The following is a 265754-nucleotide window of genomic DNA, read 5'->3' as shown; positions in this document are numbered from 1 at the left end:
CACAGCTTCCAGATTCTGCCTTCCCAAAGATCACAGGCCCCAGAAAGTTCTTTGATTCATACCCATCCCCTCATCTATGTCTCGAGGGGCTGAGCCTCGTTTCCCAAACTGGTTGCCTCCTTATTTCTCACTTTCCCCGCCCAATGTCATTTTACTGTGCGTCAGTGCTGAGTGAGAATTTTTCCATGGCCCTGGAACTGACACAAAGACCCACAGCTGGAAATCACAGGCTCCAATACCTCATATTCCATGGAGAACTTCTGACATCTGGAGCCTTACACTACCCTGGCCCCCAGCCTGGGACTTACTAAGAGTCAAAAAAGCCAGCCCAACACCAATCAACCCCAAAACTATCATGCCCTGCCCTGGGGAAAAGGAGAAAAGTGGAATCATCAGCGTCGCTGGCTCTGTGGTCCTCCCACCAAAGAGATTTTTCCTGAATGCCGCCATGGATAAAGGAAGGGAGATGCTTCTCCCACCCCCCAAGTCAAGTGAGGGGCTGTGGGAACCACGCATAGATTGGAGGTTCCAGTCCAAGAGGAGACTGGGATCTCCCTCCCCTGACAGACGCTCACTCTACACCGGCCTGGAGCTGCCCAGACTGGAGCGTAGTAGGACAGCTCGTAGGAGAGCCTGTGTCCCCAGGCATCAGGAATATATTATTAGGGAAGGCTAAACTACTGTAAAAATAACCCAAAGTATAATGGCTCAAACATAGTATAAACTTATGTCTTTCTCAGGTACCAGATCTGGGGGAGGGAGTCAATAGTCAACCTTCTCCATGTAGTCATTTTGGATTCAGGCTGGCGACTGCTCTGCCATCTTCTGTACCTGGCATCAAGGTCATTCTGTCATCTTCATCACCATTCCAACCACAGAAGTGATGAAGAAGCGTTGAACAGATGGCTTGGAGACTTGTCTGAGTTACACTAGCTAGTGATACATGTTGTTAGCAAGAGCTCAGTCTCATGGCCACACTTAACTGTGAGTGCCAGGAAGATGATCAGAATGAATGCTGGTGTCCCTGTAGCAACTTCTGCCACAGGGCAGAGTGAACAAAGAGACAGGTGCCCACTTGTCATCTGGAATTTCTGGAGGCAGGAAGTTTCCGTGGTAGCCCATGGAAGAGATGCAAGAAGACACTCCCACCTCAGTCTCCTGAAGCCTTTGGAGGGCGAGGAAGAGAACTTGGAATTTCCTGCTGCTCCCATGAAGGCATTTGGGAGAGGGGTCAAAGACTAAGGCTGCACAGGGGGTTTCTAGGCCAGATGAGAGGAGGCAGCACCTGGTGAGAGAGTTGAGGTGTGGGCCACTGGCAGGCCCAAGGGAACTGCCCCTCTTTGAGGAGTCCCACAGCAGTGGCAGGAGCTGGGGTGAACCGGGTGAGCCATCCACCTGGAGACCATCACAACCTGCATCCGTGGAGGCCCCCAGAGGAAGAGGTGAATGCAGAGCAAGCCAGAGGGGATCAGGACTTCCTTCCCCGTTAACAGTGGCCAGTTACCTTAGAAGCTCTCTGCCCGCCCCGTCCCTCTCCCTGAGATCCAGGACCCGAACCCCACCCCCGTTCATGTCTCTCCAGGGAAACGTCTGCTGGGGAGCGGAAAGGAGGTACAGTTTTAAACTAGATGGACTCTTAACAACCAAAAGGAATTTAAAATGTGGAATCTGCTCAGTGTCACTAAAAATAGGAAAGGGAGATTTGATGATGCATATTTGGAAGCACTGTTTACAGAAAAAGAAAACTCCACCAAATCCTGACTGGTCAATAAACCGTTGTTTCCAAAGATAAAATTAAGCCACAAGGACCCGGATTTGCCCCCAGGAAGATAGTCAAGAGCTGAATACTCAGTTCTGAAGGGGTCTTCTGTAATGTCTACTAAAATTTCAGCCCCAATTCTCTAAAAGTTCAGGAAAACACAGAGAAAGAGACCAAAACAGAGACCGAGGATGATAAAGCAAGCAAGATTAAATGTTCACATGTGGGGACTCCAGTCCGCAGTGGACCTAGGAAGAAGGTATGGAGATTCTTTGTATGATTTTTGCAAATCCCCTGTAAGTCTGAAGTTATTTCAAAATAAAAAGTAAAAATATTGGGGCCAGCCCCATGGCTGAGTGGTTAAGTTCATATGCTCCACTTCAGCAGCCCAGGTTCACCGGTTCGGATTCTGGGCATGGACCTGTGCACCGCTCATCAAGCCACGCTGTGGCGGTGTCCCAATAGAAGAACTAGAATGAACTACAATGAGGATAGCCATGTACTGGGGCTTTGGGGAGAAAAAAAAGGAAAACAAAGAGGAAGACTGGCAACAGATGTTAGCTCAGAGCCAATCTTCCTCACAAAAAAAAAAAAAGTAAAACCATTACATAAAATGTATTAAAAAATAATAAGAAAGAAAATCAGGAGATTTCACATGGAAATCCAGATTTCTACTTTCCCTTGAAGAATTTGAATGTCTGGCAACAATCAGCTCGAAGGTGGGGCAGCAGCTGCCCACTTTAGACAGGACAGGCGCACTCCAGTTTGCTCTAGCTCCACCCCTTCCTCCTGACTCCCTAACCATGAGGTGGAGGGACATTTATCATTTATCATTGCACCTTCATTATTGTCTGCCTGACACCTGGCCTGCCCTGCGCCTTTCTGTTACCTACCTGACTCCTGTAGGCATTGAAATTTGCAACCCCTCACCTCGGCCTTTGACGCTGAGTCCTGATCTGGACGCTGCCAAGTGAAGTCACTGGACCACAAGGGAGCGTGAGAATTCCTGTTGCTTAGATCACGGGTGGGCGGGCTGGCTCTTTGGTCTTTGTGGGCTGGTTCTGTGGCTCCCTGGAGCTCACCACTTCACCTGCGAAACAGGAATAGGAAAAAAAAAAAAAAAAAAAAAGAGCCCTTCACGTTAAAGTCTGGAAAAGTCTTCTGAAGGTGCACATATTTTTCCCCTCCGGGCCCCACCTGATGTCCATAAACCTTCAAGACCAAAACGTTGACAAGGACTATGGTGGTTCAATTTGTGTGTCAGTTTGGCTGGGCCCAGATATGTGGTCAAACATTATTCTGGATGTTTCTGTGAGGGAGCTTTTGGACAAGATTAACATTTAAATCAGTGGACTTGGAGTAAAGCAGATTGCCCTCTAGAATGTGAGTGAGTTCCGTCTGATCAGTTGAAGGCCTGAGTAGAGCAAGAGGAGACCCCTCCCCCTCCCCCCCCCCCCAAAGCAAGTAGGGATTTGGGGATTTGGTCAGTAGACAGCCGTTGGACTTGAACTACAGACAGCGTGGCTCTTTGCTGGGTCTTCAGCCTGACAGCCTTCAGACTTGAACTACAGATTTTGGACTTGCCAGCCTCCATAATCTTGTGAGCTGTTGACGAAAATAATCCATAACCAATCTATAAATGAAAATTTGGGTGAGTTTATTCTGAGCTTAAATCTGAGGATTATAACCCTGGGCCTTTCTTCCCGAAGGAAGAAAGGGCACCAAAGAAGTGGGGTGCACAGAGTGGTTATATACCCTCAAAGAGGATGTTTCACATATGATTGGAATGTCCCTTTTACAATAGTCGCGAGACTGCTCTGTCGGCACAGCGATTGATGGAAATAGTAGGTAGGTCTTCTGTCTCGGTGAACACAGCAGGGTGGCAGTCTGTTGTCTGGAGCTGAGTGGTCACAGGTGAGCTGGGTGGTCAAAGGTGAGTGCAGCAATCAGTTCCTAGCCTAAGGAAAAATGCTTATCCTTAAGGAAACGCTAATGTGGGGGGAAGTTGCACCTTTATCTCAAGGGCCTTTGTTCTGGCCATAGGAAATGTCTAAGGAGATATACAAGGCGTGCTCAACAGCCACAGTCAGGCCCTTTTGGGAAAACCAAAGTCAGGCCGAATTAGGTTTATACCAAATGGCTTCCTCATATACTCCAATATATCCTATTGCTTGCCATTTTTATTTGTCAGAGCCAACTCCTTAAAATAAACAAACACACATGCACACAATTGGTTCTGTTTTCCTTCAAAGAACCCTAATTAATAAGATACTGATTAGTTAAGACTAGAGGAACTTAATGTTACAGAGGCCTAATATTTATTATAAAATGGAATGGAATGTTCGAGCAGAGAGTTATGGTTGATAGCACAGACCCTGGAACCAAAAAGCCCCATGTTTGAAACCAGCCCTGCCACTGACTAGCTGTGTGATCATGGGCAAGTTCCTTAATCTGCCTTTGCCTTAGTTTTCTCGTCTGTAAAGTGGGAGTATTAACAGTGCCTATCTCGTTGGGTTGTTACGAGGATTAAATGAGATTAAAATTTATAAAGCTCTGAAAACAGTGCCTAGCACATATTACACGCTGTGTGCTTGCTAAAGAAGTAGAATTGGAGTTTTAAAAAAATTGCACTTCATTGCTTTGTCTTCCCACCTCCCCCACTGGCCAAGGTGAATGATCAAGGGCATCAGGGGAGTGTGGCAGAGCCTGGGCAAGCCCACAAGCTTGGCAGAGAAGATTAGCCATGTGAGACACAGCAGTCAGGGTAAGTGGCCCTCACAGACACAACTTATGTCTGTGTCTTAGATGTGGGAGCTATCTACCCCCAAGAGTCTGTGTCGCTTCCTCATTTGAAGTCTCTGCTACCTCTCTGACTCCAAGGCAAGGTTTAACACACAGGAGAGGAACAGGGAAGAGACATTCAGCGCGGGTCAGACGGGGTAGGATGAATCAGTCAGGGTCCCGGCAGAAAACAGATGGCACACACAGAAGGGCTTTTTTAAGAGCCTCTTTAATGAAAAAGAATTATTTACAGAGGTGCAAGTAAGGACTAGCAACAGCAGGAAGCCATTACCATCTCTAACACTTAAGCAGCAGGGAGAGGAAATAGCATTCCCTGAGACCAGTTAAGAGACGGAGCTGTGGAACCGGGGCCACTAGACAGGAGCTGTAGTCGTAGAGGAACACAGCCACACCACGCTGTATTCATTATCTGCGGCTGCATAGCAAATTATTCCAGAACCTAGCGGCTTCAAATAACATCATTTCTTATCTCACAGATGTTATGTGCCAGGAGTCCGGGTGCAGCTTAACTGGGTCCTCTGCTCAGAGTCTCTGACAAGACTGCAGTGAAGGCATCATCGAGGCTGCAGTCACCTCAAGGCTCAACTGCAGAAGGATCCACTTCCAAGCTCTATCACATGGTTGTTGGCAGGATTCAGTTCTTCTTAGACTGTTGGACTGAGGGTATCTGTCCCTCCCTGGCTGCAGGCTAAGCCTGCCCTCAGTTCCTTGCCATGTGCGGCTCTCCATAGGGCAGCTCACCTCGTTGGGGAGTAGGCTGAGACGATCTGGAGAAAAAGAGAAAGAGTGTGTGTGTGTGTGTGTGTGTGTGTGTGTGTGTGTGTAAGCAAGACAAAAGTCACAGTCCTTTATAAACTAATCTCAGAAGTGACATCCTATCACTTCTGCCATTTTCTATTTGTTAGAAGTGGATCACGAGCTCCAGCCCCTGCTCCAGCAGAGGGATTACACAAGGGCATGACCGCCAGGAAGTGCAGATGACGGGGAGCATCTTAGACATCGACCTACCACATATGTCAAAGCAGGGAGTGAGCAGGAGGAACAAATGCCTTGACCTCTCTCTCTTCCCATCCTCTGATCTCCCACCACTGTCCTCCAGTGGCCAAACTCAAGTAGATGCCAGAAGGCAAGGGAGGCCTCAAAGTTCATCCTTCCAGGCCAGTACAAAGATGGACAGAGAATAGATCTGAGGCAGGGGGTGGGAGGGAAGTAGGATGGACAGGGAATAACCAGGACCTGAGAAAAGACACAGATGAGCAAACTGACTAACAGCCATCATGGAGGTCAGCTACCCTAGAAGACAAGACATCACAGAGAACAGCCCCTCATCCACCACCGCATCCATGTGGTGCATCTCTTTTCTCTAATATATGTATCCAATTCTTTCCCAGGCCCTATAATCTGGGGTAACGTTGAACTTGGGCCCTGTTATAAAGTAATGAAAATTTATGTAGAACAGTTGTCTCTACCTTCCGCCTCACCCCATTTTGTCACTGTCTGCCTCTTTAATTCCTGAGGCCAAGAGGAGAATTTGGAGAGGAAAAGAGCTGAGCAGTGACATTTGGAAAGACCCTGCTCTGTGACAGCTCTAGTGTTGATGCCAAAGTTCTAATTTCCTCTTAGAAAAGACTTGTGCAAATATCATCGTTTGCTCCTGTTGGCTTTTTTAATGTGCTCAATGAGATTGAGATCTAGAGTCAGCACTTGTTCTGACATGCAGTGTACACGACACACATCCCAGGGCACTGATGCAATCAAACCTTTCTCCTGTCCCTCAGCCCTCCCTGCTACAGTGAAGGCCACTAGCACTTTCAAGGCTCCCGGACCTGGCCCCTCAGGCAGGCAGTCAATTGCCAAGTCCTGTTCCTGTGTTAATTCAATGCATCTCTCTGCTTCACCTACTGGCCACTGTTAGATGTCAGATAAATCTCAACTATTGACTCACACAGGGAGCTATGCCTGGAGCAGATCAGCTGCCTGAATGTGATGGTCTTATTACCTGGAGGTTAAGGATGGGTGAAATGGGCTAAAAGTTCTCACTCCTCATACCTTTCATGTCCCACCCCATTCATTTGCTCTTCCTTTATCTCCTGAGGAAACGGATGCTCTGAACCCAGGCACCCAAAATACCCTCATGTCAAAAATTCCCTGGTACGCCCTTTCCCACACAAATCTTCAGAGCAGCCATTGAGGCAGAGAAGCCTGCAGGACCACTTGGACCTGGTGGGAGCCAACACCAAGCAAACGGAGGATCACAAGTGGACATCCAGTACCCTGTTTTCCACCCGTCAGTCCTTCAACTGACTCCTGTTTCTCCTCAGCCCCCTTCTATAAATTTAGCATTTAGCACCAGCCTGAACCAAACCTACCCATAACTTTACTCTTGAACTTTACTCTGCAAAGCTAAGAATCCCACACATCTCCACAGAAATTTATTGTCTAAAAAATGCTTTACCATATATTATCTCACTTAATCTCCACCACTATCCTGTACATAGGAGCCATAACTCCCAGATGACAGATGAAAATCTAAAGTTTTTCAGTATATGACAGCATACTGTCCTAGGTATATGATAAAGCCAGAACTAAAAATCCAGGCCTTTTGAATTCCAGTTCAGGAGAGGAAGAAATCCCAAGTCCCAGAGAATTATCTGCTTTTCTGGATTGTTCACACCGTAGATCAGCGCCCCTCTTGAATGAAGAACCAAGTTCCAATTTCAGTGAACGACCATCATCCTTTAACCAGGAGATTCTCTCAGAAACATGGGGGGTCCCATTGATGGGGCCTGAAGTTAGAGGTTGACAGGGACTCACGTGAGGCTGGAGGTGCTCCTCCCAGCAGGTGGATAACTTCAAGACCAGGGGACAATGCCAGATAAGGCACATGTGCCTTCAAAGCCATCCCTTAAGAGAAGAAAGGAGCTGTGAACTCAGTCCCCACATGTTCTGAGTGTGGCCTCCCAGAGAAAGGGATTTGCTTAGTCTGGGGAAACCTTCAAGCCCCTGCACCGAATCCTGTGGAGATCAAGGCCAAGGTGGACACTGTGATCTCCTGAGCCCCCAGTCCTGATGGAGACATGCCAGGACTGAGAGTCCTACCAGTACCTTCAACACACATGCTGCAGAACCTCCCCCCAAAAAAACTTGCTCTGCCTCCATTCTCTGAGATCCCAGAGACGTGACCCAGAGGGCAGGTGGGGTGGGGAAGGAAGGAGGGAGGAAAGGGATGGCTGGGAGCCAATAGGGAAAGGACCTCCCTGCAAGGATATCAGCCAGCCCCAGCTAGCCCTTGTTGACTTAGCAGGTGACACTCTGGGGGACAAAGAGGGGAGGATGCGGAAGCCACACCCCTCCAAGCTTGATTCCCATTGGCCCTTGGTATCTTTAAAAGGGCCTAGCAGTCTCAGCACCAGTACTCGCAGAGCCTCTGAGGATTCTGTGGTTATACCTGCTCCTCATCCAGAAGCATGAGATTCATGGCTCTTCTCTTCCTGGTGGCTCTGGCTGGGGCCCTGGTCTGTGCCCGTGAGTATGGCCCTTCCCCAGCACCCATCAGAGCCCTCACAGTCCAGGGCAGCCTTAGCTCCTGTCTTCATTCTTCTCTTCCTCTCCCAGTGCTGTCCTGGCTCCTCCTGCCTCTGTGAGTGACACTTGCCCCCAGTTCTCCACATGTGGCCTCTTAATCCCACTGGCAGGGGAGCCAAGAAACCCCTGGCCCTGCCTGCTCCCCAGGCTCATCTCCTCCACACCGTCCTTTACCCGCTATGCTTCAGTCACTGGCCTTCTTGCAGGGGGGGGCTTTTGGACCACCGCATATAGCTGGGCAGGTTGCCCCCTGCATAAGGATGCCAGGCAGAGGGTGGTAGGGGCTAAAATCTAGCCCACACTCCACTTGCCAGTTTTCAGAGCAACATTACCCTTCTCTGAGGAGAACCTGCTTCAAAAAACTGCAGGAGGAGTTCTAGTTAAACATCAGAAAGAATGCCCTGGTGGGCCTACTGATGTGGCAGGAGGGCGTGTTCAGCCAGCACGGAAATGCGTCCCCCTGTGTCCACAAATACTCCAGAGAGCTGAGGATTGGGAATGGGAGGGAAGGTGGCTCAGGCAGGTCAGGTTCAGTCCTCACTGTCATCTCTTTCCTCCGTTGCAGAAGATGCCTCTGTGACCCGTGGTGAGTCGTTCTCTCCCTCTGGTCCCTGCCCTGGGGGTGTCAGTGGAGGCTGGGAGAGGAACCCAGCGGGAGGGGATTTAGGTCCTGCTCTTGGTGATAATGGGAAGAGCATGGATTGGGGTGGGACAAGGCTAAGAACAAAATGGGATCACCCAGGCAGGCAAGGTCAGTGGGAAGAACGGGAGAACGGTTGATTGTGAATAAAACGGAGAAAAAGATGAGGCTAAGTGATGAGGGAAATGTCCCACATGTATTAATACCTTCACCCACAAACACCTCCCAGAACTCCCAATTCCTTAGTGAGGTGCTTACTCTCAGGGCTCAGACCTCGTTTTCCAAGCCTATTTTCTGTGCCTCCTTCACGTACCACCCACACCAGCCGTTTGCAATCCCCACACCTGTCCCGCACACGCCTTCCCCTGAGCTCTCTTCCTGCCCCCAGGGCAGCCCCTTTAGAATATCCTTCTTGCCAAAATCCTGCCTTCAAGACCCAGCTTCTCTCTGACACACTCCCTGATTCTCCCACCCCCAGAGCCCCCCACAGCCCTGTCCACCTTCCAAGAGGCGGTGTCTTGGGCCCTTTGGGCTGCTACAACAAACCACCATAGACTGGGTGCTTAGACACCAGAAATTGATTTCTCACAGCTCTGGAGGCTGGAAGTTCACAGTCAGGGTGCAGCATGGTCGGGTTCTGGGGAGGGCCCTCTCCCAGGCTGCAGACTGCCAACTTCTCACTGTGTCCTCACATGGCAGAAAGAGCTCTCTAGGGTCTCTTTCATAAGGGCACTAATCCCATTCACAAGGGCTCCACCCTCATGAGCTGATTACCTCATAGGCCCCACCACGGAGCGGGGGTGGGGGGGGGGCACACAAACATTCAGTCTGTAACAAGCACAGAGTGTGTAGAAATCTTATCTCCCTTAGGAGGGCAGGGTTTATGTCTTATGCTTCTGTACCCTGGCACCCAGCACTTCTTAGGTATCCTGGGGCCTGCCACTCATTCCAAAGGAAAAACAACACTTGACTTTGCTAAAATCAACAAATTGGTGTGTTTGCAGCTGAACCTGGTGCGGGGATCACAGCTCCAGTGGAATCTGCTTCACCCCAAGAGACGGCAGCAGGAGACGGGTTCGCCCCAGGGGAACAACTAAAACCCCTGAGTAAGTCTCATCTCCACACCAGATAACAACCCAGAGAAGTCTCTGGTGGCAGGCCTGCATGATGCCTCCACCCACAGAGACAAGCCCAGCGAGAAGCAGACATATCCACTCACCTGAACACAAAGGCACAAATGGGGGTGCACAGTGCACCCACACACAGAGTTTCTACAACAGTGGATTTTGCTGCCTGCACCCTGCCTGGTTTCTTTCCCAGCACACCCACCTTCCTGCGAGAGAGAAGCTGGGCCCCTCAGCAAAACTTCTCCCCTTCAGGAATTTGTGCAGGAATAATATGGATGGGGGAGGGGGGGACCTGAGCGGGGGAGGGGCTGTTCTCTTTAAATGATGTGGCTTTTCTGCTGATGTGACTCTCCTCCAAAATCAGAAGACTTAGCAGAGAGAAGACTCTTGAAAGCAAGGCGTACCCTTGAAGAAGCAAGAAAAGGAGCGCGGGAAGGAATTGAAGGTGGAAAAAAACTCTTCGAAGGTGAGTGCATCCCAAGGCGAAGGCTTGTGGGGACAGGAATACTCCCCGCCCACCCTCCAGGGGTGGGAGGTGGGTGAGCACACGTCCCCATCTCCACTCCGTGCCTGACACCTGGAACCCCACAGCCTCCCCCACCTTGAAGCTTCCCTCGTGTTGTGTTTTCCCACGTCTCCAATTTCTCATCCACACTCAAACCGCCATGGTTGTCTGATACTAGACTCCCCTGGAGCCTGCCCCCAGCGCCCACTGCAGAGCTCACTTGCTTCTGTTTCTCTTCCTCTCACCCTTGCCCACGTGGGGGAAGAACGCAGGTCCTTCGGCTTCTTGGACTGTAACCTCCATCCCTCTGACTTCTGTGTGAGGCCCGCCAGGGGCTCTGTGAGGTTGGAAGGCAGGAGATGGAGTTGGGGAGGATGGAATGGGGGCAGCTGGTGCCTGCGGCCCTTCAAACCTCATTCTCATCTCAACTTTCTTCTAGGTGGAACTGAACTTTTAAGAAAACTGAGGGACAAATTCATTCCAATTAAGCCCTAAGAACCTGAAAAGAATGGGGTCTCTGGACTTATCGCCTTAAACTTGCTTGCAGCTCAGAACAATTAAACTGAAAGCATCCAACTTGCCGTGCGCTGTGCTCTGTGGGGTGGGCCCTGCAGGAGGGGTAGAAAAGCCCACCTGGAGTGCCGCGAGGCACCGGGTGTCCTGTCCTAGGCCTCGGCCACTTCAGCCTGCCTTGAGGACACAGCCTCTCCCAAGCCCTCTTACTCACACTGAGCCACAGCCACCCGTGCTGAGCCTCCCTCTGCTCCAAGTCCCACTCTACTGCTGGTCTACCTCCTCATTCTTCACACACAGCTCCTAGTGACATTTGAGCATTTCCAAAAATTAAACCAACCTCCAAAGAACTAGGATTTATCATCCCGAAAATAGTCAAAGCCTGAGCCACTGCTAAGCCCCTTTCTTGTACCGTTATTGAAAACACGTCCCTCCTACCTTCCATTCATACCTTTTACACTGGACCAAAGTGAGTGGCAATGGCGAATCAGATCCAGTCAGTCACTACTGAGCCACTGCAGTGAGAGCTGACACTTGACGAAAGAGGCCAATTGAATCCATTATAATTATCCCTGTGATCACCCTGCATCCCTTGCCTCCCTCCACCACAGCCCAGGATGGTGCTTAGCACACAGGCGGGCAGGCGAAAATACTCACGACCATCGAGGAAACGAGAACACCATCAGCCCTTCTGCCACCCTTTCCCGGAGCCAGGCACACGGCACCCCTGCTCTCCTCCATCCCCAGAGTCACTGATTCTAGACCGTCCTTCTCCCACCCCATGCGATTCCCTCCCCTCCTATTCTGAGGAGTGGGGGGCATTCCACCCCCACCCTGTTTTAACTGAATGAAGAAATGCATCTCCCCACTCACTCCTCACACTGCCACCACGCATCCTCTGCTTCAGAGAACACGGTCAAGGAAGCAGTGAGATCTTCCGGAACAGGCCCCTTACCCCACCCCACACCCCCCCCCCCAGCACTGATTATCATCAACACTCGGTAAATGGGGCACTTCACACTTGGATAGACTGTCCCATTTTGTGGGTTGAATTGTGTCCCCCAAAAAAGATCTGCTGAAGTTCTAACCCCTGGCACCTCAGAACATGCCCTTATTTGGAAATTGGATCATTGCAGATGTGACTAGTGAAGGTCATACTGGAGTCGGGTGGGCCCCTAATCCAATATATGTTGTCCTTATAAGAAGAGAGGCATTTGGACACAGAGACACATAGAGGGAAGATGATATGAAGACACACAAGGGTAGATGGCCACGTGACAACAGAGGCAGGGACTGGAGTGATGCATCTATAAGACAAGAAACGCCGAGGATTGCCGGCAAACACCAGAAGCAAGAAGAGGCAAGGGAGGACTCTCCCCTGCAGGTCTCAGAGGGAGCACAGCCCTGCCGACACCTTGATTTTGGACTCCTAGCCTCCAGCACCGGGAGACAACCGATCCAGCTTGTTTCAAGTCATCCAGTTTATGGTACTTTATAACAGCAGCCAAGGCAGCAGGTACACACCCCCAACCCAAATTCATCGTCTCATCAGGCTACTGGCTTATCTTATAACTGGAAGTTCATACCTTTTAACCAACATCACCCATTTCCCCCACCTCCCAGCCCCTGGCAACCACCAATCCACTCTTTGTTTCTGTGAGTTCGGGTTTTTTAGATTCCACGTATAAGTGAGATCATACAGTATTTGTCTTTCTCTGTCTGACTTATTTCACTTAGCATAACGCCCTCAAGTTCTCTTCATGCTGATGTAATGGCAGGATTTCCTTCCTTCAAACGGTTGAATAATCTCCCATTATGTTGATACATATGTCTTACTTTTCACCATATAGATCTTTGACCTCTTCGGTTAAATTTATTCCTAAGTATTTTATTTTCTTGATGCTGTTGTAAATGGGATTGTTTTTCTTAAGTTCTCTTTCTGATAGTTTCTTCTAAAAGAATTTTTAAAAACTAAGTACCCCTTCACACATTTTAAAGCTGGCATCTAGATTTTTTTATTCAAGGATTAAATAATTGCAAAAGATGTATGTTAACATCTGCCGTGTAACCACATGGCTCCCTCCCTCACTTCTTCCAAATCTTTGCTCAAAATGCCACTTCTTCAAAGAAGCCATTCCCGGCCAGCCTGCCTAAAACTGCAACTTCCCCCTATATAGTCACTACTTTATTTTTGTCCTTAACATTTCTTTTCCTTTTTTTCAGCTTTTTTGAGGTATATTTAATATACCAAAAATTGCACATATTTAATGTATATATTTTGGTGAGTTTGGACATACACATACGCCCATGATACCATCACCACAATCAAGGTAACAAACATATCCCCTCATCTCCAAAAGATTTCTTGTGTTCCCTTGCTATGTCTGTGTTAAAAACACTTAGCATCTTAGCTTGGGATCTACCCTTTTGAGTGCACAATATCGTACTGTTAGGTGTAGACCCTATGTTGTACAGCAGATCTCTAGAATTTATTCATCTTGTGGCATTTCTCACTATCTAATATACTATACAATTTACTTACCTGTCTGCTGTCCTCACTAGAATGTAAGCATCAGGAGGGCAGAGGTTTCTGTTCTTGTCACTGATGTTTCCCCAGTGCCTGAAACACAGCAGGCACTCAATAAATATGAGTTGGATATTGAATGAATTCACCACTTCCACCCACCTCTCCATTCCCATCCCGTGAAGTTGACGTCTCCATCCTCTCTATTCTCAGAGCATGAGTTTGGCACATGTGCTACCTCTTCACCTTTAGGCAACTCTTCAGAAGCAGGTCTATGTGGGATCCATCTCAGTATCCCTAATACTTGACGGGTAGTAAATAGATGCTTAACAAGCAGTCCGCGTATTGAGAGAAGGAGATTCATGTAGGCACCGTCCACTCAGGCCCATACCTGCACACAACACTTCTCCTACCCCGCCCACTGACAGCACCCACCCAGGCTCCTGTGATATCTGCCTTCCAGCACCCCAACACATCCCAGGTTCTCCCCCGACAAAGGAGAGAAAACTTCAACCATCTCACACCCAAATCTCAGTGCCTTTGGAGGCACAGTGATCATGACCAAGCCTGATAAAGGGGAACAGCTTCCCCAGATACTGTTTCAGAGAAAATTTCAGCTGGGATGAAATCGCTTTCAACCCCAGAAACAATGGCAGCAGACAAAGGACCTAAGCCCAGAAGAAAAAAGAAGCAGACAGCTCCCCCTTGTGATGCAGGTCTGTCCACTCCAGAAGGTCACTTGGGTTGGGGGGTGGCCAAGGGTTGGTCTCTGGGAAGAAACTGCTCAAGGTACAAGGTACATGCAAACACATCTGTGTCCAGATGGAGAGCCAAGCATAGCTTTCTTCCTCCCCTCCCACCCCAAATTCCATGAAATGACCAAAAAAATTGTTTAATAAAAAATAGGCTTATTTCTGAGTTTGTAGTTGTTTTCCTGCTTTCTGGGGTTATGGAAGTTTGATGTTCAGATATAGATGATATTCTAAATAAACCATATACAAACTAATGGGAAAAAACACTCCATAACACAATTCCAGACATAAGGAGGAAGAGTGAAGATATATCTACCAACTTCTTATCTCCAAAACCAGTTGAATTGATTACAAACAGAAAAATAAATACAGATACATCAATTCCATTTTGGATGAAAATAGCAAGCACTCACAACTCCAAATAACGCTTTCTGTGAAGAATTTCTGCCAAATCCAGTTTCACTGGAACCACACTGGGGGAGGATGCTGACACAGTGTCGCACAATGACAGGTCATGGGCAGAGCTGGTGAAGCACGACTTCCAGAAAGTACACAACATAATCAGAGAAGCAACATCAAGGACACCTTGTTTGTAACCAGATCCACCATACATATAATAATGACTGCCCTGAAAAGAGAACTGAACACCTAGAAAAGAAAAACATAACTGAAGACAAATTTCCTTAAAAATAAAAGAAGACTTGGGTCGGACGGGTGGCATAGCGGTTAACTTCACGGACTCTTCTCCTGCGGCCCAGAGTTCACAGGTTCAGATCCCGGCACGGACATAGCGCCCTTTATCAAGCCATGCTATGGCAGCTGTTCCACATATAAAGTAAAGGAAGATGGGCACAGATAAATTAACTCATGGCCAATCTTCCTCAGCAAAAAGAAGAGGATTGGTGGTGCATGCTAGCTCAGAGCTAATCTTCCTCAAAAAAAAAAAATAGATAAATAAAATTTAAAAAGAAAAGAGAACTTGAATCTGGCTGACAGGAGGCAGAAACTGGAAGTTGTTGTTTAATGAGTATAGAGTTTCAGTTTAGCAAGATGAAAAGTTCTGGAGATTGGTTGCACAACAACATGAACATACTTAGCGCTATTGACCTGTACACTTAAAAATGGTTTAGATGGTAAATTCTATGTCACATGTATTTTACCACAACTAAAAATTAAAATTTAATTTAAAAAGTTGAATTTCTACAGATTGACAGGAAAACTTGATTCAAAAAGACTAGTGCTGAGACTGGCCTAACGGTTGTATGTTCTAGTTGTGAGTGCCTCTGGTTGTGCTATGCAGGACACCGCCTCACCACGGCCTCATGAACAGTGCTAGGTCCTCACCCAGGATCCGAACCAGCAAAACCCTGGATGGCCGAAGCAGAGCGCAGGAATTTAACCACTCAGCCATGGGGTGGCCCCCAAAATTTCTTATCTTCAAAGATAAAGAAAGAACCTTTGGGCATTCAGGCAAAACTATCAACACACCTATTGAGGAAAAAAAAATCCAGGCTGGCTCCAGACTTTGACACCAAAAGACAGTGTAGAGACATTGTAGAGAAAATCTCCTCTGAGAGAAGAAAAGTCCGATCCAGGAATTTTGTACTTAAACTATTTTACCAGGCTAAAGGCAACAGACAAATATTTCCAGCATGCAAGAATTCAGAGAATTTCATTCCTATGAACCCTTTTCAAAACAACTATTAGACGATAAACTTTAGCCAGCCGAGAGATGTATGGAGAAAATGAGGCAAAAGGGTTAGCTGTGAGTGGTAAATCCATTTTAATGCAAGATGAAAGCTAAAATTGCTGTGGGAATTATGGTTACGAAGCAGAAGGTGGATGTTATGCACAACGAGCTGCAACCAAAGATCAGAATGGGGATGGTGGGAAGAGAGAGTGAGAGTAATCTAAGTGGGCTGATAAACAACCTTTACAGTTGGAGTGTCAAAAACTATTTTAACCTGCTAAATCCAGTAATAAAGGTATAAAGGAAATCACTAGAAGAATTAACAACAATACTATAATCCATGAAAATCAGATGGTGAAGCGGAGGGGATAAAGGAGAAAGTGGAAGTACACTATTTTAATCATTGAGAGTAGAGGAAATCAGCCGTAAATAAGAAAGAATTGAGTACATCATTTGAAGTTATGGCTATAAAGATCATCAATAGGACTATAAACAAACTACCAATCTTTTATATTATCAGAAGGAACTACCATAAAGAAGAAACGCAGATCATATAGCAAAACATAAATAACATAAGAATTGTTAAATGGAAGGACAGCATTAAGAGGATAAAACTAGTGCCAAACATACCTTTTCCATGAATAAATAAAAATAGCACAGATTCATTAATAAAAATGAAAGATTCTCAGACTGGATCACAAAGCAAAATTAAACTATAAACAATGGATGAAAAGATCTATCAATAACAAAGTAACTGCTTCATTTTGCCTTTCTTCCACTTTGCCTGCACTCCTGCTTTCCTCTCTGAATAACTCAGTACAAAAGCCAGTAGGTAAAGTAGCCAGGCAGGCATCGGCATGGTGGGGAGTGGGGCTTGCTGGGAGGCTGGAGCAGGGTGTTGGAACTGGAGAGAGAGAGGAAGGTGTTTGCCCCACGGTCCGGGGGTAGGGGGAAGCAGTGTCCTGGCATAAGGTGTCAGAGCCCAAGCAGGGTGAGGAGCGGGTCTGCATGGTGCAGGGTGACTGAGCTGGAATTCTGTGGTGTCAGATTGGAACTGGAAGTAGCGGTGAGAACTCACAGTGTTCAATATATAAACAGATGTAGAAATACACCTAGATGTAAATGTGCATGTATTTATTTATTTGTATGAACACACACACATACACACATATGTACATATATACACACAAACATATATTCCCTAGCTTTGACCACTGGGAGGGCCTGGAAGCAGCAACATCTTAAGAACAATGAGCATACGTAGAGCCTATATCTTCATTTCTAAATACGCACCTTTAAGAGAACGGATCCTTGAGGCCGGCCCCATGGCCGAGTGGTTAAGTTCACGCGCTCCGCTTTGGTGGCCCAGGGTTTCACCGGTTCGGATCCTGGGCGTGGACATGGCACTGCTCATTAGGCCATGTTGAGGCGGTGTCCCACATGCCACAACTAGAGGGACCCACAACTGAAATACAACTATGTACTGGGGGGATTTGGGGAGAAAAAGCAGGAAAAAAAAAAAGACAACAGATCCTTGGAGAAATGGCTGACACCAGAGCTAGATGAGAGAAAGTACGTGATGAGCCTGGAATGCCTGGTTGTGCCAGAAACTAAGAAAGTGCTCAAAGAAGGATGGAGACATGTCAAAAGAATACAGAAGGTAACCAGAAGGCTAGCTTAATACCAATCCTGTCAAGTTGTCTCAGACTAACCAAGCTCAATGGAAAAGAAAAATATTATAAAAGATTATAAAATAACTATAATAAGTAGTGACAGTAATAGAATTATAATTTATTGACTAAATAAGTCATGAGTCCATATCGATATAAATAAATGAATAAATAAATGGGGACGTGAGAAAGGTTTTCCTAACAGTAGAAAAGCAGCTAATGAATGTAGAGGAAATGATTGACATAGAAAATCACTACTTGGCAACCATCACAGGAATAAATAATCCAGCCAAGAAACATCAATGAGTGCTAAAACTCATTGATAAAAGTTTGATGAGGAACAGGACACTTACGTAATCTCAAAATAGCTTCCCACAAAATATTTATTAATTACAAAGAGGAAAAAGAGTAATTCACAGTGGAGAAATCTGGCAGACATCACGTTAATCAATGATCAAAGTTAACATCACAAAAATTGGACAAATCAAAATTATGGACCACCCGATAGAGTGTAATGTGAAGAATACAGTATCACTTCCTGACATTCCTGCCCAAAATGCAGAACCTGAAATCTAATCATGAGGAAAACTCAGATGAACTCAAATTGTGGAGCATTCTATATAACTGACCTGTAATCTTCAAAAGTGGAAATGCCATGAAAATCAAGGAAAGACTGAAGAAATGTCACAACTAAATGCTATAGATAATCTTGGATTGGATACTTTTGCCATAGGGACATTATTGGGGCAACTGACAACATTTAAATGGGGCCTGTGGTTTAGATGGTAATAAGGAATCAAAGGCATATCAAATGTTAATTTCCTGATTTTATGATTGCATTGAGGTTATGATGAGAATGTCCTTGTTTGTAGGAATTATACAAAAATCAATAGAAATTTAAAAAGGTAACTCAGAAAGACTGAAAGTCAAAGGACCAGCAAAAGCAAATTAAGAAAGCAGAATGTTGATCTTAATATCAGATAACATTTCTTTCAGTGCAAACACATTAAATGAGACAAGGAAGAGTATTTATATGAATAAAGTTTGCAATCCACAATAGAAAATTTAACCGACATAAATATTTCTTATAGTAGAGCACCAAAACTTTAGGAAATGCAAGATTAGCAGTTGGAGAAACTCTGACTCACCTGTTTCAGTCCATAAAGGGCAAGTGGAACAGAAAAGCACTTCCATGGGGTATCTTAGCAACTTCAACAGTAAGACAGGCTAACGTAATACTCTTGAAAAGAGAGAATATTCCTTCCTTTCAGAAACTCATCAAAGTGCATCAAAAATTATATGATAACCACAACAACAATAATGGCTAACGCTTTTAGAAAACTTAAAACGTGCCAGGCACTATTCTAAGCACTTTAGAAATTTCCGTTTTTTTCAGTCCTCATAACAAACCTATGATGAAACTTGAGACACAGAGCAGTTAAATAAGGTCATGTAGCTAATACGTGGTAAACCCAGGATTCGAACTGAGGCAGTCTGGCTCCAGACTCTATACCCTCAGCCAATACTTTGGTAAACCCTAAAATGTAGAAATAATGCAAATGGATTTTCTCTGAAGATAGAACAATAAAACTAGAATCTAAAAACAGAACTAGATAATCTCCCTAAAAAAATTCTTACTCATATGGGAATTTATAACCCACAACTGTTGATTTAAAGGGGAAAATAAAGCAAAATTACTGAATATCTAGAAGGTAACAGTAATGAAAATACTGCATGTAGAAATCCTAGATACAAATAAAACAGTGTTCTAGGAAATTTCAAAGCCTTAAATGTTAGCATCAATCCAAAACAGTAAAAATAAATTAATTAAGCAATCAACGAAGAAAATTAAAGAGCAAACTAAATTTAATGAAAGTAGAAAGAAGAAATTAGTAAAAGTAAAATCAGCAGTTAATTAAATGGAAAAGAGAAAATTATAGAACTTGAACTTTAAAAAATCCAAGAGCTGATTATTTAGGGAAAAAATAGATAAACCATTATCTAATTTAACAACAAAAAAAGAGTTGAGGGGAGAGGAGTGAGAGAAACCGGAATAAGACCTGAGAATGGGGACATAACAAAGATAAAAGGCAAATTCAAATAATTAAAAAATTATTTTGCTTCAATCTCTGCAAATAAATTTTTTCAACTTGAGTAAAATGGATTATTTTCTAGAAAAATATCCAAGAAAACCAACCCCAGAAGAGCCAAACTACATATACAGACACATTACTATAAAAGAAATAGAAAATATCCAGAGCTATTACACAAAAGAGCACGAGGCCCGGAAGGCTTCACAGGTAAATTCTACTAGTCCTTTAAGAAACCAAATTCCACTTAAACTGGTCCAGAGCACAGAGAGAGGAGGAAACCTCACAAATACTTAAATGAAGCCCGCAGAACATGGATTGAAAAACCCAAAAGAGTGCCCACGAAAAAAAGAAAGAAAGAAAGAAAATACAGACCAATCTCTCTTCCTTGTAAATATTGAGGCAAAATCCTAAAGACATTAGCAATAGAATCTAGCAGTAAGTGGAGTCCAGGCCAGGAGAAAAGACTCATTCGATACTAGGAAATGTATGAATACAATTATACATACCAGTGATCAATGAAGGAAAAGTCTATAGTTAGATCCCAAAAATTCTGCAAAGGAATTTGACAAAAATTCAACATTCATGCTTTCTAAAGATGATACTAACATTTAAATGACACTGGTAATAAAACCACACTTAAAAGATTTGCCACAAAAAATTCCACTTAGAAAACAATCATGGAAGAAGCATTCAAATAATTCAGTCTAGGAAGAGGTATCAAGAAATATGGAAAATGATAATCATTAAATAATTGTCAAAGGGACTAAGGAAAATTAAAAAGAACATCATAGAACTAAATCTATAGTATCAAAGAACTAAAATTCTAGACAATGTCAATGTCAACATGGTGGGATGTGGGAGAGGAAGACCAAAGGGACATAGCAGCCCCGTGAAGTGCTTGTCTTATCACAGAGAAAAGACAGATCTTGAGCATCTCATTCCTTCTCCCCAACATTTCTGCAATTTTCTCCATGCTTTGCGTGCTGGAGTCGAAGGAGGGCTCAGAGTTGGAGATATGTATTTAGGAGGAGAAAAGAGGTGGGAAAGTGGGTGCTGAATTGGATGTAATATTGAAATTTTAAACTGGACTTGACTATGGGCTGTTCCTGAGATATTATGAAGCGGCCAGAAATGAATGTTCCACAAAGCATTTTTAAGGCAATGATTAAAGGAAAATAAAACCATTTCCTATCTGAACTCTATCGAGTTCAGACTGTTCATTACATGCTGTTGGTTTCCCATGCAAAAGCTATAAGCCCGTTTCTCCTTGCTGATAGCTTGATTTTATTCCCAAATGCCCCGTCCTCGTAGCCACGTGTTCCACGTGTTTCAGGGGAGGCAGACTCAACCAAGGGATGAATCACAATCAGTCAAAGCCAATCAAAGTGGTCTCATTCTCCTTGCCAAAGACAGGTTCAAGCACAGACGTGTGTTGCAATTCTGGCTAACGAGAAAATTTTGCCACAGAGACTTCTGAAAAAGATGTTCCCTTGATCTTAAAAAATGGCACGCAAAGGTCCGTTTTCTGCCTCTGGAGATTGTGAGGATGTGATGTCAGGAGCGGCAGCAGCCAGCTTGCTACCTGAAGAGAGAGAGTCAGAAGGCAGGGCTCTTGGGCAGAGAACAGCAGTGTGGGGATGTGGGAAGAGTCCAAGTCCTTGGTGATGTACTGGAACTGCTGAATTCGCCAAGCCCACCTCCAGTATCTCTCACAAGAGATAATACCTTTCTTGTTGTCTTAGCCAGCTGAATTGGACACTCCGTGCTCACAAGTGAAAGCATGCCACCTGAGGCTGGCCGTGAAAACTGAGTGCTCTGGGTTGCATTCAAAGCCTGTGTCAAAGCCAGTACATCTCCAAACAAGGGCTCCTCTAAACCTTCCTCTCTACCCGATGAGGGAATTAATGGAAGTAGAACTGTCCCTAACATATAGATGTGACCATGATGTGTCAAACTGCTCCCTGTTAGAGTCTCTCCTCACTTAGAGTCCTCACTGTTGGTTCACAAGTCACATGGTTCCTTCCAAATCCAAAATTCCATAATTTTGTGATCCTCAGTTCACCCCAAGAACAACCTCCATCCCTCCCACTGGGCACTCTGCCGTTTTTATTTCACCTCCCAATGTGCAAGTGGGGAGACCAGATCCCCTGCCTCCCCACAGTGTCTAACCTCCCACCATCCTGATTTGTCGTGGCCTCTTCTCACAGCCTGCAGTCCTCACACTGGAATAGAACCCACAGCTCAGAGCTACTGGCAGAAAACATCCCATGTGGATATTGTGTATGTAGTTTGAGAGGTGGTTCGTAAGGGCTATAAGAGGAGAGGGGAAAAGCCAGCCGGGAGCCCCATGGGTGGGCGAGCGGTCATAAGGCATCCTGGTAACTGTAGCTTTCAGTGTAGCCGGCCCATCAGCTCTCCCACCCATGGCGCACAGGCTCCCAATGCAGTGCACAGGGCTACATGTGTGGCACTGAGCAGCCAGCCCACTCGGGCAACATTCTTGAGGACCCATCTCCCAGATGGAGAGGGTTTTCCACAGACTGCCCAGGCAGAGCCACGTCTGGCTCAGACCTTCCTGCAGAGAAAGTGGATATGGCTGGGATGGACTTGTCAGCAGGAGACCCTGAAGACTCAGTCAAGAAGAACCACGAGAGCCTGACTAAGAAGCAGGGCAGAAGCTGTTCGCCCTCCCTGCCTGCTCCAGGGTCCCGTGGAGGGGGAATCTCTGCAATTCACTGTCCCTTGCTGACTTCCCCCTGAACCCCTTCACTGCCCATTCCCAATGTGCACCAGCTCCCTCTGGCTCTGTTACACTCTCAGGTCCCCTGTCAATGGCCTTATTTGCCTCTTGGTTTTGGTAATAGACATCTCTACTGTTCCTGGGGATGAGAGGCAGGCTGGGAAGTGTTTGGAGGCAGAAACATTGATTTCCCAGGATAGTCAACAGATCTGTGGGAAACAGCACAGAATATGTGAAATGGAGCCGCACTGAGGAACCAAGGGCTGATGGGTGCTAAACTGTGGAGTTGACTCTCGTGATGCTTGGGGATAGGAGGGGCATAATGGGAAACATGGGAATCAGAACCAAAGAGGTCTGGGTTCAAATCCCAGCCATGCCAGTTGACATCCACTTCACCTTGCTAAATGTACTTAACCTCTGAGCCTCCGTTTTTCCAGTCTGTCGGAGGCTATCAACACCACCTGCAGATTGTTGTGAGAATTAAATTATCACGTATCTGGCTGAGGGTCAGACCTCACAGAATGTTAGTCTCATTCTCCTCTCCAACCCCCCACGCCCCCAGCCAGCAGCCACCATAGCAATTAACACAGACACACATTCAAAACAACAGACTCTGCCTCTCAAAATTCTTACCAGAAAACAAGTTTGAGCTTTTGCTTAGAAGTCACTCTGTCAGCCTAAGCAAGCGTGATCCTCAACATTTCTGCATCAGAATTGCCTGGGACGCTGGTTTTAAAATGCAGATTCCCGGGCTGCATCCCAGACCTCCTAAATGGAGAGGAAGGGAGGTCCCCAGCTGATTCTGGCGTACACGGAAGTTCAAGACTAACCGGCCTGATGCTGTCATCCTTGAAATGACAGTCTCCAAAGATGTTTCTACCTCTGACCCAAGGGGGTGCCAGACCCTGGAACAGGAATCCTAGGGATCCTCGGAGATCCCTCTGGACCTTTCCTCTCCTTGCTGAAGAGGAGAATGAGGCCCAGAGATGGGGAGTGGCTGGTCATGGGCCACACAGTGAAGTAATGGCAGATGGGAACTTCGATGCAGGTGACCCGATAAAAGGTAATGCTTTTTTTAACAAAACAGGCTTTTTCAAGTTTACAAGACTCACTCAGTTTTCATGAACTGACAGAGAGAAGGAAGGAGGATCAGGAGAGCGTCTCAGCAGGCCTCGTGGAGTGCTATGCAGGGAGCCACCATGACTGGGCTGCGAGCCCCTCAGCTGCTCTGGCGACAGTCACCTTGCCATAACCTCAGGCCCAGGAGCTCCTCTATGCACGAATATTGACCTCTCCCTGTCTCTTTGGCATCTCTCTGCTTCCTCCTCTCCTCTATGTCTAATGTTTTTACATCTTGGTGAGTTTTCCTTCTCTCTGTCTCACATTCAAAATTCACTGAGAGGGATCTCGTTGACATGGTCAGGAGCCATCCAACATGGAGCACAGAAACAGACAGTGTCTCACCTGGGCCTCCTCAGAAGCCACTGATCTTCCTTATGTCCAGCCCGTTGATGGTTGCCTCTGGGTGAGACCCAGACTTCCTCACCAAATAGGAGTGGCCAGAATAACAGGGTCATCTGACCCAAAGCCTGGCACTTGTGTGTAAAGAACCACTGTGACCTCTTTTCTCAGGAGGGAGCTATAGGTGAGGTGCTTGGACATCTCTCCAGTCCATCTTTTCCCTACACTTGAATCCCAGCTGAGCACTGGGATGAGGCTGGGCTCTTGAAGGCACAGATAGCAGAAGGCGGAGGCTGGTCTGGAGCCCTGGGGTACGATTGCCATACTTAGCAAGTAAAATACAGAACTCCCAGTTAAATGTGAATTTCAGATAAACGATAAGCAACTTTTTAGTATAAGCATGCCCAGTGCAATATTTGAGACATATTTATACTAAAAATATTATTCATTGTTTATCTGAAATTCACATTTAACTGAGTGACTTGATTTTATCTGACAACCTTCCCAGGAGGGCAGGGACCAGGTCTGTTTTGTTCAGCGTTGAAGCTCCAGTACCCATATGGTGCCTGGTATATCGTATACACTCAATGCATTCTTCTTGAAATATTCCATTGTCGAAGAAGGCCTCTCAGAGGTCCCTCCCTCCCCACTGAGGGTAAACATATCCCCCAGGGGCCAGCTTTGAACAGGCAAATTGACTTATTCAATTTACTAGACTGGAGCACTTAGCCGGTGTTAAGATCTGTGCTAAATAAATTAGGATACAGAGATAAATAAACTACGGCTCTTCTCCTTAAAATGGCAATTGACCAGTAGGAGCAATAGATCTAAACAGAGAATTACAACAGAGTGTGGTAAATGCTGGAGAATAAGGGACATAAGGCACCGTTGTATTTCCAAAACCAGCAACATGGCAGGCACACAATAAATAGTAGCAGAAGGTAATAACGAGCTGAGGAAGCGAGGTGACTAACTATGGGAGGTGTGATGATGAGAAGGTTGGGTCACTCAAGGGAGGAGGTGACGTCTGATGTGGATTGTGATGTGGGAAACACAGCAGGTAGACAGAGAGGAAAGAGCATTCCTGACAGAGGTACAGCGTGAACACAGGTATAACACTTCGATGAGGAGGGAATAATTCACAGGGGCAAGGCATGAGGTCAGAAGGGTGGAAAGCCTTGAATGCATGGCCAAGGAGCTCAGGCTTTATCCTATGAGTAATGAAAGTCATTAAAGACTTTCAGGTAGAGACGTGGCGTGAACTTCGGGAGATTCCGCCAGCATTAGCATGCAGGATGGACTGTGGTGGAAACAGACTGGAGGCTGGAAGAGCAGTGAGAAACTATTGAAATAGCCTAGGCTGGACATCATGGAGGCCTAAACTTGTAGATTATTAGGGGAATTAGGAAACAAGCATGCAGGCTGAAACCACATCCTGGAGGACTCGCTGTGAATGCCCTAATCTGTCCCTGCCCCGTTCCTAAGTGCCCTGGGCAGTGAGAGAGGAGGCTGAAAAATTATGGAGGAAGGGGAGATGGGAGACAGCCCACGACAAACTTCCTTCACTCCACCAGCTTTCCTAAGGAGAGAGAGGCGCTAGAGGAAGGGGAGGGTGCCTGCCAGCCCCCCACTCTCCCCTCTCACTGCTGGGTTGGCACAGCCCAGAGCTCTCTGTGGTCCAGTGCCTTACCCTCAGTAGGACCCCATGCACCCAGCAAGCCATGCTCCCTGCTGAACACAGAGTTTCAGTCGCAGGGCGCAGCAGCCGTCTGCTTCCTGGAGATGACCCAAAAACAGGTCCCAGAGAGACCATCAAACTTCCAGCCAGAGGAGGGCACAGGACAGCAGCTAGTTCAGTCTCTAAGACCAGGACCAGGCCCAACATGCCAGGCATATCCCCCACAGCCTCTCAGGTGCCCCTTTGGGCATCCCACTGCTCCATCTTGCCCACTTCTAGAGCCACCAGACCCTGGGTGTGCAAGGCACAGAGTTTGGAGTTAGACTAACATAGGTTCAAATCCACCCAGATATTTGACCTTGTGCAAGTCACCTCCCCTCTGTGAACATCAGTTTCTTTGCCTGATAAATAACACAGACCTCACAAACATCGTGAATTAAATAAATACCCATATGAACACAGTCAGGACAGTGCCTGGCATGTGGTTGGAATTCCTGTTACTGCCCCGCTCCTTCAGTCCTCAGCTGACAGGGAGCTTTATCTGTAGGCTAGAGGACAGCCTGGCCCCTCCTTTACTCATTCACCCTACTAACAACTCTGGGCCCTTTCTAGCTGCTGGAAAAACAATGGCAGATAAAACAAATAGAATTGCAGCCAGCATGGAAGTTCCACTCTCCTGGGCGAGCTGGTTATTAATTAAATGATCACACAAATAAAAGTACAATTATACCAACAATGAGTACCACGAAGGAGGGACGCTCACACCCACCTAGTGCTCCAAGGACTTCCAGAGATGGAGCCTGGGGCTGGCACACCTTGGACATGGCCCAGACCAGGGGAATGCTGGGGACCTTACTTTCCTGTTAACTGGTTTCCCAAAATCTCCAGTTCCCAAAAACAAATGAATTCAGAAAAGGGAACTTGGGGGGGAAGCCTGGAATGCTCCCAGAGCCAATCCTGAACCAGGCTCCCCAGAGCCCATCCCTATGCCAAAACAAATAAAGCCCTGGCCAGGCTGCATCCTCAGCAACGCTAAGCAGCCTCCCCAGGGAAGATGGAGCCTGCTACAGCTCCACCACGAAACTCTTCACCATCACGCTGCTGGCTAGCTTAGCCTCGACCTCTCTTGCCATCCTTAATGATGAGTCTGGCTTCTATCACACTCCCCTGTGTCCCCTAGAGGTCATCGAGCTGTCAGCTGGACAGACTTCAGCACTAGGAAGGTCTTTCCTTAATCCTTGTAACATGCTGTGTGGACAGGTAGGTAGATGAAGAACCAAAAGTCCACACCTTATATGAATGACTTACATGGAAGCAGAGCACTAGGGCACATGACCCCGGGAAGCCTGCACCCTAGAAAGCCTGATGCTGGGGCCAGGGGGGCCAAACTGGACCCAAATCAAGGCAGATTATGGGTTAAGAGAGATTCGGGTTCGATTCCAGGCTCTGATGATGTTGGACACCCCAGGCAGAGTCACTACCCTTCTTTGAACCTCCCTGCCTCCCTCTGTGCAATGAGGTAAAGACATACACACACATTCAACAGCTGTTTATTGAGCACCTATTCTGTGCCAGACACATAGTTCTAGGTGCTTGGGACATGTAAACAAAATAGAGACCTCAGTTATCACTGAGATTACATTCTAGAAGGAAGAAACAGACAATAAGCATGTTAAACAAATTAGATAGTGTGTTAGAAGCACTGAGAAAAGCATAGAGCAGGACAAGGGAGACCGAGGATGCTGGGGCAGGAGGGGGTTCCAGAGGAGTGTCTCACAGGCTAAATGTCTTGGGACCTCTGGAGAATTGAACCCTTATTATTCAGAGCCAGAAGATGAAATCCACTTGCAGTCTCAGCCCACAGATGCCTGTAAGTCTCACATCGGCCTCCTTTAGAGTAAGTTGGTGGTAGTCAAAGACTGTCCAGGAAATGATGAATTCTCTAGCTGAGCAAGAAGTGGAGCAAAGACAATCCTTCCTGACGCTGGACCTTAATCCTTCCTGCTGCACTAATTGGCCAAGATCTGAGGGCCAGAATGAACAGCACCTCATGCTGGGTAGTCACTGGAGATGGGAGTGGGTCTACATCTCACACTCAAATGAGTTTCAGCTCACCCTGACATGAGGATGCTGGAGGGGCTCATCCCCACCCCCACAGCCCAAAAGCCATGAACAGTGCAGGATTCTGCTTAGTGCATTATCTGTAAACACGGCTTAATCTCAGGCTAGCTCCCCCAACCTGGGAGAGCCAGGGAAGGCAGACTGAAGCAATACCCAGAATTCAGAGGAAAAGAACCGATATTTCCTGAATATTGCACCAGACAATGGATCAGGTGTTTGCATAGTTCATCTCTTTTAATTGAGAAGGTGAATTTGCTGGAAGTGGACTTCCTATTCAACGGCATTCAGGATGAGGGATGTGCCTGTCAGGTGCTCATAGATTCTGGTATGGGATTCAATCCTGGTCTACACTAACTGGGTGATGACTCCACCCTGATACCCTCCACAAAGTAAGGCGTATGACATATAGGTGGCTGGCTACTTCTTACCATGAGCTCCTCCCTGCACCTCACCCCCTGCTTGATCCCAGCTGCCCAGTTCATCGCCAGCAGCCACCCCAGGAAAGACACTGTGAGGACCTTTCTAAGCAGGCTTCCACCTCCAGGGAAGAGCTGGTTTCTGAAGAGGCCGCTGTGATCAGATGCAGCGGGAGACCAAAGAATCAAGAGCCCGCGCTGCTGCACTCCACACCCCAGGGGGACAGTTTCCGGAATGCTGCCCCTCGGTTAGAAGAGACTACAGAACTTCCTCCCAGGGCTGGCAGGGGCGGGGGGCAGGGGGAAGAGGCTGGGCAGGCATTAAGCAGAAAAAGCAGGGGCTGGACGCGACCTCGGAGGGAAATAGTTGGGGTTAGAAAGAGAAAGGAAGCTACCTGGGAAAGAATAATTCAAGGTAAATGAGATTTGCAGGATCTAGTGACTGCCTGGGCCAGCCCTGTGGAAGGTTGTCAAAGGAGGTGGGGGGAGGGGCAACTAACCTGACCCGGACATTTCTCTCCCGATATTCCCCAGCCAACAGCCCAGAGAGAAAACTGGCCAAGCTTGGCCATAAAATCGGGACAAAACAATGAAAGAAACCATGAATTATCCAAAAAGCCTACTCCCTCGTGCCAGTGAAGTCATGAAGCCCTAATGATGAGGAAGCCTACATCACAGGCTGGGCCACGGCAGGTGCCTACAGCACCCACACTGTGCCCCCCCCCCCAACCACCATCTCTCAGCTGCTCACATTTCTTATTAAAGTGTCTCATCCCAAGCCTGGTTCTGTGGTGGTTTTGTTGGGTCAGAAAGGAAGGCTGGAGACCCCCACGCTGCAAGGATTCATCCTTAAATACCCCGTCCCTTTGATTTTAAATCTCTCCTCCTCCTCAGCTTACAAAGCTGTTCAAGGCTCCACATCCCAAAATATCCTTTGTGACGTCTTGGACCTCCAGGCTGCCCTCACCCTTCCTCGCCCCCCAGGCACTCCTCAGCCCCCTGCAGCTGCTCTGTGCACCACCAGCCTGCTGGAACTGCTCTCCCAAAGGTCACTGACACCCACGACCCCGGGACTGTTTCCCTATCCTGACTCCCCTCACTCTCCCTGTAGAATTGAACACAGTTATCCCTTCTAGAAAGTTTCTCTCACTGACCTTCCGTGAAGCTGCGTCTCCCGGTTCTCTGAGCTCCCTGTTCCTTCCCTAGCACATTTCCTGACCGTGTGCTCCGTGCTCCCAGAGTCCCGTCCTGAGCCCTCTTGCTCTCTACATCCTCATCTGCCAAGACTTCTGCTTCACCATAAGGTGAATGACTCCCATTCACCCACTCAACAAACACCCACCAAGTGCTCACTGTGTGCCAGACTTGTCTACCTAAAATGTGCCAACCTCTCCCCAGCCCTGGCCAGTGTTCATTGTAAAGGCTTATGGGACTCATAGAGAGAAGAAGAGCATGGGAAATAAAAGTATCTTTCAGTCTCACAGATGGAAGGAAGGCTGTGCATTCAAAGGCAGAGAGGGTGGCAGGAAGGGAGCCATCTCTGATCTCTATTGTCCTACCCCAGGACATATAAAAAGATGTGCTCAGGAGATCAGCAGAGTGACTGACCTACTGCAGCACAGGTCTGGTGCTGTCCTGGCCCACGAAAACCTGGAGTGTGCTCAGAGCTGGAGACAGATGAATAATCTCCCTTCCTTTGCTTTCTCCTGGTCTAGAAAGTTGCCACCTGTCCACCTCCCCTGGTTTACCCACCCTCCCCTCCAATACATGGGTACACTCCCAAGTCCACCAAAAACATCTCCCAGCCTAGGCGGAAAGTTCTATTAGGGGTCCTTCTCAAGCTGTAGCCTGAGACAAGACAAAAATTCTTGCCAAAATGACGGAGGAGGGTGGTGGGAAATTATGGCGTTCAGGAAGGAGTTGGAGGGGAAATTTCCTAAGATTAGATTAGGAAAATTCAAGTGTCTTGGAGATTAAAAGCCCCAGACCCATCCTTCTGACCCTCCAGTTCAGACCAGTACAGAAAACGAGAGGAGGGTTGTTACCTAATGGCGATCAGAACAAGGTATCCACCTTACTAATGGCTGGACAGATGCACTATGAACTCAAAATGCAGGGCTCTCTGTTAAAGCCATGCAGGAGACCTCAGGCCAAAGGGGCCTTCTGCTCTTGCCCCAGCCTCCACCCCCACCCCCACCTGATTCATGGACTGAACAGATTCAGGGCTAGGGAAGCCACTGTCAGCATCTGGCCCATAACATCCTCTACTTTCCCCCTAAAGGAGAGTAAGTAAGGAATGGAAAGGTAGGCAAGAAATTCTTCTTTCCCACCTGCTCCTCTTGTGGGAAGGGGACATGTAAGAGGGAAAGCCCCAAACACAGAGTAGCCTTCTCTTTTCTCAAGCCTTTGGGCTTAACAGGTCGGCCTGTGAGCTGCCATCAACCGGATGGTGCAGAGAAGCGGTGCGTCAGTGCAGCCCCCAGTTTCCAGATATTTGGCTATTTGTGACCTATGAAAGTGGCCATAGAACATAGCCCATGGGTTTCTATAGCTCCTACTATGTGGCAGGAGAAAATAAGAAATAGAATACCAAATAGGAAATGTGGAAATAGGTTTCCAAATATTTACTCATTTAATCCTTGCAAAAGACAAAAAATGTGTTATTGTCATCTTCAGATGAAGATAATGAAGTAATAGGCTCTCGCCTCTCTTCTTTGCACAGCCTCCTGGAATCAGTGCGGTGACCAGTTTAATGTTGCCCCCCAAAAGCCTCCGAATTGGGTCCAAATAAGACACAAATTAATTCCAAGACTGTCTGTGCCCTAAACTGTTTCCTTTCTCCAATCAGCTCAATCGCGTTGCCCCGTATGGCCCTCCTGCAGATTACAAAACAAGCACTACCTGGCAGCATCAAATACCACAGCAACAAAAAAATGCCCTAAATTTGAACATAAACCCCTCCTAATTTCAAAAGTGACAAAGAACAAAATTTAAATACACTTCCTTTTAAATTAAAATGCAAGGAAATGAAAGCCTGAAATTTGTCCCTTCCCAATTTCTTATTCTGCTCAATCTTAGCAGAAGGTCTCACTCCACAGGAATCGAGCTTTGTCCATTTGCCTCGACATCCCCATTCCTAATGAATGTCTGTTTCCCACAAGGTCAGTTCTCTATCCGCCCCCCATACCAGCCGCCAGGGCTTGGCTGGGCCTCCCCACCTGAGGCAACTCTGTGAGCCCGGAGACAGGACGGGCTGGGGAGTGTTCTTTCTGTCGCTCCAGCTGTTTGGCAGAATGAGGCCTGGATGTGAACTGGATGTGAAGGGAAAGGGGAGGCACACCCTCTCCCTGTAACTTCAGCTTCAGAGTGTGGGCAGGGGTTAGGTACCTGCATCTCCATCCTCTCCCCAGCCTGGAGGGAGCTGCATCTAAGGTGTGACAGTAGGAGGGACTGTGGTGAGACCTCAGAGCTCCTGAGGACGAGGAGGGTGCAGAGCCCCTAGCATGGGGAGCGCTCCCTTGGGGTCAGCAAAAAGGCTGCTATGCCTGGGAGAGAGGAACTGGCTGCATCCTGGCCTTTCACCCGTGAAATGTGAGCATTTCCTCCAGCACCTCCAAAGTTGACCTGCTCCACCCCCAAGTAGCTCCTGGGTCCCTCTTTTGCAAAGTCAGAGCAACTAGGGCACAGAATACTGTGACACCAGCTCCATACCAACAAAACTTAGAAACACAAGCATATTCTCAGGCTCCAGGCAATTATGTGCCCAGAACCTAGTGCATGGTTTTTTGTGGGAGGTTTTTTTTCGGGAGGAGGAGGCAAAAAAAAACCTTTAATGAGGATTCAAAGTACAAGAGAAAGATGCTGTGGAGGGCCGGCACTCAGTCACAGCCACCTGGTGTGCACGCTCCATGCAGGTCCTGGATGGTGCTGCTGCTTGCAGGGTGAGCCGCTCATCCATGCTGCTCGTGAGCATCATCTTCAGTCAGCGGCTCAGGCAGCACGGGGGCGGGAATCTGGCTTGCTTAGCTAGGGCAGAATGCAGTTTGAACAGAAGAGACGATGGTGAGGCATCTCAGTGACAGTCTCCTCCCAACACACGGGAGCCAGAATCAAGTTGCTAACGCCAGCAACACACCGTGCAGAAACTTAGTGGCATCTGAGAGAAGAGAGACGAGAGAAGAGCTTGACTCACCTCGTCAGAATGTCCTCAGTCTGTGCCAGCTCTTTGGAGTTCCAACACATGAACTTAAACCTCGTTTGGGAGAAATCGCCCATGGAGAGGTTAATCTGGGCAGTAAGTTCACCGGTAGAGGGGTGGGGGGCATGCCTACTGTCTCTTTTCTCAAAATGGGGCATTTAAGACATTTTTGTCATCTTGTGATTAAAATAACGCTCTCAATAGTCCCAATTTAATTCAGAAGCAACTAGGTCTATTTCTTTCCTGCATGAATTCCCCTTAGTGTGAATTTCATCTTCTCAGTAACTACATGGAGGGTCCTGACTGCACAGATTCCTGAGCATGGTCCCTCAGGGTGAGGGCAATACCTGCCCACACCCCAAACAACTGTGTCCCTTTGAAACATACCCAACAATCCTCGCAGTGTACGCCACTAAACCTCTGGGTCTTTTCTTCCCTCACACTAGGCGAGCAACTGTCTACACTGGTTTCCCGGGTCCCACACTCCCTCTAGCGGCCTCCCTCGGCTCTGCATCATTGTTAAATCCAGGCCTCATTCATCCTCCTAGAGGGGGATGAATAAACGTTCTGCCCTTTTCCTGTTCTGTCCTTAAAAGCATTTAGGTTTGGAAACATTTCATTTTTCTTTTATATATTCCCAGCATGGCCTCTAAAAACTCTACCTTTCTCCCAAGAAAATCTTGTCTCTTCCCCCTATTCAATCAACAGAACTTTTTTCTTTCCTTTTCTTGCTGACTTTTCTCACTACAAGACCAAGACTTGTATTTCCCGTGGACCCCATGTCTCCTTGATTCCCTGAATAAGTCTGATTTCTAGAGACAGGGTGTTCCAGGTACAAGACTTGTTCATTTTTCTCTTATCCTTCAGGTTTGTAACGATTCTATTGAGGTTTTCTCCACTTTCACCTGTATTGGCATTGCCTCCATATAAGGGGTCCTGGTCCTTTTTATCTGCATGAAGTCCAACACACCTTTCTGGTTAATCTCACAGTGGGCATCTGCAACCCACAACCCCAGTCAGGGCTTAACAAATGTCCATCCCGGAGCCAACTGGAGACCATGTGGTAGGAAATAATTCCGGAAGCCTGTGGACAGGCCATAAATAAAATCCCTCCATGGGTTTTATTCTTCTATGGCCCTAAATGCAGTTCAAAACAAAGTAGACAATTAGGATCTGGGGCCACCAGTTTAGCATCACCTACTAAAGATCAGCACAAATAAGCTGAAGCCAAAATTTTAACAATCTTGTATCCCGTACCCACGTGGAATTGGAGTAATTTCATTCCAGCTTCAACTGCACCTATAAAGCTGCAGGTCAGAGTTGCCTCCGAGCCTTTGCCTGTCAAAATCCACAGTCCTGAGTCCCCCGAGGCCAGTCCTTGATGTCTCTGTCAGGGCTCCAGGGAGCCCTGCCAGCATGTCATCCCTCCACCCCTCTGAATCCAGCCAATGGAGAGGGCGCCCCGAGAACAGAGGGCAAAACAGAGACCAAAGTATCAGTTTTATTAATGGCCAATCAAGTGCCAGATAAGCCACAGCTCTCTGACCTCTCTGGCAAGCCGAGCTGGAGAATGCAATCGAGACACCAGTCCAAAAGGGGCCTCCTCTGCTTCCTCCCGGCCCGATCCCTAAACAGAGAGGGAGACAGCAGACAGCCCCCAGGGAAGACGGGGGCAGGGGCAGCCCTGTCCAAGTGTGTTTGCATCATGAGAGAGCAGCAGAGAAAGAGGCAACGCTACTCAGGAACATTCCTGTTAATGCATTAACTCCACTCCCTGGTGAAACATGTCCAATAAATGTTCTGTCTCACCAGCTGCCACAGCGTCCCACCCTGCGGGAGGGAGCGGTCACGCGGAAGAGGAGACCCTTTCATCCTGTATTAGTTTTCTAACTACAAGTCATCATGAGCATACTGGCTCAAAACAACCCAAATTTATTATCCCATAGTTCTGGAGGTCAGAGGTCCACGGGTCTCACTAGGCTAAAGTCAAGATGTCAGCAGGGCCGCATTCCTCTCTGAAGGCTCTGAGGAGAATCCATTTCTGCACCCCTTCTGGCTTCTAGAGCCGCCCACCCTCCTCCCATATTCCTTGCCTCACGGCCCCATTCTCCCATTTTCAAAGCCAGCAACATCCAGCCAAGTTCTTCTCACTTCGCCGTCAATCTGGTTCTCTCTCCTCATTCCCTCTTCCACATTTAAGGACCTTTATGATTACGCTGGACCACTCGGATGACCTAGAGAATCTCCCTATTTTAAAGCCAACTGATTAGCAACCTTAATTCCATCCAAAACCCTATTCCCCTTTGCCACGTAATCTAAGTTTCACAGGTTCTGGGGATCAAGAAGTGGACATCCCAGAGGCCATTATTCTGCCACCACACATCACTGCTCCCATAGGATCGGCTGCCACCCACACCCCCTCAGGCCTTGGTACTCCATGAATCAGTTGCTGGAGGCCCCAGACCATGGAGCTATACTGCTCTTAGGGGAAGGTGGGTGACCGAGTCCCTCCCGTCATGCTTGTTCTGCTTTTCTCAGTCACCCCAGGGTGGGGCCAAAGCCTCGAGGAATGTTATCCAGACTCCCACTTCCATGCAGCTCGGTCTGCCCCTAATGCACCCTGGGCCTCTGCCTGGCCTTTCTCTCGCAACCCTTTTACTGCGTCCTCTAGAATTCGATGAACACACTCCTTGATATTGCCAATGTCTTGTTTTGAATGTTCTCTCTATTGCCTAATATTAAATGCTATTTTAAGATTGCCTAAGAACCCCACAGCTCTGCCAGGCTCTCAGAGGAAGCTGCTTTCCCCTTCACCACCAGTCATCTCGGAGCCAGAAGGTGGCAAGGGGAGTCCTCCTCGCTCCCCATTGCTGCTTCTACGCCACTGCTCCTCTTCCCAAGTTCAAAAGCTCCCCTCCTCTGAAGCTCAGAACATAACTGCTCCTCCCCCCAGCCCCCTCCCTCATTCACTGACGCCCTCAGCTCCTGGTCTTCCTCTCCCCACTTGCTCCTGTCATCATTCTTGATGACGGTCAACGGTCACACAGATTACCCCTCCAGCATTCTGGCTTCTCAGCCTTTGACCTTTGTACCTCAGCCTACACTTTGCTGCAGTAACCTCCAAAATCTCCAATACAAGAATTCCATCCTCTGTCTACAACCTCCTGATCTTCCATCTCCTTTACTCTAGAAGTCCAGTTGTAACAACTCTTTGACCTTATCTAGTCCTCCAATCCACCGCCCCCCTACTTGTTCCACATAGCTAATGACTACATTTCCCAGGCTCCCTTGCAGCTAAACACGGCCATGTGACTAGGCTGTGGCCAGTAGGATATGAGCAAATAGGGGCAAATTGTGAGTGGTGTCCTTGATAGAAAAGGAGTATGTCCCCCTTTGCACTTTTCTCCCCTTCCCATTGACTGGAATGAGATGAAGAGGTGGGAGCTGGAGGCCACTAAATAGAAGACATATATTGAAAAAGAATGAATAACAAGATAGAAAGAGCCTGAGTCTTGCAGACTGTGGAGCTATTGTATTACTCCTGTTTTACTTCTGTTTAAGCCATGGTACTCTGACCTTGCTATTGTACCTGAACTCGTATCTTAATACACTTGTCCACCTCCTCTTTCTATCTCATCAGATATAACCACCATATTCTCAACTACTCAAGCCTAAAACCTAAGAGTCCATCTCAGTTTATGCCTTTCCCTCAGTCCCCACAATCAATACATCAACAGAGCCTTAGATTCTTTCTCCAGAATATATCCTGACTTCATCCCTCTCGTCCCCATCTCCACTGCCACCACCCTACTTCCACCACCATGATTTATCACTTAGACTTCTGCAATGGTTTCCTGACTAAGCTTTCTGCCTCCACTCTTACTCCTTCCAATCTATTCAGCATTTAGACAAGTGACCTTTTTAAAGGATATGTCAAATCATGGCAGTCAGTCCACCATGTAAAGCCCTTTGGTGTTTTCCAATTACTCTTTGAATAAAATTCAAACTCTTTACCAGGGCCTACAAGCCCCGCATGGTCTGGCTCCCAACAATTCCCCAACCTCATCTCATTCCACTCTCCTGCTCGATACATCATGGCCGTGCTGGTATCCTTTGTGGTCCCGGGACACACCAGTGTCTTTCCCAGCTCAGGGCTTTCATCCTTGCTGTTCCCCTTGCTTAGAACACTGTTCCTCTTGCTCTTCCCATAGCTGACTCCCTCTCTTCCTCCAGGTCTCAGTTCAAACGTCTCTTTTCAGAGAGCTTCCCTGGCCACACCATTCAGTGCCCACCTCCATCCGCCCTCACACCAGTTACTTCTGTGGCCTCACTGTGTTTATTCCCTCATTGTATTTACCATGCTCTGAAATTATCTTATTTATACACTTGTTTACTTGTTTATACACTTTCCATCTCACAAAAATGTAAGCTCCATGAAATCTGGGAGCCTGTCGATCAGCAGTATTCACCGTTTTCTCTCTAGTTCCTTGAACAGTGATGCTGGGCAAACAGAGTTCAATGAATGAATCTGAACTGAATTCATGAGTGAATTGAATGAATGAAGAGATTGGTGAAATTAGCTACTCCTTTCCTAGGAAGGAGCTAGCAAGGCACAGAGAGGGACTAGAAGAGTTCACCCCAACACTCACCCGCTTGTGAAGAATGGAGTACATTTCTCCTCTAACAGAAAGGGGCCCAGGGAAGGGGGGACGAGGAGGGTCACCCTCCCTCAGAACAGTTGGGAAGAAAAGATCCTGGCAAGGGCTGAAAAGCCTTTGCTCAAAGGCCCGGTGCTCCCCTCCCCAGTCTCTCCCAGATTAACGCAGAGGTGAGGAAAAGGTCATATTCCCAGAGAATACAGTACAGTCCCAGAGGTCCAGACCCTGCAGTGAGGAAGTCTGAGGTTAAGATAAGGGGACCCCAGAATGGGGACTTTGTTTTATTGTGGGTGAGGGAAGGGTCTTTAAAAAGAATATCTTCACCACTCCTGAATTTCCTACACAGAATATGGAGGGTGCTCCCCTCCCCTGAGGAGACAGGACAGCTAAGGCCTCTGGTGACCTGGCCCTAGACCAGGAGAGGCACTGATTCTCTTTGCTGCCAGCTCCATCTCCCTGTCCCAGGGGCCCCTCTCCTCCAAGGGGAATCACAGAATCTTCAGAACAACCTAGGATCCCAAAGAATTGACTTACAAAGAGCCCTTAAAAGTCCAGCTTTGGGCCCAATGTAAGGATCCCCCTCAGCAGCCTCTTAGGAACTCCCAGAGACAGAGATCTCCTCACACACCACGCAGCCTCTTTCAGGGTTGTGTGGCTCTGATCATAAGAGCATTCTTCCTCCCAGTCACACCAGACCTGCCCGCCTCACACTTGCATCGCTTGTTCAGCTGGAAAGAAGCATGGGAAAGTCAGTTGTTTCCATGTGACAACCTTTGAAACATCTGAAGGCAATGATCATTCTAATAATAAATGCTGCCATTTAACCAACACTTACCAGGCACTGTGCTGAGCGTTTTATGTATATTACCTCCTTCAATACTCGCAACATCCTAGCATGTAGGAATTATTATTCCCATTCTGTAAATTAGGAAATAAGCTTGAGAAGTAAAGCAATCAGCCCAGGGTCATTCGGGGATTGGAAGAATCAGGATTTGTGCCAACGCCCATCTCACTCCCTCCAAAGCCCATGCCTCACCCCGCTGTTATGCCAAGATCACCCCACCCTAACTGAGTCATCTTTCAGCTAAACAACATCAAATCCTTCAACAGTTTCTTCCCTGAGAAGCTCAAGGCTCCCATCCTTCCCATTTTCTCCAATAACCTCCAAGTTCAATAAAATCCTTGCAGTCATCAACACTCCTCCTGCAGACTGGGGGTGTGGAAAGGGAAGCTCTGCCTCTGCCAATAGAAGAAAATGGCGTCTTGCCCAAGTTCCCCAACTGGGCCCATCCCACCTCCCCCCCACAAACATAGCCCTGACAACCCACCCCTTCCTGTTACCCTCCCCTCCCTGTCATCTGCCAACTCCCTTGTCCCCCAGGATTTGTCGGTCTCCCTCCCCCTTATTCTCACACCTTTTCTTCCCCAAAGTTCTCCTCATCCTTAAAAGATAAACCTGACTCCAATTCCCCTCCTCCATGAAGTGCTCTCCAGCTCCTGCTCCTTCCTCAGTGCTCCCAGAGCTCTTGCTTGTTTTTTTCCCCAGCTCTATTGAGATATAATTGACGTATGACGTTGTATAAGTTTCAGGCAGACAATGTAAAAATTTGATATATGTATATATTGGGAAATGATGACCACATCATTTTTGTTAGCACATCCATCACCTCGCATAGTTAGAATTGTGTGTGTGTGTGTGTGTGATGAGAACTTTTAAGATGTACTCTCTTGACTACTTTCAAATATACGATGGAGTATTGTTAACTATAGTCACCCTGCTGTACATGACTCCCCAGGACTTGTTCATCTGTTAACTGGAAGTTTGTACCTCTTGACTGCCTTCACCCATTGCCCCCACCCCTGCCCCTGGCAACCACCCGCCAATCAACTCTCTGTCTCTATGGGTTCGGGACAAAGCCCTTACTTCTGCCTCTGCAACAGCAGTTACTACCTTGCAGTCCATCATGTCTGTTCACAGGTCTCCCTCCCTGGCAGGGCTTCTCCAGGTCAGAGAGTGTGGCTTTAATCTCCAGGCCCATTACACTGTAGGTGTTTAGTGAACAGCTGTTCCTGTCAAATGCAGACTGGCGTTTTTTATACTTCCAGTGGAAGAATGGTGGTTAGACCGCAGAAAGTCAGAAATCAGGGCCAACATTGGAGAACTGGTTAAGATGCCAGGAAAGCTGAGCCCCTCCAGGTGGCCCAGCACGTGGGCGCCACCTGCCCCTGGGAATTCAAGGAAAAAAACCTAATTCCACTGAGTCCGTGGAAGGAAACAGGGTCTGAAGCAGGATCTGCTGCCCTCTGGTGGCCACTCCACCTCCAGGCAGTTTGGTCGGTGTCTTCACCTTCCCGACAGGGAGGAAGTTGCTGGAAAGGATTTAGAACCTGGTGCTCCCGTCTCCCAGCACAAACTTAACCGTCCCAGATGCTTTTGTAACAGGATATTAAAATTGGAATTTCAACTTGGCACCAAGAGACAATGGCTGAAATTTCAAAGAGAGGTGCCAAATCATCATATGAAGAATTTGAAAGGAAATTTTTAAGAACTAGTTTCTGACCCCCTCAGCCAGATCGAGGCTATAAAAAGGCATCGTAATGTGGAGAGAAGGACTCTGTGAGCAGGAAATGCATGGAGCAAGCCGTGCTGTGGGCCCAAGGAAGGGGAGAGGGGCCTGCCCCTTACAGCAAACCTGAAGGATGCTTTCATGGGCTACCCCAAGAGCTGAATATGAGGCAGTGTCCTGGGGCCTGGGTGCCACCCAGAAGTTTAGAAGGAGAGAGAAGGAGCAGGGAACAGCCGTGTGGGCAGGCTGGCAGAGCTGGTGCCCTGGGATGCCCTGGGCACCCAGAGTTTGCCTGGCAAAGGAAGAGCCGGCTGTGGGTCCTGGGAGAGAAACAGGTGCATCCCATGCATCCATCTTGGGTGCTGTCAATAGGGCAACCTCAAGGGACAAAAGGACCCCAGCAGCTGAGGAAGGAGCTCAAGTTCCTGGATAAGGGAACACAAGTGAACGAGGCTGACAGCAAAGCTCTGAGGAGCCAGGAAAGCATCCATGAGAGAAGAGTCAGCAGAGAACAGCAGAGAGGAAGGGGCGAGGACTCCACCAGCTGATAGAGGGGGAGGCTGAGTACCCACCCATGCAAAAATTCACCCGCCCCCTCCTGTCACTCTGCGCCACCCCCACCTCCTCACCCACACACCTCACTGGAAACAGCATCTAGTGAGTGGGTGACGGGCAGGACTGGGGGTGGAGGGGGAGGGAGAACATGACAGACAGCAGAGCCAGCCGCTTGCCCCTTCCCCAGCTCCAACTGGAGCAGGGCCCAACAGGCTGCAGAAGAGTGACAGGAAATAGTTCAGGTTTTAATTCATGTATTGGCCTGGTTGTTCTAAGTTCTGAATTGAGCCTGTCTCTTACCTGAGAGTGAGCAGAATAATTAAGAGGCTTTCCTGGGTTTTCACCCAGGAACAAGGGAAAAAATTACCCATGCCTACCACCCCAATAAAGTATAAAGGATTGTGTCATGAAATAAAATTCATCTTGTAATCAAAATACAACTTAATTTTTTTATTACATGACAAGTTGTAATTATCATATAATATATGACATATGATATAAAATATGTACAATATGTAATACGTACAATATACAACATATAATAGAACACAGGTCACACTCTCCCCTCCAATACAGACACCTAGGATTTTCCCTTCAAAGCCCCCTCTGCCTTCTTTCCTCAAATCTAAAACACTCCTGCTCCCATCCCTTCGCCTCTTTACCACCAGCAGCCTCCCTTTCTAGGCCTCTTGAGACCCAGTCCAACCCCAACCAGGGGTCCTGAGCACTTCCTCTATTTCTTGTAGACATGGTGCCTCTGGCCTGTGCCAACTCCAGCACGGCTTCCCGGAGGGCTCGCCGCCTCCCTGCCCCATCTCACCATCTGCAGGGGGTCAGATAGTGTCTCCAAAAACTTCACATCCACCTGGAACCTCAGAACGTGACCTTATGTGCAAATAGGGTCTTTGCAGATGTAATTAATTAAGACTCTTGAGTTGAAACTATCCTGGATTTATGGTGGATCCTAAATCCAGTGACTGCTGTCTCCGTGAGAAGAGGAGAGGACACAGAGGACAAACAAGAGGGAAGACAGAGGCAAACACTGGAGTGATGCTGCCACAAAACACGGAACACCTGGGGCCATCACAAGCTAGGAAGGGCCGGAAGGATTCTCCCCTGGGGCCATCAGAGGGAGCAGGCTGCGCCTGGATTTCAGACTCGCAGCCTCCAAAACTGTGAGAGAACACCTCCCTGTCATTTTGAGCCCCAGTCAGTGGCACTTTGTTCCAGCAGCCCTAGGAACTAACATACCATCTCACCCAGGTCTTTCCCGCTGCAGCAGCAATCAGTGGCCAACCCCTGGCCAGGGGAATGCCACGGCTGGAGCCGGGGCCCCGTGCCCTCTGCCAAGCCTGGGAGGAGAGGGAGTGGAGAGTGGGCTGCAATCCTCAGATGATCCCCCTCCATCCACATTCCCCTGCTGAGCAGCCCGGGGAGAAAACCAGGCATCTGCTCCCCAAGCCACTTACCATCAACCACATGTCCAGAGCCCAGGGGGCCCTTCCCTCCTACTCCTGGCAACCTATCCTCAGCCTGTCCCGTGGCTGGGGAATTTTCCATCCCTACCCAAGTCAAAGTCATTAGCTTTAATCATTAACAGGGCGGGTGTTAATTAGCAGGGCAGGGTGACCATCCATGCTGATGAGGACACAGCTGGACATCGAGAACAGCTGATCAGACAAGGGTGAGGAGGAGAGGCTCTGGCTGAAAAGGGGCAGGGGGCATCCTGCAGACACCACCCTCCCAATTCTGAAAGATTGAACTCCCCATTTCTTCACGCCTGCTTTTCCCGGAGTCAAAGGAGAAAACATGTGCTAAGATGAACTCCTCACTACTCATGTCCATTTCTTAAGTGATTAACGGGTGCTAGGCACTTTAGGGACATTACCTCTTCCCACCCCTCACTATAATAATAGGAATACCTGTTATTCACAGGTGAGAAACTTGAGGCTCAGAGAGGTTAAGCAACACGCCCAGGGTCACAGAGCTACTAAGTGGCAGAGCTGGGATTTGCATGCAGGCCGACTACTCCATGCTGGAAGGAGCATCTGAGCAGGCAGAGGTTACGTTGACCTTCCTCCTTTTTCAATGCTCCGCATTCTTGTACTTCCACTTTTGTAGGATTCATCACTGATAATTCCTTGTTTGTCCCACCACCGCCCTGACCCCTGCTGGGCGATAAGATGCCAGCGGACAGAAACGATCTGTTTTGTGCTCCACTGGATCTCCAGCACCTAGCATAATGCCTGGCACAAATGAATACCCAATAAATATTGGTTAGAAGAATAAATTTTCAACCTGTTAGTTGGGGTTGGAAGGGGCTAGCTAGGGATTGGGTCTTCTGGACTGGTGATGATCACAGGGTTAAAATGCATCTCAAGAGGTCATCTGGTCCATGCCCCTGCTTCAGGTTCAGCCATTGCCCTGCCAGAGACACCAAGTCTAGTTTCTTGGGAAAAGCATTGGCATGGGTTCTAGTCCTTAGGAGAGCTGCTTCCTCTCTCTTGGCCTCAGTTTCCCCTCTCTGGCTCCAGGAGGTTGGATTGGTTGATCTGTAAGTCTCTTCCACCTCTACCAGTTTGTGGTTCAAGAAGAGGCAAAGAGCTTTGGAAATGAGCATCCCCTCTGTGTGAGTCACTAGCTCTGGCCCCATTCCCGAGAGCGCCAGCTGCAGGGGGGTGTGCGCCCAAGCCTGGCAGAACTGCAACGCTGGGCTTTTTCACAGGCAAACCAGGACTTACCCAGTTGGAGGAGGCTGGGCCTTCCACGTCATCCCCTGAGAGGCCACACATCTACTCCAAAGGTGCTGCTGGGCTCGCAAGAAGCTCTGGAAAGTTCTCTTGCGGAGACGCCTTCTAGATGGGCTCTGGAGACCAGGAGACACACAGCCTCACTGCAGGGCACCCACACCTCTGTTCCAGATCAAGTTCTGCTCCCCACTAGGCCCCCCTCCTTCTTCACAAGGCTGGTCCCCTAAAGACTCTCAGTCATTCCCAGAGGAGCAAAGCCACCCTGGAGCAGTCGCTCCCCAGTGAGGATTTCCAGAGCATACGCCACAAGCTCTGAGATGCTTCCAGGAGAGTTTCCAGAAATGTTTGAGAAACTGTGGCAAATTGGTGTGAGCACATGGCTTCCCAGGGGGACCACTTGGATGGGGTCGTTGCTCCTTTGGGAGAAGAAAATCGGTCTCTAGCCTCACCTCCTCGGAGCTGTGTGTGAGAGAGTGTGCCTGCAACGTGTGTTCAACAAGCCCAGGGCTACCCCTGCCACAACAGTCAAGCAGGGGCCATGCAAAGATGGAGGTGAGGTCCCTGCCTCCTGGGTTCCAACCCTGGTTCTGAGACTCCCTGGCTATGTGGCTGGAGCACCCTTAACTCAGAATGAAAAATATTAGAATGGGAGGAAACCTGTGCAGTCACACGGTCCCCCTCATTTTACAGATGAGGAAACTGAGACCATTGCGAGGGGACCAGGGAGGGTGATTGCCCTGAGTGGCCCAGAGAGTTGGTAGCAGAGGGAGAAAGTGAACTCTGATCTCCCAAATCCCAGCCCAGGCAGCCCCTCCCAGCATCACCTCTCTACACGCCCCTGCCCTTGAAAAGTAAACCAAAATAAAGTCACACCTGCCTACCCTCCTGGTTGGCGTGAGGATTCGTGAATTAAGGCGTGAGAGGGTTAGTGGGGGTGAGGAGGAGAGAGAAATAACAGCAGAAAGTGAGACGACAAAGAGCACCCCATCAACCCAGATTGGAGCTCCCGGAGTAGCGGGGGGCGGGGGCTGTTAAGTGACTGCATCGCCAAGACACATCCCTGTAACCTTAAATATTTCATGGACCCAGAAGTGCACCACGTGGAACAGCTGCTGCTCCTCCGCCAGGGCTGGGACTGCAGCAGGGACGTGAACGCTTGCACACAAGCACACTTTACACAGACACATGCAGGCCAGGGGAAGGGGCTGGGACGGGTCTGCTCCGACTCTTACTTACCAGGGGAGGGTTCCAAGAGCAGGTGTCAGGCCCTCGCACTCCCCAGCCCTGTGTGTGAGCAACCCCCGCCTTCTTCCACCCACACGCCCAGCAGGCACTCACAGTCACTCACCCAGCTCCGGGCATAAAAAAGGTCAAAACGACACACACACACCTTCACAGACAGACCCACGCCAGCTCACGGGGGCACCCCAGCCCCAAAGGCTGCAGCCGGTCACACTGCACCTCCCGCTACCCATAACCCCTTCACCCCCTGCCCCCAGCCTGCTCCTCCCAGAAGCCAGTACCAGGAGCTGACTCTCCTCCCTCTCCCTGCTCTCGCCTCCTCTGCCTCCACCCCAGCACCAGCTGTTCCCAGGACCCCTCTTCCCACTCAGCCCCCCATCAGCCATCTCTCCAAAGCCTGAGCTCTCTGGGCCCCTCTCCTGATCTGGAGCTTTTGGGGCAAAGGGGTTGAGAATCTGGAGCTTGAGAAGGCAACATGAAGGGTGGCTGTGAGGCTTCAGGAGGAATCTCCAGGACCAGAGGGAAGTGTGAGGGAAAGAGGGACTATGAGAGAGGCCTAGCAGACAGGATGACTGGGGTGAGCAGAGGGTCTTCTTCTGAGAGCCTGCAGAGGTGACTCCCCTAACTCTGCTGTCCTGCCAGGAGATAACAAGACAGGAATACGAGCAGGGATCAATTAAGTGAGCGCTCCTCTGTGCCAGGCACCTTACTTCATCCGATGCGCAGTCCTGCCAGGAAGGGACACTTCTGCCCATTATGACAAATGAGGCAGTCAGGGCTCCGTGAGGAGTCTGAGGCCTCAGAGACAGGGCTGTAGGAATCCTGGCTTCACGTTCCAGGGTGCTGGTGGAATGTGGCAGGCGATGGACGAGTCACCCAGATAGAGGACACTTGGGACCCTGCTCTTTGGTTAGGAGGTGGATGAGTGGAGAGGAAGCCCGGGCAAGGCCGGGCCCCTCATGGGCTCTGCGTCCTGCACCCCATGCTGATCCTCTAAGCTTCAGTGCCTTCACACGCCCTCCCTTCCCTATCACTCGGGGTGGGGTCGGGGGGGCAGTTTCAGGGGAGGGGCTGGGAAACCCAAGCAGCTGTTCTCTAGGCTGGCCTTGCTACATTAAAGAGAGCAAAGGGACCCTGCAGCGCAAGGCTGGGTGTAGGGGGTCATTCCTGGACTCCAAGTGACAGCAAAGCAGGGACCAGTTAACATGCAAATAGAGGTCTGGCTGGCCCACTGGGTCCCTGTCACCCCAGCCCTGCCCTGAGAAAACTGAGCCTGAGCCGAGCCGGCATGTGTAAAGAGATACGCTGGGGGAGGGCAAGGGAGGTTATTTTGGGAGGTAAGAGGGGAAGGGGCCATGCGAAATCCGGGCCAGGGAAGGGCTGCCCAGGAGAGGAGGCAACTGAAGGTTGAGGCTGACTCCTTAGAGGAGAAGATGAGCACCGTGTCCCCAGAGAACCAGGCATTCATTTGTATGGAACGTGCCAGCGCTTAAGGCTAAAGAAACAGATCTGCCGCCCTGGCCCCTGCCCAGCCCCTCCCTGAGAACTCCCTGTCCCTTCTCCTCCCAACCCCCTGTCCTTTCCTCCCCCAGAGATACATCCAGCCCTGGCCTCTCTCTATCCAGTGGCCCCTAGCTCCTGACATGGTGCCCACGAGCTCCTATGAATATCCTATCTCCCTCACTCACTAGTAATGACTGACATCTTGGTCCTACACCAAATTAGTAAGTCCTTCACATAGTCTAACCTCCATCCCTTCAGTTACAGCAGATCATTTTCATTACTCTGCCAACAGTGGAATTGGAACCAACTGCATTTGTAAACAAGCAGCCCCACCGAAGGAGTTTCTCTCTCCACCCCCCAGCATTCTCTCTTTGCAGGCCTGTTACCTGCTTTCCAAGCCCCCAAATTTAGCAAGCAGAAAGAGAAATCCATTTCACAAGCATTAGTGGCTCCCCACCCGGCCTTACTTCTTCCGCTGATCCTAGACGGTCCTTTCTCCCCGAGCCCTCCACCCACTGCCACCAGCACTTCAAGAGGGAGGCTCTGGCCTCTGGAGACCCTCTAAGGTCTTCAGTCCCGTCCCCCCACCCCACCCCACCCCACCCCACCCCTGCCACAGAGTGAACTCAGGACCGGAGACCTGATTCCTATCTCCCCTTCAAGTTTTCACCTCCGCTCTAGTGTTTTCCCTCAAAGGAAAGTCCCTCTCCACGTCTAATCTTAGTCCCTCCTGCTGCATGCCTAAATCCCCTTTCTTTCTTTTTTTTTCTCTGGGAGACAAATCTGCCTCGCGTTTGCTTTCTTCTCTCCAACCCTCCAACCTGCCTCGGCTTAGAGAAGTTCTTCGCGGCCTCTCGCCGGCCCCACTCCCCGCCCAGAACTCGGAGGATTCCTGGACAACCCCCGAGCTGTCACTACGACAGGACCCGCCACACCCGGCTCGCCCGCCTGCCCTCTCGCCCTCTGTGGGGCGATGCCCCCTGCAGCCGGCTGCGCGGCCACGACGGGGTTAAGGCTCCGGCGGGGGGAGGGGGCGCCGGGCGGGGCGGGGCCGAGCCAATCTGCGGCGCCGGGGCCCCGAGGCCGCGAGCTGGGAGCGCGGAGCCGGCCGCCGGGAGCCGAGCGCGCCGGGCTGGGGCCGGGGCCGGAGCGGAGCGAGGAGGAGCGCGCCCGGCCCAGCCCCGCGTCCCGCCGTGTCCCGCCCCAGCCATGGAGCAGGACAGCAGCCCCCGGAAGATCCAGTTCACGGTCCCGCTGCTGGAGCCGCACCTTGACCCCGAGGCGGCGGAGCAGGTGCGGAGCAGGGCGGGGCTGCGGGGGACTCGCCCCGCAAAAGACGAGGGACCGCTGGACACTGGGATCCGGGATCCCTGCTGGGTCCTCCTGGAGCAGTGCGCCCCTGAGAGGGCGAACGCGCTTCGTCTGGGGGTCTTCTACCCCCTCCCCCACCGTCGGAGCCCCATCTCCCTGTCTGTGCTTCTTCGAGATGGACAGAAGGACGAGCGCCTCCCGGCGAAGGCTGTCCCCGCGAGAGTCGCTCTCTGTCGCCCCAGCCCTGGGGGAGGGGGCCTGCCTGAGGACACGGCCCCCCACCCCCCGCTCCCTTTCGCCAGTCTTGCATCCCCCGCCCAGTCAACCCCCGCCTGAGTTTCTGAGCTGGGTGGGGGCGCTGAAGGGTCCTGGCAGCAGTGCGGGAGGGGTTGGGGGTGAGGGTAGGTCATGGAGGGAGCCTGGTGCAGTCGGAGTTGAAAGAAGGGAAACAGCCCTCCTAGTCCTCTCCTAACTGGGGGCGACCCTGCAGGACTCCAGGGAGTGAGAACAAGAAGGGGCTGAGGAACACGGAGAGGCCTGGGGCTTTGGGGAGAGGCGCTGTCCGGTCTGCAGACGGAGGCTCCCTTCTTCTGCAAGTCTGGACACGTGGATCCTTATTCCCAACTCCTGCCCTTTGGAGCGGGGAGTGGGGGTGGCATGGAGAGAGTGGCACGGGGAATCCAGAGGCAGAAGCGCTCTAGGGTTGGGGTCTGCGCTGAGCCACACACGACGGAGAAGCACTGTGCTAGCCCTGGCTCAAGGGGTGGGAGTCCAGGGCCCAGCCTCCTGGCCTAGCCTATTTTTAGCTCAGAGCAGCCTGGCAGAGGCGGCAGTGTGTGAGAGTGTGTGAGCAAGTGTGTCTCAGCTCAGGGAGAGTGAGCATGTGTGGAGAGGGTGACCACCCGTGGTCATTACTACCTCCCATTTACAAATATTTGCTCTTTTGCTCATTGCTCCATCTCTTCTTGTATTCTTTGTCCGTTTGCCTAGACATCCCCATTCCTAATGAATATCTGTTTCCCACAAGGTCAGTTCTCTATTTCCCCCCCCGACCAGCCGCCAGGGCTTGGCTGGGCCTCCCCACCTGAGGCAACTCTGTGAGCCCGGGGACTGGACGGGCTGGGGAGTGTTCTTTCTGTCGCTCCAGCTGTTTGGCAGAATGCGGCCTGGATGTGAAGGGAAAGGGGAGGCACACCCTCTCCCTGTAACTTCAGCTTCAGAGTGTGGGCAGGGGTTAGGTACCTGCATCTCCATCCTCTCCCCGGCCTGGAGGGAGCTGCATCTAAGGTGTGACAGTAGGAGGGACTGTGGTGAGACCTCAGACCTCCTGAGGACGAGGAGGGTGCAGAGCCCCTAGCATGGGGAGCGCTCCCTTGGGGTCAGCAAAAAGGCTGTTAGGGCTGCAGGCAGGGACTGGCTAAGATAACTTCAGACCCAGGAAAAAGGGCCCAAGTGTGGGCTTTGGGGTGAGGGGTGAGGTTCCAAGCGGAACTGCCTTCCACTGGCACAGACGGGTCTCACGGCCTGACACCTGCATCTGTTTGGTGTCAGAGGAGGCAGGTGTAGGTGTGGGTTGGGAGGAGAAGGGGGAAGGCCGGCTGGTTCAGGGGTCTGCGGGGCAAGGGAGGAGGCTGAGGCAGTGCTAAGGAGCCAGAGGGACAAAGAGAGCTGAGACATGGGCCTGCTTTTCTCTCATCTTCAGAAATCTGTGTCTACTAGGCCTGAAATTCTACCTGTGGTCTAACCTCTGTCCCTCTTGCTGTGTTACCCAAGTGTGTAAGCAAAAACCTCCAGGCTTGGCAGGAGCTTCTAACCCAGACCGACATGGGAGGGTGGAAGGGGTTAGAAGCTCTGAGTTATGGAGCACAGAGTGGCAGGGGATGGCAGGAAGCCCACAACTACCAGGTCCTTGGCATGACTGGTTTGGGAATAAATCAGAGGCAAAGGCACCAGTGTCCTTGAGCACTAGGATTGGGGGAGTACATGAAAAAGAAGAGGCCGTCTACCTGTTTCCTAGTAGTTCAGGTGCCTGGGAGGCTTCAGGAAGTCTGACTTCCCTCCTGCTGTAGGTCATCATAATTCTCAAGGACTCTGAGTGCTTAGAAATCTTGTCCAAGGCAAGGAAATTGGATAAGGAAGGGACCAGTCCAAGATCACAGGGCCCCGCTGCTGTCTCAAAGGCCCTTTCTGTCATGCTTGCAGTCTCCTTCTCAGGTTCCCAACAGCCTTGAATCCCCACCCCACCCTCCCTCTGTCTCCTCCACAACCAGCCCCCTCCCCCAGGGCAGGAAAGAAATGGAAAGGAGGAGTCCTCTCCTGGGAAAAGGACGGCCCCCACCCCACCTACGTGATGCACACATGCCCGCCTGCTGGCACCACACATTTGTACCAGGAATCGCCAGAGACGGACACACAGCTAATGTTTGTGCAGTGCGTACGTGTATCGTGTGTGCGCACACATGCGCGAGCGCGCGCCACACACACACACACACACACACACACCACACAGGACTGGCACTGCCAGGGACCTTGAAATGTCACCAAAAACAGATGCCGCTGGATTCTGCTCAAAAAACAGAGCCCTACCCCCAATGCACCCCCATTCTATGCATCCTGTTTCTTCTTTCGGGAGACTGCCCCTCGCAGACTACACTGCCTCTCTCACCATGACTGGTACCCACTCTTTGGGCACAGAGAAGGGCAAACGTCCTACCACCGCCACCCCCAACGGTAATGATACTAAATAATGGACACACAAAGATAGGAATTTGATCATTTGGGGTCCCCACCCTAATCCTCTCAGCCCTGGAAATTTTAGCCCCTTTCCCAGCCCCGTGAGCCTTCCCTCCCCTCTTATGCCCTGGAGGGAGCTGCAGGGACTCCAGCCCCATGGTCCCCCTCACTTCCAAGCCTCTAAACAGTCCAGAGAAAGGGGAAAAACTACATGTCCCAAGAGTCCTTGGACTGACTTCAACAACAATCAACTTTATTGGCAGCATGACAAAAGAACAGCGGCGGAAAAAGAGTCTCAGAGGCTCAGCGTCAATCAGTTCTTATATGTTAATTTCTTAAAAGGGAACCCCTGAGCCCAGGATAAGATTTTGCAGCTGAGCTTTAAGCCCTGACCAGAGTGCTGCCTAGGGCTTCTCCTCGTGTTATATTTACCACGACAAGGATTTCGCAGACCTTATTTCCTGACAAATGAGAAAGGCAGTGTGTCCAAGGACAGGGAGGACATTAGGGAGGGAGGGGCATGGGCCAGGGGGATGCACATTCAGACCCACCTTTGCTGTGCTGTCCTCCCGGGCGGGCCAGCGGGTGGCATGGAGACAGAGGGGTGCTCTCTGCAAGTGCTGGCCCAGAAAAGGTTAATGTGTGTTTGAGGGGTGGGCTGCGAGATGGAAGGAAGAGCCTGTGTCCTCTCGGGTTATTTCTGACCATTGATCCAGGATGGACGGAAGGACAGCAGGCCAGAGATCGATGCGTAGAGCAGATTTAGCTGTTGAGATGGAGTTAGGGCCAGGGCTGGGGGAAATGCTGAGACAGAACAGGGGGTGGGAGTGCAGGGGGTAGGGTTGGTCTTTTGGGTCCCAGAGGAGAGGGATGGACCCAAGAATGTTCACCCTGGGACAGCAGGTTCAAGGTAACATGGCATTTTTTAAGGTATGTTAAGTGGGTGGCCTGGATTGTGTTGCTGAGTGGTGTTGGGTGGGGCTTTGACGCTTCCACATGAACTTGACCTCTTCCCTCAGATTCGGAGGCGCCGCCCCACCCCTGCCACCCTGGTACTGACCAGTGACCAGTCATCCCCAGGTAACCCCAGGGATGGGTCGTTGAAGGGAGTAGGGCTGCTGAAGACAGCTGGGTCCCAGTGAGAGAAGGGGGGTGCTAGACAGAAGAAGGACAGATCTGAGCAGTCAGAGAGTCCTCAATCCCAGAGGCAGGAAAGTGGTGGCTGGATTAGCAGGAGGATTTCCTTGGCTTTGGAAAGAAGGAGCAGTGCTAGGGAGGGGAGGGAGAGCACCTGGTTCCTAGGCCCCCCAGGAATTAGGGTGGTCAACTGAGTGCCAGTTGCTGTGGCAACAGCCTTCCAGGTTTCTCCAGCAACTGAGATGCTGCTGCCCCCACCCCCAGAGGCAGTGACAGCTGCGAGGGGGAGGGACCGCCTCCATCAGCTATCTTGACGCCCCCAGAGGGGAAGGGGAAGGTTAGAAACAGCTCAGAGAACAGCTGGCATTCTGGTCACCAGTGTCCCCATCAGGGTCTAGGGAGAGAACAAGGTCTCAGAGAAACGTCAGGGAGCTGGACAGGAGAGTGGAAGAGGTGGTCATGCTAATAAGCTAGACCGGACTGCAGGATGCCTGAGTCCCCAGCTGTCCTCCAGCTACTGAAAAGGTTGGTACCTTCCTGGACCCTGCACAGGATCATTTTGCTGTTCTTTAGCCAGTGTTCCCTCCTATGCAGGGTTCAGTTCTGGACCTGGGGTGGGGGTAATGGTTGCCAAGAGAAAAAGATATTTCAGAGGGAGGAAAAGGGCAAAAGGACCACAGATCCTGCCTTCAGGAGCCTCCAGGTCTGAGGCAAGGATGTAGGTGCAGATTGACCATAGAGTCAAGGACAGGACTAAGTGCAGGGAGAAGGCCGTACAGCAGAGCAGGAGGGAGCTGGAGCGAGTGGGCCTGGGGTGGCCACCAGGGCCAACTTCCTAGGGGCAGATGTGAGGGACAGATCAGGAAGGAGGTGACTGCAGAGACTCCTCCCCTGGGGAAGTCAGCTCCATGGGGACCCCCTGGATTTCCCATCCTCATCACTTTCTCCTTTCCCTGTTCCCCTCAGAGATAGATGAAGACCGGATGCCCAACCCACTTCTCAAGGTGAGCTGGCACCTCCACTCAGCCCAGCCCAGCCCAGAAAACCCACAGACTCATTAGGGGATTATTCCTCAGAGCCCCCATCTGTAGGACCTTTAGACTGCCTCTTCCCTGCACCCCCCCCCCCCAATGTGTGTGAATGGACGCCCCACACACACACAGTCTCCTTGCTCACTATTGTCGGGTGGAAGGGGAAAGGGGGAGCTGGGGAAGCAGGAATTTTCTTCCCCCACTTTTTACAGCCCACACCCACCCCCCCATCTCCAATCCAAAAGCATGGCAAGGTGGAGGAGGCGGGCGAGAAGGGCTGGCACCCACCTGTGCTCTGTGTCCTTCACAGTCCACTCTGGCCATGTCTCCACGGCAGCGGAAGAAGGTGACAAGGACCACACCCACAATGAAAGGTTCGGATGACCCTTCCCCTCCCTTCCTTCCCCTCTGTGCCTGAGGCTGAGCAGTAGACCCGATGACCCCTTTGGAAGGAATCCTTGGGAAGTCATGAAATCTGCCTTTATTAAAGTGGAGTTGTTGCTAGAAAAACTGGGGCTGAATTGCAGCTCTGCCACCGCCCAGCAGAGTGGCCCCGGAGAACCTGCCTAACCTACTGAGCCGTGACTACTGCCTCACTGTGGCAGTTAAATTAAATACAATTTGTGAACTCACATAGAAGCGAGGTCACAGAACACAGAAGGTATGCAAATATTTCTTGGCTCTAACTTGAGTTTTCTCCTGCCCCCAAAGGAGACCACTTATCCCAGCAAGTTAAGGAGGATCTTTTGTTCTTAAAGCCTCTTCCCTGGCCCTCCCTTCCCTTTGAAGGTAGTGCATTTTATTGTCTAGCTTTAGTCCCTGCTCGCTGCCTAGCGGATGTCCCTCCTTGTTCACATCTCAAGGGACAGGAAAGTCAAACCACTTGGCAATGTCTGGTGACTCTTTAGCAGGGCTGTTGAATTGGAGGGTCCACAGAGGAGACTGGGCAGTCATGTCCAATGTCCTCCCCCTTCCTCTGTGCCCCCAGAGCTCCAGATGATGGTTGAACATCACCTCGGGCAACAGCAGCAGGGAGAGGAGCCTGAGGGAGCCACTGAGAGCGCAGGGACCCAGGAGTCCTGCCCACCTGGGATCACAGACACAGAAGCGGAGTCAAGGCTGGGCACCTCTGGGAAAGCACAGAGTACGTTCCGGCTGGGGAGGGACCAGCCTAGGAGGAGACAAGCCTTACCCACGTGGGAGGGTTCCAGGAGGAGCGGGAAACTGGAGGATTTGGCTCTATCTGCACCTCTTCACCAGTCCTTACTGATTGGCACCAGCCCCTCCCACCATAATGGGAACAGCACGACCAGGCTAGAATGCTGGCTCTGCGCCTTTACCAGCCCGGAGGCTTGAGCAACTTACTTAACCTCCATCTACAAAACGATAATGATGGTGCCTATTTCATTGGGTTGTTTATGAAAATTAAATGAGACTGGTTCTTGGCCCAGCAGCTGAAACATACAAAGCATGCAACAAATGGAAGCCGCTGGTGGTGCGGTTAATACATCTCCACAGGCCCTTATCCCCTATGTATTCCACAATTCAGAAGTATCCCAATTGTATGACGGCGATGCCGTATATATCCTACATATTTCAGAATACCCCCAGCAGGGCACCCTGTAATCAAACACATTAATATTTCTGCAGTGAAATGAATGGTCTCCCAAAGGGGGATAAATAGACTATAAATAGCCTCATATCAGTTCAGGTCATGTTTAGCCACACACTGAGATTGCACCCAAGCTTTTTAACATTTCTGAGAGGGGTTGTGGGGTTTTTTGGTTTGGTTTGGTTTGGTTTTCAGATTTCTGATTGCAGATAAAAAAAATTAGTGAACCTCCAGTAGTAACTGTGATCAGAGAAAACCCTGTTGGTCCTGCCCGATTGCCTCCAGCTTGGTGCTGGGCTCCTCTGAGGGGTCACTGGAGTATAGGGTGGGGTGAGAGAAGCAGCCCCCTGTCTCCAAGCCCTCATGAAGACCACCTCTCCCTCCCACCACACATTTTCCCTCCTTAGAGCCTGCAGAATCCACCCCTAAAACTCACGAGAGGGGCAGTGAGAAACCCAGCACAGAGAAAGCCTCAACCCATATACCACCACTGGATTCCCAGGGAGCCAACTCGGTAAGACCCCAGGGCTGGGCTGCCCGCTGTACAGGACAGCAAGCTGTGTGGACAGGGCCAGGGCTGAGATCTGGAATCAGGGAGAGGGAAACAAAGGACCAGCTGCAGTCACTGAAAAACTATTCTGTATGGCAAGAGGGCTTGCATCTCCTCTGACGGGCAGACGAAGAGAAACGGGATTAAGCTGCAGCAGGAGGGATCGAGGTTAGACTGTATTAGGACTTCTGGCTATGGGAATGGGTGGGAAGGAGACCACAGATTTTCTGATAAAGGGCATTAGGAACCGAAAGGGAGATCTTCACCTGTCTAGGCCAGGTGAGCAGCAGTCCTGCCCAGAGTGGAGTCATTGATGGAGTAATCTGGGGAGCTTTGATTTTACTGTCCTCCTCCTGCACAGACCAGACCAGGGTACGGAGACTGGGTCAGGCATCAGGAGTTAGATGCTCGACTAACGGGACAGGACGGCTGGGCAGACCAGCAGGGGAGGGACAAGAGGGCCTCTGGCCTCCCGCTCACCCTCTCTTTCTGCCCCCAACCCCACAACAGGTCTGAGAGTGAAGCAGGTATCCTGGGATCAAGACTGCAGTTGGGAACGCATGGACACTGGATTTCTTATTTCTTCACTTTTGGGGAAAATCTCTTGTTTTTAAAAATTGATAAATTTGGTGTTAGGTCCTTGGCATTTTCTTTCTTTCCCGACTTGGACAGTCTCCTCTCCCTCCCCTCTCATCCTGCCCTCTCTACAGCGCCCCCCCTTCTGCCCAGCTGCCTGGAGAGGAACTTGGGAAGCTGGGCAGGAGCCTTGAGAAGGACGTTCTCCCCAAGCCTGCCCTTAATTGCTGCAGGAAGAGACGGGGGTCAGATATGTGGGAGGACTAACTTCCAGGGTACAAGAAGGAAGGATGGCCAGGGTTCGCTTTTCTTTTTGAGGAAAAGATACAACCACCTGGCAGGGCTGCCCTGAAGCTGCAAGACAGAGCTCTAAGCCCCATCCAGCTGTGACTGTGCTGTGGGCGCCGTCTGCTGGACAAAGGGGAGAACTGCACCCACCCTGGCACTTGGCCCGTGAAAGGGGTGTGGTGGTGTGTGGATGCTCCTTGCCTGCCCTCCCAGCCTCAGTGATTCCCCAGCTTCAGGATTGCTCCTTCCTCCAGCTGTGAGAAGACCACCCCCATTCCAACCCGTTAGCAAAGACGGATTGAGAACACAGTGGCTATTAAGGAAGAGGCCCTTGCTGGGAACTGGAAAGGTCACCTCCCTTTGTCCTAGACACCAAGGGCCCAGGGTAAAAGCCAGGAGCCGAACATCGGTGAAGAAACTTCCTCAGACCCCCACAGCCAGGCCCCTCCTGCCCACTGCTTTTGACTTTTCCAGGCGGTGGAGGAGGAGGGGAGGCAGGAAGGCAAGATTCGCCCGCCTTACAGAAGAAGCAGTGCGATGGAGAGAGCAAAGAACCTCGCAAGTGTAAGATCTCACTTCTGCCATCCCTCCTGTGTGCCCTCGGGCAAGACCTCACCTCTCTGGGCCTCAGCTTGCCCCCCTATCTATGTAATAGGGAGAACACCGCACCGGGGTTTCATCGAGCTTAAGAGACAGCGTACATGGAGTTGCTCGGTGGACTTCCACCCAGTGAACACCAAACACAGCCAGGCCTGGTCTCCCTTCTTTATTGATCTCTGGCTATAGCAGGGTTCAGGGAGACCAAGGGCAGGGGTGAGTCACATGCATCTCTGCCCCACTCACAGTGGGGCAGGAGGGACAAGTGTCGGGGGGCAGGCCTAAGAGGCCGTGGCTAGGGACTCCACACACACACGGCCCACTGTACAAATGCATGGTTGGTATTTACAAGAAAGGAGGAGGGCAGTCACCTGGACTCGGGCCTCCCCTGGGACAAGGTGGGGTGAGAGGAGCCTGAGGAGAGGAAGGGGCACGGGCCTGGCTGGGGACTTCAGAGGACACGACAGCAGCAGCCCAGAGCCCCTGCCCAACTGCCTTGCACCCACCACGCCCCACTTGTCCCAGGGGAGGGGCCTTTTGGTGCCTGCAGCTGGGCCAGTGCTGGGAGGGGAGGGGCCCTCTCTGTTGGCAACGCAGAATTACTGCATATACCTCACCCCCCCCACGCACCCTTGACCCAACCCAGCTGGTCTCCTGCCTGTGCTCGAAGATGCATCCTGAAGGTGCTTTGCTGGGGAGACCCCAAAGCACTTTACAGACATTGGTCGGATGGGAGCCTCCCAGCCCCAGGGGAGAGGAAGGAGGCCACGGGCTCAGAACTCAGCCGGGGCGGGGGGATAAGCCCCAGGGGCCTGGACCAGTCCCAAGTTCTTGAGGACCCCAGGAAAGGCCGCCTCTCAGCCCCTGGTCCCAATGGGTCCTCTCTTCCCCCAGTCGCTGTTTCAGAATGGGAGAGAGGGAAGACTGCAGGGACTTGGGCTGGGGATGGGGCTGAAGCAGTGCAGGTCTGGGGTAAAGATGTCCCCCCAACTCCCAGGCCCTAGAAAGGTACCATGCCCTGAAGGAGCCCACTCTCCTCCCCACACATAGGGCTCTGAAAACCCCCAGCTTTCTATCCTATTCCAGCCCCTCCCAGGGGAGGAAAAGGGGGACCCAGACCTGCCAGCTAAGATCTGGGGTGGGGGACTGAGGGAACCCCCAAAATGTATTGCTTAGAAACTTGGAGGCAAAAAGGATGGGGGAGGGCCCAGGGGCTGGCATCTCTGACCCTCCCCCCAGGCCCTGGGAAGCCTCCAGGAAGCTCGCCCCTCCCAGCCAGCCATCTGGCCATGGGGGGAGTCCAGGGGCAGGGGGATGGGCACAGTGACCACTGGGAGCCTGAAGTTCCCCAGTCTGCTGCCGGGAGATTACAGTGCACCCCAATGGGTGTCGGGTGGGGAGGGGCCCTTCCCCCAACCCCACAATCTCTGGCATGTGGCCTTCGGGTGGGTTGTCTGTTCGCAACCTCCATGCTCCCTTGGAGAAAATGGGGGAGCCAGTCCCGATGGATGGTGCTGATGACATCGAACACTCTGGACTCAGTGAGGACCTGGGGAAAGAGGGAAAAGTCTCGGTGCTCTGGTCTTTGCCTTTATCTCCAGCCTGACTGACTTTCTCCAAGTCCCAGCTGGATCCCAACTCAGTCCCAGATATAGTGCAAAAACTGCCCTGCAGAAGAGCACCCAGCCGAGGGCGTGAGCGGGGACTGCGATCAAAGTCATGCCCCATGGACCTCACAGAGCCTGGTGACCCGGCTGGTTCCTTTTCCAGAAACCTCACAAAGGTGCTACACAGGCCCCACCCTGTTCTGAGGAGCAACCTCCTTGCCTCCTGCAGGGACTGAGTCAGGAGAGGTGGAAGGATCTCCCTGCTTCCCACTCACGCCCTGGCTCAGTTCTGTGTATTCACTTCGCCCATTTTCCTGCCCGGGAAGAGGGAGGGAGAACCTCGCATCCATTGATACCCAGAGATGACTCTGCAAGGAAGCCATATTGCATGCCCAGCTCTTCCTAACGCCTGCAGAACCTCAAGACCCTCCTGCCCCACCACCACAGGCTCACCTGGGCCAGCCCCAGGCTAGTCCAGGTTCCCATTCTGGTTGTGTTCATCTTCGGCAGGGGAGGACGGGGCCTCTTCCTCACAGGGGCACAGCTCGTCAATGGACATCTGGTTGGTGATGCCTGCAGAGGGCATGAAGGAAGTTGGGACCAGACCAAGAAGTATTTTTCCCCAGAATCCAAGGTGTATGTGGAGAAAAGTCAGGGATTCTCACACATCCTCCTGCCTTCCAGATGAGCAACAGTCAACCCATGCCTGCCTGGGGGGAGCCGCTCCAGCCTTGCTAAAATCCACAACCCTCGACCCCCACACAAAAGAAGAGATTTCCCAGCCAGGTTACCCAGATCGACAGGGGCACCATTTACAGACCACAATGTGCATGGGGTCCCTTGGGTTGTGGAATATGGCTGTGCCTATCCTTTCTCCAGTCCCCATTCTAGAACAGTCCAGACCAATCAGCTATTCAGTCCTTCCTGTGCTGTAACTTTAGTCTGATCAACTCCATTCCCATCTCTAGGAGTCAAACGGTTGCTCCAGGGGCTTAAGGAAAAGGACCTGCTACTGCTCCATTAGCTGCCCTCCCCGCAAGGCCTCATCCCCCACAATGGCACCCACCACTTGCTGCCCGTTCCTTCCATTTCTGCTTGTTCTCCTGGATGTATTTGGTCCAGGTGGAGCGGAAGCTGACCACGTCAGGGTTGGGGTCTCCTACTTCCACATCCAGAGAAGGCTGCCGCCACTGGAAGCTAGGAGCAGGACCCCCCCCCGACTCCAGAGGTGAGACCCAGCCCACTCCAGAACCACCTTCCCAGCCCTCCGAGTGGAGGGGATGGAAGACCAAGAGGAGGTTTAGTGAGCCTCATCGTTCTCCTCTTTTCCCTCTGCTAGGGACCCCCCCCCAAGTCCCTGTCCTTCTTCCCCCAATTTCAACCCCCCCACACACACATATACCTTCCCTCCTACTAGAAGGAAAATAAAAACAAGATTAGCAGAAAGGCAATAAAGACAGAGCTAATGAAGAGAGAAAAACAGGGCAGAGGGGAACACCGGTGCAGGTCACTCCCTCTGGTCCCATCCTTCCACCCGGTGTGTGGCAGCAGAGGGGCTCCCAAGTCTGGAGTGGCCTGCTTCTCCACCACCCCACCATGGCTGGACCTCCTCCCTGCGGGTCGTCCTCCCTGTGAGTCCGACTTTCCTCCCCCAGAACCAGGAGCCCCAGCTACCCCAGCCACCCTCACCTGGGTTGGTTTTTAGACTTGGAGTCCTCATCTGCCTGGGGCTGAACACTCTTCTCAGCCACGTCCGTCAGCACAGAGAAGGTGGGCTCCACAATGAAGTCAATGAAGCCTGCGGTGAAGGTGTAACACAACAGGAGTGTCTCACCAGGGGACTAGGCAGTGTGTATGGCTGGCATGGCTGTGACCCCTGGCTGTGTGCAAAACAGGGTAACCTGGGGCTGAAAGTCCCCAGTGGGGGCAGCCTTGGGGACAATGTCTTTGTAACCCCAGAAAACTCCCCAACAGCGCACCTCCCTGGCCTCCCGCCCGAGGACCCCATGCTCTTCCCAGCAGGTGCGCCTCTACAGGAGAACAGTTTTGAGGGGTGGTGACTTGGCACAGGCCTGGCCCAGGCCCAGGCAGCATCCTTGCCAACCCCCTCCTCCCTGCAGGAAAGGACTCACCAATCTGGGACTGTGCCACAAGAGTGGAAGTGCGATCGCACAGCGGGGAGAAGGGCAGGCCCAGCTCTGCCTCCTTGTCACCCTGGAGGACAAGACGGGGTAAGGGAAGGCTGGAGAGGACACCTCAGACTAGCAGATCCGGGTGCAGCCGGGGTGGCAGGGGTGCTTGTGGGAGAAGAGGAATTTCTTTTTTCTTTTTCTCTTTTTGGAGGAAGATTATCCCTGGGTTAACATCTGCTGCCAATCCTCCTCTTTTTGCTAAGGAAGACTGGCCCTGAGCTAAGGTCGGTGCGCATCTTCCTCCTTTTTTCCTTTTTTTTTTTGTGGTTTGTTTTTGGAAGATTAGCCCTGAGCTAACTGCTACCAATCCTCCTCCTTTTGCTGAGGAAGACCAGGCCTGAGCTAACATCCACACCCATCTTCCTCTACTTCACATGCGGGACACCTGCTACAGCATGGCTTGCCAAGCGGTGCCATGTCTGCACCTGGGATCCAAAGCGGCAAACCTCAGGCTGCTGAAGCAGAACATGCGCACTTAACCAGTGCGCCACCGGGCCGGCCCCAAACTTCCTCTACTTTATACGTGGGATGCTTGCCACAGCATGGCTTGACAAGCGGTTCATAGGTCTGCACCCGGGAATCCGAACCAGCAAACCCCAGGCCACTGAAGCGGAACATGCAAACTTAACCGCTGCGCCATGGGGCCGGCCCCAAGAAGAGGAATTTCAGTGCCTTCGACCTGGAAATGGGTGAGATGCAAATGGAATGCAACTGTTGGCAACTCTCGTTCAGCTTTTAGGATAATGACATGGTGTCCCATGGGCTCAGGTCAGGTCAGAAGCTGCAGTGGCTGAATGAAGATCTGGAGCGGGAGCAGGGAGCTTGGAGAACAAGGGGAAAGAAGCCCCCACAGGCAGGGCTGGGCAAAGAGGCTACGCTACCTGGCGGAAGAATTCCTCCATGAGGGCCTTGGTCCAGCGGCTGTGGACCGACCACTGCTTGGTTGGGTGGCTGATGTCAGCAGCGTGGAGCAGGAGGGACAGCGCCTTGGACTTGTCAATCCTGGTCAGGGCAGGCGGCAAGGGAAGAGAGACTGATCTTTCAGGAAAAGGAAACCTGGACCATTCCTAACTTCCCATCACACGCCCCCCTCATATCCTTGCAAGTAACTTCAACACCCTCAGAGGCCACACACACACACACACACACACTTATTTATATATGGGAAGCAGCCCAGGCTTTTAGAATCACAGGACCTGGGTTCGAATCCCCACTATATCTATCACACACTAGCTGTGTGACGCAGAGCAAGTTACTTAAAATTCCCATTTCATGTTCCTCAATCCAAAGTGGGAATAATAACAGAATCTGCCACATGGAGTTGTTCTGAGAATTAAATGACATCCAACATGTAAGGATTTAGAAGAGTGTGTGGCACTGAGAGTTTGGTAGATGTTACCTATAATTATTATTATAGTAATTATTATTATTATTCCCCAACAATGACACGCTCTGGCACTGCACACTCCCCCACACAGACACGTACATTAACACACACCTTCAGGACACACACAGAGTCCGCTCTCTCTTACACACATTTATATGCTCCCACCCACTTTTAAGCAACATTAGATGTAATTATGACATTTCTTCTGTGCTTTTTTTCTTTAACCTCACAGGACTCTCTCAATAGCCCTATTACAGCAGGAACTGGTGGCAAGCTGTTGTAAGGGGAGGCATATCATTTTCACATTTCACAGGTAAGGAGACAGGTCCAGAAGGGCTGAATGATTTTCCCGACATTCCAGAGCAAGCCTGTCCTGCAGCTGCAGTGAGAAGGCTCATCTCAGACTCGCAGCCCCAAGTGCTCTCCAAGAGACCAGCAGCGTGGGCTGGACATAACCCCAGGGCCGTGTACACACGTCTCTCTCTCTCACACACACACATACACACAGATACACCCAGATACCCGGAGCCAGGGGAGTTTCTACATCAGGTAGGGACTTGGCACACCAATTACCCATGTGTATGCCCCCCAATTCTCACACCCCTCACTCTGGCTGAGCCCCAGCCACACCCCACCAGATGCCACCTCTCCAACTGCTGCAAGGCCGTCTTCATGGACTTCACTTGCTGGAAATGGCAGGACATGTCTGTGGCCAGCACCATCTCGATGACCAGGGCCCGCAGCTCTCTGAATGGACAGAGCCAGAGAAGTGATCAGCCCCACAGCACTGTGAGGCAGAAGGTCCGGGAAGGAGCAGAAGGCCGGGGGGAGGGCGACTCCTGGCTTCTGCTCACACGAACTCATCCTTGGTGAGGTTGATGAAGATGTTCATCTCGTCGTCCTGCATCATTCGGAAAACAGAGCTGATGTGGTGATTCTCCAGCACGGAGCGGTCATTGTACAGGATGGCACATTCCGACCTGCAAAGTCAAAGGTCATGGTCTTCAGCCCCCTGTAAATGGGGACTCTGGCAACCTCCCCCACCTCCACGTGGCCCCTCCTGCCTCTGCCATGTCCCCACCCTCACTTGGTCTGGATGTGGAAGCTGTTGGTAGTGCCTGTGTGCTCGTAGTCGTGGATGGCTGCAGCAAAGATGATGGCCAAGATCTCGATCTCCGACAGGCAGTGCTGGGAGAAAGAGACAGGATGAGAGGGGGCTGACCTCCTGCCGGTCACTGCCTGGAGACCTCCACACACAGGCTAGACCACTCAGCCCAGCCCCTCCATCTTCAAGGCCAGCTCTTAGGCTAACGCAGCCAGGTTTCTCAGCTCCTGGAATGGCCAAAGACCCTCCTCCTTCCCAACCTGCAACATCCCCACTGCATCCAGCACACATCCCCAGCATTGCCCATGAAGTTATGGTCCACCCGGGAATTCTCTAGAGTAAGTCCAATTTGACTCTTGGTCTTGGTCTAAAGACCTTGAGGATGCCAAAGGAGAGGAACCAAAAAGGGAAAGGGGAATAGAGTCTAGACTTCCCAGTGCAGCAGCCATGAGACCCTGATCACAGACGAGGGATTCAGGGCGCCTACCACCATCCCCGTGCGGAGCAGGAAGCAGTGGACAGTCTGGGTGACATCAGCCGCGTGGATCTGGTTGTGGTAAGGGTTCTTGTACTTCCCGTAGCCTGTCTCCAAGGCATCCAGGAAAGTCATCAAAAACACAGTGGGAATCTGCAGCAGGAGGGAGGAAATCGAGCTACGTGGAGGATGTGCAGGAATGGAGGACGGAGACGAGCAGCGCCATCTTTCCTTAGAGGCCCAGCTCTGCGGTCAGGTGAACCTGGGCTCACATCCTGGCTCTACCACCTGCTGGCTGTGTGACCCTGGGCAAGTCACGTGCCTCCCTGTGCCTCAGATACTTAATTGCAGAATGAAGATAATACCACCTACCTTGAATTTAATGAGGTAAGTACAAGGCACTTAGCAAGTGCTCTCTAAAGAGTAGCTATAATTATTATTATTATTTCCCTGGAGATTTTTAAGAAAAGGAAAGAAAGCTTCCCTCCTACCTTCCAGCCACCCCACCCCATCCCCAATCCAGTACCTCAGAAGCAGGGGAAAGAAGATGATGACCTGGAGAGGACCCTCCCAGCCAGATATGGCTTACCTTCTCCTCTGAGAAACCTTCCCCAGCCCCCTGCCATACACACACACACACACACACACACACACAAACAAGCACCAGGGGCCAGAGCTCTGTCCAGCTCAATCCTCTCTCTGTCTCTGCATATTCCCTAGGGGTGTGTCTGCCTCCTTCAAAGGCTCGAGGCTCCAAGAGGGCAGGGCTGGTGTCTGCACCCGTCCCTGGGTCTCCTGAGGCTGGGAGGAGAGGGAGGTTCAGGACTTGGGGAAGCTTCTGTACAGATGAGCAACAGTGACAAGACGTGGAAGATGCACCACTAGTCAGTCAGACCCTAACGTCCCCCACCCCCACCCCTGGAAGGCTGTGCCCCAAATTCAGGGAATTTTAAAGGACTGTTTCCATGACAACTGCCCTTGCTTTTGCGTTGCCATGGCGTCCCTGGAGGGAAGGGAAGGGGCGGGGAGGAACAGGGGAGGGGCTGGGTGCCTAGGAAGGGAATATGGAGCTTGAGAAGGGCGGGTCCAACTGGGGTCTCTACCATGAGAGAACGCTACAGCAGTAACAGCCCCCTCTCTCCCTAACTGCCTTGGAGCACGGCGACTGGGGATAGGCCAAACCCAACCTGATGCACTCACTCTCGGGTCCCCCAATCCCAGTCCTTCCAGGTAAGGAAGCAGAGTTTAGGAGAAGCTGGTGTCTGGAGAACGTCTGAGAACCAGTTTGGAGAAACAAGAGCTGGGGAAAGTCTTAGGAAAAAGAGGACCCTGTTGTTCTCCATCCTTTAGAGGGCAGGATGGGAGGCAAGAAAAATGAAACTGCAGGACAGGCCTCAGGAAGGCACTGAAGAAACCTCCCAACTGAACAGCTCAGGAAAGTTCTAGAAACCCTCTTGGGAGTTGTTGTAAAAGGAGGAGTCAAGGGTCAAGGAAAGGCTCACCCACACAGCCAGTCTGCTGTAGTGAAGTGGAGGCAGAGGACGGCTCGATAACCTTCCAGAGCCCTCCGGGCAGGGCCCCTCCACCTAGACTCCCTTGACCCCCACACGGCCCCCTCAGAACACACACATTTCCCTCAGCTCTAACATCTCCTCCACCCGCCTAAGTGCTGACCAAATAGCCCCACCGCCACTCTTCAACCCCCTGCCCTCCGCTTCCTAGTGCGGGTTTTCCACTAGGGAAGTGATTTTTTCCTGCCCCTATTCCCAAAAGACGCTCCCTCCCGGTGCAGGATCTGCAGAGGACTTTAATCCCATACTCGTCCAGGCCAGCCAAGCTGAAGAGCAAATGGAGCTCACACACCCTCCTCATCCAGCCCTCTCCAGCCTGACCAAGAGCTGGGGGAGGGGAGTGGCCAGTGGTATCCCCTCCATCCCTCCTCCCCCACCCCCAGGAAACAACTGGAGAGTCTCCAGGCCCACAGGGCACTGGCTGACAGCATCTGGACTCGAGGCCTCCAGTGTCAACAAGCAGGAGGCAGGACAGAGGAAACAGGGAGGTGAACTTCAAGCCAGCCCGGAGAGGACAAGTGAGGGGGAAAAGCAAAGGGAGAGAGCAGGATCCTAGGCTAGATGGTGGTAGACCTAGAATCTTTCTCTAGAAAGCAGTGAATGAAGTCAGAGGCGGGACTGCAGCCAGTGAAAGAAAGGTTAGCCTGGGGGTGGGCATGGGAGACTCCCTGAACGGGAGAGTGCAAGGGAGCCAGCAGCATCTACCTGTGGGGAACTGTGGGGAATCGTTCAGAATAGGATGCATGGGAATGGAGAATCCCACCCAGAGGCAGGGGGAGGATGCACCCAACCTTAAAGCGGCTGATGAGGTTATGCCGAGTCAGCAACTCAAAAACAATGGTCCTCAGGGCGTGGTCATCTGCTGCCCGGTTCAAGGAAAAGACATCGAAGCACCAGAGGTCCAGGTTCTGTGGAGAAACAACGGACTAGGCAGGGAGACTCCCAAGGGGAGCTGCCCAGCAGCAGTAAGGGTTGCAGTTAGACTTCAGGGAGGACTTCCCAATGATTATAGGGACTTGGGAAGCAGGGAAACACAGAAGTGGTGAAGGGGGCCTCTTTCATCCCAGGTACCTCTCAATATGGGAGAGACTAGAAGTCAAGAGTTTGCCTCTGGAGTGGGCAAAAGTCCTTTTGAGGAACATGGAGACGACAATTAAAAGGGAAGGCAAAAATCACCCCATAAAGAGTCTGAAAGTCCCAATGACTATCCCATCCCCCAGGCTTCTCTTCTTTCTCGAAAACGCAGGGATCACCTTGAGACAGTTGAGGACTGCAGCGGAGTAGGTGGGCCCCACAGAGGTGTAGGTTCTCCGGAACATCCTGAGGGCGAATGATGAAAAGAAGTCAGGTGTGAAGGTCTAGGGGGTGGGGTCTGATGGGGCGGGGCTGTGGGGATGGGCTGTGGGCAGGCGAGGCCGTATGGCTGGTGGCATGGTGTGGGCCCGGAAGACCAGGGAGGCTGGGAAAGAGGACACAACCAGAGGCAGAGGGGGCTGAGCGTGGGCGAGCCTCACCGCTCCACGAAGATGCCAGCCTGCACAGCGTGCACGATGCTCCGGAACTTGGGCTTCTCCTCTGCTCGGCGGCCTTTGGCCCGGGCCTGCTGGGTGAAGGTGGAGGCCAGCCAGTCCCGCACCTCCGAAGGCACAGCGTCCGACCGCAGCTCCTGCAGCTCGTCCTCTGTGTCCAGGATTTGCCTGCGGCCCCAGAAGAGGAGTCACAGAGGAAAGACAGCAGGTGCTTCCACAGCCTAGAGACCTGGGCCCAGCCACACACCACGCTTCAGTGACTCTCACGCCAGCTCTCTCCCTACTCTGACCCTCCTTTCCTTTCTCTCTCTGTGTCTTTTTATTTCTGTTTCTCTATCTGATGTCTCCAATAATGAACAGCTCACTGTGTGAGGTAGTGAGCATCCCAATTCTGGAAGTGTTCAAGCAGACGATGGAAAGGATACCACCTGTCACGGATGCTACAGGCCAGCAGCACTGTCCAGCAGAAATAAAATGCAGCCCACATGTAAACAATTTCACATTTTCTAGTAGCCACATTAAAAAGGTAAAAAGAAGAAACAGGTAAAATTCATTTTAATGATAAATTTTCTTTAACCTAATACACCCAAAATATTATCATTCAATGTGGAATCAATATAAAATATATGAATGGATATTTTACATTCTTTTTTCTAAGTCTTTGAAATCCAGTGTGCATTTTACACATACACACATGTCTCAAGTCACACTTGCCACGTTCCAAGCGCTCAATAGCCACCGTGACCAGTGGCCCCCACACCGGGCAGGAGGAATTCCACCCGGGGAAGAAGGTTGGGACCAGATGAGCTTGAAGGTCCCTCCGGCTCTGAGACAGTCCTCTCTCCCTGATATCTGTGTTTGTCTCTCTCTCTGCAACTCTCTGCCTGTTCCTCCACCTCTTTATCTCCACTGATATTTCTACCCAAAGCTCTTTCTCTCCGCCCCTCCCGCTCTTCCCGCTCTGGCCCCGTCGCAGGTCTCATCGCCAGCTTTCTGTCTGACTCCCCGACTGTTCCTGGATCACTGTGTCGGTGGGGCCTCTCTCTCCTCTGTGTGTGGGTCTCTCCCCGTGGCCCAGCGTCACCCTCACCGCGTCTCGTCTATATAGACGGCCTCCAGCAGAGACGCTGTGTACTCCAGGTTTTTCTTCAGCTCCTCAATGTTCACCTCCCCGCTCTCCAACTGCTTCACCATGTAGCGCAGCCTGTGGGGGAGGGAAGGACAGATATCCTGCTCGGGCGCCACCACCTTGTCATGAGAACAGGAGGCCCTCCAACGGGGCGCATTTACAGAAACAGCCTCAGTCTTCCACTAATCGTTAGCCTTTCTAATAGTAAGAATAACAGCAGCTAACGCTTTTCATCCCAGGCTGTTGCCCCTGCCTGTTTTAAGTTATCTACCCCTCAAGTCTCATCCCAGGCTTTTCCTGACTCCCCCGCCCCCACCCACCTCGGACCTCTCAACATCCCCCTGGAGTCAGCGTTTCCTGAAAACCATCCTTTAGACTGCTCGGGCCCAGCAGAATTAGGCAGGTGCAAGCCCCTGGGGTGATGTTCTGGGGATGAGCAGATTCATAGTTTGAATAACCAAGAGCTGAAACTGCTTATTTCCGCCATGAGAGAGGGCTTTGGGGTCACAGCAGTCAAAAGAGCCCCCAAGATTGTTTTATTATGTCTCTTGGCTATGGCGGGGGGGTGGGGGGGTCCATGTCCACAGCCCCTCTGCCCTGGCAGAGATGGCAAAGACACAGAACAAAGACCAATCTGAAGGCTTTCGCCTGGCCCCACTCCATCCAGGCAGAGCTAATGGATTATGATTCCAGAATCCATCAACCAGGACAAAGCCGTGTTAACCCGTGCCTCCCTGGGGCAGGTGCCGCACCAGAGAGAACCTCTGGCAAAGGGTGACTGAACCCCTCCTCTACCTCGCCAGCGGCAGCTGCTCCCAGAGCCCAAATGGGGGGGGGGGGAGGTTCACCCCTAGATGCTTTGCCTGAAGGGACAATCCCTCATATTTTGCACTCATGAATTCTGGGGGGCGGTGATTAACTGCGAGGCTTCTTAGAAGTCTGGCGAGGGCAGCCCAGGCAGTCAACGCAAACAAAGCCCTCTGCCTTTAGCTGGTGATTTTAAACAAAGCGATTAACATTCCCCTTGGCTCCTTCCCCCAGCCCAACCCCACCCCACCCCACCCGAAACCCAGATGCAGGTGAAATGGTGGCCATCACAATTCCCCACTAAGAGGGGTTTCAGAAACCCAAGGTCACCCTATGAGTCAGTTAACAGAAGAAAATGAGTCAGGGACCAGAAGCTGAAATTAGCAGCAATTCCCAGAGATGCCGGGGGAGGGAGAACAATGGCATTCCTGAACAGAAGCAGCTCCAGAATCCCGGGGTCTCAGCAGCTTTGGAATAGGGGTGCCCAAAATAGCCAGCCCCAGGAAGCATCACAGGCCAATTCTCACCGCAGGCACCAGCAGCCCTGGCCAAAGACATGTCTGAATGGGAATGAGGCAGAAGGGAAAGGGGTGAAACGGGCGGGGAGAGAAGCTGGAGACTGACGCTGCAGCCTCTCAGTGGGCTATCTTCAAACCCCACTTCCAAGTGGAAACGGCGGGTTGTTTAACAAGAAAGAGTCCCATCTCAGGAAAACTCAACCCAGCTTGGGCTTCATTAGGGAGAAGGAATCGAGCTAGACAAAAGAAAAGATTTTCCAGCCGATGAGCTAGAAAGGGGTACGGTACTGAGTCAGCATCTCCCAGGGTGCCGACCCAGAGACTGCAGAACAAAGAGGGACGCTTTACCTTTGGGGACCAGGCAGAGCAGGGCTTCCCTCTCTGGTCAGTCCTCATGGTCAGGTGGACACACAACCCAGGAAAATAGAGGGGCCTCTGATCCCATCTCTCCCCTAGATTCCCAGCCCAGCACTAATCTTCTGCTTGGTCAGCCCTCTTTAAAACCCAAACTCTGCCTGTAGGGGTCAATGCCCACCGTCAAAGTTCTTCCAGTTTCTTTCTCAAGCCACTTCTTGAAACACACAACCCAGCACAGGCTCCCAAAGTGAACAGCCAAGCCCACGGGTGCTCATTTGCATGTATTCGCATAATCGCTAACAATGCTGCCAGCTCTACATTTTAAAAAGCGCCTTCTTCCACATTATCTCATTTTATCTTCACAATGGGCCTAGAGAGAGGGACGGAGGCGGGAAGGAATTGCTGTCCCTATTTTCAAGGCAGAAACCAAGGCACGTCTGGGAGGCAGGGATCCTGGATTCAAGCGGATCATTTCCTGGCTCTGAGCCCTTGTGCAAGTCACTAATTCTTAATCAGTATCTATCAAGATGTGGCCTGTGGACCACCAACATCAGAATCACCTGGGATACTTGTGAAAAATGGAGATTCTAGGCCCCATTGCACACCTATTGAACCAGCACTTCTGAGGGTAGAGTCCAGGGAGATGCACGTTTAACAAACATCCCAGATGATTCTCACGCTCACTACAGTTTGAGAACCTTTATTTTAGAGCCTCGATTCCTTCATCTGTAAAATAGTGCAGATGATGATAATCCACCTGTGAAGGGCTGTTATACGAGGATTAAATAAAATAATATATACAAAAGGCCTGGCACATACAAATGTGGTGGTCTCTAAAATTGTGAATTTACTGACCAGCGTCAGTTGGTCCTACCCAGCTCACACCTCACTCCCTTCAAATCCAACAAGCGCCTGCCTTCTCTATCCCAAGTCGGAGTGGAGAAGAGTGAGTCTAGTTTGGACAGAGCCTGGTAATTAGGAAGTCCTCTAACAGAGGAAGTGGGAGAATGATAATGGCCATGACCTCCCCTTTAGGATTACAAACCTCATTTGAGCCTCACAATCACCCGGTGAGGTAGGTTAAGTGATTTGTCCAAGGTCACACAACTTGTCGATCTCAGTCAGGTCAGCAACTCACACTACAGGAGCCTAATTGTGCCCCCAAAGGCCAAGGTGTTGGGGCAGAAGGAGCTCAATCATATAATGAGCTTGGAGAGAGGCTGGAACCCATTCCATCACAGTGTCTTCAGTGTGGCATCCATCCTTCATGAAGTGTTGGTGTCTGTCGGCCCACAGTAGACTGTGAGAGTCTGGATGGCACTGACAGTGACTTGCTGATCCTGGCCACTGTGCTCAGAGCACACAGTAAATAGTCAGGAAACGTTCATCAAATAAATACAAGGGAAAGGGGGCAGATTACTCAGATGGGGGGCTATCTGCCAGAGCCCACAACTGAGATCTCTGCGCCAGGGTTGCTCTCTAATGGAGAGCCTGGGGAAATAAGTGAGGTCGTAGGCTAGCTTTTGACGCACCCCTCCCTCCAAGTTCCTCCTGCCTCTACCTCTACGTCTTGTATAGCTCCATGTTGACACGCAGCATGATCCAGACACCAGAAGGAGCGGGGAGGAAGGAAGGAAAAATTGAAGAATAAATTTGACAAATGGGGAGTCCAAGAAGTGGACCCAGACTTAGGCAGCTGGAAGGATCCAGGTGCTAAACTTCACCCTCCTGAAGTTAAATAACGCTCCAGCACTGCACTCTCTGGCCTGGCAGGAGCCTGTCTGACTCCAAAATTCTTCAGAGTTAGGATCTCCCCAGACCCACCCAAAGTCCTCACCTCACCATTCATCTGCAGGAAGTCCTACTCCCCCACCCACAGCGTCTTAATCCAGCCCCTTCAGCTCAGTCTTCAAGAGAATCTGGCATGGGAATGGTCCCTTTCCCTGCAGAACAGGATGGCTCACCCCTGTCTAGTCCTCATCCAGGCCTAAGGAAGACTGGAAACTTCCCGAACCATCCTTCCACCTCCACCCCAGCCCTGATTCACCACCAGCACTTCTTCCTCCTTTATCTTCAGCCCCTGCACCACCATAAGAGCCTGAGATCCTGACTCCTGGAAGGCCCCGGTCTCTCCCTGCTCTCGGCAGCCAGCCAGAAGAGAAGGCTCCAGGCGGTGGAATCCCAACACCCCAGAAGAGCTCAGCTTCTCCAGCCGCCACCAGTTCATTTCTTTGGATCGCCACATGACTGATGAGCGGGCTGCCACTACTTCCAGCACCCCCACGCCCATAACGGTCACTGAGGACACAACAGCCTCAAGCCAAGCAGCTGGGAGTTGGGAGAAGAATTCTATCTCCCCCTGGGGTTCTTAAGCCCAGAGAAGATTTCAGAGGAATGTGAGGTCCTAAGGATGCTGGGGGTCAGGAAGGAAAGAAAGGGGGAAACACTGCTAAGCCTCCTTTCATAGTCAAGAGGAAGCAATAAAAAGGAAAAGGAGATGGGTGTGGGAGGGGAATAAGGTGAGGGGCAAGACAGATGAGGTGAAAGGTGGAGAAGCTGACTCGCACGCCTGCGCACACACAATGTATGGGGAACATATGGGAATTGCCAAGTCTTGATCCCGCCCCATCCAAACTACAACGGGTGACCGACAGCAACCTGTGCTCCTCCTCCCCCTCCCTTCCTCGTCCCTGGTGCCTACCTGAGGATGGGGCCCTGGAGGTGGCTCCTCTGCACAGGAACAGGGTTTGCCATGAGAGTCTGAGTTTGCGACTTTAGAGCATCAAAATGCTGGCCCCGGGGCCCCGGGGCCCCTGACGGGAATGACTCCCTCTTGGGCCCCTGACTTCCTGCTCCAGGTCTCAGCAGAACTGAGCGATTGACCAGAGAGAACTTTGGGGAGGGGAACGGGAGGGGCCTGGCTCGAGGAAGGAGTGATGAGGCAGAGACCCAGCCCACAGCAACTGGGTGAGAGGCCTCGGGAAAAGTTTCACATCTGAACCAGTCTGAAAACAAGAGTCTGTTCTCAGAAGAATCCCAGAAAGGACAGAAATAGCACAGGCCAGCCCCTTGCTCTGAGGAGGTGGGGCTCCTCTGTGAGGAGAAGGGGTTAGCAGGAGGCTGAAGGATGCAGGGCCAGGGAACCATCCTGAATCTGTCCTGGAGAGGAAGTCTGCAGTCGGGGTGACAGGCGGAAGGGGCCCTGCAAGATTCCCCGAGAGGCTAAGGCAGATTCAGCTCCCTGCTAAGGTCTTTTTCAGGGGCGATTCTTCAAAATGAACTTAAACTCACCTGAAAGAATGGAAACAAGAGCCGAAGAGAATGAAAAACGGCAGAGGAGGGGCTTGCTAAAGCTGCGGATCAGGGCATCCTTGCCCAGAGACCTTCTCAACAGGGAGGGGAGCCCCTCTTCCCCCAAGCAGTGAATGAGCCTCAGGAGGACTTGCTCATGAAACCAAGAGGGCGGGCAAGTTACTTTAACACTCCCAGCTCCGTTTTCTCATGTGTAAAACACGAGTTAGGGGATAACAGTGAATGAACTGGAAAGGGATCAATCCAGCCCACAGGGAGAACAGAAGTGACAAGATGGCCCAAGAGGGGCCTGGGGACCGGCCCCCCTCTTCCGCCTCCAGGCTTCGCTCTCACTCTGGTCCGGGAGGAAAGATCCGGCCTCTGCGGCGCAAAGTGGACGTGCGCACACAGCCCGCTCCGGATTGGCTGTGAGATGACGTCACCCAGCCAAGTGCACTGGGCCCACGATTGGTCAGCTGAGGGGCTGGGCGGGGCTAAGGAGGAGGGAGATGCCAAACGCACGCAGTGAAGAGAGTTCCGCGCGGCTACACTCTCCTTAAATCTGGGGTCTAGAGCTGGGGGTAATGTGGACAGGAGGACTGGGGACTAGTGGAGTGTATATGACAGGAGAAAGGGAAAAATGGAGAAACAGGCCAAGAGCTAGGATTTTATGACGGGAAGTACCCCCCCACCCACCACTTTCCCCCAGAAGCAGGGAGACATTAAAGTACCTTGTCACTGTGCCAAAGTCTTGAAGGATTATAAGCAAAGTTTGGAAACCTGCTGTTTCTCAGCTCCACTGAGGACTGGGACAAGCGGAAGTGGGCTTCAACAGCAACGAGAGGAATGGCGGTTAAATATCTACGAGTTGTTTTCTGGTGAATCGGTAGCCACGAAACACAGAGCTGCAGACTTTGGAAGAAAGGAAAGCCGCCTCTCTGTGCCCCACAACAAACGCACACGCACACATGCTGGTTAGTGCTTTTAGCGAGAAAGAACCAAACCCAGCGTCAGAGACCCAGAACTGCCACCCAGGTGAGGGACAAGTCACCTGACCTGTTCCGTGGACATGCTTGCTTGGAGGGATGGGGTGGGGGTGGGAGTGGGGGCAGGTGGTGGCCAGCTGCACACAGGCTGGAACACCAACAAACACCAAGCTAGGCCAGCTTCCCTCCCTCACCTGACTCCAGGCCCTCCCTCCAGGCCCTGCCACCCTAGCCAAGGAGGCACTAACCTCAACCCTCCTACTGAATGGCAGAGATTCCTCAGACTAGAAAAGCTTTGGAGAGGACATCTTGTCCATCCCTCTGCTCTCTTGCCCCAGAGAACCAAAGCTGGTTAGACAAATGACTGCTCACCTTGACACCCCAAATGCTGCATCCCTCATCCCAGCCTATTATTATTATTAACTGTTCCTAATAAGGAAGGACATTGGTCAACCACCCTCTCTTCCTGGGGGAAAAAAGTCACACGTATTCACTCACCCACACATATACATACACCCCCCCACTCTACCTCTGTCCAGGCTAGGGGAACTGTCCCCTTGGTGGGAGACGGGGCATTGATGTGATGACCCCAGCAAAGAGTCCAGCATGGATTCTCCTTTAGCCCTTAAATTGAGCTTAAAAACAGAAAGGAGCATAACCCTAATGCCTCCCTCCCCGGCCTATCCCCAGCTTTCCCCACCTGCACTGAAGAATAGGAGTTGGGCTAGGGGATAAAAGGATGGGAGACTCTGCCTCTGCTCAAAGAAGAGGATTGGGGCGGGGAGTTTGGGGGGGTTGGGGAAGGGATTAACTGGCTGATCTCAAGGCTCCAAAATCTCAGAAATTGAAAGAACCAAGGAAATCATCTAAATCCAATTGAAGGAGGACTTGAATTAAAATCAGGAGATTTTTACCTAGACTTTATCACTAGGTGTGACCTTGGGCAAGACGCTCTGAGCTTCAGTTTCCCTGTCTGTAAAATGGGTAAATAATATGTGCTTCACAGAATCCTTACAAGGATCAAATGCGATCACGAGAGCACCCTGGGAACTATAATGTGACGCGTGAATGCAAAAGATTATTTAGCCCAACCCTTTACTTGCTTAGTTCAGCAAATGTTCATTAGGAGTCCCCCATGAACAGAGTTCCCTGTACCCACTCCTGTCCCAGGACCCCTAATGTGGACAAGCCCTGGTCTCCCCCCACCACCACTCCAGATGTCTGGGGCTTCTCCCTGGCTCCTTATTCCACAGGGGCCAGGGAGGCAGCAGAAGCAGAAGCTGGGGACCATGCAGAGCATACAGCCCCAGAAACCAAGAACAACCCAGTCTCCACCTGCCCTAAGCATTGTCCCTCCCTCACTCCCGGGCTTCCCATGGCTATACAAGCAGCCCCAGTTCTGGCAGCCAGTTGGGCAGAGTGGCGGGGGTGGCTGCAGGGACAAAAATAACCCCCCCTGGTGGCAGCACTGGGGTGTCATCCTGGGAGGCGGCAGGCCTCAGGTTGACATGGCAGCGGTAGAGAGAGATCTCTGGGCACTGGACAGAGGAGCTGGGTGGAAGGACAGTGGGAGGTGAATGGGGCAGGGCCTGGGGAAGACTGGCGGGTGGTGGGAGAAGGAGAGATACCAAGAGAGTGTAGGGAGATAAGGGAGGGGAGGAAGGGAGATTGGAAAGGCACTGAAGAAGAGGGTCTGGGAAACACTGAAGAAAGAAGGAGTCGGCTGGCACCTGCATCTGAAGGCAGCTCCCTCTCCGCCTCTGGACCCGAAGCCCTCTCTAACAGGTGCTCCTAGCAACAGCCCAGCCCAGCGCAGCTCAGAGGAGGAAGGGGGTGATCTCAACAGCTTGAGCCTTAGCCCAGACTAATCAGAACCCGGATGTCCCAGCTCCAGCCCAGCACACAAATGTGTCACCTCTCCCTCAGGCTCCAGCCCTTGAGAGAGGGAGGAATTGGGAGGGGTGGGCAAAGTCAGAGGAAGCCTATCAGAGGGGAGGTTCCCAGAACCCAGTCCTGAAGAACTCCTCCTCTGGCTCACTTCTTCACCCCTGTTCTCCTCCCTGCTCTATTTAGTTCTGCTCATTAACCACCTCCACGTGGACCACCACATCAGCCCCCCAAACCACATCCCAGCAGATGTTCCCAGCAGATGCCCTGCTTCCAGGTGGCCTAACAGATGTTGTAGGGGTTGGAAAGTGAGTTGGAAGCTTGGCAAGGGACTGACAGCAGGTGTGATGGGAGACAGACTAGACTGTGGATCAGCGGGATTTGAGCTTGGTCCCAGCCCTGTCCCCCACTTACAAACTATCCGCGGACATCAGTTTCCTCCTCTGTAACACTTTATGGTTCTGCGATTTGGTGCCTGGGTTGGAGGCACTAGGGAAGTAGGCTGCCTGGGTCTCGATTCCCCAGTTCAAGTTCATCCATTCTGACTGGCTCACTGCTTCCCCCAACTCAGCTCGAACCTGATGCTTAAAGGAGGAGGGTGGCTTTCTTCTTTATCCTAGGAAAGTCACATTCTAACCTCCATGAACTTTCCAGGAAGTCCTCCTGCATATCTATCTTCAAGCCATCTTGCTGCAATCAAAACAACAGCAAATTTTCTTGGTGTTTCAAAGAAGAACAGAAAGGAAGAGAACAGGCAGGACAAGGAAGTCTTTGGGGTGAGTCTGGTGCAATTTGATTTATTATATTTCTTTCAGATTGCAATTTCTAAAGCTACTGCTTGGTGGAGAGACGATCAGGGCTCAGGGAGTTTAGCAACACTGTTGGCACGTGTGCTCTCTCAGCCCGGGCCCCAAGAAGTTTCCAAACAAGGTGGGCATAGAGGAGAGAACTAGGAGGATGGTGCCAAGTTAGATATGCAAGAACTGATCAGCAGGGGAGCAGGGAATCCAAGGGCTGGGAATGAAAGGAGAAGCCTCCCTAGGCCCAGGTCCTGCCTGCCAGAGAATCACTAAGCCCCCGGAAGCCAAGCTCCCTTCCCAACCTAAATGGTGCCAACACCAGCTGGCAGCCCAATCATCCCACTGCAGCCACCATAATTATTTGCAAATCTGACTTCTCATTGCAGCTGCAGAATCAAGAGACCTGCAAACCTGGCTGTATCCAACAGCAGCACCTGAAGCACCCCCTTCCTAGCTCTTCTCCCAGCCCCGTGCCCCCACACCTCTCCCTGGATATGCCCTGGCCCTTTTCCCACCAAGCCTGCTTCTCCACCAAAACCCCATCACAGCTCCTTCGGTGGACTTCTGCCAGGTCAGGGATGCTGAAGGAGAGTCCTAACCTGGTGTGTTCTCCCCAGACAGGGATGAGCTCCACAGAGGCAGCAGGAGCACAGGGGAGAGGAGCAGCGGCAGGATTGCAGACATTAGGGATGGAGAGGCGAGAGCACTGGCTCCTGCCTGCATTAGGGACCTCCCTGCACTGATGGAGAACAACTGGGTTTTCTCCTTTTCCCTTCTCAGCAGCCCTGTTCCCCCTCAGTTCCCATCTTTGCCCCCCTCAATATTCCCAGGATTCTCTCCCAGTTCTCTCGCACCATGAAGTCTTCCCCCCTTAGGGGACAATCTCATTATCTAACAACTTCCAGTCTCCCAGTTGTCTCACCTGCACCCCACTTGCTGCCCTGGTTTTGTCCCTCTTTCTCTGCTGCTGTCCTGAAGAGAGTTGGAAAATAGCTACTTGACTTCCATACCTGAGAAAATCAGCCCCCGGAGATCCAAAGGCAATTACTTGGCTTCCTCCCTAGAGGAGCTGGGAGGATGAGGTCACCGAGCAGGCAAAAGAAAGGGCTTGCAGAATAGAGTTGAGGCTGGACTCCTAAGGCAGCCCCAAACTCGCCCTGCACCATCACCACAGCAACACGGGGTGGGGGAGCCTGAGAGGGAGAGCAGCAGGGAGGAGCGGGGAGGGGGGGTGCGGGAGGAGGAAGCCCTGAAGGGTTTCTGGCTCTGCCAAGGTCACAGAGGAGGAGTGAGAGCATAAGTCCAAGGAAATAGGGAGAGAGCAAGGAAGCGGGACAAGAGAGAAGAGCAAAATGGAGCTTAGCAGAGAGACAGAAGCCAGAGACAGACGGGAAGGGACAGGGGAAAGGATGCAGGAAGAATCAAAGAAGAGGAAAGCAGAGGGAGCAGAGAAGTTGGAAACAGATCCTCAATGATTTCTTTAAAGACTCAAAAGAGAGGGAAAGATCTGTTTCACGGTTCCTTGCCCCTCCACCCCGGCCTGATGGGAGTGGCCAAAAAAGGGGGGGAAGCTGGGAGACACCCACACGCTTCACTGACTTCAGGAACTCCCTGGGCAGGGCGCAGGTGGGAAAGGGTCTAGAGCCGTCCAGGCTTCTCTCCTACTGAGTCCCTCCCCTGGCCTTCCAGTCCCATAGCATCCCCAGCCCACTTCACCCTCCTCCTGGCAAAGGTGATAAATGCAACTCAAGTGAGAGTTCTCTTCTCTCAGTCTTTTCCAACCAGGCTTCTGGGCTCCTGGGCAAGCAGAGTGATATTTGGATCCTAAGAGACTTTAGTGATCCTCTAAAATAGGATGTGGCATCCCTGGACATGCCACCCCCAGGCCAAGAGACTTAGCATAAATGCCAGAGGGGAAGTCCTCCAATGCTCAAAGAATTCACCTATGGCTGTCCCGGGGCTCCCCACACCCACCATGTCTCAGAGCTGCAATTGCTCTAGCCACTTCTAGTTTGGTCACTGAGAAATCAGATGATAAGGAGTAAGTCCCTCTCTTTTCTTTTGATCTCGGTGGCCCACACCCCTTGTAGGACAGCCCTCCTCCAGCCCCACCCAGCCTTCTATTCTCTAAGCTCAGACACCTGTCTCCCCTCCTCCAGACAACCATTTATCAACAAGACTTCCAAATCATGTCCCAGACACCAGGACTCCCCTATTCAGTAATGCATATTCCTGCCTCTTGAATCTTTATCTTTCTCCCCATCGGAGCCAGTGGGCGCCCATTCATTCCCATCCCCCTGCCTCTACGTGCAGCAAGCTCTCCAATGCTGAAAGAGCTCCTGACTTTATCATTTAAAAACCACTTTCAGATGGATGATATCAAACAAAGAACTGAGATTCAAAGAGACTACGTGGCTTCAAGATCTCACGGCTAGTGATTGGCAGAATGGGAACATAACTCAAACTCATTCTCCCAACATTCCCGAAGCTCTTCCACTAGCAACACCTGCCTCCCTGACTCCCCCAGCCACCTAACTCTGACGGGAGGTTTGTGGAGTTCTTCCTTTGGTCTGAATTTGATTTCCCTTATCTCTGCACCTCCTGTTCACCTTACTGCAGGAATTTTCCACCCTCTACCATCTGGATGCCTCGCTCAAGACAAAACTGATGGAGAAAATAGAGAGACGGAAGACATCTGATAAGAGAGGGGGTATAAAGCCCAGGGAGGGGAGATTCCCTTTGCTGTGGTTGGAAATAAAGGAGGAAGGGCTGATCCGGGGAAGAAGGCACTAACAATCATCCCTGCCAAGGCCTGGGAGGAACGATGCTCCTTTTCCTCCAGAGGTCCAGGGAGCCACAGTTTATCCTGCCGTCTTCACAGCAGCTCCACAGCCATATGCAGAGAAAGGAGGACGGCAGCACAGTTTTCAAAACTGGTAAGAGCCACAGATGAGCACTCCACGGGGCTTATACAAAATGAGAACAAAGGTGGGATAAGTCAGTGAGGCACCGGTCCAGGCCGTCACCTTCCTCCTCCTGCCCAGGATCATCAAAAGATTTGAGTGTGTCACAAACACATATACAAGATCACACATACATGATATCCCATAACCTACACACACACACATCATCTCGTTCATGCATAGGACAATTTCAGGTGTTCAGGTAAGTGCATACCTTCCCACCATATTTATTATCACACATGCCATTTATAAACATAAAAACAAAGAGACATCATCATGGAGCTCTGACCCCACAAACTGTCCCCAGCACACACGTCAATCTTTCCCCAGCCACACATGGATAAATGGCAGGCATTCAGAATTTCATCCCGATACATCTCATTCACACATCCGAATAACGGTGTTTCTGCATCCTCTCTGTAACTCCTTCAGTTCCAGGCTCTGCCCTGGGGTCTCCAAACCCCATACTTTTTAAACGTCACCCTCTCACAAAACATCTCCCTTTCTTCCGTCCCCATTTCCTACTCCCCGCTCTGCATGCAGGAACACACGCACCACAGACTCAGACACAGGACTGGGCTCCGTGACATATACACGTGCATTCATGACTTCATTCGTTCATTCTTTCATTTAACAGCATTTATTGAGTTCCAGGTACCACACTAGACTCTGATAAAACAAAGATAGATAGGGAAAAATAATCCCCAGTTGAGTCCTTGCTCCAGCTCAGCTGTAATGACCTTGAACCACAGCCTAGGACATCGGGCCTAGACCTGGGGAGTTCTGAGTGTGTACTATGTGGAGAAAGAGGAGAAAGAGACTCTGTCTATACTACCCCAAAGGAAGAGGGAAGTTCTGTCTGTAAAATTCCATGAGAAACTGGAGCAGAGAGAAGAGAGTGATGCTTGTACTATCCTGGGAGGGAGAGAGAATTCATATCTCTGCTTTTCCTGTGTGTTTAACCCCCTAAAGGAAAAGATTAGGCAGAAGCCAGAGGGGTAGAATTTTACCAATTGGGTGGGTGTAGCAAAATGAGGAACAGCGTGCCTCCTCCACTCTCCACTCCATTGATGGAGTTGAACCAGATCACAAGCCCCATAGGAGCAGGGACTGTGTCCATTTTGTCCACCACTACATCCCCAGCACCCAGCACTTCACCTGGCCCACAGGAGGCACTCAATTAATAGTTGTCGAATGAATGAATGAGCTAAGGATGGCAAACCAATCTCTGCTCATAGTTTTTCCTGATTCACAAAAGACAGAGAAAACCCCTTCTACTTCTACTGACCCACCTTCACACTCCTCAGGGCCCTCTGGTCTCAGAGAAGCATGGGCAGCAAGTCAAATCATTCATCTTAGGGTCAGAGATGCTGAAAATCATCCTGGTCAATGCAGCATCTCAGACTGCCTCTCCCAGCCTCGCTCATGCCTCAGCTTATAAATCTGCTTAGCTAGGAGAATTTTCCTGCTAGGTAGAGGTGAAATCCCACCGTTTGAGACTCTCCAGCTCATTTGCTCCAGATTCTGAATTCATCCTTGGCAGAGTCCTAGTGTGGGAAACAGAATTCCTGGATGCCCTTCCCAAGAAGAAATTGCCCTGCGCAATTATATTAGTGTGGGCTTTTTAACCAGATGCAAAAACACCAGGCCTGGGCTCCCTGAAGAGAGTCTAAGTGTCCTAGATTAGAAATTAAAAGGGGCGGGGGGCGATAGGATATGTTGAGTAGGGGAATCATGCCTTTATAGACTTATAAATATATGGGTTTACTACTGTATATCTATATAGTCCATCTGCCTTCATTTCTCTTCAGTACCCAGTCTGAGATAATCATGCCCATCCCCTTTCCAGGCTAAACAACCCCTTTGCACTCGGGCCCATTTAGGGACAGGTGGTGACTAGGGGTGGGGAGGTGGGGACTGTTCTACTTCCATTTAAAAGGGGGAATGCTTTCTTTACTCACCTCGTCAGAAACCACTCAACCCTGAGAGTTGGGGAATTTCTGCCTTACCCAGCAAAAACCCTAAATCCTTCTACTTCCCTTCATCTGATCGGCAAAACTTCCCCCATATTCAAACAGGGCCAAATCCAGTAAGCCACCAACTTGGGATCTCCCTTGATATCAAGATCTTCCTCTGCTTTGAGAAAGTGAGATTGGGAATCTATTCCTGGGGATTATGAACGAGGAGATGGTAGTTTTCTAGGTAAGTTAGTACAAGGTCCAGATTGCTGAAGTGAGCGAAGACCAGAATAATCTATCAGTGAGGTTAGTGATCCTTGTCCTCCGTGATCTCCTATAAGGACATCGCAGCTAGCCACCCTGTAGAGGCAGCTGCCTCTACTCCCTTCTTTCCCCAGGTTTCAACACCTCTTTTTGGGGATCCTTGTCTCTCACCACTGAACACTTCTCACACTACAGGAAGAAACAGCAATTTGCTTCGGGAAAGACTTGGTGTGGGAGATAGTGAAACAGGTAAAACCTGCTCTTTTTCAGGCCCGTTACCTGGAATGGATGCAAGGGGAGTATGTTATGAGCCACTAGTGCTATGGGGAAGCCATCCTGGGACACCTTGAATTCTCCCATTTATAGACCCCAAGGTCCCTTCTTTGCTTCCTTACCTGCCTCTCTTCCCAGGTTAGTTAACATTAACAGAACATCGTTTTCTATCAAGAATCACCCAGTGCTCCTCCCAACAAAAATCAATTCAATCTGGTTTTCCATTCCTTCATCCCAGAACTCATTCCAAGGCTGTGCTTCATAGAGCCCGGCAAATTGCATTGGCTAGAGGCAGCAGAGGAAGGGAACTGAGAAGCACATTTGGACGTCAAGCCTTGTTGCCCACTATGCCTCAGTTCTCCCTAAGGCCTCTCTAAGCAGCTAGTATATATAGCAGACCCACCTGCCCAATATGAAGGCGTCATCGTATCGCCACAGGTAAGGCATTTAAAGAACAACACAATCATGTGCATCTATCCATCTCCTACCCCCATCTCTCCCTCTGCCAAAACCCAGAAATGGAAAGCTCCAGTGCTCACTAATAAGGATACCAGGGAGGAACTGGGATTAGGGGCTACGTGTACTGTATTTCCTCACTAAACATCTACAGCCTCTTTCCTATGGCCATGAGGAGATATCAGGGAGAGCAGCACCTTCCCTTGTTCTCTGATTAAGAATCAACAGACTACGGAGTTCACCCAATGGCAGCTGACTGGGAGATAAACATGGTGCTTGGCTTGTCTTTGACCCAATCCTCTCCTTCTCTGAGGAGCAGGAAGAAAAGTTCCTTTCCCCCCATGGGACTGGAGTATCGGACACGTGAGTCTTTCCTTTCCTTATTTATTCCTCCCCACATGCCCTCATCCCACAACAATAAGAAAAGATGCCTAAATGTGCTTGGACATCCTTGAGAGACCCTATAGCAACAAAAAGGTTTGACAGTTACCTTACCCCTGTCAATCAATCTTTCTTCACCACCACCCCAGCTCCCAGGTAGGGGCTCTACCCCCTCCTCCTCCAGATCCCAGGTGGGGGCTCCACCCCTTCTCCAGCTCCCAAGTGAGTCCCCCATCATTAATAGGCAGAGTGGGTTTCCAGGCCCCTAGAAGGATGAGCAGCTCAGGTATGGGGCGCCCCCACCCCCACCCCATGTAGGATGCAGGAGGCAGAAACCACCCATCCCAACAGAGATACAGATGACCCACAGGTTGGCACAAGTATCCCCGTGCACTAAATCTCCAGCTGTGTGCAATCACTCTACACACATCTCTGTGACCTGTGAACACTCATGCACACACATGAGATGTGTTTCACATCTGCACAACCCAGCACACGGATATGTGTGAGTCAGCCTGGCACCTCCTGAATGCTGCCCGTCTGCAGCCCTGCCACACCGCACACAGTGTGCCACCTCCCCGCGCTGCGTGTCACCCAGTGGTCCACAGGCACAGACACATCGTTAGCTTTGCAACTCCTATACCGGGTCCAACCAGCCGGCTTGCTCTGCACATGCCTTGCACATGTGGCCTGGCCACGCGTGTCAGGGCAGCTTATTTCCTCGCACCTGCTAACATATCTGACCAAGAGAATCCACCAGCCCGGCTCCAACCACTCCCCCCCACCCAACCCTTTCCAGGCTCCCTAAGATCCCTTCCCCCTACTCCCCGAGCCGGACTGGGCCAGGGACTCACAGAGAGCGAAGCTTAATCCACATCTTCTTGCTGGGGGCTGACTTCAGCTCCAGGGGTGACGGGCAATCCGACTCCAGCATCTCTGGAGGGCTGCGGGGGGACAGCTCCATGCTCAGCCTGTGTCTATGGAGCAGAGGGAGGAAATAGCACCGCGGCTCAGCCTCAGCCTCTAGCCGGGAGACCTTCCCCCGCTCATCCCAGCCCCTTCCCACCTGCGGCTGGCGTGGACCAGCCAGGCCGGTTTCTCTAGGCTCGGCCCAAGCTGGCAGAGCCGCAGTTCCTGCGGCTCCTCCTCTCCCGCTGCCCAGCCGAGCTCTGGGCTCCCAGTCCAAGCTCTCCGCGCCGCCGCCGCCGCCGCCGCCGCCGCGGCGCGCTGCCGGAGCCGCCTCCTCGCCTCTCTCCTCCTCCCCCGGGCCGGTCCCCCTCCCTCTGCCCCCCTCCCTTCTTCCCTGCCTGCCCGCTCGTCTCTCACTCCCCGCAGCCACTCCTCCCCCTCCCAGAGGAAGGATTGGAAGCCGGGGGCACCCACAGACAGGAGCGCCCAAGGGCGAGCGCACGCACACAGGCGCGGGTGCCGGGGGCTGCGTGTGCCCCGCGCGGCCGGATGCCAGCGCGTGTTTACAGAGTGCGGCGCAGGCGGCGCAGGACTTCGGCGGGGGTGGTTGTGTGGGTTCTCTTGGTGTGTGTTTTGAGTTTCTGCGTATGTGCATGTAGTTTCATGTATCCTCGTGTGCCTAGCCGCCTGTGCGGCCCATGTGTGAGGAGGGGCGGGGGTGAGTCCACATCTCTCCTCCTGGGAGACCGGGGCACTCTGGCGGAGCGGAGCCACCCGCCATCAGATCCCAGCCCAGCCCAGACCCTCACGCTTGTGCTCCTGCCTCTGCAGGGAAAAGTTCAGGCTCTGCTCTGAGTTGCCGTGGCACCCCACTCCCCGCCTCAGTTCCCGTGGCTGAGGGGTCCTGACATGTCTCCATCGCCGTGGCCTTCCCCTGGAGTCTCTAACAAGCCCCCTGGCGGGTGGGAGTTTCTCCCAAGCTTATAGCTTTCCAGAGAGAATCCACCAGAGCAGGCAGCAGACACTTCACTGACTATATGTAACTTCATTGGGGCCAGGAAGTCATTTCCAGTATCTCATCTCAACCCCTCCTGTAGCCGGTCCAGTTTATTTCTTCTTATTCTGTCTTCGGTGAAAGAAATCTGAAGGCTAAAGGGCCGGCACAAAACAGCCTATTGCTTAAAACGTTGGTAGAATGAATGAACTGGAATTGGAACTCCAGACCTTGTAACAGAGCAAAGCCTTTCCCATCCAACTGAGTCCTAACTGGGACTCTGGCAGGAAGTCCCTTAGGATTCCTTCGAATTGTTCTCCTCCTTAATGACCACCCACTTGTGCACTGCGGGAAATCTTGTCCACAAAAAGTGGAGATGTATTCACTAACTGCTGGATCCAAAACAGGCCACTGATCCAGGATCCCAGGCTGTGAGTTCTAATTTCAAGAACTCTGGAGACTGGAATGAAAGGTAATCAGGCGAAGGTTTTACGCGGTTCTAAATAGCAGGTGGAGGCTGCCCCTTCCCAGGCAACGGAGGAGAAAAGAGCAGAAGTGAAGTGGCGGGGTGTAGACTTCCAACACGAAAGAACTGCTTTTTAGGCAGTTAGGTTAGCTCAGGCCTTTAGATCTGGCAGAAAAGTATCAGCAGAACCAGCCCGCAGGATGTAAAGGCAGCAGGAGATGGCAGAGTCAGAGATGGAGAAGAAGCGGAAAGAATACTGAGCCTTCTCCCTCCCTGTCCTTCTAACTTCAGCACACGTGCCCTTTCCCCTCCTCGCCAGAACGTCCCGGCCAAGCAGAGCTGAATCTGAGAGACCCCAGTCAGACTCCCACACCATCCAGTTCTCAAAACTTGAGAGCAATCGCCTCTGTTATCAACTGAAAGAGAATGGGCTGGAAACGACAAAAGAATTGCAAATTAGGATTAGAGCTAAAGAGCTCTAATGAGGAAATTAAGATTAGCACTAAGGGGATTCTCAAATTAGTCTGGTATTTCAACCAGAAGAGGTGGGAAAGAGGCGGGAAAACATTTCTTGTCAACATAGTGGAATGTCCCACCCCTGCTCTCCCAGGCCCCCAATTCCTAACCCATTTTAAGGAAGGGAAAATTCACCCCTCAACAAAGTTATTTATGAAAGAGACTTTAGAGTCCATCTAGTCTACCGCCCTTCATTTAACGAAGGGAAAGCTGAGCCTAGAAAAATTACATGATCCCACAGAGAGTAAGCCACGAAGCCAGGGCCACGCCTCCTAACGTTTTTGTAGTGCTTTTCCATTCTGTGGCTCTCTTTAGTCACTAGTCCTGGTGTTTAACCTCAACCTCCTTCCTCTTCTTGCAATCCAGCCCCATTTCTGCCTTGCCCTACCTCCAGAGAGATAAGAACAGGGAATGTCTGCTCCGTTCATCAGCTCAAAAGTCTGTTCTTCTATCCCTGTCTTCTCCTCTTGTCCCCCACCCCCACTTTTCCCAGGCTCCTTCTGTCCAACCTCATTCCTCTGCTCTTCACCTTCCAAACTGCCCCTCCCCTTGGAGACCCTGCCTCCTCACTCCGGTAACCCCACAGTCCCTTCCAACAAGCTTTGAGTTTGATAGAGACCAAAAATGATGCTTTGGCAGCAGTGACGGATGGATGTGATCTGCCTCCTACGGGAATGCTATTTAAAGGGGCGGCCTCACAATTCTCTCCCTCCAAAGTGACAAGAGAAAAGCCTGCTCCTCAATCCCTCCAGAGCTGCAAACTCAGCTCAAGTTCACTTCTGACTTCCTCAACCTGCAGCCTGGCCTGCTGCTCCTGCTTCCTGTTCAGGTGGGAGGGAGAGGACTTGACAACTCATTGAGGTGTGGGGGCTGAGGGGGGATTCATCTTCATCTCCTTTGATGACAGGTACTTAGGAGGAGCAGGAGGCCCTGTGGGGAGGAGGGCTGGAAGAACACTCTGCCCCCGACCGCCTGAGTGCGTTTCAACCATGTGCCAGCTTCTTCTCAAAGTCAAACTTTGCTGGAGAAGAACTGATACAGGCATGAGGACCTAAGGTTAAGGCAGTCTTGTTCCTACCTGGGACATCCCTCCCTCCTGGGTCCTGGGGCTCGAACCACAGTTGTTTTCTTCCTCCCAGGCCAAGTGCCAAAGGGGAAGATCCCCTCGGCCAGGCCCCAGCCACACTGCACCTGGAGGCTGCCCTCGCCTGCCCCCTAGGCTGCACAGCAGAGTGGGGAAGCACTGTTTTTCCTGGCCAAGGGAAAGGGAGCTCCCCTGCAAACATCTCACCCCAGGCCTGGTGGGAGGGATAATGCCATCTCATTGCCGACAACAAGTTAATGGAGATTTTAACGAAAACGCTGCGCTAATGAAAATGCTGAGGCTAGAACCCACTTTCTGCCTGCAAGACAAAACAATCGGGGTCAGGATTTCTCCCTGATATTCATTCCACATTTGGCTTCAGGTCTAAACAAAGCGAGCTGGGGATCTGAGAGCAGAAAGCAGTTCATAATTGCTTGTGTGCCAGGCTGTTAGAGGCCAGAAACACTCCTGGCAGAGGAAGCAAACTGCCTAAAATGCTGATGGGTCCTGCTACCTCATCTTCCCCTCACCTCTCCACACACACCTTTTGTTTCAGGTGGTGAAGGCCATCGTGTCCTCACCTTCTCCCATTTTTGCTTGTTCTAGGGTCTCTGAATTCTAACAATGAAGTCCTCCCAGATGAAGAGGTGGTCTGGTCGGGTAGAAAAGGTCTAGGGCCCACTGTCAGATGTGGGTCCCAGCTCTAGATGCACTGCTAAACATGTGGCCTTCCTTAGTCATCTAACATTTCTGGATCTGTTTACTGGCCTGCGATAGGGAAGCCTTCCCTGGCTACCTTGCAGAATTGTCATGTGAGAGCACTTTGAAAAAGTATATGTGATGGAGAAGGGTGTGTGTAATTATATGTTTATAAAAAGATACTATGTCAAATGACAACATTTTAGAAAAGGAGAACAGATTTGTGTTGCCGGGGTTAGGAGAGGGGAAGGGGGCTGCGGAAGGGAAGTGAGTGTAGTTATAAAAGAGCAACATGAGGGATCCTTCTGTACCTTGGCCGTGGCGGCAGACGCACGAACCTGCATGTGATAAAGCTGCACAGAACTAGACACACACAGAGAAATGAGTCTAGGCGAAACCCGGGAAACCTGAAACAGATCAGCGGTTCGTGTCACTGCCAATATCCCGGTAATGACAGTACACTGTAGTCTGGAAGATGTTACCATTGAGGGAACCTGGTAAAGGTACACAGGATCTCTCTGTATTATTTCTCACAAGTGCATGTGGATCAACTATCTCAATAAAAATTGTAATTAAAAAAAGGTATTATGTCTGCCCTCTATTCCCCTGCAGCACTTGTCTTGCTGTCCTCTGGGAGGCTCCTCTTAAGTGGTTCTACATGCAGATGGAAAAAGGGTCTCCATCTCCTGAAGAAGCAGCTCCCAGCAGAGATATAAGGGTATGAGTAGTTGTTCAGATAATTCTGAGCCTTCTCTTCCTCATCAACTTTGCCCTCCTCCATCTCAGCAGGCCTGACCCTCAATCACTCCTTAGAACGTAATGTGCTTTCCACAGCAAGCAAGGACAATTAGCTGATGCGTGAAGCAGGATCCTCTGTTGCTTCTGTCCTAAAAAGCAGAGAGTTGTTGCTAAGAAAAACTTGTGCATTGATTATGGGTGTCAAGTTAAAAAAGTATTGACTAAGCCTGGGTCTCAAGAAATAAAGATCAAACACACACATAAAATCCAAAAACAGGTATCAAATAACTTTAATGAAGGCCGAATGGTTTTGCTGAAAACCAACAATCGCTTCCCTTCTATCGTGGAAGTATGGACATATATGACCGTTGCTCCAGTCCTCCTTGGCAGTGGGTGCACAGCAATGATGGATAGGGGCCATTGTTTCCTGCCATGGAGTTAACTAAACCTAGCTTAGTGCTATCTTGAATGCCCCTAGGCTTTGTGACACTTGAAATTCTAATTAGTGCAGAAAAGGGCTAAGTTGAAACAGCTTGTACTCTCTCAAGTATACCCACTCTTAGAGCCCTATAACCTAATGAGGTCTATGAAATTTAAGATCTAGAAGAGAAATCCCTGCCTGGAGCAACAGCTGTACCTAGGATGACTGGGGGATTTGGGTTAAACTAGTCCCTCCAGATAGAAGGGAGAATAGCCCAAATGGTCTGGAAGGGAAACCCACATGATTCTGGTCCAATCAGTTGTTGTGTGACCTAGAATTACCCAGACTGACCCTCTGCTCTGGGTTGTGGTGATGTCAAGGAAAAAGCAGGAGAGGTTCACGTTAGACAGATGGGAGAACTTACTGTTACCCACCAGGTGTGGTAGAGCAGGTAAGTGGGTTGGGGCCAGTGAGAATCTCTCAAGAGCACGTCTCATTGCCTCTGCAGGCAGTAGAGCTGGAGGCAGAGGAAGAGACCCACGACTCCTGAAAGAGCCCCCACAAAGGAAAAAAGGGGCTCCTTTGCCACTACGTTGCAGCAGGAGCAGGCTGAATGTTTGCTGAACACATTTGGAAAAGGAAGAAAGGAGATAATCGTCCTAATGAATGTGCAGGAGACAATAGCAGCTCCAGTGGGAGGATTATAAGCTCATTATGGTTTAATATGATGATTGATCATCTCTGCCTGCCAGCATCATCCCAGAATAGTGACGAAGGTCGGAGAGACCCATGCCAGAGCTCACACTCCAATCACTAGAAGATAGAAAACATACTTGCATGTCACTCATTCTTTTCATTGTAAAAATCCATACGCATGGCCCCAATCCCCTAAGGTTTTCCATAAACGGTCCTCCACGCCCCTAGCCTGCCTCACTTCCCTGTGATTTCTCAGCCCTGGACTGTTCCTCCACATGCCTGTTCATCAGCTCTGGCTCCTGACCCCACCCCGTTCCCGCCCCTTGAGAAAATGGCCACAGCTTCCAGCTTGGCTGGGTTTAGGTAGGTCCAAAAGGCGCTTCAGTGGGTACTGGCTGGCACTCGGTTCAGGTGGAAGGCCCGGGACACCTCCCGATAGGCATTTCGAAGCAGGACATAAGGGAAGCAGGACTCTAGCATGTCCAGAGTCAGGAAGGAGGACTCCTCCACCACCTGGAAGAGAAGCGGCCAGGAGATGAGAACCTCAGGTAGGGCATAGCTGTGACACCCTGTGCCTCTTCATTCAGTTCCCGGGGCACGGAGGCCCTTAGAATTACAAGTGAATAGGGCTCCAAGCCACACTCCTGTCTTCCTCCCTCACCGGGTTTAGCTCTGGGAAAGCAATGCGGCCTCTTCAGCTCCATTACAATGACCCTGTCCCCCTCCTCAGGGTTTATAAAGGCCTCAGAAGCAGAAGGCAGGAAAGCATCACTTTTCTGGTGGCAGAAAAACTCCCATTCTCTCCCATTCTGGGTGCTAAATCATACGTGGGTGGGCAGCACAGATGCAGGTAAGGACAGATAAAAGTGCTAATGACAAAGCTTTGCAGAAAAGGAAACAAACGCCACTGCAGGCCAAGAAAGAGGGGCCTGGAGTCCACAGGGGTCCTTCGTGCTGGGCCTCAGTCTCCTCCTGCCTCAGTACAGTGCTTGGGGAACAGTAAGGATGCCGCATAAAGGAGCAGGCATGATTAATTAGTTTAATTAGAGGCCGCGTGCTGTGGTGATCCCAGCAGCCCCCACAGCCAAGCAGAAAGATAGATCAAGAAGCCTGGATAAGACTGAGGGTGGGGGACAGGGGCGCATATTAGCGAAGAGAAGCACAGCCGAGCATTGGGCTGGAGGGTCCTCATCCCTGAGGAAGGAACAAGGTGCATTTCCTTCAGGACTCTCCTCAGCCAGGAGGCTGTGGGACTAAACACACCCTGGAGAGAAGCGTCCCATATCCTCTGCAGGTCACGCAGATGGGCCCTCCCCAACGCATCTGCTGTTTCATGGACTGAAAACTCACTGAGGGAAGAGACTCTACGGTATCTATTCTAAATTGTTTCTCTCTCTGAAGTCCTTTCAACTTTAAAATGTATAAGATTGTGCTATTCTCAAACACATACACACACAATACACACAACAGCCTCAGAGGAGCAGACACTGCAGGCTGAAGGAAATCTGCCAGTAAAGCTGTAGCTCTGATCTTAGGTAGGATAATAGAAAAGAATTTCTTGACGGGCAAGACTTTCAAAGCTTAAGCCAGGAGAGAGATAAGATCTCTTTTCCAGAATATGACCCTCAGGTACAGGGGAATGAGTGATAGCTTCAAGAAGGATCCACTGGCCCAAGATTTCCTATTCTTTGCTCCACTGAGCACAGAAAATAACAGGGCTCCTAACTGGAGGAAATTCACAGTAGTGGAAACAGTGCTAGAGTGAAGGCCAGGAAACTTGAGTTCCAGTCCCAAATCTGCCCATATATTTTGTGGGAGACCTTAAATGTCATCTTTCCCTCCATCTCAGTTTCCTCATCTATCAATTGTAAGGACTAGACTAATGGCCAGGATCCGGTCTGGTTCTGACATCCAGAATTCCACAATTCTATGAGAGAGTTATCTCTTCCCCTGTGAAACCCATGCCAGCCCCAGGCTGGCAACACTCGGGTGGGCACTGCCCAAGCTTGACAGCCAAGATGGAGAGACCCCAGGGAGAGAAGTGCCTGGCCAGGATTTGAGGCTACACGAGTAGCCTCTTAACTCAGAACACAGCTCCTTCCCCTTCAGTCATTTCCAATTTCTCTGTGGAAACATTTGCATTTAAATTGCTTTGTGGCAGCTAGTCCCTCTGTCTCCCCCTCCAACAAAAAGCCCCTGGTCCTAGCTCTGTTCCTGCCACTCCGCAGCCTCACCGCAATGCCACAGGGGTGGACACCTTCCAACACTTTGGCGGGGGGGGGGGGGGGGGGTGCAAAGCAGGAGGAGGAGGCGGGGCTGAGTGGCAATACGGAATCACCTCCAACCTTACAGAGGTGGAAACTGCCCAAGGAAATGAAGAGGCCCTTTCATCCCGAAACAAAATGAGCAGCAGAGAGAGGGAACTAACATTTGTTGAGCGCCTATTACATACTAGTCATTTTCGCATATATTATCTCATGAATCCCAACCACTCTATCATAAGGATTATTGCCCACTTTGTGCATAAAGAATCAGGGTCTCAGATGAGTTAATTAACTTGCCCAAGGTCGTGCCGCTCTGAAGCCTGTGCTCGTCTAGCACACCACTAGCCTTTGCCCACCCTCTGCCCTCTCACCCCACGCCTCCACAGACACACACTCTCGTGTCCATTCTCTTCCTTTCTCCATCCTAATCCTTCATCAGCCCTAGCTAGGCCTTTTTCTAACTGGAGAAACTGAGACCCAGATACCACTCAGTGCCTGGGTATCTAATGGAGACCTGGGAGAGTCCTGCATGCCTGCCCCTAACATCTGCGGGCCTGGCCAAGAGTACAAATGGGAGGCCACCAAATGACTAAATACAGCAAATAAACCATTACGTTCTATCTTTCAACCTCCACAGTATACCTTTATAATTTCATGGAGGGCCAGGTTTGAATTAAGTATTTTCAGACTCCTCAGAGTTCAGCACCAGAACAGGGGAGAGGGAACCAGCCCCAGTTTGAGGGGTTTTGCATACAAACGTAGACGTCCTCCCTGCACGTCTACCCTCTGGCCATACATTCCTTGGGCACTAGAGGCATATCTGCCAGCAGCACTGCCAGCCTCAGGAGGATGGACTTGGGGAAGAAGCACAAGCCCTGCAAGTGGGCTGGAGCCGCTTAGCAGAGAATTCCTTAGCAGAGAACTCCTTAGCGGGGGCTTTGAGGTAGAGCACGGCTCCAGGTGGGCATATCCTCTCCCCACGGGCCAGAGGAGGGCCTCTGAAACACAGGGCCCAGGGCAGCAGCCCCTCCTGTCCACATCTAAGTGCAGTTCTAACCTGCAGAATCCGACCTTTAGAGCAAAAGAGTGAGTAAGCATGTTGAAGAGGGAAACAGGGTCATGAGGAAAAGATATTGTAAAAGAGAACTGAGTCAGAGGTCCCAGAACTTTCTGCCAAAGTAGGGAAAGGCCCACAGCTTAGGAAGAAAGCAGAGAAAGCAGGGCCTGCCTGATTCATGGCCCACCTGGCTCCCCGCCTCGTAACTTTTCAGCTAAAATCCCTTCCTCCTCTGAGCCCATCCCCCCACCCCCAGTCCAGCTCTGGGCTCTCCAGCATCCTCTTCATAGTATTTCTAAGGACAAGAAATACAGTGGTAGGAAGTGGTCAAGTAAAACCAAACATGGACTGCACAGGCAGTTCTGGATGAGGGACACAGCTGCCCCACCAGGTCAGACCCGAGAACATTGCAGGAAAAGGCACCCGGTCAGCTGAGGGCCAGGAAGGCCCTGTCCTGCACAGAGAAGTCCTTGTACCTTGGGATTACAGGACAAGTCTAGAATGTTAACCAGAATATGAGTCCTAGACCCAAAGGGGCAAGGCAGAAGTTCTAAGTTAATGCTTTTGGGTGATGACAATGGCAGGGACCCAAAGACCCTAAAGAAGAGTCTCCCTTTGGCCCTTCCTCTCTCTTTTCCCAGACCAACTTAAACCAGTACATACCAAGCGCATGAGCAGAGAAATGGACTCCCGATTTCTGGTTTTAAGCCTGTCAGTCTCCTGGCCCAGCTGCAGGAGGCTGACAGAGGCCACCTGTAAGGGAAGAATTTGTAAGGAAGCAGATTTTTATGGAGGTCAGAGTAGGACAGCCTCAGGCTACAGGAAGTTAAGAAAAGATCAAGGAGGAGAGTTAAGAAGTGCTAGGATGTTCCTGGAGACTCTGGTGGAAAAAATCCCCTAGGTTTCAGAGACACACATTGCCTGTAAACCAGCCAGTGCAGACAACAGGGGTTGCCAGGGGTGTTGGGGCAGAGGCTGCAAGGGGTAAGGAAAGAACCTAGAACAAAGGCACGTAATACTGTAAACCAGAGGATTAATCTCTTTTCCTAGGCAGCCTCTAGACACCACTGTCATCAGCCTGTTTACAGCTGACTCCCCAACTCGACTAGAGAGAAAGCCGGGCCTCTGACTCAGACACAGTGCTCTTAGTATTCTCCTCCTATCAACTCCCAAATGGCTGTCCTCTCCATCCACTCCAGACCGCAAATGATCAAAGAGGGAGGAAGAAATGTGAATAATTGCATCCCAGGCCCAGGTTACCTGCATTTAGCAAACAAAGAGGGGAAAAGGAGGGGGGAGATTCCCCCTCACCCCATCTTAGAGATGTGGTGTGAATCCTCCTTAGATCTAAGATGCTCACAGCCCTTTCTGGCTGGCTGGCCCAGTGTAAACAGAGACCCTCTAACTAAGCTTCCAAGTCCCCAACATGCACTTCTCAGGACAATAGTATGATTCCCCAGAGAATTTGATTTACTGTGTTTTCTCCCAAAAGGAGACAGATGAGGCCTTAGTTCTTAAATCAGGACCGTGCTTTGCAAAGGAATAAGCTCCTTATTGCTGAGAATGCGCAAGCAGGCAGTGGGTAATGGACCATGGATCAGAAGTGTATTGATGGGATTCCTCCATGGAGGATTTAGAACGGAAAACTCTGGGGCCTCTTTCAACAATGGAAAGAGATTACTTAGTCTGTGTTTTTCCAGAGGCAAAACTAAGATCAATGGTGATAGTTACAGGCAGTCAAACTTTGGCTAAAATTTTTTTGAAAACAATTTTTTTCAAACAAATTGGACATAACCCACAGTAGAATCAGCCGTCTGGCTGCAAGCTCCAGTCCTTAGAAATCTAGACCAGCGGTTCTCAAAGTGCGATCCGCGGATGAGCAGCATTAACACCACCAGAGACTTGTTAGAAACGCAAATTTTCCAGCCCCACCTCTAATCTACTGAATCAGAAATTCTCTAGGGGATTCTGATTTACACTAAAGTTTGAGAATTTGAAAAAAGTCTGACTTTTTGTCAGTATTAGAGTTAGAAAGAGCCTTATAGATTATAAAACTCTGTCTCTCCAACCTGATTGCGCATCAGATCTCCTGGAGACCTCACTAACACAGAGGCCTGGACTCACCCTAGGATAGTCTAACTCTGGAGGTCTGGTAGAAGGATCGGGCATCTGTATTTTAATAAGCTCTGCGGGTTGGCTCTTCAGATGTCATACAATTTCTTAGTGTCAGATCCAGAACTAGAACTCAGATTTGCTGACTCTTAGTGCAACACTCTTTCCAAGTATCGGGCAGAGGCTGAAATACCAGCTGCTGGGGGCTTGAGAAGAAACTCCTACCTCTCACAAAGCAGCCTTCCACTACTCACTGAACGAGTTAGATGGGAGGTTCAGCTCCAAGGCCTGCTCAACAATAATTGTTTATGGATTTAAGTCAAACCAATTCCCGCCAGACTTTGCAGTCTCCCATTCCTTATAACCTAGACCCACTCACCACCAGAAATTCCTTGAGGTGAGTTTCAATGTTCTTGTTGTAGAGTGTGAAGAGGGCAGCAGACACCTGGATGATGGCTTTGGTCAAGCAGTGAATGTTGTTGTTGTAACCTAGGTTATTATTATTGAAGGGGAGACAAAAAAGGAAATAGCAAAGTCAGCCACCCCAAGTTGACCCCTGCTGGTAATTCCTCATTTTTTCAGGCTGGACCACCCCTATTTGACCCCAAAAGGGCTGGGAGGCATTTGAGGATTAGGAGGAGGATATTCCTATGAAATTTCACTACCATTGAATTTTATGGAGAGCTCATTCTCAAGTGCTTTTTGAAACAAAACATTACACCTGAGTCAGAAGTCTGTATTTTCCAGATAAATGTCTCATCTCATCTCTCTACCCCAGGAGACTAACGTAAATAGCACCGGTCCCTCAGACCTACTCCTTACTTACCATCCTTCTCAATGCTATAGAAGGAAGAAGGGTCGGTGGCAAGGAGTGGAAGGGAAACGGCAAGAAAGATCAAGAGCAGGCAGGCCACCTTGTATTCTTCCTCAGAGGATGAAGCATCTAGTAAGACGGAAAAAGGAATAAGATCAGCAAACAGGGGTTACCTTCCACACGGGTCCAACTTCACAGCCTTACCCTGAGGCCCACATAAGAAAATACTATGAAAACACTTTACAAAGCACTGGAGGCAAGTCATTATTGCTGTAAGGGTCAGGAGTTATAGCGAGGGGCCTAAGTCCTGAAGGCCTCTCTGGTGACTGAGCAGAGCTCTTAGCCAAGGGCCCTGCTGATGCTCAGTCCTAGGACACTGTCAGCTGCCTGATGGGGTGGAGAGGCAGGAAGGAGAGAAAACAGTCTCTCCAAAACCAAGAAAGAAGAGGGCGGGCAAGTCTGGCAACTCTGAAAGAGTTTAATACCAGCCCCTTGGTTCCATCCTATCTTGAGTGTCTATGGGTTTGAAAGCACTAATCATGGGAAATTGGGGAGGGGGGGCGGTGAATAATGTCAAGGTGATTATACGGGAGGGAAGAGCACAAGATCACTCTGGGATCTTAGATGCTATACACACAACTTAGCATGAAATCCTATACTATTGTGTATTGTTCTCTCATTGTTTCATTTGCATTAATCTTCTTTCCCCAACCAGATTGTAAATTCCTTTGAGCACTTGCTCAGCATCCAACAGACTCTCACTTAATACTTTTTAGCTGATTGACAGATCATCTGGTTGGAACCTGACTAGAAAGCGAAGCTGCCAGCCTAAGTACTTTCTGGGGGTTAGGGACGGCACTTTAAGTCTTTCCTTAGCTCCCAGCTTATATCCTAGGAATTCACAATCCCAAATAAAGGCTTCTTTGACATTGACATTTTCCCACCAAAAATATGACCGAAGCCCTCCTTTGCCCCCTTTCCCCAATCTTACCAGCTTTCATATTGGCAATGGCAGATACTAGGGCTGGGTCAATGTCACAGCCCACTCCTGCAGCAGAGGCCAGCTCAAAGACACTCAAGGTCACCTGGTAGAGAAGAAAACAACATTCTGGAGAAGATTCTTAGGACAGAGGTGCTTGGCAAAAGCTACAAGTATGCAGGATTCCTGGATCACAGATTTTTAACTTTTGGTATACTATCACCTTTTCTGCGTTTTCCTTTCTCTTTTTTTGAGGAAGATTAGCCCTGAGCTAACATCTGCTGCCAATCCTCCTCTTTTTGCTGAGGAAGACTGGCCCTGAGCTAACATCCGTGCCCATCTTCCTCCACTTTATATGTGGGATGCCTGCCACAGCATGGCTTGCCAAGCGGTGCCACATCTGCACCTGGGATCCAAACCGGCAAACCCCAGGCCGCTGAAGTGGAACGTGTGCACTTAACCACTGCACCACCAGGCCGGCCCCTAAGGTATTCCTTTTATAGCTCTCTCTAACATACAGGAAAAAAACCCAAATGCTTTAGCTTACCGTTCAGATACTGCATTGTACAAATTTCCTTTCTCAAGTTTATTTCCCCAAAGGCTTCCACAGTCAATGCAGCCGGGGTAATTTATTCACTATCTCCAAATGACGACTTACATCCTTACTTTGGTTCACGGACCACCCTCTTCTAGAGTGTCTTTCCTCTCCTCTACTATATCTTAGTGACACCCATCCCTCGAGGCTTAACTCAAATCTCACATTCTTTGTGACACCCTTCGTGTTTAGTTCAACCCAAACCCATCTCTCCCTCCTTAAACTGGTACCACTGGCTTGGCATTGATCACACACAGCACCTCGTATTGTCTTTTCAGATAGGAGGTGAAACATATGGCTTACCTCACCAACTGGATTGTAATTCTTTGAACCCTCAAGGCATAGTGAGGGGAGAAAAAGGTTTTGGAGTGAGATCTGGGTTCAAATCCTAGAACCGCCACTTACTAAATGTGTGGCCTTGGCTAAAAGTTACTTAACCTCTTTGATCCTCAGTTTTCTCCTCTGTACAACTCAGAAAACAGAGTTGTTGTGAGAATCAAATTAAACCACAGGTGTAAAGCATCGGCCCTAGTGACTAACAGAGTCACTAATAGACTAATAAACATCATTCCTCTCCTCCTCTTCCCGCAGCTCAAAGCCAGGAACTTAGCATTTCTTTTTATCCTCTCTAGTGTTTAACACAGTGCTAAGCACACAGAAGGCATTCAATAAATATTGGTTGATTGATACCTGAATCCCTCATTGTACTCAGAACAAGGTTCCCAGGAAGTAGCCCCAAACTCCTACTCCCACACCAAGTACTTAGACCCATTTAGAGGCTTAAAAAAACGAGTTTAAAATGTTCTGAGAGAACAAGGATAATTGTTTCAATAGTAGGCAACTAAGTAGAATATCTTATGCAAAGAGCCCCACAGACAGAACAACACACACACTTCTCCTGTGGTACTTGACACAGAAGCCAGACTGTAGACTTATTCTGCTCTGCCCTTTATTTGAATTCACTGTGAACTAGATGACCCTGCTCGTGGCAACCACGGCCTAGGAGATCAGGGACCCGGTCCATGACCTGCAGTTTTCTGGAAGAAGAAAGGGATGACTGAAGGGCTCTTATTTTCTCTTCTCCTAATCTCACCCCTCTGAGGCAGTAACAGAATCTCTGACGGTCTGGCCACCCCCTCTCCACCCCTACCCACTTATTTTCACAGGCAGGCAGAGCCTAAAGCTCAGAGCTGCTCAGGAGGTTCAGTTGGCAAGCTCCTGACAGGCTAGAACATTCAGCCCCAACATCAGCAGCTGCCAGAAACCCAGGCTCTCCGTAAAATCAAAGACCACTCAAAAGGGGCAGACGTCCTAGCAAAACATCGCCCCCTCCTGGCCCCCATGACCACTTGACCCTCATCTGATTTCTGGAGAGAGGAGGAATTTTCACAATGCGTTTGATCTCAAGGTAAGGAAGTTTTTCTTAACATCTAACTTTAATTCTTCCTCTTACCACAGACCTCTGTCTGTTAAAGGAATCAGTCATGAGAGAAGTAGCCTGCCCTATGCGCTTGAAGGCCCGTGTTCCCAGCCTTCAGCTCTATTTCCTGCACAACATATTTGTTTGTTCCGAGTGATTCAAGAGACAAGATGATGCAAGTTGGGGCAGGGGGAGCCTGCAGAAGCCCCTCTTCCTTTCTCCATCTCTGTAGTAAATTGGGCCTGAGGCAGGGGATACAGACAGAGAGGGACTGGAAAGTTTCAGAACTAGGAGAAAGAAAAGGCCAGAAAAAGAAAGGAAACTCTGAGGGCAGGCAAGGTGGGTGGGAATGGAAGGAACAAATCTTTTATAAAAAGTACTTCAGCTCCTAACCAAAGAGGGGACTTGTCTGCACACTGTTCAGGATCTAATTTACACATGGGAGGTGAAAACCTACAGATGCTATCCTAGACCTTACCCTTCTCCCTCCCCCGACCCCACAGGGTCTCCCAGGCTCCCACTTCTCTCTGTCCACCCATGTCTCCCCAGCTCTGCCCTCTCTCTCCCAGAATATCTGTCTGATCAATGCTCCACTCTCCACAAAATTTCCCCCAGTGTTTTCCTATTCAAATGCTGGCCCTTCTCCCTACAGTTTCTTCAGGGCCCTCTCTCCCTTACAAGATCCTAGCTCCATCCTCGTTCAACAACAAAAATCTCCTTGTTGGCTTCCACTTTGCACTTCCCCATACCTTGATGTCTGTGTCTGGAGTGACAAACTCCTTCAGGCACTCAATGGGACCCATAAGAAATGGGCAGTGGGAGGAGAAAACCTGGAGGAAAGAGAAGATAAATGAGCCCACAGGACAGTGGCTGGTGCCTTCACTTGGAAACAAACCAAAAAAGGGCCTCAGCTTAGATAAGAACCTAGCCAGCTTCCCGTGCTACCCTCCTCCTCACGCCTCTGGTTTCCTCGGTTCATCTATCCCCAGAGATCTTCCAGGCCATCTACCAAATTAAGCTCCTTTCTCCTCAATGCTCACCAGGCATTTCCACAACCTCTCACACAAACCCTACCCACAGAGGTGTCTGTGATTCTGTGGCAGCTCTCTCTCCCCCAGCTCACCTCCCGAAGTCCCTCTTGAGCCATGGTCCTAAAACTGAGGATAACTCCAATGATGGTCATGCGCTTCAGCACATTATCAGCCCCTGAGGAGGAAGAAGAACGTCAGAGAAGAGAACTTTGGAGAATAGCAGTGGTTTTGCTTCTTCAGACTGATCCAAGCCCCCAGATTCCCAAAAGCCCCTGTCACCACACTGCTTTTCCCAGTTCCTTCTCCCTTTAGAGGAGGTGCTCACCCGTCAGCTGGGGCAGCAGAGAAGCCATCAAGTCTGCCTTGCTGAAGTTGGATCTGATCTGAACAAGCACATCCATGTTTTCCACCACCAGCTTCTGCAGCCGCAACACAAAGCCATTAAGCAGGAAAGAGGAGACCCACTGTACATCTCCCCACAGTGCCCTGCTCTACCCTTTTCCCCAGAGGCTGGACCCTTTTCCCGGATCTTGCTTCCACAGTACCTTCAGCTCCACAATCTGAGACGTCACATGCCACATCAGGTTTTCACTCAGAAACTTCATGCCATAGGGACCCAAGAGTTCAGCCAAGGCCCGCATCTCTGGAACAGAGTTACAGACATCCCAGGTGAGACTGAGAGGGCACGGGAGTATTTGCACAATAGCTATCGAGAAATTTGAACATTAAAATGTTTTTCAGCAAGGAAAAGAAGTGGGAAGTTGGGAAGCAAAAGTGGCCTGAAATTCTGCGTTCAGGTGATGGGGTCTGGCCTGCTCATGGGACAATTTACCCTCTCCCCACAGGTACTCATGCCCAGACTTACTACAGATGACAACTGGTTACTTTGTTTTTGTTTTTTTTTTTTAGGAAGATTAGCCCGGAGCTAACTGCTGTCAATCCTCCTCTTTTTTCCGAGGAAGACTGGCCCTGAGCTAACATCCATGCCCATCCTCCTATACTTTATATGTGGGACGCCTACCACAGCATATCTTTTGCCAAGCAGTGCCATGTCTGCACCTGGGATCCAAACCAGCGAAACCCCGGCCACCAAGAAGCAGAACGTGCGAACTTAACCTCTGCACCACCGGGCCAGCCCCACAACTGTTTACATTCTTACAGGAATCTATACTTTCCCAAGCCCCTTTATGTGGTACCTGGGTTTTACTCTTGCTGAACTAACTTTATCAGATGTAAGACCTCAAACAAGTCACTGACCGTCTCTGAGCCTCAGTTCACTTCTCTGTAAAACGAAGACATTAATATCTGCCCTGAATACCTCACAGAGTCGATATAAAGGTAAATAAGATACTATATTATAAAAGCCTTAGAAAACTATAAAGATATATATGAATAAGGGATTATTATGATAATTATTGACAGCCCTCTGACATATATGGCACATCATCCTGGTTTAACAGACTTGGGGGCTTAAGTGCTTGTCCAGGTTCACTTAACCAACTCCAGGGCCCATACCAGAAACCCCGCGCAATGCCTTACGGCCCTTTACTGGGTCCCAAGAGATCGCACGACAGCTCCTTATCTAAGGCCTGGCTTTTCTGTGTTCCTCCCTCCCTTTCCCTTATTTACTGCCTCTCCATCCAAGTTTTCCTCCCCTGAGCAGCCTTTTCTTTTTACATAATCAACACACATCCCCAGAGTCCCAGTTGTTTTTCCTCTAAATCCTTCTTCCCTCCAGTCGGCCCAGTGCCTTTCCCTCCCTCCCCAGCCTGCTGCTGGCCCTTTGTGAAGTAAATAGAACCCGGCTGGGGAAATCCCACGCTAGAAACACCAGTGACAAGTTCAGAGAGGAAGGAGCTCTAGCAGTGCTCTCTGGCTGTGGGCCATCCCAGCAGGGAGAACCATAGAAGACCAGAAGTACCAACCAGAGACCAGTAGAAGAAAGGTGAGTTTAACATGGGGAATAAGAGTTCAGAGAGAAAAGGAAGGCAAGGCGCTACACTCAAGTCTTTGAAGGCGGGACGAGTTGCTCTCCATCTCCACCAACGACACAGAACGTGGATCTGGTCACAGCAGCTGACACAGAGCTTTGTCTGGAGTAAATACTAGACATTTTGAGAATCATCTATTTACAATATAAAGAATTGAGCTGAGAACTAGAAAAGGATTTCCTAACTGGTCAACTTAGATAATGCTAAAATGGCTGACAGGGAGGAAGAGGGGCTGAATTGCCTTCTCTGGAGCAGATGGAGAGGAGACGCACTGATCTACCAGTTTGGATCTGCCAAACCTCCTTACTCTAGTCTTCTCTACTCAGGCTAGTAACCCCAGGGCATCCTTCTCTTTCCATCTATCTATTTTTGCAGTAGCATTGCCCCATCACCATGGTAACCCAGGGAAATTGGGGTGGGGGTGGTAGAAGGGGGAATCAGCATTACCTCCCGCTGTTCATCAGTTGTCAGCAAGACCTAAAGCTGATTTTAGATGCTGCCTACAGTTTGTGGGAGGAGTTAATGAGAAGGGGACATCTGAAACTTCCAGCAGGTAAAGAGTAGGGTCAGCTTACTGAGAGAGTCAGAATGAGGGTGAGAAGGAGACAGAGCATGAAAACAGAACTATGGACTCTGACTCTCATAACACCATTCAAGGAAAGGGAAGAATGGAGAGGGCAGGGTCATTGAACATCTCCTACCTGTCCCAGATGCCATGCAGGATCCGTGATTTATACAGAGGAAGGAGGAAGCAGTAGAATAGTTCATGAATCAGTCAGTAAAACAAATCTATTAAAAAGGATCTGTATGGCTTCAAGCCCTCTTTAAAAAGAGAACGACTTCCCAACTCATTCACTGCACACTCCTTACCCACCCGCCTTGAGACACACAAGCACTTCCATACACGGGGAAGAGCACTACACAGCGATTAAGCACCCGGGTTCTGGAAGTTGACTGCCTTGAGGTGAAATCCCAGTTCTACCATTTGTGAATGTGTGACTTTAGGCAAAGCTCCTCAACCTCTCCATGTCTCAGTCTTCATCTGTAAAATGGGGCAATAAGAGTATCTACCTCAAGGATGTTGTGAGGATTAAAGGAGTTAATACATGTGAACATTTACAACTTAGTCCACAATAAATGTCATCTATTATTTCATTATTAAATATCAGCAATCCAAGCACCAGCTAAGGCTTTAAAATATATCCCTAGGGAAAAAGATGCCATGACATCAGATCACTGTGTAATAATTCCAAAAACCAGAATGTCTTCCTCACATTTCTCTCTTACCATTCATTATATGTCCTACTCTTCATTCATTGTGGAAATGGAAAATAACCACTTACCACCCTCGGAAGACTAAACCTTTTCAGTGACTTGAATGCCCTGCCTAGCTCCTAACTCCCCTCATTTTCTCTCTCCACCTTCAACCCGCAGGCTGCTCCTCAATTCTGGGTCTCACTTGGAATCTCCTTTTATTGTTCCTAAAGTGGAATCTAGCAGAGATGCTGAGAAGAGTACAGAATGAGCCTCTGGGAAGGCAGAAGAATTTAGATGGAGTCCGCAGGCTGAGATATGGCATTGAGGGGAAAGGCGCTGCTCCTTGACAAGGAGACCAGGCCCGGGGCTCACCAGAGACGTCAGAGAACTCCTCTGCGCTGAAGTTCTGCTCCCCCTCCCTGGGGAGGCTGACGAAGGCCTGCATGGCTGGCGAGAGGATGATGGTTCCACTGCTTGCCTGTCTAAGCAGACTTTCTAGGTACCTACAGGGTTGGCCAAGAAAGCATGGAAGATTAGTGCTCAATTCCTTGTCCCTACCATTGCTCCCTACCACAACCACTGGGCTCAGGAAGAGAAACTCCGCCAAAGGCTGGGGTGCGGAGAAGAGACTCAAAGAACACAGTACAACACTCTAGTTAACACCCCAAGCTGTTGGCTCAAAAACAACGGGCAGTAATGTAATTCCGCTTTGTCTCCAGTCTGCAGGGTATTTGGCTGGGCTATCAAATGTAATGGTGTGCACTCCCCTCCCTCGGCCCCTGCTCTTTTCCAACCATTCATTCCTCTCGACCTCTCACCCTTGGCCTTTGTCAAGTAAGACAAGCCCAGGCTGACAAGAAAAAAATTCCTATTAATTGGGCCCCTCTGAAATATATTTAGGTTCACCCTCTCCAAGGAGAACGGTAGACTGAGGACCCAGGATCCTGGAAGCGGGTCTCAAGTCAAACCTCCTGGACAGAGAGAAGCCCCTTGAACATTGGTTATCCAGTCTTCATTTACTCTCTCCTGACCCCTGGACAAGCTGAGAAGGCCTTCAGCCAGTGTCAGCAGAGGAGGACTTGGCCAACCTCTGCCACTCATCCAAACCCTAGCTCTGGGCCTGGTCTTAAAGAAGTCACAAGCTAGCCACAAGTGGGCCAAACCCAGGCGTCAAAGGTGCAGTATTTTTTTCCTTTTAATTTGAATTAGTTGTCAAAATTTTGAAATTGAGAGTTTTACATTAAAAATGAGAATTTAGTGGGGCAGCAATCAGGGGGAGCTAAGTAGTGTCTGCCGCCTTTGGAGGGGCATCCCCTCTCCAGCTACTCAAAGTCCCCACCTAGCCCACAACACTCAGTTACTTTACCTGAGCCCCTGTTGGCGTCTGTATTTGCAAACCTTGTCTCAGTCTTCCCCCTTCTCAGGGGGTTCTTTGCAGCCCGGCTCCTGCTGAGCTGATATTGGATTAGGAGCGCCACCCAGTGGCTTGGGGAGGTAGGAATCCAGCTCCTTTCCATCCTTAAAATCCCAAAGGAAATATTGCCGATTCCTACCTCCTCCGGTTTTGGGGAGGTGGCCCCCTTCCCTATTAAGAACAATCTACTAGATTTGACACGGTCATGTCAGGGGGTGAGGAGATAGCATCCGGAGAGATAGTGTTAGACAGAATGGTCTTCAGAAGAAGCTGGATGAAAAGAGAAATAAGAGAACTTCAGAAAGAGGAAAAGAGAGCATTTGAAATTAAAACAGTAAGAATCCAGAAGGGGAAGGTTAGGAACTGGAGATTAAGAAGAAAAAGGTCAAACTACTACAGAGTAGGTCGACAGATGTTACACGGAAGGGTAGAAAGAAACCTCATGGTGGACAGAGGAGATCTGGGTTTCGCCCAGTTCACTGCCCCAATCCTCAAGCAGAAAGGAGCCTCTGTTTGGGGGTCTCTGACCGTGGGAACTAAAATGCATGGACCAGAGGTCCTACTGTGTGAAGGAAAAAGTGCTAACACAGCAGTAAGGCAGTGGAGAGGATAAGCAACACTGACCAATTGGTGTAGAGAGTGGTGATGGTCTGTTCCCCACACGAGTCCAGTGGCTGTGTCTGCTGCAGGAGGGCATTGCGGATGACTCTGGAAACATCTGCACCCAAAAACTGGGCCAGTGACTGTATGAAACTGATGTACGCTTTGACTCCTGCCAACAGCTCAGAAGGCCTTGCGATCTCCTGGGTTGTGGCATTGTAGCCAGCCAGCCAAACAATGGCTCTGGTGACAAAAATCATAATCACAATCATAATAAACACAGTAACAGTTACCACATTGATACTGTGGTCCAGGTGCTGCACTATGATTTAACTACACACATTATCTCATTTAAACCTCAGAGCAACCCAGTAAGGTATGCACAATTATTATCCCCGTTTTACAGGTGGAGAAACCGAGACACAGAGATAGGAAGTCAGCTGCTATCTGTGAAGACCACACAGCTGGCAAGTGGCAGAGCTGGGACTTGAATTCAGTAATATTTGATTCCTAACCACCATACTCTTCTGCCTCCTCTGGAGAAATGAGGTCAGGAGGTCAAGGACCTGGCCTCTCAAATACCATCTGTCTCTACCTGCAGGCTCACACCACCTGCATCCTCAGGGGCAGTATTTGTCTTTTCTCCTTAGAAAGAATTAGTTGCAACTCCTATCAGAAATGGAAAACCACATCCAGAATCCTTGGCAGTGCAGTGCAATCCCAGGCTGTCGGGGCTGGAGAGAGAGCACTCTTGGCTGGCATGCAGCTAGAGGCGCCCTAGAGAAGGGAGAATAACTGCCCACGCGGAATTATTTTAGGGGCACACGAGGAACACCCCTCCCTCTGCACCCCTAAGGCCTTCCAAAATACCCTCCCTGAGGATTCACAATTAGAGTCAGTCCTTTGACTTTTTTCTTTGTTAAGATGTAAACAGTAGGGGAAAGAGGAACATCACCCTTTTTCAACGATGAGCCTTTGTCAGTCATTTGCACCTCAGTGTGAATGAGTTTCTCAGATTATTCCTAAAGCCACAGATGTCTGGGAGTTTCTCGTTTGTTTTATGTTTTTGGCACAATGTTTATGGGAGGGAGAGGAAGGCAGGGCCTGCTCCTCAGATGAAAAGGAAAAGAGGGGAGGTATCACCTGGGGCTTTAGGAACAATGACTTCAAGGAGGAAGTATTTGAGATGTTCAGTGGAAACTAGGATATCACACCCATGCTGCTCCAGGACCTAGAAACCTCTGCCAGCTTCTGAAGTTTTGCACATGGATGATTATCAAATTGCCATCTTCTTGACACTGCATATGTACCTGACACACTTCCTTCCATATAGCTAATGTGTACAGAATGAAAACAAATTAATTTTACTGTCACCCAAGCAAAAACCTAATTGAAAAATAATCCTGCATCTCCCACAATCAAAACACAGACTCCAAACTGTTCTCCCTCCTCTGTCCTTCCCCCCTTAGCACAGCCAGAATGATCCAGAATGATCCAGAATGAAATATTGAGTGAAATAGTGTTACTGCTCTGCTCAAACCCTGCCAGAGCTCCCCTCTCACTCAGAATAAAAGCCAGAGTCCTTGCAATGACATAGAAGCACATACTCAGCCTGCCACTCCTCCAGCCTCTCTAACCTAACGTCCTACCCATCTCCCTGACTCAGCCTGCTCCAGCCATCCTGGCCTCCTCCACATCCCCTGAATACCCAGGCATGTTCCCACCTCAGAGCCTTTGTACTTGCTGTTTCCTCTGCCTAGAATGCTCTTGCCCCAGATGGTCACACACTTGGCTTCCCCAATTCCTTCAGGAGTTTACTCAAATGTCACTTTCTCAAGTAGGTCTTCCCTGGCCACCGTACGTAAAATCACAACACACAATCACCACCACCACACTTCCTATCTCCCTTTCCTCCTTCATTTTTCTTCTTAGCACCTATCGCTATCTATTCTACTATATATCCTACTTTCTCATTTTATTTCTCTCTCTCTCCCTCTAGAAGGTAAGGTTTATGGGGGCAGGCATTTTTATTTGTTTTGTATACTGCTGTATCAATAGCTTCTAGAATACCATTGACACACAGTAGATGTTCAATAAATATTTGTTGAATGAATGAGTGAATATACTATATATTCTAAAACAACACATAGAAGACTAGGGGGATCATTCATAACAATTCTTCCCCTCATTCTCCTAATTGCTGATTATAGTGCTCAATTCCAATATAAGGAATGTTCCTCCTACTTTAGGGGGCAATGGAATGAGAGGCAAAGTAAAGGGAAGGGAATTTATTTTATAGAGGCCTATATATGTCAGGAACTTCCTACTCATTATCTTTTTTGGGGGGGGCGTGAGGGAAGATTGACCCTGAGCTAACATTCATGCCCATCTTCCTCTACTCTAAATGTGGGACATCTGCCACAGCATGGCTTGACAAACGGTGAGTAGGTCTGCGCCCGGGATCCAAACTGCTGAACCCCAGGCCACCAAAGTGGAGTGCACGTACTTAACCACTATGCCACCAGGTCAGCCCCTCATTATCTTTAATTCTCTACCAATTCTCAATCACAGCTCATTCTGATTGTACGGTAAATATCATTATCCTTACTTTACGGAGTAGGAGACTAAGGCTCAAACAAGTTAGATAACCTGCTCTAGAGTCTTAACTAATGGCCAGGATGTCAACACAGGTCTGCCGACTGCAAAGTCCCCACGCACTCCACTAAACCAGTGATGATCAATTCCGGCTGTTCATCAAAACCACCTGTAGAGGTTTGGAGTTCTTTTTGTTTGTTTGTTTTTAATAGAGATGCTTGGGACCTATGCCAGATCGACAGCATCAGAATGACCACCAAGATGAATCTAATGGAACCCAACTTTGAGAACTACCATTATGCAAACATAGAAGACAAGGAAAGGGTGATACCTGTTGAGTCTGGCCTCCAGGTGGCTGCTGAGGTACTCAGAAGGGAAGATGGTGTGTTCAAACACAGAGAAGCTGTGTACGTGATTCATTGTCAGTGCCAGTTCTGTCAAATTTAGGTGTAGCTTGTCCATGCTGGGTAAAACGGAGGAAGTAAAATGAGCTCTGATTACAGGTCTGGTACTGCCTGTTGTATCCGGGAAGGATTTGTTGGACCCATGACCCTCAGACCCCTTTCATCTTCTAGGAACACGCAGCTTAGAACAGTATACATAGATGCTGACTTCCAAGGCAAAGTAGAAAATTCACATTTAAGTGCTCTTCCATATCTGCCATTCCCCACCACCACTTCCACGTTCTTTTGCTGTGTCACCTTCCCTCTCCCCTGCTCTCCCCTCTTGGCTGCAGTGCCCAGTTGGCCCTCCAGGGCCCAGGTCCTCACTTGGTGACAATGCTGCGGTTCTTCCTGTGACTTTCAGCTCCTGGCTTGTCCCTCTCAGGCTCTCCTTTTCTGGGAGTCTGCCTCTGCTTCATGGTTTTCTTGTTCTTGGCCTTGCTGATGGTAGTGGCACAGTGCTTAGGTAGAAGCTTTAGAAGCAAACACAAGTCAATGGAGAACTGAGATTTGCTCCTAAAACTGCAGACTAGCCCATCCAACAGTTATAAAAAGGTCCCTCCATTATTGTCTCTTCTTTTATCTTTCTGCCTTTCTCTCTCTCCTTCCAGCATCTCTTTCTCTAATGGGGGCCTATTTGGAATGTGCTCACCTCTTTTAGTTTTCATTAAATACCTCCCCATGTTTAGGCTCAAAGTCTCAAGATGCCAGTGTGTTTTAGGGCTGAGATCATCAATCCCCTCCCCACATCCTGAGAGTCTTTCCTAATGGAAAAATTCAAGCAAGAAGAATGAGATCTAAGAGCTCCACTCAATTACACTTTCCAGGGTCTTCCAACCTTGGAGGACAGTTGTTCTGTTGCTAGTATGGAACAACCATCTCACTTACTGCACTCCTTCATATTCTGTCCCATGGAGACAGTTACCCACACCACCACAGCCCTCCAAACACTCACAGCTCACAAGGTGCCAGCACTCTCTTTCCCCTTCTTTTTGTTTTTTTTAATAAGATGTCATATTTCTTGCTATTTGGTTTAAACATAAATCTTGCGTCTCTCCTCTTCACCAAGATACCCCAGTTAGCCAGACAGAAAATATAAGATAGAATTATATATTCAGATATCTCCTCAGGATAATCACCCCGGACTTCTCTCCATTTAGCCCACGGCTGCCGAGCACGTGCAGAGCGTGTCTAGAGACCCCTCATTCGGAATCACCCTTAGAGAAGCACAAGAGCCATGAGATAACTGGCTTGGTTACTTTCTAGTCACACATTGTTTTTTAAGTCCAACCTCTTACTGTTTCAAAAAAATCAAGTCCACTTTGATGGATAAAGATGTGTCAACCCTGAAGTTGTACAGAAGTGTGTGCGGTAGATTCTGAAAGCAGTTCCAAAAATTGCAACTCCATTAGTAACGGCAACATCATTAACTATTTATTCAAAATAACTATGGAGGAGCCAATACTCATTTGGGGGCAAAAGGTTTGGTGTGTGTGAAAATAATTACTTATATAATGTTTTAGTCATCCCAGATACGGCACTGAGCAGGTCTCTTTAATTATGCCTCTTGCATGTAGCAGGTATTCAAACTGTGATGAATATACCCATGATTGTACTTGTTTGCATATCTTCCTTGCATTATTTATTTAAATGTATTTCAAACATGTATTTGTACTCCTTTTTCCCTTAAACTGGGACATTCCCCTAGGGCAGGGATTGTGTCCCTTCCTTCTGGGACCCCATCCCAAAAACCCAGCGTAGTGCCCAGTAAGTATCAAATAATATAACAGCTAACATCTGCTGAGAGTTGTATACCAAACATTTAAGATACTCTATTTCATTTAAACTTTATGATACCTCTATGAAGAAACTATTTTTATCCCCATTTTACGTATGAGAAAGTAGAAAGGTTAAGTAACAATACAACAGTGGATATGTATAACGTATACACACACACACACACTGTCCCTGGCTCCCCTCCTACCAAAGTTGCTACAAAGCCTGACTCAACCCTAGGAAGGGAGGGTAGTCTAGGCAACCTAAAAGACTCCAGGGCAACAGCAGAATAAGTTCCCCATTTGCAAATTTTCTGAAATTTAGGTTGAGCTAATCACGACCAGGTGCTATGAGTCAGTCAAGAGAGAGGAGGGGAAAACAAGCAAACAAGGTCAAGAAAGCCGCCCTGAGGATAAACACAGAGGAGGTGCCTGAATATGTTCAGACAGCCACAGATTAGGGTGCAGATGGACAGGAAGGTGAGACTAGACAGGTGATCTGGGGGCCACTGTCCTAAGGATGTGTACACAAGGCAGAGAGAAGAGGGGAAATAAATTAGAAAGTTAACTCAGCTCTCAGAACTCTTCAGATGTGAGCACAGATTTTGTTGAAGTGCAGCTGTTCAAATAAGAGTATTTTTAGACACTTCTACCTAGTCCTACAGGAGAAAAGACTCAACGGACTACACTAAGAAAAGAATCCTGCCATAAACTCAAGTACACAAAAGCTCCAGCCCTACTTGAGAGAAGGGGTTAGAGAACCTGGATCTGAGAGAACCTGGATCTGAGAGGAAGACAAAGGTAGATAGAAGGAAGGCACCGCAAGAAGGTAGAGGCAAAACTGAATGAGAGAGAGGACTGCGCCCACCTGTTCACTCAGGTTTCGCTGTTCGGCACAGATCTCCAGGACACAGTTACTGGTCTGCTTGGCCAGTTCTTCCAGGAAGGAGTTGCAGTGATGAAGCCCATGGTTCTTCAGGTGGGGGTACTTTGGGAAAGAGGAACCATGAAAGAAATTATCATCACCATGACAGCCACTGCTTCCTCATCATGCTGCTTTGATCCCCTGACCTGAGCCATCCACTCCTTCTACAGAAGAAGAAACTGACACCCAGAGAGAGGACACGTTCTACATAAAGCTGAGACATTAGGAACTCGTATCACATACCTATGTTTGTACCCTTCTTGGGACCAAAATCAACCCTTTGGAATTCTATTTTAGGGTAACAAGAATGAGATGTGATCAGAGAGATGACAAGGTGTGGAGTTCGAGGTACCCACCTCCTCTGGACACATCTCATGAGTGCAGTGGACAAAATGAGCACAAATCAGAGGGAAAGCAATGGCATAACGCAACATGTTAGGTTCCTCCAGGGTCATAGCAAACATCTTCTCGAAGGTCCGGAGATGAAAGCTGCAGAGAAAGTGGAAAGAGACTTAAAACCAGGGTTTAGGAACCGGGCCCTTTGAGGTAGAGAGAATATTCATTCTTTCAACAAAAATTTATTGACATCACCACTCCCTCCTTAATTTCCCTATCCTTAAGAAACATCCTTTTCAGAATTTATACTGGACCCCAAGGCAGTTTAGTGATAATCTTCTTCCCTTTCCTTGTACAAAATTTGCTAATCCTCCCTCAGAACCTCTGCATGATTTGGTCCATTCCCCCTAATTTAGAAGTCCTTCAGTACCACAAATTCATATCCCTCCCAAAATTTGACACTCAGCCTCCAGAGAACTTTCTCAGATTAACTTCACGAGGCTGACCTGTCCTCAACCCTGTACCCTCTCAACGTAGTGCATTCTTTTTATACTTCCGTACAGTTGCAATTATTATGTTGATGCCCTTTCCACATGTGGGTGTTATACTCCCCACCCTCCCCACCCATACTGAATGCAGAAGCAGAGCCAACATGTTGTGTGGTTTGTTTGTGCATAAAGTTCACACAACAGTGGTCACTTAATAAATGCTGAATGATACCAAAGGAAGACCAACTAATTTCCATTCTCCAAAGGCCCTATTCTCCAGCCCTCTCAATTATTTTTAGATCTCTTCACTAAACCTCCCAGTTTTCCATATCTCTTTTAAATCACAATGTCCCAAGAATAAAAAGAAGCTGAAGAAGGTTCCAAAGATAACAGCGAAGAAAAAGACATATAGATGAATTATCCCAGAGAAGGGAAGGCTGTGGAAAGTCCAGATGGCTTTCCTAAAGAAGCCAGAACCAAAGGGAATCAACTCCAAATTCCTATCACTTGGTAGAAGCTATAATGAGTGACCTGTGGAGTTTGAGCATCTGCCTTTAAGGAGATCTCACAGAAACCAAGACTTTCCCATCTGTCTGGAGGAATTACTGTCCTCCACAGACACCAGGCAAGAGATCAGGTCAATTGATAAAGAGCTGTAAATCAGGACATACCAGAAAGTAGACAAGTCAGAAGTTTCCACCAGCATATTCTCTACTGAGTCCAGCATTCGGGAGTGAAAGACAATGAGGTTCATCACCTTGGCTAAGTCAGCATTCTCATGCAGGTGCAGGGGAGCCTTAGCCACACTGGTATATGCCTGTGGTTGGAGTTGGGGAAAGAGGGGAGAAAAACAAGCTAAATGAAAAGGACCTCCAGCCTTGGGGCTACAGTTTGGCTAAGTTTTGTCCTCTCCAATCAGCACTTTCCAGTGTTGAATCACTCTATACAGCAGAGCTTGGGAGATAAAAAGAGAAGGGATTGTGAGGGAGGAAGAACCTTGAGAATGGAGGATCATTAACAGGAACAGACCTACCTGGAGACGGAACCAGTCTAGCCTCAATCCAGAGAATTCAAATTTCTCTCCATTATCAACTGCAAGAAAAACAGAAGTTTAAAAGGAAATAATAAAACAGTACCTTATATGCAACTTATAGAATGGTCATCTTGTCCCATTCCCTGGCTCAAGATGTGAATATTTCTAGAAAAAAAGATGCTCACCCTCACATATACCCTTCCTCCTCCACTTCCTTCCAGTTACCTTGTTTGAGATTCAGAGAGGAGAGAGTACTGACAAATGAGGACATTATGATGGACTCCTCCTCAGGACACACAGACAGGTTCTAAAAGAGAAGCTGAGTTACCATCAAGTAGGCATAGGTTCCAGGAGGATAGAAACAAGGACCACAAGGCTCAGTCAGTGTATGAAGGCAAAAGAACTGCTAAGTGCCACACACAGAGAGAAAGAGCCAAGCAAGAGATGGAGGAAGCTCCCGGGGTCCCCTACCATGCTAACACCCAATTTCTCTTTACTTTTCTCTCTTATTTCTAGGTAGTTCACTTAGGAAAAAAAGACTGCCAAGATTATTGGTCTGTTTGTTTGTTTGTTTTTAACAAATGTAGTGGGGAAAATCGGGCTTTTTAACACACAATCTACAAAGCATGAGATCCAGCCAGGGTGGCCCCAGGAGAAAAGAACCAGGGATCCCCCTGAGATTTCCAAAGTATAATCAATTAAACCTACTTGAATGATGTCACTGAGCACAACAGCATCAAATCTGGCCAGGTACTGAAGGTGGTACTGCTGTATCACTTTGACGTGTCTTCGGACCAGAGCCCTAATCTCCTCCAACAAGAAAAGCAGTTCTGCAATGCTCCTGCAAAGTAGAGGAGGAAAACAGAGAGAGGTATGAGACTAGAAATATGAGCTGAGGCAAAGACAGTGATAACAGGGCAGAAACTGAGACTTCCTAAGGTCAATTTGATGCCTCCCTGTCCCTTTTCCCAGTCCACCTAAGGTCAAGATTCTTAACCATGTCAAGTACTAACGAGTCAGCATAGTCCTCAGGTGTCTTTGTCTTGGTGACGTTTTCTGAATGACGAACCAGCCAGGTGACCTCATCACGAATGAAGGACAGGGCCATGAAAGCAAAAAGGGCCTAAGGAAAGAACAGGGACTATGAGAATTTTCAACCTGAAAAATAAGATTTCAATGCACCGAGAGGGGCCAGCCCAGTGGCACTGCAATTGGGTTTGCACCTTCTGGTTTGGCAGCCCAAGGTTTGCCAGTTCAGAACCCAGGTGTGGACCTGCGCACCGCTTGTCAAGCCATGCTGTGGCAGGCATCCCACATAAAACAGAGGAAGATGGGCATGTATGTTAGCTCAAGGTCAGTCTTCCTCAGCAAAAAAGAGGAGGATTGGTGGCAGATGTTAGCTCAGGGCTAATCTTCTTCAAAAAAATTAAAAATTTTAAAAAATTTAAAAATAAAAAATTAGGCAAAAATTTTTTTTAAAAAGCACAGACAAAACTATCATGATAATTTGCATATGCATACAATTCTGGAGCCACGCCAATAATAAACACAGAGACCCACAAAAAACTATGTGACAGAATCAGACACGTACATATGTTAACACTGGCTCACAGTCAATATCCTTTCCTCCCCATCAAATTAAATTTTAGAAATGTTTTCTAGGCATTTGTTTGGTTTTAAAGAAAAAGCAAGCTCTGTCTTCAATTAGTTCACACTCAGAGGCTAAGACTAGTACACAAATAGCTATAATACATATATCCTTGGATAGTGCCCCAAAAAAAGAGATACAAAAGTTGAAGGGGGGACTCAAAGAAGATTTAAGGTAAGAATCAGCATATACACATACAAATGAATCAGAAAAGACTCAGAAATGCAAAAACTCATCAATGCCAAGTCACTCCCCACAGAGTCTTTTGTCACTGGTCATCACCCGGCTCCCAACAGTTCTCTCTCTTGCCTTGGGACCCAGTAGTCCTGGTTCATCAGTTAACACAGCCTCCAGCTCCTTCACTGCCAGCCGCAGAAATTGGCGCCGTTGACAGTGAAACTGACCACTGAGGAAAGAAAGTGGAAACTAGAGAATATTGCCTCTCCCAGCCTTAAACTTCCTCCAAAGGCAGTGCAGAGGAGAGCTACAGTTAGGAAGGGGTGTCAGGCAGACAGAAGGTTCAATGCTACAGTTAGACTTAGTAAGAAAATGCAAGACGGGAGGCAGCAGCAAGTTCTTGGGTTGAGGCAAGAAAGCTATACAGAAACTGGAGGTGGCTTAGGTGAGAACAAAGGTCAGGAGAGATTCCTATTCCGTCCCCTCCTGGAGATCCCATTCCCCAACTTTACCTGTTTGCAATTGCATGCTCCTTGCTTTCCTTGATGTCTGCCACTCGCTTGCCATACCTGAGGATTGACATAAGCACAGCAAGGTTGGCCACACCACTAGTTAGGGGCCTTGTCCCACCTTCCCAGTCCTCAGAGATTCCAAACTACTGCCTTGGGGGAACATGGGCAGCCCTCACTGTCAGGACCTTTCCAGACCCTACTTCTCATCTTGGCCTATTAATGAGAGACTCATGGAGCTTAGAGACCATTCAGTTCTTTTTCATTATTTTGCAAATGAGGAAAATAACACCTAGGGAAGAAAAATGACTTGCTCAAGGCCACACCAGGTTTTAATAGCAAAGCTGGGAACAGACTTCTAGTCCTATGCTCCTGCGTCAACACCTTCAAGCCAAGTACTCCTCCAGGTTTGAGGGAGACAAAAGAACCAATGCATAAATAGGACACAGGCCCTGCTTTCAAGTAACAGTACTTACTCCAGCTCTACCTTGGGTCCCCTTCCCACCACTGCATCTTAGAATTAATTTTATCGGCTATCCCTTTCTCTCTTTAATCTCTCCCTCTCCACTGGCTTATTCTCTTCTCCCAACACATAAGTTCAAAGCTTCCCTTATTCTAAAAAGACCCTGACGATCTACTAAAATTTGCCCATTCTCCCACACCACCAAACTCCTCCCAAGAGACACCTGTCCTCTTTTTACTTCCTCACCTTTCACTGACCCTTGAATCCCACAAGGCCTTTGACACTAAACAAACTGCTCTCTCTAAGGCCAATGTGAACTTGTGAGTCACCAAATTCAACGGCCTTTTCATTGTTCTTGGTTTGTCTGCAATATTTGACTTTCCTGACAATATCTCTTTTTTTCTACTAGTGGCCCCTGCTCCAAAATCCCACATTACCTCAGGCTCTTTGCTCTCTATGTTCCTTACATCTTTCTCTTGTACTGCATCACTATTGCCACCACATGAGTTGAACTTCCTAACCTTTTATTTCCCTTCTCCAAACCACACCCTTATTGAACTTAGCACGGAATCAAAGAAATTTAGAGTTGGAAAGTGTCTTAATTAAATCAGGATTCAACTCTACAGCACTCTTGTAGATAATTATTTCAACCTCTACATGGTATAATAGAGAGATAGGATTGAGAGCTGAAAAATCTGGAATTATTCCCTAATGCCACCTCTTATTAACTGAATGACGTTGAGACTGAGCCTCTACTTTCTCACTTACAAAAAAAAGATATTAATACTTATAATACCTGAGTAGAAGTATCGTGAAGATCAAATTAGATTATTTATGTCAAACAACTCCCTATACTATAAATCATACCTGTTAGTTGTTGTTCTTAGTTATGGGGAACTAAACACCCTTCAAACATCCCTTCCATTCCTTAGAAGCCGTAATCATTAGAAAGTTTCTCTATACATATCCAAATCCACCTCCTGTAACGTCTAACTAATTACATTAGATCTACTCTCTCAACTCTGGCAATGATTTTTTTATGATACTACCCAGTTGTTGAGAGGATGAGAAATAAGTATTCTCATAGAATATAGATAACACATCTGTTTGGAGGGCAATTTGGTAGAGCTATTAAATTTTGAAATATGCATACACTTTACCCCAGCAATTCCACTTCTGAGAATTTACCCTATAGAATTGTTCACAAAGGTATATGTCTAAGGATGTTCATTACAGCATTGTTTGTAATGATTTTTTTTAAGAGTGGAAACAGTTCAAGCATCCATCAATAGGGGATTGGGTAAAAAACTATGCTACAAACACATAATGGAATACTATTTGACTGTTAGAAATAATATGACAAATCCCTATAGACTGATATGCAAAGATATCCAAATTACAGTAAGTGAAAAAAAGCAAACTACAGAACATAATGTAGAGTGTGGATCCATTGCTTTTTAGAAATTGCTTATGTAAAGTTAGAAAATATACACAGGCCATTATATGTTTATGTATACACACAAGCATCTGGAGGACATACACCAAACTATTCTGGAAGGTGAGATTGTAGTCAACTTCCACTTTGTATTTTTTACATTCCTGGATGTTATTTTTGCAACTAAAAAAAATAATAAAGGTATTTGAGCCCTTCCTTAATCCCACACCTCCTTCTCATTATAGCTCTCTCTATTCTTCCCTTCACAGACAAACTTCTTGAAAGAGTTACTTATTAAATTCCTTATCTTCCGTTTGCTCCTAAACCCACTGCAACCTAGCTTTCAACCTTACCACTCAGCTGAGGTTGTCCACAAGAAGGGCACTAAGACCATCTTTACAGCCAAATCCAATGGATATTTTTCTGTCCTCATTTTATTTAACCTCTCAGCATCATCTAACATAGATAACCAGTCCCTCCTTCTTGGAATGTTTTCTTCCCTTGACTTCCATTTTCCCTCTTTTTTGTTTTTATTTTTTTTTAAAGACTTTATTTTTCATTTTTCTCCCCAAAGCCCCCTGGTACATAGTTGTGTATTTTTTTTTTAGTTGTGGGTCCTTCTAGTTGTGTCATGTGGGACGCCGCCTCAGCATGGTTTGATGAGTGGTGCCATGTCTGCACCCAGGATTCAAACCAGCAAAACCCTGGGCCGCTGAAGCAGAGCACGCAAACCTGACCACTCGGCCACAGGGCCAGCCCCTGTCTTCCCTCTTCTTCTCAACACCCCTCACTGATTTCTCTGCCTCTGCTGGCCCTTAAACATCAGTGTGCCCAGTGGTTGTGTTTCAGTCTCTCCTCACTCTACACGTTCTCCTTGAGCAGTCTCACCTACTCCTCTGGCTTTGATTACCACTTCACCAATCTTCATCTGAATCCAGATCTCGCTCCTGAATTCCAGAACCACAAAGTAAAAGGTCTAACATGCATCTATCTTCAGTGTCCTACAGACACTTCAAATTCAACCTGCTCAAAACTGAATTCACAATCTTTCCCTTACAAACTTCCTTTTGTTCACAAGTTCTCTATCTTAAGGAATACCAAGTATTCATACCAGAAACCTTGACTTCATCCTCAATTCCTCCTAATTTACTTAATCTCTGACTCTAGTAGTTTTGTCCATCTAGTCTCTTTTGATCCCTGCAACCAGGGTGATTTTTCCTAAAATGCAAATATGATCATGTCACTCTCCTGCCTGAAATCACTCAATGACTCCCAATCCTTTTTAGGATAGGTTCACACTCCATGGCAGGGCATACAAGGCCCCACTTTACCTCTCTAAATCTGTCCCTTGACAACCCCACCTTTGTAACCCCAGCTGCCCATGCACTGAGCTTACATGAATTTCTTAGAACTTGCCAGGCTCCCTCTTGCCTCAAAATCTGGATAGTTTCTCTGCCTGGAATATCCTTCTCTGTCGTGAGCAACTTCCCTGCCTTTCCACACATAGACAGACAGACAGACAGACACACAGATACACAGACACAGACACACACACACACACTCTTGACCTGTTTAACTCTTCAAGTCTATCAGTCTCCAAGTTTTTCTGGATCCTCCAGTTTAAGTGTCCTTCTAAATGCTTCGATAGCACTTCGTGTTTATACATCATAATCCCTTACTACATCACAACAGTTAGTCTATTTTTCACCAATATGAAGCTCCTTGAGAGGACAGACTCGGTCTTTTTTATTTATTAAGCACATATATAACACTTGCAATGGACCAGGCACTTTTCCATGTGCTTATAAAGAATAATTCTTTCACTCCTCATAAAACTCTATGACGTAGGTCATAGGGAATTATGATTATTAACCCCATTTTATAGATGAGGAAATTGAGGCATGGCATGGAGAAGTTAAGCAACTCACCCAAGATCACACAGCCAGTAAATGATAAAGCTAGATTCAAACCCAGGTAGTCTGATTTCAGAGTCCATGCTCACAACCTCTATACTATCCCATTAATTAATGTATCCCTGAAACCCAGTGAAGTGCCTAGTAAATGGTATGTATTTAATAAATATTTTTTCAATAATTAGAATTAATCCTTACCACATATACTCAGGACATTCATGGAAACTGAAAAAGGATCTCAGGAGGGGCTAAAAACCCAAAAGAAGGTCAGGGTGGCTGTCACATCTCACCCTTTGAAACTGCTAAACAGGTCCTCGGTGACCTTGTGCACCTGCAGCACGTCCTCCCGGATGAGGGTGATGTACAGGGAGCCCTGCAGGCACAGCTTCCACAGCTTCTGGCACTGGCTGTTGGAGTTGAGGCACCCATGGCAAAGAAGAAATCCAACTGGAGGTGGGCAAAACAGTCGGAAGAAGACTTTCAGAACTTGCTACCGTGCAACACGCTCCTCGATCTCTTCCCACCTAACCCACAAAACTTACTGATAATCCAGCGCTCCATCACTTCCACAGACAGGTACTCACAGGCCATCTGTGAGAAGAGAGGCAGAGATGGTCAAGCAGTTATTTAACTGGTCCTCCCCCAAAGACAAGGGCAGTCAAGCTAGAATTTGAGCATCAGAACCAACTTTTATTGTGCCAGACTGGATTAAGGCACTCCAATAAGCCAAGAGCTGGGAAATCTGCTATCATGGAGGTGAGGCACTGGAAGTGGAGTCAGGAAAAAAGAATACAGTTGAGGAAAGGAAAAGGAGCTGGGGCTGGAAGTCGGGACAAGCAAAAGGTTTAACATAACTTCTCTTTAACATTTCCAATATTTTTAATAACAGGAGAGCAAAACTCAAAACCTCATGATTTCTCTCTCTTTTGGACTCTTTACCATTTAAAATATAAGTCACTCGTTTGGTGCTTCTCATTCGTCTAGCATCATCAGTTGTATTTTTATGCCTACATGGCATGTCTTCTCTACTGGACTATAAGTCCTTTGAAGCAAGGACATTGGGCTCACAGTAGTTGAATAAAAACATTTGTTAACTAATTGATGCCTATGCTCAAGTTCCTGCTGGGCTGAGTAGGTGCCTAATGACTCAGTGTCATCCATTCACTCATACTATGAATAGTTACTAAATTCCTTCCATGGGCAGACACAAACTAATCCTGGTCCAAACAAAAGATCCGACTCAACATGACTGTTCACCTATAAGAGGTGATCGCCCTAGAGGCGTCTGCTAGAAAAGGGCCACAGCATTCTCAGGGCTGCTGTTTTCTGAAAGAAGCACCCTCTACAGAGATGGCCTTGGCAGACAGAACACCTCCACTGACCAGAGGAAAAGGGAACTCACTGTGTCTGAATTAGCAGGGTTAATCATGGCTGGGGGGGTGCTGATGAGACTTAGAAGCTGGGCACTGCGCCACTGCTCAGCCCCCTGGTTCCTTCGGGCAAAGAGGAAGTGCAAAGAAAGGAGGGCTCCACTCACAGCCTGTGGGGGGAAAAAATGAGTCCTTAACGTCAATGATGGGAACAATATACTTCTGCCTGAGGAATTCTCCACGCTCTCAGGAAACCTGCCTTTGTGTGAGGCCCAAACTCCTCTGTCAGCTTCTTCAGAGGGTGGTCATATTCCAAGACCATCTGACCCAGACGGGCAAAACTGGGGTCACTGGAAGAAAGCATAGGAAAGAGGAGTTGCAGGCACCCCTAACCGTGATGCAAACTCTCATGTTTGCATACAGGATAAAGATGTGTGCATTGGCTGACTTCTCCACCACCTCCAAAGACATACATACTAAACTGTGAATTATATATATAGGTAACCAATTCTAGGCACTGGTATATTAAGCTATGGTTAGATAGAACCACATAATTTTAGGCAGGTCAATGAAAGTTCCTTCCTTAAAAATACCCAAAATAGGGTTGGACACATGACAGAACTCTATAAATTCATGTTGATTAGTTGTAAATCAAGTAATATGCCTGGACCCAAATCTGTATACAACCCAAAAGGATATATACACATTCAAAACCAATGGCTAAGGCATGTACCTAGGTATTTATGTAGACACATGAGAATACACATCATGCGTGGAACAATGTGCCACAGCCTACTCTGATCCCTCTGGTCTTTATTTTTTCAGCCCTTAAATACTTTTATTTGCACTAATGGAGGGGCACAGAATTGCATATAATCCAAAATCCATCTATATTTGGCTTCAAATGTCCTATCATATATTATTTACCTCTAATGGCTTCACCTTGCTAATATTATTTCTACCAATACTAAAATTTTCTTTGCCTTTTGCAACAACATGAAAAGCAGAGTAGAAGCCAGCCCAGGATTAAAACCTGATTGGAGACAATGCAAACTGGATGATCCACGAGCAGATACTGAAGAGTTAACTGTGTGTAAAGAGGCACTTGTTGGTGTATGCCCTTAGAAGCATTCTACGTTGTTTGATTTTGCCTGCGTCATCATGTAGATCACAGGTTCTCATACAAGAACGCATGGCATTTATTCCCTGTGCCCACCCCCATCTCACAGCACCATGTCTGAGATTCTTCATCCCCCACACCCCCTAACTCACCTATGCCCATGCAGCATCTCATGCGCACAGTTGTACATGCCAATGAGTATCCGTCGATCCTCAATCCGTGACAGAAGTAAAATAACTGAGGTGTAAGTCACGATCAAGTCCAGGTAACTCCGAGTGAAGTCAAAGTTGAGGCTCTACAAGGGAAGTGCAGGAACACAAGAACAGCAAGGCCAGTTGATCCCTGCTACCCCAGCCATTCTGAACAGCGCTAAACAGACTCGGAAAGGGTCTATTTAGAAGGAGGAACTGACAGGATCAAATTTTCAGAAGGAGAAATTTGGAACAAAAGTCAGGGGCTAAAAGTGAGCTCAAGATACAAGGAGGCCAGGAAATAAGGAAGCATTTGGGGTTGGAGGAGGTGGAATGAGAACCATTTTAATGTAATTTTTGTATTAAATAAGTCACATTGCTGATATGCTTAATATAACTTTAGCTTCGGCTAAAGGAAATAAATTAATAAATACACCTTAATGTCAGCATTTTTTACAAAAGAATTATAGTCCTGGAATGAATAGCCATTCATTCATTATATAGTATAGTATCTATTTTTAATATATTATATATTTTATATCTATATCTATATCTATAAAACCATTCCTCCAGTCCCACCCCACCCCACACAATTCCAGCCAAGACCTTTTCTGTGACTCTAGGATAGAAGAGAATTGCGAAGAGTCTTACAATATCAAAATGGCACTGGCAGGCATCAATGGTGTTGAGAAGTTCATATACGTGATCCTGGGGATAGAATTGGAGATGAGAACAAATAAAGAATAAAGAGAAGATGACATATGCTACCAGAATTTGAAGGAAAGGGTTCTCTTCCCCATAGGTCCTAGAGAGCCACCGAGTAACATAAGGGAGGCATTGCCGAATAGAGGGAATTCCTCCTCAGGAAGCTGTCAGTGGGCCTTTATCAGGCTGACACTGCCAAGTGCTCATGTTTCCACAGGCACAAGTCACTACTGTATTATGCACACTCTCCCTGATCTTATCAACCCAATGCCTTCATCCTCCACACAAAAGCTTACAAAATGCAGATTATCTGATAGGCTGATTTTTTTTTTTTTTTTTTGAGGAAGGTTAGCTCTGAGCTAACTACTGCCAATCCTCCTCTTTTTGCTGAGGAAGACTGGCCCTGAGCTAACATCCATGCCCATCTTCCTCTAAATTATACGTGGGATGCCTGCCACAGCACGGCTTTTGCCAAGCGGTGCCATGCCCACACCCAGGATCCAAATAGGCCAACCCCGGGCCACCGGGAAGCGGAATGTGTGAATTTAACTGCTGCACCACTGGGCCGGCCCTGATAGGCTGCTTCTTAATGCCAAAAATCAGACTCATTTTTATTGATGAATCCCACCCAGTCAGTCTGTTCTTGGATTCCATCTCCTGTTCTCAGAAGTTAATCATTAACAAATGGGAATATAACCCAACTTTCCATGTGTTTCTATTTACTGACCATCTACTATGTGTGAAGTACTTACAAGGTAATTTGCACATACTTTATCTAACCCTCATTCTAGTATGATAGGGATTCTTTTTCTTTTCATATATAATTTTCCCTAAATAAATATGTATTTTTATTGTGGACACTTCCCTCCCCCTACATCAGTACCCACCCTCCATCCTGCCCCAACCCCCAGGTAAACCAGTTTAAGCACCTGGTATATCATATTAATTTTCTCCCTATTTATATAATTCTATTCAGGGAGAGGGAGGAAGAGAGAGAGAGAGACCATTTTTTTGATCATCATTTGTGTTACAAAATGGAGATGACATTACACCCTTCCTGTCATTTTGCCTCTCTCACTCAGCCTCACCTGCTGCAGTCCTCAAAGCCATCTGGTAGGGCACTAATGCTCTTCTTTTCAATGGCCGCATGACAGCCCATGGTTTGCTCATGGTATGGCCAATTCATTCAGCCTTTGGCCTGCTGAGGGGCATTTACTTTGTTCCCAATTCCTGGCCTATCCACTGTATATTGGTACTTTCATTTCTACAAAAATGGAACTGCTAGATCAAAGAGCATATATATTTCCATTTTTAAACTATGTTGCCAAAAGATTTGAACAAGAACTTTACAATAAAATGGCCAATAAACACATGAAAAGATGCTCAGCAATATAAGTCATCAGGGTAACACAAATTAAAACCACAATAAGATACCACTACATACCCATTAGAATGGCTAAAATTTAAGTCTGATAACAGCAAGTATTGACAAGAATGTGGAGCAACTGAAACACTAATATATTTCTGATGGGAGGGGAAAATGAAACGATGACTTTGGAAAAACTTAGCAGTTTCTTATAAAATTAAACACACACTTACCATATGATTTAGCAATTCAACTTCTGGATTAGCTACCCAAGTGAAATGAAAAATATGTCTCCACAATTATTTATAGCAATTTAGGCATAATGGCCAAAAACTGGACACGACCAAAATGTCCATCAACAGGTAAATGGATAAACAAATTGTATCCATACAATGGAATAATCCTCAGCAAAAATAGGAAATGAGTCATAGATACATGAAACAACATAGATAAATCTCAAAAACATTGTGCAGAGTGAAAGAAGCCAGACGCAAAAGAATACACAGTGTAGAGATTCTAAATATGTGGACCTCTAGAAAAGGAAAATCTAATCGGAAAAGCAGATGAGCATTTGCCTGGGGCCAGGAGTTGGGGATGTTAGGGATTGATGGGGAAAAAAGACACAGGGAACATCTAGGGAGGTAAAAGCTTTCTATACTTTGTGGTGGTTGTTACACGGGTGTAAATATTTGTCAAACTTATTAAAATGTACGAGAAAAAATGTTTTCAAGTGTTCTTTCCAAAAAGTCTGTATCTAAATTAACATATGGAGAAACCGAGGCTAAGAGCAGTTAAGAAACTTGCCCAAGATCTCAAAGCTAGTAAGGGACAGTACCAGAATTAGAGCCCAGAGCCCATAATCTTCCCTCTACACTACAGGACATCTAATCCTCTGACTAGGTCTGTGCTGCCTCATTTGCTAGAAGGGACTTTCTACAACTCCTTGCTGCAACCCACTTCCCACGGGATACAGGTGAGGTTCACTTTCAGCCACTCACACAACCCATGTCACTATGCAGGTCTTATATTCTAAAGACAAGAATCAGAAGGGAATGGAATTAATGTTTGTTGGCCTATTACTTTACTATATTCTAAACACTGAGCTAGACGTTTCCCATGCATTATCTCATTTAATTCTCACAAATACCCCATGTAGTAAATCTTGTTGCTTTTTTGTTTGTTTGTTTTTGTTGGGGTTTTTTTTTTTTTTTTGGTGAATAACATTGGCCCTGAGCTAACATCTGTTGCCAATCTTCCTCCACCTTGTATGCAGGACACCGTCACAGCATGGCTTGACAAATGGCGCGTAGGTCCACACTCAGGATCCAAGCCTGTGAACCCTGGACCGCCAAAGCAAAGCACGTGAACTTAACCACTACACCACCCAGCTGGCCCTCATGTAGCAAATCTTATTTCCTCATTTTATAGACAACAAAACTGGGATTCAGGGAGTTTCTTGTCTAAAGTCATACATCTCGTACGCAGTAGAGCTGAGAGTTGAAACCAGGCCTGCCTGATTCAGAGCCCTGCTACTCGACATGCACACTGCTGCAGTGTCTGCATTTCATCCCCGTGCCCTAAACAAGTCATACCAAATGCCTTGCGCTCAGAACTTTACCACTGCAGCAACCTGAAGCTGCTCTAAAATCTCCTTTGGACTCCAACTTTTCCTAGTAAGAGGCTTTTTTATATGCTTCCAGCGTTCTTTTCACTACCTCCACAAGTGCCTACCTTCTTCCTAAACTCTACTCTCAATTCCAAGATTAACAACCTCTGACCTGACCCTCCTTCAGACCTTACAGTCTTCCATGCCTCCTTTTCTCTCTTCATTGTGGATCTGATGAATGGCCTGGATTAGCTCTCTACAGTAGACACATGGCACCCAAGGAAGAATCCCATAGTCTTCTATCATCTGAAGAAATACTATAATACCATCACAAACTTGGATTGCTCAGACAATTTCAGGGACACCTTATGTCTTAAGCTGTATTGTAATTTGCTTTTATAGTAAAGAACATGTGAAGGGGCCGGCCCGGTGGTGCAGCAGTTAAGTTTGCACGTTTCGCTTCAGTGGCCTGGGGTTTGCCGGTTCGGATCCCAGGTGCGGACATGGCACTGCTTGGCAAGCCATGCTGTGGTAGGCATCCCACATATACAGTAGAGGAAGATAGGCATGGATGTTAGCTCAGGACCAGTCTTCCTCCGCAAAAACAGGAGGATTGGCGGCAGTTAGCTCAGGGCTAATGTTCCTCAAAAAAAAAAAAAAAAAAAGAACATGTGAAGAATATTTTTCCATGCCATAAATATATATTCTCATCTTTAACAGCTGCATTATATTCATTTATAGACATATACTCTAACCTTTTAACCAAATCTCTATTTATTAGATACGCCAATTATCAGGTTGTCACGATCATAAGTAATGAAATAGAGTACATTCTTGTACATATATCTTTGCCCTTCTATCTGATTGTTTCCTTAAGGCAAATTTCTAGAAGTAGAATTGCTACATTAAAAAGTATGTATTTTTAATACTTTTTGAAACACATTATCAATTTGCCCTTCCAAAACATTGTACTAAATAATTTTTTACAGTTTGCTTACATTTACAAAAATAGTACATGCTCACTGTTTAACATGCAAATAAAATATCATCCATGTAGCATCACTACCAAACACTGTTAACAATCAGACCAATCCAAACTGAGGGATATTCTGAAAAATAACTAGCCTGGCCTCTTCCAAAAGGTCAGCATCAGGAAAGACCAAAAAAAGGCTGGGAGATATTCTAGATTAAAGACTAAAGAGACTTGACAACTAAATTCAATGTACGCTCCTTGAGACAACTAGAGGAATGTGAATATGGGCTACATATTAACTAATGATATTACAGCAGCATTACATTTCCTGAGTATGATCACTGTTTTAGAGTTACGTAAGAAAATGTTCTTAGCAGATGTATACTAAAGTATTTAGGGAAGGAAATGTCATGACATCTGCAGCTAACTCTAATGGTTCGGGAAAAACATTAGAGATAAGCAAACATGGCAAAATAGCAACAATAAGGAGATTCAGAAGAAGAAGAAAACAATATTCATTGTGCTACTCTTGGCATTTTTCAGTAGATTCATAATAAAATATTGGGGAATAATACTTAAAATTTTTTAACTCAAATATTACAAAAATGTACAATTTAATAAAGCCAATCATAATCTAACCCCAAAGGTAGTTATTTTGAATGGTTTAGTGTATAATATTCCAAATCTTTCTTATGTATATACTAACATTATATGTATATAAGCTTATGTATCTTTTAAAATAAAAATACAATTGTATCATGCACTATTCTGCAACTTGCTTTCATTTAACAATACAACTTAGGTATCCTTCCACATCAGTACATCTTACTTTTTCAAGAAACAGTATTAAGCAACATAAATGAACATTTACTGAAGCAGGAGTAGCCACTGAAGGATAATGCCTACACTGGGGACCTGAGCTAGAGAGAGCTCACCCGAAATTCCATGACATCCACAAACGACTGGTAGTAGTTGGTGAGAAATCTAATTATCTCAGCTTTTTCCCGATGTACCGGTCCTAAATGTTGCTAAGAGAAACACAAAACAAAATGAGATTTTTTAAAAAACACAAAATAAGAAGACAGCTGATCAAAGTTACCCAAGAAGAATAGGGGTTATAACTAAAACATTCTTAAAGAAGCTTGAAATATACTGACAGAGGAAGTTGGAAAATCTCCAGTACTCTGAACGTCTTTAAAGAGACAAGATTGTCTACGTAGGATGGTTGCAAGTGATCCTGACTAGGTATAGAGTGCTAAATGAGAGGAAATTTCAAGGTCCCTTTCAGCCAAAGAGGTTTACTATTTACATCAAAGTCAAAAGAAGCAGAATGAGAAGATGGTACAGATAAGACGGTAAGAAATCTAGGGCTAAAATTTAACAAGGGAGAAGTAGGGGATATCCCACTAGATGCATAATCCTAAAACAATAACAAGGAAACACTGGGCGGAAAACAGGAAGAACAATAAAATCTATGCGCTCTGCTGGGTTGATAGAGCTGTCTTCCTCCATGAAAACAGTGTTCTCACGAATCTTGCAATGGAGAAAGGGGCAATGCTGTGCTCTAGTTTACCCTGGGAGAATCCCATTTTATCTCAGAATTCTTGAGACTACAACAAAGTGAAGCCCTGTGGTTGAACCTAGGAAAACTAAAAGAAGGCTACACCATCCTCTGCCAAGTTCAAAGAGAGGCAGTCAAAAGAGGAGAGTTTGAGCCATCCAAGCATAGAGTTATTTCAGAGAAAGGAGAGAAGAGGGATTGCATCCTCACCGTGCTGTTTCGGACATCTATGTTGGGAAATTTCTTGTTGATGTACTTGAGAGACGATTCCATGGACTTTTCCAGTAAGAAAGGTGGCTTGGATTTGGGGTCCGAACAAGTCTGCACAGATAAACCACACTATAGTTCAACCCTTTCTCCTGCCCCTCAGAAACACACCTCTTCCTGCATTATTCATTCCCACACAATCTCTCAAGGGGAAAGAGGGAATCTGGGAATCAATTATAAACGCATAAGATAGGTCAGGAACAAGCTCCAGGACATGAAGCCAACTATCAGAAGAGCTGAATAACCCGGGCATCTTGCTTGCCGGGTAAAGCTTAATGTCTGCTCGGCCCCAGCATAAAGAGGAAGCTCGCTCCCCACCCTCCGCTGAAGCCGGAAGGAGTGAGGCCAGCAGCTGCTCAGGAGTTTGACTTTATGGGGGACTCAGTGTCACCTTTATGTCCATTAGTATCTCACCCCAGAGGGCATTTACAGGAGACATGGGGCCAGAAAAATCTGGTGATGCGTTTTATTACAAAATACACAGAAGTCTGCTCTCAAGTCCCCTATTTTCTCTTTACTTCCCTAGGCCCAGCCCCAGTGACCTCTTGCCACCAGCTTCTCCCATTCCCACAGTTCCCAACCTAAACACACACATACACAACCACAGCATGAACTGTCCCAGAAGCACCTCAGAAGGCACCTACCCTTTTTTAATCTAAATATCATATCTATTTTTTCCTTTTAGGGGAGTACTTCCACAGAAAAGTTTTTGCCAGAGACCAAACTTTGGATATCTTCAGAGTATGGGGGATCAGCAATAAACAATGAGACCCAGAATCCTAGACCCCAGACCTTTATCCAAGTGACTCAGAACACAATTATTTCCCACCCCAGCTCTACCCCTAGACTCAGCAGAAAGCAGACATTCTCATTGGGGCAAGAATCACACCTAGAAAGGGGAGCCCCTGAAAGAAAGCCGCCTCTTCCGCCCCCCAGCACCGGCTGGCCTGTATAATCGAGTGACTGAAGGCCAGTTAAACCAGTGGGACAAAGGAGGCCTCAGGGGTCCCCACCCTACGATTGCTGGAATAATCAGTCCTAGTCTAGCTGCTCACACTTACCTTCTTGATGTTATACATACGGATGAGAACCCCCTGACCTCGATCGTTCAGGATGGTGAGCTTCTCTGCTAACTTATGCTGGTAGGCAGAGGTCAAAGACATGATGGCCACCGAGAGACAGGAGCACCCGGACAGCAATGCCTGATCTCCCCAAACACTTTCAGCTTGGGTGGTAACACCCTCTGGGCAGAGGGACCCAGCCTGGTTGGTGCGCTGGTCTTCCTGTTGCCTCTGCAATTGGCTCATGGGCAAAAGCAGTCATCACAGCTCACAGGCCCTCAGAATCTTCTTGTGCTTCCTCTTGCACACTCGGCAGGCGAGACTTCCTCTTTCTAGCTGTGCAGCATTTTTGGTAAGGCTGTGAAATGGGCGGAGGTGGAGAGGGACAGGCTTTCAAGGCTCTACACCATCTGGTACCAACCTTTTTGGTCTCACCCCTCCACCAGTGTCCTATACAAAGATCTACACCAGACAAACAAGCATCCACCACCCCACTCCCATATACCTTTACACTTTCCCTCTTTTATATCACCATCAAGAATACCTATGTCAGGGCCGGCCCCGTGGCTGGGTGTTTAAGTTCTCGCGCTCTGCTCTGCTTCAGCGGCCCAGGGTTTTGCTGATTTGGATCGTGGGCACGGACATGGCACCACTCATCAGGCCATGATGAGGCGGTGTCCCACACAGCACAACTAGAAGGACCTGCAACTAGAATATACAGCTATGTACTGGGGGGCTTTGGGGAGGAGAAGAAAAAAAAATGATTATCAACAGATGTTAGCTCAGGTGCCAACCTTTTAAAAAAAAAAAAAAAAACACAGAATGCCTATGTTATCCTCTACTGAACTTTAGGCCCATCCACATTTAGGGCCCAGATCAAATCTTAACTCCTCCTAATTACCCCACCCAATGTCAAATATTATCTTTAACATTGTATTCCTTGTTATATTTTTAAGCATATGTCTTATCTTCCCCAACTAGGTCATTAGCTCCTTAATGACAGGAATTGTATCTAATATTTCTTTATATCCCTCAAAATGCTGTAGATCAGTGATTCTCAAACTGAGGTCACATTAGCATCACCTGGAAACTAGTTAGACATGCAAATTCTCAGGCCCCACCCCAGACCTACTGAATCCAAAACCCTGGGCTAGGCTCTAGCACTCTGCGTTCCACCAAGTCCTCCAGGTGATTCCAAAGTACTCTCAAGTTTGAGAACCAACGCTCTAGTGCAATAATTCTTAAAGATGCTCAGGAAACTGAGATCAATTCTATCCCCTGAGATTCAGGATTGCTAGGTCTGCAGTGGGGCCTAGCAGTCTGCATTTATAAGCACCCTCAGAGGTTTTGGTGCAAATGTTCCATAAGACACATGTTGAGAAACACTCATCTAGAACACCACCTCTTGGACAGAGTAGCCACTCAATAAATACACCGATTTACTTGTTGAATTATCAAGACTAAATTGGGAAATAGGCCCCATGAAGAAAAACCAAATTAACTGAGATTAACAAGGAGAAATTAACAATAGACTTTAAATCTGAGAAGGCTGGATGAATTTTAGCACTAAAATATTCCTGCCATTCTAATCAGGACTTAACTCCCTAACTCAAGAAAACCAACTCACTTTCAAGTTTCTTCCTAGGCAAAAAGCAGAAGATCTTCAGAAAAATTCTAAATCTTCACATTCTAAGTCTTCATATTGACCTCCTTTCCAATACCCTTTCCCCGCTTTTCAACCATTCCCACTTTCCATACCCACATCTCACAATAAATCCTGGGACAGAGCCAGGGGGGAGCTGATTAGCATTATTATTTAAGGAACTTAATATGTTTGCTCCCAAGAGAATGTATTTTTTAAAGAAACAAGAAGATGGAAATGCTTAACACACGAAATTTCAAACGTCTCTAAGGGAGACTGCACTTTTTGGAAAATAGAATCTGCCATTGACTGGATTGTGTCCCTAGCAAGCAATGGGCCTAGCGTAAGGTGATATCGGTCATGAAGATATGAATCACCTGCTGTGACCAAAGAAACCCAGGTTCCACTAACAAGATTTGTGGGATTTCTATTGGTCTTTCACCTTAATGGGGGAGAATAAAGAGCAAGCAGTAAGACGCCAACATCCAGGAAGCTGAGCCGCAATACAGCAGCCTTCTTACAGATTTGTATAGTTCTACTGGGTCTTTCTCACTTGCGTTTTTATCTTCGTGCTAAAAATTTTGTTGAAGACCCTCCATACCAAGCCTATCTTATTTTCTGCTGTCCCCTCATAGGCACTCCCCAAGCTAGTGGGGACCACGTGAATGTGTCACGTTCATTTCTGCCTTTCTCACGTAGATATGCTTTGCCTCTTGCTGACCCAAATCCTAAACAATTTTCTGGATCTAGCTCAAAACAGTCCCAAGTCCAGGCCTCGCTGAACTCCTACAGTTTGGTCTATACCACATATTTTAACTCTAAATAGGGTTCCACCTTTAATTGCCCATTTCATATTATGCTGAACTGTAAGATTGCTGGAGCCTGGGAACACTTATTTGCATGTACTTGGTATAAAGGAAAAGCCTACATTTTTGGCATCAGACAGAAGGTGGGGCTTAAGTGTAGTTGAGTACAGTGGGGTGAGCCTTATGACTTAGAGGCTAAGAGGCCAGGTTCTGGAACCAGATAGCTTGAGCTCACATCCCAACTCTATCACTTAGCAGCTCTGACTCAGTTTCCCTGTCTGTAAAATGGAGATATTGATAACAGTTCCGGTCTCATAAGGATATTTTGTGTATTAAATAAGTTACTAGATGTAAAGTGATGACCTAGTTATTTATGATATACCAGATACTTTAAGTGTTCTATATTTATTACCTCAAATAATGTTAATAATAGTACTCAAACACTTACCAGCTTTGAAACTTTAGGCTCTCACCACTGAGTTGGTTTCCTAATCTATAAAATGCTGGTAATCCCTCATACAACTGTGGAAATGATTACTATATGAAATGTATATGTAAACATTTGGTTCAAGACCTGGTACTCTAGATTAGGAATGCCAAAGACAAAGAAAACTTTGATTTTTTTTTTAGTATGTAGTGAGCTTATGTTGCTTTCTGTGGAATTCCATTTGGCACCTCATGAAGAAAAAGGCCAGGTTTAACGATGGGACTAATGATGCCAACTGGTATTGTTGAGAGAAACTTCATTGGAAAGATATGTGGCAGTTCCTCCTGGAAACTGGAGGAACCCTTCTAAGGGTAGTTTAATTACCCCAGAGCAGGGTCTAGTAACACTGACTACAAATCAGAATCCCCCATGGAACTCTTTTAAAGCCACAGTTAGCCAGACCCCATTCATGAAGGTTCTAATCCAATAGTTCTGGAGTGGGGCCAAAGGATTTCTCACTTTAAAACTACTCAGTGATTCTCATGCACAACCAGGCTTGAGAAGCTCTTCTCCAAGACTTAACTATAACATCGAAAATTTCCAAACCCCTGAGAAACCATAGAACATATGGTGGGAGAAGAGGAAGTGAGTGGCTGGAACAGAAAGCTGACTCACATCACTGGACGGAAAGGCACCGTGCTTTCCCACTCCTCAGAGCTCAGCTATTTGCCTTGTTTTGCCTTACAGGATTGTCTTCCTCTTCAAGTGACCCTTCCCTTTGGATTCTTGAGAGACACTGCTTCAAGAATAAGGTAGGTCTCAAGAGCCTTAGACTAGATTCAAGTGTCAAGGTAGCATCAAGGTTGGAACATTCTTGCCAAGTCTAACACACATTAAACCACATTATAGTCATGGCCTTCCTACACAGGATATTCAGCTATTAATAATTAGGTGAAGGATCCAAGGTCACCAATTCTCACTGACTATTCTGAAGCATTCTGTTTATTAAAACCAGCCTTATGAATCTGGTCAAACTTCATACTTTTCTAAGCTGCTGGCTAAAAGAAGGGTTTGGAGTTATCTAAAGGCTACATTTAGGTATTAAAGCTCTTTTTCCATTATCTTTACATCTAAAAATAACTATATGATATTGGATTATACACAGCCTTCTACTTTCCACAGAGCCAATTCACTTCATAATAAGTGTTCATGGCTCTAACATAATCATTAATATGCAGTGTAAACTTTAAAGAACCACCGTGGCCTGTATTCCTGAAACGTATCTGAGTCTAAATCCCTGGGTTTAATCACCTACATGCCCTCAGGAAAAGCTGGCATTTAACCATCTAGCTCTGTGCCCTTCGTCTATGCCCTAGGCATGATGCAAAGCAGAATGGAAATGGGCTATTCTAGGCACTTTCTATCCCTACTGCTTATGCCAGTCTGCCTTGATCTTTCCTCCCCCTGTCAGACTATGCTGTCCCTGCTTTGCAAAAATCTTAGCTGTAGCTGTTGCCCACAAACTTGGGAGCCTTGAAGCGAACGTCTGCTGGGGTAGCTAAAGACAGCTAGCCATAAGGGGAAGTAGGCCTCCTATTGGCAGTAAATGCGGCAGATTTGAGATGGTGTATTCTTAGTTCACTTCTAGAGTCTTCATATGTTAATACCTACAACTTGAGAGATTTCAGGCTGGCCTTCTCAGAGAATTATAAAGTAGCCTGAACCTGAACATAGTACTGTTCACTCTTCCAATCCCCTCTCCCCAAAAGTGGCTATGCTGACCTATCTGGCAAGTAGCACCCTCGTCTGGCAAAGAGCTTAACTCAGATTTGGTGAAGAGATGGAAGGGAGCAATGCTGAACAGTGAAGGAACCAGCTGCCCCAGCCTCGCTTTCTCCAGCACTCAAGCTTATAGTGTTAAACTTCATCTTACCCGGGTGCTGTGAGTTTTCCAAGGAACCCTACCTGTTTAATGCTCCAGGGGCAAAGCACTCTATTAAAAACAACCTGTAAGACCAAAAAATATGTACAAATGTTAATTTTTGGTCTTCCAAGGCATATAAGCAGTGAATTTCTCCTATTATCTAACTGGCTAGGCCATTGCTTTAGTGATCCAAAACTTTCATGGGTAAGATTCAAGATACCTATATCTTTCATACGACTTTCTTTTGAGAACAGAAAATAGGCCTATGTCAAGACTACTGGTCTTAAATATCTTTGCCAACCCATGTTTCCTGCTATTTAGGCCTTATGGAGCCAGAAGCCTTAGAAATATGTCCTTATGTCCCAAACCACAGAATGCCAGCCAGCAGGTTACAGTACCATCTGGCAGCATGTAGAAAGGTAAGTTTTCCTGATAAGAACTAAGTCACTGGAGGGAGAAAAGTAAGCTCCTACTATAAAACGTTAAAGACTTTTTTAAAAAGAATAAGTTTCTGACCATACATAGCAGCTTTCAGTTCTTAATGTTGGAACATGGTATGTCACAGCACATCCAGAAAGGAATGGAGGGTGGAATACATGAAAAACCTAACAGCCATTTAACAAGAACTTTTTCCTTTTAGAAAACTCCAAAGAGAGTTAAAAAGATGGCTAACTGCAAATATAATGCCTGTCATGTGGTCCCAATCAAAAGGCTCAAGGAACATGAGGCTACGTGTGTTAACAGAACTGCTATAGATGATGGTGAGTTTTTACTTGGCGGGGGGGGCGGTGGATAAGTGGTGTCAAGTTCTGTTGTCCTCTGACCTCCATGTTTTACAGCTATGGAAGTCTTAGCCAAATGAGGGGAATAAAAAACAAAAGGAAGTTTCTACCCTGTTTCTATAACTTCCGGGCTGCTTTATTTCAGAGCCATTTAATCTTCCAAAGGTTATTTCTCCAAGTTTGGAACCAAATGAAAAACCTTCTAATGCTGCCAATCAGATTCTCGACCCTGACATCTGGAGTGTAGGTGAGCAATGACGAAACAGTGAACACAGTCCTAAATGAAGGCTTGGACCCTACATCCTTCACAGCTAATAAGAATTGTCTTAATACTCCTCCCACAAAATCCTTCACCAAAACAATCAAAACAGTAAATCTGAAAATTTCATCTGTCTCTGCAGAGGCAAGCCAGTAAAAAGGAGTCTAATTAAAAATCTAAATTCACTTACAACAGTTAAAAGATTTTTCTTATCTTACAAATATCTGGTCACTTTCCATAGGAAAAATTACTGGTACAAACTGAATCTTGTGATCTGAAATGTTGGGATTCATCCTATCTCAGGTGACATCCTTTCTCTAGGATGCAACATGTTACAATAGAGAATTCACCAGCTATTCAGTCAGATCTAGCTTCAACCATACGCTCTGGCCTTAAGAGAAAGTTACTTCTCAAACACATCTTCCTCATCTATAAAAGGAATATTTATCTTATAAGGTAGATTAATATTAAATAAAAAGGTATGTTTTAGAGCAACGCAAGCTCCTTTAACAGGTTAAGTCCAAATTGTGTTAATATCATGGTTTAATACAACAAAAGTTTTCCTTGTACATAATCCCAACGCATGTATTCAGTGGAGGTGGTGATTCACGAACACAGGCTCTTTTCATCTTGTGACAGTCACCTTCCACAGTTGGCTTCCCAAACTGCCACAAAAAGAATGGAGAAGGTACAGCTGCCTCTGAACCACCTCAGCCCAGAAGAGAATACTTCCACTCACATTCCATTGGCAAAAACTAGTCACATGACCATACCTAAATGTAAGAGGGTGGGAATGTAGTCCCTGGCAGAGCAGCCACTTCCCAGCAACAACTATGGAAGGGAGACTCAAATCTCTGCTCCCATCTGGGCTTCTCTGCAACAATATAAAAATGCTTAGGGGCTGGCCCTGTGGCCGAGTGGTTAAGTTCGCGTGCTCCACTGCAGGCAGCCCAGTGTTTCGTTGGTTCGAATCCTGGGTGCGGACATGGCACTACTCATCAAACCACGCTGAGGCAGCACCCCACATGCCACAACTAGAAGGACCCACAATGAAGAATATACAGCTATGTACCAGGGGGCTTTGGGGAGAAAAAGGAAAAAATAAAATCTTTTTTAAAAAAAATGCTTAGTACTTGTTACTTCTTCCTCCTTTCCTTCTTTCTAGATGATACATTTCATTCTTCATTTGTTCTTAAGATATTTACTCCAAAGCTGCTGGCTTGTGAAAGGTAAGATAAGTCATCTTATAGAAGTTATTGGAATAGAGAGCAGAATACCTTTAAGTTGGACTCTTAAAGTGAAATGGCCACAAACTCCTAGGCATGGCAAATGCCTAAGTTTCCGTTACAAATTTTAAAAGAGCTGTATTCGTGGGCTCTCAGTACTTCCATTCCTTCTCTAAGGCTCCACTTAGGACTTTAATCCATCAAGGACTTAATTACACAGGGTTCTCGATTCCATGTAAGAGTTTCAAGGAATAAAAAACCAATTCCTAAAACTATGAAGGGGAAAGAATTAGTATACCCTACATCAATCGGATCAGGATCTCCAACCAAACAGACTTGAAGGGCACATCCAGGAGTTAGAGGAGCCATCAATGAAGCTACCCACCACATACACCGGGGAAGGGTGGGGGCAAAGGAGCTACATAAAACTGAAGCTGGCAAAAAAATCAATAATTCCTATTCTGACATTTAGTTACATCAACTATTTTTGATAAAGTAACTTTAATCTCCTAGAACTAGTTATCTAGACTAATTCTCTAGTTCTGGTTTTCAACTAAAATTCCTCTTTTGGTCATGTCCTACAGTGACTCAAGAGACATAAAAAAAGAGACTTTGGATGATAAACCTCCTAACAACCATAAGTCCAGGAGAAAGGGTAGAGTAACTTTTTAAACTAATATCATAGTTTTAACATATATTAACATAGTTTTTAATGTATTAACATAGTTTTAACTAATATCACTAATCTTGTATTCTAAATCTTCAAAGATCCTTATATAAGCTTTCTTTAAAAAATAAACATATTTTCTATTCTAAGTCCTCCTCCCCCAACAGCAGAATGCAAGGAAATTCCTGATGGCTTTAAATCAGACTTTGGAGAAAGAGCTGTCTAGAATTCTATTTGAAATGCCACTAACACATCAAGCTTAAGTCTTCCATAAAAATACTTGCTATCAAAATGACACTATCTCAATGTTCTCTTTCTACCCGTAGGTCAGAAAACCTGATAGAGAAGTTGTGGATTAAAGAGCCAGAAGATGGAAGATTTATTACTAAGTCTTTTCTAAAACTTTGGGAAAATCTTAACTGTCAAGTTTTAGGTAACAACTCTTGTCATTGTTGGCATCTTGAAATGTTTGTACTTATTTAAATAAAGAATATTTTTCCTATGACAAGCTTCATTTGGCTTTTTATTCTTCCTTGTTTTTATATCCTCATTTGTCAACCAAAAGGTTGGAGGGCTTATTTGCTTATTCCCCTTAGTAGGGGAAATATAGTCACCATGTGGACTAACATGTTGTTCCTTAACTAGGTTCTTTATCTTATTCTTTTCTCCTATCTCCAAGTCATTTACTATCTGACCATATTAACCTTCTTCAGTTAATTCTCAGCACAAATCTTCCATGCTTAAAGGATATAGTTCTTATGACAAGCTGAGTTTGAAACATGGCTCCAAACCTACCTTCCTAACTACGTACAAGTCGGTTTACTCCCATTTTAAACATGCCTTATTCTTTTTCACTCTGTTCATTTTAAAATGTCACCCCCTACCCTTCAACCATTCAAAGCTTTTTTCTAAGTCCAATTCTTTTTTTTTTTTTTTTAAAGATTTTTTATTTTTTCCTTTTTCTCCCCAAAGCCCCCCCGGTACATAGTTGTGTATTCTTCGTTGTGGGTTCTTCTAGTTGTGGCATGCGGGACGCTGCCTCAGCGTGGTCTGACGAGCAGTGCCATGTCCGCGCCCAGGATTCGAACCAACGAAACACTGGGCCGCCTGCAGCGGAGCGCGCGAACGTAACCACTCGGCCACGGGGCCAGCCCCTCTAAGTCCAATTCTTAATCCTCACCTCATTTAAATCAACCCTGTCTCCAACCTCAACCACACCCCTTCATGAGACAAGTCAGAATCACGTGCTGCTCCATGTTTGCTACAGCACCAGCCTGGTGCTGTGTATCTAGTAGATGTGCAAATATTTGGTGCTTAAAATGAACTATGACCCAATTTATAGCAGGCCAAAGTTAGTTCCTCTTCAGCTGTAATTTTTTTTATTGCAGCTAGCTAACCCTTTTTAAAAAAAGACTTTGGGTTTTGCTAGCTAACTGAGTAGTTCAGGTATATTTAGACTTACAATTAAAAGTAGAAGTTGTAGTTAGATGAACATTTTCTGCCCTTAGGAGTCTTATCCCTACCTAAGTATTTTCTAGATCCTTTTTAAATGACCTTTGTTCTTCAGTTAAAACAGAAAATAGAAGGGAGGAACACTAGACATTTAGTATCTAGCCCATTCTAGTATACTTTGTACAAAGGGGGCTGTTGACTTTCTCTAGATTTACATAATATAAACAAGATTTACTTATATCTCTGGACTAAGGCCTTACACATATTTTGAATTTTTTAAATTACACTTTGGTATAACACCAGACTATATGAAAACAATGTTTCCTAGGAAAAATGGCCCCCCAAAATAAAGATATCTTCCTTTATCGTGTTTTAAGATATATAGAATCTTCCCCTAAAAGGCCATGCAGTCTTAATTAGGGACCATATAATTTTTCCTCCAAACCAGGAAACACTTGAGCATGAAAGGGAGAACAATAATTATCCTGGGACAACCAGACAAACCAAGTCGGCCAGTCAAATCTTAAGGGATAAAACATCACTTATTTCACAGTTGTGTCATTCCAAATATGGGAGCCAGATCTACTCAAATCTCGATTTAAGAAGTTTTGAGCCCCTTGGAAGAAGGCACAATAGAAACTAAAACATCACTTTCTTGCCTTCTAACACAACATTTGGTCAAAGCTTCAAAAAGACCAAATTTATGGAAAAATACTTTAAAAAAAAAAAAAGGAAAGTTTGGAGCAGGCCCTGTGGCCAAGTGGTTAAGTCCTCATGCTCCGCTTTGGTGGCCCAGGGTTTCACTGGTTCGGATCCTGGGCGTGGACATGGCACTGCTCATGAGGCCATGCTGAGGCGGCGTCCCACACAGCACACCCAGAAGGACCTACAACTAGAATATACAACTATGTACTGGGGAGCTTTGGGGAGAAGAAGGAAAATTAAAAGATTGGCAGCAGCTGTCTGCTCAGGTGCCACTCTTTAAAAACAAAAAAAAGGAAAGTTTAAAAGTAATTGCCTCAAAGCCTGCCCACATTCCCCAAGTCCTAACTATTCCCCCATGCTGCCATAACAGGTGGCTTACGTCTCCATTTACTCCCCTTTCACTCTGATTTATTATTAAATTATAAGATGCTTTAGCAGAAGCATGATATTGACTATGTACTAGTCCTGTGCCCACAAAGAAAATCAAAGTTGTGGAATGTGGATAATCTGTACTTAATAGACATGATGGAGTAAAAAGAGACTCAGTAGTCTGGGCTAAATACTTATATTGAATAAGTCAACCTTTCATAAACCTTGGTAGCCAGGTTCACTCATTTTCACCAAAAAGTCCTATCAAAGCAATTTTATTTATGTAACAGTAATAAGACTTCTCAGCTGTAAAGTTTCTTTCCTAAAATCATGTTTTAGGGTTTCCACCCTTACACTGACAGTATGAACCGTGGGGGGAAAAAATTGCTAAGGTCCATTACTCATGTCCTAGATACGTACCAAACTGTATCTCATTGCTTCCACATCTTTATCCTATTGTTGGTCCATACTTTATGGGCCTTTTTGCGCAGGCTTTCCAAGCAGCTGCGGTATAAAAAAGGGAAAGAAAAAAACCTCAAATATTTTAGTCTCTTCTCACATATTTTCTCACAAGATAGATGATGTCTCACAGTTGCTGCAGCTTCTGACAAAATATACCTGTGCTCTCAAATCAAATAAGTATCTATAACGTTTGCAGCACCATGTAAGGAACTATAGTGGCACTAGTCCATCATAAGAGAACAATGTTGACAACTGTAGTGTTAAGGCAACAGGTCTCAAACTTTAGTGGGTATCCAAATCACTTCGAGAGTTTGTTAAAACACAGATTGTAGGGCATCTCACCCCTGAGTTTCTGATTCAGTAGGTCTGTGGTAGGCCCAAGAATTTGCATTTTCTCAAGTACCCAAGTGATGCTGATGCTGCTGGACTGGGGACCACACTTTGAGAACCACTAGTGTGACACACTGTTTAAACGCTGGGAGGGAAGGGGGCTGGGAGGAGGCCACAAGAAGATGTAACAACTTAATCCCTAGCAGAGGTTAGAAGAAGGCTTCACAGAGAAAAGAACGCTTGGGTTTAAATATTTGACATTCCTCAAAATAACAGATCAGAAGAATGGCAGTACTGGAATTTTAGAACTGTTCTGTGCAAAACTAGTCCTTTACACAGTTTTTAGTAGGTAAAATTTCCTTAGCATAATTCTGCCATTCTACCGTCTTTTTGACAAACTTTTAAGAAGTTTCCATTTCCTTACCTATCTGTTCATTAAGCCTTACCAAAGTAATACTAAAAATGGTTTACAAACTTTGACTTAAAATTTACGTCTTAGATGCCAGCACCAGAAAGGGTGTGAGGGGCTTTTTGTTGCTGAGTCCTGGGGAAAGAAACTACCTAGAAGTCAAGGAAAAAGATAGAGAATAGATTTCTCAAGTACACTGGTAACTATTACACACAATGTGGATTACATGGATATACAACATCTACATATCAGGACACAGAATGAATTTAAAGTATAGACCAAAAAAAAATCACCACTGATTTTTTTTATTCATCCTGTAGCTGGATGTTGGCTATTTTTGGCCAACTCCCATTAGACTCCTCTTTAAACATAAATTTATTTTCATTGGCCTCCTGGTGGGAGCACCTCTCTCTGCTACTTCGCCTGTAAAATTGTAACCAGCCCCAAGTTATCAGCCTCCTGTAAAGCCCTAATTCCCAATCTATCCTCACCAACAAGCACATCTATTATGTTTCCCCATAGATCTCTAATTTTGAAATATTTTGCAACTGCATTTATCAAATAATTTTCCTATTTTTAAGTATACACTTAACTACCAATCAGAAATCATAATTAGATGAGAGAACCAGGACTCAGTTGACAAAATTCAAGCCAAAAACAAAGAAATTTAATATTTTAGTCTTCTGATGGGCAAAAGTTTGTTTTATGAGCTTTCTGAAACACTTAAAAGTCTTTAAAGAATCTCAAGGACTACTGGATTTCCTTCAATCCTAAAAGCTGATAAAAACCCATTTACTAACAGATCTTTTTTTCAATCACTAGAGCACAGATTTGTCTTTTTACTCATTAGTCCACAGACTGTATTTTTAACTAATAATTATTAACTTTAAATATATAATCCATAATTTAGGGATAAATGCTAGCAAATCCACACATACAAGCAGCAAGGATCAGATTTAGGTTAGGGCATTAATCCCAGCTAGCTCCTAGAATGACCCTGTGTAAAGGCCTTGGTCTCTTATTGTTTTTTTTTCCTTTTCAAATACATTCCACATGGCTGAGAAACCAGTCTGAAAGAAAGCTCAGCAGGGATCTCAGATAAAGCAGAACTTTCTGGGTTGGAAAGAAATGAAAAAAGCATTTAAGAATAGAAAGAGTAGACGTGTGGTGCATTTTTATTTTAAAATCTCCACTGAAAGACAGGTTAGATTTTTTGTTTGTTTTTTTTTTGAAAGTTGGTAGGCTTGTTCACTGATGCTAAATGGAATAGCTTTATCAGCTGGGGCTCCTGTCACCCTGACAAGGCATTACTGAATGCAGTGAAGCCTGATTTTGGATTCTGGTTTGGTACCCACTCCCCATCCTCTCAAGCCCTTAGCTGTTTCTCCCTCAGAAATTTCAATCTGCAGGTATCTGACTGAAAAGTACTTAAGGGTCACAGTCACAGTGTCAACAATTTCACCAGATTACTGCAATTTAAAACATGAAAAATTACATTTCGCTTCAAATCACACTGGCTCCACCAATCTGCAAGAATGATGTTGTGATAAATTCAGAGGTTTAGGATTTCATAAAGATTACTTTGTGTAAGATATTCCCAACAATCTGAAACTGATTTGCCAAAACAGCAGCTTTTTCTAAAACGCTTTGTGCTAAACTTGCAATGAAGCTTTCATTCCTAGCAATTATCTTTCAAGAAGCCCTTTAACAGCTTGCTCCCCCTTCAGAGGAATCATCCAGGCCACCCAGGTGAAAAAATAGCTCTTGTAAATTCAAAACAGTGCCTAGGTCAGTGGCTCTCAACCCTGACTGCACATTAAAATGATCTGGGTAGCTTTTTAAAAATAACTATGCCCAGCCCTTTCTGATTAATTGGTCTGGGATGGGAATTTGGCAAAGTATGCCTTAAAAGCTCCCCAGATGATTCTAACGTGCAGACAAGAGTAAGAACCACTAGCCTACAACAAGAATGGCTTGGGCCCAGCTTCCATCAACACATTTCTTTTTAGGGTCTTAATATGAACCAAAAGCTGTGAAGCACATTCTCTTCAGCCCAAGGGCTGATAATTTTTTTAAAAAAAAACAACCTGATAACAATTTATGTTTACAAATTATTCACATAAAAATAAAATGTCCCACTCCCATGATCCTCTTCATTAAGCCACATTCAATTCTTGCTGTCAGGATAAGTTCTCCGAAATCATATTTAGGCTCTATAAACCACTGATATCTTCTAAAAACCCCAATATCTCAGCACCCAGACTGATCTCCCAGACTGCCTCCTGCACCTTAGACAATACAAAAACTTGTCATATCACACCTTTTACTTCTTGGTTCTGAAAAATAGTATTGCCAGATGTACCTGTAGTGTCAACACCTTCCTTTTTTTCTGTCTAACCTTCAAAGGCCACAAGTCCCTTTTCTCCATAAAGCCTTCCCAGGTCACTTTGGGCCCCACTGATTTCTTCCTTATATGAATTTACAGTCTCCACCACGTTTTGGCACCTGACGTACTTCCACTTAACCTTTCATCCACTTTGGGACCTGTTTTCCTAAGCACCTTGGGGACAAGAACCACTGCTTACACTTTTTTTTTTTTTGGTCTCACAGTTCCCAGAACAAGGGCTAACAATATATGTTTGTTTTTCCACTATCAAGGTGTAACTTTCAGGCCCTCTTTATCGCTCCAACTCTTTATGTTGAGATCTCACCTCAACTCTAAAACTCCCTTTACTCCAGCTAGGGCATCCATTCCACCACACGTTCTCAGGTACTATTACTGACTTTCGAGTTTTGAGATTCTACAACGTGTGCTACACAAAACCAACCACATTCCTGTCCTTGATGTTTCGGGTTTTTTTTTTTTTCACTGTTCTGCCCAATCTCCTTTACAATTTTCCTCCTCCCTCCCCTCAAAATCCAGAAGACCCTTCGACGTGGACAACTTCCACAAACAAGGTTTCCTTCCAACCAGCACCGGCTCTCTATCCAGCCCCATTCCCCGCTCGAGGGCCCATTTCTGAGCAACCGTTCTCCTTCCCTAACATGGCCGCCACAAAGCCCAGGGAATGCACAGCGAGTTCCACCCACGCAAGGCGGCCACTAGCGTTCTGGGGGCCAGAGGAGGACGGGCTAAAAGAAGACGGGCCCAGGGACTACGAAGATCCGAGAAGGGAGAGCCCAGAAGACGCACGGCGAAGCCCCAACCCCACGTTCTGGCCAGAAGCTGGACCTCCGTGACAGGAAGTGGGGGCCCCGCCCCCTCGCGCGTCGGGGGCCGGAAGTGAGCGTTGCTAGGGCCCGGATGTCGGGCGAAGGCTGCCGCTGGGAGAGCTCGTCTGACTGAGGTAGGAGAGGGGACCGGCCCTGGGTTGGGGCCTCCCAACAGCTCCCGTTTAGTGCCCTGGGGTACCTTCACCACCTAGTATCTTCTCTTTTCCCTTCTCTGCTGATGGCCTTCAGCCTCGTGAGTTCCCAGCGCCTCTTGTTTGCTTACCGGTGGTTCCGCCACCGCTTCGTCCCCGCGAGGGCCTCCCTGCCCCCTTTGTCTACGTACTGTTAAATTAGCCACCTTCCCATCCTCTCCTGTTTAGTCCCTTTGCTGAAATCTACTCTGATTGTTTTGTTTAAAGGAAGAAAAACGATTGTTTTACTGAGCCCCCAGCTCTGTTAAGAGTTTAACCAGTTGCTTCAGACTACGTCTAGCCCCCAGACTTGACCGCTTCGTGTAGTTTGTCCGTCTCACCGCGCCCCGGTACTAGGGAGAAGGTAAAGAATCACCTGCTGACAGGTTGCTGTGGAAGACCCTTAAATGGACACGGCTGAGGGATGAGGCTCTGGATTCCAACGCGCCTAATCTACCGTAATTAATCTTTTTGGCCCCAAAGGATAAGGCGGCTTCGTACAAGATGCTGAATCTGGCGCTGATCACTCCTCTAAATGCCTTAAAATCAAGGGACATAATACTTGGTTCCTCCCTCCAAACCTCTTTTCTTTTTATTGAAAAAGTATCAAGTAACTGGGTATAAGTAAAACACGTCAAAAGGAAGATCAGACTTTCTTAATCCAGACGTGGAAAATGTTTTTTATGACAGTTTCACTAAGGATCGTTGTTAACAAGTGGGCTCTGCAGCAAATTGCCAAAGTGGAGTTCCAGCTGATCACTGATTTCCTATCATAGGTTCCAAGGCTGCTTATGTCATAGAATGGGGGGAAGGACTGTGGAATTGTATGAGGGGCCAAAGGAGAGCTTGCTCTAGAGACAAGAGCTGTAAATCTAGCCAATTTTCAGAAGTTTCCTATGGGGATGGTTTTATATAAATTTTAATTCTTTCCCATAATGACAAGTTTGTTTAATCACAGTGTTCAATAGGCGGGATCTCTAGGAGAAGAGGATTCAAACTACAAAAACTTTTCTGGTCTTTTAATCGTCCATGTATCTGGTACAGACTTGTTCTTTCACGACTGTTTTATCCGTAAAATGGACAGTTTCTTAAATCCTAACATTCGGAAGTTTTCCCTCAATGCATAGAGGGAATGAGTATTAACTGGAGACACTTAAATAACCAACTCTCCCTATTTTAGCAAAGGAGGTTGAAGGGAGAGGGGAGGTGAAGCATCACTGGAACTTCCTGATTATGTTGAAGAAAAGTCATGGTAAACTAGAATGTCTCTGGGCTTATTGAACGGATTAAGTGTATACTGTCTGACATAGGCTTCCAGCATTTCCACATCCCAGGGGAGAGTAAGGCTGGCAGCCTGCCTGTCCTGTATTTTTCAGAACTTGAGAGGAGAGCTTTAAAATAGTGCCCTATTCCTCTGTTTATCCTGAAGTGTAAATAACAGTATTGTTGTGGTCTTGCCCCCACTAACGTTAATTAGCATCACACCCTAATAGATGGTAAACAGGCTGTTGTAATGGCACTTAAAATAGACTGACATCTTGTCCCTTGAATGCAGTTTAAATTAGTAGTCATATTTGGTTTTTCTTAACTATTTGTGAGCCCTAGAATTTATTCCAAGACTGTGAATTAGGCAATGATGTTAAAATGCTTCGAAGTAGTGAAGAATGCTTTAAAGGGGAGGAAATATTTGGGGGAGGAGAGGCTAAGTGTTTCTTGTATTTAACTTGGTTAGCGTCAATTCCAGTTTGACTCCACTTCTTAGGGCTACTTTTTGGTACATTTTGTTTCCGATTCCCTGAACCACTGTTTGTTTGTTTTTTTCCAGCACTTGGATTCAGCTTCTTCATTTCCATCATGGAAAAAACTTACAGTATGTGCTTCTTGTTGCTTTTAAAAAATAAGTTAAATTACTTAATATAGTTTTATATGTCTGACAAGACTTTTAGTGTGTTGGGAAAGATTCACATCTCTCCCTAAACTGCTGAGAAGATCGATGTCATAGTAATGTATAGAAGTGCCCAAATTTGAAATAAGACTCTTGAAATGTAATAGAGAGGTATGAGAAGTCATCAAACTTTGAAAAAGCAGTTGGAACACCTGTGTTAAACTATATTTTTTTTAATGAAGCCTTTTTAGTTCTTCAGGACTTCACTATCTCCTGTTAATGACACAGAGATAGTAACCTCTGTTTTCTTTCTCTTTTGAGGGATAATATGGAATACATAATGATGGTGATGCACGTTGAGTTGTTAAGATTAAAGAAGTCCTGGGAAGGATTCTTATTTCTCAAGTGATCCAGGAACCTTAGATGGCCCAAGAAGTCAAAAGGGAGCCAGCACCTAGAATCATACAAGTGTAGAACCAAGAGAGACCTGAAAAATCATTTCATTTAACACTCAGATTTTACAACTGAGAAAATAGAAGGTTACATAGTTAGGGACAGAGTCAGAACCGGAGTCTTATATGTTGTTTATATGTTGTGCCCTACTTGATACCACAAGGCCCTGATCAAGTTTGAGGAACATCTGAGTCAATGAGTGGATGAAACTTGTTGACAGGGTCTGCTTTGTTTCCCACTTTGCTGTCTTGTTCAGAATCTCTTTATGCTTGATAAGTTCTGGCCCCGTGACCGAGTGGTTAAGTTCACACACTCCGCTTTGGCAGCCCAGAGTTTTGCTGGTTCGGATCCTGGGCGCGGACATGGCATCACTCATCAGGCCATGCTGAGACAGCATCCTACATAGCATAGCCAGAGGCACTCACAACGAGAATATACAGCTATGTACTGGGGGGATTTGGGGAGGAGGATAAGAAGAAGAGAAAAAAAAAAAGATTGGCAACAGCTGTTAGCTCAGGTGCCAATCTAAAAATAAAAAGTTCCAACTAAAGGATATTTTAGTCCCATTCTACCTTCAAGGAAGAGTCCAACAGAATCTTTATCACCAACATGTAGAAACTACATGGAAGTAGTTTTTATTAAATATCTCCAACAGAGGTTTTCAAACTTTAGTATGCACCAGAATCACCTGGGGGGCTTGTTAAAACACAGGTTGCTAGACCCCACCTGCAGAATTTCTGATTAGGAGGTCTGGGACCCAAGAATGTGCATTTCTAACATGTCCCCAGGTGATGCTGCTGATCTGAGGACCACGCTTGAGAATCATTGATCTTGAAGGCTGATTCTTCCTTGATCTTCTTTAGGGCTCCCTCCCCTATTTGTTTAATTTTTTAAAAATATTTTTATTAAAATCTGAAATTCCCATGTGAGACAGATTTATATTTATTCTTGAAAACTTACTACGCTCTATTAAATTGGAAAGCAACGAGTCCCCTTTATGTCCCTCATTCTTTAGTTACTTTTTTCAGCTATAATTTTTTTCTTAGGAAAATATCACCTGGGAGTGTGTTAGAAATGCACACTCTCAGGCACCATCTCAGACCTACTGAGTCAGAATCTGCATTTTAACACATTCCCCAAGTGATTTAACACCTGGGGATCATGGTAAAGTTTGAGAAATGCTGCTTTAGAAAATACTTGACCTTTTTCCCAAATTGACCTAACACTCTAACCTTAATCTGAGAGATTCCTCGAGGTCTCCAGCTTCTGTCTTTGGGCTCTGCCTCTTAGCTGATCACACTTTTGTCAAGTCTAGTTCCTTATTTTCGTGAAGTTTCCTCCATTTTGCACCATGGCTTCTAGGCCCCATCTGAGTGTGAGGAATAACTGAGTCTATTTGGGAGGAAGCTTGTCAACGGGCTGCTTTGTTTTCCAAATTAAGTTGTATTCCCAGAAAGCCAGACAACATTTTTGCTGAGTAATTTGATAGTAATTATTACAACTTTAAATGCACATATACTTCAGTGCAGCACTCTTAAGCATCTGCCCGAGAGAAATACTGATACAGTGCACAGAGCAGTATACACGAGGTTGGTAGTCAGGGCATTGTGTATAGTAGTAAAACACTGGAAGCAACCTAGCTGTCCATCAGCAACGGGACTGATTAAGAATCGATGGTACATCCATATGCAGCAATTAAATATTCCTTGTGTGTACTGACATAGAAGGAGCTCCAAGATGTGTTAAGGAAACAAAAAGCAAATAGCAAAACAGATACAGCAGATCCTGTCACATGCTACGATATGGATGAAGCCTGAGGACGTTATGCTGAGTGAAATAAGTCCCTCACAGACAAATGCTGGATGATTTCGCTTACATGAAGTCCCATCTCTAGAATAGTCAAACTCATAGAAATGAAAACTAGAGTAGTGCTTGCCGTGGGTTAGGCAGAGGAGTTGTTTTATGGGTATAGAGTTTCAGTTTTGCAAGGTGAAAAAGTTCTGGAGATTGGCTGCACAACAATGTGAATATACTTAACACTACTGAACTATACATTTAAAAATGGTTAAGATGGTAGATTTTGTTAGATATTTTGTCGCCATTAATTTTTTAATTAAAAATAAAGTAAAATTTTTTAAATCGAGAAAGTCACTTTAGAGCTGACCTGTGTTACCAGAGACCAAGAAATGAAGCATTCTGGTAGGAAGCTACCATTATCAACTCTGATGTATGCCACTGTACGGGCAGTATAATGTGTATGAATCATAAGATACGTCCAGTCTGTCAGCTGCTGACATGGCCTAACATTTGTTAGTGATGAAATGGATTAAATGCAGGGAAACTAATAAGAATTTCATCTGTAAACTCCGTCTGCATGTCCTGAAGCTTTAGGAGTGTGAAAAAATTGCTGATCAGGATGAGCCTGGTTGGCATAACAAGCCTGCCTGTCCTCTAGGACTTTTCTCCTTCCTAGTCATTCTGTCCTTCAAGTCACCTTTCTGGCTCATTTGCATCACGATCGTGGTTAGCAATTTATTCCATGTTTACCGCTCTTTCAGTGAAACTGTCTGTTTCAATTTCCCACTGGCTTCTGATTTTCATAGCAGTCTCTTGGTTTATAAGCTTCTTATCAAATGTGAATTGTTTATCTTATTTCACTTTTATCATAGCCTTCAGCGGTGGCAACAGCATTTTATTAGGTTACCTCTTGTCCTCATAATATACTCAGAATGTGCTTAACCGTTTAATTTCCTTTGCTTAACCAGGCTTGTTAAAATTTGGGGCTCAGCCTGGGCATCTTGTAAAGCCTAAGGGTAGTTTTACATGTTCAGAGAAACTCCTCTAGTAGCGAACTATGGAAATGATCCCTGAAAGTATAGTCTTCTAAGGGTAGTTTTAAGTAGTATGATATAGGTTAGGGCTTTCTTTCACATAGCAGCTCCAAGTGCCTGTAGTTGTCTTAATCTTAGGAGGTTCTGTTTTTGCAGATTATTCTATTTTTTAATCTGGCTGATTTGATCACTAGATTAAAGAGTTCTCCTTTTTCTCATCTGTGTTCCAAAATATGGAAAGTAAAACCACCTATCTGACAAAGATAATTGGTTTCATTTGAGAGGTGCCTAGAGTAACCAAGATCAGGAACTACTTAACAGTAGTAAGTTAAAGCAGACAGATGAGAAAGAAATCATCTGTCAACTGATGTTTCTCAAGCTTTCATAGAACATATAGTGGTATAGAGCAGTACTTACCAACTTTTTTCATGTCATGGCATACTAGTAGACAGGGATATTGGTGAAGAGGATTAACTACCCTCAACTTTCTCTAGGACTAGTAGAGGATAGGGAGCACATGAGTGCAGTGGACCCTCATATCAGTTTATTGGCACACCATCCATTCCAGACTTCAGCATACTGGTTGGGAATCTCTGGTTGGACCAGCTAGAGATTGGAATGACCCTGAATTATCACTTTTACAAAAGAGAAAGAGGCTGTCACTTCATTTAACTTTTTGTTTTATAGTAAGTATAACCAACAATAAAAAGAACAACGTGGGGCTGGCCCCGTGGCTGAATGGTTAAGTTCGCGCGCTCCACTGCAAGCGGCCCAGTGTTTCGTTGGTTCGAATCCTGGGCGCAGACATGGCACTGCTCATCAAACCACGCTGAGGCAGCGTCCCACATGCCACAGCTAGAAGGACCCACAACGAAGAATATACAACTATGTACCGGGGGGCTTTGGGGAGAAAAAGGAAAAAAATAAAATCTTAAAAAAAAAAACAATGTTTGTGTACGACCAAATATGAACTAAGACCCCATCCCATGATTGCTGGTTTTGCTGGACTTATTAAGGTTCAATAATAGCATAGTTTTGTCTTTTCAGAGTTACATTTTCATTTTCAAATGTTTGGTCACCCTTTTTAAAAAATTCCAAGTTGTTAAATTGCCTTGTTCTATTCTTACAGATTCTGTTGAAAATTCCAGTGTACCTGGAATACTGTAATTTTACCTTGGCCTGTTAAGCTTTATAGTTATCCTGTTTTTCTCTCTTTCAGTCGATTCCCTGGACCCTGAAAAGCTATTGCAATGCCCCTATGATAAAAACCACCAGATCAGGGCCTGCAGATTTCCTTATCATCTTGTCAAGTGCAGAAAGGTAGGGTATTATTTTCATCATTTGCCCTGTAATGCCCTCCTGAGTTCTTTTAAAAAGCTAAATTTTGTAAATATCAAATAATTTCAGCATAAATGTTTTAATTGAATGCCAGAATTGTTTTGGGATTCTATCTTTGTGTTAAATAATAACATTTATAGAAAGGAGTTTATTTCTTGGGTAAATAAGTTTTTTCTTGTTTTGGCACTTTATAAACAGCTTCTCTGGAGTCTTCCCACCCTTCATAAAACAAAGGAAACGCTAATTTTTGCTAGCAATGAGAAATCCCTCTTGACTTGTGAATTTGCTGTTTTTATTGTCCTATTAAGGATTGAGTGCTATGGTACACTTCTGATTTTTTTGTTTATAAATTTTAGAGAAGTTGAACAGTTAGCCCAAGAAAAGATTATTCCTAGAAGTAACTTTCTCCAGGTTTCAACAGCATCTTTGGGGGAAAAAAAACAACTCATCAGAGTTTTTTTCTCTGGTCACTCTGTAGACTTTGCTGATGTAAACTCCTTTAATGCCGGTATATTCATTGAGGTGCTTTGAAAGGTTTGTTAGAATACACGTCAGATACAGAGGTCAGAGTTCTGCCAGGATTTATGCTTGGAGAACAATTTTGGTATTTAATCCAAACTGCATACAATTCATGTATGCATTAACGTCCTTTAACGGGTGTTTCTTTTGCAGTCCTGGAGACACAATTATAATGCCATTGTTGATTATTTCTCCAGCTCTCTGTAATCCCTAGAGCAAGGATCCCTTAAGGTTGAACCTGGACAGTACGGACCAGCAGATGTCACCACAACTTTCTCCCCTAGCCTCTCAAATATCCAAGGATAAAGGTTGGGAAAGGAGCCAGGCAGTAGAAAGACATTGTCATGACTCCCCTGTTTTAATGCTCTTAATCTTGGGCCACAAAATTTTTGCGTTGGAATGCCTGACATCCCTTATGAAAATTGTGGAGATGACTGCCCTCCCAATTTTCTCCATCCTCTATTTCTTTCCAGCCTTCTCCCCACTTCACATTGTTTTTATTTGGGTATCATTTGTGATATATCTGTTGCTTCTCCTAATAAATAAATTTCTTAACTACAGGTATATTTACCATAGGGTGTAGGTGATATTCAACACTTTGTTTTCTTGTTTTGTTTTAAAATACGATCTTGGTCAGCAAAGTAGACATTTGGCTTTCCTTAGTGAAATAAAGGTCAAATTGTTCAGAGCCTCATTTCAGGCATCATTACTCTAAATAAACATTCCTGTGTTAATCTGAAAAATCATTGGTTTGCCTCTTCTGAGGCTCCCTTCCCACAGCTATTCTCTAGCACTCATTGTTTTACAATAGCAGGGCCACTGCTGCAGTGCAGACTGAGAGTGGGCTTTAATGTTACTGTTCATCCTGAATACCAGCTTTCAAAGACATCCAGAGAGCTCTACCATTACCTGAATCTTATAACCCTGAGAAATAAACGGGGGGAGAGGATATGGTTCCAATACCCAATCCTAAATTCACTGTTTACTTCCATATAAGCCAATGTCACCAAAATATCTGTTGTCAGTCTCTACAGTCACAACAAACAGACTTAACATTTTGATGATTTTGAAGTAATGTCTGTATGGTCTGTATGAGTGATAAATAATCCCTCTTAATTTTCTACTATGAGTTTACCTACTATAGTGAAGCCACAAGTTATTAAGAGATTTTAGAGAAGCCATTTATAGAGTAAGGCTGAGCTGCCTCCTTTGGACTTTAAGAGATCCAAAGAACTGACAGACTTCTTAATTTTCGTTCCACAGAATCATCCTGATGTTGCAAACAAATTGGCTACTTGTCCCTTCAATGCTCGCCACCAGGTTCCTCGGGCCGAAATCAGTCATCATATCTCGAGCTGTGATGACAAAAGTTGTATTGAGCAAGATGTTGGTATGACTGACTGACTAGCTAAAATGTTTCAGTCCTAAGGTTTAGCTCCTTCACATTTGCATTATGCTACATTGTCACCTTGATTTTTGACTTTCATCATTTCAGAAGAACAATATTTTTCTGCCTTTGAGTTTTGTGGGTTTTTGGGGTTGGGTTTTTTTTTTTCACTTTTTGGTGAGAAAGATTGGCCCTAAGCTAACATCTGTTGCCGGTCTTCCTCTTTTGTTTTGTCCCCAAAGCCCAAGTATGTAGTTGTATATCCTAGTTGTAGGTCATTCTAGTTCTGTGTAGGATGCCGCCACAGCATGGCTTGATGAGTGATGCGTAGGTCCACGCCCAGGATCCAAACCAGGGAACCCTGGGCTGCTGAAGCGGAGCACATGAACTTAACCAGTCAGCCTTGGGGCCGGCCTCTCAGATTTTTATCTCACCGGCAGATGTTGTCAGGTTGTGTTTGTCAGACTACTTTCTCTTCTGAACAACCTGATTCATTTTACTAATAATTCATCAAAAATAAAAATCCTTTTATTGCCATAGACGTGGTAAACATCTTTATTTCTGCTTCTATTTCTTGTCTTCTGTCAGCAAGGAGATAAGACCTCTCTGTTTAGCTTTCATACCATCCATTTTTCAGAAACAAAGACCCATTAGGCTACCGTGCAAACTTTTAAGCCACTAACCCCTTTAAATGTAACTCGGCAATGTCCCCTTCTTACGTCAGAATCTCTCTTGTAGTCAACCAAACCAGGAACCTTGGACAAGAGACTCTGGCTGAGAGTACATGGCAGTGCCCTCCTTGTGATGAAGACTGGGATAAAGGTGAAGGGCCTCTACATCTTTTTCCTCACAATGTCTAAATCTCAAGTCATTTGCTTTAGACAAAAGGAAGATTTTCCTTTTCTGTGAACAAATAACATTGTTCAAAACGCCTTATTTTTATTGGGCCCCAAAATGAGCACATTTGTATTGTTGTGCAGACACATGGAACAACCTATCTCTCTTGATTGGTAAAAGCACTTCTTATATCTGTTTTTTTCCATAAATTGTGTTGGACCATCTGTGTTCGGTTGTTACTAGACATGTTTATTATTATTTATGTTGCTTGTGTTTATATCCTTCAATTAAATTCCTGCTACTGTGTCACTTAGGCAGGTACTTGATCAATTTTTACTTCTCTAAACTTGGATGTATTATTTCCTGTCTTACAAATTCAACTAGCACGAACAAGTGTCTTACCTAGTAGTAACACAAACTATGTTTTGCTTTGGCAGATTTGTGGGAACAGACCAGCACCCCATTTGTCTGGGGTACAACCAACTACTGTGGCAACAACAGGTAAAGGAACAGGTCTCGTTCCCAGCACCGCCTCCCAAAATCAAAGTGCTGTCTTACCAAAAGAAGCCAGCAAAGCATGAATTGGCCTGTTTTCTTGATGATGTTACTTGGTGGTAACTTAGTCTAGATATTGTTTTGGTGGGTTTTTTTCCTTATTTATTCCTTGATTCATAAAAAGATCACATGCTTTGTGTTAACCACTGTGGGAACACAAAAATGCTAGCTTATAGTCTAGAAGGGAGACAGTGGCGCCAGGCATTCTTATGTCTTAGTTGGGTTTTTTGTTAGGTTCACATTATTTTAATGCTTTGAAAAAATTCTCCAGCTATACCACATGGATGATTTTTACTCTAGGTATCTAGTGTCTAAGGTAAAAGTAATCTTAAAAGTTCTTGATTTGATGGGGCTGGCCCCGTGGCCGAGTGGTTAAGTTCGCGTGCTCCGCTGCAAGCGGCCCAGTGTTTCGTTGGTTCGAATCCTGGGCGCGGACATGGCACTGCTCATCAAACCACGCTGAGGCAGCGTCCCACATGCCACAACTAGAAGGACCCACAGCAAAGAATATAGAACTATGTACCGGGGGGCTTTGGGGAGAAAAAGGAAAAAAATAAAATCTTTAAAAAAAAAAAAAAAAAAAACTTCTTGATTTGGGGGCCTGCCCAGTGGCGCAGCGGTTAAGTGCGCACGTTCCACTTTAGCAGCCCGGGGTTCGCTGGTTCAGATCCCGGGTGCAGACAAGGCACCATACTGTTGTAGGCGTCCCACGTATAAAGTAGAGGAAGATGGGCACGGATGTTAGCTCAGGGCCAGTCTTCCTCAGCAAAAAGAGGAGGATTGGCAACAGATGTTGGCTCAGGGCTAATCTTTCTCTAAAAAAAAAAAGTTCTTGATTTGATAGTGGGCAATCCAGAGTACCTGTTGGGTAGGGAAAAAAATGTACTTCTTCTTCCTACTGATTTTGTATCTAGTTTAAATCTATAAGATTTCTCTCATCTTTGAAGATGAGAAATCTTCACACCTTAGAAGATCAAGTTTCAAACCCAAACGAGAATATTTCTGGGTTAGAAAATGAAGGAATGAAATGCTAGACTTTATTTTTTTCCCCAAATAGAATGCTTATCAATTTTTATGTCTTAGTTCCTGAAGTCAGTTAGTAAATGTACCTTATTTTGTGTGTGCACTGAGATAGAAATCCTTAACGATGAATTGCTTTCGCACAATTGTAATTTTACCTCAGTTCTATGAGATTTGTTGCCTTTGGTTTGGTTGTCTTGGCATTTTATTTTGTCTCTTACATTTATTGAGTGAGTTGATGAGCCTGTCATACAACTGAACAGTAGATGGCATTGCTGTTTATCTCAATTTCTGGAAAATGAAAATGGTTAGACCCATCATAATGCCTGTACTGAACAGAGAGCTTTCCAGAGAAGTGGTAATCATTCTGATTGCAAGACTGTTTTGATGGAAATGTGTTTACATTTCAGAATGTAGGTTGTTGTTTTCCTCCAAATTAGGAAAAACACATTTTGATTGTCTTATATGTGCCTGCCTGAAGAATACAGATATGCTGACATAGTCAATCTGTCTTTCTTTTTGCAGCCCTGCAAGCAACATAGTTATGGAACATAAGAGCAACCTGGCTTCAGGCATGCGCGTTCCCAAGTCTCTGCCGTATGTTCTGCCATGGAAAAACAGTAAGTGAAATAGAGGCAAAGTGCTTTTACTCTTTTCATTGTGCTAAATACCATTGATTTTGATGATTCAACACCATGTTCAATCTGAACACCTTGCACTCATGTAACCCTGAGAGTGAGTGCCTCCTGAAGTTTTGCACCCTAAGCACCTCACTCACTTCACCCTAGTCCTGGCTCTGGTTAGTAGCAGGAAATTATGAACAGGAAAGTTCAGGATCACAGAAGCCAAAAGAATATTTTCAAGATGGTTGACCACTGACATGAAATACCATGGGGAAATTTAGGGACTAATAAAAAGGCTATTGCTTTTGACTAGAAGAAAGTCATCCCTGACTTTCAAAGCATAATATCAATAAGGAATTGGGATTAGAAGTTGGATTTCAGGGACCTAAAAGGAAATGGATAGAGACAAAATGAAATTAATAAGTCATAAGATCCAGCATAAGAATGGCATTCACATATCTTCCCTAGATATCAGAGGCCATGCTGAGTGAACAGCTACTAAATTCATATCATACCGCCCTGGTAAAGGAATTCTCATATAGGAAATACTCAAGATATTGTGATTTTTATTTAATACAAACTTTCTTTTCCTAATGTCGCCCCCAAATTCAAATTACCTTGATTTCTCTCTTTGCTACTGTTTGAGCTAATTTTTAGGTGGCTAGAGGATTCCCTTTAAAACATTTCCTTTTGGATACTTGCGTTTCCCAAAAAATGAGATCACCAAATCGTATGCCAAAAGGCTTGATAGGTAAAGGACTGTTTTCTTTTCCCATGCTCTTGAGTAGAATTCAATACTAATTTTAAATTCTACTTTTATGTTGTAATTTAGTATACTCCAGGAATAACTCCTTTGTGTTTAGTAAGAATAGAGGATGGAGTGAATTTCAATTGACATGGTGTATTTATTTTGAAATATTTCTACTCCATAGATGGAAATGCACAGTAACTGAATAGCTATCTCATCAAGTAAGTGTTTCAGTTTTATTTCACTGTCTCTTCAGATGGTAGCAAGATTTAACTGGACATAAAGCAATTTGGGTCCAATTTTCTTTTAGATTATGGTACCAAATTAAAGCTTTGTGTGTGCCTGTGTTTTTTAAGTATATAGCCTCTTTTATGGCTTCACAAGCTAATGACTAGGCATTTACTGGTTAAATTAGAATTCTGTTAAGATGCCAAGTTGCTTTCCCTAGCATTAGTGCACATTGCCTTTTTCCTTTTTTTTTTTTTTTATCAAAGTTGCATTCTAGATCTCTCACGCCTCTTTAATGGACTGAGATTAATCAGACAGCTGTGCTTCACTGCTCTGCAATTCAGTACAGTTTAACACTCATCAAAAACTTCATCCTCTTTTTAATGAGCACTTAAAAAGTTTTGGGTCTCTAAGAGCCTTGTACTGTTGATCTTATCTGAATATTTGATTTAGCAGAACCTCACACAAGCCATATGAAGAGACCAAAATCTTTTACTTTTCACAGGTGAAGCCCTTCCTTAAGGTTTACCATATGTACCCATAGTAGAGCCAAGTTTGATGCTTCAAATGCTGTGTTGGCTGTGGTGTCCCAGCCACATTGCTCCTGGAAAAAGGGGTATTATTAGGCTGGGACTGGGATTATATCCGCACTGCCTTGCAGATAGTAGGCCTGCAGTGAATGTTTATTGAATGAATGAGTAATTGCCCTGTTGCCTTCCGGTCCATTCACTTTCTCTGGACAGTGAAGCAGATGGATCTTCTGTGACTTAGGGTTCATTTTGTACCAAAACATGTTTCTTCTGGTGAAAAGCAGAAAGGAGATTCTAAAAGTAAACACTCCTTAGCTATGGACCATAATATTTATCAGTTGCTTCTAGGTACTGCCATTTTTCTTAGTAGGTTCTGACATCAAATTGTTAAATAAATCTGGAAGCCAGAAAATTGGATTTTGCCCCAGAAGGGAAAGAGAGGCAACGGCACTGGGGTGTGTCAGGAAAGTACACACAGACCTGGATAAATGGTGAACTTTGAATCCTTCTCTGACACACTGCACAGCATGCTTGGTGCTCATACAGTATAGATAGCTACCTAGTGAAAATGGCTACTCTAAGGTGAAAGTCTAGGAGAAACTTAGTTCTCTGCACTTAAGACTAGACGCTTCTCTCTTTGGAGCTTAACTCTTTGCTGTTAAATTCTTTTTTTTTTTTTAAGATTGGCACCTGAGGTAACAACTGTTGCCAAGCTTTTTTTTTTTTTTTTAATTGCTTTTCCTCCCCAAATCCCCCCAGCACATAGTTGTATATTTTAGTTGTGGGTCTTTGTAGTTGTGGCATGTGGGATGATGCCTCAACACGGCCTGACGAGCAGTGCCAGGTCTGCGCCCAGGATCCAAACCGGTGAAACCCTGGGCTGCCGAAGCAGAGCGTGCGAACTTAACCACTATGCCACGGGGCCAGCCCCAATGCTGTTAAATTCTTTACATGCTGAAAATTTGTTTTTCTGTATAACCCTTGAGGAACAGGAAAAAGATCCTAGGTTAGGTAAGAATCCTTAAACAGCCACAGACCTCCTTATCTTCTTAATAAAAACAAAGCATCATTTTTTTGAATGCCTGTTGTTGCAGAATTCTCTAGTTTCTTTGGAAGGATACAAAAAAAATAGAAGACATGACTTACTCCCTTAAGGGACTTAAGGGTGGGTGGAGATTTTTTTGAATGCACATACATGAAAAGAATTTGTTCACCTTTCTCTTAATATGCTTTATACCATTTGTTTTTATCAACAGCTCAGTTTTTACTGGATAGGTGTCTCAAAAGCAGATAATATCATATTTTTGTTCCCCTAACATACATTATAACAGCTCCAAAAATCTTGAATTAATGAGGTAGAGTATATAAGAAGAGAAAAAGATCAATGTAAGTTAATTGGAATTTATCCAGAATTGTCTGGAGGAGTCAATTACCTGGATAGTCAATTCTGATTTTCTCCTCACTTGTGAAACTGTTGACACAAGAAATGTACATTGATCTCTCGGTAGAATGTTTTTAATTCAATTAATCAGTTTCTGTGTGCTGAGTGGCACTAAAGAGCCAAAGGCCAGAAGTCACGTGGTGTTCTGCCACTAACAGCAGCAGATTTCTCCAGCGGACCGAGAGGTTTTAATTGACTTGTGGTCGTGTGGCCCTTTGTCAGTTGTAGTTGGTGCTTTTGTCATTGAAAGGAACTAAGAACTCTTTTTTTTTTTTTTTTTTTTTTCCTGTTTCCTTGCAGATGCCAGACCCTGGAAGACTCTTGCTTCTTCCTGCTACCAGTGAGTTCTTCATTTTTTTTCCTCCTAATCTAATTATAGAAAGATAAACTGCCTGTGACTTTCAAACTGACAAGTACCTTTTTTTTCTCCCCCCCTTAGAGTCCTCACTCATTTGATGCAAGAAAGAACCTTCATACTCAGAAGAACTGTTTCAAATAAACCATTGATGTAGATAGCTTGATAGTTTGGTTAAATACTTGCAGCCCCAAGATCAGAAATCACATCCCATTCCACATTAGTGAAACATCATCATTTAAAGTTATCCTAAAGGATCCAACTGAAGCAGGCTAGAAACTTGGGTTGGAAAAAGAAACTGTGTATTTGTGTTCTCTGACACACATGGACCAAATTCTTTTTAGCATTTATAGGAATGGCCTTTTCTGATCAGTGCATCTGTTTATCCAGAATCTCCAAGATGTTGATAGCATTTACATAGCAAAATACCCCATTCTTGTTTAGAATCTTTAGTACATCTTGCTCCCTGAATGTTTCCAACCTAGGGTAGGTTTCCTTTGCTTCTTTTCTCTCTCCCACATCCCAGCTAGAAATTGTACTACTGTCAGACTAGGTTGGAGTGAAGGTTGGATGGAGGGGAGGAACCAGTGTACCTGTGGAGAAGAGAGCGATTTTCCACTTGTGTGTGAAATTTGATTAAACTGCAAAGCTTGAATGTGTGAGGGCTCTGTTGACTGCCCTGGAATGTGTATATAACAAGATAGATTTCTGAAACACCCCAGTCTCTGACTATCCTAACAGTTCGTCGCCCCTTACATGGAGGCTTCTTAATCTCCCCAGACCAGCATTTTGTTTGTTTGGATTATTTTTGTTTTCTTTTTTGTTTCGTTATTTTCAGGTTTGGTTTGGTTTTAAAACTGTCTGGCATTGGGTGGGATTTGGGATCTGGTATAGATAGGGACTTGGATGAAGCATACTGACAATTCCAAAAATGATCTCTCTAGCATTGTTGGTAAGGAGCAGATAAGAGGGAGTGGGCTCGTGTGGAATGCCTCCTTCCAGTGTTTTACGCAAAACAGGATTCTCTCCTAATGAAGCAGAGCTCTCTGTTTATTTAGTTCCAATCTCTAAAAACAGGTTCAAGATAAGCCACAGTACAATAGTATTTCTGCTTCTAGCTGTGTGATCTTAAGTGAAAAACAAGACCATTTCTTTTGGAGAGGGTGGTAATATATTAAGGAGGGGAAAAAACACGCATTATGCTTGTAATTCTGGTCACTTATGTTTATCAATCAACACTTCACAACAACTTAATTTAAAAATAGTCTTATTACTGGAAAGTATAAAACCCTTTTGATTTCATTTGTTTGGGTGATGACAGAGTAAAACTGTCTGTGCTCGTAACCCACAATTCCTACCTAGTTTAGGAAAAACAAGCAAGAATGTGAGTCTCATTGCAAAGAATTAGCTGCTTGAATACAGCTCAACAAGAGAATAAAATAGAAAGTAGTTACTTTGTGTTTTTAAAATAGCTAAAGGGATGAGATAGGCTAACATCTATCATTCTTGAAAAACCTTATCTTATCACCTTAGGGGGCTACTTCTTTGCTCACAACTACAAGAACTTAATCACAAAACGTCTGACCTTTGGCGTGTGACTAGCACTCACTTATAGGAGAATGCCAACCTGTGTTAATTTCGTTAGCTCACAAAATGGACAATCCTGTTGTTTCTTTAGGAAACTAGTGATTAAGGCAGCTAGTTTGGTCCAGGAGCTTTCGGTGACTGTTTAGGATTTTAATTGGGCCTGGGATTCACTAGACTGGATTTAGTTTGCTGGAGATTTTTGGAGATTCCCAAAAACTAGAACAAAGAAGTGACTATTTAACTCTACTACTTCTGTCAGAAGTTGGGAGGAGAAGCTTACTTCTCTTTGAGAGCTTATTTTTCAGAGGATACCCTCTCTTTGGAATGTAAACAGTTGAATATTCTACCTTAATTTCAGTTAGTCAAGTGTTATAGTTAAAGGTTAAATGCAGAAGTGTTTCAAACATTCAGCCCAGACAGTCTTTGAGTCCTGCATTTTGCTCTTATCCAGGGTTTCCATACTCTACCCCAAGGAAAGGATTTTTTTTTGGAAGATTGCCTTTCTCTCTAGGAGTTCTAGAAGTGCCGTTATGATTTGCAAATGTTCTTACCAGGAATAAACAAATGTAGGTAATTAATGATGCTTAGCTCTCCTGGTAGCTGTACCTGAGCTAAACCAGGAGAGTCTCTGGATGTAATTTCAAATAATGTGCTGCAATACCCTTTCTTGGTGAGGCAAAACAGTACCTGCTTGCATTAGTCTCTTAGATAACATGTAGATAGCTATACTGGCATTCTTAAAGTCCTTTAGTTGTACTCTTCACGATTCCTATCAAGCTCCAAAGTAGGCAGAAACAGGAGATAACGTTATACTTACTATTACCATTTTCACAGAGGCAGGTTATAAAAATCAAGGTGACTTGCATACTACATTTTAAATGATAGCAACAGGACTGACCTTGCGAAGAAGAGACCTTTAAGAAAATATTCATTTTCTTGTGCCAATTCAATGGGTAGAATAAGGAAAACCCTACATTCCATGAGGAAAACACTGCAGTGACCGCTCATTCTCTTGATCACTGTCTTCCTAGGACTGCTAAGGTTCAGAACATATTCCCATCCTACTTTAGAGTCATGGCTTCTTCAGGGCCATTGAAGACACGTCAACCTGTGACCTCACACCAACAGTCTCAGCTGACTTTCTTTTCCAGCCATACTGAGATCTGATAAATGCAGCCTGTGTATGCACAGGGCATTCACCCTTTATACAGCACTCCCACTGCATGTCGAATTCTCTTAACTCCTATAACTGGTAGTGAGCGTTGAGACAAATATAAAATCTAAGACTGTTTATAGCTAGGAAGAACAGCATCCTAAGCCGGACAGTCACCCTAGAGAACAACCGTATGGTCAGCAGATTTGCACTTGTGTTTGCCTTATTTGAAGACTGTTTTATATGAAAATAAAATAGTCTAAGAGCCTTTGAGGAAACATAAAGACAAGTTTAGTTGTTTTATTTTACATATGTGTATATGGAGGAAATAATTCCAGATTGTATGAAAAACTGCATATGAACCCAACCATGCCTCTTAATTAGTATTAAAATAATTGTCACTGAAATAAAGTATGCCTTCCCAGTTTATCTGTTTCAGTTCTATTTTCTGAGGCTTGGATTTCAGGTTTTCATTGGACAAGGTCAGGAATTAGATTATTTAGCTCCTTGTGTTGGTTTTCTCTAGAGTAGAACTTTGTAACAGAGGTGCAAATTGAAAGTGATGGAAAGTCTTGATCTTGAGATTAGAAGCTCCATTGAGATATCCTTGTGTTGGGTTGGAGATTTCGATGGAAGAGTCAGTGTGTTAGCTTTATAAAACCCTTGAAAAATAAGCGTTGATATGGTTCCGTTAGGGATGTAACTTTGATATTCAGCTATCAGATCTCATCTACTTTTAGAGCTGGAAAGGAGCTCGGAGAACACCTAATCCAAAGCTTCATCTTACATATGAAGAAAGAGGCCCTATACAAGCATGGAATATGACTTTTTTTTTTTAAAGGAAAGAGAATGATAAACACAATATTCAAGATAGTGGTTACCTCTAGGGAAAAGCGGGGGTGAGGGGGCGGTGGGATCAGGAAAAAACACAGTGTATTAGTAGTAGTCTGTTGAATAAATTGGGTGGGGGTTTCCTGGTGTTTTTCATATATGTCTTTTAAATACTATATAATTTTAAAACACTTGAGAATAATTGCTAAAATCATTGCAGAGTGCTTACTGTAGGCAAGCCACTGTTCTTACTTAGCATTTTACATATTTTAACCCAGGGTAGGGAGAGAACAGGCCCTGAAAATTTTATCTTTGCCAGGGATACACAGCTTGTTAGTAGTGAGCTGTGACCATAATCTGGGACTTCCGGTTTCTGATTTACTGCTTTTGGCTTCTGTAAACATTCTACTTCCTTAAATATTGATTTTGTACTCAACCTCTCTTTCTCCCAGCATGTGAGTTTCCTCCTGAACTCATTTCCACATCTGCCAGCTTGGACTTCATGGTCAGTCACTTCAGTGGCCTAAACCAGCACCCTGAGAATTATTTTTTTTTTTAAGATTGGCACCTGAGCTGACATCTGTTGCCAATGTTTTTTTTTTCTTTTCTTCTTCTCCCCAAAGCCACCCAGTACATAGTTGTAGGTCCTTCTGGTTGTGCTATGTGGGAATGCCACCTCAGCATAGCTTGATAAGCAGTGCCATGTCCATGCCCAGGATCCGAACCAGCGAAACCCTGGGCCACTGAAGCAGAGCGCGTGAACTTAACCACTCAGCCACGGAGGGGCCCCTCTCTGAGTACTGAACTCGTCGTTCTACTGTTTCTGCTTCACCAATTCGCAAGTCGAGTGAAACCCACCATCTCTTACACACTTTCTTCTGGGTTATTCAGCAGAATGATAGAAAAATTCTATAAATATGCCAGCTGACTCCACTGAAGATGTATGATTTCTAAACTCAGGCATTCATTCCTGTTTCGCTTTTTCAGATTTACCTGGTGACCTTTACACTCGTTTTTATTGTTCTCCTCAACTTTATAGTCCCTCCTTCACACCCCTACTTTCAGCAGATGGCTTTGCCTCTTACTCTCTAGAGAAAATATTTGTCATCAAACTTCCTCTTTTTTCCATCTCTGGACTTAACTCTTATGGCATATGTGTTTCCCTTTATCACAGAGGTATACTTCCTCTCCAAGGCTAACCTTATCCTTGTACTATATCCCAGTGTGTTATCAATGCATAATAAATTTCCCCAAAGCATAGTGAATTAAAACAATAATAAGCATTTATTACCCTCACAGTTTCTATGGGTAAGGAATTCAGAAGTGGCTCAACTGGGTAATCCTGGCTTGAGGTCTTTCACGTGGTTGCAGTCAAGATGTCAGCCAGGGCTGCAGTTTTCTGAAGACTTGAGTGAGGCTGGAGGATTTGCTTCTAAGGTGGCTCATTTACATGTTTGGCAAGTCAGTGTTGGGTGTTAGCAGAAGGCCTCAGTCCCTCCCCGTATGGGATTCTCCACAGCCTGTTTGAGTGTCCTCACAATATGAAACTGCCTTTCCCCAGAGTAAGTTGAGAGCAAGGTAGAGGCTGTAAATTCTTTTGTGACCTAGCTTCAGAAGTCACACTCCATCATTTCCACAGTATGCTTTTGCTTACATACTGGTGAGCCCTTTTCGTCGTGGGAGGGGACTTCTTAGGAGCATGAATACCAGGAGGCAAGAATCATTGGGGTCCATTTTGAAGGCTGGCTACACACCCAACTTCTGTCCTCCGATATCCTCTGTAAGTTATTCCCTCTTTTCTCTTTACCTTAATTCTATTTGTCTTTAAATCTTTTTTTCTTTATATTTTTCTTTAGTAAATAGGCTGTCTTTATTTTTTTCTCTTCTTCTCCCCAAAGCCCCCTAGTATGTAGTTGTATATTCTAGTTGTGAGTGCCTCTGGCTATGCTATGTGGGACGCCACCTCAGCGTGGCTTGACGATTGGTGCCATGTCCGCACCCAGGATCGCAACTGGCGAAACCCTGGGCCGCTGAAGCAGAGCACGCAAACTTAAATCATTTGGCCTGCCCCAATAGGTTGTCTTTAATCTTTAACTCTTTAAGCTACAAAAATGCTAAGGTTCCTTTCATTATTTAAAAAAGCATGTACTCTGTCCCCTACATTGATCAGGATTTGGTTGCAGAAAACATCCATTTGAGCTAGTCTAAACAGGTGGGGACTTTGTTATAGGGCATTAAATGAATCACAGAATTGTTGGGAAGGCTGAAGATACAAACTAGGCTGGATGTACAGAAATAACTCCCAAAGACTGCTCAGGGAGCTGCTGCTGCTACTGCAGTTAGGAAGCTGCCACTGCCACTTCAAGAAGCACACTCCTCTGCCACCGTCAGCATCCCTAAATGCATGCGCTGCACCTGTCGTAATCCCTGCTGGCTTTAGAATCGAAGTGATAGAGTAGTGCATCTGGTTGACAGAAATTAAATCACATCTGAACCCTACCTGCAAGGGAATGTGGAAAATGTAGTCTTAGCTTTCAGCTTCTGCGTGCTCGAAGAGTGTACACATAGAGCAAACCAATACGTAGAACACTCCACACTCCCTCTCGAGCTATTGCATGCTTGCTGCTTCCCTTCAGTGCCAGATTTCTTGTCAGAATTGTCTGTATTTGGTCTCCAGTTCCTGCTTCCTCCTCAATCCATCGCAGCCTGCCCACTCGGTTCTGTCTCCACTCAACCTCCTCATTTGCAGGACCAGCGATCTTAGTCCTACTCCCTTGGGCCTTCGAGGAGCAGCAGGTTATTTCTTGTGCTTGTGGTAGGAGCCATATCAATGTTAGGCACAAAAGAATTTCTCCAGGCCACTTTCCTCAAACAGGCCTTGGAGGTGCTTAGAACCTTGAGCTTCGGCAGGTTCACCTAGGCCTGCTCTTCCTCATGCATAACCTAGGTTACTGATGTCACTTTTCAGTCTGTCTTGTCAGAATTCTTCACCCTCAGTTAGTCACCACGTCCTGGCATTTCAATACCTGAGATGACTTCTGAAGCTAACCAGTTCTTTTTATCTCCGCTGCCACTGTCTTATTTCAGATAGTCATCCCTGCCTAGACGATTCCAGCAACCTCCTAAGCAGTCTTTCAGCCACCAGGTTTTCCCCATTTCAGTTTATCCCCCACCTCCCTTAGCACAGCATTCAGGATATTTAGTAACCTGTTCCCAGTTTACCGAATAGTAATAGCAAAGGCTTTTTGAGCACTTGGTATGTGCCAAGTACTTTATATGCATTATCACACTTAATTCCATGTAAGTAGATATTAGGTCCCCATTTCGTAGATAAGGAAACTGAAGATTATAGAATGTACAAGATCTGGACCAGAGTTGCTTAGTTACTATATGGAGGAACCAGAACTGGAGTCAGGTTTGCTACCCCCAAAGGCAGTATTCTTAATCCCGCTGTATTTTACAATTGCTCCAGCCCCCTCTTTCCCCACCCTGTTCATAGTCTAGCCATGGTGAACTCACCATCTCTCTAACACATTGTGCTCTTTAACGACCAAACCTTGGCACATCTTGTTTCCTAAAGTGCACTTGTTCACTCCCCTTCCCAAGGCTTTTCTGCTTAGCATATTCCACCCTCAAGTTGCAACTCAAATGTTATCTCATTGGGTAACTTTTCCAGGCTCTCTGCTCTAGGCTCCTACTGTCCTCTGTTCATGCTATTTTTAATGGCATTTATTGAGTTGTGTTGTAATTATCTTCTAAATGCCCGTATCAGGGTTTAGAACAGGAACAGAAACCGCTCTTGATATCTCAATATTTTAAGAAAAAAATTTAATACAGAGAATTATCAAGTGCTTACAGAATCATTTGAATAGCTTGAAGAGCAGGCTAAAGCTGGGGCCTCTAGGAATGACTCCCAGAACACTACCAAGCTAACCCACCAAGGGAGCTACAGCCTCTGAGGACGACTGGCATGCTGAGTTTAGGAACATAGCACCAGGCCTACAGTGCAGGAATCCGGAAGCTGCCACAATCTCCACAACATAGAGAGTATCAGACTTTTTGCAGAGCTACTGACTAATGTAAACATCCAAATGCATAGTCAGCAGGGGAAGGAAAAAGGAAACTGGGTAATCAGGACCTGGAGCATTGAGAGTTTGCCCTAGGGTATATTGGGGTTTTTGAATGTTTGCTTTTATAAGATTGAGGTCAGTTTTTTTTTTTTTTTAAGGAAATGAGTTACTTTCAAAATTCACAGAAAAAGGTACCACATGCCAACCTCCCCCTGCTCCTTAAAAAAAAGCCAAAACTTTGTTGGTACAGTACTTGAGTACTAAGTGGGCAGGGGCAGGCAACAACTACTTGAGAAAAGTGGTTATGAAAGCAGTTGAGAGAGGTGACGTTGAACTTGGAGTCAGTACAGACTTATCTTGAGTCCAAGACCAGCCCTGTGACCTTGGAAACATCAGTTCAACTTTCTGTGCCTCATTCCTCTCTTCTATGAAGTGAGGAGATTGAACTAGATGACCTTCAAGCTTCGGTCCAACCCTAAAATTTTGGTTTTTTAGTTTCAGTTGAAAAAAAGCATTTATTAAAGCAAAGAGGAGGAAGATTGCGCAACCATTTCTAGGGCTTGCTTTACTTTTGATCATTCTGTAAAATTTTCCTGTCAACCTTAAAATATTCTCTGAGGCCATTCAGATGAGGTAAGAGAAGCTGTGGGGGAAGAAAGTAACCTAGAAAGTGGAGGGGTTTGGCCTTCACCATATTGAAGCAAATGTCTTTTAAAACACACAGAGCAGCTTCGGAGTTCCCTTATTTCCCAATTTGAGGTTTTGGTTAATCTGTCCCCAGGAGTTAAGGGGGAAAGAAGTTCTTCAAAGAGCCATCACTGATTCTAGGAGCTAGAAGGGCCCATCACAACCTCAAAAGCCAGGCTTGTGATAAAAATGCATTAAAAGCGTCCTCTGGGCCAGAGATTAAACAGAGATTCCCCAGGTCCCTGCAACCTCCTCTGGGCTGTTTGAGGTGGTTGCTGTATTTTTTGGCCTATTTTTTTTCCCTTCAAGACTTGTGCTTCATTCTCTTGCCTCTCTGATGTAAACTGCTTTTCAGAACACTATTTCCAGACAAACCTTCAGATGTTAGCCAAGGGTCAGTTTGCCAATACTGTTTTTTTTGTTGTTTCCCTCAAAATAGGAGACACCCGGCAGTGACTGGTGCCGTCTTCAGAGAACGCTGTGGTGTTACAGGAGCCCTTCATTCCTCCCCTGCTAATATGCTTTCTTCATTTGCTTCAAAGCTTGTTTACCGATTCCAGCTTAGTCCCTCGGCTCTCCTCCCTTCACCCCGCCCCCTGTGCTGTGCATTTCAAAAGGTAGAGAAAAATAAGAGCTTCTTCGCAGCCCTCTCCAGCAAAGACTGCAGACTCACCAGGGCCAATATGTCAAATTGTATAGCCTTCACCAAACCTCTGCACAGAGATATTTCAGGTTAGCAAAAGAAAAAGCCACTTAACATATAACACAGCCTCTTCTCCAAGGGCTTCTGACAGACAGACGGTGGCCCTAGGATTGCCTCTCCTTGGTGCAGAAAAAAAGAGAAGAGTGAATCAGCAGGGGTTTAGCCCTTAGCCAAAGATGATACAAACCCCAATGTCACATCTCTCACTACATGCAGCCAAATGAAATGGGACGTACACATGAAGATATATTCTAATGACAGCCCTACCCTCAGGCCATTTATAGTCAAAGGCAGTGTTTCTCAAAGCATAATCCAAACATCACCTACATCATAATTACTTGAGTGATTATTTTAAAATGCAGATTCCTGGGCTTTGGTCCAGATTTCCTGAATCAGAATATCTGGAAGCAGCATACAGGAATCTATTTTTCACAATACACCTCATGTAATTCTTATGTACAATAAAGTTCCTGAAACCACATATTACTTTGAATAAAGGCTTTTTAAGAATTTACAAGGAAGATAATTACACTATTTGAGTTTTTAAGGACCCAGGTCCTTAAAAAAATCCACACACTGATTACAAAGTAAGAGTATAGCATGGTAGTGATTAAGAACATGAGAATAATAGAGGTATCTGAATCATAAGATCATTGAAAGGTATAAATAAGGGAAAATGCCTTAAAGTTTTGTTGTTGTTTTTTTTTTTTGAGGAAGATTAGCCCTGAGCTAGCATCTGCCACCAATCCTCCTCTTTTTGCTGAGGAAGACTGGCCCTGAGCTAACATCCGTGCCCATCTTCCTCTACTTGATATGTGGGACGCCTGCCACAGCATGGCTTGCCAAGCGGTGCCATGTCCACACCCGGGGATCCGAACCCCCAAACCCTGGGCCACCAAAGCAGAATGTGCGCACTTAACCGCTGTGCCACCGGGCCGGCCCCTAAAGTTTTTAAGAGTTAACAGTGAGGCACTCAATGCATCTTAGCTGTAATGAGCAAGCTGAGGATACCTGATGACAGGAGGTACATGCAACACAACATTATCCCCATACATTGTCTTAACTCCTTGATTTCTTCCTTTTAAAACAAAAATTTGAGAGACACTTAAACGGTATCTTTTAAGTCAAAGTCAGGCATCCAAAAGATAAAAAAATTTAAAAATGACTGCTTTTTACTTAAACTGGGTAGATCACAATATCAGATGGGAAAGGAGAGTCGATTTCTGGATCTGCTGTGGTGTTTTCCTAGCCCTGTAACTTTTATGGATGTATATTATTGTACATCCTGATCAATTTTGAGGTATTTATTGACATTGTCCCATTTCACCAATAAAGGATTCGTTTGAGAGCTGTCTCTACTTATAAATGACCTTCACTTCTGAAGGTGTAGCCTGGGGACTCTAGGGGTTAGCTCACCTATAGTTTCAACATGGACTGATTGATTGCTAATGGGTCCTAATGGCGTTGTCTTTGCTGGTGGGCATGGGAAGAGGAGAACAGCAGGTGAGTATGGAGAGAACAGTAGAGGACACCCCAATCTCTCCCACATCTGAATCAGGTAAGCAGCAGAGAGACAAATAAGGGCAATTCTTTATCTAGGATTTCCTTCTCCCTGCCCCTAAGGCTAACAGGAACTCTGTGATCTATGCCCAAGTATAACTGCACCTACCTGCTGCTTTCTGTCTGTGGGCACAGTTAACCACTGTGAGGAGGGGCCTGGATTTCAACCACACTATATGTAGGGCAACTGAAGCAAGGAGACGAAGCTCCATATTCAGCCTCTGAGAGATTTGTGTAAGTTTTTGGGGGGGTTTTTTGGTGGGGTGTTTTTTGTTTTTGTTTTTTTTTTTTTGGTGAGGAAGATTGGCCCTGAGCTAACATCTGTGCTAATCTTGCTCTACTTTACGTGGGACGCTGCCACAGCATAGCTTGAGGAGCAGTGTGTAGGTCCACGCCCAGGATCTGAACCCGTGAACCCTGGGCCACTGAAGCAGAGTGCATGAACTTAACCACTATGCTCCTGGCTGGCCCCCTGAGAGATTTTTTGATAGGGAAAGGACAGCAGGTGGGGGAAATTGTAGCCAGGTCTCCCTAGAATCCAGTCTCCTGAAAAGGCAATCTTCCAAGAGAGAAAATTGTAGGCTCAACAGATTCTGAAAAGGAAGAATTTAACCTTGGAATAAAGATGGAGCATTAGTGAAGTTTTAGTCTCTATGTTCTAAAGAAGAGCTGAGACGGGGCTGTCAATCTCCTTGGTGTCCAGCAGGTGGAGATGCAGTCTAAGGCTGCCTGGGACTGCAGTGGAAATGATCGGGCAATAGGTAGCTTTGAAGCCTGTGGGAGAAAGTGAGCAGGGTGCCTTTGCTGCTTTCCAGTCCCCACTCCTCCTGACCCACATACACCCCGTTTCTCTTCCTTCCCTTTCTTAGAAACTTTGGCCTGAGACTGACATGTCAGCTTCTGGTGTCAGGCTAGGAAGGGGTGGTACAAAGAACTCTATGGTGGGGGGACATAGAAATTGAAACATAGTGATATACACCTGAAATTTACATAATGTTATAGACCAATGTTACCACAATAAAAAAAAAAAATTTAAGAACTCTATGGTTGGGGAAAGATGGGACGAGGGGGATGTCAGAGACACTGAAGGACTTTCCTGAAGTCCAGGTCCTGTGCTGTTGAACACAGATTCTAGGTTAGCAGTGAGGTGTCCTTCTTGCCCATCTGGAAATGCCAGTATCTTAAATCCATGGAGGGACCACCCTCCTAAAGATCCCACACGTGTACACATCTAAAAGTGACACAAACTAGGACCAGCAGACCAGGCAAGATGCAACATAGGTACCCAGCCAGCTGTCTGACATGTATGGGTGGGTACCCTGCCCATCAATAGGCACTAGGCCATGACCACCAGTTGGGTACAATCAGCGTGCCAAAGTGGAGGGCATCCCAAGGTGTTGTGCCCATCAGTGTCCTCTGCCACAAACTGAGAGGAGCCTGGGACTTCTGAGAGCCCTCCTGCATATGGAGAAATAGACTCAGTTCCTCACCAGAGCAACAGGAGAAAGGGAGGCAGGGAAAGGAGGTAATGCCCTACTTTACCTAAAAACGGTGGCAGAGGCTCTTCATCTTTCCATTGGAAAAGAAGTCTTTGGACCTTTCTGAAGATGACTCAGAACTTGAAGTTGGGAGTTAGTAGGGTAAAATGGAATATGTGATAGGAATAGAGTGAAGGCACTATGGCATGGTGGAAAATGCTGACTTGGAAGAAGGACACTGGCTTCCCTCCCACATTAGCTATATGACCTTGGGCAAGTCATTTCTGTTCCCTGGGCCTCAGTTTCCTTATCTGTAAGACGAGGACATTGGGCTGGATGGTATCTTGAATAGCTTCCTCCTGCAACATGTGCTATTCAATTTTGAGAAGTGATTGACTTTCCCTTGTTAAAAGTGACCACTCCTGCACCCACAGAACCCCACGTGACGTGACCCCAGGCATAAGCTATGTCTAAGCTCAGGGAACCATGTACTAGAGGAGTGAGGGAAGTGAAAGTTCTGAGTTCCCAATGTCCCTACCCCCACTACCTCTGTTCCCACACTAGGCACCCACCACCACAGGGATTTGAAGGTCAGAGATCCAGACCTCCTTATCTGTATACTGATAAGGCTGGAGGCTCTAGTCGACCTTGTCGCTAAGAGAATCTACAGCTACTGTGTCAAAAAGAGAGTGATGCTCATTTGGGTAACATCCATTGTATTGCTGTCTATTGAGTTTGGGTCTAACACAGGTCTGTCTCTAATCTCTGATGCCCCCAGAGCTGCCCTTCTTCCTTCAGGTCCCTTCCTGACCGTTCAGATTCTCAGTGGGCTGACTGTTGGTTCTGGCTGCCTGTGCAGCGTTCACCTGGTCCCTGGGAAAGGACCTGTGCCTGACCTTACTCTGTGAAGTGAGGCGTCCCTTTACTTCCCCCCTCCAGGCATTGTCTCACTTCCTTTGCCCAGGTGAGTTTCCACAGAATTTTGGAAACTCCCCATTTATTAAAGCTTCCCTGTAGACTCAGGCTTAAGCAAATATCCCACTTAAGAATTGAGAACAGAGTTTTAGGAAATTCCAGAATGACAATACTCACCAGAGTCCTGAGTTCTACCCCCTTGTCCTCACCTTCACTCTGGGGAATCTTAAATACCATCAGGGAAGAAAGAATGGTCAGACTAGTCAGACTGATTAACATCTTGTTTTTCCTCATCCACTTGCATTATGCTGAATTTCAAGGGGAATGTCATTTCACCTTTCATATTCCACCGGATATTTTAGTATGCAGGGGGCAGAGAGGTGGTTGGTACAGTAACTTGAAGTAAAATAAGTATAAGACATGAATCCTACTTTCAAGGAATTAATAGTCTATATTAGTTATCTATTGATGCGTAACAAATTACCCCCAAAATGTAGTGACTGAAAACAACAATAAACATTTATGCTCTCGCACAGCTTCTGTGGGTCAGGAACTCAGAAGCAGCTTAGCAAGGTGGCTCTGGCTTGGTATCTCTTCATGAGGTTGCCATTAAGATGTCAACGGGGGCTGCAATTATCTGAAAGCTTGACTGGGGTTGTACTGCAAGGTGACTCACTCACATGGGTGAACTAAAATTCCGGGAAGTTCATGCTGGCTTTTGGTGAAAGACATCTGTTCCTCTCCGCATGGGCCTCTCCATAGGGTTACTTGAGTGTCCCCATGACAATAGCAGCTAGCTTCCCTCAGAGCAGGTGATTCAAGAGCGAGACCAAGGTGGAAACTGCAATGTCCTTTATCACTCAGCTTTGCAAGTTACACATGTCACTTCCATGGTATTGTGTTGTTCACACAGGCCAGCCATGATTCAGTGTAGGAAGGGAACACAGAAAGGGCATGAATACCAGGGGATGAGGATCACTGGGCCATCTTGGAAGCTGGCTACCACATAATCCATCTGGGATTTCAAGGTTATCATAAATAATATATTAGGCTAAATAGAAGAGGTAGGATGTTTACAAACCTGTAAGAAATTTGAATATGCTCATAATAGAGCAAATTTCCTAGTTTTTCTCAAAAAACCATTAAATAAACTAGACTTCAGCAGTTTCTATTTTCATTGAAACTTCATTCAATTCTATTTTTGAACTCCTTGAAAACATTCTTCAGGGTAGGCTAAGAGATTTCATGATTGCCTGGTGATATTAATCTTTATTCAAAGAATGTAGGCTGTGCTGCTGTATCAAAGAGACCCACAAAGAGAGTGGTTAAAATAAATTAATAGAGGTAGATGGGGTAGATAGTCCTTGACTGGTAGAGAAGGCTTGCATGAAATGGTCCAAAGTAGCTGCCTAGTTCCTAGCAAGCAGAAGGAAGAAAGAGGAAGTGGAGGGCAATCAGCTTTCGTTTTTAAGGACGTTTTTAAGGACATGACCTAGAAGTTACACACATTGCTTCACTCACAATCTCTTAACCAGAAGTTAGTTATGTGGCCACCCCCTACTACCAGAGGTGCTGGGCAGAGGAGCATCTAGCTGGAAGCCATGTACCACGCTAAAACTCAGTGTTTGGGTGGCAGGGTGGAGGGGTCATAGTACTAAAAGGAAGAGGGAGCTGGATGCTAGGAGACAGTGGTCTCTGCCACACCTACAAAATAAAGTTCTGTAGGGACAGGTCAGGTGACCGAGGTTAACAGGTAATTGGACCACATCTGCAGATACATTTCAGGAATTGGATGCACATTAAAAACCATGATAGCAAGAAGTGCTATCTTGCTAGAAAACTATCTTATGAAAAATATCTTAAATTATTTGTCATGCAGTTCAGAAATTAGTTTTGTAATATCACTGTGTTATGTTTACCATTGCTTTTTTTAAAAGGGTCATTTTATTCAAATATTTACTGATCTAGGCAATGTGCTAGGAAATGGAAAAACAGAAGTAAACAAGATCCTTACCTCACAGAACTGAATCCAGTGGGGGAGACAATTAAACAAGGAGATAGAATAAGTGTGGTAAGTGCTATGACTAGTGAAATCTGGGGTAGTGGGTGGGGGAAGTAATGTCTGTGCTGAGACCTGATCTATAAAATACATTTCATTCAGAGGGCACATCAGCCTTGGAATAGATTTCAGATGCATCAGACAGTATGAATAAGGCTCTCAGATTGGCAGTCAAGCGCTGGGGTAGGTGTTTGTTCACATAGTAGATTAGTTTAATTCTCCCAACAAATCTATGAGGAAGGTATTGTCTGCATTTTACAGATGAAGATACTGAGACTCAGGGACAGTTAGTAACTTGCCAAGGTCACATATCTATTAAGTGAGAGAGGCACCATTCAAACCTAGGTCTTCTTTGCAGTATGACATACACTTTCCTGTGCAAATTAAAAGCACATTAACAAAGAATGAACGTTAGCATTAAAAATTCTATGGAATATGCTTTCATAAAATATTTACAGTTGCTTCTATCATATGTACATCCAAATGTATTCAACTTCTAAGTTGCACAAGGACTTTATAAATACGTATAATTAAGTGCTAGACTGTGTAGTCCAGACTATGAGAGGAGGAATTCAGAAGAGTGGGACATTACTGAGAGTTAGAATGAGCTGGGAAGCTTACGCAGGGCCTGGGGGGGCCTTGATGAATGATACAGAGGCCAATGTGTTCCAGTCACTGGAATCACAGGAGTCGAGCTAGAGATAAACTGGGCACGTCAGTGAGACAGTACCGCATCACTGAGACCCCAGTGACTGGAATGGAGAATGTATTGGAAGGATGCTTTTTCTGGTTCTCATGGGTGGGAAAGGGGGAAGGCCTCCATGTCAATGTTCCCCCATTTAAGTGGCCCTGGTAGCTGTGGCCCTACCCCCTCCCCTTTTCTTGGAAAAAATATATTCCAGCATCCCCAAGATCTCCCCTCCTCCAGTATTATCATATTGTCACTTTGCATATCAGGAAGCATATACTATTTTCCTAATGCTGGTCTAGGGGCTGTTCCAAGTGACAAACACACAATCCTTGTTCCATAAAAGCTTCCAGTCTAATGGGGATGCAAACAGACAATTCAGAGAACAGAATGGGGCAAAATTTTTCCAAACTAAAAGCATCGTGATTCCCCTTAGATGTCAAAGTGCTTACAGCTACACCACAGAAGGGCCATGCATGGGATAGAGCACTAGGGATGGTCCCAGGCTAGTGAGGTTACTTATGCCCCCAAATCCCTGTGGTCAATCCAGAACAGTCACCTGGAAAGGGCTGACGGAAGGGGTGCCTTTCCTCCAGAGGGACACTGCCTCTCCTATCTTTCCCCCTAAATGAGCACTGAGGGGAAGCTGAGCAAAGGAGGGAATAGGAGGTGCTCTTAGGGTCAGACAGGACCTGGGCAACCTGGACCCAAGCCAGCGGAAAAGGCCATTGTCTGAGTTGCTTTCTCAACTTCCTGCCCTCAAACACCAACCCTGCCCAACATGCATACTCAATCTGCTGCCTCCTGCTCCACCTCCTCCAACGCTGTGGTTAGAAGGCACTGTACACCAAGAAGAAACAGACCACCAAGATTCTCTTAAAGTGAGAGGGGAGATCATCCAGACCTATCCCCAGTGGGGAAGGGCAAAAGAGACGACAAAGCACAGGCCTTTGAGAGCACTAGAAGAGGATGTTTCTGGATCTGAAGGAAGATGTGGGATACTCTTATCTCTCTCAACCCCCACTCCTTTGTCCTAGTGCAGCTCCCCGGAAGACCTGGGGTTTTCTGGCAGAAGTGAGCAACAGCTGGATGAGGGAAGAATGGGGGGCGGGGATGGTTGTCTTTGCAGGTGTCTATACCTCCAGGCATGCCCCAGTGGTTTTATTTGTGGGAGAAGAGAATTCAGCAGACTGGGTGTGGCTGTGGGTGTATCCCAAATGGGATGAGAGATCTGCAACCCAGTTCTGTGAAAATCTCCAGGCTCCCAGCCCAACCAGCCCTGACCCTGAGCCCATTTCATGACCCTGATGAGTCCAGATTCGCATTCCCAACTAATTCTCCTTTCTAAATACCGGCTTCCAGCTCTTTGGTCCCTCCCCCATCCCCACACTCACTCCTCTGGCAGGATAGCTGAGCTTTTGGCTGGGAACTGAGCTCAAAACGGAAACGGGCAGTTGGGAGGTGTGATTTATGTCTCTGACTTCACCCCAGGCTGGAGCCCAAAAACATGGACCCTCCCCGCTAGTGCCCTTCTGGCAAATTTCCTCCTCCTCCTCTGAAATCTCAGGCTCTTCTAGCTGGTCAGAGGTCATGCAAGCGAACCATCCCATCTCCACTACCATCCCCCCTCTCCACCACCAGGATTCATACCTCCACCTCCTGCCGACTGGTGATGGAAGAACGTGTTAACTTTACAATCACCCGCAGGAGGCGAGATTCCCCTATCAGCCCCAAACAATAGGGAAGTCCCTCTATATATCTAGTTCCCTTCTCTCCTGCTGTTAGACCAGTACTTGTTGGAAACAAAGGGCAGCTAGTTCAGGCAGAATTCTGCCTCTGGCCTCTCAAGGTCCTTTTGCAGATTTAAGGTAATCCCAACCCTATGATTGTTTCTGACTCTAAAGACAGCTCGGAAACATTCTCACAGATATCAGGGTGCCATTTTCTCCCTCCTAATCAGGAACACATCAGGTGAAGTTGGTGCATATCTTCCTCCCCCATTTGCCAAGGGCTGGAAAGTGCACCTCACCCTCCCTCCAGTTAAGCCAATCCTGAAACCCAGAGCCAGAAAAAATCTTCCTAGAAAGTGAGGCTCCCCCAACTCCTTCCAGGGTGTCTCACCTTTACCAGTTAGAAAGTCTTGTTAGAAATCTAATTTCCCCTTTCCTACTTTTTCAGGTTCTTCATCAATCAAGTGGCCTTGTTAACTTTAGAGGCTTGTTGGGAAATCAATTTGAAAGATATAAAATGCTGCTATATAGGATTATTTGAGGTTAAATGAGGTAATATATGTAAAATGCTTAGATCTGTAACTATTAGCTAATTTTTCCCATAATACCTCAAAAAAAAAAAAAAAAAACTGAGGAGGGACCTGAGAGTTTGTCCTACCTAGACATCTAGAGCCCATGCTATCATTGCAGCCTCCGTGGATGGGAAGCTCAGATTCCTGGGTTTTAATTTCTGAAGGCATACAGTAGGATGAATGAATGAGTCCGTCCTCTGTTCGCTTTTCTGGGGTCTGGCCTTGCCTGGCCTGGCTTCCTTCCCATCACCCCCTGCAGAGCCTCTCCCCAGAGCCCTGAGCTCATCCTAGTTACCAAGTGTTTGTTTAGTCCTGGCCCCCACACGAAGGACTCCAGCCCCCACGCTGGTTTTCCCCACTGAGTTCCCATGTAGGAATCTGAATGTGTTGGAGATGGAACCTCAGGGATCATCCAACTCAGTTCCCTGGGTTTAGGAAAGATGAAATTGAGAGCCAGAAAAGGGCAGTCCTGCTCAAGCTGGAACTTCCAAGGCAAATACCTGGAGGTCCCTTTCTGCTGTTGGGGCTAGAAAAATTCTCATCCTCTTCTTCCTTTCTCCCCCTCAGTGGGTAGAATAAATCACTATTTTTAACTGCCTGGAACATAAGCCGAGGCTGGAAAAGGGCTCAAGGAAGTCCCTCCACACACCCCCTGTGGCTTCTTCATTCTCCCAGCTCTTACCCAACTCTTTATTTCAGTCCCTGCTTGCATCCCCTCTCCCTCTCCAGTCACACTTATTTGGCTTCTGTGCTAACCTGCATATCATTTGCATGTCACTCGAGAATAGTATTGTTTAAAATTTTTTTGTTTTTTAAGACAATGGATCAGTGGCTCTCTAAAAGTGTTTAGTCTGAATCCATGTAAACACCCAAGAGTCTATAGTGGGTCACATCTGATGGGCAGCTTCTGTGAACATCACCACCCATAAGCCACTGAGGCATTCCTTATGCCTCTGCCACTGAGGCTCAAGTGTTCCATAGACAAAGAGAGTGGGCCGGTTTCTCCTAAAGTGAAGCCAGATTGCTTGGGTTTGAATCCCAGCTCTTCCACTTATCCTGAGCAAGTTACTTAACCTCTCTGTGCCTCAGTTTCCTCATCTTACTGGAGAGGTCAACAGAACCTCCCTCACAGAGTGGGAGTGCCAATTAAATGAGTTAATACATGTAAAGCTCTTAGAATACATAGTATGAATTACAATACATATAATTGTGTGTATATGTATACATATATAATAGAGTATGTATAATAATAGCATAAGCTATTATTATTATTATTATTATTATAGGAAAGACCATAACTCCAGGAAGCTGTGCCTCCACCCCACTCTCATACATACCTGGTCATGTGGCCTGATTCCCTTCTCTTTCTGGATCCTGTTACCTTCCTCCAAACCTGCCCATCTGGCCCCTGTGCAGTCTTACCCTTATCCAGCCCCCTGCTCTCCCCTGGGGCCCAAACCTGGGTGTGGGGAGGGAAGGCGGGAGGGAGGGAAAATGTGGCCATTTTAGGGCAGAGGAGCTGTTAGAGGGGAGAGGGAGTGGGGGCAGCAGGAGAGTGGACCCAGAGTTGGGAGGCTCCTTATTGGGAAAGGCCCCTGTCTGATTCTGCGAGACAGAGGCCAGGCCTGGGCACTCAGCCAAGTCCAAAGAGCGGGCCCCAGGCCCTCATCCTGGCCCCTAAGCCAGCACCAGTGAAGGGACTAGATGCTCAGTTGCTTTGGACCCTTCACAGTCACAGCACACAGTCCCCTATCTCAACCCCACTCCATCGGCCTAAACCTCCGTGGCCATTAAAGTAGCTAGAACATGAGTATGCATGTTGGGGAGAGGGAAGGGCTCCCAATTTGGCTATCTCTAGGACACTGCCCACCACCCACAACCCCCACTACCTCCCTCCCAAGTCCAACACTGTGAGCTCCTCCTACAGGAATTCAGCCAGTTCTGGGGAGACAACTGCTGGTGAGGGGGGGCCCAAGGGTGAGTAACGGTTCCCGCGGGGATCGGGGTGCCCATGACTAATCAATGAGAGAGTGAGAGAGGAAACTTACATTCCTTGACTTGTAGGGCAGTGGATGGAGGTGGGAGGTGGGGCAGGGGCAGACTGAGGCAAGGACAGCCAAGTAGGGACACAGAGAAGGAAGCTAGGCTGGGTGGGGGTGGGGTGTCTCTTCAGCCCTGCCCTTTCCATATCCCAGGCTGAAGGAGAGGCAGGCCCCAGGTAACTGAACACCTGGGTCCCTGCTTTGTTCAGAAGACTTCCCATGGGCTAGCCAATGAGCCCCTCCCACAGTTCGCTCAAATCCGGGCTACTGACCATGACCAGGTTAAGGGAGGGACATGCTGGCATCTTATCTGCATCCCTCAGCCCGTATTCCCACTCATCCAGGGGTCCCCATTCCCAGAAGACCCAGCTTGGAAAAACTTCACTGTGCCAGGCTGAGAGCTGCGCTTAGGGCATAAGAGCGGAAATGAGCTGGGAGCCAAGGTGCTGAGGAGAGGAAGGAAGCCAGTCTGCCGCCACAAAGGAGTCAGGAAAGAGAGGGAACAAACAGCCAAGTGCTTCCTGCCCACCCCCTTCCCTGGCTCCCCACTAACACTCCCCACCAACCTCCTCCAGCCTGCCCCAGCCTCAGGGAGGTGGAGGGGGCAGAGGGAGGAAAGGGGTGTGGAGACCCACACTGGACACTCTCTAAGGCTTCCAGCTCAGCAGCCTTCATGGCAGCAGGCCAGGGGCTACTCTGACAGCAGCCCTGCATCCATTGCTGGGTGATCACCCCACTCCAGCCAGTCCCAGAAGCCCCTCACCCCAATTTCTTCCACTGGGGAGGAAAGTGACCCCTTTCTCTCTCTGTTCTATGGCTTGCTTACTCTGGCCTCCAGTTATCTGTGACTGAAAGAGAAGACCGTGGGTTAGAAAAGGGATGGTGTTGGCACAGCCTCACACACACACACACACACACACACACACACCTCCCAGCTTTGGCCTACTGACCACTCAGGACATAGATGCCCCACCCCTGCATACATGCACACTGATACACACACACACACACACACACATATACACATACACACAAGTGTTCACCTCACATAAACATTCACATCACAGAGGATCTTTTTCCAGCCTGGCCAACACAAATGGTGAACATTCACGTGCAGGGATAAAGAAACCTGGCCCAACATGGGCCCAGAATCTATTCCAGCTTTGGCTCTTCTCCAGGCCTGGTTCTCCTCTGCCCTGCTCTTCCCCCAGGGCTTTCCCTGCATAGCACCGCAGAGGTGGGAAGGGGGTACCTGAGGGTGCTCCATCCCCAAGCCTGCTGCTTGTAAAACTCAGTCACTCTGTCTGGGTTTCTGGAACCAGCCCCCCCTCCCTGAGGTGATCACATGGAAAATGTCCAGCTGTGGTTGCTTGGAGAGATGAGCTCAGCCAGTCTGAGTGGGGCTGGGGGCCTGGACTCAGCGTCAGACTTTCCACCTCGGACCTTACCCCTCCTCCCACCCCCAAATACCACCCCAGGGATTCAGGAGCCGGAAAGGGGCCAAAGGGACTTCTGACGCAAACATCTTAGCCCTGGATCGGTTTGGCAGAGGAGAGGGGACACAGAGTAGAGAGCAGACCAGAGCTGGAAGCATCTCCAGTGTGTTTCATCCCTGCCCACCCACTTCAGGGACAGAAACCCAGAGAAGAAGGACACAGGAGACTGGCCTGCAGTGTGATGGGTGGGGAGGAAGTTGACTACAGAAACCTGTACTCAAGAAGTGAGGGTGGGGAGGGCAGGCAACTAGAGGAATAGAGTCAATTCAAGAACCCCAAAATGGCAGAGGACGTAGAAAGCTGGCTCCTAACTGGGAAGAGGGTGGGGAGCAGACCAGGTGGCCTGCAGGCTTCCTGCCCACTCCAAACTGCCTCTCATTGGCCAGTGGGGAGTTCCTGCCCCAGGAAGAGGAAAGAATCATCCCTCCATTTCCATCCAGCTCCCACTCTCTGCAACTCCATTCCCTGCCTCCCTCTCTCCGAATTCCTCTCCCTCTCTCTCTCCTTCCTTTCCTTTCCCCTTCCCTCTCTCCTCCCATCTTCCCAGGACCCCCTTCCTGCTTCCTCTACCCCCTTCTCTTTCACTCTCCACTCCTCACTGCTGGCTCTCCCCCCCTAGTCACTCTGCGTGTTCTCTCTTTTTAAGGCCTCTCTCTCTCTGCCCACCTCTTTGCCCTTATTTATGGCTCCATCCTAGCTCAATTCCCCCTCCTTCTTCCCCCTCTGTCTTCCCCCAAGCATGGCCCACGGAGCTTTGTACATAGTTAGTACTCAAAAATGTATGCTGCCTTGGGTCAATGGCACTCACCATGTGCCTTGCAGAGTTCTAGGCACTTTAGAGTAGACAGATCTTTATTGGTTAACAGGTTGGAGCCATGGAAGGTTTTGACCTGAGAAGGAACATCATCAGAGCCCTGATTTAAGAAGACTAATTTGGAAATGAGACCCTCTCTTTAATTTCCTCTCTCCTTCTCCAACTCTTTCCCTCTGACTCTTCCTCATCTTCACAGGCCCTCCCACCTGACCACAACTTCTGCCTCTCTCCCTTCCATGAATCTACCCCTCCTTTCTTCAGTTTTCCTTCCCTGCACCTCCTATCCACCCTCCCTCCTTTCAACCCCCCTTTCCTAGAACATCTGTAAGCAATCGGCTGTGGAGGGGGGGTAGGATTGAGATCTCCTCCCAGCCAGCTGTGGGGGTGTGGCCAGCCCTGGCAGGCTGGGTGTGAGGGTGTGGCCTGAAGGAAGGACAGATCCCCAAGAGGTGAAAGCTTAGAGCTCCATCCCACCTTTCCCTTCATCAGCCACTCAGCTTGCTAGCCAAACCCCAAACTTCCTTTCCCAGGTCAATCTCTATCACACATCCCTCCTCTATCTTAGGGACCTGAGGGCCCTAGCCCTCCCCCTCCCCCCAGCCCCACAGTTCTGTCAGCTGGGACCCTCTAGCCAAACCTAGAACAGAGACTGGGACCAAGAAGTCTCTGGTGCCCAGCCTCTGAGCTGCTGGAGAGCTATTGAAGGGAGCCCCTCCCCTTGGCTTCTCTCCCAGGGCTTTGCAGTCCAATGAGGGGTTGAGGCCAGAGGTGAGAAGGGGTGGAGGCTCAAAGAGCATAGTCCATTCCACCTCTGCTGCATGTAAGACAGGAAACCCAATACATTTTTGTACATTAAATCCACAAATAAACCATTTGTAAATTGCATACAACACTACCTTCTTTTATGTTATTATCCTAACTTAGTAAGCCACAACCTTGGAGACCAGAGGTTGTTGAAGAATCTTTTAAGGCTCGGTTTCTCCTCAAGCTATAGCTGCGGAAGAAAGGGAAAGAGCTCTGTACCCAGGAGTGCTCAGTATCACCGAGCTCATGAATCTCAGCCCCAGAGACTTTCCATCTTACCCTCAGGGGCTGGCAGCTGGGAACAACTGGATTCCTTACAGGGATCACTGTATTTACCCCCTAAATCAGCACCCCAACAGGTCAGAGCTCCCTGAAGGCAAGGGTAAAGGGATGGACCTATTCTTAGCCCTGCACATGATCCCTAGAAAACAAATGTGCTCATTACAAGGTGACGATGGACAGGGAGGAATTTGCAGCCAAGGAAGGAGCATGTGTGTTTGTTTAGGGGTGGAGAGGTGAGGAGTGCCAGAGGTCCAGAGAACTTATGGGGAAGACTCATGCCTTTTCATGAAAAGCAAGGAGGGGGACAGGCTGGCCCTCACCCCTAAACTGATGACACAGCAAATTTATTATTGTGTCAAGGACAAATAGCATACCTATGCTGTACACACACACAGCCTGATTCCTAACTGACCAGAGATGCTGTCATCTCTATCAAGCCAGAAAGAGCTGAAGCTGGTGAAACAGTATGTCTGGGTTTTGAGTGTAATCTCTGGCCCTCTTGCCCTCCTCCCAGCCCCTTCCGGTGCCCTAACTTCCTGTCTGGGCTTGGTAATCCTTTTCAAGAGAGGGCTAGAAATGGCAGGCAAACTTGTGGGGGTGGGAGGGAACGCCTGGCTCATCCTCAGGCCCTCACAGCCCCAGTCGGATGTGCACTGGGAATCCTGGTGCTCCAGGTCCCTCCTGATGGGCTCCAGATGTGTGTACATCTGGGAAGGCCATCCCAGGAAACTGATGCTCCCGCCTACAGCTCCCACCCCGGATGGATTTCTCCTCCAGCTTCCAGGCCCTTCAGCCCAGAAGCTTCAGCCACTCCTTTCCTTTCCAGAGACAGGTACCTGGCAGCAAAAGGGAGAAAAAGATGGAAAGTAACGGAAGTGGGGTAGAGGAGCAAATAAAATGAGGTCAATGTATAGGACACCCCAGAGAACTTATTTCCCTTTGAACTTCCTATCTGGGGTGGTTACATTTCTCTGTAGAATTCTATTGCCTCAAAAAATTCCCCCCAAAAAAGAATAGAAAAACTGAAGAGGGTGTGGCAAAGAAGACACTAGCTGGGTAGGGGAAATTCCTTCCAATTGGTCTGCTTATTCTGGACCCTGGGCCTTATATTTTTCTCCCCAGCATCCCTGTAGCCCTGTCCCTCTCCCGTCAGTGCCCTTCCCCTCATCCCTGTCCCTCTGCCCCTCCCCAACCTAGTCCAGCCTGGAAAAACTCTCAGTTTGGTCCCTACAGGGATATCTGGGCATAATCTCAATCCCTAGTTTCAGAGCCCCAGAGCCCCAAGAGAACCCAAGCATCTTATCTCCCAGGACTGGTCTCGTCATCCTAGCAAACATCCTTCATCCACCCCACCCCTCCTCTGTGCTGAGCAAAGTTGGGGTGGAAAGGGGAAGGGAGTCTAGGTTTATTTTAGGTCTGGGACATGGAGGAGAGGTTTCTCCTGGGTCAGACAAGAAGTGGGGGTGGTGGGTAGTGACTCACAGATGATGGAGCCATCAGTTCCCCAAGGCCAAGACCTGAGTCAGGGCAACGACAGAGCCCGAGGGTTCAGACGGTCTGCTCCCGTACTTTTTGATTTCTCTCTCTTAGACACATACACACACATCAACACCCCAACTTTAGCAAGCTCTGGACCCAGACTTCTGGGTAACCGGGCTCCCCCTCTACTTCCAGAGATCCCCCTGTAGCTCCATCATCTTCATACGCATCCCTCTTTCCTTCCCTCTGAGATCTGACTCCCACTCCTCACCCCACCACGGGGCATGAGGAGCGGGCCCCGACGTCAAATCCAGGAGCCACAAACCAACAAGCCCCTCTGGGCCCTGTGTCCAGAGAACTCTTCTCACTCTTTTTGGCATCGTATCACATTGAGAACATTGTATTTGTACAATCCCCTGGAATGAGCAAGAGAGGTCACTCTCTCCAGAAGCCACCAGCCTGGGGTGGTTTGAGGGTTGAGGGGATAGACCTCTGTCTCAGCACACCTACAACCCGTCTGTGTGTGCTACCACACACATTGGGAAGTTTTATTTCACGAAGACCTCACTCAACCTGTGCCACCCAACCAGGCTTCTTACAGGCTCAGCAAGGCTCGAGTCTATTCCTTAAAATCAAAACATTCAGCCTCAGTGCTCTCAGAACTTCCAGGCATTTGAGACTCTAAAAGAAGCAACAGAGTTGCTGGGACTGGCCCTGTGGCCTAGTGGTTAAAGTTCCGAGCACTCTGCTTTGGAGGACCAGGTTCGTGGGTTCAAATCCCTAGCGGGGATGTACTCCACTCATCAGCCATGCTATGGAGGCATCCCACATACAAAATTGAGGAAGATTGGCACTGATGTTAGCTCAGGGCAAATCTTCCTCACCAAAAAACAAAAAAATAAAAGAAAAAAATGAAAGAAACAATGGATCCTGCCACAGAGAAATCACATACATACACACGAAAACTTCCTTCCAGGGGCTGGCCCAGTGGCAGCAGCAGTTAAATTCACACGTTCCACTTCAGTGGCCCGGGGTTTGCTGGTTCGGATCCCGGGTGCAGACGTGGCACTGCTTGGCACGCCATGCTGTGGTAGGCGTCCCACATATAAAGTAGAGGAAGATGGGCATGGATGTTAGCTCAGGGCCAGTCTTCCTCAGCAAAAAAGAGGAGGATTGGTGGCAGATGTTAGCTCAGAGCTAATCTTCCTAAAAAAAAAAAAAACTTCCCTCCAGTTTCAGAGAATTAATGAATCGTGTACCCAATCTTCCCGCACCCCACCCTAGGGACAATGGACCCAAGTTAAAGATCCTTACTCCAGAATCTTCCCCCTGTGGAAACCCAGCCCAGTTCAGAGGGCTAAACTAACAATGCAAGGGAAAGCCACAGCTTTGGAATCAGCTGAGATCGAATTTGGATTCCACCTCTGCCCCTTTCTTTCTGTAGATCTCAGCTTCATTGCTTCAGTCTCTGGGCCTCAGTTTCCTGACAGTAAAATGACAATCATAATATCTTCAGTGCTGGAGAGCTGGGGAGATTAAATGGGATAAAGATGAGTTAAAGTTAAGCCCCGAGCCAGGCATATAGCATGCGCTAAATAAACCCATTCTCCCAACCCCCCTCCCACCCTGCTGAAATTCACCACGGCTCGTGGCTGTAGATTTTGCACCTGTATCCTGAGTGCCTCTGCGGAAACTCACTCTTCTGGTTCAAAAGCTCCAGCCTCCAGGGCAGGCAGGCTGGTGACAGCAGGAGCCTGGTGAGTATCTGCCCTTGCCCTTCACCCCTTCTGCCCCTCCATCAAGCAGACCATGATTAATAATAGTCAGTCATCACAGCAAATCATTCCTACTGAGCGATGAAGGCGCAGAGGGTGCCAGAGAGGTCAGATCTGAGAGAGAAAACAGAGACATTTGGAGACAGAGGCTGGGCCAGAGACACGCTGAGAGACACACAAGACACAGAAAAATCTGAGAGGAGACAGGGCATTTGGAGGGCAGTTGGCTGAGAGCAGAGGGCATGGGTTTAGAGTCAGAACGCTTAGGGTCTAGACTCACCACTAACTGGCTAGCCATGTAACCTTGGACAAGTCACTTCATCTCTCTACACTCATTTCCTCTTCTGAAGGAGTGGGTTGGGCTGATGACCTCTAGGGAGTTCCTCCTGGCTGACCTTTCTAGGCCAGCTTCCAGAAGCTTCCCAACCTGGAGGGCTGTGCTGAAGCCGCTCCAACTAGGAGGGAACCCTAAGTTCAGGCCTGGCTCAGAGCAGAGGAAGGGAGGGCCAGGCAAAGGCAGCCCTGGTGAGAGGGAAGGCAGGAGGTGTTGGGGCCACTGGGAGAGGACTTATAAGGGCAGACAGAGCCAAGAGAGGAGGGATATTGGGGAGAGTAGAAAAGCTAGCCAGAGAATGACTAAGGGGCTCCCGGTGTAAACAGGAGCAGGGAATGGACAGGGAGGGGGCTGTTTGAGTTGGCCAAGACTGGGGGGGATGGAGTGGGGAGGAGGACTGGGGCAGGACGCTATGTCCCCTGTCCCCCACCAAGGCTCCTGGGAGGAGCTGAGTCACACACCTCCCTCCCTGTACCCCTCCCTGCCCCCACCCCCAGCTCCCAAATCCTGGGAAAATCTAAAGAGCTTGTGCCTGGGCTGAAAAAGGAGAGAGTTGGCTTCACACACATGTGCCTTTCTGGGTTACACAGCAGCCATGCCTCAGCTCCTCTCCTCCCCAAGGGGCTCCTCAGCCTTGGCTTGAGTAGTTTTCTCCTCGAGGTTACCTTTGCGGCAGTGCTGTGCTTAAGATGCTGACCCAGAGATTCCTTGGGTTCCTCGCCTAAGAAAGGGTCAGGACCTGCAGATGTGAGAGTGGGATGGGGGCCAGCATCACCCCACAGTCTGACCAGCTGGCCTCTCCCTTGGGCTGCAGCTGGCTCTGGAGAGGGGCTTTTAAAAAAACAGCTGGGTGATTTGGGACAGGAAGTAGAGCATCAGCCTTCGAAGGAAAAGCATCAATTCTGGGCACTTTTACTCTGAGTCCCAGACCAGAGTGGGGCAGGGGACTGGGGAAGAGAGGGGGCAGGGTTTGATTTGGGAAATTATTATTCTGGAAGGGGAGGCGTCCTGGAGGAAAGAGACAAGAAAGGGTCTGGAAAGAAGTTAGGAGACAATCTAGGCCCCTTGTCCCCCTCCCCCAGATTAAGATAAAGGCTAGAATCCTGAAAGGTGATCTCATCACACAGAGCCAGGGCTGGGGGAAGGGGCGGGCAGGGGGTCACTGCCTTCCCTGGCTAGAGTCCCTTCCTCTACTTCCACAGGGGATCTAGGGAGAATGGGGTCCTGGGTTCCAGCTCCCAGAACCTACACAAAATAGAAGCTAAAGGCTGGCCCCTTTGCAAGACACCACCACCACCCCCTCCCCACCTCACCCTATAATTCTCCAGGTTTGTAGGAATCCAACCAGTTTGATCAAGAAGACACTGAGGGGCCAAAACACCCCCTCCCCACCACCCCCACGTTCCTGGTCAATTGCCAGATTCCAGAAAGGGACTCGGCAGAGGTTTCCATATCCTACAACCAAGAAGGGGGTGGCCTGGAGCAGAATCCTCCTGGTGAGAGACCCCAGACTCCAGGGTTTTCGATTCTAGCAGCTTGGGTGAGGGCAGTGGGACTCGAGGAGCCCATGTAGGCGCTCCATCAGATCAGGCTAACTGAGTTCTCTGTACCTCAACTCCTGAGTCCCAAATCCAGCTGGCCGGAACCCAGGCACCCGGTGGCACCGGAAGGCAAGGGGGAATCCCAGTTGGCCAGATGCCAGAGGTGTCTCCTGCCTCTTTAGACCCCAAAGTCTCCTCCCTGAAGAAGTGAGGAAGACCCCACACACGTATACAGACTCCCTCCGCCCTCCAGAGGTGATTCCTTTCCTCATTAGGAAATTCTCCGCTCCCTTTTTCCGACTCCTTTTCCGAGCGTTTACGTTGTACATCTGGAAAGGAGGGGGGAGGAAGGAGGGGGAAGCAGAGAGAAGGAGGGGGAAGAGCCCAAACCCGTCCAGTCTGACCCAGTCCAGACAACCGGCCTCCAGCTGGGGCTGGGGAGAGGGGAGTGGAGAGGTGCGGGCCCCCCCCACGCCCCTTCGGGGTGGGGGGCGAGGGCTCAGCGTTCCTAGGACCCAGGAATGCCCCCCCGCCCGCCCCCCCTGCAGGCGGGGGGAGGGCTCAGCCGGGAGTTTGGCAAACTCCTCCCCGCGTTGAGTCATTCGCCTCTGGGAGGTTTAGGAAGCGGCTCCGGGTCGGTGGCCCCAGGACAGGGAAGAGCGGGCGCTATGGGGAGCCGGACGCCAGGGTCCCCTCTCCACGCGGTGCAGCTGCGCTGGGGCCCCCGGCGCCGACCCCCGCTGCTGCCGCTGCTGCTGCCGCTGCTGCTGTTGCTGCTGCTGCCGCCGCCACCCAGGGTCGGGGGCTTCAACTTAGACGCGGAGGCCCCAGCAGTGCTCTCTGGGCCCCCGGGCTCCTTCTTCGGCTTCTCAGTGGAGTTTTACCGGCCGGGGACAGACGGGTGAGTGAAGAGGGTTGGCGGCGGGAAGTGGGGGCGCCTGGAGACGGGGGCGCGGCTGGAGTCTGGAGGGGACCAAGGCTTGAGTTTGGGAGGCGGAGTTTGGAAGGACCAGGGCTGGAGTTGGGGGCCCACGCCAGAGCTGGGGGCCCGCGCTGGAGTAGGGAGGGGACAGTGGCCGGCGTGGAGGGGGGCCTGGAGTTTGAGATAGATCCGTGGGGAGACGTGTGGGGTGGGGAGAGGACTCGAAGCTGAAAGCTGGAGAAGTCTGGGCAGGGGTCTCGGGGCCAGTGGAGAGGAGGGCGCGTGAATGGAGAGCGGAGGATCTCTGGCTGAGATCAGTGAGCTGCCGGGACCCGCGGCGGATGGGGGCGGGAGAGGGGGCGCGGAGGCCGGGAAGGGCGTTTTGGAGTGCCGGGGGACCTGGGGACCCCAGAGGGCCATTGTGTGGAGAGAGAACGGGTCGAAGCAGAATGAGCTGTGTGTAGTAAGAGAGGAGTCAGAGACTGGGGGGGGTCCGGAGGTTACATGGGGGCCTGCCTCATCCTCCCCTCCCCCCTCAACTCAGACCGGGAAAGACCCGGGAAGGGGACGGCGGCTCCCTCTGCTTTCTGCTCCGTCTCCTACTCTTCCCTCCACCCCCATCTCTGTTCAGACAAGGGGATCCGGGAACCTAGGGATTGTCCCGGGACCCTGGCCCGGGGGCGCAGGGGCTGGGGGCGGGTTCAGCCAAGGGCGGGTGCTCGGATGTGTCGGGAGGGGTGTGTGTGCGCGCGCGTGAAGGGGGGTGGGCGGTTTCCCTCTTCCTCTAGCTCTTGGGAGGAAGAGAAAAGCTTATTTCCTGTAGCTTGTCGGCTGGAGCTGAAAGGAGACTGGAACTTCTGGGGCTGGGGTCGGAAGCTGGGGAGACGCGGGCTCTCTGGGCCCGAGAGCAGCAGAACACAGACAGCAGAGACTGGGAACGTCTCAAAGGAGGATCCTCATTCCCAGCTCAGCAGGGTGACAAGCAGACTGGAGCCTCAGTGCCTGGAAAATAGGGAGCCCACAGGCTTTGGGGGAACTGGAGTTAGAGCTGAGGCAACATTAGAACAAGGGTGTTTGTTTAAAGGTGGGGGGTTGGGAAGTGAGAGGAAGGTAGCTGCTCCTGCCTGGAACAGGGACTCCCAGATGCCAGATTCCTGATCCTCCACAATCACTGGGGTAATCCTCTTTCCCCGACGGCTCTGGGCTCTGAGCTTCCCGCTGCTCCCCAGCACCACCCCCACTCCAACCCCTAGTATCTCAGGGTTTGATGGGACCTCTGTCAGAGGTGAGCAGTTTTTACACATGATATAGTTAACTGGTCTGTACTCGTTTTCTCTAATTTTTGGAGAAGAAGGATTAATCTAGCTAATTCAATTGGGGAGGGGGAGCAAATTTGTCCTTTGTCTAGAGGACTGAGGATGGGGAAAAAGAAAGATGGTTAGGTCCCAGCTGTTGGTTCTGGGCTTTTCAAGGTCCCCACCCAACCCCCACCCCACCCCCCTGGCCTCTTGCCCAAACCCCATTGCATCACCCTGGCCTGAAGCCTCTGCCAGGCCTGGCCTCCCCCAGGCCCCTTCAAACTGCTTACCACAACCCAAATGGAGTAGAGGGAAGGAGGGAGCGGATGGGATCCTCCCCCACATCAGGGTATCCAGTTAGCCGGCTCTTAACCTTCCTCTTACCCTAGCCCCACCCAGCAAGAGTGTCGTCTCCCTTTTAGGACACTCCTCTAAAACATCTGGACTTTCACACACTCCCAGTTCCCTAGGTGTCTGCTGGCCCCTGGCCTGGTCCTTCAGCCCCTAAAGCCCTCTTCTAAAACAGGACCCAGCATTCTCGTCCCTTCCCCTCCCCCTCTGCTCATCTCTCCTCCCAAGAGAACCCAGGTGTCCAGCTTGCACTCCTCCCCTCTCATTTTCTCTTTACAATACACTCTTAGAGCAGGACTCTGAACATTCTACCTCCCCAGTGACCCCCATCCTCCCACAGCTGGGCCTTCAACCCCAGCTCCCTGCAGGGGACAAACATAGCCCCTCACCTGGGGCCATCACTGGAGAGGGAGGGCCTCGGTGTTCTTGGTCTCCCTGCATCACCTCTCACGGTGGACCCCGAAAGAGCATCACAGGGCAGGGTGAGCACAAGAGGTTACATGGTAGGAAGGGGCCAACCTTTAAGTCAGGCAGAGCTGGGTGTGTGTCCTGGCCCCCGACTTGTTCTTTGTGTGACCTGGGGCCAGTTACTTACGCTCTGGGAGCCTGGTGTTCTCATGAAAATCAGACACCTAACTTCTGAGGCTATTCTGAGGACTAAATGAGACAGTATATACAAAAGGCACCTGGTCCACAGGGGGTGATCAATACATGGGAGGCCTGGTTTTCATGAAGGAGTTGATTTCTGTTTCTAGTTCTCTCCTCCCTGGATGCCACCTGGTTCTTTGTCTAGGTTTTCCCCCATTTCTTGCTTTTAGTTTTTGCTTATAGCAGCGATAGTAATAATAGTCCCTCACTTTCCTTAGCACTTTTATATCAGTTTTTCCATTGGATCATTACAAAAACCCTTGCATTAGGTAGAGGAAGCATTATTGCCCTCGTTTTATGTGTATATACACTGAAGCTTCAGGAGTCACTGAAGTCGAGAACTAGAAGTCGGTTTAGGGACCATTCAAGGGCAACCCTGTCATTTGCTGGGTAGAGAATCCAAGGCTTGGAGAGGGGACGTGAGTTGGTCCAGGACAGGAGCTTGAAAGGAGGACCAGCCTCAGCCCAGCTCCTTATCTTCTTCCGGTGCTGCCACAAGTGGAGGCAGCTCTTCCTCCCCAACCAGCCAGGCATATCTCTTGAGAATACACTGGGAGACCCAAAACTCGGTGTCCTCCTCTGGCCTGGCCAAGGCTGCTGTAAGACCTACAGGGGCTGGGCCCTGGTCCACTTGCTACTCTCCACCCCAGACCTTGTCAGGCCAGCAGAGTCAAACAGTAACATGTATTGAACAGGAGCTGGGTTAATCAGAAGCCTGGCTGGGGAGACAATGGAGAGGAGAGGAGGGGATAAATTGGCAACAGGGTAGACCAGAACGCTGGCCGAGGAATCAGAATCCCTGGTTTCTGGTTCTTATGTTGGAAAGGATTCTGAGTGACCTTGGACATGTTCCATAACTTCTCTGGGACTTAGTTTTCCTATCTGTAAAATGAAGACATGGGACTAGGTGAGCAATTTTTTTATTAACATTTTTTCATTATTTTTGTTTAAATTCAAATGCTATCTTACCAGGGCATTCTATATAAAACAGAGAAAAGAAGTTGCTCTAACAGAAGACTCTAAAAATGTGAGGGCCAAACTAGCCTCCGCTTACTCCACGTGGCAGCCCTGAGGCGTCTGCAGGGAAGTCTGCAAACCAGTGGATGCTCTCTCGGCTGCGCCTGCCAGTTGTGGCAGCCCAGGTCTCCAAGAACCAACCCCAGAACTTCAGGGATCTAAACTTCAAAATAAATTACAGCAGTTATTTCCTCCTTGGACTCGATATTTTGGAAGAGCTTATCTGCCCAACTGCATTTAGTAAGGAATAATTAATTCCTTTTTCCCATTTTTTGTCAACTGGAAGTTAGAACAAGACATCTATAGCTGCCAATCAGAGCTTCTGACCAGTATGCGATAACGAGGCTCTCACATGAGCTGATATAATTCCAGCCAAAAGAAAATACACTCGAGGTTTTAATTAGCCCAGACCGTCTTATCAGGTGAATGCATGATTTCCGTTAGGCTTTCTGAAATATTGAAAATAGCCCAAGAACCCTCCATTGTTACCTTCTTGGATCCCTACGAGGCCCAACTGCTGCAGGATTTAGGAAGCAGGAACCAGGAGTGGAAGAAGAAGGATAAACTATGTGACAGGCCATCCCTGACACCAGGTGCCTCACTTGGTACATGGGAGAGGGCACCGTTTATTGGACTGACTTAGGGGAGCTGGGATGGAAGGGCCACTGAACACTCAGGTATAGGCCGTGGGCAGTGGGGGACAGGTCTGGGTCTGGGTCTGTGTCCCTTGCCTGCATGCCAGATCTCCTGAAACTTCACACAGCCACAATGCATATGGCACTGGCCCATGAGCTTGTGGACTTTACAAGCTTTGTAAGGCCTCTCTCTCACCTTCCACCCCTACCAAACTCCAACCTTCTTCCTTAGGCCATCCCAGGAGCACTCAGGCTCAACTATTCCCCAAGAGCAGAGGGTGTTGGAAAAATTGGGAGGGGAGAGGGATCCCTTGGCTGCAGCCCTGTACTCTCCTAGAAATAGAGTATCAGAGCTCCAGGAGACTCTGAGATAACCTGTTCAACCTCTTCACTCAGAGAAAGAGGGGAAGGGTATTGCCCAAGGCTACACTGAACTAGTGCCTGACCCAGAACTCCTGACTCCTGGTCCAGGGCTCTGTTCACGGCCTACTGCACCACAGCTGTTCTCTGGGGCAGCCCCTGCTAAGGGAGCGTTGCACCCCTCTCTCCTCACCCAGCCCTGGAGCAATGCAACCGCTCCCTACCACTAGCCTCAGCTACTGGGCCTGACAACTGACCAGGTCACTGTGCCTTCGGAATAGCTAGTGCCCACCCCCCAACTGGATGTGAGGCCTGAGTGAGAGGGGTGGGGCCCGGCGGGTGGGAGACAAACGGAGAAGTGAGAGGTTAGAAACAGACAGGAAGCCACAGGCAGTAAACATTTCCTGTCCCCAGGGTAACCAGGCTGGCACCCCACCCCCCATCACTCCAGGAACTCTCAGTCTCTGGCCCCCTCCTGTTCTTCTGGACCCTGCCTTCTCCCTCCTCCATTCTTACCCTCTGGCCCTCCTAAACCACTCCTCACTCTCTATTTCAGCCCCTTGGCCCTGCTGCCTTGTGTTCCCATCCCCTATTCCTTTTGGACCCCAAACCTCTCACCCATCCCCTACCTGGTCTTCTTGGAAGACACCCAAGCTTTTGTGACCTCTACCATAATCCCCGACTTGGGACTCTTGCCTGGTGAGACAGGCTGAGGTAGGTATCCAAATATCAGGGAAGGGGTGGTATTGGGAATGTTGAAAACTGAAAGGGGCCAGAAACCCATAGAGATGGAGAAGCCCAAGATCTGAGATCAAGACAGAGAGAGGACCCAAAACCAAAACCAAGAGAGCAAGTAGTCAAACGGGCAGAGGGACAGAGAGATTGGGAAGCATGCCAGAGGCAGATATGGAGGAGAGCAGAGGTCAAGGCTGGCAGGGGCCAGATCTACTGGCCCAGGGGCTGGGTCCAGCTGCCCACACTGCCGGATACAGTCCTCATGGGAGACCCTGGAGGAGAAAGCCAAGAGGGCTGACAGCTGCACAGAGGCCTTGGAGGCAAGGGACCTAGGAACGGTAGAGATAGAGCCGAAGGCAGGAAGATTGCCCAGGACCTTAACTATGACCACCCCATTATATAGGACCCCCAGCAAAGGCAACCTTTGCCTCCTCATCTCAGGGGGAATAGAAGCACCATGTCCGGAACTAATATCACAGTAGAGCAGAATTTGAGTTCAGACCCCTAGGGATGGTGTGTGGGAAAGGGATTCAGGGGCTGAGACAGACCCAGCCAGGATGGGGAGGCAGGCCTGGGCCTAGGGGACAAGCTGTTTTCACCATCCTCCCAGCTCCTCTCTCTACTCCTACTGCCTGATTTCCAAGACTCACATTTTCCCCCTACACGCCCCAGGGCTCGGCAGCCAGGCAGCCGGTCGCCTGAGTCTTGGCCCAAGAAGGGCTTTGGCTTGGGACCAGAGAGTACAGGCTAGGTGAGAGGACCCTGGGGTTCCAGAGCCTGCGCATCTGATCTTGGCAGGTCCATAGGTCCATAGAAGAAGCTAGGATCCAGGCCCTCTGGCTCCTGTCCCCTTACCAGAACTGACTCTAGCTCCTCCTCTCTTTAATAATGGGAAGGTAGGAGAGGAGAAAGGGTGAGGGGAGGAGGGGAGGGGCTGTGTTAGTGACAGCGGCACATGGGGACCGCCTGACTCCAGCCTGTGCCTCTGGCATCTGTGGCATCTTCTGAGATATAAATACAACGCAAGGGGGCATCTACCCCACCCCCAGCCAGCCCCTGGCCCAGAGGCCTGGGTCCTTCCTCCCTTGGGAGACTGGAAAAGAGCTAGGAGCCACCCTGAACTGCCTCTCCTTTCCCCTCCACAGGGTCAGCGTGCTTGTGGGAGCACCCAAGGCTAACACCAGCCAGCCGGGAGTGCTGCAAGGCGGCGAGGTCTACCTCTGTCCCTGGGGCGCCAGCCCCGCGCCGTGCACCCCCATTGAATTTGACAGCAAAGGTAACCCCCTTGCTAGGTGGGGGAAGTTCAGGGAGGGCCTGGAGGGGGACTGTGGCTTGGGGGTGGGCCCAGGTGGTGCCTGGAGAGGAGTGGAGCCTGCCCAGCCGCATGGCCACGTGCCCTCCCAGCACACTGGTGCTCTGGTGCTCCAGCGCCGTGCAGCGGAGCAGCAGCTCCCGTGGCACTCACACCACGTTCCCAGTCCAGCCCAGCCCAAGGAGGGCGGGCATGATTCAGAAACATGTGGCTCTCATTTCCCCTGAATCACCCACAACTCAGGGAGGCCAGGGCAGTAACACAGACAAAGACAGGGAGAGTCACACAGACTATTTGATTCATTTAACTAAGCACTGACTAAGTGCATGCCAGGCCTTGTGCTGGTGCTACAGGGGACTGAAACATGATGAAGCCACCACCCTCAAGGAGCTCAAGGTCTGGAGTCAGTGCAGAGATGGAGGGGAGGGAGACAGATGGAGACAAGAGATAAACAATAATAACAGCTGACACTTCCAGAGCACTAGCTCTGTGCCAGGCACTGCTGAAAGCACTTTACATATATTATCTCACTTAATCCTTTCAACAACTGTAGGAGGTATTATTATCCTCATTTTATAGGTGAGGAAACAGGTTAAGTAATTTGTCCAAGGTCACACAGCTAGTAAATGGTGGAGCAAGGACGTGCACTCAAGCAATCTGGCTCCAGAGATCAAGACTGGGGTGAAGGGACAAAGAGAGGAGAGCAGAAAAAGATGGAGCATTGGGGGGAAAATCATGAAACAGACTGGTTTTTTTAAAAACCTGAAAGACAAATGAGAATCAGAGGAATAAAGAAGGCTGTTCTACAGAGGGCAGAGATAGGGCTTGGAAAGAGACAGACAGACAGATGTACAGAGAGAGAGATACATAAGGGGACAGGTATTCAGGGATGTGAGAAAGGTCAAGAAAGATGGAACAAGATGCTGTTAGAGACGCAGGCGCAGGTACAGACCAAGAAGTGCAGCCAGAGGACTACCCTCTTGGGAAACAGCCATTCCTCGCCGCCGCCCTCCTGCCTCCACCTCCTCACAAGCATCCTTGTCCCAGCCAAGTGAGGAGGCAGGGGACCAGGGGAAGGCAACTCTAAAAACCCAAGTTCTGTGTGTGTGCACATGTGTGCATGCATGTGTGCATGTGTGTGTATGTAGGGGAGGGGTAAGTCCGGCTACACAAAGCATACTTTAAAGACGCTTCGCCACTCCCCCTCCCAGTGAGTCACAGGGGCTTGGGCCTTGCAAGTGCTTGGGTGCCCCGAGGCTGAGGGTGGGCACCGCTCTAGGGTCAGCTGCCCAGGGCCTGGCACGACTCCCCTTTCTTACTTCCCCAAGGTTCTCGGATCCTGGACTCCTCCCTTTCCAGCCCAGAGGGAGAGGAGCCTGTGGAATACAAGTCCTTGCAATGGTTCGGGGCAACAGTTCGAGCCCACGGCTCCTCCATCTTGGTGAGGGGCCAGCAGGCTCGGTGGTGTCGTGGCTAGGGGATGGGCACAGGCCTGAGGGAGGGAGGAGGGGCCCTATTGCACTCAACCTGAAGCACCCTCCTCCCGGGCCCTCCCAGGCCTGTGCTCCACTCTACAGCTGGCGCACAGAAAAGGAGCCGCTGAGCGACCCCGTAGGCACCTGCTACCTCTCCACAGACAACTTCACCCGAATTCTGGAGTACGCACCTTGCCGCTCAGGTAGGGCAAGAGGGGGCGTGTGCCCTGTATCTGCTCTCTCTGAGTCCCCACCCCCATCCCCCAGCTTTTATGTTCCTCATCTGGTCCAGGGAGGTTCTTTCTCTGGTTCCCTCTCCCACCTCCTTCCCCAAGCTCTCTCTTCTTTCCTGTGGGGTCCATCTGTACAGGCTCCTTCTCAGCACCTTCTCCCCTCACAGATTTCAGCTGGGCAGCAGGACAGGGTTACTGCCAAGGGGGCTTCAGTGCCGAGTTCACCAAGGTGAGAGGGCAATCTGGGAGGGAAGTGGCTGTGGGTGAGGGACACAGGGGGATCAGGACCAGATGTCAACTCACCTCCTTTCCCCCACAGACTGGGCGTGTGGTCCTAGGTGGGCCAGGGAGCTATTTCTGGCAAGGTAAGTCCTTCCTCTGCTGTCCCTTAGTCCCCTGGCATGCGGCCTCTCATCCCCGCTCCCAGCCTGAAATCGTCACCCTTGCCTTCTCTGTCCCTGTCCCAATTCCCCTTTCCTTTTCTTGAGACTTCCATGTCCTCTTCCACCACGCTCCATAAGCTTCCCTTCCTTGGACCAGACTTCTAAAATCCTACCCCATCAGCCCCCAGTGCCCCCTCCCCGTACCTCCTCTTCCATCTATCCCCTCCTCATCTCCTTCCCCAGGTCAGATCCTGTCTGCCACCCAGGAGCAGATTGCAGAATCCTATTACCCTGAGTACCTGATCAACCTGGTTCAGGGGCAGCTGCAGACTCGCCAGGCTAGTTCCATCTATGATGACAGCTACCTGGGTGAGCCAGCAAAGAGGGTCTGGAACAGCAAGGGGAATCTCAGGCACGCCTGTCCTTGCCGAGCCCCGCACCCCCACCTCTCTGCCATACTTGTCATGTGCAGGCTGACTATGAAGGCCCAGTATTGGGGGGAGGGATTGAAGGGTGGGCCAGGGCAGAGGGGTCCTCAAAGTAGGAATACTAATGTCTACCCACCCTGTCCCCCAGGATACTCTGTGGCTGTGGGTGAATTCAGTGGCGACGACACAGAAGGTGAGTGTATCCTCAGGCTGGGGCCAAGGGTGGGGGCAGGTGGAGACCTAGGGCCACAGGAACCAGACACAGCATTTCTGTCCCACTCCCCTCTGCCTGCCTCCAGCCCACAACTTTCTCTTCTCTTCACAGACTTTGTTGCAGGCGTGCCCAAAGGGAACCTCACCTACGGTTATGTAAGACCCAGCCTGACCTTCCTTCCCTCCCCTCTCCCCCGGCTAATCACAAGACCCACGCCTGGCAGTTTGTGAGGGTTCAAAAGTGGGTCAGAGCCTGGGCTCTGGAGTCAGACCTGGGTTCAATTTCTGACACTCACTCTGGATGGGAACTTCTGTTATTGATTCCTCTCCCACTTCATTCCCTAAAAACCTTGAGCCTGCTTCACCCCCTGAGCCTCATTCTTCTCTGTATAATGGGATAATAATAGGTCTGACCTCACAAGGCTCTTGTGAGGGGCAATGAGATAATGCACGTGAAAGCACTTAGTGAACTGTTCAGCTCTGTACAACTGGGAGCTGTTATTATTAGACCATGACAAGTGCTTTCAAGGGAGACAGATAAGAATGCCCTAGGAGTTTGGTCAATTAACATATATTAAGGCAAGGTAAGAGATAAGCAGATGAATAAGACATCATACCCCATCTCATAAGGTGCCTCTAATCAAGGATGTAAGATAAGATGCACATACAATTATAATCTAAGGCCGAACTGCTATTCATGAGCCCCTCAATGTGTCAGGCACTGTCCACTCATGATTTCTATTCTTCACAACAAACTTTTGGGCTAGATATTACCATTCACATTTTACATGTGAGAAAGCTGAGGCTCTAAGAGACCAAGGCAGTTGTTTAAGATCACCCAGTTAGTAAATGGCTGGATAGAAATTTAAAACAAGATCTGCCTTATTCCAAAGCCAGCATTCTTTCTGCACTACAATAAATTTCAGAAAAGTGGTTAAGATGAGATAGCAGTTTAGGGAAGGAAAACCTCCTTTCTAGGGCAGGGATGGATCAGAGAAGTTTCTATGAAGGATCAGGGGAGATGAGGCGAGAGGGTACCCTAGGCAGGAGCATGAAAAAAGGCATGAAAGAAAAGGAACAAAAGTCAGGCCAGTGTAGCAGACATGTGAGCTGGTTGAGGGTGGGGAGAATAAGGAAAAGCTGAGCAGAACCAGAAGGTTGGGGCCAGATTCTCCAGGGCCTCGCAGGATGGCCGAGAGCTGGAGACTTCAGGCAGTGGCTACAGGGAACCACTGCGGGTTTCCAAGCCAAGGGGGCCCTGCTACATGCACTCTGGGACGATCGATTCGTCTGCTGCCATGGAGGAAGGGTGTGATGAGGAAGGCAGAGCCAGGCCGGAAGGCGGCCAGGGGCTGTCCAGCAGGCCTGGGAGAGGGCTCCCACCAGAGCAACAGCAGCGAGAAGCAGGGAGACAGCAAGGAGTGGCAGGACTGGCGGGGCCAGCCGCTAAGGAGGACTAGAGAGGAGACATCAGTGTTTGGTTTGGAAGGGCTGGAGGATGAAGGGTGGCTGAGGCCTCAGCGTGTATTCAGTAATTCGGCTAATAATTATTGAGTGTCTCTTGCTCTCCAAGCATTACTGTAGGCTCTGGGGAGAAAACAAAGGACAAAACCAAGCTCCTGCCTCCATTGCTCTTCCATTCTAGTGGGTAGAGATGGATGACAGACAGATAAATATGAAATCTGTCAGCAGTTGATAAGTGATCTGGAGAGAAATAGTGAAGAAGCCGTAGGATGGAGCTACCCAGCATAGAGATGGGAATGTGAGGGCAAAGCTCAGGAGGGAATTAAAGGACAAGTGGTCTGTGTCTCCAAGGAATGCCTGCCCCTGGGTATCCTGTGCCCATCTGCCCTCCATCCATGGGATGGTCTGGGAGTCCAGGACCAATGAGCATGTCTCCTCATCCCCAGGTCACCATCCTTAATGGCTCAGACATCCGATCCCTCTACAACTTCTCAGGGGAACAGGTGAGGACAGCCCCCCCCAAACCCAGCTTAGCCCTCTGCCAACCAAACCCCAACCCTGACTCAATAAGCTCAGCCCGACTTCTCAGGCTCCCTGGAGTACCTGACCTCCCCAGACAGCCCCTGTTGATCCTGCTTATTGGCCCCCTGGTTCTGACACAGAGCTGCCCCTCTGTCCTCCCCAGATGGCCTCCTACTTTGGCTATGCAGTGGCTGCCACGGACGTCAATGGGGACGGGTGAGTAGTGGGAAGGAGGCACCACGATGCCCTTCCCAGATCCAGGAGGGAAGGAGGGGGATGGAAAAATGCAAGGAAAGTTTTTCTCTGGGCTCTCTCTCTGCCTTATCCTCACTCCTGCCTGCATGTCCCCTGAGTCCTTGGCTCAGGGACAAGGAGAGAGCTGAGAGCTGAGGACCAGGAGACCTCAGGTCTTCTCACCTGGGTGGGAGGCAGCCTGCAATCCAAGATGCCTGGGATTTCCTGGCACTAGGATTGGGGAAGGGAGGGGCAAGACAAGGTCTCAAGATGCCTGGGTTTTCCCCTACCCCAGGCTGGATGACTTGCTGGTGGGGGCACCCCTGCTGATGGAGCGGACAGCTGACGGGCGGCCTCAGGAGGTAGGCAGGGTCTATGTCTACCTGCAGCACCCAGCTGGCATGGAGCCCACACCCACCCTCACCCTCACTGGGCATGATGAGTTTGGCCGATTTGGCAGCTCCTTGACCCCCTTGGGGGACCTGGACCAGGATGGCTACAATGGTAAGTATCATGGATGGACTGAAGTTGCGGAGGAGTCGGGGGCCTGAGTCAGAGGGGATTGGGAGGGGCCGGCCCCGTGGCAGAGTGGTTAAGTTCACATACTCCGATTCTGTGGCCCAGGGTTTCACTGGTTCAGATCCTGGGTGCGGACATGGCACAGCTCATTAGGCCATGCTGAGGTGGCATCCCACATGCCACAACTAGAAGGACCTACAACTATGTGCTGGGGGGATTTGGAGAGAAAAAAGTAGGGGGAAAAAAAAGATTGGCAATAGTTGTTAGCTCAGGTGCCAATCTTAAAAAAATGGTGGTGGGGGGGGGGGCAGGGTGCCTGTCAACTAAGATACCCAGACCCTCAGTGACTTCCTAAGGAGGTATGTAGACTTTAATCCCAATGTCTAGGTTTTGGGGCTTGAAGAGATTAGAATATGGGAATGACAAATGAAAAAAATAGGGTCCTGGGGGCTGGTGGTAGAGATTTGGACTCCTGGATTCCTGGCCTGTTGACTGCCTGTGTTGTGTGTCTTGCAGATGTAGCCATTGGAGCTCCCTTTGGTGGGGAGACCCAGCAGGGAGTGGTGTTTGTATTCCCTGGGGGGCCAAAGGGGCTGGGCTCTAAGCCTTCCCAGGTTCTGCTGCCCCTGTGGGCAGCTGGCCACAGCCCGGACTTCTTTGGTTCTGCCCTACGAGGAGGCCGAGACCTGGATGGCAACGGATACCCTGGTGAGTTGCGCCCGAGGCCCCTTTCACCCCTAGAAGTCCCTGGTCACAGACCCCTACTCCCTCTTGTGCACCTTTCCTAAGCTCCTGGGTGCAGGTCTAAGCTAATGTCACCAGGTGGCACTGTTCCCCCACTTCAGCCTCCAGCAATGAAAACAGAGGGTTGAGACAGAAGGACCCTGATTTGGGGCTTGCTCTAAGGGGTAGTTTCTTGACTTGTTACAGATCTGATTGTGGGGTCCTTTGGTGTGGACAAGGCTGTAGTGTACAGGTATGAACTCCTGAGGGGCAGCCTGGGAGAAGTGGGAACTGGGGAACTTTTCAATAGGGCTGAGGTTGGGAAAGTGTACAAAGGCCCCTGGGATCCAGGGTTTGGGCATCAGCTTCCTGTGCCCACGTTCCAGAGTCTTAGCTCTATTTACCCACACCCACTCTTGACAGGGGTCGCCCCATCGTGTCTGCCAGTGCCTCCCTCACCATCTTCCCTGCTATGTTCAACCCGGAGGAGCGTAGCTGCAGCTTGGAGGGGAACCCTGTGGCCTGGTGAGCTGGAGCCCAGCACATTGGAGGGACCGAGTCTGGATACATCAGTCTGTGCCTGGGGTGGGCAGGGAGACCAGGCCTGTCTTAGGAAGGGGACCAATGGGGTTGTCCTAGTCTGGGACTCTCCGGGAGGTAGGTAGAAGATAGGGTGCCTGTTCCACTTGGATATACCAGCTTTCATCTTGGTTTTCCTCCAGCATCAACCTCAGCTTCTGCCTCAATGCTTCTGGAAAACATGTTCCTGACTCTATTGGTGAGTGAGGCACTGGTACAGGGGATGGAGGAGTACCTCCCTTCTCTCTGAATAGAGGAAGAGCAAGAGGCAGATTCTCCTTAACATACATCCCCGGCTGCAGGCTTCACCGTGGAGCTCCAGTTGGACTGGCAGAAGCAGAAGGGGGGAGTCCGGCGGGCACTGTTCCTGGCCTCCCGACAGGCAGCCCTGACCCAGACCCTGCTCATTGAGAACGGGGCTCGGGAGGACTGCCGGGAGATGAAGATCTATCTCCGGGTATGGCCTGAGCGTGGGCTATGGGCTGACCTGGGAAGGGTGGCCACACAGAACTGGGGGCCCCTCCTGATGGAAAGAGATTGGGAGATTCCAGGGAAGGACTTGGGACTTTGGGAGAACTTCTGTCGAAGGAGCTGGGAACCAGGCTGCCAGGGCCTCTGAAGCAATAAGAATGGTTTAGGTTGGACATCTGGATTCTTGAGGGCCCTGAGCAGACAAAGGGAGATGTGAGAGGCTGAGGAACAGGGCCACCAAGTCCCCAGGGTCCCCTGATCTGATCCCTCTCCCCTGCCCCTAGAATGAGTCAGAGTTCCGAGATAAACTCTCCCCAATTCACATCGCCCTCAACTTCTCCCTGGACCCTCAAGCCCCTGTGGACAGCCACGGCCTCCAGCCAGTCTTACACTACCAGAGCAAGAGCCGCATAGAGGACAAGGTGAGGAGAGGGCGAGGAGGCGGGACCTGAGAGGAGGGGCCCACGCACCAGGGACAGGGCCCTGGAGCAGAGGGCCTACAGCCTGCGAGGGGATCTAAACTCCCCTCTCAAGGCTGCCCTGCTCCCCAGGCTCAGATCTTGCTGGACTGTGGAGAAGACAACATCTGTGTGCCAGACCTGCAGCTGGAAGTGTTTGGGTAAGTGAAGGCTGACATCAAGCTGGGGGAGTCCAGATGCCAAGGTCTCATAGCAGGACACGTGGAGCTTGGAAGCACCTGGTACTGAAAAAGTAGAATAGAGACATACTAGCCAGCTGTGTGAACTCGGGAAGTTACTCAACTTCTCTGAGCTTCAGCTTCTTTGTCTGCATAGAGAGAATAATAACATCTGTTTCTCTAGGCTTTTGGAAGGATTCAATGAAATAATCTACATACAGCATCTAGCCTAGTAAAACAGAGTTGGAACTCAGTAAATGGTGTCTATTATTATTATATGATTATCATTATTATGGCCCATTGTCCTGGTTTGGGGATTAATTCCCCACTGTCCCTTACCCTGTGTGCCCCCTCCAGGGAGCAGAACCACGTGTACCTGGGAGACAAGAACTCTCTGAACCTAACTTTCCACGCCCAGAATGTGGGTGAGGGTGGTGCCTACGAGGCAGAGCTACGTGTCACGGCCCCTCCAGAAGCTGAGTACTCAGGACTCGTCAGACACCCAGGGGTAAGAAGGGATTCCCAGGCGGGGCTTGGGAGGAGACCCTGCCGAGGACCCACCAAAACCTTACCTGCACCCACCCACCTGCAGAACTTCTCCAGCCTGAGCTGTGACTACTTTGCTGTGAACCAGAGCCGCCTGCTGGTGTGTGACCTGGGCAACCCCATGAAGGCAGGCGCCAGTGTAAGTCTGGGTGGGAGAGAGGGCAGAGAGGACAATGGCCAGCCGGCCAGAGCGGAGCTGGGGGAGAGGGAAGGAGGGCTGGAAGTGGCGTGAGGCAGATGCCCAATCCAACAGCCCCCCGTCCTCCCTCCCTGTTCCACAGCTCTGGGGTGGCCTTCGGTTCACAGTCCCTCATCTCCGGGACACGAAGAAAACCATCCAGTTCGACTTCCAGATCCTCAGGTAGGGAGTGGGTGGGCCCAGGCTGCGGCGGAGGTGGGGGCGGGGCCTGACGCTGGGGAATGCTCGCCGGCTCCAGCACGGCCTCAGTCTCTCCTCCATCCCACAGCAAGAATCTCAACAACTCGCAAAGCGACGTGGTGTCCTTCCGGCTCTCAGTAGAGGCTCAGGCCCAGGTCTCCCTTAACGGGTCAGTGCCTGGGCAAAATGGGGCCTTTCTGGGAGGGGAGACGGACTTAAGCAAAGGATGCATACGGGGTCCTGGGGTCCCACTGTCCTCTAAACCCCCCTCCTCCTCAGTGTCTCCAAGCCTGAGGCAGTGCTATTCCCGGTGAGCGACTGGCACCCGCGAGACCAGCCTCAGGAGGAGGCGGATGTGGGCCCTGCTGTCCACCATGTTTATGAGGTGAGGAAGGATAGAGGCAGGGAGGGCCGTCCTGGCAGGTGAGGGGAGTGGACAAGCAGGGCCAGAATGAGTGACAGAGAAGGAGGAGTGAGTGTGAGTGACAGATGGCTGGGACCAGAGGAAGGGCCTGAGAGGAAGCGAGGAGGAGTGGGGAGTGACAGGTAAAGGCCGGCAGGGTCAGTGTGAGGGACGGCCAGACGAGAGACAGGTCAGTTGAGTGACTTGGAAAGGAAGGCTGGAGCTGCCTCCTAGAGCGTTGGCTGGAAAGGATTTCACCTCTGCCAATTGAGTCCTTCACTCCTGAGGTAGGCGACTCCCAGCAGGGTGTGTGGGCCACAATGACCCAGGGTCTCGCAGGGCAGAATCATTCTCTTCCTTCTCATTTTGATTGTGCTCTTCCCTCCTCAGCTCATCAACCTGGGCCCCAGCTCCATTAGCCGGGGCGTGCTGGAGCTCAGCTGTCCCCAGGCTCTGGAAGGTCAGCAGCTCCTCTACGTGACCAGGATTACAGGACTCAGCAACTGCACCACCAGTCACCCCCCCAACCCACAAGGCCTGGAGGTGAGGGGCCTGGAGACTGACCCGGGGTGGGGGGAACCAAGCCTGAGAGGTTGGAGAAGGCTGCTGGGGGCCTGGAAGAGCCAATGAGCATGTGCCTGAAGATGGGACTTAGGCCACTGGAAGGGGGTCAGAAGGCCCACAGACACCTCGAGGCCCTGGGAGGGAAGAAGACTCTTACTTCTTGCCCTAGCAGACTCCTAGGGCCCCGCTCAGCGCCACGTCCTCTGGGAAGTCTTCTTCAGACCTCTTCCCCTGGGCCCCAATGCCTGTTTTAAAATTTGTTTACTTATTAACATTTAATTAAGTGAGCATCTGCACTGAATACTGTTATAGGCTCAGGAAATATTGCACCAAACAAAACTAGCAAGGTCCCACTCTCGTGGAGCTTCCGTTTTAGTGGTGGGTAATAGATGATAAAAATTAAAAAGAGAGGGAGATTAGCAAGTGTGGAAAAGTGACAACAGTGCTAACATGCCGGGGGCAGGGCCGGGACTGGAGACTAAGTTCTCAGGGAACAGCTCTTGAGGAGCTGAACTGAGTTGAACTGAGGCCTGACAGACAAGAATGAACCTGCTTGTGAAGACTCGGGGAAGAGCATTCCAAGCAAAGGGAACAGCCGGTGCAAAGGCCCTAAAAGGCAAGGACCTCATTATTTATTTACACATCTCCTCCTAATAAACTCCAAGGACCAACTCTTGTTTGTTTCTGTCTTTCAACACTGAGCCTGGCGCTTTGCCATAGGAGGTGGTCAGCTGGATGGATAAAAACATCAGGTTGAAGCTGCTCTGGAGCCAGGTGCTGGCCAGCTTAGACGCTGTAACGAGGTGGGAGAGGCAGCTAACGGTCTCTTTCCTCTTCCAGTTGGATCCCGAGGGTTCCCAGAGCCACCAACTACAAAGACGGGAAGCTCCAGGCCGCAGCCCTGCCTCCTCAGGGCCTCAGATCCTGGTAAGCCCTCCTGGGAATGAGGGCTGGGCCCAACCGTTGAGGACCCGTTTGGGTTCTCAGAGCCACCAGAAGGGCAGAATTCCGGGTTCAGGCCTCCTCTTTCTTCCCAGAAATGCCCGGAGGCGGAGTGTTTCCGGCTGCGCTGTGAGCTCGGGCCCCTCCACCGGCAGGAGAGCCTGAGTCTGCAACTGCATTTCCGCGTCTGGGCCAAGACCTTCCTGCAGGTGAGGAGCTTTACCTCGGCCCCTACCCCCCACCTTCTGGCCTGCCTGGGCCGTCCCTCCCTTTCCCCACTGCCCCAGCCACCTTCCTGGGCAAGTGGGACCCAGGCCCTCCTGCTCCCCTCCTCGCCGTTGTTCAGGCAGCTCTGTGTGTCCTTGGCGCCACCTAGTGGCCAGGCTGGGGGTGACCGCTTCTCTTTCCTGGCCCGTTCGGAGGAGGGAAAACTGCATACCAGCGTGCAGAGGATGATAGAAAAACAGAGATGGAAGATGAATGCGTAGCGGAGAGGCAAGCAGACGGAGGAATAGTAAAGAGCAGTCATTTATTGACCACATATCATGGGCCAGGCACTGTCCTGGGTGCCCAACCAACCCACATTAATGATTCAAAAAAAAATGTTTTATTGAACATACAGTCATCTAATTATACATTATTTAGTTGTAACTATTCAATTACACATTTATTATCTCACATAAGGAACACAGAGATTCAGGAGAGAATGAGTCTGAAAAAGGGAAAGATTATAACCTGAGCCAGACCGTGGGGAGCCCTGTGTCCCCTAGGTCCCAAGAGGGGCTGCCCTGAACACCTTTCCCCCACCCACAGCGAGAGCACCAGCCATTTAGCCTGCAGTGTGAAGCCGTGTACGAAGCCCTGAAGATGCCCTACCGAATCCTGCCTCGGCAGCTTCCCCGGAAGGAACTTCAGGTGAGTCCAGGGCTCAGAGGGCTGGCCTGGCGCTAGGGCTGGGACACAGCTGAGCACGGGGGAGGCTGGCCTTGTTATTGTAACAAATATTTTTTGAGCATCTACTATGTGCCAGGCACTGTGCTAGGTCCTGGGGATATGATGATAAACAAGATGGACAGGGTACCTTCATGCCTGGAGTTCACGTCGAGTGGGCAATGGGAACACAGTGCGACAAGTGCCAGGATGTTTACAGGAACACATCATAGGGACACTTGAACACAGTCTTGCAGAGTCAGGAAGGGCTTCCTGGAAGCAGTGATGTTTAAGCCGAGACCTGAAGAATAAATAGGAACTACCAGGCTAACCAGTCAGGAAAGGAATATTCTCTGGGGAGAGGGAATTGGCAGTTGTGAAGGCCCAAAGTCAAGACAATGATGCACATTTTAGGAATCTAAATTTTGAAGTTCAGAATTCTGTTAGCCCAAGATGGGAAGTGAGAGGTGGGTCTAGGTCTGATGGAAAGTTGGGGCCAAGTGTAGTTTGGGAAGAACTAATGGCTTTTCAGTGACCTCTCCTGACTTGCTCCCTAGGTGGCCACAGCCGTGCAGTGGACCAAGGCAGAAGGCAGCCATGGCGTCCCACTGTGGATCATTATCCTAGCCATCCTCATTGGCCTCTTGCTCCTAGGTCTGCTCATCTACATCCTCTACAAGGTCAGCCACATCCTAACCGTGACTTGCTCACCCTCTCATCAGGTTCTGCCCTTGACCCAGCACAGTCCCAAGCATCTACCTCCAGACCAATTCTCTAGCCACATGCCCCCACCTCTGCCCTGGCCACATGCATCCCATTCTGACCCTACCTATAGGATCTTTCCCTTCATTCTACAGCCTCTAGCTTAGAAAGAGTCTCTTGAGGCAAGCTAATAAGTTTGCCTATACTTGCAAAATTAATGTTACTCACAGGTGGCAAATATGTGGCATCTGTGCTGTCATTTCCTCCAAAAACCGGCAGCCATCACTAACTGTAGAAGTGGCCTCAGAATTCTTCTCAAGAGGCAGCCACTACTAGGCAATCAGAGTTGGAACTTGAGTTCAAACCTATGTGCCATCCCTGGCTTAACTGGGGCATTTTGATGGCACTAATGAAAGGCCCCCTTATACCAAAGCACCCCCAGCTTTAGTCCTCCTGGCCCACTGGACCTCTTGGAGAGGTAGTCTTAACAGCCTGAATTTAGGCCACTTTTGCAAGATGGGGCGATTGGAAGCACTAGGATCCTCTTCATTCCCTCTTGGGATAAGGTCTGGGGAGAAATGGGAGCCAGAGTGTCTCAACTCTCCCTCCTTCTCCCCCCTTTAGCTCGGATTCTTCAAACGCTCCCTCCCATACGGCACCGCCATGGAAAAAGCTCAGCTCAAGCCTCCAGCCACCTCTGATGCCTGACTCCTCCCGATCCCAAACTCCCAATCCTGAAGGCCCAGTCCCCCCACCTTCAGTCTACTGACAGGGAGGGGCTGGGCACTTTCTGAAGGTGCTGAGGGCCAGGGAGAAGCTCCTCTCCCCAGCCCAGAGACATACTTGAAGGGCCAGAGCCGGGAGGTGAGGAGCTGGGGATCTCCTCCCCCCATGCACTGTGAAGGACCCTTGTTTACACATGACCTCCTCATGGATGGGGGAACCCAGATCCAGGGACAGAGGCCCCAGCCTCCCTGCAGCCTTTGCATTTTGGAGAGAGTTTCCTGAAAACAACTTGGAACCAGAACTGGGGAGTCCAGTCCCAGTTCTCTGGGCCAGACGTTCTCTGGACTTCCTGTCCAGCTCCAGCCTGCAAAAATCTGTCCCCAGCCTTGCCGGAGATCCACAAGAAGCCCCCAGCTAAGAACCTGGAACCTGGGGAGTAAGACCTGGCAGCTCTGGACAGCCCCCACCCTGGAGGGCCAACAAGAAACACTAACCGTGGATGGTGCCCCAGGCCCAGCTCAGGACAGATCCCACACAAAGATCAGCGCTGGCCCAGAACCAGCTCCAAGGGGAATCAGAACTGTAATGGGGCCGGATCGAACCTGGGGCCTGGGGTTGATCTGGGACCCAGACTCAGACGTTAGTAACCTAACCGGGCAGATCCAGGACTACATTTGAGCCTGCTCCAGACCTGGGCCTGGAGGCCCAATCCACCTCTGACTCGGGAGAAGTCAAGAATTGCCCAGGACCATGAAGGGGCCATGATGGCAACAGATCTGGAACCTCAGCCTAGCCAGATGCAGGCCCTCCCAGTCCCCCAGAGAAAGGGGAGCCCACCTCCTGGGCCTGCAGGATTTGGGCTCTGCCTACCAGCTGCACTGATGCTGCCCCTCCTCTTCCTGCCCAACCCTCCCCTCCCCTCCCCTCGGCTCCGGACCCCCGGGACTTATTTAAACTCTGTTGCAAGTGCAATAAAACCCGGCCCGGTGCCCCCACTGACCAGAGCTGGAATCTGTGTGCTACCTCACTCTTTCCAAACCCACCCTGGAACCAGACAGCTTGGTGGGTAGGAAATGCCTGTGTTTCTCGCAGCTTCTTTCCGCTGGGAGCCAGAAGTGTGACCCCCCAGGAACTGTGGAACTAGTTTTTGGGTTCCCTTCTCCTAGGTGGAAGAGATGATGGGAGGGGAGAAAGGAGGGCTTGACTCCTGTCATCCCCCAGCCCCACAGATCTGGTCTCACCTCCAGGAGAGAAGGGCAGGAATCTCTTCTCTTTGGGTTTGAGGACTAGGGAGGAAGACACAGGGGAATGTTCAGGTTGAAGGTGGGGGAAGATGGTCCAGAAGACTCCTCGGGGCTCCCCTAAATCAGAATAAGGAAATGGGTTGAGCAGAAGGCCACAGAACTAAGTCAGAAGGAAGCCAGTTAGGTTTTTGTTTTGTTTTGTTTTTATTGTATATTGTATGCTGGTGGGTAGAAGGGGTGTTAAATATTTTACACACCTTATCTCAGTTAATTTCTACCAATAATCCTGTGTGGTAGGTACAGAGTTAGCCCCATTTACGCAAGGGGAAATTGAGGTCCAGAGAGGTTATGTAACTTGCCCGAGGTCACTCCGTGAGTGCCTTAGCAGAGTCACATTCACCCTAGTCTGACTGTGAAAGCCCATGTCTTGCTTAACCCACATGCCATGGGGTTCATATCTTTGAATAGAAATCAAAGTAAGGGGGCCCCTCAAGGTCCTCTGTCTCCTCAAGGCCTGTCCTAATGTACCCCAAGAGGAAGCAGACAAGGGCTGAAATTCTAATGGGTTTGTTGGAGGCAGAGTCCATGTCATGCTAGACCAGAATTCAGCCACCAGAGGGCAGCATAGCCACAAATTTATGGGAATTTTGGGAAGGGAGGGTATGAGTTCCGCTTCACCCTTCTCCATCACCAGGGCTATTCTTATTAACTTTGGCTCCTGCCTAGCAGTACCTGCATCACCTCAAAATATCTCTCCTGGGAGACCAAGCCTGCTCTGCACTCCAGTCTGTGACTTCTTGATAATTCTGTACCTCAGGAACTTCTGTCCAGAACCCATAAATGACGAGGGACAATGGGGAGGACGAGCCCTGAGGAGGCAGTGAGCCACCCAGTATTTCCAAGGCTGGCAGCCGTGGCCTAACAAGGCACTGGGAATTCTCCAGGGAGAATTGGGGGAGGGGCGAGAGTGGCATCTGTCAAACTCCAGGGGTCAGGTCTGAGATTTCTTACACTATTGTGAGGAGGAAACAAGGAGGGGAAGTGGGCTGTGCACATTGGCTGGTGTTATGGGTGTGTCTGTGTAGTGCCTGTCCCTCTGAGTCTCAAGTGTGACAAGGTCTCTCCCAAGGATGCACAATATAAGAAAGGAATTCCTTGGGTTCAGAAATGCCGCAGAGGTAATCTAGCACCAGGCTCTCTGTCCCTGAGCCATAATTCTCAGGCTCTGGTCTGTTTGCCCTCCCAAATCTCCCCCGCCTCCAGAGCGAGTCTGCTACCTCCCATCTTGAGACTTGGATCATCCAGAGGGACAGGAGGATGGGGGCTAGAAGGCCTGAGCCTTCTCCTTGTCTGTGTCGGTGGAGAGGAATAGGAGGCCCTGGGAAGGGAGCAGAGCAGCTGGGGGTGCAGGGAGGAGGAGGGGGCTCAGGAGAGGCAGCTGGCAGGCGGGAAGCTGATCTGGGGGTCTCAAATTTCTTGACATCAATTAGAGCAGCCGGCCTGGGCTCATTAGTAGCCTAGGGTGCAGGGCTCATCAATAATGAATTCGCCCCGCACACTGCCCCAGCCCAGCTGCCTGCAAGGTCACCCCGCCCTCCAGCCAGCTGCCTCCCCTTGGTAGGCTAAGCAACCCCTCTTCTGAGACCTCCCTAACTCAGAGCCTCTGAGGGCAGTGTGGGAGAGTGGACAAGGCTGAAGACAAAGGGGTCTCTAACTGATCAGCCACTCCTGATGCTGACTCCTGTTTGTTCTCGGAGTCCACCCAGAAGGAGAAAGAATGGGCAGAGGCAAGGAGGAGTGTATGTGGGGGGGTGGAAACAGAGTCTGGGGAGAAGCAGGTTTTGTGGTACTAGGGTTGAATGGTGTAGTGATAGGTCAGATCTGGAACAAGAAGATGTCCTCTGATGGGCTCAGAGACCTCACCTTCTTCCCCAAGGCCAGACTTGAGCATCAAGGCCACAGTCCCCTGAGTTCTCTGGGCCTCTAGATCAGAACAAGACCAAGGCTTTGGCACCCCCAGCATTCTCTTGCCCTTGAGCTGGAGCATCTTGACAGGTGCAAAAACAGATCTTTTCTTCAACCCAAATCAGTGGGGTGAGGGCAAGAGACTGTTGAGGTCCAGAAACAGGAACTTGAATTTCCTGTAGCTTAGTTAGCCATCTAGTCCCAACTTCCCTGCAGAAGCCAGGAATGCCAGTCCCCAGTCCCCTTCCTAAACTGTTTCTCGGCTCTAGTCCAGCCACCCTTCCACTCACCTCTTCCTCCCTGCCTCCACCCTCCCTAAATCCCAAGTGCTCTAGTTCCCAGTCATACCTCCTTCCCCTCTGGCTGGGGTTGGCCTGAAGCTGGCTGCTTGGCATTCTGGGAAGTCTTTCTGCCGCCCTCCCTCTTGGGGCAGGTACAGACAGGTCCAGGCCGCAGCAGCTGCACCTTCCCCAGACACCTCACAGACTCAGAGACGCCAGCCTCATTCTGGGGTCCCAGTTGCCCACCTCCAGCCAAGCCCCCGGTTGGTCCTTAGAATATGTCCCACACCCCACACCCCCTGACATTCTCCTCAGCCCGTATATTCTGTCCCATCCTCCATCCTCCCCTCCACCTCACCAAACACCCCCACCAATCCTCTTCAATCCAAGCTCACCTTAGTGGGGAATGCCGTGGGTTCAGGCCCTGGATAGACGCTCCCTTCCCCACCCTAATCCAGGCCATCTCTGCAAGGGTGAGCCTCAGTTCTGGATCTTCTGTCATCTTCTGCTCGCCATACTGATCTCAGTTGCAAGCTTGTATTCCCACCTCTTTGGGTCCATTGATTGCAATCTCTTCACTCAGACCTTCCCTAAGGACCTGGGCATTTGGACCCCAGCCAGAGATCAACTTGGGATCCATCTTCAAACCCACGTTTCATCTCTCAGGCCCAGCCCCCAGGCATCCTGCTCCAAAATCAGAGAAACAACTAGGCCCTAAACATTCTCTACCCCCACCTCACCCCCACCCCCAAGCCCAGCCCATCACTCTAGAGAGGACCCAGGTGTCCCTCTCAAGCCAGGCCCCATCCTCCCCAGAGTACTCAGACATCCCCCACCCTATGTGGGCCCATGACCAGACCTTTCCACCCTCAGACTCAGCCCTTCTCCGGAACCCAGGCATTTTAATTTCCAGCTTCCTCTAACACCTCACACCGTCTTCTAGATGTCTTGTTCTCCCAGCCCTGGCTGCAGTGACTCCGTAAATCCAGGCGACCCAGGGGCAACAAGTAGAAGAGAAAGCGGGAGGGGGCGAGGAGCCGCCAGGCCGCCCCCTCCTGGAGCCCTGGGCGCCCGGGACCCCCTCCTCCCGGCTTCACCTGCTGCGGGCTCCGCCCCCGCTCCGCCTCGGCCGGCCTCTGCTCCTCCCCCGACTCCTCCCCCCGCACCCCCAGCCCGGCCAGAACGGCCCCCGGGACAGAGCGACGCGGAACCCCGGGCGCCTGGGTCCCCAGCATGATCCTCGGTGAGTGGGCCCTGCGGCTCCTAGCTCCAGGCTCCTGGGTCCCTCTCAGTAGGTCACCTCCCCAACCTCCCGGCACCGCGGTGACTGCGGCCGCCCGTGAGCGACCGGTTCCCCCTCCCCCTTCTTCTGGCTCCACATCTGGGGTCCCTGCTTCCCCTCTTCCCCAGGCTGCCGCTTCTCCCTGTAATCTATGGAGTAAAGGGGGAGGCAGTGCCGAGTGGGACCCCAGACCCATAAGGAGAACATTGCGTATTCATGAGGCTCATGAATATTATATGACAGTCTGAGAGAGGCAGGGGGAGGGGGCTGGTCCTGGCCCGGTAGAGTTGAGGGAAAGGTTCTGACCCCCCGCCCCAGCGCCTTCCCCCACCCTTAGCTCAGACTCTCCGACATCCTTCTGGGCCCAGGATAAGAGGGAAAGGAGGAAGTGGGGGGCGGGCGGGGGGAGAAGATGGGGAGTGGAGCTTCGAGGTGTGTGTGGTGGGAGGTAGGAACCTGAGGGCCGGAGATAAGGGGGCTGGGGAGAAGAAGGGGTGGGAAACTGTCCATCCCAGGGCCCCTGCGGCTTGCATCCTGTCTCCGCAGCCATCCTGCCCCAACACGCCGGGACCTGCCCCTCTCTCTCCCTGCTCTGGCTGCCTGGGCCCTTCCCGGCTTCCTTCTTCTTCCTTCTTCCCTCATCCCCACCCCCACCCCTGCCTTGGGCCGGGGGCACCAGGAGAGGAAGGGGCAACCGGGACAGTAAGGATGGGGGAGGGGAAGCCTCGCGGGGCTCTGACAGCCCTTCAGCCACAGCCACCCCATCCTCATGACCTACATCGGAAGGGAGCCCCGGGTGGGGGAGGACAGGGACTAGCTGCGCGCTGGACTCCTCATCTGCTCGGCTCCGGCCCCTGCCTCCAAAACAGTCGCAGGCCAGCTCTGTCCTCCGACCTCTGACCTCTACCCTGGCTAGGCCGGTTCCCGGGCCCTGTTTATGGTGGGAGACCCCCACCAGGCTGAGACACCTGTGGTCTCCCCGCCCCCCACTGGGGACACCTGGCTCCATGCTGGCGCCTGAGGGCTTGCGTGGCTCCCGCCTCAGCCCTCGCCTCAGCCCTGGGCTGTTTGCCTCCTTGGCTCTTTTGCTTTTCTTCTTTCATTTGACCCCTGTTGACTTTCCTCGTCTTTCCATCCCTCTGCCCTCCTTCTTCCATCTCTTTCTCTCCCCTCCGATGTCCCCTCACTTTCTCACTACTCTGTCTGCTCCCTCCACCTGGCACTCCACGGATCTATTAAACAAATGAGGGAAAAGAGGCCTGCCTCGTTCCCAAGAGTATCCCTAGCAGGGAAGAGACTCCCCACCCACTGTGAAGACTCCCTACCCTGAATGACCCTCACCAACACACCCTGGACGCAGGTCCCCAGAGCACAGGCTCCACATTCCTCCAACCTGTGCAGTCCCTGCACGCTGGCCCCACCCTGGGCACGGGCCCCACCCTGGGCACAGGCCCCAGAGACAGCATCATGCTCCTCCAGAACAGGCCATTGTGAGCCACACTTACTTCTCCTGGTCAATAGGTCCTAAAGAGGACCTCAGGGACCTGCTCAAGCCTGACCAAGACCCCACCATAGGAAAAATGCCTGGATCTACCAGTTGGACCCCCACCACATCTCCCTAGAGGACACTGTAATTAACTCCCTCCTGGTGCCCAGCCCCCAGAGGGGTAGGAAGCCTAGAGGCCCACACACCTTAGCCCTCTTTGAGGAAAGAAGGAGAGAGGGAGGAAACTGCTAGCCTGGGCTCAGCACTCACCCTCAGGGCCTGTGCTAAGGTTTGCAGGTGCGTGCGGCATGCTGAGTCCATGTGCATGGGGCCCCTGCCCAGCAGGGAATGCCCAGTCTTCCTGCTCAAGATCTAGACTGTGTGCCCAGGCTTAAGGTGGTGGTCTGGGCTCAGGTTCCCTTTTCCGGGCCTTTCTTACCATCCTCTCCAACTGGGCCCTGGTTTGTGCGGCTGGGAGCAGTTGGCGGGGAGGGGAAGGGGCATGAGGAGGCCCTTTCCCTTTCAGTCAGGTTGGAAAGATTTCCCAGGGGGCCTTCCCTTTCTTCCCTTCCTGTCCGCCTCCTCCCTATAGGCCATGCCCCCACACACATCCACCCTGGGGTTAATAGGGATGATGTTTTGAGTAGCTGTTCATAATCATCCCCTTGTTGCTTTCATCTTTGACTTCAAAGCCTTTCCAGCCTGCCTCCTGCCAAGGTGGGGGAAAATTGAGGCAGAAGGCGACAGATACATGGGACTTGGTCAAGAAGACGAGACCCAGGGGTTCAAGGTTCTCCCCTCAACCCCCAATTTTAGGCATTTCTGGGGAGGGAGAAGAGGGCAAAAGGCCTGAAGAGGAAAAGAGACAGATTAGATTCCAGTCCAGACTCCAATCCAATTCTCCCTTGAACCCAGAGTCTAATTCCCATTTTCACCCAGTGCTGAGCCTGTGCTTTTCACCATCTTGGGCGAGAACACTATTTGCAACTCTAACCCCGATAACTCTCTTTGATCTGAATCTCACGCTAGCCCAATCTCCAGACCAACGCTAACCCACAGCCCTACCCTAAGACCTTTCCTGGCTCCTGTCCCTACCCTGACAAGGCTACTCCCTGAGCCAGCTCACGGCCGACACGCCCATTCTTTACCACAAGGGCTTCAGGCCCCAGACCCAACCCAAAATAGCCAAGGGGCTGGGACTTCTGACCTGCCCAGAATTTCTGGGGAAGAGAGGAAGGAAAGGACCAGACCTCAATGGGATGGAAGGAGTCAGATGTGGCTTGGTTGTGGCCTGGTGCTGGAGAGGAAACCCGAGCAGGATCCAAATGTCCAGGGCTAGGTAGGGTGCAGAAATGGCCAGATGGACAGCCACCCAAGGGTCTGAGAGTTCGCCCCCTCCAAAGTACACTGGGAACTGTCTGTAACACAGCGTTTAGCAGTTCCCCACAGAGCTGGGTGGGGCTCTATCTGCTGGAGGTAATTACTCTAATGAGCTTCCCTCTGGAGTGGCCTGCCCTAGCCAGGCCCCAGCTCCTCCCTGCCCTGTCTGACATGTGTGCCATGCGCACGCACACATATGCAAACACACATACGCACTCCAGTTTGCTCTCCACCCCCTCCTCCAAAACCCCCTGAAGCCGTCACCTGCCAGACGTCAGAAGCCCTGGATTTCATCCCTCATTTCCTGCTTCCCTGGCCCTTAAGTATATTCCTGCCTTTCCCCCTCCTACCTCTAGTCAACCCAGAAGAGTATAGTGCTTTGCAAGCCTGTCTCTGGAGCTGGATAGACAGATTCAAATCCCTCAGCAGCTGTGTGACCTTGGTCAGGTAACAACCCCACTCTGAGCAGACTGCTGTCCTCTATAAGATGAGGATTCATTTATTTAGCGAACATGTATTGAGCTCCCTTCATGGCACGCCAGCACTTTGCATGGATTCGTTCCATCCTCTCAACAACTCCATGAGGCAGGTACTGTTGTTCTCAATTGACAAATGAGAAATGAGACTGAGAGAGTCTGAGAAACTGGCTTGTCACCCAGCTTGTGAGCAGTGGAACCATCAGCAGGGAGACTGTGTACCTAAAGGGCCTGGCATATAGTAAGGCCTCAAAAAGTGACACCTGGGGCCAGCCCGGTGGTGCAGCGGTTAAGTTCGCACGTTCCGCTTCTCAGCGGCGGGGGGTTCGCCGGTTTGGATCCCAGGTGCAGACATGGCACCGATTGGCACACCATGCTGTGGTAGGCATCCCACATATAAAGTAGAGGGAGATGGGCACAGATGTTAGCTCAGGGCCAGGCTTCCTCAGCAAAAAGAGGAGGACTGGCAGTAGTTAGCTCAGGGCTAATCTTCCTCAAAAAAAAAAAAAAGTGACAGCTATCATTATTCTCAGAAAAGGGGGAAAGGGACTGAGGCTGGGGCCACCTGAAACCAGGAGCCCTGCTTCTGTCCACTCAGCCCATAAGCTGCCCCCTGCCCCTGTCCCCACTTCGGAGCCCAGAAGGAGACAAATGAACCTCCCGTAGCCCACCCTGCTGCCTTGCCTCACTCTCTCCTCATTTCACTCCTTCTCCGGCGTCCCTTCCCTCCCTGCGCCCCCCCACCAGGGCTCATGTCGCGGGGGAAAGATGAGTTGCTGGCCACAGGCAACGGAGTGGCTGCTACCTGTTTTCCTCCAGCCCCTGGAAGTACATGGAACTTGCTCTCCCCTTCCTCTCCTTGAACAAGTTGGAAGCCTGTGCTGAGATCTCTGCTTGAGCCCTTTGGGGTTATGTAGCAGAGAAAGGATTCGCGACAGAGTGTGAACGATTTTGATTTAAAGATTTTATTTTTCCTTTTTCTCCCCAAAGCCCCTCAGTACATGGTTGTGTATTTTAGTTGTGGGTCATTCTAGCTGTGGCATGTGGGACGCCGCCTCAGCGTGGCCTGATGAGCGGTGCCCTGTCTGCACCCAGGATCCCAACCGGCGAAACCCCGGGCCGCCGAAGCGGAGCGTACAAACTTAACCGCTCAGCCACGGGGCAGGCCCCTGGATCTTGATTTAAATCCCACCTCTGATACTTACTGGCTGTGTGGCATCAGCCAAGTTTTTTAACTGCCCTGAGCCTCAGTTTCCTCATATGTCAGATGGAAAAAATAGTATCAGCTGCCCCATAGAATCATAGCTACCTCAGAGATTAAATGTGGTAACACTTAGAATTCATTACCTGGCACATAGTGGCTCCTCCATACCCTTTTTTTTGTTGTTGCCTTTTCTCTCCTCTGAGATGGGTGGTTGAGGCCTGGAGGCCTAGAGGGTCTAGAGCCGGGGAGAGAGTCAAGGAACTGAGCTGCTGTCTCTGGTGCTCTAGGGCAGGGCAAGTGCCAGCCCCAAACCAGCTGCTAGGAGTGGGTGCTGGGTGCCGGGGACTCTGGGAGCGCTCGGGTTTCTCTCACCATTCCTGAGGCCGCAGCCCAGGGCTCGTTAAGGCTGCCCTGGTCTTGTGTGCCAGGCAGGAGCGGGGCGGAGCACAGAGGGGAGAAGCCATGAGGGGACAGACCAGGAAGGGGAGATGGTCGGACTGTCCCATCAGTCCGTCTGTCCCTCTCTTCTGTCTCCCTGTCTTGCTCTCTCTCTTCTCTGTCCTTTGATCTTTCTACCGTAGTCTCTAGCTCTGTGTGTGTCCAGCTTTCCTGCAGTGTCTCTGTTTTTCTCTCTCATTTCACTCTCTTCCATCTCTCCATTGTTCTCTATCCTCTCTCTCAGTGTCTATGTCCCTTTTTCAGTTGCCTATTCCTGCTTCTGTCAGTCTTTCCCATTTTCTCACTCACCTTTGTCTGTCTGTCTCTCTCACTCACTCGCTTGCTCCTCTTCCCCTACCCCATCCCAACCCTGAGGTGGCAGAGGAGGGAATGGACACAGGGCGTACAGACCCCCAGCTGCCCAAAGGCCAAAGCCAAGCATCTTGCCCTCTCCTTCACCCTTAGATGTCTGGAGCCTGAGCTCCCAGCAGCCCTGACCCCTCTCTGCCTCAGGCACCCTGGCCACCTAGTCCTAGCACTGGGTGGAAGAGACAGACCCCTCCAGACCTTTCTGGACCAGCTCCCTGCCCCCAGCTGTGCCTGAGCCCTCCCCACCCCCTCCTTCTCTCCTCCGATTCCCCTAATCCCTGCTCCCCCGCCCTCCCCTCTGCCCCACTTTTCCAGGACTCTGATTGGCTGATACTACTGACTGGACTGGGGGGGAGGGGGCTGGTAAGGGAGGGGGCAGGGGGCAGAACCAAGGGAAGGGGAGCTGTCAGGCCCAGGCCCCTGGGGGGCCAGGGCCAGGCCACTGCCTGCGGGCAGCGGGCACCAGAAACTGAAGGTATGAAAAGGGGCAGTCTCTATGGAGGAAGCAGGAAAGGATCCAGGAGGACCCTCTGCCCAGTAAGGTCAAGGGAGGACGGGGCCAAGCTTGCAGCCTCTTGGGTTTGCCTTTGTTCCTGGGAACTGCTGTTGCTGGCGGGGGGGTTGCTAGAGCAGTGAAGGGCAGCCAGAGTTCCCTGACTGGTGGACAGCGAGGTCGCTGAAGGGAGCTGGGCCAGTGGAAGCCCAGAGGGGTCCTGAGGGCCTTTGGGCCACCCGGCCACTCCACCTGTTTAGAACCTGGCAGGGCTCCTCCCATGCTTCTTGGGGGAGGAAAAAAAGGTTTCAGAGGAGGGTAGTGGAGTGGCTAGCCTGAATTTTCATTTCCCCTTGGGGTCAGACCTAGGCATTCCCCTCCCAGAGGCCAGCATGGTTCCCCCTGCAGAGCTGGAGCCACACACTCCCGGTGCACCAGAGGGGCCTGGGGATCCAGAAAGGTTGGGAGAAGGGGCTCTGAGGATGGCCCCAGGCCGTCTACCTCCCAGAGCAAATGCGGCTTACCTACTACCTACCCCCTACCGCCACCAAATGTCGACAGTTAATTAAGAGTTGTGATTGGGACAAAATCATAACTGTTTGGGGAGCCTGAAAGATTCAGTAGCCCTCCTCCAAATCTAGGCCTCAATATTCTCCTCTGGGCAGTGGGATGAATCACCCACCTGACTATTTTCTCTGGGGTGAGACCTAGCTTTTGGGATTCCCTAGGGGAAAGCAAAACCAGAAAGAAGGGAGTGGCCAGGGCTCCAGCCAGCAGCCTATAGAGAATGTCTGTGCTCTTCCTGGGTCTGTAAAATGCCTAAAGGTCTAGGGGGAGGGAGGCTGGAAAAGGGGGAAGTGAAAACCACCCAGAAGGGAAGGACTGGTCTGCACCCTCCCCCAGGCCCACAGGGCCCCTTGCTCCATTGCTCCGGAGCCAGCAAGCAGGGGAAGTGTGTGTGCATGGGGGTCACACTACCAAGTGTGGGGGGCCCAGCTGGGGAGTGGGACTGACAGGGCTGGATGGGGCTCCCGAGCTTCCATCTTTCTGTGCCACATAATGTTTTCTCTGTCCTTCAGGCAGCCTGAGCCGGGCAGGGCCCCTCCCTCTGCTACGGCAGCCCCCCATCATGCAGCCACCGCTGGACCTCAAGCAGATCCTGCCCTTCCCACTGGAACCTGCCCCCACCCTGGGCCTCTTCAGCAACTACAGCACTGTGAGTAGCAGCCAGGCTGCCTTCTCCACCCTCCTGTGACCCTGACTCCGTCTCTCCCTCCGACTCCCATGTCCTCTTCTCCTCTTGTATCTGATTCCTTATGTCTTCTTAGGACCCCATCTCCCTTACTTCTAGACAATTACAAGTATTGTTGGCTATCTGGGATACTATTAGCAATAACAACAATAACTAGTATTTGCTGAGGTCTTGCTACGGGCCAGACACTGTGCTGTGCGTTTTAAAGGCATCATCTCATTTAGTCCTCCAATGAATCGCACCACCATCTCGGGAAGCAACGAGGCCTAGATTGGTGGTTGTGGTGGCAGGGAAGTGGGAGGGGTGATGGGTACTGAATCTAGAAAAAGGGAACAAGCAGGGGCATAAGCATGCCTGTTTGTAAATCCCAGCTCTCTGGAGCCTGCAGTTGGGTGGGTAGGGTCAGTGGGGTAGGTCCTGGAGAGCTGGCAAAGTTGTCTATATTTAACACAATATAAAATAGGGAGCCATGACCCATTCTTGAGCAGGGGTGACTTGGTAAGGACAGTGTTTGGGAAGGTGAGGAGTGGGGCCGCTGGATGGAAGGGAGCAGAGGCTGGAGGAGGCTGGCCAGTTAGGAGGCTGTCCCAGCCATGCAGGCCTACAGGGAAGCCTGGAGGGCCAGACCAGGCCAGTGGCAGTGGCAGTGTGAATGGAAAGGAAGAGAGGATGGACAAGGTGTTTCCAAGGAAATATTGACAGGCCATGGTGACCAGCTGATGTTTGGGGGTGGGGGAGAAGAGAGAGGATGACTCCAGCACTTAGGCCTCTGTGCCTGGGTGAGAGAAGTCACCTTGACGGGGCCGGGGGCTGGAGGAGGAAGCTGGTCTGGGGCAAGGCTGCTGAACTCACTTTTGGACATGGTGAGTTGGTATACCAGTGGGACATTGAGCCAAAAATGTCCAACAGTCAGAAGTTGGGGCCTGGCGAGTGGCCTAGAGCTAAAGGTTTGGGGGAAGTCAGTCTTATTCAACTCAAATAATCCACTATCAAACCATATCAGCTACAGACGTGTATTGAGCATCAACTATGCACCAGGTCCGGCAGTATACGCTTCTATACATGATCTCATTTAATCTCTCAACCCCACCAGGTGGGCATTATTATTCCTGCTGGACAGATGGGAAGACAGAAATTATTCTAAGTTGACATAGTGTGTGCCTAAGGCATGATTTGAACCCATAGCATCTGACTCCAAAGAGAATTCTCTTCATACCGTAGCTGCTTCTTCCAAACTTCTCCCAAAGAATCCAAAGCAACATTTGCACAGCACTTTGAAGTTCACAGAGTGTTTTTCATAGCTCAATCTTTATAGCAACCCCATGCGGTCACTGTTGTTTTATCCTCGTTTTGCAAGTGAGAACATTGAGTACTGACTATAAGCAAGGCGGTGTTCTGGAGACATGAGGGTAAATGTGACATGGTCCCATCTTGGAGGAGCTTAGGTTTAGGGGAGAAATAGAGACACGTGTGTAGCGATCATAATACAAAACAGAGGAAGGATGATCAATATTGTGACAGAGACACTAAGATTCAATTGTCAAAAAAAGCTTTTTGAGCACCTAGTCGGCACTGGGCACTGTGCCTGGTGTCGGGAACACGGGGCTCAGTCTGTGCCCTTGGAGAGCTCACGGTTTAGTAGGAAAGCTAAGTTAACAGTCACCCTCTAGGGTGAGCAGAGCCGTGTCAGAGGCATTGAGGTTGCACGGGAGCCCAAGGGGCGTCAACAAAGGCTTGCTGGATGCCAGGTGCCTCAGCCCAAGCTAAGCAGGGAAAGAAGAGAGCAGAGGAAAGAGGGATTGACCCTGCAGCAGGAGGCATAGGATTTAGGCTTTGAAGAATTATTAGTTGGATTTTAAAAGGGGCCTTACCTTAGAGAACATTCCAGACTGAAGCAAGGGCTTCAGCATGAACAAGGGCTAGAAAAGAACACTGGAGAAAGTGCAATTGATTAGATGTGACTGGAGCAGAAGGTACTGGGAATACCTTGCCCCCATCTACATACCTGAATGACACTTACCCTCAGGTGTCCCATCATTGTCCCCATTTTATAGATGAGGAAACACAGACCCAGAGAGGTGAAGTGACTTGCGCAAGGTCACAAAGCTACTTAGTCAATTCACATGGATAATGCAGGGTTTCTGACTCTCCTAGGGTTCAGGGCTCCACTGCCTCAGGTGGGGACGAGCTATTTAAAGCCACGTGCACAGATAAGCCTGGAGTGTGCAGCAGGGTGTTGAGCAGCACCAACTTTGGCCTCTAACTGGCAGAATTTGAAATGATGTTCCAAAAGTACTGGCTGTGTGACCTTAGGCAAATTACTTAACCACTCTGAACCTCAATTTTCCCAGCTGTAAAATAGGAAAGTAATAGTACCAACTCACAGGCTGCTGTGAGAATCATATTACATAATCATAACGCCTAACACAAAGTAAGTGTTCAGTCAGCATTGGCTGCTGTGATTGTCATGTTATTGCTTATTTTTTTTATTTAAGGGAGGATCAGAGAGAGAAAGATAGCATGGCCAAGGCCTCAGCCTTGGGGATTAAGCAAAATCAGGCAGTGGGAACAGGAGGAGGCTCCAGCAAAGGAAATGGAGGAGACACAGAGCAAGTGGGGACGGAAGGTTCCTGTAGAGTTGGAGAAGCCAAGGGAGAGAGTGTGGCGGGCTGCATCAATAGTGTCAAATTCTGCAGGGGAACGGGGACTGCAGGAAGGCTGCAGACGGCCTTTGGCAGAACTGTGCAGCACTAAGTACACGGCTTTGGAGTCAGGCTGCCCAGGTTTAAATTCAGATCCCAGTTCAGCCACTTACTAGCTTATGACCTTGGGCAAATTATTTAACCTCTGTAAACCTTAGTTCCCTCATCTATAACTGAAGATAATAATAGTCCTTACTTCGAATAGTGGTTGTGAAGATTAAATTAGATAATCCATGCAAAGAGCTCAGGACAGAGGCTGGCACTTCCCAAGGGCTCAGTCAGCATTAGGTGGTGGTGGTGGTGGCATTTTTCATGGCAGAGTCTCTCCCTCCCTGGACTAATACCTCCCGATCTTTCTCCTACTTGGGCAGTTCCTACCCCTTACACCCCTCCCCGCACTATGCTTCCCACTGCCCTTAGACGTCCCTCACTGTCTCCCAAAGACAGCCCCCTCTACATCCAGTCCCCTGCTTCCGTCATCTCTCTGGCCTAGATGAGATGGGATGGGAGGGGCTGAGATCTAGAGACGGGAGAGTGGGGATCCTCGGACGTGTCCAGAGAGAATGAGGCGTCTGGGGGAGTGGGCTGGGGTCCTCTGCCTCCTGCCCATCGTCCCCCAGTGCTGCCCCCACTCGACCGCCAGAGGGCAGCAAGTGCACGAAACATAAGCGCTTCGGGAACCTGGTTCTCCAGCAGGTGGCGGGCGACGGGAGGAGATGGGAAGAAGTTAGGGACGATGTCCCCAGTCTGAGGTCGCTTCTGCCCACGGCGCCCCTAGGTCCACTGTTCAGAGGAGTCACTGAGAGAGCAGTGCCTGACACCCGGGTACCTAGATTCGGTTTCGCCTCCCTAGTAGGGGAAGTGACATGTAAAAGGGGCAGAAGAGCCGTGTGCAGAGGGTGCAGAGGGAGCAGGGGAAGGGTCGTCTGGGAACTCGGAAGAGAGGCTGTCAGCAGGGTAGTGAGGGTCAGGGAGGAAGGGATGAAAGAAAGGAGAAATGTCCAAGCTAGAGAAACAGGGTCGTCTATAGGATTGGTGGAGACGCTGGACCCATCAAGGGTTCCCAGTGGAGGAAGCCGAGGACATCTGATCAATGCCCCGTCGCCGGGCCAAGCGCCCCCTCGCCAGGACAAGGTCTTCCCTAGAACGAATGTCTGGACAGGAACACCCCCTCCTCCTCTTTTCGCCCTAGCCCCCGCCCGTTCATCCGTCTGACTCCCTATCCCCGCCCCCGTCCTCGGCCCGCCCTCGGCCCCGCCTCTGGGGCGGGCTCCGGTCCTGGCCGGCGCCGCCTCCCCTTCTCCGGACCCGGCCGGGCCGCACAGCCCCGAGCCACCCGGGCAACCAGCGCCGCGTCCCCGGCCTGCCTGGCCCGGCCAGGTTCGGGTCCCCCGCCCGGGTCCGCCACCCCGGGCCATGGAGCCGCGGCCCCCGGGGTCCCGCAGGGTAAGCCACCCGGCCCCTCCTCTCTCCCTGGCTCCCGCCGCTGCCGCAGCGCCCCCCACCCCCAACCCCATCCCCGCCCGCCCCTGCCGGGCTGGCGACCTCTCCCTTCGCCCGGTCCTTGGGTTATCCGGCCCATCCCCCACAACCGGCACGGCCCCAAGCAATCTCTGGATCCCAGCTGGCGCCCCGAGACTGCTGCCACCATACTGGATACCCCTGCCTCTGCTTCTCAGATCCCTGGATTCCCCCAAATCTTCAGACTTTCCATCAGGTCCTACACCGCCCCTCAAATTACCATGCCGCTCAGATCCCTCTTATCCAGCCCTGACCCCATCCCAGTCTCTCTCCCCTTCCCAGCATCCCTCCTCCACCAGCTTCCACCTGCTCTTTAGACACCCCCTAGCTCCCTCTTTCCTATTTCAATCCTTCCTGTCCCTCAGGTCTTCCTACCCCGGAGATTCCACCCCCTTCCCTTTCGCCTTTATTTTGGGGGGATGGGGAAGTGGGGTGGTCAGACAAGGGGCAGCCGGTTCCATCAGATAAAGGGCAATGGAAGGAAATATAATCACATCCCCCCCTTCTGTCCCTGATCTGGTTTCCCCCCTTCCCTCCCCCTTGCCCTTCCTGATTCATTTTGCCCCAGCTCTGGGATGATTCCCCTTCACGTCTGCCGTTGGAGGGCAGGTGGGAGGGGACTGTTTTGTGGACATTTCCAGGCAGTGTCTAGGCCAAAATCCTAGGGAAGGGGCTCTGGAGTGAGATGGGCTCTGGGAGATGCTGGCCTCCACCCCTCCCCAGAGAGCCCTCATCTAGGTCACCAGGGCCTCTTGACCTTGGCCTGGAGCGGCACTTTAGTGGCTCACGTTCCACCTGCGCAGGGATTGGGCCCAGGAGCACTCACCTTCCGCCTGAAGTCTCCTCAGTTCCTGGAGGAGAGGGTGGAAGGACCCACTTGACTAGGTTACTGCCCTCTTCCCCGCCCACCCCCACCCATAGTTGGTATTTCTGTACTTAAACCTGAGGAGGGGGGTGTGGGAGAGAAAAGGCTCTCTCGCCCTGGAGGAAGGACCCAAGTGGGGCAGGGACCATTACCAGAGGATGGATGTTGGGATGGTCAGCCCGAGAGTCACCTCAGGGCATTGGGTCCTCAGCCACTCTGGGCAGTAGGCTGAGGTGATGGGGTGGGCCACAAAGAGAACCAGGGGCCTCTGCTCTCCCCTCTCCATCCCACTCCTCTCTCCCTACTGTTTTCATTGACTTAGGTTTCCTGGCCCAGATTGGGTTTCTGTTTGGGCTGAATTCTACTCCCCACCCAGCATGTGAGGAAGCCCAGGGGCTGAGGAGAGCCCTGGAACAGAATTCGGGGTCTCTGGAAGGGAGGACTGACGCCTGGAGACTGGGAGCTGAGAGCAGTCATCTGTCTCCCCTTTCTGATTAAAGCCTGTCTCCAACTTGGTCTGTCTTTCTTTCTGCCAAATACATCATACATTCACACAGATAAACACACAGCTGAAGATTACACAACCTGACCGTTCATGGCGTCGGCAAAGCCCCCGACACAGAAATGTTGATACACAAATGATGTACACACAGCACATGACACTCCTTCACACTCCACCCATGCACAGATTGATCACAGCCTGCCTAGACACACACAGACACACCCCTTCTTCCCCTGTTTGGCTTTTCTTTGAATAGGACCTGGGCTTCCAGGAGGTAAAAAGTGAGTCACTGAGAGGGGCTGCTTCCAGCCAAGGGCAGGCCAAGAAATGGACACCTGTCAGCCAGACCAGTTACCTGAAGCTGGTTGTGACTCCTGCCTCCACTACTACCTACTGAGGCAGCCCATGTCACAGGATGCTAAAGCCCTTTCCTGACATTAGCCCCAACCAGCCAGGGGAGCAGAGCAGAGCCAGGACGTGTGGGCTCTCCAGCCTCCAACCACCTTCTTCCCCCTGCCTCTTGTTCCTGTGTCTCACTGGGAAACATGAAGACCTAGGGTAGAGAGAGGAGCTCAGCTGAGGATCTCAGGACCCCCAAGTCCCCAGAAACTCTTTTTCACTTGATCCTTCCACCTGGAAGATAAGGCTTCAGCTCTAAGTTGGTTCCTTCTTATGAGAGGTCCCAGCCATCACCCAATCCTCCTCAGCCTCAGCTGCATTCCAGTCTCGCCTCTCCCTGGCCGCCTAGGGGCCAGAAGGGAGGAGGACTGTGCAGGGAGGCAGTTTTCTTGCCTCTGGCCCCTGGCGTCATCCCCTGAGAGCAGAAGGCCTCAGAGAGAAACTCCCATCCTCTCCCCTCCTCATGTGAACTCTTGGCAGGAGACTGCAAAGACATCTGCTGACCCAGGGTGGGGGCAGAGACTGTTCCTAATCCCGCCCAGCCCCAGAGCCCTGCCCCAGAAGCCCTGCGATCAGGGAGAGAGAGCTCAGAAGATCTCTGTGCTGCCTCAGGCCAGCCCAGGTTCTTCAGTTCCCCCTACTTATTCCCCATTATTCGCTAGAGCCACCTACTCTCTCCTGAGTTCTTTTACTCCCTTTAGAAGCTGTTGCCTTAAAGAGGTCCAGGGAGGGAGTGTGTTAGGGCAACCTGGGGCCCAGAGATGGGAAGCTGGGAACATCTGTCTCCTGGGACCAGGAGCTTGGCTTGGTAGACAGTCTTGCCTGAGTGGGGGCCAAAAGAGTTCAAAGGCCTCAACTGAAAGCCCTAGAATCTGGAATGCTTTGGGACTTCCCATCAGTGGGCCTCTAGCGGGTCAGCCCAGCTATAGGAGATAGGTCAAGGGGACAGAGTCGGATCTTCATGGTGTGATGAACAGAGACAGCAGTCCCAGTTCAAGTTCCAGCTCTGCTGTTAACTCATGGTGTGACCTTGGGCAAACCACTTCTACTTACTGTCAAATGGGAGCATTGGGCCAGTTGATCCCTCAGGTCCCTTTCAGTGCTGTGAAGACTAGGCTGGGAAGGAATAAGGAATCAGAGGCATGCGGGGGTCAGGGGGAGGGGGCTCTGGGGACTTTGGTTCAACCCAGCTGCTGCCAGTGGGGGTATGATGGACATGAGCTTGTGCTGGGGTTCCTGGCTCAGCCCAGCCTGCCTCCACAGATGGACCCTGTGCAGAAGGCTGTGCTTTCCCACACTTTTGGGGGACCCTTGCTCAAGACCAAGAGGCCCATCATCTCCTGTAACGTCTGTCAGATCCGCTTCAATTCTCAGGTAAGAAACCCACCTGCTCACCCACCCACCAGGTGGGGCCGGGGCAGCCAGGGGATCTTGGGGGAGCTCTGGTGAGGGGTAGGGATTAAGGGGGTGTCAGGGGAAGAGCAGGGAATGGGGATACTGCAGGAAGCACAGGAGCTGAGGGAAGGCACCCGAGAGGGACAAGAGGTGGCTATAGATTTTGACACGAAATAGACCAGTCTTCTCAGGCTGCCCCTTCCCTCCTTGGGGACTGGGGCATCCCTGGCTCAGAACTTCTTGGAATATAGGTGGCCATCAGTGTCTGGGTGGCAGTGTGGCCTCCGGCCCACTGGTCCTTGGGTGCAGGGCTGAGTTAGGTCATTGGCCCCCCACAGAGCCTGTGCCCTCCTTGCCCTCTGCCACCCACTTCCCTCTAACTTCCCAGCTTCCTCCTCTCTCCATCCTTCTCCCTCCAAATCACACACAAGGCCTGGCCCCTTCCCTTCCCATGGGACTTTCACATGGGGAGAAGCCACCCAAAATTCAGAACCTAGGTGTCTGGCCTCCAAGATTTCCTCCCTCTGAGGCTCCCCTGGGACTTCTGTGTGGGTCTAAAGGGGGCTTTGTGGGGTGTAGGTTCTGAGAAAAACAGCAGAGCCTCATTCCGCTGAGTAGGGGAAAATAAAGCATGTTCTGTTTCTCTACCCAGTACACACACACACACACACACACACACCATGCTGCCAGGCTCTGCACACCACCACCCCACCCCTGGGCTGTCACTCTTCTTTTCCTGCCTATCCACACCTTTTATTTCTACTCTACCCTCTCTGGGTGACCTTGTGGCTCCAGGATTGTATGTTCTCAGCAGGGGGTGCATATGTAGGGGGGAGGGGTGGAACCAGGACAGCCAGCTTTAGGCCTTCCCTTTAACTCAACCCCAGGCATCCCCTCTCCCAACCTTGGCTCTACACACTGGTGGAGGGTGGAAGATTGGAGGGGTGGGGGGCCAACAGCAGGCAGCCCTCCCTGCTTTTTGTACTTCCCTTCCCTCCCCCACTAAGCAGCTCTGTTTTGACAGCTGTCTCTGCTGCTGTCTCTGTCTCCAGAGCTGGGCTTAGGGCCAGGGTCCTCCAGGGTGTCCGCAGAGGCTTCAGGGAAAATGAGATCCAGGGGGCAGTAATAAGGGTAGAGCCCGGGCCTCAGAGCTCCTGGGACGCCCAGCCTAAGGGTAGAAGCAGAGAAGGCTGTATCCTGGGCCAGGGGATCCAAGAGGCTGGGGGTCTAAGAGGATGCTGACTGGCTGTACTGCTAGGCCCTACCCATTTAGGAGTCTACTATAGGTTTGGGGTGCCCCTCCCTCACCCCAGGACTAGGTGGGAAGCCTGAGACAGCAGCCAGGCCCCGGGTGGGTGGTGGGGTGGAGCTGGCTAGTGGGGATCTAGGTTCCCAGCGACTCAAGCTTGAGAAGCTAGTCTGAACCCTAGGAATAACCAGGGCTCTTCGCCCATATGGGGCTTTACATCTCGCTGGTGTCGGGAGAGATTCACTGCAGCCTGCTGGGACCACCCTAGGACCTGAAGGAGCTCTTGAGGAGAATGGGCAGATGAAAGGTGATCTCAGATTCCATTCTCTTCCTCCATCCCTAAAGAGCCAGGCCGAGGCGCACTACAAGGGTAATCGCCACGCCCGAAGAGTTAAAGGCATCGAGGCTGCCAAGACCCGGGGCAGGGAGCCTGGCATCAGGGAACCTGGAGACCCAGCTCCCCCAGGCAGCACCACCCCAAATGGGGATGGTGTAGCCCCCCGTCCAGGTGTGTCTGACTCCCCCCATGTTCTTCCACTGATTTTTGTCTCCTCTGTCCTTCCTCCATTTCCCAGAACTCTCCTCTGCTTTCCTCTCCTTCCTCATCCCCCACCCCACCCTCCTCTGAGGTAAGTCCTGGGACCAAGCACAGCGATGCAAAATTTCCATCCTGTCACCCCCCACTTCCACCCCAGCTCCTCTCAATAAAGTCCCCACTGTCTGTCCTCCCTACCTCCCAGTGACTCAAAGAGGGGCTAGGGTGAGGCCACCTGGCAAACTTCCTCAAGAAAAAGGGAGCCATCACATCCAGGGAGAGGCCCCTTCATCTTGGGGAGGGGACAGAGGAGGGAATCAGGATATCTGAGGGCCTGCCCAATGGGGCTCCCTTCAAGGATGACCGAGAGTCCAAAAACCCAGGCAACCCCTTGTTGATCTTGGGTGGATCTTTTGACCTTTCTGGGCCTGAGTTTTCTTTCCTGGGAAATGGGGGAGTGAGCCTTAAAGATCTTTGAGGTCTTTTCCGGGTTTACAAAAAGCAGCTCTGAGATTCTTTCTCTCTCATGGCTGATGGCCATCCTCAACCATCCTCCCAGCCAAGAAACTCGAAAGAAGGAATATCAAGACAAGAAGATATGAGCCATTCCCACCCTGGGATTGCCACATCAGATGTCAGTCATGGCCAATTCCAGAGAGACCCAACATCCCCATTTCCTCCTTATCCTTGCCTGTCCTCCCTGCCCCACCCTAAGTAGGATAAGAACCAAGCATACGCACCACCAGCTTGGGAACCAGACCCCCACTCTCACCACACACACATACACACGGCAGTCAGGCGGGCTGAGTTCTAATTGTACTCTGACTGCTTCTCAGCCTGATCATCTTGGATTAACTTGTTAATATATCTGGAAATGGTGATGATGGTTGTAGCTAACATTTCTGGAATAGCACTGTTCTAGGTGCTGTACACATATTACTTCGTTTAGTTCCTACAGTATCTCTCAAAGGAGTTAATAATACCTGCCCTGCTTTTGTAAGCCATGAGGTCCTGTCCAGATTGAGATGTGAATGTGCTGTCTGGATCAGGATGGAGGTAAAGGATGTCTGAAATGAGTAAGAGAACTAAAAGGAAAGATCACAGGATGGACAAGCAAATGGACACCTGCAGGGGTCAGGAGGCCTCCTCCCACCAGCTCCCCACCCCTACTGCCAGCCTCCCCATGACCCGGAAACTGGATCAGCTGCTGGAGCAAGAATGGGAGCGCTAGAGTTTCCCCTGTACAGAGGCCAGAACCCAGTGCTGAGGCCTGGGGCCTGTGCATCTTTAATCGAGCCATGAATTATAGAGCAGCCTGCATCCCTGTTTCTTCCTTCTCCAGTTCTGCTGTTTCTGTTTCCCTTTTGCCATGTCTGTGTCTGTCTCTCTCCCAGCCTCTCCTCACCCTTCCTCTGCCCCTTCCTAGAGCTCTTTGGCATGCCTCCCTGGGGATTGGGCAGGACTCTGGGAAGGGGCTGGCTGGGCAGGAAGCCCAGGCTGGCTGGCAGGCCATTGAGGGGTGAATCCTTGTTCCATGCCTCTCCCCCTGGCTAGGCTGGCTGCCAGCTTTACCCTGAAGGGAGGTTGGTGGGGCTGGACCCCTCAGGCATTCCCAGCTTATGGAGAAAGAGCAAGGCATAAGAGTCTCACACCCAGCCTATGGCAGCTGGACCACATCTGGCTCTGGCCCAGGGCATGAGAGCATGCATGTTGTCACAGGGTGGGGATCCCTGGGCCCTTGCCCTCCAGGAAATGGGGGTGGGTCTCTTCCACATAAAGAATCTTCTCCAAAAGCCATCTGGGGTGACCCCTGTGTTTCTCCCCCAACAACAGTTTCCATGGAGAACGGACTGGGTCCCGCCCCAGGATCCCCAGAGAAACAGCCTGGCTCCCCATCCCCTCCCAGCATTCCGGAGACTGGTCAGGGTGCAACCAAGGGGGAAGGGGGCACTCCAGCCCCAGCTTCCCTGCCTGGTGGTAGCAAGGAAGAGGAGGAGAAGGCCAAGCGGCTGCTCTACTGTGCTCTGTGCAAGGTGGCAGTGAACTCCTTGTCCCAGCTCGAGGCACATAACAAAGGTATGGACTCCCCTGCCCCCACCCCCTGCCCCTGTCCTCAGCCCACTCCTGCTCCCTACATCCCAACTCCCCTGGCTTCCACAATCCTTGGACCCTTAAGATCTACCTGCCTTTCTCCCTCCCTAATCATCTCCCCCATTTCTTAGCCCCTTCCTTCCTCAGTCCCCCTACCTTACTTCTTTTACCTACTTCGTTCCCTTGACCCACCTTGTGTTTGGGAGGATCCCAAGGGGCTTGGAGAACCCCCACACTTGATGCCCGCCCCCCCCCCCCCCCCCCCGCCATTGTAAGTGGGAATGTGGGTATTGAGGCCAAATAGGCCTGGAGAATTTTTCCTCCACCCCTTATCTCCTGCCTTCTGTGGGCTTCAGGTACCAAGCACAAGACAATTCTGGAGGCCCGAAGTGGGCTGGGACCCATCAAAGCTTACCCTCGGCTGGGGCCTCCCACTCCCGGGGAACCCGAGGCCCCTGCCCAGGACCGAACCTTCCACTGTGAGATCTGCAATGTCAAGGTCAACTCGGAGGTCCAACTGAAACAGGTGGCTGCAAGGCCCTTCCCAGGAATTCTGGGCAGCTCCACCAGCTAAGGGGGGAGGGCGAACAGGGAACTTGGGTGAGGGGTCTTCCTCAGAATCTTCCCTTGGTGCCACAGAAGGGGCGGGGCCAGGTGCTTGGGCTGGGGGGGCGGGGGGGGGCATTACCAGTTACCAGTGTCATGGCCCTGCCCTCTGGCTGTTGCTCCTTTCCCAGTGGCTCACATCCCCCTACCCACTCGCCCCTGCAGCACATTTCCAGCCGGCGGCACCGAGATGGCGTGGCCGGGAAGCCCAACCCGCTACTGAGCCGTCACAAGAAGCCTAGGGGCGCCGGGGAGCTGACGGTGAGGCCTGGGTGCTGGAGAACCAGCACTCGGCAATAGAGGGACTGGAGCGGGGAGGCGAAGCGGACGCGAGTGGGCCCAGGAGAGGAGGCGGTTCGCAGGACCACGGAATGACTTCTCCCTCTCTCTCTTTCCCCGCCCTCTCCCCCCTGCAGGGCACGCTGACTTTCTCCAAGGAGCTCCCCAAGTCGCTGGCCGGCGGCCTGCTCCCCAGCCCCCTGGCGGTGGCTGCGGTGATGGCAGCCGCAGCAGGCTCCCCGCTGTCCCTGCGCCCGGCCCCAGCCGCACCTCTCCTCCAGGGACCGCCGATCACCCACCCCCTGCTCCACCCGGCCCCCGGGCCCATCCGAACTGCGCATGGACCCATCCTCTTCTCCCCCTATTGACCTGAACCATGAACCCCCTCCCATTCGACCCCCCCCCCCACCTCCAGCCGGGACCCAGGCCTCCGGGCTCCCAGCCCGCCCCTCCTCCCGGCACTCCCTGAATGATCTCTCTCCTTCCCCCCCCACCCCGAGGTACGGGGTTCCAGGAAAGGGGAGGGGTAGCGGGGAAGGGGGGCTTCAGAAGGGGGGGAACACCCCAGATCTCAGGGAACCCCGCCCCCTGCCCTTTTCCCTCTCCCTTTCCCTAGAAAAGGGGGGGCCGTCTCACCCCCAAGTCCCCTTGGAGACACCCCCCTCCCAAAAGCCATGTCCATCCAGCCCTTCCCCCCCAAACCTAGCACAAAACGGGGTTCACAAGCCATGGTCGGGGTCCGGGGGACAGAAATGGATTTTCTTGGCAATAAGCGGACTCTGGGACTCCGGCCCCCTATCCCCAAACTGAAGCGCTTCCGTGAACACCCCCGTCCTCCGCAGGGGGAGGGGAGCAGGCGGGATCCTCGGTCCCTCATAAGCACTTTGGTTTTACCGCCTGCAACCTCACTGTGCCCGCCCCGCACCATGCCCCAGCCCCAGGTCTAGCCGGACCCCTCGCAGGGGGCAGTACTTGGGGGCATCTCTGGCACTTGGGTGGGACCAAGTAGATGCCCCTATAGACCCTTCCCTCATCTTCTTCCTCCCCAGTCTGGATTCCATTCTTTTCACCAGCACCCATCGCCCAAGGGGTACCGAGGGGGGCAAGGGGTGTCCAGTCCAAGCCCACCCCCGCCTCGCCTTCCGCAAAACTGTGAGCAAAAAGCAATAGAAGCCTCGCCCCCGCCCCTCCCCTTCCCGCAGGATTCGCAGAGTCTGTAGCCTCCCCCATCCCAGATCCTATAGACCTCATGGCTGTCCCCTCCGACCAGACACCTCCACTGCACAATTCGGGCGGGGGCGTGACCTCCCCCCCCCCCCACCTCTGTGGTTTCCGTATCGTCAGCCCTTCCAGCCGCCGACCCGGGAGCGGGACGGGCCCCCACTGGCCTTCCCCTCCCCATCAACTCTTTCTGCTTGACGATGTAGCAACCCCGGCCCCCCATCCTCGTCTTTCCCTTTTCCCCCTCCCTGACAATAAAGTCTGGATTCGTTGCCCTCCGCCCCCCAGACTCAGACTCTCAACTTTGCCTGCTGTTTTGGGAGCAATTCCATGGGGAAGATGTATTCGTATGGTGAGGGGGGCCGGGACACAGGAAAGGGGCCAGAAGGAGGAGGGGGACCCGAGGCTTGTGCAAAACGAGCAGAGGCTCCCGGCCCCACCCACCTTCCCTCCCTCCCGCCCAGCTCAAGTGTAAACTTGGCCCTGGGGAATTGTTTCGAGTCCGGGTCTCGGATCGCAGCCAGGGCTGTTGATAATTCTGGGCGAGTCCACCAGGAGGCGCCAACGACATGGAAAAGACGTCTCCCTTAGGCTAAGGCGCTCCTGTGATGCGTCTCGATCTAGAGAGACAGGTCTAGACCCAGATCCGGACAAAGGAAAGAATCCAGGCTTTTGTGCCTCTGGTGGGAAACCCACGCCAAAGACACGCAAGGCATGGGAAGAAATGGGGCAGGGACTGGGAAATCTAGGTTCTAGGCTCTGCTCGGCCTCATGTACATAGTGATCTTGGGTTAGTCCTTCCCCTCTCTGGACCTCAGTTTCACCATCTGCAAAATGAGCAGGTTTGGGTCTCTCTTAAAAATTCATTGAGACTTCATTTATCCAAGACTAAAGAACTGGGGCCGTGCCATTTACAGATAAGCTAGCATACCTTCTCATCTGATCCCTTAAATGGTCTGTGGGACAGGGGAGCACACTCTGCTCAGCTGACTCTCACCTGATGTGGCGGGAAGGAGTCTCTTTATTTCCAGAATTCAGTTCAACTACACGATCCCAAGAGCAGCCAGTGACTCTGTGACCCCCTCCCTCTAGCCACTGGGTGGCAAGAAGTTCAAACAGAAAGGTCAGACCAGAACCCAGCATCCCCAAGGGGTCCTCCTGAGTTGCATCTTCTTTGCTCACTTCCCCCCTCTGTACCCACTTCCCAATCTTGCAGACGAAAGGGGGAGGGAAGGTGAGATGAGGACTGTTAAAGAGGAAGGAGGAGGGACTAGGGGCCTCCTGGGTTTTCAACTGTGAAGTGCGGGGTGGGAGTTCACTGTGGGTTCAGAAATGGAACAAGGAGTTTTCAGGTTTTTTTCAGGTTAATCTAGCTCCAAAAAAGGCAGAGACTAGAGATCCAGAAGTCTGACACAGAGTTGGGGCTGAAAGAAACTGGGGTTAGGGCCCAGCCTGGTGGCATAGTGGTTAAGTTCATGCTGTCTGCTTCAGTGACCCAGGGTTTTGGGGTTCCGATCCAGGGCACCACAGACTGACACACCTCTTATCAAGCCATGCTGTGGCAGCATCCCACATACAAAGTAGAGGAAGACTGGCATAGATGTTAGCTCAGGAACAATCTTCCTCAAGCAAAAAGAGGAAGATCAGCAACAGATGTTAGTTCAGGGCCAATCTTCCTCACTAAAAAAAAAAAGAAAGAAAGAAATTGGGGTTAGAGGGGCTGAGACACTAGCATGCACCACAGGTACCTCAAACCTGGTTTAAAACTGAATTCACGACGAAACTCTTTCCCTAAGCCTACTGCACTTCTCACATTCCCTCTTTTTTTTTTTGAGGAAGATTAGCCCTGAGCTAACATCTGCCTCCAATCCTCCCCTTTTTTGCTGAGGAAGACTGGCCCTGAGCTAACATCCGTGCCCATCTTCCTCTGCTTTATATGTGGAATGCCTGCCACAGCATGGTTTGACAAGTGGTGTGTAGGTCTGCACGCAGGATCTGAACTGTCAAACCCTGGGCCGCTGAAGGGGAACATGCGAACTTAACTGCTGTGCAACCAGGCCAGCCCCAAAATGTAACCATTTTAAACTGGAAGAAACATCCCTGGCTCATGGCCCACACAAAAACAGATGGTAGGCCAGATTTGGCCCAAAGCTAAAGTTTGCTGACACCCCCCCCCCCCCCCGCCACTTTAGAGAACCAATTAAACATTTATATATTTACATATCTGTCTCCTCTCCTAAACGATGCACAAGCTCGGGTATCAAAACTTCTTGGGGCTGCCCAGTGGCATAGTGGTTAAGTTAGTGCAGTCTGCTTTGGCAACCTGAGGCTCACACGTTCGGATCCCAGGCATGGACCTACACACAAGCTCATCAAGCCATGCTGTGGTGGTGTCCCACATAAAATAGAGGAAGATTGCCACACATGTTAGCTCAGGGATAATCTTCCTCAAGGAAAAAGATTGGCAACAGACATGCCAACCTTCCTCACCAAAAAAAAACAAAAACAAAAACTTCTTGTATCCCCAGTGTCTAGCTCAGAGCCCGGTGAGTAGTAGGCACTCAGTACATATTTGTTGAGTGAATGGATGAATGAATGAGTGAATGATTGAACAGGAGCCTGAGCTCCTGTGGGAAGTGAGCCAGAATCCTGGAGGCTTCATTTCCCACTTTCCTTCATCTGACTCCTTTTCTCAGACGTGCTAAAGTATCACATGGGACCCTCTGACTTGAACCACCTCCAAGTCCTGGAGAGAGGGGAGGTGGTGTTCCCCCAAGACAAACTCAAGGCTTCTGGGGTGCCTAGAGTTGCTCCTGAAACTTGGTCTTGCCCTCTGGCCCCTTGAGAAGTGGCCCAGATAGTCGGACACCCTTGTGCCCCTGTCTCGACACCTCTCAGCAATGACCTTATAGGTGTCTGCCACGCAAAGAGAGGAAGGAAAGGGAGCTTGGGTCTCAGGAAGGAGAAAGGAAGGAGTGAGACGACTTTGAGGCAAGTAGCGGGGGAGTTTCAACAGAGAAGCCCAGATTTCACTAGCCAAAGCAAAATGAATAGGACCGGAGGCGAGGGAGGAAGTGGCTGAGGTTGGGTAACTGGGGAGTTTCTTATTATTACAGTCTATTAAAATAGGACACTTGAGAACAGGGGACCTCCTGTTTGAAGCTTGACTGCCCACCAGAAAGTACTGCTCTTTGAGTGAGCTGGACTTCTTCCCCTGGAGAGAGAACTGAAGGCTGACAGACTCCAGTGAGTACCTTTGTGGTGGGCATACTTTTACTTTCTCTGTCTCTTCATCTCCCAGGTGGTAAAAACAGAAAAAACTGAAGTGTGTATGTGTGTGCAGTGGAGAGGGGCAGAGGGGGCTATGACAGCATGGTGAATACAGAGAGGGGAATCCTGGGTGGTCTTAGGGGACAGGGGAAGAATCTAGAAAGGTTGGAGGGCACTAGGGTTACTGAGAGTATTTGGATGGATGTTGAAGAGGCCTGGAGTTTGCAGTGGACAGAGACTAAGAGATATTTAGATAAGAATTTGGGGAAATCTTTGACAATGGGAAAGGACTGAGATTATCTAGGGAGGGGTTTGGAGATCTTGGGATGAAGAGGCCTGGGAACGGCTTGGGAGGCAGGTGAGCTCCCGGAGCAGTTCAAGTGTCCAGGGGCCCAGAGTTGTTCAAGAGATCTAAGTTCAAGGTCAGGTTCTGACTCCCTCTTCCTCTTCCTCCAGCCCCCCTTCAGCCTGCATCATGTGGAACAACTCTGATGCCAACTTCTCCTGCTACCACGAGTCTGTGCTAGGCTATCGTTACGTTGCAGTTAGCTGGGGGGTGGTGGTGGCTGTGACAGGCACCGTGGGCAACGTGCTCACCCTGCTGGCCTTGGCCATCCAGCCCAAGCTGCGTACCTGCTTCAACCTGCTCATCGCCAATCTCACAGTGGCCGATCTCCTCTACTGCACCCTTCTCCAGCCCTTCTCGGTGGACACCTACCTCCACCTGTACTGGCGCACCGGCGCTACCTTCTGCAGAGTCTTTGGGCTCCTCCTCTTTGCATCCAACTCTGTCTCCATCCTCACCCTCTGCCTTATAGCCCTGGGACGTTACCTCCTCATTGCCCACCCTAAGCTCTTTCCCAAAGTTTTCAGTGCCAAGGGGACAGTGCTGGCACTGGTGGGCACCTGGGTGGTGGGTGTGGCCAGCTTTGCCCCTCTCTGGCCCATCTATATCTTGGTGCCCGTAGTTTGCACCTGCAGCTTTGACCGCAAGCGAGGCCGGCCCTACACCACCATCCTCATGGGCATCTACTTTGTGCTTGGGCTCAGCAGCATCGGCATCTTCTACTGCCTCATCCACCGCCAGGTGAAGCGAGCAGCACAGGCTCTGGACCAGTACAAGCTGCGCCAGGCAAGCATCCGCTCCAACCATGTGGCTGGGACAGATTACCCCATTCCTGGTCGTTTCCAAGAGCTGGACAGCGGGCTGGCATCAGGAGGGCCCAGCGAAAGAATTTCTTCTGAGCCAGTCAGTGCTGCCACTACCCTGGAAGGGGACTCCTCAGAAGTGGGGGACCAGAGCACCAGCAAGGTAGCTAAGCAGAAGGCAGAGAAAAGCTCTCCAAGAGCACCTGCCAAGGCCAGGCCAACTAAAGGAGCCCAGAGAGCTCAGGACTCGCCATCAGACTTTGGGAAGGTGACTCAGATGTGTTTTGCTGTGTTCCTTTGCTTTGCCCTGAGCTACATCCCTTTCTTAGTGCTCAACATCCTGGATGCCAACACCCAGGCCCCCCGGGTTGTCCATATGCTTGCTGCCAACCTCACTTGGCTCAATGGTTGCATCAACCCTGTGCTCTATGCAGCCATGAACCGCCAGTTCCGCCAAGCCTATGGCTCCCTCCTAAAAAGAGGGCCCCAGAGTTTCCGTCGGTTCCATTAGAACTGTGTCCCCAGTCACCAGAATCTGGGACTGTCTCCTCCAGAACTCAAGCAGCCAGCTCTTGTGGGAGTACATGAAATGTCTGTGGACATTTTTACAGACAACCTTCCAGTAACCCCCAAACCAGGCATCTCCATCCCCTGCTCAATGTTTTAGCCTTAGGCTGCCCAAGGCGCATTACTAATTATTAATAAATGAATTTCCTCCTTTTAATGCTCATATGTGGTCTTTGTGGAAGAAGGAAACAGGCCAGGGTTGGTTTGCAGCTAGAACCTAATAGTTGAAGGTTTAGGGGAAACTGAGGTCGTAACAGGGACAGGAAGCAGTGGGCCCAGGACAGAGCCTTCAGCTGAGTGGTTTCCAGGTCTAAAACATGTGAGTTGGTTTAAGAGGATCAGCCTGCCTTTTTGTTTAACTTCCCTGAAACAGCCCCTGCCCCTAACTACTGCTGCCAGGATCCCCCATCCCTACAAACAGGAATTTTCACTCAAAAAAGTTTTGTAATCCAGCTTTGACAGCCACTCCAGTGAGTCTAGCCCCCTGGCCCTCACCCTACCCAAAGAGAATGGCCATGGAAAGGACTCCTTGCTCTGTGGAAATGGAAGTGACCTTAGCTGGGGCAATGGCAGGCAGGACTTCTAGCTGTCCTAGTTGGGTCATACTGGCTGGAGCTAATTCACCTGGGGCCTGGCCCCCCACTTCCCCTAGACTTGCTCTTGTCATCCTGGGTTATGAAAGCAGAACAGAAACTCCAGTTAAAAATGCTCAGGGGCTGGCCTCGTGGCCTAGTGGTTAAGTTCAGTGTGCTCTGCTCCAGCAGCCCCAGTTCGATTCCTGGGTATGGACCTATACCACTTGTATGGGTGGCCATGCTCTGGCGGTGACCCACATACAAAATGCAGGAAGATTGGCACAGATGTTAGCTCAGGGGGAATCTTCCTCAAGCAAAAAAAAAAAAAAAAGAGGAAGATTGCCAATGGATGTTAGCTCAGGGTGAATCTTCCTCACCAAAAAGAAAAAGAGAGAGAGAGAGTGCTCAGGGGCCAGGCTGAGGGGGATCATACCATTCCCTTCCTCCAGCAGGACCAACGGGCTAGTGCCCCTGCGCGTGCGCATGAGCAAACTTAAAGCACTTGTGGCCACCAGGTGACGCTGGTTCTCTGTGTTTCCTTTCTGGCTTCCCTGTTGAGGACAGAAGGTGTCAGTGAGACTGGGAATCCAGAGACACCCACCCCCTCCAGGCCAGAAGGGGTGGAGACCCAGGGATCTGCACCCCTCCCTCTGGCCCAAAGCTTAGGAAGAAAAATGAATTAGACATTTATTATTCATAAGATATTTATTGTCTACTTGGCCGGGGTGGAGGGAGCCCACAAGCGCAGGGTGGGCACTGTGCTGGCACTGGGGATGGAATGTGATAGTCATGTAGACAGTGACGCTACTCTGGCTGCATGCTGTCCCTTCCCTGCCCTCAAGGCCACAGTTGGAGAGAACAAAGTGAAGTCCAGAGAGATTCAGACGAGGGCAGAAAGAACCAGAGTCACGGTGGACAGACGGATGCCCTCACCTTCAACACACTCCCAGGGCCCAGGAATCCTGCCTCCTAATCTGGAACGTGTGCTTCCCACTGTCCTCCTTCCACAAAAATCACAGCAGCCTAAACTGAGCCAAGTCCAGGCGACTGAGGCAGGGGCCCTGACGGGTGGGGTGAACAGGAGGACCAACAGTGCACATCAGCCTGGGGGTGTAGACAGCGGGGTGCAGCTAAGGCTCTCTGATGATTAGCTCTGTGAACTTGAGCAGGACCCTAGACCTTTCTGGGCCTCAGGTTTTATCAATTGTACAAAGATGGGGGCAGGGGGTACTCTTATCTTGTACCCAGTGCTGTCCTAACTCCTGTAAATATATTATTTCATGTAATCCCCACAGAATTTACCATGAAGTATTCATCATAATCTCTTGCTTACAAGTGAAAAAATTGCAGCACAAATAGGTTAAGCAATTTGTCCAAAGTCAAGGGCTAGTAAGTGGCATGACCATGATTTGAGGGCAGAGAGTCTGACTCCAGAGCCAGCACACACGTCTAACCACTACAGGGCAGCAGCCTTTGTAAAACTAGAATCAAATGACCAGATGATCTCTAAGAGTCCTTCCTGCTCAGACGTTCTAAGGTTCTGAAAGTTGACAATTCTCTGAAGGGCTGTAAAAGGGTTCACTTTTCATAGTCCTTGAACGGAATTCAAAAGGTTTGGCGAGTAGAAAGGAGCAGCAAGAGGGATTGAGGTTAGACACCAGGAGGGACTTCCCAATTATCAGTCGCTGGAAAAAATGACTCAGGGGACACAGGAGGAAACCCCAGAGTCTGCGACCAGAGAGGATAGAGCTGAGCAAGAAAGCAACCCCCTCCTCTCTCACCCTCCACAGCCCACACACCCACCCCCGCCCCTAATTTCGATAAGGGTTGGGGAAAGGGGCGGCAGATTATCTCTCAGGCTTTCTCTTGCAGGTGTGCATGGCGCGTGGGTGTCCACGCACGAAGTCCCTCCTGGTGAGGAGCTCACGCGTGTCTCGGGGAAGTGTTTGCACTTGGGGGCCCTCCTGAGCGTGAGTCAGTGTCTGGCTCTGGCTCTCCATCTCTGTCAGTCTCCTGCCCGACTTTCTGACGCTCCCTCTCAAGGCTTCTCTTTGTCTCTCTCCATCTGTCCGTCTCTCCTGTAGGCTGTCTTCATCTCTGGTACCTCTGTTATCGCCTTTCTTCCTCCTAAGCTCGTTCTCTCCCCCCTCCCAGTGCTCGGCTCCCCCCGCGCCCCCTCCCAGTGCTCGGCTCCCCCCGCGCCCCCTCCCCGCGCCCCCCGCCCGGCCCCCAGCCCTGGCCGCGCTCGCTCGCTCGCACACTCTCTCTCTTTCGCTGTCTCTTACAGGCAGATTTATGGTCAGCCCAGGGCCTTTCATTGGCCAAGCGCTGACAGCACTTGATTTAACGCCGCCTCTCATTGGCTGAGCTTGACAGGCCGATTTACGAGTCACTCTACCATTGGCCGAACGGCCTTGGCCCTGATTGATGGCTCGGCGGCTGCGGGGAGGGGGGCGCAGCTGGGGGGTGAGGCCGCCCTCCCCTCGCCGCCGCTTCCGCCTCCCGCTCCCCTGCTTTTTCTCCTCTTTCTCTCCCTCCCCACGAGGAACTGCGCTCCCTCTACCTGTTCCTACCGCCCTCCTCCCTTCTCTTTCACCCAGCGGGAGGGGAAAATGGGGTGCGTGGGGGGGACTGAAGCCGAGGGGGGTCTGAAGGGGTACACATGGGCGGAGGAGTCCGAGGGGCCGAGTGGGGGTAGAGTAAGGAGAGAAAAGGAGGTTGGAGAGAGCAGGGGAAACGGGGCGAAAGGGGTGAGAGGAAAAAAGGAAGGCTGAGGGAGAGCAAGAGGTGGGGGTCTGACAGAAGGAAGAAGGAGAGACTTTCAAAGGGCGCGGCTGAGGGGCTGAGGCGGGAGGTCCGGGCACCGAGAGAGACTTTCCCAACCTCTCTCTAGACTGAATGAGAGACGGAAATGTCCTCTTCAGACAATGGCTCTGAAAAGGGAGAGGCTTAGAGGAGCAAAGCCAGAGAGAGAGGCGCCATAGAGAGGGGAGAGCTGAGAGGAACAGGGAAGAACTGGAAGGTAACAGCGAAGATAAGAGGGAGGGAGCAGGATGGAGAACTAAGGGAGAAGACAGAACTCAGGTTGGTTTTTGTTTGCGGGCTGGTGAGAAAAGACTCATCCCCAGCGGAACTGGAGAGAGAAACGGCTACTCCTCCTGTCAGTGGAGGCCCACTGGCGTCTGCAGTGGGGACGAGTCAGGCACCTCCCCCAGGAGATGTTCTGCTTCGTCGAGGCTGCACTGGGCTCCGCTCTCCCTGCACCTCACTCCTCCCCCTTGCCCACCTCCCCGGTTAAATTTATGAGTTCAGGGCTGGCCTTCAGGAATTAGGAATATTTATGCTTCTTTGAGAGTGAGGTTTGGAAGGTGATAAATAAGGGGCCGTGGGGTGGGGGGGTGCAGCTAGGGGCTCCTATTTTTAGCGTGGCCACTTTCCCAAGGCCCCCACCCACCAATTCCCTCTCATCCTGAGCCAGAAGAGGGAGCACTGAGGGAGGTGGGGAATGGGTTTCAGGTATCAGGAAGAGGGTTTGACTATCCTGGAGGGCCCCTCAGAGGACTGCAGAGCTTTGCAGCAGAAAGGATTGAAGGCAGAAGGGGGAAGAACTTTCCAAGCATCCTGGCATTCTGATAGCCCCTGGAGGGCAGTTACAGCATTTCTGCAGAAGATGGGGAGAAATGAGGAGAAGCCAGTTTCCCCTCTGTCCGTCTAAGCTCAGTTGCTGAGGAATAGGGGAGAGAAGCCAGGAAATTCAGAGGCAGGTTTCTCTGGCATGTCACCTCCCTCACAGGGAGAGGAAGATGTGAAATCTGCCACCCCCTGCAGACCACAGCCTGGGTCCCTGGGAAAGGAGGCTAGGAATGTGAGGCTCAGGGCATCTCCTAGGAGCCTCAACCTCCAACCTGTCCACCCCCACTGCTGGCTGAGAATTAAAAACTGCCAGGAGTTCTGGATACTCCTTGTCCTCCCTGGGCCTCCAGGAAATGAGGGAGGGAGAGAGGATCTGTCCCGGGGATCCACATGCCTTCTCCAGCCCTCAGCTCCAGCAGCCATGTGTCTGTGACCCCTGGCCCAGTCAGAGGGCTTGCTCTGGGCCTGGGTAGGTAGTGAACAGAGATGGGGGTCCGTGAAAGAAGGGGTGTCTAAAGAGAACAGAGAGAGCTGGGGAAGAGTCGCCCCACCCTCCCTACACACACACACACACACACCCCTATGGCCTTAGCAAGGATGGCCAGAGTACATGTGAACATGTGTGCGCACACACACACACCCCCTAGACTGTGCTGCCTGGAGTGGGAGGAAAAGGGAGGGAGAAAAGGGTCTAGACTGGCCCTTTAAGAGCCACTTAGGGTCAGAAAGCCTGGGCTACAGAGAGGGGAAGGAGCTGATGTCAGAAGACGGATGGGCAGCAAGATGGGGATTGATGCTAATGGGGGAGTTAAAGCTAAGTACCCAGACACTCAGAGGGCAGAACTGCAGATCTGTCTTCCTTATGCTCACACCACCCCCCCCCCCCCAAAACCAAGGCCGTAAATCTGCCTTCTGAATTGGGGGAAGGGGGAGTGAGGAAAAACGAGATGCTCTCTTCTCCCTTTTCCTGTTTTTTCCTTACCCTGTGCCACCCCCACCCCTCCAGTTCTTTTGTCCTTTCCCAATCTCTCTTCAAAATCCATGACCCCCTTCCCACTAATATTTCCAATTTTTGGCTTTCCATCAGGGAATGGCTTCAGCTTGCAGAAGAACTTAAAAGGAAACCACAAGAAAGTCTCCCTCACCAGGCCCGGGTGGGAATGGGTTGGTGGGATTATGGTGAGAGACTGCTAGCCTGGAAGCTCCCAGTTGCCTCAGTTTCTCTTCCCTCCACCCTCTTCTCACTTGGAGGTAACTCTAGCAGCCTTCTCCCAGGACAGGAAAGTGAAGGCAGGAAGCAGGATGTTGAGTTCCAGGAGCTGGAAGGGGTACAAGAGCTTCAGAGTTGGGTTTGCGGAGGCCTCTGACACTGAGATTCTTGAGGGGCTAGTGGGCCTCCAAGGGCAGCTAGGGAAGCTACAGGAGCTGTCCACTGAAAGATATATGGTCTGGTTTCTCGGAAACTCCTGGATCACACCGTTCCCTCTCGCGAGCACACACCCTGCCTGCTGAGCAGAGACAATTTCTGGCCAATCATCTATTTACTGTAAAGGCAGGGTCCCGAGGCTCCTCGTACCTCTCCAGAGGCAGTGGGAGATCTCAGAGAAGGCCTTCAGAGGGCTGGAGCTAGTAACTCTTGGGGATTTCCATTTCTTCCTTTGCTTCTAAAGGAGACCTTATCTCCCATCTCTCAGGACCTGTAATCACCCTTTTCTCCCCCTTTACTGGCAATCAGGGCCAGTTCTTGAGAAGTCCCTCTATATTAGAGGAAGATCCTCTCCATCTTATCTGTTGCAGTGCTAAACCTGAACTCCTTTCTAGTCCTGGAAACAGTTGGTGCCTGATTGCTCCCTGGTTTCTGAATCCTCCTCAGAAACCATAAGAGAATGACCCTAAGACATCAACCTCATCTCTTCGCTCCTCCCAGAGTTTCCTTCAGAGGCCTAAAATCCCCTCAAAGCCACTCTCTCTGTTTCCTAAGTCTTCAGGGACAAGAGAGAGAGCAAGGTTGGAGTGGGAAAAGGTGGGGGTTGCGAGCAGGGGCCATTGGAACCCAGGCTTCCAGCCTCCCAGCATCTGGCCAAGCACTGCAACCCATCCTGAGGAGGTCAGCCATTGCCCTCAGCCCTGGTCTCTGGCTGCTTCTCTATCCTGGTGATAAATCCTGCCTTTGTCTTCCCTCCAACCCTGGCCCCAGGCGGCTGGGGGTCAGAGGCTGGGGGAGGGGTCAGTGTGGAGGAGGGAGAGATACAAGGAGAGTGGGAGGAGAAGATGGACAGGAGCAGCTGGTGAGCAGGCATGGGGGGGTGGGTAGTGAGGGGATAGGGCCTCTTGATTCTACAGACCCTGACTGCACATTCCAGCAGGCCTGCATTCCACGTGAGAAAGCCAGGATTCTTGAGATATGGAAATCCCTTGGAAATGGCCCCTGGAGCATCAGGAATACTGCAGGATGGGGGTTGGTGTGGGGCGCCTCAAGGAAGGAGGCTGCTGAAAGAAATGGGAGAATGAGAATATTGTGTAAATCATCCCTGTCCCCACCACAGACCCCTACATGTGTGCACGTATGCATACAGACAGACGGACAGACAGACACACACGCACACACACCCAAGATTTACAGCCCATCAGCATGAGGGAGCCCAGGAGAGCTGGCCTGCCCCTCGCCTGGGCCATCCCCAGCTGCCTTCTCTTGCTGTGACTTTCCTGTCTCCATCTCTCCATTCTTTTTCTCTGCTCCCAGCCTTGCTGCTCTCTTTGTGCGGGTTTCTCTCTCTCCCAGTTTATGCTGGCTGTCTGCTAACTCTCAGCCTCTGCCTTTTGTCTCTCGGTCACTTTTTCTCTCTCATTGTGCTTCTCTTTCTGTCTTCCTGTCCCACTCCTCCTCCCTCTCCTACTTCCTTGGACTCTCCATCTGTCCTGCCTCTGCTGCTCTGCAGCCAGCCACCTCCCTACCTCACCACTACCCCGAGCCCTCTGTCTGGCCCAGGACAGCAGGGTTACAAGGAGGGACAGGAAGGAGAAAGAGGCTCTGAATCAGTTTCTGCTTTGGTGAGAGGGCTGGGATCATACTGTGTTATAATATGGGATGGGGGGGCGGGGAGGCCAAGTGACCAAGAGAGAAGCTCAACTAAGGGAGGAGAGTTGAAATGGGAGGGAACAGAGACTGATAGAGAAAAGACACAGAAGGGCAAACACTAAAGAGAGAAGGGAAGGACCAAGGGTTTCCTTTAAGAGTGTGTTTTGGGTCAGTCTGAAGAGGAAGAGCTGAGGGGCATCTACCAAGTCACATTGAGACAGAGATCCAGAGACAGCATCTGGAGACCCAGCCAAAGAAACAAAGATGCGATGCCCACCAGGCAGCCACAATTCTGAGCTCTCTCACCTACCTGGGAAGGTCTCACAGACCTCCTTCTCTGCAGACAGTTGGAGTCCTTACTCACCTCCTCCTCCCCTCCCACTTGCCCTCCCTACCAAGAGAGAATGACATCAGTTCTGGCTGCTACTGTCCTCAGCCTTGCTGATGTACTCTCCCATGGGTGAAACAGAGGTCAATCACCTCTGCTGCACCCATTCTTTCTCTATTCCAGGAGCTGGGGCTTACATAAGCCAGCACCCCTGGGTGGGAGTGGGAGGAGGCCGTACCAGGAAGGCCTCTGTAGAACAGGGTGGAATAAAAAAGGGGGGTGGGGTGGGCACTAGGGGGAGGGAGAGGAGCTGGAGGGGGGCACTTGAGGAAGAGGGGCTGCAGCACTAAATCACCCTGTGGGGGAGCTGTCTGCCTGAGCTCAGTGGGGTGGGGAAAGGATAGACATTTGGGGAGGTGGGAGAGAAGAATGGGGAATCGCCACATCTGGCAGGCAGGTGTCTGGCACTGTTCAGGCTGCAGTCACTTTCCCAGCCAAAGGGGAGGAAGGGGGAGAGGGGAGGAGGGGCTTCCCAGTGTCCCCTGGGGAGGAGGGAAAGGCTCACAAACAGAGAGACAGAGGCCCAGAATCAGACAGAAGGAGACCAAGGGAGGGAGATAATCAGACCCTGCTCCCCATCTCTGCTTCAGTTGGTGCTGGGGATGGGTCTGCTCATACTGCTGAAAGAAAATTGTTGGCCAGAGGACTGGTAGGCCAGGACACCAGAGTTCCATTCCTAGTGGGAAACAGAGAAGGCAGGAAAAGTTCAAACCAGGCCAGGCTGCGTAAACAAGCTCAGAGAATTCCAAGTTTGAGAACAGGATAGAACTCCATTTTCCACCCTGTCACTCATCAGCATCCCCCAGCTCTCACACTGACACCCCCCACCCCTACCCCAGGGTCAATGTTGGGTGATGAGTAGGAAGATTAGGGTGGTAAGTGTGCACACTGCTTTCCCCCAGTTCAGACAGTCAAAGATATCTAGCCCCCTCGACCCCAACTTTCAATGCAGGACTGCAGGGGTGGTATACCCAAGCATTTTTCTTTTTTCTTATCTGCTGAGGGGGATCTCGGACACAGGTGCCCACAGTAGCTGAGCTGAATTGCCAGGTTCTCACAGAAGAGCAGGCAGGACTGGGTAACTCTCAGTGTCATATCTGGACGCGGGAGAGGCTCTTCCACTCCTGTACCTTCCTTTTCTTATCCTGTCCTATCTGAGGTCCTAATGCAGTCACTCTTAATCCTGGAATTGCAGGCCCACCTTATGAGCAGTAGAGGTGACTGAGGAGACCCTTCAAATTGCAGTGCAGTGGAGGGCTCCCCACACTCCCCCCTCCTTAAAATCTTGCAGAGGAAGGGGGAAAGAAAACCAAAGCATTCTCCTGTCGCCGCGGCAACCATAAAACCCCCAGCTAAATCCATCTTGTGAGCTCACCGCCCCATTAAGATGCAGGGCCAGGCTCTGCGCCAGCCCAGCCACATTCATTTGTGCGAATAAAGGTGGGGGAGGGGGAGGGGAGCAGGCTCTGGAGGGATGGGGAAATGGCGAGAAGAGGTTATTTACACCACCGTCCTGACCTTCTGGAGCAGCGCTGGCTCCGATAAATAACCCGCTCAGCGCCATTTCAGAGCAGGAGTGGGAGGTGCAGGAAGGGAGCAGGGGCTGGAGGAGAGCCCCCACGCAGGTGCGCGTCTCCGGGTTACTAATGGCAGAGGCAGGAGCAGGCAGCTGGCTTTGGGGGTGTGGGGGGAGAACTCAGTTCCCTGGGACTCCCACTGAGAAAATACCATCCCCACCCCACCCCTGGCGCCAATTTCCAGGCGAGGGGACGGAGAGATGCCAAGGAGGCAAACAGCCCCGTAAATTAGGGATGGTGGGGGAGAATGCTGGGGAGTCTCTGAGGTAGGAGGGAAGAAATATTATAAGATGGGGAGTGAGGGGGGGGCTAGAGGAATAGGAGCAGCTGCCAAAAAGAGAGGAAGAGGAACAGAAACATCACACAAAGGCAGTTTGGAAAAAGAAATCTGTTTTATTTCTCTTAGCACAGAGCAGTATATGAAGGTGGCTACCTCCTGACTCCATACATCTCTTACACAAAAATGCCCCCTCAAATATGCCCTGTTATCCGCCCCACTTCAGTCCTGGAGAATTGGCAGTTAGTGGGTAGGGCAGAATGCTTAAGTCTCAGGACATTTTCTGAGACATTTTTGTGGGAAGTTTTGGGTCAAAGGGAAAGATTAGATCCAAGAGTGGGTGTTCCATCCTCCTCCTGCCTGGGGAAATCCCAATCCCAAAGGTTTTCTAAAGAAAGGCACTTCTCTCAGCGCCCTAGGGAGGGGAAGAGCCCGGACCTACTTACTGCCTGGATGTAAGGCTGAGGCAGAGAGAAAACAGGGTTAAGTAGCAGAGATTGCAGACCCGAGGCAGAGGAGTGAAATGCATGTAAGGGAGCAAAGGGGCCCAAGTCATAAATTCCACCCCCTCCCCAGTTCTGAGCAGAAACTCTTCTTCCTGAGACTAGAATGGAGTTTTAGTTCAGGGACTGGCTCTGCTCCAGGGTAGAGAGAGGACAAGCTAGGCAAATATCCCATGGGTAGTGAAGGTAGAGAGTTAAGGTAGCAGACCAAGAGATGGACACTCCCACAATGAACACTCCACAGACCACAGCAGTTTTGAAGCTATAAGCCAGGATCAGGGTAAGGAATGCAGCTGTGACTGAAATACAGAATTTTATAAGCTCTAGCCCATAAAATTTAAATCACTGCTTCTTCCACTCTGTCCCGTGCCTATGAGCCGTTCCCAGTCTTTTTTCCAGGACTGGAGAACAGGGCAGGAAGAAGGAATGGGAGAAATGCTGAGGCCAGTAAGTGGGGCTGCGGATGAGACTGGACATACCTCTCCTCATCCACACTCATACAGAAAAGAATTCTCTCTCTTCCTCCCTTGCTGCACATATGGGCTGTGGGGATGAAGGCCGGGTAAAGAAGCAAGGGAGGAAAACACTCAGCACATTCTTTCTCCTGCTTTGATCTGAAGTGTAGCTGCAGCAAAGGGCACAGAAGTTGAGGAGAAAATATGGGGGGTTGGAAAGCATGGGAGTATAGTCCATTCTAGAAAGGAAGACGGGGCTGCCCTGCCCTGCATCCAAACCTGCTGGGAGCTTTACTCCCAGAACTGCAAAAAAAGAGTGAGAAGGAATGGGAAGTGTGTAGGAGTTTGAGGGGGGGAGCCACAGACAGGATGAAGATGTAAGGATCTACTGTGATCCCCAAGATGACCCTGAGAGCATGAGTTGGGGGACTGGATGAGAAGTCACAGCAGACGTGGATTTTGAGGGGGTGAGGAGCCGGGAACAGTGAGGTCTTCACCGAAGGAGTGACCACTTGATCTGTTCTTTGGCTGACTGCAGCACCTGCAGGGACAAGGGCGGCACTGAGGGGCTTGCTGGGGGGCAGGGTGGGGATGGGGATGGGGGTTCTCCTTCCCCTCACTTGCCTTCCCTGTCCTTAGAAGAATGGCAAATAGAAAATCCCCAAGGGTAGAGGGATGGGAAGAAGCTCTCTAAAGCCCTAGAGGATTGTCAGTTTGGGAAATTCCAAAAAAATTCAAATCCACTGGGGGGATGAAGTGAGAAGAGGTATACCTGGGAGGAGAGAAAAAAACTGGGGGTTACTGGGCGTATGTTAAAAAGGGGGGGGGGCGGTTATCACATCTAGATGGACTTCTTGGTGAGAATTCCAAGTCAACAGAAAACTAAATCCCTCCCTTGCCCCCGCATCAGGTAGACAATCTATCTGCAAAGTAGCAGGATGGATCTGCAAAACCTGCATATTCTAGAAAATGCATTTCCAGCTTAGCCCTCATTTGAATAATAAGAGAAAGAGAGAGAGTATGTGCGTGCACACGCACACAGACCATCTGCTTAAGGCAAGCCTCTGCTGGGGAATAAATCACTGAATGAGGCATCAGCCAGGGAGGGTTTGAAGGGTACAGAGCAAGGCTGACAGCCGCTGCTCACAGGAAACTGGGATAGGAGTTGGGGTGGGGTAGGCAGCATATGACTGCATGAGTCCCAGTTCTCTGGAATAAGAGGGAACCAAGGAAGAAGTGTCTTCAGTCCCTAGTCTCATTCAGACTTGGTGGGTTGGGATGGAATGCTATTCTAGCCTCTTTAGTGACCCAGTCCATCTGGAGAGGAAGAGAAAGTCATACCTGAGACACGGTCTGCTCTGTAAGGGGGACATCTTCACCCTACAGTGGAGAGACAAACATTCAGCGTGGGAGAAAGCTGGAGGAAGACCTGATTGAAGTTTGGTAGTGGAGAAGGAAGAGATGGCCCTTTAAACTGAAGCAAAGGACAGATGCCCTCAACTTCTCAGTCCCTTCTAGGACTAGAACAGCCATAATTTTACTTGGCCAGAGGGACTGTGAGCAAAAAAGGGTCATTTCATCCATCCTCTGTTTTAAGGCAGGAGGTCTTCTTAAAAGATTTATTCCATTCCAAGTAATCAGCAGGTTATCTGATCCTCAACTTGGGGGTGGGGGACCTGATTCCCTAGTCAGAGAAGACCTTCTCTGAATATCAATATCGCTAGGGAAAGGATGAGGGGGAGCCAGGGGTAGTTTAATGGATCCCGCAAGGCCTGATGGGTAACGACAGCATGTTAATTTGAAGAAATAAACTGCTACAACAGCAGCCTGAGAAGAGGAAGGAGGGAGTTGGTGGGGGGACCCTCTCTCTTGCCATATAGAGACATATGTTAGAGGAGAAGATTAAACTATGCAAATAGAGCCCACAGCAGTTAAGGGAGAAGATTTCCCATTACCCGGCACTGTCAGCCTTCACTCTGTGGAGGTCAGAGCCGGGACATTCTGTGAATGGGGAGATTTGCTTTGCTTAGACATCTCTGCACCCTCACAATTTGCTGGTGGACTCTCCCACCATTATCTCCCCAGCAGACTTGGAGCCTTTTATGGTTAACTCAGAGGCCCCTTTCTGATATCACTAGCACCAAAGAAGACTGAGGTTATGGCACATAAGTACTTCCTGATGGAGAGATGTTGTCCTCAGTTGTATAAGACTTTAAAAGACAAGGAAGACACTCCTCTGCCTCAGATGATTGGGATCCATCTCCAAAGGAAGAATAAGCCAGCCTCAAGTTCCTTTATAGTTTCAGAACCATCAATATTAAAGTTTCTTTTACTTCATCCTTGATTTAATAAGTACGCATTAGGGGCGGGCCCTGTGGCTGAGTGGTTAAGTTTGTGCACTTTGCTGCAGCAGCCCGTAGTTTCGCTGGTTCAAATCCTGGGCGTGGACATGGCACCGCTCATCAAGCCATGCTGAGGCAATGTCCCACATGCCACAACTAGAAGGACCCACAACTAGGAATACACAACTATGTACTGGGGGGCTTTGGGGAGAAAAAGGAAAAAAATAAAATCTTAAAAAAAATAAAATAAAATAATAAGTACGTATTAAATGTCCACTCTGTGCAAGGACTGTACGAGATACCAGGTTAGGGACAGATATATGTTCCTTCTGCTTCCCTCCTTTGAGACAATGAGAATTTGAAAGGGAAGGAGACAGCTCTATGTATTCTATAAGCCCCAACTCTTAGATACATTTAGCAGGTCTGGCTGTGAAGAGTGAGCAGGTGGGGGGATGGAGGGGAGCAACCCCAGCTTACCCTTAATGCCACTCGGTGCACCACTTGCTGGGGATCACTCTCTAGGATCACTCTAAAAAGACAAGAAGAGACCATAGTTCACTCTGTCCTGAAGGACCAACTGACTATGGTGATACTCTGCTCACTCAGGCCATTTACCTTAGGACAGGGAGAGTTACCCCAGCCCCTCACCCCAGATCCAGGGAGGTCTGGGCAGGTCAGAGAACTCACCCTCCATCTACGATTTCATCCACAGCCAAGAAGAGCCCCTCCATGTTTTCCAGCAGAGCTCGCTTTTCTACATTTTTCCTGAGTCCCCAAGAGAAGAGAAAAACCAGCCTGTGTGTGAAAGGAATCCTAGAACACTGTCTCAGTTGGAAATCCTAAACTAAACCAATAAATGTCTCCACTAATCACAAAGACAAAGAAGTAAATAAGAAAATAAGAACTTTTTCACTAATCCACTCTAAACCCCTTCCTACTCTTATTTGCTGACTAAGGATCAGGAATGTCAGGAAAGAGATTCAAAAAATACAGTCAATTTCTGACAATTCAAGGGTTGATTATCCAGAGCTACTATTTCTTTCCTACCTGCCATGCTGCTGCTCATGATATTGCTCATAAACACTGACATCAGTGGGTGGAAAAAGGAAATAAACAGAGCTAAAACTCAATCTGGAAGTAGTGGGAGGTGGGGAGGGGTTGAGTGCAAACTCTATTTGTATGAAAGCTCTGACAAACCTTCCAAGCCTCTGTCAGCTCTCCCTCCTGCCCCCCTCACCAGCTCTGCTCAGGCCTTGAAAAGAAGCCCAACCAGGGGGCTGGGAACGGTCATGGCCCACATCCACCAGCCTCGGATCCGGTGGTTGGTGCATGTGGCCAGTCACATCCGTCAGTTTGACTCTTTCACTAGATCACTGAAATGAAGTCTGTTCATTCACCTGGCTAAGAAATAAATCATCCCCTTCCTGAGGAAATCTGAGCCATTCACCCTGCTGATTTTGTTGGGCTGAGAGCGCCTGCTGTTCTGCTCCGGATGGCTGTCTGTACTGAGTTCACTGGGGAGCTGCTGGGGGAATGAAGTTCAGGGCCCTAGATGTTTTCCAGAAAAGTATCTTATATCTTTTCTATTGCCCATCTACATGGGAACAGAGGGCTGGTGGGGAGGTGGAAGGGAAAGAGACGGTAAATGGCATATTCTTCCTATTCTATAGAAGGGAAAAACTAAGTGCTAGAAGTAAAAAATCAGGAGTGTTGCCTCCGTTCCCAAGGTACTGCTGTTTCATCTGGGACATTTCCCCATGCCTGCCCTTTCCACACCTCTAATGTAAAGAATGAAGCCCAGGAAAGCACCTTGACAGCAGAGCCACTGGGGGATACAAGAGTAGACACAGAGGTGAAATTCTGCTCCTTCCCATCCCCTTTCTTAAGAGAATTTTTCCGTGGGAAGGACATTCTCTCCATCCAGTCCTCACCATCAGTGTGAATTAGTATGAAATAATAAGCCCAACTTCTCAAGGTAAATCAACTCCCTGGAGCCTCTGCTGATCCCCCACAAATCCCTAGGCCTGAAAGATAGTGACTTTCTCTCCCAAACAGATGTCAAGATTGGCCTGCTCACCTCAGCATCTGGCTCAATGAGTCGAAGAGGCAGTTCAGAACAGCCATAAGCATCAGCTGTTGGGAGACAGAAGCAGCAGAAGGATAAGGTTCAAGGCCCTGAAAGCTGCTACCTGAAAACAAAACTCTCTAATTCATTAAGCATCAAAAGACACAGGCTTTCATAAAGGACTAAAAGAATAGGGTGGAAGTGAGAGCAAAACAGGAAGAGGACCTGTGGTTTCTCACAGAAATAAATTCTGCTACATGATCCCACAATTTGAGGCAGACTGCTCAAACAGAACTTTCCTGTCATAGTCCTCTATGTGCCTTTACCAATTGTATATGTGTTACCTGATGTCTTAGGTAGAGAAATCATTAATCAAGCAATAGCTGAGGTCAGAGAGTCAGCTGAAAGAGCGTGGGCTTTGATGTTAAACAGATCTAGGCTTAAATCCCAGCTGAGCCATTTCTAGATGTGTGACCTGGGAAAGTTATTAGGTTGAACCACATGAAACTGCCACTTTTGTAGTTTATCAGTGGTCAAATACAAGTAATTTCACAGGTTCTTCATGGTTCGGTTTCCTCATCTATAAAACAAGGGCACTAATGCCCACAACTCATAGAACTGCTGAAGATTTAAATAACAATGACTTACAGCAACAAGAGCTCAGGCTCAGAGTTGGTTCTCTCAAACTTTTACTTTTGCTTCAAATTATGTAGGGACTTATTTTTACTTCTCTACTCTCCTAGAGGTTGCTACCTGAGGTAAATGGCTCTTCCTGCATTTAAGAAACATGTCAGGACTACGTCAACAGTATTCTCAAGTGACCCATTCAAAATATATGGCTTCAACACGACACAGAATGTTGGCTAACCAACCCAAACTCAGTCAGGTGTGGACCCTTCACAGCAGGAGCAAACATGCCCCCAACCTTGACCACACCTCAGAAATCCATTTTAAAAAACAACATCCAGGGAAGGCCATTGATATTATATGTTAGTATGTATTAAAACAGATATTGGTGTCTCCCACATGGAGATAAAAGAAAGATCTGGAAAAACGTCCATTCTAGGTTGATTCCTTTGCCTAGGCCATGTTTGTGAGGCCAGCAGGGATGTCTGACAAATTCATTAGCTCAGTCAGAAGCCAGAGGGACATGGCACTCCTAGGGCCCAGAACCAGTAACTGTGTCCTGCCTGTGGTTTAGGAAGTAGGATCAGAGACAGCAAAGAGGGCTGGGGATTCTCACCTCATTTTCATAGGAGCTGCCAATCACATAGAAATAGAGATCGATACTGCTTTTGTATACCACGGTCAGGCCTTCCAAGAGGGCAATTTCACCTGGGAGTGAAAAGGTGGAAACAGTGGGCAGCCTGAGACAAGGAAGTAGGACAGAAGGAGTTACCATGAACTCCTGGTACCCAGCTATTTGGGGCTGAGGTAAGGTAGGTCATAATGACTCCCAAAGACTGAAGTTGACCTGCTTTTTCTTTTCAGGTGGTAGCAGAAGAAGGGAAGAATAACTTTGGGGGCATCTAAATGTATCTTCTCCTCTAACCACCCTCCTCCCCCCATTACCCGTATTTCCCTCCTTGTATATGAGACAGGATACTAGTCGATCCTTCAGAGGTGAAAATGCAGAGCGGTCACCTTTACAGACTTCCATTTACCTGCCCTAATGGATGCGGTACAATAAGCAGAGCTGCAGTTAAATTTGTCAAGTGAGGCTCATAAATCCAGGGACTAGACAGGTAGCTAACAGCCAACCTTCCAGCACGGTATTCCCGCGTGAGGTACACTCACCTCCCCATTACATTTCTGAAGAGTTTATTATATGAGGGGAGGAGGGAAAAAGAGAAAAAGGAGGCAGAGTCATTTTATCCTTTCTCCGCAGTCCTGCCGCCACCCGTTCCCCACCACGGTTCCCCCAACACAGGGAGTAGTGAAAGGAAAACCACCTACTGTCAGTCCGATGAGTCTTGTTGAAAATGTTCTTCTCAAAGGCCTTTTGCTCCTTGACACTGGGGTAGGTGTCGTCATAGTACTGATCAGAGGGAAAGAAGACAGGTTGGGTCATCAGAGCTGGGAGTCCAGAATGATTAGTGACTGTGTTTTGCCCTAGATCTTGGATTTCTCTCCTTCAAGGCTTGGGGTGAGGGAGAAATAGTGACATGAAGGAGGAAGAACTATAGAGGCAGAGAATGGGCAGTGAGTAATCAAATATAAAAAAAAAATTTTAAGGACCCTGCTGTAAGCAACCCCACCTCACATTTCTAAGACTGTAAGGGCAGAGGCCTACCAGCCCCGTGACGAGGCTCTGCCTGTCTGCATTCTAGGACAGCAATCCTGAGACCATTCCCCTCAAGTGCTTCCTAGGAGCTACCCCCTCAGGGAGCAGTGCTAGAGAAGACAAAAGGCACCAGAGGCACAGAGCACTTCTTTCAGACCCTCACTCACTGTATGAAGCTTCAGAAGGGGGAAAGGCTGCAAAAACCTCATCTAAAGAAAGGCAAGCCCTCCCCGATGCTCTCATATCTTAGCTTTCTTTTCTGCAAACCGAAAGAAGCAGGAGGCAATCTACCACATTGCTGAGCCCACTCCCAAGTTCTCCCTGGCACAGGGGCGGACATGCAGGCTGCTAAATCGCTCTGCTCTTTAGGGGCTAATCCGTCGCAGTCAGCTGAAGACCTATGACAGGTCTGGCATTTAGTAACTGGATAACTGTTTCAAAAGGTGTCCTGCATAGTTACATCCAATTACAGGGAGGAACAGCTGGTGAATTCTAAACTAATCTCTACCTGCTGATTGATTTATGCTATGCTCACCCGGAGTTAATACACCAGGGACAGAAAAAATTTCTACAGGAGGGGGGCAATATGGAGGGAGAGGAGAGGGGTGTCCTTTCTCCTTTCTTTCAATAGATCCAAAGTTAGAAACGTCACACTGGGGAAGTCAGGAGGTAACAAGCTTGGAGGTGACTGCAGACCTAAGGCTAGAACCCTGGAACTGCAAGAGAATTCCCTGGAAAAACCCAGGCAGGGTGACAAGGTGCAAGGGAAAGGGAGTGTGGGCATGGGCAGGCTGCTTCTCAAATCTAGACACTGCTTTGTTCAGAAACCAAGGTTCCAAACCTGTTCCCTGCTCTGCTGCTGACAACAGTGGAAGTCGGAGTCTGAGGATGGCAAGAGGGAAGCAGGGGACTAAGAGACAGAAGCAGTTGGGATTGTCCTCTGGAGTAGTCGTGGGAAGGTAGAAGAATTCTTAAAATTACAGTATCGAGGAATATGAGTTAATAGAGTCAGTCCCAAGACCCAAATCTCAGAATAAGTCTTTGTCTTGTTCCTAACTAACATGAAAGGGAATCTCACCTTGGCAAAAAGTCGATCTCCATCATTGTCCAGAATCAGGATGGCTTTGACAGTATACAGGGAGGGTTCCTGAAGAGATATGAACATACCTTCAGTCCTGAAGGCTCCTGCCACCACTAGCAAACCAGATACCTTCCCCTAGTCCCACTGGGGCTGCAAGGGGGTACAGAGGTGCCTCTGTACGTCCCCTATCCTAACCTGGTTAGATTTTGACATTTCCCACTGAGAATGACCAAGTGGTGAATGAACTGAAGCAAGGGAGAGGGCATTTCAACAAAGGACTCCAGAGCAGCAACAGTTTCTCTGAGCCAGATTCACAGAGGGCTTAATCAAGGTAGGTCATGCTGTTACTTCCAAATATTATGCGACAGTTATTTTCCAAATTACCCTCCCTCCCTGGTCTCCCATACACAGGTGGGTATGGAATATGACCAGATTAATTAAGAGGCACTGCACGAGGCTATTTGAAAACAGGGTTGAATGCTCTAGTGTACTTGGAAGTTTCTGCAGTCCGGATGCAGTAGTAATGCAGAGGCATAAAGCAAGCCTTCCCTAAACCACCCACACACTGAGCAGAGGGAAATTAGCACGCATGTGCGCGTGCACTCACACACACAGACACACCAGTTCTGAATGCAGCCCAGTGAGACATCCATCTTCCAGGACTTCCCTATGATCCCAATTCCTCTAGTATACCCCCGACCACCACCACTCAACTTGCCAAGGCAAAAACCAATCTGAATTTTGGGAGAGTTAAGCAGTAAGAAGAGGATCCATCTAAGAAACACTCTGTGGTGGGGGTGGGGGGGCGGTCCTAGAGATAACGAGCAGGAGGGGAGTGTTCTAAAGGAATCACAGCCTCAGCCTTAACCGTTACACACAAACTCAAACAACTGCAGAGCACATTACTTTGCAAAAGATCCTCTACTCCTGCAACTTCCAGGGAGCCAGCGAACCAGGAGAGGAAGAGGAAGGGGGGAGGCAGTGGTATGTGGATGGGAGGTGTCTGCAGGCTCACATTCTTTGACTTTCTAACCAACATTCCTTACCATTGCTATCTCTGCCCTGTGCTATGAGACAAGGCTGTTGCCTTGCTACCCCTCTTTCCTGGCCTTACTTAGAGAAACCGCCAGTCCTCCCAGGGGAGGGGCCAAACATATTCTCCAAGCATGCGTTTAACAAAGACCCAAGAGTGAGGAGGAAAGAATCATTGCCAAGGATCCAGAAACTGCAGCCTCTACAAAGGTAAACTGTCCCGTGAGCCTCCAGGAGCTTTATGATCCCATGCAAAGAACCAACCCTAGCTTGGCGAGCTAAGAATGAGAGTAAAGAGAACCTTGTCTTTTGACAACACGGTGATGAAGACTGTAAGCTTTCCCCACTTGAATTCTTTAGGACAAAAATTTCTGTGTCTTGTTCACTGATTTATTCCAAGTTTCCAGAACAACGCCTGCCACATACTTAACTCTCAATATTTGCTGAATGATTCTGAGAATAAATGAAGCTGGGGAAGAAAGTAAAAATTTTTTGATGCAGTAAGCATCTAGGGGACCCTCTTATAATTAGAGTCCGCTAATAGCATAGGGAGATTTTCTGGTGTGGCCACTTTGGGTGCTATTACTACCAACTTCTCTCTCCGCTGATAAACACTCCTTAGAGATGCCCAACCTATATACTTTTCTCTCTGGAATAAACACTCTCTCAACCTAAGGGACTCTGTGTCTAGTAGCAGGAAGTCCTCTAGCATCCATCTAAAAGGTCACAAATAGAGCATCTTTCCTAACTCCTAATTCCCCACAGAAAGATCTTCCCATAAGGCAGACTCAATTCAATAGCAAGTTGGATCCTCAAATCACTAAAAGCGAGACACCAATGAGAATGAGTCTCCTTAAAAGAGGAAAAGAAGTCCACAGGGAAGAAAATTTAGATGAAATCATTTTTCCCACAACCTTTTCCCTGGAAATCTTTGGCTCTGTTCCTCTATCCACACTCACAGAAATCTTAGAGAGCTTCCTAATGGTTTATATTGGGCATTGATATGGCAGAGGTAACTGGTTGTTGCAGCCATAGAGTCTGGCATCTCTAGAAAGAATAGGATCACAAAGAAAAGAAAAACACTTATGGCCACCAGCGAAATAGGAGAGTGAGACAGTGTCCTTTGTGAGTGCCTAAAACAGCTGGCAAAGAGAGAAACAGATTCCTGGGTTCTGCTCCTGGCTCTTTTCATTGGCTTCCTAGGAGATGTTTTCAAGGAAACCCCCAAAATAGAAACACTGGATCTTCTTGGGAAGGATAAAAGACAGGCAAAGGAAGGCAAGGAGAAGACCAGATCTGACTTATTAGAGCTCTTAAAGGGGCAGGAAGGGACTAGAGAAAAGGCTGGTCATTTAAAACTTCCAAAGGAATAATCACACTAAATAAAGCTGAGAATTTAGGCAAGAGCTTAAATGCTGCCTTAATTCTCCACTCGGCTGCGGCTGGATCCTGCAGCTTCTCCTTTACTTCTCCTGCCACCTCCTGACTGTAGCTGGTTCCACTTCGGCCTAAGGCCTTCAGCTCTCTGCAGAGGGGAGGGCCAGGAGTTCCTCACATACCATAAAACCAGCCAGTTTAAAGGCTCCAGAAACCATTACTGATAATGTAATTTCATTTTAAGTTTTTGCAAAGGGCAAGTTTATAAACAACTCCCAGCTATTGAGAAATAGGCTTCCTGGACAATGGCCTAGGCTTAAACTTGTAACACATTAAGTGATGATTATTGAGAAAGAACCTATAAGCTTTGGGCCATGTTCAAAAGATTCAAAAGGTCTATTCTACCCTCCCACTCCCAAATGGGTAGCTGCTAGAAAGCTTTCGAGACAAAGTTCTGTGATGCACTGACTTTCAGAGAGCCACAGCCTGAGTGTATAACAGAACTTCACCTCAAATGCTAATTGTGCCTGGAAATGACGTATAGGCAGATTGCTGTGTGGGAGGTTGGGTGGCTCAGACAGATTTTCAGGTACATTTTTATTATCAAAAAAACTAGACTGGACTCCTCAGAGAGCTGAAACAACACCGAACAAGTAACTAGCCTGCTGCAAGGGAATCTCTGCTCTCAATCAGGGGCTTCTGCAGCCTGGTGAAAAACATCAACATCTCCCAGTATGCCCTCCCCCAGCACACAGAGGACCAGAGGGGAAGAGTCATTCCTAGTGCTGCCCCCTGTGGGCCTTCGGATGACTTGCAGCTTCCTCAGGATTACAGGCATTAGCAAAAATATTAAAAAGGCAGCTGTGGATAAAAGCTATTTGTGTGTCTTGTAAGTTAAACTAGGAGAGATGGGCTCTGAAAAAGCACTGAATTAAGTCTGTTCACACTGTATACAGTGAGAGGACACTCTGGGGTAAGATCGCGGTATGCTACCAGAAGAGGACTGAGGGAGTGTTAGGAGCAGGCAGACAGGATATTTGGGGGCTATGACTAATTACTTTATTTGATTCATTTGGGGGTGGAAGAAGGGGACCAAGAAGCCTTTGTGGAGTTAGAGGATGCTATCCACAGAGCTGAAAGGGCGTAAGAAAGAATCTGTTTGAGATTCCTAGAAAGTTCTTCATTTTCCACTTATAAAGAAATCTTTATGGACATGCCAAAAAGTAGTACCCTGGCTTGGCAATAGGACTTGATCACAAGAAACATGATGCTCTTCCCTCAACTCTATTTCTAAAGTAAAACCAAGAGAGTAAAGACTAGAAGGAGAAATTCCAAGATCCCACTCCCAGCTCCACATGGCTAAGCAGGTATTTTGCTCCCTGACTGTGCCAATGTCCTTAAAATAAAAAGCTCCTCTGGGGTTGAGAGCTCCAATTTGCCAGCCACAGGCCTAGGGACTTCAGATAAAAAGAAGAATTAGCTAAGGGCTTTGACAGGGAAGCACAATTTTCACATATTACCCAGGGTTTGCCTAGGTTCAAGCACAGCTCTGGAAAGACAAGGAGCCACAGGTACCAAAGAACGTTAGCCAGCCAACATGAGACCAAATATTGGTTAAAAAGAGAAAAATGAACATGTCTTAGGAAGGAAGAACTGATGGCAGGAAGAGACACCTAGAGAGAATCTTCCTATGTGACACAGATACAAAACGTGAAAGCACAGTCACCAAGAATTATGATGCTACAGGAGAAAATGGGTCTCTAAACTCCTAAAATCCTTATAGTCTGGATCAGTCCTTAACTCAAGTTCTACCTTTCTCTGGGACTCAGCTTCCTCACCAGAGAAATGAGAGGTTTGCCCTACATCAGTTAAAGTTAATACCTTTTTTGAGTTGCAGCAGACCCCTCTGATAAGTGGATGAAATCTATCAACCTTGTTACCAGAAAAATACACATTCACAAATTCTTATGATTTCCAGGAGTTCATAGAGCTAGGTTAAGAATTAAATGAGATTCTCTCTGAGGATAATAGGATGGGATGAGGAGGAGAGGAAAAAAGGGGAAAACAAGTGATACTTTTGTAAATCACCCCATCCTCTGTCTGGCACCAAATGACTTCAATAAATATGTGTGTGGCCTTCATAAATTAATAAGTATGATTGAGAAAACTAACATAGCCAGCAGGGGGAGCAAAGGTCAGCACCAAACCCCTCCAGCTTTCAATGACTAACTTTGCTGGCTATGAGATAGGCAGGACAAAGAGAACCAAGCCCCAAGCTCTTCAGGAATGCAAAGTTTCAGGTCCTTTCTTAAAATTCAGAAAGCCTGTCCGGAGAATTTTTTGCCCAGGGGTCACACAGTCCCTAATTCTTCAACTATTAAGGAAGTGAAAGAATTACAGAAACGTGGGACAAAGCAAGCAGCATTGCTGGGAAGAGAGAGGAACTGAACAAGAAGAAACCAGGGTACTCCACACCTGAGGCCTGAGAGCAACATTAGAACTTCCGGTCTTCCCAGTTTGGTAATCCAAGAGCTCTCATTTTACTATCACTCAGCAAAGGGAAAAATCAAACAGGGCTAGATCCATTTCTGATGAGTCCTTGGTCATGATTTGTATGATGATTTATTTCCCATCCACGCCGGCCCTCCCACGAAAAAAAGCTAGTCTCTAAAAGATTGAATTGACAGCCTGTGTGTTCATTTTTCAGTCTATTTGCTCCCTCAAACCAACCCCTGAGACAGAATTGCTATCTTCTCCCCCAGTTTTAGTCTCCCTCTAAAAACTACATAAATAGAAAAGGAATTGCAGAAAATCAGTAGACAGAGCTATCCAGGTCAACTAGCTGTGGACAGGATATCTGCTTTGATAGTGGGAAAATTAAAAAGCCAAATAGGGTTCAGGGTTCACAGGGACACAGGGTTCAGGGGCAGTATGTATGACTTAGGTTACACAACAGGAAAGACTTCCTGAAGAGATGGGGGTGGTCAAACACCAGAAGAAGTGACACAAGCTACGGAATCTAAGGACAGAACTCCTCTAACAATCTGATCCGAGAGAAAACCTGTTCTTTGAAGAATCAGGGGAGGCAGAATGTGAGAGGGCCTTTGCCAATATGGGCATCTTATAACGGACATGGACTCAACCTCCCAATCCATCTTCATCAGCTGCCCATGGGCACTCTGCCTTCCGTCCCTAATTACTCCAGCTGAAGTGGGTAGGAGGGCACTGATTCTTTATTCCTGTTCTACCCTTTATTTGCTTCTCTAGTTCCCCTTTCCATAACTAATTTTCCTGTCAATATCCTGACTCTAACCAACTCATGTCGATGATGTAAAATAAAAAATAGTAGCAAATATCTAGATGAAAAAGACCCTAAATCTGCCACTAGGCTCCCTCAAATATCTGGATAATTGCATTCATTCTCTGCCTCCCAGGTAAGACTTCTCAAGGGTCTGGCTTTCTTCACATGGAGGCCCCCTCCTCCTCTTCTGACCATGTGACAGTTCCCCCAGACCTTTGATATAATTTATACCTTGCCGGGGACCAACTCTTTCCCACCACTGTGAAGGAGAGGGAAAAAATATATATAAATACGTCGGAAATCTATAACGAGGTCTTCTTGGAGGGCAAGACATGGAGAGAGTTAGAAGCAGCGTCAATTGCTCTTTGGGGGTTTTAGTTCAAGCCGAGGTCTGCTTCCAGCAATCAACCATTAAAACAAGCCAGCCAGAGTAACAGCACAGTTTATTCTGATCATTTAATTTGAAGTGTCAATAAATTAAACTTCAATCAATTAAACTAGGTGTGCAATAACCCAGATGGACACTCCGACACCAACATAATCACAATAAAAATTTTTATGGCTGCCAGGGACCTCACCGGGGGCAGTGCTGGCACTGCTCACGCCCTAGCTGAGAAATATATCTCCACAGTGCAGGAACGAGGAGATTGCTTCTCCTAACGAAATGGAGGGCCAGGCACCGGCAAGGACGCAGCTGGGAGAGGGGCACGGGGGACTGCCAGGAACGATATGGGAGTGCTTTGGGGGCTTAATGTAATTGATACCTTTGCCCAGAGCAGAGGGAGGGGGCATTTAGGCCAAGTACCTCTACTGTTAGTGCCAAAGGAATTTAACAAAAGCCCCATTAAGATGATTCAGGAAGCGAAGGCCATAGAGCAAAATCAGGTTTTAAGAGTCATTGATGTATTCTGCATAGTTTCCTCCTCCATATACACACATGTTCTTGTGCACTTCGGATGCCCTGGTTTTTGAATGAGGCTTAGACTTCTGGATTTGGTCAATGTTTTAGGAGAAAAATGTTATTTAGGGGAAGAGAAAGGATAGAATTAAGAAGTCTAGTCTGTAAAGCGATGGAAAAGCACTCAGAAAGTGAATCCAGAGAGGATTAGGAAAAATGAAACCTATGAGGAAAGATTTAAGAATCTAGACTGCTAGAGTAATTCCACTTTGAGAAAAAAAGGTAAAGAGAGGAAGGGGATAAGTCATTATCTTTAAGATTCCATGTGTTATTAATGGAGAATGGTGGCCTGCAGAGAGCCCTCTCCATTCACAGCTAAAGAAAGGGAGAACTAGCAGAAAACAGCAGGAGAGAGGAAGCTGAGTCCAAAAATGCAGACTGGGTGCATTATCATCAAGCACTACGAATAGAGACAAAAGGGTCTCTTTCCTTACAGACTACAAGAAGATCTGAGAAAGATTAGACAAATCTGCTTGAAAAGCTAGGACCGGATTACTTAATTCAAGAAAGAAATGTGACCCACTGTAAAGTATCTAAATGAAGGGAACCTACTGATATTTAGAAATTCCCATAATCAGATCAAATTTCGATTGATGGTTCTTCTTGACCCCCCTCTAGCTTACCCTTCTCTTCTTCTCAATATCATATGGCTGTGTGTCTTGCAGAGGTGAGGACAGAAAAATATGCTTTGATCAGATTTCCTCAGAGGTCCAACCAAACCAGGAAATAGAAATGTGAAAGGAGGAAGCATAAAGGAACTTTAGAAGGTGTCTGTCCTCTCTAAAGCGTGGCTTGTTAAATACTATCTGGCCAGAGTAAACGCCTTAGTTCACCACAGAGCTAAGGTAAGATCCAGGAATTCCTCATGCTTTTCCTAATGAAGATGGTGACCTAAGAATAAGGAGATGCAGTTGAGTAGACAGAGGAGGGGATGAGACTAAAAGGAGCAGTGAGGAAGCGTGATTATGAATCAGATGAAACTAAATTTTGTGGGCCAGAATGTGAGTCTAGTGAGAAAAGAAATAAAAATTTAGGAAATATCACCTGATTCTCAACTAGGGTTCTTCATCTGAACCACTGAATACCGAAAATTATTTAAATAACTATTTTCTCACTTCTCCCAAGGATGGTACAAAGAATGTATTTGTGGATACAGAGGAAGGACGTTGATTCATTACCTACAATGAATACCTTAGAGCATTAAGGTTTGTTTCTCTCCTGGAACTCCAGTTGAGAAGGGCTGGAATGGTGAGAAAGGTATGTAAATTCTGGGGGCCCAAAATATATTCAAATTGTAAAGAGCAAAAAAAATATGTTGCACAGAGCTGACACAGAGGAAGGAAATACCAGTTTAATATCCTAAGAACCCTGGAGACTAGCCCAAGAACTGATAAATGTTGGCACTTTGTCCCCAACAAAAGTTTTATATAACTGACAGCTGAAAGTACAGTTTTGCATACTGAAGAGGTGGAAAGCCCATGAGAAGATAACATCAGAGAAAGACTTCATCTGGGAGGACTAGGAATCAGAATCTAATCCTAGTTTTGACACTGTGCTTCCTTGAGCAAGCTCTTTTCCCTAGATCTGAATTTCCCCTAACCCATTACATAGGTTCCTCATGACAAAGAATCAGTCTGTTTTTTAAAGCAAAGTTCAGGGGTACCTGACCAGGTTAGCAAGAATCTGAATGCAGCATCTTAGGTACAGATCAAAACGAATATAAGCAAGAAGCAGGTTAAAACAGACTTCACTGAGGAAGCAGAAACAGAGAAATGAGGTAAGAGAAAATGTAATAGAAACTTTCACACCTAACTTCCTCAACTCATCAGTACACACAGATCCCTGGTTAAAAGGGCTCCCCAAACATCATCTCTCTCACTCCTTACCTCTAAGCAGGCTCCCTTCTAAACAGATGTAGGGAGCAGTCTAAAAATTTCTAAAAACTTCCAAAGAAACCAATTCCCTAGAATTTCTCCCAGTCTGTTAACTGTTTAAGAATACTGGTTAACTGCCTGGTACAGAAAATATCTTAGTAGATACTACTCAGATTTTAAGCTTTCTACCTAGACTTGACTAACCCACAGGATGAGAAGGAATTCTCTCTATCTTTGCCATTTTGAAAGAGGAGAATTGAAAGCTGTATTCTCTTTAACCTGATGAGGATTGGGATATGTACACGTATTAGAACTGAAGGAAAAATAAGAGAAAAAAGAAGCCCGGAGCTCAACTCAAGGAAGGGGCTGGGAGCTAAAGACCTACACACACGGATGTTAACAACCCCAAATCGCAAAACAGGGCACTTTCGAGAGAAATGCTGTGGTCCAGTTCTAAACAAGGGGTTACATTCTTTTATTTGTTTAAACAAGCAAAAAGGATCATATGGACAAGGGAGCTAACACACTCCTTTAGCCACTAAAATTATCATGTAAGCAGAAGGAGAGTTAGCATCTCAGATCCTACAATGAGAATTCCTAAAGTTTAAATGGGGAGGGAAAAGGAGAACAGAATAATGAGTCTGGAAAAATATTCCACAATCCACGCTAATTCTATCAGGTATTCCAGAACTTTGATGGAATACTGATTCTTTATCATGACAAATCTACATAAAAGGGATTAACAGAAACCGAAGTAAAAAGAAAAGAAGTTTTTGAAGGAATGTGACGGAATTATCAACGGAGAGTCAAACTGTGACAAGCATCAGGGGGAACCTGTGATGGCAAACACCTGCCCTCTATTTTTACAGTTTGGGGCGAGTTTGGAGGTTTGGGGAAACTCAAATCAGGGTATCATCCACAACGCTAGAATCAGGGGGAACCTGAAGGACCCCAATCCAGTGTGCTTATGATCCTGTGTTCCAAAGACTCCACGTGCTCCCTTCAACTTTCCACCGACTCTGCCCTCTCCCCGGCAGAGCTTCCTACTTCAAACCGAGGCTTTAGCTCCTGCGCTAGGCCACACGCTTATTCCACGAGCCAGCAGAACCTTCACTCCCCGAGGACTACCCGGAACTCCCCTTTCTCCCCTCTCCCAGTCAGGCTAAACCCCGACTCCCGGCCCCTGTGGACACCGCAGTATCTCAGCTGCGCCCCCGGCTCCTACCAAAATCAGCGCCTCCATCTTGCCCCGCAGCTGGTGCCGACGTGGAGCAGCAAAAGCAACGCCGCCGCTGATTGGCCCTACGTCCTCGTGAGACCCCGCCTAGGATGAGGGTTATTGGACTACCAGATGCCAGCTATTGCTTTCTTGACCAATCAGAATACTAGGCTGCTTAGCGGAAGCATGGAGCCCAACCAGAAGGCGCAAGTATTTGATTGTCAGTTTAAACACTCAATAAAACGCCAAAATCTTAAGACTGAATGGGGCGGGAGGGTCAGTGGGGCGGGGTTGTTTCCATGGGGAACAGAGGAAGCGATTATTAATTTTCAATTGGCTGGGGGAAGGACACGTGATACTGTCCGGCTGATTTAGTAACTTTAATCCGCACTCCCTTTAGGGGGCGCTATGTCTCCTTAGCCCTTAACACTGGCTGCGCCCGACAGAATCCTAACCTAATCCTCATTCCAAGAGCCCCCGTTAGGTCCCTGATAGCCATGGTTGCTTTGGCAAACACTGCTAGCTCTCCCCTCAGATTCTCTCAGGTCACTTTAGCATCCTCACAGGAAGTCTGCACGACCTTAGAGTAAAGCCAAGAGATGCCCAGCGTGTTAAGTAGATAAACTAAGGCTGGCAGAGGTGGATTGCTGAAGTAGGGATCTCCCGAGCGTGGTGTCCCAGGCTTTGCTGGGCCTAGGGAAAGACAAGAAGCCAGTGAGTTTCTAAAAGCAGATTTTTCTTTGGCCGGACATGAAACGGGATGTTAGAACTTTGGAGACCAGAGAGGAGAGAGTAGGAGGGACAAAGGGGTAAAGGGTCCAGGATAAGGAAGGGTATAGGGAGCAGGGTCTGCGGTTTTCCAGTAGGGACAAGCCGTTGCAAAAACGAGAAAAGAGAAGTTTACCGAATGCAGGGATTTCACAATAGGGAAGGGTTTTGATGAAGTTTACTTTCGCCTACCTCTCGGTTCCTTGGTCCCTGATCGCTCTTAGATCAGGGACCCTTCTGTTGCCTGATATTATCCCCAAAGGGATTTTTTTTTCTCATCTCTGACAATTCTGTCTTAGGAGCTCTCCAAGAAGAGCATCAAAACCTGCCCAGGAATTTTTCTAATAATCTCACAGGAGAGTTAGAGGACCTAAGAAAAAAAGTATAGAACAATACAAAACAAATTACAGAGCTAACATGTGCTATGAAGGAAGGTATATGATTTTCTGGTGAAGTCCCAGGTGACAAGCCTCATATCTGGAAGAAGTAAGGGCTTGGCCTTTATCTATTCTGAGTGGGGAGTTATTCCAACATTTAGCACTGTGCCTGGCATCACCAGGTTGTCTTTGGCTTGGCAGTTTGATACTAACATTTATTGACCACTTACTATGTGCCAGGCACATGCAAAGTCTTTGAAAACATTCTTTAATATATGTTAAAAACCCTTATGAGGTAGATGGTTATTACTCCCATTTTACAGATGAGAGAAGTGGAGCTCGGAACAGTTAAATAATTTACTTAAAGCCATACGTCTATTAATTGGCAGCCATACATTTGAGCTTAGGCGGTCTGGTTCTGAAACCATGTTCTTACCCACAATCCACTCCTCTGACTTGTGGTACA

General features: G+C 49.0%; 11 protein-coding genes, 5 long non-coding RNA genes and 1 pseudogene across 47 annotated transcripts; 10 read left to right on the top strand and 7 right to left on the bottom strand.

Annotated features, from left to right (window-relative positions):
- The first annotated feature begins 7925 nt into the window (after nt 1–7925).
- On the top strand, nt 7926–10992 carry LOC103563241 (extracellular glycoprotein lacritin-like). The gene is made up of 5 exons (XM_008538531.2): nt 7926–8086; nt 8712–8732; nt 9791–9892; nt 10278–10379; nt 10858–10992. The coding sequence occupies exons 1-5, from the start codon at nt 8029–8031 to the stop codon at nt 10911–10913; spliced, it is 339 nt and encodes a 112-aa protein (XP_008536753.1). The 5' UTR covers nt 7926–8028; the 3' UTR covers nt 10914–10992.
- A 12431-nt stretch (nt 10993–23423) lies between these two features.
- On the top strand, nt 23424–28731 carry LOC139083442 (glycosylation-dependent cell adhesion molecule 1-like). The gene is made up of 5 exons (XM_070619711.1): nt 23424–23463; nt 26567–26689; nt 27365–27413; nt 28130–28405; nt 28650–28731. Exons 1-5 carry the CDS (start codon nt 23424–23426, stop codon nt 28729–28731), a joined length of 570 nt encoding a protein of 189 aa, XP_070475812.1.
- A 1956-nt stretch (nt 28732–30687) lies between these two features.
- Nucleotides 30688–44901, bottom strand: LOC139083400 (uncharacterized). Of its 2 annotated transcripts, none has more exons than XR_011540094.1 (3): nt 44757–44901; nt 42796–42920; nt 30688–32232 (listed from the first exon to the last, which is right to left on the bottom strand). It is a non-coding gene; the product is annotated as an uncharacterized lncRNA (long non-coding RNA). The 2 variants fall into 2 exon arrangements; XR_011540095.1 differs by lacking the exon at nt 44757–44901 and adding an exon at nt 44041–44162 and having other exon boundaries at nt 31886–32232.
- A 1716-nt stretch (nt 44902–46617) lies between these two features.
- Nucleotides 46618–54562, top strand: PPP1R1A (protein phosphatase 1 regulatory inhibitor subunit 1A). The gene is made up of 7 exons (XM_008538534.2): nt 46618–46842; nt 50613–50673; nt 51697–51734; nt 52072–52135; nt 52750–52905; nt 53781–53887; nt 54434–54562. The coding sequence occupies exons 1-7, from the start codon at nt 46759–46761 to the stop codon at nt 54437–54439; spliced, it is 516 nt and encodes a 171-aa protein (XP_008536756.1). The 5' UTR covers nt 46618–46758; the 3' UTR covers nt 54440–54562.
- A 976-nt stretch (nt 54563–55538) lies between these two features.
- PDE1B (phosphodiesterase 1B) lies at nt 55539–82561 on the bottom strand. Of its 5 annotated transcripts, none has more exons than XM_008538538.2 (16): nt 82387–82561; nt 82175–82297; nt 66341–66454; nt 65236–65418; nt 64975–65041; nt 64513–64629; nt 62163–62303; nt 61658–61758; nt 61425–61550; nt 61216–61317; nt 60065–60185; nt 59124–59205; nt 58681–58789; nt 58058–58188; nt 57445–57564; nt 55539–56933 (listed from the first exon to the last, which is right to left on the bottom strand). In XM_008538538.2, exons 2-15 carry the CDS (start codon nt 82282–82284, stop codon nt 57461–57463), a joined length of 1608 nt encoding a protein of 535 aa, XP_008536760.2. In that variant the 5' UTR covers nt 82285–82297; nt 82387–82561; the 3' UTR covers nt 55539–56933; nt 57445–57460. The 5 variants fall into 5 exon arrangements, with proteins under 5 accessions (XP_008536760.2, XP_008536764.2, XP_008536763.2 ...); XM_008538542.2 differs by lacking the exons at nt 82175–82297; nt 82387–82561 and adding exons at nt 70763–70791; nt 71353–71759; XM_008538541.2 differs by lacking the exons at nt 82175–82297; nt 82387–82561 and adding an exon at nt 71353–71759.
- On the top strand, nt 62301–65885 carry LOC139083402 (uncharacterized). Its single transcript, XR_011540097.1, has 2 exons — nt 62301–62537; nt 65611–65885. It is a non-coding gene; the product is annotated as an uncharacterized lncRNA (long non-coding RNA).
- Nucleotides 82562–86992: 4431 nt separating the features above from the next.
- On the bottom strand, nt 86993–130282 carry NCKAP1L (NCK associated protein 1 like). Its single transcript, XM_070619609.1, has 32 exons — nt 127882–130282; nt 127338–127695; nt 126220–126330; nt 125384–125476; nt 120450–120506; nt 119760–119902; nt 118747–118837; nt 118520–118657; nt 117660–117708; nt 117408–117564; nt 113310–113366; nt 112930–113026; nt 111986–112095; nt 111681–111813; nt 111198–111279; nt 110973–111031; nt 110611–110756; nt 109472–109604; nt 109059–109178; nt 106743–106888; nt 106304–106435; nt 103402–103620; nt 101736–101866; nt 98661–98758; nt 98441–98534; nt 98208–98290; nt 97834–97914; nt 95082–95175; nt 94103–94219; nt 93656–93765; nt 91828–91917; nt 86993–88356 (listed from the first exon to the last, which is right to left on the bottom strand). Exons 2-32 carry the CDS (start codon nt 127581–127583, stop codon nt 88225–88227), a joined length of 3549 nt encoding a protein of 1182 aa, XP_070475710.1. The 5' UTR covers nt 127584–127695; nt 127882–130282; the 3' UTR covers nt 86993–88224.
- On the top strand, nt 99923–105490 carry LOC139083401 (uncharacterized). Its single transcript, XR_011540096.1, has 3 exons — nt 99923–100060; nt 101541–102539; nt 103784–105490. It is a non-coding gene; the product is annotated as an uncharacterized lncRNA (long non-coding RNA).
- Nucleotides 130283–130697: 415 nt separating the features above from the next.
- Nucleotides 130698–135582, top strand: LOC103563245 (gametocyte-specific factor 1-like). Of its 2 annotated transcripts, XM_070619613.1 has the most exons (8): nt 130719–130857; nt 130960–131024; nt 132458–132555; nt 132777–132897; nt 133064–133165; nt 134343–134406; nt 134988–135058; nt 135397–135582. In XM_070619613.1, exons 3-8 carry the CDS (start codon nt 132463–132465, stop codon nt 135408–135410), a joined length of 465 nt encoding a protein of 154 aa, XP_070475714.1. In that variant the 5' UTR covers nt 130719–130857; nt 130960–131024; nt 132458–132462; the 3' UTR covers nt 135411–135582. The 2 variants fall into 2 exon arrangements, with proteins under 2 accessions (XP_008536768.2, XP_070475714.1); XM_008538546.2 differs by having other exon boundaries at nt 130698–131024.
- Nucleotides 135583–141477: 5895 nt separating this feature from the next.
- On the top strand, nt 141478–157610 carry GTSF1 (gametocyte specific factor 1). Of its 14 annotated transcripts, none has more exons than XR_011540090.1 (11): nt 141910–142144; nt 142430–142565; nt 144027–144071; nt 148590–148690; nt 150491–150617; nt 151353–151436; nt 151889–151952; nt 153552–153646; nt 154582–154618; nt 156897–156936; nt 157036–157610. XR_011540090.1 is itself a non-coding variant. In XM_008538528.2 (10 exons), the coding sequence occupies exons 3-10, from the start codon at nt 144056–144058 to the stop codon at nt 157106–157108; spliced, it is 600 nt and encodes a 199-aa protein (XP_008536750.2). In that variant the 5' UTR covers nt 142069–142144; nt 142430–142565; nt 144027–144055; the 3' UTR covers nt 157109–157610. The 14 variants fall into 14 exon arrangements, 6 of the variants coding, with proteins under 6 accessions (XP_008536749.2, XP_008536750.2, XP_070475713.1 ...); XR_011540086.1 differs by having other exon boundaries at nt 142069–142144; nt 142430–142659; XR_011540091.1 differs by having other exon boundaries at nt 142069–142144; nt 142430–143239.
- LOC139083715 (small nucleolar RNA U3) lies at nt 147321–147422 on the bottom strand (annotated as a pseudogene).
- A 28170-nt stretch (nt 157611–185780) lies between the features above and the next one.
- On the top strand, nt 185781–206906 carry ITGA5 (integrin subunit alpha 5). 2 transcript variants are annotated; one of them, XM_070621551.1, is made up of 30 exons: nt 185781–186452; nt 192663–192793; nt 194158–194270; nt 194387–194507; nt 194705–194766; nt 194857–194902; nt 195164–195289; nt 195497–195541; nt 195674–195717; nt 197472–197528; nt 197711–197763; nt 198077–198285; nt 198817–199008; nt 199231–199276; nt 199447–199548; nt 199746–199801; nt 199905–200059; nt 200358–200495; nt 200625–200692; nt 201068–201218; nt 201303–201395; nt 201538–201617; nt 201724–201804; nt 201915–202020; nt 202429–202581; nt 203443–203529; nt 203640–203753; nt 204358–204459; nt 205032–205154; nt 205801–206906. In XM_070621551.1, the coding sequence occupies exons 1-30, from the start codon at nt 186073–186075 to the stop codon at nt 205882–205884; spliced, it is 3318 nt and encodes a 1105-aa protein (XP_070477652.1). In that variant the 5' UTR covers nt 185781–186072; the 3' UTR covers nt 205885–206906. The 2 variants fall into 2 exon arrangements, 1 of the variants encoding a protein (XP_070477652.1); XR_011540470.1 differs by having other exon boundaries at nt 185938–186452; nt 202429–203218.
- On the bottom strand, nt 204055–210514 carry LOC103563238 (uncharacterized). The gene is made up of 4 exons (XR_547835.2): nt 210252–210514; nt 209788–209990; nt 207144–207263; nt 204055–204775 (listed from the first exon to the last, which is right to left on the bottom strand). It is a non-coding gene; the product is annotated as an uncharacterized lncRNA (long non-coding RNA).
- Nucleotides 210515–210520: 6 nt separating this feature from the next.
- On the top strand, nt 210521–231426 carry ZNF385A (zinc finger protein 385A). 11 transcript variants are annotated; one of them, XM_070621561.1, is made up of 8 exons: nt 210521–210635; nt 217600–217736; nt 225025–225135; nt 226751–226913; nt 228774–229016; nt 229388–229557; nt 229803–229898; nt 230054–231426. In XM_070621561.1, the coding sequence occupies exons 1-8, from the start codon at nt 210626–210628 to the stop codon at nt 230282–230284; spliced, it is 1161 nt and encodes a 386-aa protein (XP_070477662.1). In that variant the 5' UTR covers nt 210521–210625; the 3' UTR covers nt 230285–231426. The 11 variants fall into 11 exon arrangements, with proteins under 11 accessions (XP_070477662.1, XP_070477658.1, XP_070477655.1 ...); XM_070621554.1 differs by lacking the exon at nt 210521–210635 and adding an exon at nt 216395–216564; XM_070621562.1 differs by lacking the exon at nt 210521–210635 and adding an exon at nt 216417–216502.
- Nucleotides 231427–232140: 714 nt separating this feature from the next.
- Nucleotides 232141–237252, bottom strand: LOC139083606 (uncharacterized). Its single transcript, XR_011540471.1, has 2 exons — nt 237132–237252; nt 232141–232817 (listed from the first exon to the last, which is right to left on the bottom strand). It is a non-coding gene; the product is annotated as an uncharacterized lncRNA (long non-coding RNA).
- Nucleotides 234181–236280, top strand: GPR84 (G protein-coupled receptor 84). The gene is made up of 2 exons (XM_008527804.2): nt 234181–234383; nt 234864–236280. The coding sequence occupies exon 2, from the start codon at nt 234883–234885 to the stop codon at nt 236065–236067; it is 1185 nt and encodes a 394-aa protein (XP_008526026.1). The 5' UTR covers nt 234181–234383; nt 234864–234882; the 3' UTR covers nt 236068–236280.
- Nucleotides 237253–245748: 8496 nt separating the features above from the next.
- Nucleotides 245749–264253, bottom strand: COPZ1 (COPI coat complex subunit zeta 1). 2 transcript variants are annotated; one of them, XM_008527794.2, is made up of 9 exons: nt 264150–264253; nt 254380–254448; nt 252974–253055; nt 252261–252352; nt 251030–251085; nt 249640–249717; nt 249430–249481; nt 247952–247990; nt 245749–247151 (listed from the first exon to the last, which is right to left on the bottom strand). In XM_008527794.2, exons 1-9 carry the CDS (start codon nt 264165–264167, stop codon nt 247104–247106), a joined length of 534 nt encoding a protein of 177 aa, XP_008526016.1. In that variant the 5' UTR covers nt 264168–264253; the 3' UTR covers nt 245749–247103. The 2 variants fall into 2 exon arrangements, with proteins under 2 accessions (XP_008526016.1, XP_070477651.1); XM_070621550.1 differs by having other exon boundaries at nt 245749–247382; nt 264150–264240.
- Nucleotides 264254–265754: the final 1501 nt, after the last annotated feature.

Source organism: Equus przewalskii, chromosome 5 (genome assembly GCF_037783145.1).
Source record: "Equus przewalskii isolate Varuska chromosome 5, EquPr2, whole genome shotgun sequence".
In the NCBI taxonomy this organism is placed as follows: domain Eukaryota; kingdom Metazoa; phylum Chordata; class Mammalia; order Perissodactyla; family Equidae; genus Equus; species Equus przewalskii.
Note: the sequence above shows the minus strand (reverse complement) of the source record. Positions and strands in the feature narration are given on the sequence as shown.

Bases quoted from the DNA above. Each gene is read 5' to 3' on its own strand.
- LOC103563241 (XM_008538531.2), top strand. From the start codon at position 8,029: ATGAGATTCATGGCTCTTCTCTTCCTGGTGGCTCTGGCTGGGGCCCTG. The intron at 8,087-8,711 runs GTGAGTATGGCC...CCTCCGTTGCAG, and splicing joins TGGGGCCCTGGTCTGTGCCC to AAGATGCCTCTGTGACCCGT. The intron at 9,893-10,277 runs GTAAGTCTCATC...CTCCAAAATCAG, and splicing joins GGAACAACTAAAACCCCTGA to AAGACTTAGCAGAGAGAAGA.
- LOC139083442 (XM_070619711.1), top strand. From the start codon at position 23,424: ATGGCAGATGGGAACTTCGATGCAGGTGACCCGATAAAAG. The intron at 23,464-26,566 runs GTAATGCTTTTT...CTGCATCCTCAG, and splicing joins TGCAGGTGACCCGATAAAAG to CAACGCTAAGCAGCCTCCCC. The intron at 27,414-28,129 runs GTCTCACATCGG...GCTTGATCCCAG, and splicing joins CAGCCCACAGATGCCTGTAA to CTGCCCAGTTCATCGCCAGC.
- PPP1R1A (XM_008538534.2), top strand. From the start codon at position 46,759: ATGGAGCAGGACAGCAGCCCCCGGAAGATCCAGTTCACGGTCCCGCTG. The intron at 52,136-52,749 runs GTTCGGATGACC...CTGTGCCCCCAG, and splicing joins GACCACACCCACAATGAAAG to AGCTCCAGATGATGGTTGAA. The intron at 52,906-53,780 runs GTACGTTCCGGC...TTCCCTCCTTAG, and splicing joins CACCTCTGGGAAAGCACAGA to AGCCTGCAGAATCCACCCCT.
- PDE1B (XM_008538535.2), bottom strand. From the start codon at position 71,208: ATGGTTCCCTGGCCCTGCATCCTTCAGCCTCCTGCTAACCCCTTCTCC. The intron at 61,318-61,424 runs GTGAGCAGAAGC...CTGTCCATTCAG, and splicing joins CTCACCAAGGATGAGTTCGT to AGAGCTGCGGGCCCTGGTCA. The intron at 58,790-59,123 runs GTGAGTCCTTTC...CCTTCACCGCAG, and splicing joins TGTGGCACAGTCCCAGATTG to GCTTCATTGACTTCATTGTG.
- NCKAP1L (XM_070619609.1), bottom strand. From the start codon at position 127,583: ATGAGCCAATTGCAGAGGCAACAGGAAGACCAGCGCACCAACCAGGCT. The intron at 119,903-120,449 runs GTAAGACTCTTC...CTTCCCTTGTAG, and splicing joins GCCAGTGCCATTTTGATATT to AGCCTCAACTTTGACTTCAC. The intron at 111,032-111,197 runs GTAACTGGAAGG...TTTTTCTTGCAG, and splicing joins CTCTCTGAATCTCAAACAAG to TTGATAATGGAGAGAAATTT.
- LOC103563245 (XM_008538546.2), top strand. From the start codon at position 132,463: ATGGAGCCAGAAGCCTTAGAAATATGTCCTTATGTCCCAAACCACAGA. The intron at 132,556-132,776 runs GTAAGTTTTCCT...TTTTCCTTTTAG, and splicing joins ATCTGGCAGCATGTAGAAAG to AAAACTCCAAAGAGAGTTAA. The intron at 132,898-133,063 runs GTGAGTTTTTAC...GCTTTATTTCAG, and splicing joins CAGAACTGCTATAGATGATG to AGCCATTTAATCTTCCAAAG.
- GTSF1 (XM_070619610.1), top strand. From the start codon at position 142,626: ATGAGGCTCTGGATTCCAACGCGCCTAATCTACC. The intron at 144,072-148,589 runs GTATGTGCTTCT...TCTCTCTTTCAG, and splicing joins CATCATGGAAAAAACTTACA to TCGATTCCCTGGACCCTGAA. The intron at 151,437-151,888 runs GTGAAGGGCCTC...TTGCTTTGGCAG, and splicing joins TGATGAAGACTGGGATAAAG to ATTTGTGGGAACAGACCAGC.
- ITGA5 (XM_070621551.1), top strand. From the start codon at position 186,073: ATGCCCCCCCGCCCGCCCCCCCTGCAGGCGGGGGGAGGGCTCAGCCGG. The intron at 199,549-199,745 runs GTGAGCTGGAGC...GTTTTCCTCCAG, and splicing joins GAGGGGAACCCTGTGGCCTG to CATCAACCTCAGCTTCTGCC. The intron at 203,754-204,357 runs GTGAGGAGCTTT...CCCCACCCACAG, and splicing joins GGGCCAAGACCTTCCTGCAG to CGAGAGCACCAGCCATTTAG.
- ZNF385A (XM_070621558.1), top strand. From the start codon at position 224,731: ATGAACAGAGACAGCAGTCCCAGTTCAAGTTCCAGCTCTGCTGTTAAC. The intron at 226,914-228,773 runs GTGTGTCTGACT...CCCCAACAACAG, and splicing joins TGGTGTAGCCCCCCGTCCAG to TTTCCATGGAGAACGGACTG. The intron at 229,017-229,387 runs GTATGGACTCCC...TGTGGGCTTCAG, and splicing joins GCTCGAGGCACATAACAAAG to GTACCAAGCACAAGACAATT.
- GPR84 (XM_008527804.2), top strand. From the start codon at position 234,883: ATGTGGAACAACTCTGATGCCAACTTCTCCTGCTACCACGAGTCTGTG.
- COPZ1 (XM_070621550.1), bottom strand. The intron at 253,056-254,379 runs GTGAGATTCCCT...CCCTCTGATCAG, and splicing joins GAGATCGACTTTTTGCCAAG to TACTATGACGACACCTACCC. The intron at 249,718-251,029 runs GTGAGCAGGCCA...TTGGGGACTCAG, and splicing joins TCATTGAGCCAGATGCTGAG to GAAAAATGTAGAAAAGCGAG.